General features: G+C 38.4%; 2 protein-coding genes and 1 non-coding gene across 3 annotated transcripts; 1 reads left to right on the top strand and 2 right to left on the bottom strand.

Moving 5' to 3' along the window:
- Positions 1–20,192: 20,192 nt before the first annotated feature.
- EYA1 (EYA transcriptional coactivator and phosphatase 1) lies at positions 20,193–170,964 on the top strand. The gene is made up of 17 exons (XM_045560905.1): positions 20,193–20,236; positions 21,849–21,976; positions 42,355–42,432; positions 54,549–54,618; positions 54,942–55,087; positions 58,817–58,954; positions 75,950–76,032; positions 76,450–76,636; positions 103,611–103,750; positions 105,113–105,196; positions 126,762–126,851; positions 153,660–153,718; positions 153,831–153,991; positions 154,991–155,105; positions 155,210–155,331; positions 159,640–159,740; positions 168,962–170,964. Exons 2-17 carry the CDS (start codon positions 21,853–21,855, stop codon positions 169,040–169,042), a joined length of 1,779 nt encoding a protein of 592 aa, XP_045416861.1. The 5' UTR covers positions 20,193–20,236; positions 21,849–21,852; the 3' UTR covers positions 169,043–170,964.
- Positions 119,822–119,929, bottom strand: LOC123645502. Its single transcript, XR_006737615.1, has one exon. It is a non-coding gene; the product is annotated as a small nucleolar RNA U13 (small nucleolar RNA).
- Positions 170,965–186,924: 15,960 nt separating the features above from the next.
- LOC123644417 (probable ATP-dependent RNA helicase DDX43) lies at positions 186,925–216,632 on the bottom strand. The gene is given in 5 exon segments (XM_045560476.1): positions 186,925–187,132; positions 187,907–188,078; positions 188,507–188,737; positions 211,869–213,613; positions 216,577–216,632. Coding segments are annotated over 5 exon segments (2,412 nt in total).
- Between the last annotated feature and the right edge of the window lie 71,726 nt (positions 216,633–288,358).

The raw sequence follows: 288,358 nt of genomic DNA on the forward strand, positions 1-288,358 counted from the left end.
AAGCCAGCAGTGGGTAAGAAGTTGATTAAGGAGAAAAGAGGGGTAAAGACATTTGTATCAGGCTGGTGGTGTGGAGACATGTGAACATATATACTGAGACAGGAGTGAGTATACTATATGGAGAGGATAAAAGGGAGGCCATGAGGAGTCAACATGGGCAGGGGAGGGGAAGCGTTTGCTGGTTTGAGTAAATAGTCATGAAAAGACTTTCAGTTCGCTTTCAGATGCTGGTTGTTCAGGCTCTTTGTGTTTATGTCATGTTATTGTATGCACAAGAAAGCAGAAAGAAGAATGGAGATGAAAGTCAAATCAGTGGTGTTTATTGTTTATGCGGAAAGACTGGAGTCATCCTTAATTTCTTTCTTTGCCTCAAACCCACATCCAATCTCTGACTCCTTTTGGCTCTAATTCCAAACGTACCCTAAATCTGATTGCATATCATCACTTCCCCAGATAAGACCCTGCTCTACATTTCCGCCCCTCACACGTGGACCACTGCAGCACTCCCTGGATTTGCCTTCCTGCCTCTAATCTTGCGCTCCTGTAGTCTGTCCACATAGCAGCCAGAGTGGTCTTTCCTGTGTGTAAATCAGATCATGTCACTTTTCTGCTCAAAAACAAAACAAAAGCAAGCAAACAAAAACCACCTCTAGTAACCTCCCATCACACTTAGAATAAAATCCCACTCTTCAACTGGTTGACAATGCCCCACACCGCACTCCCAGCCCTGCCTGGCCCTTTCCTTCTTGTTCACTATCACTGCAGTTCTTGTTTCTCACCTCCTATTTACTAAGCTTGTTCCCTTTGCACTTGCTGTTCCTTTTGTGTAGACCACTCCTCCCACCCCAGTTTTTACAAGTATATCACCTTTTTATGGTTTAGTTCTTAACTCAAATAGCACCTCCTCCAAGAGGCCTTCCTTGACTAACTGAAATCGCACTGCTTCCCTCATGTCCTTGTCTACCAAATTTTACCTGAATCTTATTTTTCACTACTTGTCAATAACTAATACACATATAATGGAAGCAGACAAATGTCTATTTTTCTATTTTTATTTTAATTAAAATTAAATGTTGATTTTATGTATGTAGGTATGTATGTATTTAGAGACAGGGTCTTGCTCTGTCGCTCAGGCTGGAGTGCAGTGGCTGCTCAGTGCAGCCTTAACCTCCTGAGCACAAATGATCTTCCCGCTTTGTCTCCCAAAGTGCTGGGATTACAGGCGTGAGCCATTGCACCTGGCCAATATCATAATTTTAAAAGTCAAATCATTCTGTAAAAATCTTTCTGGAGGGGAGCCTCCTACCTTCCTCTCATCTTCCTTTCCACTTCCCAGAGAAAATGACTTCTCACTTTTCAGCTGAATTTTGTTATGCTGTACTTAGTTGATTTTTCATTTTTAGGTGTATGGAACATAGGGATTTGTCTCCCTCATCTCACTTCTACCCCAATACATCCATCCACAAACACACAGGTTCTGCCATCCTTCCAGTACGGTATCTCCTGATTTTTGTTAGATCAATTTTTGATGTTTGCATTACTCCATCTCTATGTAAGCTCTTACAGCAGCATGTCATATTCTTATTTCTTTTTTAAAAAATTGTACATATTTAAGCTGTACCACATCATGTTTTGGTATACATAGTAAAATGATTACTATAGTCAACCAAGTTAACCTATGCATCACCTTCTATAGTTACTTTTTTTTGTTATTTTTGTTGTTTGCTGGAGGACAGACTACAGCACCTAAAATCTACCCTCTTGTCAAATTTTCAGTATACAATATTATCAACTATAGTCCTTATGTTATGCATTGGATCTCTAGACTTATTCCTTCTCCATGACTGCAAGCTCATGTCCTTTGACCTGCTTCTCCCTATTTCTTCCCTATCCCTGCCCCTGGTAACCACCATTCTACTCTCTATTTCTACATATTTGACTTTTTAAAAACTATCCCACAAATAAATAAGATCATGCAATATTTTTCTTTCTGTGTCTGGCTTGTTTTCACTTAGCATAATTTCCTACAGGTTTACCCATGTTATGGAAAATGGCAGGATTTCCTTCTTTTTAAAGGCTGAGTTATATTCCATTGTGTGTACCAGTTTCTTTATCCATTCATCTGTCAATGGACACTTAAGTTACTTCCATAGCTTGGCTATTGTGAATAATGCTTCAATGAACATGGGAGCACAGATACCTCTATGAGGTGGTGATTTCATTTTCTTTGGTTATGTACCCAATAGAAGGATTGCTGGGTCATATGGCAGTTCTATTTTTAATTTTTTGAGAAAGCTTCATGCTATTTTCAGTAATATATGTACCAATTTACATTTCCCATCAACAGTGTATGAGGGTTCCCTTTTGTCCACACCCTTGAGGACACTTGTTATCTCTTGACTTTTTTTTTTTTTTTTTTTTTTTTTGAGACAGTCTCCTCGGTTGCCCCGGGTAGAGTGCAGTGGTGTCATCATAGCTCATTGCAACCTCAAACTCCTGGGCTCAAGTGATCCTGCTGCCTCAGCCTCCCAAAGTGCTAGGATTATGGGTGTGAGCCACCACACCACACCTGGCCTCTTGACTTTTTTTATAATAGCCATCCTAATAGGTGTGATGCAATATCTCATGGTGGTTTTGATTTGCATTTCCCTGATGATTAGTTATATTGGTTGCCTTTTAATATACCTGTTGGCCATTTTTATGTCTTCTTTGGAAAAATGTCTATTAAGGTCTTTTGCCCATTTTTAATTGGGTTATTGGTTATTTTGCTATTGAGTTATGTAAGTTCCTTATATTTAGGATACTAACTCCCTTATCAGATATATGGTTTGACAATATTTTCTCCCAATCCATAGGCTGCCTTTTCATTTTGTTGATTGTCTCTTTTGCTGTACAGAAGCTTTTAGTTTGATGTGGTCCCACTTCTTTATTTCTGCTTTTGTTGTCTGTGCTTTATCCAAAAAAAAAGTATTGCCAAGACCAATTTCAAGGAGATTTTTCCCTATGTTTTCTTCTAGGAGTTTTATGGTATCAAGTCTTACATTTAGATCTTTAATCCATTTTGAGTTGATTTTTGTGGGTTGTGTAAAATAGGGTCCAGTTTCATTCTTGTGTATATAGACATTCAGTTTTCCCAGCACCATTTATTGAAGAGACTGTCCTTACTCATTGGTCTTGGTGGCCTTGTTGAAAATTAGTTGACCATATGTGCTAGGGTTTATTTCTAGCCTCTGTATTCTGTTCTATTGGTCTATGTGTTTGTCTTTATGCCAGTGCCATGCTGTTTTGATTACTATAGCTTTGTAATAAATTTGAAATCAGGAAGTGTGATGCCTCCAACTTCATTTTTCTTTCTCAAGATTATTTTGGCTATTTGGGGTCTTTTGTGGTTCTATATGAATTTTAGAATTGTTTTTCTATTTCTGGGAAAAATGCCATTGCAATTTTCATAGGGATTAACTGAATCTGTACATCATTTTGGGCAGTATGGACATTTTAACAATATTAATTCTTCTAATCCATAAACACAAGACATCTTTCTAGTTATTTGTGTCTTCTTCAATTTCTTTCATCAATGTTTTATAATTTTTAGTGTATAGATCTCTCAACTCCTTAGTTAAATTTGTTCCTAAGCACTTCATCTTTTTTGATGTTATTGTAAATGATTTTTATTGATTTCTTTTTCAAGTAGATTATTAGTAGTATAAAATAGCAGCTGATTTTTGTATGTCGATTTGTGTCTTGCTACTTTACTGAATTCATTCATTAGCTCTAACAGTTTTTTGTGGAGTCTTTAGGGATTTCTACATATAGGATCTTGTGAACAGGGATAATTTTACTTCTTCCTTTCTGATTCGTGTGCCATTTCTTTTTTTTCTTTCTTTCTTTCTTTCTTTTTTTTTTTTTTTGGTTGATTGCTCTTGCTAGAAGAGAATATGTTGAATAGAAAAGGTGAGAATGAGGATCCTTGCCTTGTACCAGATCTTAGAGGAAAAGCTTTCAGTTTTTCCCCATTGATTATGATGCTAGCTATGGGCTTTTCATATATGCCCCTTATTGTGTTGAGGAAATCTCCTTTTATACCTATTTTGTTGAGAATTTTTATCATGAAAGGATGTCGAACTTTGCCAAATGCTCTTCCTGCACCTATTTAGATGATCATGTGGTTTTTATCTTTCGTTCTGTTAACGTGGTGTATTGCACTGATTGATTTGGAATGTTAAACCAATCTTGCATCCCAGGGATTAAACCCCACTTGGTAATGATGTATAATCTTTTCAATGAATTATTGAATTCAGTTGCTGACTCCTTTTAATATTTCAATTTTGTGCTCTCCTCTATTTGTTTAACTCTCCTTTCCATATGTTCAGTTCAGATGTGTCCGTTATTCTATTAATTTCTTTATCTTCATAGATAAAGGAGCCTTTTTTCCCAGGAAAGTTCTGAAATTTTGCAACAATATCTATTGGTGTGGGTCTGTTTCTATTCTTTTTGTTGGGTACCTATTGAGAGCTCTTTCAATCTGAAAATTCATGCCCTAGGAAATATTTTAGAATTATTGGTCTAAATTTTGGCCTTAATTTTCTCTGCTCTCTTTTTGAAGCTCCAGTTATTTGGATGTTGGACCAACAGGACTATAACTCATTTTCTTGTATTTTCTATACTTCTCTCCTATTTTCCATCTCTTCCTGCTCTCTTCTCTGGGAGAGTTCCTCAATTTTGTTTTCCAAACCTTACTGAATTTCACATATCTGTTATCTCACTTTTTCCCCCAAGGGCTCTTTTTCGTTGTTTGATGCTCTTCTTTTTAAAAAACAAATATCATTACTGTTATTTTCCTATCTTGTTTCATGGCTGCAGTATCTTCTCTTATTTCTCTGGGAATATTAATGAGAGTTTATTTTTGTTTTTCTTGACATTTGCTTTTGTCTGATCTCTTGTTCCTACAAGTTGCATTTCTCATTTTGTTTCTGTATTTCTTGGTAAAGGCTTTCTTCAGACTCCTAATAATTCTTAATTATTAGCTCACATTTAAGAGTGGGGCACTTTAAAGTTGATTATTGTGTAATGACTTGTTGATCATGGTTTTTACTTTGGGGTAATCAGATTGAATCCTTGCCTTGGGAGACCCCCAAGTATTAAGTTTCTCAGGTCTTACCCTTGGGCTGGTCTGAATACTCAGTGTAGCCAATTTCAGGCTCTTGCCTGGATGGTCTAACTCTAGCTGACAGTGATCTGGGAACCCTGATGGGAAAAGGGTTATGGTGGAAGGGAGCAGAAGGGGTTGTCCCAGCATTCAGTGTGTGAATGTTTTTTAATCTGCCTGTTTCCAATATGGCAGCTCCTTCCTGAACACATCCCAGGGCTTCTCCTACAGCCCACAGTCTACTTGATCTACTAACTATGTAGAGTGGACAAGGGGATCTAACTGCACACTATGCTGACTTCTACCCAATGTTCCTTTTGTTTATCCCTATTTTTACTTACACTTAACAAAAGTACTTGGTACCATCAATTCCTGAAATGTGTGTGTGTCAGGGGGTGTTTTTGTGGTATAAATTGGGTTGATTTTCAGCCTTCCTCACTGTCAACTTTGGATTAAGCTTTCTCAGATCTGCTAGGTCAGTTACAAATGGTCTGACTGCTTGGGGTTCCCCCCCCCAACTTTTAACATTTGTTACTGTTTTCTTATTATCTGCTTTCTTCATTCTTGGGGATTTATGCTTTAAAAAAAAAAAACCCTTTACTGGTGCTCTAGTGGGGTTTCTAGAGAAAGCAAAAATAAATTTTTATGTTCAGTCAGCCATCTTTTAATTTATTTACACTCTTCTATGCCCACATAACATAATTTCCTTAACTGTGGGAATTCTGTCTGTGTTGTTTACTGCTTCATCTAGTGCCCACAGTATCTGGCACATACTGGATTCATGATAAATATTTATCAACTGACTGATTACTGACTGATAGACCAACCAATTTGGTTGGTTAGATTTCTGAATAGCCTACCAACAGCAAAATTTGAAAATGACAGCTTTGTAGATATACCTACAATGAAGTATTTCTGAAGGGCAGGAGGTGTAGGGCTTCCTTAAAGATACTTTCATGCTATTGTGTATTCTTTTAAGTTTTTAAATTAATTTTTCTGAATATTTTGGCTGGGAATTTAAAAGGGAAATACGAACTGATATTGGAATAACAGAGTACTTAGGGAAGCATATGTCAGGTGTAGCTAACATATACTGTATGGTGGCTTGTTTTTTTTTAATTTTTTTTAATTTCATCATATTAGGGGGGAACAAAAGTTTAGGTTACATATATTGCCTTTGCCCACCTGAGTTAGAGCTTTACCCCCAGATGGTGCGCACGGCACCTATTAGGTGAGTATATACCCATCCCCTCCACCTCTCCATCTGCCTGACACCCAACGAATGTTACTACTATATGTGCACTTAAGTGTTGACCAGTTAATACCAATTTGATGGTGAGTACATGTGGTGCTTGTTTTTCCATTCTTGTGATACTTCACTTAGTAGAATAGGCTCCAGCTCTGTCCAAGATAATACAAAAGGTGCTAGATCACCACTGTTTTTTGTGGCTGAGTAGAACTCCGTGGTATACATATACCACATTTTATTAACCCACTCATGCATTGATGGGCACTTGGGTTGTTTCCACATCTTTGCAGTTGTGAATTGTGCTGCTATAAACATTCGAGTGCAGATGTCTTTTTTATAGAATGTCTTTTGTTCTTTTGGGTAGATGCCCTGTAATGGGATTGCTGGATCAAATGGTAGGTCTACTTGTATCTCTTTGCGGTATCTCCATATTGCTTTCCACAGAGGTTGTACTAGTTTGCAGTCCCACCAGCAGAGACTAGGGCCCCATTCTCACTCTTCTCAAACAGAATAATGCCCAGCCTAGAATCTTGGCTTGTTTTTTTAGTACTGAAACTGAACTTTTTATTCCATTTTCCTGTCCCACTCAAATACATGTATCATGTAAATACAGTGTTTTCAAGTCCTTTCGAATTTCTTAATTCTCTTGGAGTTTGCTTGTCAGGATGGCAAATTCCTGCACAGTTTCATTGACTTAGTTTTGTTCCATGAAGTATTTAAAGTATGTTTTTGTGCATGAGAATGAAATTAATTCCCCCTATGATGACAATGCCCCAGCCAGTCAGTCCAGCTTTAGAGTTTCCAATGGAAGAAAAATATAACAATGTGTAAGGAAAATAAAGAAAAAAAAATGGAAGCAAAGGAAATTCAGGGAAATCATTTTTCTTTCACAAACCAAGGCCATGTTCCATCAAGTAGCCTTGTGTGCATGTAGTAATTAATTTAACTAACATTTACCAAGCACCTACGATGTGTATCAAGCTGTGCTAAACCCTGGAATCTCACCATGCCTTGTCTGGGCCCTCATTGCATACTCATTTAGTTGAATTGATTTGAAATTCAGTTTTCTGTTGCTATTTTACTGTCCATGTGAGCCTTACCACAGCAGTAAACATTTTCATTCCCATGCCATTTTGGTAAGATGTGTAACCTTGCATCCATTTTATAGCTGGCCAGTTTATAGATTACAAATTGAGAGGAAAGTAATGTGATAACAAAAGGCACAGAGAAAACCAATGCTGAAGCCAGAATTAGAACTCACTTGACTCTCTAACGCATTTGTTTTAGTCTAGTGAGTGGCACGCTTGCCTGTAGATAGTAATAATTCTACACATTTAAGGAAAAGAATAGCATTTTAGCCTTGAACTGTAAGAGATATAAAATCTAAGATTATAGAAAGATGGAGTAGGAAAGCAGGGTGGTCATATGCTACTTTAAGAAGACCTTAATGTGAAATATCTCATTAAAAACTTTTTTCTTTTTCAAGTATAGGTCATTCATAGGTTGGTCATAGGCATGATTTTGGAAATTGCTAAATAGAGAGCTTAGAGGTGTGGTTCTTCCTCTTTAACAGTCTTCATGACTAAATCATGAATAAATTTATTTGTGGTGAGTTAGGTCATCCAAATGTGTTTTCATTTTTATGTTTATCAAATATAATTCCCCACAAAAGAGACAGGTATACTAGTGACAGTACTGAAAATGTAAAACATATAAAATCTGCATATCTAAAAGCATTATCTTTTTCCTTTAGAATTTCTCAGTCAAAGGCATGCATTCTTTAAAAAAGGCCTAGGATCCTTGAGCAGGTTTTCTGATTATTGTCTTGAATAACTTCTTTCTTTCTTTTTTTTGCTTTGTTTTTGTCCTTCACCTTCTCCTTACCCCTCTCCATCCACTCTGCTGGCGGGGCAGGTCGTCCTCCTCTCGGGCAAGGACAGGAAGGAAAGTGATGGCAATCCCGGGAGGCCAAAGCTAATGGGGGCTTTGCGGATCTTTCAGCGGGGGTTGTCAATGGTAATCGTGCAGAGAGGGCTCCTCTAAGGACACTCTGACCTCTTGGTAAACTATTTGTTTTTCCTTGTATTGATTAAAAAAACAAGCCACCAGCCTGTAACTCTCTATCAACCAGGGTTATTTTGAAGAATCGTACACATTTAAAATACACTAACTGAGAAAACCCCAGATCCTTAAGTCTGTTTTACTCTGCATTTCAGGTAAACCTGATCATTGGTGATATTAAAACAGAATCCCTGAAAAAGGCAGCGGATGCTCCCACTTACACTTTTTGAAAGAACATGAATCACAAATTTAAATAATCAGTATAATACCCTAAATATTAAACCATCTAAAACAAGCATTCTTATTAATTATGAGTACCTAAAGACTAAAGTATGTTTCATCTTATTTACATTTTGACCGCAGAAAGGTACTGTCTTTAAGTATTTGAAGAAACTGAGGCGATTGTTTCCCTTTGTGTGTAATACAGAGTCTCGTTTTGTTCCTCACACCACAGCATACTAAAGTAAAATTCAAAGACCCACGGCAACTTGATCGCTTGTAAGTATGAATCTGGATAAACCTCACAGTAGAGAGGAACCTCCAGGTTGTATACCTATTGACATTGCTTCATAAAAACTTCTGGAATAGTGGTGCTTCTGGTTGTGTTTCCAATAGCAATGTGATTGCAGCACACTGTGGATTAAGTTACCGATCCTTTGAATTCTGACCTTCTGTCTAAAACAGCTTTAGAGGTTACTCTTTTTTTTTCTGATTTGGGAGACTGGAGGGGGGAAAAAGTTAATGCTGCTTGAAGGAAGAAAAAAATTAAAAATTTCTACAGGTTATTAGGTTTTGGGGTTTACTCCCTCCCCCACCCTGCTGGTAATTCCTTTGTAACAAAAATATAGCTTCTTGATTCTGAATACTTAAACTTATACTTCCAAATGCATCAGGAAACTTGGAGTGCATTTTGAATGTAAGTATTTCGTCAGTGGACAAATCAAGCATTTATGATGTAATAGTTATTAAGATCAAAGTGTATCACACTGGATAACTGAAATTAAGGAAGGCAAAATGTAAGAAATTGATATAACTGTGAAGCAAATTGTTCATATAATTGCTTGTTGTAAACTCAGACTCTTAGCTTCTCCTTTTTAGTATAAAGAAAAAGTTGGGACTATTTATAATCCCTATTTTAGGAAGATAACACACCTTTTTTAAAATATATAATGAATAAAAAACCATATTTCCTGATTTTACCATTTCAAGTTTAAGGATTCCTCACATTGTTTTTTGCCTATTGACCATTTAATGTACTTTTATCTTTGAACCTGCAAACTAACTTGCAATATGTACTCAGGAATAATCAGATATTGTATAGTGATTATGTCTATTCCATACTGAATATATAATTTTGGTATATGTCAATATATATAGTTTCATATATAACATACTTTTCTGGATTTGTTAACTTTATGGGATATCACCTTGTTCCAAAATGATGATACAATGAGGAGACATTAATGTCCCATTGCTCCGTCTGCCATTTAGTAGTGACTTTGATGGTGCTAGAAAAATGAGGCAGATTCCGGAACAAGCAGTTACTAGGGCTAAAAATACCACATTTTTAAGAAACAAGATTCATAAAAATATAAAATGCCTAGCACAGCGCCTGGAATGTAGTTAGCACTTAATAAATGCTAATTCTCTTTCTTCCTCCATGAGCTATTCATTGTTTCTGAAGAATTTAAAAACTGTGAACTCAGCTGTCATGAAACCTGGAAAACACAAAGCAAATTTCCAGATCCTCTTACATGTTTGGGAGGTGCTGACAAGATTGGTTTTGCCCATGGCTTAGAGAAAAAAAATTGTTGAAGAGGAGACAACCTGGGTTTTCTAGGTTGCTTCATGTCAACAGAAATCCATTTTACAGTGTGAGAAAGCAAAATAGCTTATTGCTGAGATTAAACATATGCTTCCAAGACTAATTATTTACATATTTTTGGCAGAAGGAAGAAAATGTAACTCTGTTTGCCATTTTGGAAAATCAGTTGATTTTAAAACAGAAAACCTGTTGTGTCATATGTTTCTTAAAGTGCCTGTATCATCTTAGTTCCTTTTCTTAAAAGTCTATCACTGCCCTTGCTATCATTATTAGTTTCGATAAGTACTGCTCAAAATTTCTACTAAGAATAATAATTTTTTTAAAAAACATTCTATAGGCAGTCATTACTACATAGGATAACAAGTTTCCTACTCTACATAAATAAATGGTTATTCTTGATATATAATAACCAATGTGATTATTAGGAAGTCAGGAAATAGGTTATAGTTTCATATTGTGTTGGTATAAACACTAATATTTATTAAAATAATTTTCCATGGTACTTAATCGTTAGTAATTACCTCCTTAACTTTACTGTTAAAAGCTATTCATGTTGGAATTTGAATGGAAAACATTTAGCAAAATACTGGTAGACATTCAGTTTGGCGGATTTAATATCATTCTTAAAATAAATAGAGGATGTTTTACTTGGTTGCATTTCAGCAGAAGGCTTCTGGGAGGGGGGCTGTCATTGTAGGTCTTATGCCAGTGGAGAAAGAGCAGGTCATGGAAGTGACCGCTCCAAATGCCAGCAAGGATCGTAACGTCAGCCATCCAGACAGGGTTCCAAAGGTTCCACGAAGAAGCCAGAAATGTTGTGCCATGGCATGGATCACGAGAAAAAGAAACTTATCTGGAAAGAGAAGGACTAGAAGTACAGTATTTTGGGATACTCTAATTGTCATTCTACTTTGAACAGTTTGAATTAAAAAATATTGACTATTTCCAGATATTGATTTTAATAATGCAGAAGAAATAATGACAAGGATTTTGCCTTTGAAGAGAAAGCATTGGTTTTTAATTGCTGAATATATTTTGCAACTTGCTATATCATTATTTTTGAGAAATAATCATCTCACTAGAATTGTAGAAACAAAAGATTAGTAAACCATTAGACCAGGTAATAGCATACATGCTTACTTCTAAAATTATTTCAAAGTAAACATAAATAGAAGAAAAATAACTTCAAAGTGCATCTTTTATGGAAAACTTCACAACTATTCAGGAACTTCATTTTCATCACTACTGGAATGGAAAAGGGACAAGGACATTCACTGTGCTTTATCCTCGGTTTTCTCAGTCACTGTTTATTTTTTATGTTTAATTTGATTAATCAACTGTTCATTCATGAAGCTTTAAAAAAGTTCTAAGTTATCTTTTAGGTAGTTCTAATGAGTCCCATATCTGCCCTTGACATATATATATATATACACACACACACACACACACACACACACACATAAAAATTAAGGACATTTGTTTATATTTCTTATGCTTTTACTTAAAATTTTCTGTTAATCTAAAGCACCAAAAACTTCTCTCCAAATTGCAGACTTCTATACAACCACACATCTAGGCAACAGCTGGCCGTGCCAGATAAAACCTGTTTGGAGATACAATATATGAAAGATTTTTCTCATTGATGGTATTCAAACATTTCATTACAGTTGAATATTTCAAGTATTTTCGTTTTCCAGATAAAATTATGTATTTATTTTATCAAGAAAAAAGCATATTGGTACATTTTTAAACTTCTATTCATATGTTTATGTGTTGAGATTTCTGCAGCAAATATCAGATAGTAATGTTTTCTATTATTATTTGTTTTTATTAATAGCAAATATTCAGCAAATTTTCTTAAATTTTGTTGTAATATGTATGACTGTATTTAGGGAACAATTTAGTCTGCACAGTATATGGTTAAGTTACATAATTATAGTTGTTGAAAACTTAGAAATAGAAAGTTAACAATACACTACAAACTGGGTCTTATGAATAATGGCTTCAATGTTAGTTATTTGTTATAGAATACCTTATTTTTAGTTTAAATTGTATGCAATAGTAATTATTACATATTTGATATTCTAAAGAGGTAACCAGACAAAATTTATGGGTAAACATCATTGTTTTTAATCCATCTAATTTTGCTTTAGGAAAAGGAAACTATTTAAAAGTGGCAAATATATACATGGATATTACTTTTAGCCAGTGACTAAGCTCTTTGTTACATAACTATGAAGCATGAGCTATAGTATATCAATTAGTGGTCACATTACATTCATCATGTTTTTCATAATTTTCTTCACAATTATATGCATCATTTATTTAATGGGTTTTTGTTTGGTTATATAAATAAAAATAATTGAATTTCAGTATAAAAACATGTAATATGATAAATTTGATTATAATGTAGGCAAGTAATTTGTATATAAAGGGGGTATACTTTACATGATATTCCTGCTGTTTTGACTTCATATAGTGCATTATTCTGGATTTGCCAATATAGTGGTTCATAGATCAAAAAAATAATATTTTACCCTTTTATGTTTAAAATAATTTTTAAACTATGAGAAGTCTGAGTACAATAGCTGAATGTAAAGTTTCAAACAGGGTTTAATTCTCCAAACAACACCTCAAATTTTTTATTTTATGGAGCTTAGAAATAAATATGGTTGCAAAAACATTTACTGTTTTATATCACTGATTGAATTAATGTAACATTACATTTTATCTGATGACACTAGAAACCTCCATTACAAACTGCATTTTATTTTCTGCATATATATGTTAGTATATTGAATAGCTGATACTTCTGGTCTGAGAAAGTGCTGTAGGTGGTAACTAATTCTATTTCTGCTGCATATATGAGCAGATCCAATAGCAATCAACTGTTTTTTGACCTGACTTCCCAAATATGGTAGATGATTAGCCCATGATCCCTTGCTGGTACTATACAAAATGAAATCCTAGGTGAGTTTGCAGTTTAAGTTGTCTCATAGATTTGACAAAGTGTTCTTTTCTGAGGAATGTAGGCTAGCATACTTCCATAGGGAAGGCGGGGGAAGTCTGTATTGAATTTTGGTCATTAGAAGCTTTTTGTTTTGTTTTATTTTGTTTGCATTGGAATGGTGCTTTCATTTACAAATTAGCAAAATAAAGGTAAGACTGTGTCTATCTGTTTTATTAGTTGATGATCTGAAAATATATTATAAAATCATTTAAGAAGTTATTGTGATTTTTACAATGTTTTTTCATATCAAGCAAGAGCCTAAAAAAAAGATGCTATTTTTTTAAATTAAAAGACCAAATAAGTAGAATAGTATTATATGGTGATGACAAAAGTTTTAAGGAAAATCCAATGAGTATCAAGATTTTATTTTAGAAAAGCATAAAATTAGTTATGATGAGTGACTAGTATCAAAATAAATATTTGTATATGAACTATGGTATAGGGCTGACAAACTGAAATATAGTCATTAGTCACATAAGTAATGCCTTCTTTAAATATTTGAAATTAACATAACGGTTAGGTCATTGATCTTATGATTAAAATCATGTATCTGCATAAAACATGATACCTTAACTGAAGCTCAACTCTCTAGGTGAGTGTTACAGATTATCATGCATAGATTCCAAGTTTAGTGAGAATTTTTTAAAAGAATAAGCTGCAAAGAAAGTTCTGGATAAAAGGAATCTTTTCTCGAAAGTCATGTAAAAATATTAACACTGAAATATCATCTGGTTCATATCCAAAGAATTGTTCACTGAGGACTTGCCATTCTAGAAATCACTGTAGAATCACCCTTCAGACTTTCATTGTTAATCTCATAATAGTTTACACGTTTGCTTTTGTCTCTTTTTCTCTCTCTCTCTCCTTAATGGAAATGGCCATTCTATTTTTTATTTTCCCCAGACCTGTTAGAGGAGTAGATACACATTAGGAAAAAAAGTTCTGAAAAGTATTGATTCCCCAAGTTTCAAGGCCTGAAAAAAGTTTTGGAAAAGTGCAAAAGATAACGCCTAACTACTCCCCAAAGATCTTAATTGGTAGCTCCTGCAGCAAGAGGATGTGTGCGTGTTGACAGTATCTCAGAGAAGTTATTCTCACACAGCTGTTTCTTCAGATAGCGTGGGGCGCGTTCATTTACATAATAAATTTTTTTTAAAGCAGCAAGGTTGAGTCAGACAGAGCAGTGCCCCTTTCAATTGTTGCATTTAAACCAATAAGGTTAGGACAAGAGAATAGCTGTGGTTTGCGTTGCAAAAACAGAAAAAGCCCCGAGGCTCCGTGGGCAGACCTACAAGGCTGCGCAAACAGACCGAGGGATGAGATTGTGCCGTCTCTTTGTCTGGGTTCTCAGATGCCGTCTGCCGCTGCTGTTTGCTGGGGAAAGGGCGCAGCGCGCGGAGCTGTTACTAAACAGCACGGTGGGAGCCGATGGCTCCGAGTTTGGGGCGAGGTAGAAACTCTCCAGTGCCACTTCCGACTCTAAGCCTTCCTGTCGCCGTCCACTGTGGCGGTTTTCTTCCCGGGGAGCGCGTGTTCGCTCAGTCGCGCGGCCGCCCGAGCCTGCAGCAGCGGCCGGGCGCCTTCCCCCCGCGCCGGGCTGTCCCCTGCAGGGGCGCTCCGCTGCCACTAGCGCCGCCGCGGCCCCACGAGAGCGCCTGAGAGCCCTCGCGCGTCCTCAGCCAGGAGCGAAACTATGTCAGGAATGGAGCTTTGCTAAACCAGAAAATTCGAAGGAGCACATTAAACTGGTGGATGCAGCAGATGTAAGCGCTGTAAGTACGAGCTGACTGTTTGAAAAATTGTGGTGACTGACAACAGCTGTCCTGTGGGCAAAGCCCAAGATAACAGGGGCGCTTTTGTTATTGTTTTGATTTGTTTTCAAAGGAAAACATTATGGCATGGGGAAAATTATGACACTTTGCACCTAGGACTTTATTAGCCACAGGGTTCCATTCTAAAAGTGTGATTCCTAACCCCAGAATTATCTGAGCAATTAGGATCAACAGATAATTACAAATTAATCGTTAACAATTACTTTTGTATGATCTATATAAATAAATATAATACAGGGCCATATTCTTGTAGGGAAATTACTTCATACCATTTTTCCGAATTGCTGCACAAATCTCAAATATTGTGCGATATTGAATAAAGCGGTGTATGTATGTCCATTATAACACGTACGTAGCTTTTCTTACACACTTTAATTTGATATGAAAAAATGAGGAAGGGTTTAACATTTGGAAGGACAATAGATAACAAAAAATTGATACCGCTTTTTAAGGAAGGAAATCTTTTTGCTTCAATGAACAAATTTCCCAAACATTATATTAAACCGGCTCATCTTCAAAAGATGCTATCATAATCATTTGCCCAGCTGAGATATTTTTCACTTATTGACACTTTATAATAAAATTCTCAAGCTTTTGAATTATTAAAATATTTGCCATTCAAAATCAGTATATGAATTGCTAATGACTCATGGGCTTATATTTCTTGGGAGGAGTTTTTGAACACATTTAAGCATAGCATTTGCAAGAATTCAATAAATTCAGAGCTGTCATTGCATTTAGACAAGCGTTTTTATGTTTCATTTCTTAAAATGGCAAAGGGTACAAAAAGCCAGTAGTTAAGCACATTAAGTGTAGTTTTATAGGTTTGGGATTGTTTTTGTAATGTGTCTTTCAGGGTAGGTTTTATTTTAGGTTTGTGTGAGTGTTTCCCCCCACCTTTTGGGCTCTGAGGACATGCACACATGAATAGTCATGCAAAAGCATTATCAAATATTTGATATTTGACTTTCAACATGCTTGAGTTCTCCTAAGGCCCAAAGTGTTCAGTAAGTGAGCAAGCAGCCGTGGATTTTCAATCTTTGAAAATTCTTTGCGGTGACAGACATAGAAGCCTAATTGAGCCACTGTTCAGTTTTAGGGTGCCAAATGGAAGTCAACTGCTATGTGAGTTTCATAGAGATGATAAATGATTTTCTCTAAAGAAAATTTCCATTTGAATGTGAAAAATTTTGTAAGACTATATTGGAAAGAAGAAAAACGCTTTCAGTGAGAATAAAATCACTTTTTAATCCAATATCAAAAGCATTTCATTCAACATTTAAAATAAAAGCTATTTTTGAAAACAATCCTTTAAAGCTATATGTAGGTAGAATCAGTGTGATTTAACTGTTTGTTTTTGTTTTCATGAGGACTCTTGTCATTTTCTTTAAACGAGATACTGCAGAAAGTAATAGAGTATATTACATTAGAATAATCAGCAATTGTTTTAAGCATTGATTTTTACGGAGTCTTTGATAAAGAAGGAAATACGGTGTTAACATTTAAAAAAACATCTTCCTCCTCCTAGAAGTTCGTTACAATTTTAGGTTTAGGTTTTTATTTTTAAAATTTAAGTTTTTATTACAACACTGATATCATAGTTGGAGATATTGATTGAGGAGAAATTTTAACAAGAATATATTCTGCTTAAAATGCAGGTTTATGGCTAAAGAACCTTTTTTAAAAAAAAAAAAAACATTGTGATTAGAAAATTGCCATTGTCTTTCGGAGTACTCAGGTTGATCTGTGGTTGGACAAAACTAGCTCGCCTGCCAACTCTATTTATTTAGATAAGTTCACTACTTTCACTTTGAAAATTTCTTTTTAGTTTGGGGGAAAAAAAACTTTTAAATTATAGTCATTTTATAAAAATTGCTTCTAGCAAGCAAAAATGCCTATGGAAAACCCATAATTTAGACAAGTACCTACATTTTATTTGCTCTGTGCTGCTGAGATTTAGAATCCCTTTCCATTTACAGTTTACTTTTCACAGAACATTATTAACTTTTTGGCTTCATGCATGATCTTCTGTCAGATGCTTTTGATTTGTAATTTAGCAAAGTATAATAAACAGTGCAAAAGTCATGAATTTTGCTCTGCATCCTGAGCTCTGTGGTAGGGAAAATGTGATAAAATGTGTACCTTAAGTCTTGTTTGATGATCTCTCAAAGCAAGTTTGCCTTCTGGAAATAATTTCTGGGGTTGAAGAGCATGGTATTAACAGATTTAATGTGGCTATTCAATGGATTGGCGAAGTACTATGTGAGGTTTAACAAAATGAGAGAGACAAATTGAACATCAACAAAAGTTACATCTGTGAAGAATTATAAATTTAATTAGAAAAAAGGCAAACTTAAAAGACCTCATTAACTAATCAGAAGTCAAAGTTGCTAGTTTAGGATTCTTGAATTTGAATTCTAGGAAGTTCTGCTATCTTTTTTTCTCTTTGTATTTTTACAACTCTGTCAATATGCTACTGTGGTATTCCATGCAATGAGTTTTAAAAGACCTTAAAGTGAAATTACTTCATTGTAATGTAAGATGACCATTTATTATGTTCTGGGAAATATTTTTACACTCATCGAAGTATTTGAATTAAAAATATCAGACTAGGAGAAGACAAGAAACATATTAAGTTTATGGATGTAAAGCAGAAAATGTGAGCTCACTGAATGCCTAACATCACTTTTCTGGAAACCATGAAATAATATTTTTCTCTTTTTAATGGAAATATCCCTAATTAATTATTTTTGAAACACATTATGGTTTTAGAGCTTTAAAACACAGAAACTTCCAGAGATATTGTCAAACATTGAGAGAAATCAATAGCAATCAGAAATAGGTGTTCTTTTTAGATAAGTCATTATAAGAGTATGTTTCCTTACTGCATTGTAATCTTGTACTACACATAAAAAACTAAAAGCATGTGAAGTGTAGCATTTTGTAAACTGTAACTAATTTTGCTCACATCTGTGTCTAATTGTTGTCTGCATTCGCATTCTTGAGAGTCGATTTATTTTTCCTGGACCACGATGTGGATTCAGCTGACCAGCCTAAGTGAGGATTAGTTGTTTTAAAGTTATTTTGATTAAAGAGTCATTTTTAAATACAGTAACACACAACACATGGTTTAAATAATCCTTGAGACACAAAAGAATATATCTGAAGTGTACTTAATGAAATGTAGATCATGGATATGGACTTTCAAAAATGGTAGTGTATGAAGTACAGTAGAGACTGAGTTGAGCCGGCATAAAAGAAATATGTTGCCATGAAAATGTATTTTTTCAGTGACGAAGTTTGTTAGAATAATTTCTGTTTTAAAGTTCATTTTTTCTTTATTAATAGGTTTGAAATTTAAATATAACAGGTTAAACCTCAAATACAAATATAACCAAACTTTCAAAGTGTACAGTGAAACTAAAATTACATTTCCAAGATTGTGCTTTGTAGCTAATGTAAAAATGGAAATATATTTTAACATTTAACAGAAAGTATGCTCTAAATGCTCTTTCACGTAATTAAGCCAGGAGAGTTCTTAAAACTAAGTTAGTTCTCACCTTTAATTTATTCCAGGTGTATAAAAATGGGGAGAAAAAAGAAGAAAAAAAGGGAAATTTATCCTTGAGGTATATTGCTGCAGTTTCTAAAGGAAACCATTTAATCTTGTATGAGAACATTAATTTTAACAAAAATTGCAGAAGCCTGTTATCACAAAATAACACATCTGCGGGCATTAAAATTTAATTTTCATTTTATACTCAAGCATCTTTTAAAGATTGTTTTTCATCCTGCACATATTATAGAAACACATACCTAGAAGTTTCACGTAACATTATCCCAAGACGTGTAGACTTTCATGATGTTTTATTCTTCCTAGAAAATTAGTGTTTCTTAATTTCATAAATCATAATTAAAAATAACAAGACTCAACAGAAGATGTTTGGTTGGATAACTTTAATGCCATTTGAGATGCTTCACTTCTCATCTTTGTTCTGTAACCCTAATTGATGTCAGTTCAGGTTGAATGAAAATGCACTTCAAAGATTTGGAATTCTGAGCCATTTTAAACATTATGTAGAATGCTCTTCCCTACTGAGGCGTCAGCCTGGGCTTGCAAGCCAGCAGCCTAGCCTCACCTGAGCTCTATCACCTGCTGGCAGAGCTGCCTGTGGAAGAAGGGCAGTGACTATTAAAGCCTGCATGTTAGTTAAATTGTTCAGTGAAATCCAGAAATACAGCTTCATCTAGAAACAAAAGTGACTAAAATGCTGGCTAACTGGGATGGTGAATTGATTATTAAACCCTCCATTCTCTTTCTTGGTTTGAAAGCTGGAAATTTTACAAAAAACTTAACTACTTTTTCTATTTTACTGAGTAAGCAAGCGCTCATTGAATTTTAAATTGGCGTGGGCAAATGAACACATTGCTCAGTGATGTGACTTTGGGTATGGAAACTTGCCTTTGCCCATTTAGAGTTAGTCCAGCATGGCCTGAAAGTTGCCCACAAGCTGTTGTAGTGAATGTTAAATGACAAATAGTAAATGTAGAAGAAAATCATTATGATAAGGATAAGAAACTGTCAGGAGTCAAAGGGGTGGGCGGGAGCTCTGTTTCAGCTGGTGATAACAGAAGATGAAAGATCTTCTGAGGATGCTAGAGGATTACTGCTTGAACTGCTGCTGTTAAACACGCTCATTTTGTTAATAGCTATTTTTTTCCAAGCACCTTTTCCAAGCTGCCTGGGCAAGGCTGCTTTGCATGTTGATTGGGGGAGGGGTAATCCCGTTTGCAGCTGTCATAGGCCAGTGATGAATCACTATCCCGTCATTTGGCTGCCTTCCCCCCTGAGAAGGGGAGGAGGAGGAGGATAGACCTGCAGGAGGAAACAACAGTTGAGACCTCAACTTAAAGACAATATGCCTTTCACTGCTGCAGTATCCTCCTTTTTCTCTTTTGGTTAAAAGAGAGCATTGTCGTTCTCAGCCATGTGCTCTGTATAATTAAGAGCTGACACCGAAGCAGAGTAACAACAGCTTCTAATTTTTTACCCCTGATCACAGGTGCAAACATCTCAAGCCAGTTCAGATGTTGCTGTTTCCTCAAGTTGCAGGTAAGGATATTGTTGAAATTTGACATTTTGGAGATTACCTTTCTGTGACCCATATCTATTTTTGTCTAGTATTTCTTAATTATTTCTATTAATAGCAACAGCCTCAGAAATTACTTAACAGTTTGTGTGTGTGTGTGTGTGTGTGTGTGTGTGTGTGTGTGTGTGTGTGTGCTTGTAAAAAATTTTAAGTATGTAGAAAGGGAATAGGAGCCTCTGTTTGAAAATGATTATGGGCTATAGTTTCTGGTGTCAGGAAAACAGTGAATGTGTAATGAGCATTAGGAGAGGAAAAATTGGATTTTAAACCATTTCTAGTTTGAATTCAGAAATTTGGGGAAAAACTCACTTTAGAAGTAAAATGGTTCATGTTAAGCTATTTTAAAAACTGATATCCTCAGTCAATTTAAGTGCAACCTCAGAATTAAAATGATTAGCTTTTATTGACCTGGTGGGAGTGGGAAGCAAATAATATTAGCTTTATATATGTAACATTAAACTTCTCCCCACTTTTTTTTAAGAAAACCATACAAAGTTTAAAATAAAGCAAATGGGCCCCAGACTTTTAAAAAATTGGCTATCAGAAAACAGAACAGTATCTAGGTGTGTTTTTAGTGACTTTAAATAAATCGTCTTCTCTCTTCATTAATAGAGTATTAAATATAAATGGGTAGTTCTGAAACTGTGAACATGAGTCGTGGCTTTTGTACCTTTTATAGAATAAGTAACTGCTGAGTCTAAGATCTTTCAGGGGGGATTTAACTGTTTTTATATGGTAAAAATGCAAAATTATAGCACTGAAATAGAGTCGTTCTTATTTCCCTGAGTAAGTGACAGCTGAGGTATTCCGAGTGCTAATGCTCAGAGAGACTCCCTGTATGTTGGCCTTATCCCTTTTCAATTGGGCACGCTGTATGTAATCCACAAAGCAAACAAGTGAGCCGACATCATAATGTTTTAATGCTGCATTTGTTTCAAGGGAAACAGAGGAACAATTAAGTAGTTTGCCAGAGTAAACACATGCATCAGGACTATCTCATTCCCTGTCACTAGACTATAGGTTTCAAGTGTTTTATTTGGTTTGGAGACCCATTAAATTACAATTGGGTGGTAAATTATAAGGGAGTACCTACTGCTAATTTATTAGATGAAACATAATTTATTAGATGAAACAGATTCCATAGAAAAGTGATATATTTCTATTATACCTGTTTACCTATTTGCCTTTTCTTTTAGAAGAATAATGCCTTTGGTTTGTTTTCTTTAATATAACAAGAAAACCATGACTGCATTTTTTTCTTTGAAAATTGAAATAGGTGTCATTGTCTCACGTTAGACCTTGTGACTTGAACTGTGTAAGAGGAAAAAAAGCAATTTTAAAAATTCCATGTGAATGTTTGGCTGGATAGGTAAGGCAAGTGACATCTTTTAATGGAACATCAAATAAAAGGATGACTGAAGTCAAAATGCAAGATGAACTATTTTGAGTCTAAGAAAATCGATACAATGGGACTTTTGTAGGAGTGTTTCAAAGAAGGTGTCAAGTCATTAGCGCATTAAATAGTGGTGTTGTGAATTTGGTACATCTGTCAAACGGAAGGCTTCTTGTCTTTAGGTCTATGGAAATGCAGGATCTAACCAGCCCGCATAGCCGTCTGAGTGGTAGTAGTGAATCCCCCAGTGGCCCCAAACTCGATAATTCTCATATAAATAGTAATTCCATGACTCCCAATGGCACCGAAGGTGAGTGTCTCCTCCTTTATGTTTGCTTTGAACCTCGTTTCTTCATCAATGTACGCTTTGTTATTAGGTGGCTATGATTTCAGTTGTCGAAACTGCTGTTGTATTTCCCAACTACTGTTGTATTTCCCTTTTATGTAATAATTTGACTTATGAATCAGTATTTGTCGTTAGTTGCTTCACATTACTAGATTATTATAACATTACATAGACTGGTTTTATTTTGCCTAATGCGTATATATACACACACATATTATACATATATGTGTACATAACATTTTGAACCTTTGAGTATGTTTTATCTTGTTGATCATGTCACCAATACGGTATCAATTTGCCTTGTTTTGCTGTGTGAGCGATGAAAATTTGGAATTATTTTCTTTATTTTTCTTTCCCCTTTTGTTACTAAATATAACCAAACTTGTTTAAGTGTAAACATTGGGCTATATTGTTTCTAAATATCAGTGAAATCATGTACCTAGTGTTCTTGTGGCTTTGGTCATTAAAATATAAGTGAAAAAAGTATTCATAAAATATGCAACCTTATTTGGAAGAAATACACATTTAGTTATTTCCTTAAAGGTTAAATAGTATGCTTTAAATGTAGTGCTATTATAATTATTTCTATATAATTAATCCGTATAAATATTTATGTAAATTTTATGTAAATAGAAATGCCTACTTTAATCAATATATACTTAAGTTTAACCATGTAAGTTTCTGTGTATGTATTGCTACCTGTTATGCACAGGCATTTAGGTACTATGTGTATTTTATGAAACCTCAGCATATGAAAATATACGTTACATATTGCATTATATTTATTTCTACTTTAACCTATTGAAATGTTACTTCACACATAATATTTTTGCTTATTTATTCCTTACTAAGTCTCAGGACCCTGATATAGACTCAAGCATAAATTTCCCTAGAAGTTCAACGAATTATCCATGTTAGAATTCCATCCCTACATAGAACCCTAACCCATCATTTCCCAATCACCATGGTGATCTTTTATCACACAGTTTCTAAAAATAAAACTAAATGCTATAAGATTATTATCTTTTTTGGTGCAATATTCTATATTAATAAAGCCTTTTGAAGCTTGTTATGAAATTTATAATAGGTAAAATATAAAATCAGTTTCTGATTTGAGATGTTTTAATTTTTATGCCAATTATGATTGTTTTTCACGTGTAACTTCTGTATTTTTGTTTTAGAGTAAATACATTCATTTCCAGTGTTTATGAAAAATGTTGCTGTCAAAGGTAGAAACTTTGCTGATATAGCAAAAAAATTAATCTGTCAATACGGTGCTTTTTCATCTGAAACTTTTTTCTTCCCATTTTGATAGGCAAAGAGAAATTTAACTTATTTATAGGAAAGCAATTCTAGGGTGTAAGTGGATTTTATAGAGCAAATAAAAGCAGGCAGTCCTTTTTCCTCTCCTTCGGGAATTCGACTTCAGGTGAAAGCATACCTGCTGCAGAGTGGAGCCTGGGTGTGAATACATTCACACGGATCACCGGAGGTCCCTGCGCTGCCAGCCTCAAGCCAGTGTCGGCGTGAGGGGCAGCCACTGCCGGGAGCAGCAGAAGGGCCATAGGTGCAAACCTGTCACAGGCGTTTCTATCACTGTAAAGTCCAGGTAGACAATCATTTAAAGTACTTAAAAATAAGGAAGACTAAGTATGTTCAATTGTCTTGCTTAGTGTTAATAGAATATACCAATACATATTAGGAAGAACAATTGTGAAATACTGATAGTTAATTTTTTTGTATATGAAGAAATGAAATAGGAGTAAGAAGTTTTCATCTTCTCGACATTTTACTGGCAAGTTGTCTCCCACAAAATAAGAACCACATAGTATTGAAACAGAGTGTGTGTTTGGGGCCTTTCCCCTTGAATGGCTTTGTGTGAATGATATGTGGTTTGTTTTTTAAGTGCATGTGGAGTGATAATATATTTCTGAATTTTTACATTTCATAGCTTGATATCACATTCATATTCAGGAATATTATTAATATTTTATTAGATTTTTGCATAACTAAGTTCAAAATAATAAGATATTTTAGGTAATTGTGTGATCTCCTGAACCATCCAATCTAAGAAACACTTAGAAATTATTCCTTATCCCCTGCCAAAAAAAGTTAATTGTTTTATGTCTTGGAAATGAATTTCTTAAGACCTGATGTCAGACAAATACACAGTTACTCATCTTACGCTGTTTTTAGGCATTCTTCGCTGGTGTTCTTTGCAAGGGTTGTCGTAGTCAGAGAAGTTAGAAGGTATCAGCAGAAATTAGAACAAATGAAGAATGAAGGAAGTTTTTGTCAATCTACTGGAATATTCAGTTTTATTTTAGTATACAGTTTGAAAATATGGACCCAAACTTTCTTCATGATTCATGTTGCATGACTATTTAGATCCAAACAATATTAGAAATTTCTACATTATGATAAAGTTTGTGAATCAATTTATCATGCTACTTGTATGTATGTCCCATAATGTATTTGTTTCATTTCTCTCTGTCACCACTAGAGGAGTTAAGCTTAAAATTAGTGAATTTATTAATGTCTGGCAAGCTTCCTTGGAATATAATCATTATAGATTTTCCTGTTTCTTCTTTGAAATCTTATTGAGTTTGAAAACAGCAGTGTTTATCCATGAATTAGAGAAATGAAGTCAAGAAATTCATTACAATTTAAGAGTCTTTATCAATCACCTTCCCTAACTCAACAAATATTTCCAGCTACATAAGCCATGATTTATATTTAAGTGACTTCTCTGCAGTCCAATTGAAAATCATCTCAATCCAATTGAAATTAATTAGGTCAGCAAAACTTCCATTCCGTTTATACAGTTGTTGGCTTTGCCTGCATTTATATAGGTTGTCTTCTCTCAGAGACATTTTTACTTCCTGCCACCACTTGTTCCTATAATGAGGCTAAGAAAACAAGAAAATCTCCTGTATCAAAAGCCATAACTTCATCTGAAGAACAAACAAGAAGGGAATGGAATGGAGAGGCAGAGAATATTAAGTTTCTTCTTAAGTCTGCTGCCAAATTATCATAAGACTCAATGTTTGTAGGTTCTGTCCTCATAGGCTAGTGCCTATTTTCATGGTTCATCTAAGGGATAAAGACAGAAAGACACTGAGCTACAGCCTCAAGTACTGTGCTTTTGTATTTCTTAGATGAAATGTTCTTCAGTTAAAATAGTTGTTTGAATGTGTCATATTTCAAAACTCAGCTACTCGTATTTTTATATGCTCTTCCAATCTCTCTGAATTCTTACTGTTGCAGTTAACCATTGGTTTCATCTAGTTTATACATCTTTGAAACATAAAATATAAAATAATAGCATAAACGAAAGTTTGACCTGCACCTAGAAATGCACTGTTAGAAATGGTGTTTCCAAATAAATTAATACATATTTCTTTACTATGAAACAATTCAGGCTTGACAAGAGACTAAGGGGTGGTTATGAAAACACCAATCGTGATCTGTCTTTTAACTCTTTTCCCTAGTCTTTTGGGCAGTTAGTCTTCCAGGCCAGAGTGGAATCAAAATTTGTCATTGGAGAGATTGTTAAAGGATAATTTTTAAGAAATAAGCTTTTTGGTGATAATTCTATTAAATGAGCATCAAATCGGATGAGAGGATTTCTGATGTTTGGGCATCTGCTCAAGCCTCTATTGTGGTAAACGCTTTGTGTTGATATTTGTGTTAAGTGTGAGAAGTAGTTGGGAAAGGTTCCTTTGCAGGCTGTGGCAGTAAAAGGATTGTTATTTACGCACCTAATTAAGGCCTTGTTTGCAAAGCACTGATTCTTTCCATCTTTGTTTTCTCTGGTTGTCTTAAGTCCATGGGAGCCTAAGATTGGTCAGTTCATATATTGCTAGTTTGAGTGTTTATTTTTGGTTGTCTGGGGATAAGCAGTGGGGAAGGGCCAAAATGTGTTAGTGAGCAAAACTAAGAGCTCTAATTCTGAGTTTTTGAGAGTAAATTTAGATTCAAACTCAAGATGAAGCTTAAAATAGATAAGTTTGTCTATAAATGAATAAAACCAGATGCAGTTGGAGTCTTCACTACAAATAGGGTTTCAGAAATTCTGATGGTAATTCAAATAGTAATTTAAAATTGGTATATCAGATTTCCAAGATGATAACAGATGCAATCTTGAATTAGGTGACTAAATTTTCTGCATTTAAAATTTATTTAATTAAGGATTGCATATTTTAGGATGATAGGTTAATTCAATCTTACAAATTTATATTATCAGAATCTATTTTGAAGCTGTTTTATCATTAAAACTTAGAACACTAGTGCATTATCTGAATTTGTTTTTCTCACTGTAATTTTAATTTAGCAAAATACAGTGCTATCCAACTAGATTATTTTTAAAGAAATCTGATTTATAAGAAATATCTAAACTGGAGTGAATGTGTATAAAAATTAGGGTTTGAGACTGCATTTTACAGGCTGTATTTATATATTTGTGGTCAAATATTCTGTTGTCAATAGAAACATGGTAATCTAATTTTATTATTGTTTACATTCTGCAAATGATTCAGTTTCTGGAAGATTAAGGGACATTCTGAGTAAAGGAATTTCTAAATGACATTTTTAGAGTTTCTCTGTAGCCATGGAATTAACTTCTTATAAATTGTTCATAAGCAAAAGCTATCAAAGAATGAATAAAATAATTTGTTAGAATTTAATATTTGCCTGTATTTTGTGTATCAGAATAATTTTCACATGCCTGTTGCTAATTAATAACAATAATGGCTAATGTTTATGTACAACTCATTAATCACTATGCTGACCATTCTTTATGCTTTATTAATCTTTAGAAAATTTTTTTGAGATTGTTAACATAATGTCTAAGAGACTGGGTCCCAGCTCCACTATTTGCTAGCCATGTGAACTCTGGCAAGTCAGCTTCTGTGTGGCTTAGTTTCCTCATCTGTCAAATGGGGATAATAGCAGAACTTCAGAATTGCTGTGAAGGATGTAACATAAAACTTGTAGCATACTTGGACCTTATTAAATATTCTATATCTATTAACTGCTAGGTCATATGTAAATAAGTCACTTCTACAATACAGTTCCTACTTTATGTACAAAAGCCAAAGTCTTAGAAAGTTAAACCCCAAATTTAAAAGCACATGGGTTATAACTGGTACCATTGGCATTTGAACTGGTATTTGAATCAAGTTCAGTCTGAGTCCAGAGCCTGAGTTTTTAAATCATTCTATTATACTACAGAGAAAATATGTGATTTTCATCATCTGCAAATGCATTTTCTGATATCTTCATGCTAAACATTGGTGCTTTGACTGCCACATTGGTGCTGTCATGGCTGGAGAATGTCATTCTCTAGCAAACAGCAAAGCTGTCCAAGAAACAATGGCAGAGGCTTTGATGACAAAAGGACTTCATTATAAGGATGACTCCGCAGGGTAGTTATACTCAGGTCTTTAAGGTTTTGTCTGCATGAGTGTGTGACATTTGTTCCTGTGGTCACACGTGCACAGCATATTGCATCATTAGGTTAACTTTCAGGGGATTGTCTCTTACTACTTTTCAAAGCTTTAGACTTAATTATAATTCCACCAGCCGTCTGTGTTTGTTAAGCCTCTCTGAGATCAAATGGAGATGAGATGTCATCTCTGTTTTTTATTATAATGGTCATTATTATATGCACATTTGGATTGGAGAAGTATTATTGTGAAATTTAAAAAGCAGTTGCAGTTTTGCTACTGCTCAGAGTAAATATTTTGTACCTCAGAAAATATTGTTAAGTGAGTAAGGGGATGACGTGTGGCCATTGTAGGTTGGCAGATGGGCTCTGGCCTCTTATTTTTTTATTTTATTTTTGTCTTCTTTTTTTTAATTTCTTGAGACTTCTGATTTGACTAAATAGCCTCTTGTTTAGAGCTAACTCTGTCTTTCATAGTAAGAATAAGAACTCCAATGCTATTGCCTGCAACTAGGCTCAGGATTTCTAGAGACCTAGGCTTCTTGATGAACTAAGAACTAGATGTAGACAGCTTTCACCTACTTCAATTTTTAATAGTACAGAGAATCACAGTTCTGTGGCATCTCTCCCCTGGTTGGGCCAGAACCTTGGTATGAGCAGAACTACATCTCCCTGAGAACGTCCTATCTTCTGAGAGGAACCTCTGGTTCCCTCAAGGAGAACCTTTGGTAAGTGGTAGTATTTAGGCTAATTCATATCCTGGTCATGGATTCCCTGCTTTAAATAATTCCTGACTCCTCTGTGGATGCCTTGGTATGAACAGTATATAGATAAAGTGGTGTGTGTATGTGTTTCTTTTCACCTTGCTAACTTAGAGCAAGGGCCAGGAGTAATTCATTCTCCTCTCTTTGGCTCCAAGCATACAATATAATAAAAAATACATCGCAAATTTCCTGTTTTTCCATTTTTACTTAGGGTAGGAAAAAAGTAATCTGTCATATAGCTGTCCTCCAAAACTGCCAAATATTGCTTTTACTATAGTAGAGAGGACCCAAGTTTGAGAAGCTTCTCCAGGGTTTAAGTTTTGGGACTCAGAAATGTTTATAAATGAGAGCTTATTGTGATTACATTCATGGTAATTTGCTGGTTTTGCAGATTTTTCAGTTTTATTTCATGCCTCCAATATCCCATTACACCAAAAAAAGGTAGACAAACTACCAAACACATTCCAAGGAGGTATGTTTATGTCTTCCTTATAATACGAATTGAGAACATTTTTTTCTTCTGTAACATGAACCACAAATCTAAAATGCTTACCTATTTTATCATTGCATCTATTACTAATAAGAGGATTTTGAGTGGAAAGAATACTTTTTACCAAAATAAAGAATATGTACCGAATTGACTAAGTTTATTGAATTGACTGATCGATGAGCACATCATTATGCCCTCTATGTACTTTTATCCTCAAAATATTTAAGGTAATTTTTATGCACCTCATTTTAAAGAGTTTAAGTGACTAGTCTGTGTTTATACAGCATATTAGCTGTGTTGGAGAAGAGATTCAAAAACATGTCAGGCTGATGCCAAAGCCCACATTCTTTTCACTCTAAAACATGAACTCCCCGACAGCCCTGCTTAGGTTACTAGCCAAAAAGCTTGGTTCTTGCTGAAATACTTTATCTGCCTTAAGACATTTTTATGTTGCCTTATCTAAGATTATGACCAAGATGAAAGATAGATAACATGCATTGACATACGTGTATTTCACCCCCTAGAGTTTCTACATTTCTTGAAGGCAGGACAGATTTGTTTGCTACTGTGTTCTCAGTATCAAGCAGAAGACTTTGGCAATAAGTCAATAAATGTTTGTTAAATGAATGCCCCATATTGCTAAGCAAATAATGTAGGTGAGTGATTACAAGAGAAGAGCATCCCTTAATTTTATTTATAATACACTAACAGATTCAATAAGTAGCTAAAGCCTGCTTTTTAAATTTTTGAAATGGATCATTTCACAGACAGTTCATGTAGTAACTGTGGGCTGTCCATTCACAGAACACCCACAGTCAACATTGTTGCTGATTTTTAATTTGATCCTTAGTAATTTACTTGCATTTGACCCGTGCTAATTAACTGTTTCATAAATGAAAACTTTAACTTTTGGACTTAGTATCTTAGCAATGATGAAGTAACTTCCACATAGTCCAATAAACAACTGAATAATATAAGCATAAGGCAGTTAGTACACTTAGGTTTAGTGTTTTTGCAAGATGGTAAAGGAATGATAATTGGAGCTAAACATTTTGAAGGTGGGGAAAATTGCAGGAGCAAGGATATATAATACATATACACACGCACACTGCAGTAAGAGTATATATATTGTATATCTACACTGTATCCCTCACTACATTGTTAATTCAAGAAATATTAAGTGATTATATCTAGAAATTCACCAAACACCATTCTAGCCAAGGAGTCACTTTCTATGGGATTTGCCAACCTATGGTAAGATAACCACCATACTTTTTGATAAGGGCTATGTTCTTCAGAGAGGAGGCGAACCTAACCATGACTGAGGATGGAGGATGCACATTGGTGATACTTAACCTGAGTCTCAAAGAGGAGAATACTGGGCACCACACAAGAGAAGGAGAGAGCACAGTTTTACAGCTGTGGCAAAGACCTCCCTAATGGCAGCGGTACTGTGTGTGTGTTTTTTGTGTGTTTAAGGTGAGGGGCATACAGAGAGGACACAGAAATGGGGCTAAGGACAGTCCACCAAAGCAGATGATACCACAGGTATGAGGTTTAGGAGTTTGGATTTGATTGTGTAGGAGCTAGGGGACTTGATGGCTTGTAAACCAGAGAGTGATGCGTTGGATTTGTGTTGTAGAAAGTCACAATTTGAAACAGTATTCAAGGGCTGTTGGGTGCTGAGAAGGGACTCCAGGTGAGATGTACTAAGGGCATTTTATCTGAAATCATGTACTTATTTACATTTTATCTTCCCCTACCGCCCAAAAGCTGATACTTGCCTTAAGGAAAGTAAAGTGCAAAATGAGTAAACATTAAAAATACAGGAAAGCAACATTACATGCTGGTGAGAGCATGAATTTTACAGTCAGATTAACCTGGGCTGAAAATCCCAATTCAGCTGTTTTTTCACCCTGCAACTAACATGTGCTTTTAGAGAGGCGGCAGAGCAGGGGGTTGGGAGGTGGCCCTGAAGCCAGACTACCTCTACTCTAAGCCAGGCTTGGCCACTTACCAGTTAGCTAATGTGATACTGAATAATTACTTAACTGCTCTATGCCTCTGCTTCCGGGTCTGTAAAATGAAGATCATATTTCCTACCTGTGGTGTTGCTGGGATGGTTAAGTGAGTTGGTAAAGTGCTTAGAACAGAGTCTGACTCCTGGGAACATTGGCTATTATTGTCTGTTACCTCTGAGCCTCTGCTTTCTTGACCATAAAATGGGATTGCCTCGTGCCACAGGGTGTTTTGCCAAATAGCCTGTCTGAAATACTGAACACAGTTACTGGCATCTACTATATGCTCAAAAATAGCAGTTATTATTAAATAATGTTATATTTTTAAAAAATCTTCTGGGACTGGCTACTGTAGTATCTTCACATGAGGAAAGGATATTTTCTCCTCCCTTGAGATTCCTTACATTGCCCGGCAGCCTTTGTAAGTTCTTGGAGTACTTAAAGTACTCACTAAGTACTTGCTCAATTTTCTCAGTTAATACTTCATGTGGATAGGGTTTATGTCTGAGTACTCCTGTGAGTTGGCAAAGGCTGGGAAGAAGGTATGGTCTGAGGTGTACATTTGGTAGATTTATTACATTTTTAGGCAAGTAAACCATTTTTCCATGTTGATATGATTGAGTTTCTGACTCAGAGCCAGCTCATCTGCTTCCAATCTTCATACACTAGTTTATTTACCATCTGCTAATTTGCAACATACACTGATACACTTTTATTCAATGCCCTGATATTCTTGGACTTTCCTGTTGTTGTGTCATTCACTGATTCCAGATCTGTATCAGAGGAATAATTAGTGATGATAAAACCCTGTTCAGAAAACATTTGACTTTTCAGTGGATTGATAAAAGATATGGTAATTAAAGAAATTTGAAGCTAGCTGTGTGACCATGGGCTAGTTATTTAACATCTTTAAGGTACAGTTTCCTCATCTATGAAATGATACAACAATAATAAATATCTCAAAGTTGGCATAAGGAGCAAATGAGCTATTTGTGAAGTGCTGGGCACAATGCCTGGCATATAGTAACTGCTCAAATATAAACTACTTTTAAAATTATTATTCTTCTGTTCTAAAAGTCCACTGTGATATTGCCTATGTCATAAATTGGGAAAGTTTTATTGCTACTTGAATTCTTAAAAATGGGGCATGTAAATGTATGTATCTATTAAAAGTTATTGAATAACACATTTAAGATATGTGCATTTCATTATGTATAAATTTTACTTAAAAGAAAAAAGAGTCATAAACAAATATGAACTCTAATGATACGAATGCTAAAGTATTTAGGGGAAGTATTTTATATCTGCAGCTTATTTTCAAATGCATGAAAACTAAGATGGTTTTTTTTTTCTGAAGAATACAGAAAAGTAAATATGGTAACATGCTAATTGTAGAATCCAAGTGGTAGGTTAATAGTTGTTCCCTATATAATTCTTCCAACTTTTCTATATGTGTGACACATTTTGTAACACACTATTGGGAAAGAAAGGAGGCAAACATTCATTTAGTTTTTACTATATACAAAGAACTCTTCCAAATTCTGGAAGGGATATTAAGAAGAATATGGCACTACCCTTGTGTGAAAGTTGATTATACTGATTGGGCCATTCTTGTCATACCCAACTGTGCTGGTTTGTTTTCTGTTGCATATAATAGAATACCTGAATCTGGATAATTAATTTACAAAAGGGATTTATTTCTTACAGTTCTGGAAGCTGAGATGTCCAAAGTTGAGGCAGCACATCTGATGAGAACCTTGTTGCCGGTGGGGGGACTCTGCAGAGTCCCAAGGTAGCACAGGGTATCACCTGGGGAGGGCGCTGGGCATGCCAACGTGCTAGCTCAGGTCTCTTTTCCTCTTCTTATAAAGCCACCAGTTCCTCTCTCATAATAACCCATTAATCCATGAGTGGATTAATCAATTCATGAGGGCAGAGCCAGGGGGAAAAAGCATTCGGAGCCCATAGCACCAGCTTTAAGAATTGAATTTTCTGCAAGCCCAGCTGCTGAAATGGCCTGCTGTAACCCTAATGCCAGTTTTACCTAGCAGCTGCTGAAACAACCTGCCATGACTCTAGGACTAGTTTTACCTACCACAGTCACTCACCAGTCAGAGCTTGTCAGCTCCCAAAAGCTTCTCTAGTGCCAATGAAAATTCTTTCAAAACAATAGGAAACATTTCTTTTTCTAGTAAGACTCCCAACCTTCTCTTTGTTCTTCTGACATGCTGAAGACCACCTTGGTCTGTGTATATGCCCCAAATTGCAATTCTGTAATTCCCAAATAAAACATTTAATTTAGAGATTCATCTCTATATCTTATTTTTACTTTGACACCTTCCTTAAGGAGTTCACAGTCTGGTTAATGGAGGTTAGACTTTTTAAGCATTTGATAAAAACTAGAAGGTAGTAAAATGCCAAATAAATTATGAAGGCTAGGGTTTTCAGTCTCTGCCTTAGAGTTCCCCAGGAGAATTGTAGAGCTAGTACCAAAGGGAGGCAAATTCTTTAGTGCAAAAAGCTTTGTCTGTAGGCTGAGGAACAGGCCACATATATATTAAACTTTTTCACATATGGACATTCTGGTATGTTTATTAAAATACAATTCTTTTTTTCTGCACAGTTTTTGTCATTACACGCTTTTTCAATCAACAGATTAAAAGTAAGCTCTCATTTGGGTTCTGAAATATTTTGGTGTTAGCAAGAGGGCTTCATGCTCAGTAAGGTTAGAAGCCACTGATCCAAACAAAAGTGCTCTCAGTACAGAAGAAAGGACTCTTCAGCTTGCTAAGGTCTGGCCAGGCTTCAAGGAGGAGATGGAATCTGAGCCGAGTGTTGGGAAATGGGTAGAATTTGAATAGGTTGAGAAGAGATGGAATGCATTCTAAATGAGGAAACAATACAAACAAAGGTGGGATAGTTTGGGAGACTGTGAGGAGACTGGTTTAGCTGAAGAAGGAATTGATAGTAGATACGTTGGAAGGGTCAGCTGGAGCCAAACCATAGAGGAAGGACCCTGGATCCCAGGCTAAGGAATCTGGACTGCATCCTGGAGCCAGTACAGAAACCACTGAATATTGTGAACAAGGGACTGAGATGGTAAAAGTATTTTAGGTATTATTCTGGCAGCAGTTTCAAGGATACATTGGACTGTGGGGGAGAGATGAGTGACAGTATGGAGGCTCGTGTAATATGCCCGGATTTTACGCATTAGGAACCTGAGCTAGTGTGGGAAGAATGCATTGCAAGAAATAAACATGGAGTTACAAATGACATTTCAAAGGAGCAGTCAGGATTTACTATATATTATTTCTTTTGCAATAAAAGTCAACTAGTGTAGACCTCTATGTAAGTCATTGTACGATGCTACTCTAGTATGCTGCACTTGAATAACAGGTTTTTAAAATTGACTAGCATTTCTTGTTGGCCATCTATACCCTTAAGTTCAAGTTTAGTCTGTATGTGTTAATTTGGTTTTCATAAGATTGTACAAGGTATACTATTTTGAAGAGCTAATATTTTTGTACCCTGTCTTAAGATAAAGAAGATGACTTTAACTTTAATATTTGGAGGCATAATAATCATATGCCAGGAGCCAATCCAAACATAAAGGGATGCCTCATTTGCTAAATCGGAATTAACTAAAAATAAAACCATATAGTTCATAGATACATACACTTTTGTTTTTTATTTTAATTTTAAAAATTTGTATATATTTCATGGGGTACAAGTACAATTTTGCTCTATATATTGCGTTGTGGTGAAGTGAGAGCCTTCGGTGCATACCTCACTGAAGGGACACACATTGTACCCACCGAGCGACCACCCATCATTCCCTCCCCTCCCACCTGCCCTACCTCTCCAAGTCCCCATTGTGTATACACTTGTAGATGAAGATATTGTTAAATGGCTACTTATAATATTCAATCATGTATTCAGAGTAAGATGTCAAAATATATAAATTTAGAAATACTGCTATTTTCCACTTTCATATTTCATGTAACAATTTTATTCATTCTCTTTATGTGTCCCTTCATGCCTCAGTTTTGACTCATTGGACACAGTTTTTAAAAACATACACTTCCATTTCTGCCTCATGGTTTGAGAAAGAGGCAATTTGTGAGTGATATTGTCATTGAATCTAAACGGTAACATAACATTACACGGTTTTGCCTTTCTTTTGTGATCTCTACGGCATAATCATGTGCAGTGTTGCTTTATACAGGGCTCTTTTAAGGCTTATTTGCAGCAATATTCATTATTTGCTTTTGGGTGGTCATGTACCATGAATTACTATTACATCTGTGGTAATTTATCTACTTATCTTTTTATTGATTCAGGCAGGGTTTTCTCTAAACATACAAAAATTCCAGGGATTGATATTCTTTTATGCTAATGTGTCTTCATCATTTGTTCAAAATAACATAAGTGATATGTGTCCTATAAATGAGAGGAGAACCTGCACATAAATTGACTGAGTGATAATTTGGGAGGAATAAAACATCGTCTTATGTTTTAGCATACACGGTATTTTTAATTGCCCTGTGCAATATGCCTAGTGTTGTGAAGTCGCTTGTAATCTGTTTTTTAAGTCAGTTTATCTTTATCCACTCCCTCAATAAATATTGAGTTCCAACTATAGGTCAAGCATTCTGGAGGGATAAAATAATGTAAAAAGATGTAGCTCTTACCTGGAAGAAGTTTATCATATATTAAAATGGATGAGACCATGAAATATAAAATGAGATAGAAGAGGACATATATTCTAAGGGAGGAATAAACTCAGAAGTTTAAGGGAAAAAAATCACCTCTGAGTAAATCAAAGAAGACTTAAGGGAAGAGGTGGGATTTTGGTTGAACTTTGGAAAGCAGTGGAATTTAGTCATATGGAAAATTTGTAGAATATTTAATGTTCGAGGGAAGAACACTAGCAAAACTGTCTATTTCAGGAAGCATTAAATGTCTTAGTAGGCCAGTTCAGTTTAAGTGTTGTCTATATATATGAATGTGTGGTTCTTTCAAATAAGGATGATAATGTCACACAGGAGACTTAGGATGAATAGATGAGATTGTGTATTTTTTTAATACTCTTATACTCTTGGTAAATTTTACTAGTTTCCATGCAAATATAAAGTGTATCTGAAAAAGATGGAAAACAAAGCAAAAAAAAAAAAGAGCTTTGTGTGTTAGATTATAGAGGGCCTTATATATATATGTGAGTAGAGAACGAGAACTTAATTCAGGAGAAAGTGAGAGCTAGCGTAAGACCTCAGAGCCAGGAGTGACTCATGCTAGTCTAAATTATGAAAAGATAAATGTCTCTTCCCAAAGTAGGGAGAGTTGAGGTTGAAAGTCCAACTTGCTAACTTTCACAAGAGAAGAGGCAGAAGGCAATTAGGATAGTGACCATGAAATTAGAAAGAAGATGATTGTGAAAGATTAGAGTGGTAGAAATTATAGACTTGGGAATAGGGTGTGAGGAAAGAGGAGCTGGGAGAAATCAGGGTGAAAAGGAAACTTTTAGTCTACATGACTCACGTTATGCAAAAAGAGGGATACGGTGATGGTTTTACCACTACAGAGGGATAAGGTGATGATTTTGTGTTTGGGAAGGCTGAGTTTTGACCCCTAACCAGGCAAGGGCATTGCTTAATTTTAATGTGGGGATTAGACTCCATGAAAAAGATGTGCATGTGGACAGAGATTTGGGAGTTGTCTATATGAAGGTGAGTTTTTAAAAAAAACTGGCAAGGAAAGAAATGACTATGAGAGAAAATTCAGGCAAGTAAGAAGGAGGTGGAATTATAGAACCACAGAGTAGGCGAAGGAAGAAAATCTGGAGAAAAAGAGATACCAGGGAAAAGAGAACTATTGCTGTGTTATTTTGATCAATGATGAGGAAAGTGACAAGGAGGAAAGCCCATTCTACAGAAGAATTAAGGAAAATTAGGACTGAGGAAAATCAGGTTTGAATTGGGCAATTGGGAGAGTCATTTTGGTAAAATAGGATATATAAAGGGCTGATGCAGAGGGTTGAAGAAATCACAGGGATTTGTTAGGTGACAAGGATTTGAAGACAGGTGTTCAGGAAACTTGGAGATAGAAGAGAGAGAAGACAGCTTGACAAGTATCATGGTTGAGAGAAGACTTAAAAAATTAGGGGAGACCTGTCTGATTTTGTAGGTAGAAGGAAGTGGCCTTTTGAGACAAAATGATTGAAGATGTTGAGAGACCAAATAACCAAATAATAGTGTCTTGTTGCAAAGGAGGGATGGAAGTAGCACCAAGAATAAAGGTATAGAGATTCAATCCTGCTAAAGGAAAGGAAATTTCATTGAAATTAGTCAGTGGAAAACTGGGAAATGTTGCAGGAAGATGAAAGCTTTCATGCAGTGTCAGCATTCTTTATGCAGCAGTTGGTGAGGATGTGCTAAAGATGGTAGGGAATAAGGTGTGGTTCTGCACCTTGAGGAAAGTGGAAGAGACTCAATGGAAAATGTTTCAGACAGAGAGTGAACAGCACAAGATTGCCAATACTGGGATTAGAGTTTGGCAAAAAAAAGATGCTTGGAAAAATGAGATACACAGCATTCTGTCACGGGAGCTAGACATGACTGGCTCTGGGTTCCAGGCTGAGCAAGAGAGACAAGTGAAGCCGGAGTGAGAAGAGTAGACAGGGATTTGGAAAGACAGAATGTTCTGATGAGCATTAGCAGCAAGTCTGGCAGGAGTAAACAAATGAAAGAGGTGAAAAGTGATGTTACGTGGAGGTAACGCAGTTCTAGGCAGTGGTGTAGCTGAATCACTTAATAATCAAAATTGAATGGAGATGAGGCTCATTGAGAAAGACAAGGTAAAGGAATCATAAAGAGATGTAGAGAGGTGGTGAACTGAGTTCTTGAAATCCCTGCATATTACAGTAGGAAACAAAACTGAAAGGAAGACTGAGCTTGTGCCCAGCAAAGCTGTGCTAGCTATTATGACATGAGAAAAGTTGTGAGAGGAGCTGAGATGCTGCCTGGGGAGGGCCTGCCATTTGCCCAGGCTGGTGGCTTCCCTGTGTGTTCCTGGGTGAATTCTTTATAACACAGAGGCTGGCTCCTAGGCCAGCAGGCAGCGTATCCTTTGGGGGTAAACTTGCTTTAACTGCCCTCTTAATTTATGGTGAAAAATATAACCAATTGAATGGGCTGAATATTTGTTTCCTCTGATTGGCTTGTCATCTTCCTGGAAATTTATTTACATTGCTGTGACGTGCAAACCATAACCAGAAGTTGCTTGATGAGCAGGGAGTTGTGGTGTGATGGGTTAATTGGATGATCTTGATAGCTAATGTCACCAAGCTTCAGTGGTCTGAAAGATAGGTCTCTACTTAAATTTATGGTGAAGGGAAGATGGATTTCTCATTTTTATGGGCCAGCTTGCTCTAAAGAATGTGAGAAAGGTGACCAGATTTTCTCCTGGAATTTTTTATCACAGTTGCCATGTATACTATCTTCCTCTTGCTATCCTGTTTCTCAGAAAGAGTATACACGGATTATAATAAGATTTTTTAATATAATCACAATTTGGTCCTGCCTTCTTGAGTTATTTCCAAATTACCTTAATTTGATTTTGGCTATTCTGAGGCATGGCCTCATGTTTGATATTGGATAAATCACTTCACTTTAGATTCTTCTAATTTTCTTTTCAAATAATTAAGGTCTCATAATTAAAGAGACACTATAATGATAGAGTGAGTATAAAATGCATAGAGTATAAAATGCTCTGGACCTAGCACAGTGCCAAATGATTTATAAGTATTTATCTTTTTTTTTTCTGGTTCTCACATGAGTATATACATATATAATCCCCACTTACATATGAGGAAACTGGGCACACAGAAGTTGAGTAACTTATTTCAGTTTCCCAGTTAGTAGCAAAGCTAAATTGAAATTCAGTTGGTAATTCCCAAGCTGGTGCTTTTTTCTCTTTATTAGGTATTTCTTCTGGTCTTACTCCCTAGGAGAAGGGAGAAAGGCATTCAGCCCAACAGAAATAGAATATTGCTATTTCTAATGATGATGCTAGTCAGAGTTTCAGCTCCTACTTTATACTAGATACTTTACATAAATTTTTATGACTTCTTATTTCTATAATGTATATATACTTTTAAAATTTTGTGTGTGTGAGATAATTAAGATCTAAGAGTTCAAATAAGTTTAGAAAGTCTTGTGTCCTATCTGGAGAGTAGCAAGTTGCCTAGAATAGCTCAGACCTATAGCTAATGGCTGAGTGAAGGATTTGGAAGGGCAGAGAGATTAAAGGGACAAAGGGAAATTTTTCATTATTTTTAAAGGATGAATAGATCCTTAAGGATCAGATGGAAGGTGGAAACTTGGGAATGGTAGAAAAAGAGACTCTTGGGTGGAGGCAAAAGAGAACAAAAGTTACTGTCTTCGATTAGACCGTGAGGTCATGTAATGAAGCAAATAGTATAGTGGAGGTAAAATGATACTACAGTTATTTAGAGGCAAACAGATTATTCATAGTTTTTCTTTTCAGATAGGTGGCTTAGATGGAATAATTGTTCTTGGATGTCACTGTACCTTAAACCTCTAAGACTTAAAATAAAAAATTCAGTGTGTGATGTTTTTAAATTCAAAGACTTGGAGAGGTGCTCTCTTATATCATCTATGGCATATTTGTAAACGTGATAGTGCTAGTGAGAATGGGATGGGTAAATTTTTGGTGGCTGGAGATTATTCTTGTCTTTTTAACTCTCTGGTGGGTGTATGTTTGGCAACAACAAAGCCAGTAGTAGTCTCTGTTCATTTGGCTTTCATTCAGAAACTATTTTACATCACAATAAATCACCAGTCTTTTTAGCATCAAGTCCTCGGTGATCAAAGTATTCAATTACAGTACCTGATAAAAATCATGAATATCCTGGTAGTTACTTTATGTATATCCTCTTCTCTTCAACAGTGAGCCTTTTAATCAATTGGATTCACTGGGAAAAGGGAGTCTTTATTCCTTAGTGTATAGATGAGTATATTTGAACAATGGCAAAAAGTAACGTACCTGGGGCCTAAAAGAAAAAGTATCCTCTTCCTTTCCTTTCTATTCTTTTTTGCTTGGTTTTAATGGATTTCAAGGATAATTGAATGCACCTCTTGGGAGTGAAAGCTACATTCGATTAAGCTAATCATATGGAGGATAGCTGTGTAGATTTTAGGGTTGCAGAAATAGGAATGGTTTTGGTATAGTCAAGCTTTTGCAAAGTGATTATATTGTCCAATCTACAGAATCACAGACCTTAGCTTTGCAGAGACTTAGAAGTAATCTTGACTAATATCCCACACTGTGGAAGAATTTCTTCCTCACATCTTTTTCTAACAGTTGGGTGTGAAACGTGTTATTGAGATCTTCCAGCAAGTTTGCTAGAATGGGAGCTCTAAGACTCAAGGGGGGCAGGGACTGTAGGGGTTTTGCTGTCTGCTCTGTCCACAGTGTGTGACACTGTGCCTCAGCTGCCTTGCTGTGTTGTAGAGTAGTTCCAACTGTTGGAAAGTGCCGCTTACCACCATTTCTTCAAGCTTTGGTCCTGGGCCTGGGAGTCAAAAACATCCAAAATTAAATCCTATTTCTGCCACCTACTGTGTGACCTTGGGCAACTTTCTAACCCCTCTAGTTTCAATTTTTACATGTGTAAATAGAAGACAATAATGACTAGGGAGTTCATGAGTGTGTTTTAAGACCTCCTTGAAGAGTTGTTTAAAAGGATTAATTATAATGTCTATAAAAAGTCTGACACATAGTCAGATTATATGTGACAGGTACTTTATATGACCTGTTTCCATTACAGCTAATTCTAATCTTTTGCTCAGCATATTGGATTTGATTCTAAATTCAGAATCCCAGTGGTGATTTGTCCAGCATAGGGTGAAGTAGAACTATTGCTTTGTTGTGTACAGGGCATTATGTAAGTTTTTTTTAGGAGGGAAGGTTTGATGTGGACAAAAAAGTAGGAAACTTAGAAACTGTGCACTAGCAGTGAAATACCAGCTGTCTTAAAGCTATGGCAGTATAATAGTTACGAAGAACAAGATCATTAGGTTGTCTGGTGGCTTGGAGAGACAAGGGAAATACAGGGTTATATCAGAATTTATTAGTATCAACTAAGACTTCTGAACCCAAAACAACTGGCAGAAAAGTGAAAACTTCAGTTACAACTTCAGTTCCACTCTTGTTTGGTCTACGTTAAAACAATCAGTCAGAGTGATTTCCATTAGTCTCACTGTTTTGTTTTTATTTTCCCAACCTTGTTTAGAAACTATCTAAATAAATACTTTTTTAAAAAGTGACTATCTGATACATTTATAATGCTTATTCATGCATTATGCATTAGTAAAATATTTGAAGGTGCAGGAGTTGCATGAATTTGTCTTCTCCTTGATGTTTGTAATAGATTGGTGATGTTGAAAGAAGAAAAAGCTTCATTTTCTTCATCATCTTTTCCCATTTTGGAGTGTGTTTACTTTAAAAGAGAAGCTTCCTCAAATATTCTCTTGTGGGAGCCTTCATTTTGGGAAATATGTTATTGATTTGTAGGTAAGGTATCCTTTAAAATATTACTGTACTCTTTCTGAAAACCTGTTAATAGGGAATGAATAACTTCAACTAAGTAGGCTCGGCAGATTCTGATCATGGCACTTCACCAGTAGTTTCTAGGGAAAACAATAATGCTATTTCTTTGCTTAAAAAAATAAATCTAAAACTAGGGAGAAAAAAGGTAGATGTCTGAGGTGGTCTGGTTATTCTGTTTGGTAGGGATGCAGTAACACTGTCACCATAGCAGCGGAGTGGATTGCTTTGGAGAATCCGTAGCATAAATCTAAAAGTTATTTTACAGCCCAAAGGGACTTGACCAAAGAGCATATATGTATTCCGCAGACTGCCTGCCATCAGTATTATTTTGAAATGGATAACTTCATTTTCTGCTTCATTTGGATTTACTGTGTTTTTGGTACTCAGCATACATAAAATATTGAGAATTGGCACTCAGATATGGCTAGGTGGTAATAATAGTCTGTTAAATTGAGCACTCTGTTTTTTAGCCATGGTGGGTAACCAAGAAACTGCGTGCATGCGTGTGCGAGTGTGTGTGCGTAGGTATCTATGCACCTTTTCTTGCACATCACGGAAACCTGTTGGTGTTAAGGACAGCCACTTATTTCATACTTCTTCCAATCTTTTTGTTCAAACCTTTTGACTCTGTTTGGCTGAATAACAAAGATTTTTCTACAACCCCAGGAAATAATTTTACATCACATTATGTATATCTTGAGAGACAATCATTTATTAATAAGTAATTTAGTAAATGAATTGAATTGCTTTTAGTTTAAAGTGCTTCTTTTACAGGGTAACTTATCACAATAGATTGTTTCCTTAGGGAGAAAAAAACAATATGTGAATGTCTTTTTGAAAGGATTCTTTTAGGAATATTAGTCTGATTTATGTTCAAATAGGAAAAGATTGTTTTAAAAAATGATTTTCTTATCAATATTTTGAGTTTTATATGTTCTTGCCCATGTCTTTACAAATAACTATTAACTGGATATATCATATGTTTATTTTTGTAGTTAAAACAGAGCCAATGAGCAGCAGTGAAACAGCTTCAACAACAGCAGACGGGTCTTTAGACAATTTCTCAGGTTCAGGTAAGAAATAAATATTAGGTTTTCATATTAATACTAAACAATTTTTTCTAGTTTATATACATAAATATATCTGTGTGTATACCTATGTGTGTATTTATTTACGTATATATACATATAAAAATATAGCTTTGCTCAAAGACATATATTACCAATTCTGTTGTTTTTATTTAGTGTGATGAAGTATTTGCTGAAAATAAAGGCGATAAAAGGGGTTTTGTTCTTCTCCTTTCTTCTACTAAATTATCTTTATTATGCTAATAGTGACCCTCTACCATTGTCCTTCATTTATACCATTTTTCCAATCATGCAAATCTGGGTAGGCATAATTTGGCTTCTTATGTCTTATAGCCCCTAAGTAGACTTATCGAGCTATGATCCTAAGTAACTGTCATGTCAGCTATAGATCTACCTTAAGTAGACTCTTAAAGAAGCATTAGGGTCTTATGTTAGTTTTTATTCTCTTTGAAATTAATAAAACCTGCTTCCAATAAATAAAATATTCATTTCACACCTGTCATAATGAAATTACTGATAAGAAATTGACTGATGATAAAGTAACTGTAAGATCGTGATCATATATTTGCCACGTTACTCAGCCCAGCTTTAAAAATTATTTGTATCAGAGGTAATTCTTAAAATTTTAAACCTTTTCATATTATCTTCTATATTTATAAAATCTCAACTGGAAATACTGTCCTTTCATAAATTTGTGACTGATTTCATCTAACTCTCAGGATCATTTACTTAATACGTACCACAACTAAAAGGAATTATATGTAGATATAAAAAGAAATGTAAATGCACAACTTTCATGCTAATGATAGCAGATAGAAGCAATAAGGAAATAACAAAGGTGTTATGTCAATTTGTTCTTTCAAAAAACATTTACTAGAATTTGACTTATGCTAGGCAATGTGGTTGGTGCCATTATGGATTCATAGAGGTGTGAAGTGGTCCTGGTTCAGGGATTGGTGGGATGAACAAATGACCAGACCGTTACAGTACAGTTTGGTAATGAATGCCAGTGGGAATCCCAGGGAGCCCAAGGAATACCCAGGAAGGGACCCAACGGAGACTGGGTTGGAGTGAGGTGGTCAGAGAAGGTGTTCTGGAGTAGATACTCAGTCTTAAAAAATGAGTAGGAAAAAAGTACATGTAGAACTCTGGGTAGAGGGATGTCAACATGTGGGGCACAGAGGGCTTGGAGCTTGGGGGAAGCACTAATGGCTCAGTGTTCCTGGTGTGTATGGTGTGAGCAGCGATGGAGAGGGCACGATGCAGAGGGGGGCAGGGGCCAGTCTCTGAAGAGGCTTGTGTGTCCAGCATGGAGTTTGTGTTTTATCCCTAGTGCAGTGGGAGGCATCAAAGGAACAGCTGCGTGATCATATTCATGGCTGTGATGGCAGGACAGATCGGAGGCAGGTAAACTGAATCGGAGAAACCAGTCAGAGATTTTTTTTCTATTAATTTAGGCAAGAAATATTGAAGACGTGAGCTAAGACATTGGCAATGGGTATGGGCAGGTGATGGATTAGTTATGTTTATGAAGTAGAATTTATAGTCATCAGTGACTAATTGGTACAGGGGTGAGCAAGGCAGAGAGAAGTTAAGAGCTGGGGAATCCAGGAGGGGCATGGTTGATAAAGAAAGATGGGGACCTCAGTTTGGGGTGTGTTGAATATGAGGGAACATCCACCTGAAGATGTCAAGCATATTCGGGTTTGGAGCTCAGGAAAGATTTGGAATGGAAATTTTGAAAATGTACAGGGAGTTGAAGCTAGTTAGGTATAATAGGGTTGAAGACAAAACTCCATGAAAGCCAGTATGTATAAGAGACGGGCAGAGGATCAAATGAAAACAGTTGAGGCCGGGCGCGGTGGCTCACGCCTGTAATCCTAGCACTCTGGGAGGCCGAGGCAGGTGGATCGCTCAAGGTCAGGAGTTCGAGACCAGCCTGAGCAAGAGCGAGACCCCATCTCTACTAAAAAAATAGAAAGAAATTATCTGGCCAACTAAAATATATATAGAAAAAATTAGCCGGGCATGGTGGCACATGCCTGTAGTCCCAGCTACTCGGGAGGCTGAGGCAGTAGGATCGCTTAAGCCCAGGAGTTTGAGGTTGTTGTGAGCTAGGCTAACGCCACGGCACTCACTCTAGCCCGGGCAAAAAAGTGAGACGCTGTCTCAAAAAAAAAAAAAAAGAAAACAGTTGAATTCAGGAAGAAGCAAGAATGTTGAACTGGAAGTGAAGGCAGGAAAAAATTTCAAGGAAGCACTGTTTATGTGATGGTTTCATACACAGCTATTAAGAATTTCAAAGAAAACTTAATGACATAAGAAAATGTTAAGTATATTAACTGAAAAAGCAGGTTACAAAAGAATAGTGTTTGGTATAACCACATAGTTTTGCTTTTCTAAAAAGGCGTTTGTGTGTATGTATATGGGCCTGTGCGTATAGGTATAAAAATTAATGGTGATTTTCTCTAGATGGTGGAAAATAATTTGAATTTTATCCCTTCTACTTTTATCTTGTTTTAAATTTTTTTTACAACACATATGTATAACATTTATACTTTTAAAAAGTAATAATTTTAAAGTATGAGTTAAAAATCATATACTACGAAGAGATACGTTTTTTTGAAAGGATCTGTGGAAAATAGCATTGCATCACTTTTTCCTGATTTTGATAACTGTACTGTAGTAAAGGAATTTTTTTTAAGAAATACACACTGAAGTATTTATGAGTAAAAGGACATCATATATAAAGACTCCAAACGAATGTGGAATGTATCTGTGTATGCATTGACACATGTAGAGGAAAGAGAAGATGAAGCTAATGGAATAACAAAATGTTGGGGAATTTGGATGAAGGCTATCTGGGAAGTATTTGTGCTCTTCTTGCAACTTTAAAAAATAAAGTTACAAGCATCAGTGGTTTAGCCTATGGTGGTTTCAGTGGGCTGATGGATTTCGCTTTCCCTTGTCCCTGCTGGACCACATTCCCTATTCCTGTGTCTCCAGCATAGCTCCTAGCAGACAGTATGTGCTCCCAAAGTTTGTCAAATGAATGGAAGGTGTAATAAGGTGAGGAAGCAGAGCCTAGGAAGAAAAAAATGTTTTTCAAGTACTGCAGTGGTCAAGGAAGGGAAGGGAGGGTGGTGCAGGAGAGAGCAGGGTGGCGTTTAGGTCCGGCTGGTGTCATGCTGCTGACACAAAGTTGACAGAAGTGAAATTAAAGGTTTGGGCAAAACAGGTGGCTCATTGATGGAAGAAAGTACCTGATGGGATAGTAATAGCCTAAATCCAAGACAGAAGTTGATCAGTCTAGAAAGGGAATAACTTTTTCAGAGAGACATTGGGGAAGATGCAATGGGAGGTAGTGCAAAGCAGTTTGAAGTGGAGGAGGGAGCAATACATTGGGGGAATTCCTGTCTGATTCCACCCTTCATACCCTTCCAGTGGCACCCATTCGTCTCTGGGTAAGAGCCAAATCCTTACAAAAGCCCACAGGCCCCATCACCATCTGCTCCGGTGACTCTCTTGCCTGGTCGCCTGGCTCCTTTGCTGCTGTTCCCCCAGTAGGCTCACCGTGCGCCCTCACCATGTACCTGCTTGCCTGGCTCACTGCCTTCTAGTCTGTGCTCAAACCTCACCTTCTCGTCGAGGCCCCCCCTGAGCATCCTACTCCGAGATGCATAGCTCTCCTCGCTCCTGTTCTCTCTGACAGGCTGGGTCCCCCACTGTCCCTGCCCCTTAACACTCGGAACCTTTTGCAAAGTGTATCATTTTTTGTGCACTATGTTTATTGGTAGATTCTCACCCCACCAGGATATAAGCTTGTGAGGGCCGGCATCTTGCCATCTTTTGTTCACCTCTGTATCCCTAACACCTGAGACACTACCTGCCACATATTAGGCACTCACATGTTTGCTTGATCAATTAACAGGTATATGAATGAATGAATGATGGCTTCTACTTTTTTTCTCTGAAGTGACTCAAAGTGAGAGTAGTGGTGGGCTTGAAGAGTTGGAGAAGATGGAAATAGATGCAGTGGGGAAAGGGGAGGTGTGAAGCTGCTTAGAAACACAGAAAAGGATTGGCAGTAGAGCCCAAGGTCTGAACAAGGCTGGAGCTAGTGAGCGTGGAATGTCTATGGTAGAGCAGTTTTTCCCTACCAGGGCTTAGCAGCTCAGGTGTAAAGACCCTGGGCTTGATCCAGGGGCAAGGATTTGCCAGTGAGGGCATGGGAGAATATTGAGTTAAGAGAATTAAGTGTATCAGTAGAAGAAGGATTTAAAATAATTATTCATGTATCCAAGATAAGTAGAAAGAAGGAGAAGGTAGGAACTGATACCTTGAGAGAAGATAAGGACGTCATGGATCCTGCATCTCCTGATGAGGTTGGAGAATGTGTGAAATGAGAATAAAGGAATGAATATTCTGGACAGAGATGATGATGCTCCTTACTTAATTTCAAACTCATGAGGCCTCCACCCCACGCTTCTGTGGTTAGTTCTCTATACTTCCCTTCCTCAGCATTCATTACTCCTTTTAAAATTGTTTGTCAGTGCCTGTCTTCCTACTGAATAGTAGCCCTATCAGAACTAAGATCCTGTTTGTCCTATCATGGTATCAAGCACAAAGGAAATGCTCAGTAAATGTTAAGGAAATGAATGAATTGGTCAGTGTGGCTGTGGCTGGAGACCATGGAATGAGGGGGGGAGAGTCAGGATGTGGTCTTGAGCTTGATAACTGAAGTAGAAGGCCAGGGTTGAGGTCTAGACACAATGAAAAAGTGTTGGATGTATGACCTAGGATAATGCTGGGGATTGTTAGGAGATGCAGCAAAGCACTGAAGTTTTTGATAAATACAAGGCAGTAGCCAGGAGGCAAGTCATTCATGGAAGTATTGAAGAGCTGTCTTGAACCTCAGAGAAGGGAAGGTTTTGCCAGAGAGCAGAAAACCAACGGTTTGAAAGAAGCAGCAATTAAGATATGTGTTCAGGTCTTTGTGATGCCTGGAATCTGAGAAAGTCAGAAGCCTCTACTTGAAAAAGATATGCAGGAGAAATAAGGGCTTAGCTGAAGGTGGAGGGGTTATTTAGTGAAGAGGCTGAAGCTATAAAGTATCTTGGTTTCCATACATAGATTGAGTGTCTATGCTGGATACAGAGGAGAAAGAATCAGGGAGCTAGGGAGTTGGATCAAGGTGTAGAAAACACAGAGCACCAGGGAATGGATATTCTTTTATTGTCTTTTACCTTTTCTTTCTTTTTTGAATGAGTAAAGATACAAAAGTCATGGCATGTTGGAGGGCTGAGGGTTTGGGGGAACAGAAAAAGAAGTCTCCTTTAACTCCAAGCTGGTCTTTTAACCTCTGTGGTCACCATTCCTACTTTCTTCTCCACAATGGCTTAAAAATTCGCATACACTTAAAACTCCCCATCCCAACTATTCTTAGTGTCTTAAGAAAATAGACAACAAGGATAAAGAAGAAATGGAGCCACTCTGATGCTGGCGATCACTGTCTCCACCTCCGTCTTTCAAGGCACCCTAGCATCTTAAAGGGTTTAGGAGATGGTGAGCCTCACTCTTTTCCAGGAAGTCACTCAGATATCCTGGGATGGGGAGAATGAAGGGGAAGGTTTGGTTTTCCAAGGCATGCGGCTGGATTGAAAAATCACAAGGTTGGTTATCATGCTTTCAAAATATTGTGATGTTTTGCTCATGTACTGTTTACCAATGGAAAGCAATATTTTAATGATTTAAAATTTAAGAACAAGCAGGGCAAGGTGGCTCACAGCTGTAAGCCGTGCACTCTGGGAGGCTGAGGCAGGAGGATCGCTTGAGCTCAGGAGTTCGAGACCAGCCTGAGTAAGAGCAAGACCCCATCTCTACTACAAATAGAAAAAATTATCCAGGCATGGTGAGGTGTGCCTGTAGTCCCAGCTACTGGGGAGGCTGAGGCAGGAGGATCAATTGAGCCCAGGAGTTTGAGGTTGCTGTGAACTAGGCTGATGCCATAGCACTCTAGCCTGGGCAACAGAGTGAGACTCTGTCTCAAATAAATTAATTAATTAAATAAAATTTAAGAACAATAAAGATTGAAAAGAACATATATATATATATATATATTTTTTTTTTTTTTTTTTTTTTTTGAGACAAAGTCTCACTCTGTTGCCCGGGCTAGAGTGAGTGCCGTGGCATCAGCCTAGCTCACAGCAACCTCAAACTCCTGGGTTTAAGCGATCCTACTGCCTCAGCCTCCCGAGTAGCTGGGACTACAGGCATGTGCCACCACGCCCGGCTAATTTTTTCTATATATATATTTTTAGCTGTCCATATAGTTTCTTTCTATTTTTAGTAAAGACGGGGTCTCGCTCTTGCTCAGGCTGGTCTCGAACTCCTGAGCTCAAACAATCCGCCTGCCTCGGCCTCGCAGGTGCTAGGTTTACAGGCTTGAGCCACCGCGCCCGGCCTGAAAAGAATATATTTTTAATATCTTTGCTGCTGCCATTTCCACAAAGCCTAAATTTGTTATTAAGTTGTTAAATAAAACACCAGATGTTGATATTGATCATACAGAGTTGATGTCTGGTGGTATTAATATTTGAAAATTGAGAATAGAAACAAGAATGCTTCTGGAGGACAAAAAATATCACACGTGACAAATATGGTTTCTTTATTTTTTTTAATTGCTCATAAACAGATATAATGCTGTGGGTCTGACTCATTCTTTCAACAATTAGTTATTGAGCACCTACTGTATGCCAAGCAGTGTTGTAGGCAGTGAGAATATAAGCAGTGAAAAGGCAGACAGGGTCCTTGCCCTCGTGGAGATTTCATTCTTGCGGGAGAGACGGGTAACACATGGGTAAGTGGCAGGTGTCAGTGTGCGTAAATAGGCAGTGAAAAGTGCTGTGAAGAAAATGAAAGCTGATCAAAGAATATGGTGGGGGAGAGGGCGGGGGTCTTTCTTAGAGGACCTGCTCTGAGGAGATAGCATCTCAGCCGAAATCTTGGGAAGTGAGGGAATAAGTTTGGGTTAAGCTAGAAGCGATAGGATAATGGAGGGCTTGGAGTTGAGGGTCAGGAGGTTGTGGCATGATCTAATTTATATTTTTAAGAGATCACTGTTGCATGGAAGGTGCTTTATGGAGAGGAGAGGAGAAAGGGCAGGGGAAGCAGGGAGACCAGCATTTGCCTGGCTTAGAAGAAAGACGACTGTGTTAGCTCAGGTCTTTCTAGAAGAGCCACCTGGCGGGACTGAACTTGCTAGGATTCTGTTAAGGGAAAAGAGGGCAGAGGGAAGGAAGGAAGGTTAGGTTAGGTGGGAGTATCCAAGGCTTCCTGGCATCCTAAGGATGTTTCTTCAAGGCCATCAGAGGAGTCCAAGGCCTCCCAGGAACAGGCTGCCTTGGTGTCCCTGATGCACTGTCATTGGTCAAGGGAAACCCTTTAAAATGTGACCTCTCTGATTTTGCACATGTGGATTCCAGAGCTTAGCAGCTGGACCCTTGTTCAGGTACATGCCCTGCAGCGGCAGAACCAGAATGTGCCTTCTCTAGTTGTCGTAGTGTCAGTGATTGGAGCAAAATGATAGAGGAGAAGTGTGAAGTGGTGAGATTTGGGTGTGTGTTGAAGGGAAAGCAGACTGGACTTAGGACAAAAGGGATGGTGAGGAGTGGGGGAAAGAGAAGAGTCAAGACTTACTTCCAGCTTTTGACCTGCTTATCTGGCTGAATGGTGCTGCCTCGATAGAATGGGAGCCTGTAGGAGCAGTGAACTAAGGACATGCTGATTTTGAAGTTTCTGTCCTCCTTCCCAGTGGATTCTCAAGCTAGTGATTATTATTCACTTTGGGTTCTCCTCTCCTCTCCTACAAGGTTTGAGGAGCTTCTTTAAATTATATGTTGGAACTAGGAAAAAAGAATGGAATAACTGAAAACAACTGTTCTAAAACAGATAAGGAGGGACTGGTGGTTCACATGCTCCCAAGGCTCTGTGGCGTGTGTACTCTGGAGTTTACTAATGGTAAAATGACCATTTTATTTACCTTGATAGATGATCTGGGGGCATTCCCTTTGCTTGGGGTTATTCTAGTCCCATGAAATTAAAATTAAGTCTGACTTCCTAGATGACTGTTTAAGAAAGTTAAAGATGTTTTAGGCCATTTAGGAAAAAAATACTTGAAGTATAAGATGGCAGATTTTTGACTGTAGGCTGCATAGAGCTTGCAGGGGTTTGGATTTAAGACAAAGCCCAAAAGATCTGGCTTAATATATGGCACTTGAGATATTCAACAATTTTCAGTGTATATAATTAGATGAGTAGCAGCAGGATGGCATTGTAAGTTCTTCACATTTATTTCATAAGGAATACACCTTACTCCAATTTACATTGCCAAAGAGCTGAATCAGGTTAAGTATGTTTGTTTATAAATAACTTAAAATAACTGAACCATTGTTCAAATCATGTGGTTTTAAAAAAATCTACTTAAGACCTGAATCTCACATTCTTTTTAAACGAATATTGTTTACTGATGACTTCCCACGTGCCAGGCCCTGTCAGGTGCTGAAGAAACAGAGGAGAGCAAGAAGTCCCTGGTCCCAGAAGCTCAGGGTTAGCAGAGGAAAGTAACCATCTGTATACTACATACACTAGCTGTAATTCGATGAGATGAGTGCTATGTTGCCAATGTTTGTGACATTCCAAGAAAGTGCCAAGAAGGAAGACATTATCCCAAAGAGAAAATGATGTGTTAGTCCCCATGATGGAGCAAGTGTTTGTCAGGCAGAGGAAAGAAGAGCATTATAAGACAGAAGAGTCTAGTGTGAACAACCAAGACAGATATAAAAATGCGTGACACAGCCGGGCAGTCCTGAAGTCCAGGGAGGCTAGATAATACTAAACCTAGGAGGGAGCTGAAGCTTGAATCTCTTTGCACACTTTGGCAAGAAATTTGGAGTTTATCACAGGGATAATGTGAGCAGTCAAAAGGTTGTAAGCTGGAGGGTGAATGTGAAGAGGTTTCCATTTAAGAAAGATCACTGTGGTGGCAGTAATGAGAGCCGAAGGGCAAAGGGTGGCTGTCCCCAAGTGGGACACAGGGACAGTAGCTGTAGGCTGTTACACTGATCTAGGGGGAGACATAATGAGGACCTGAACTGGGACTGGAATCCTTAGAGTAGGGATGGAGCACACAGGACAGATCAGTAGGCAATTTCTGGACTTGGGGTGGGTGAATGACTTGAGACTCATGAAATAGAGGGAAAAAATGAGATGATGTTGAGGTTTCTAGTTTCTAGCTAGGGCGTCAGGAGATAGTATGTTTTGGTGGAAGAAGTTAGGCAGACTTGGCTTCTAATACCAAGCTCCCCACTCATTTGCTTGGATGTGTTACTTCCCTTCATCCCTGGTCCCTCCTGTGTAAAATGAGAGCAGAGAATCCCACCTTTAAACACATTGCTGGACAGATGCTGATGCTGTCTGTTGAACAGAATTCAAAGTAGAAAAGGAAGGGCACATTTGATACCACAACAAAGTGACTACAATCAATAATAAGTTAGGATATACTTTAAAATAACTAAAAGAGTGAAACTGGAATGTTCCTAACACAAAGAAGTGATAGATGCCTGAGGTGATGGAGACCCTGATTACCACGATTTGGTTAATTCACGTTGTATGCCTGCATCAAAACATCACAGGTACCCTATAAAAATATGCAACTATTATGCACCCATAATAATTAAAAATTTTTAAGAATACATGAAACTGGAGGAAAATATAGGAAGGGGAAGTTTGGCGGCAAATATAGTGGGAATCTGGGAATCTGAGAAAATAAACATTTATTACACATACAATGTAGTGTTATTCACTTTATGTCCATTATCTCCTTTAGTCTTCACAACAGTCCTATGAAGTACCTAGGTAGTATTACTGCCATCATTTTACAGGAGAACGTATTAAAGCTGAGAGGGAATAAATTGACTAAGACCACATAGAAGAATTGGGATTTGAATCTGAGCTGAAATTAAATTCTGATTCCAGAACCTCTGTTTAATTACCACACTCTGCAGCCTCCTAATCGTTCTTCACGTAGATGCATACTGTGCATATAATCTAAATCAAAGCTCCACAGAATATACCTTACCCTGTGTAATATCCCTGATATCTTCTATTCTGTTGTTTGTAAGAAAAACAATTACTGTGTGCAACCTATTAAGTTGGGTTTATGAACTTTTTGTGGGTCATGACCCACAATTTGAAAAACATAGACAAGAGAGCCAGAAAAGGATAAAAGGGTTTCTGTGGCTTCTGCCATCAGGTGCCATTGCATTTTTTTGTTGTTTGCTTTTTAAACGATTATTTTTAATCATATTACTCCTCCAGTAGCTCTGCTGGATAAGTCCACCTTACCCTGGGCCTCTTTTAGGAATTAGAGAGGAGAAGAGAAGAAAGAGGTTGTAGCCGCAGATGACCCAGGCAAATGGTAGTCTTTATAGTTCCAGTGTTCTCTCACTAATCCCTCCCTTCTATAAATTGCCATATTTAACAAATTGTCCCACAGCTCCTTTGTGTGTCAACATTCTCACGTGTAGCAGACAGAACCTGTCTTTGCATGTTTGCATTTGCAGCATCTAGCGCAGCACCTGGAACAGAGTAGTGACTCAGTAAGTGCCAAAAGACGGGCCACCAGCTGCGTTGGCCTGCCATCTCTGCAGTCCAAGTCCATCTGTGCCGAGCGGGCGGCCAGATGGTTGCAGTCTGGGAGCTTGCAAGAGTAATACTAATCCAGATCTGTTCTATTGTCACTGGGCATTAGGCCTCGTTTGTTTCACACGGAAAGGATTATTCATAGATTTGGAGATTCTAGTCCAATTTACCACTGTTCTCCCAAACATGGGCTGGAAAATAAATTTGAGAAACATAGATGTACTGATGTGACAACGTGAAAAATATATAAAACTTTGAGTGCATGGAACCTTCTGAATGGGTTTGTAATGTAGAATACTATTAATAAATATTAATGGTAGAGCCTCTGAAGGCAGTAATTATTAGTGGAAGAAGAAAATAAACCTCTTACATCTAATAATAATTGTACCAAAGAATATGCATCTTAGCCAGGTAGAGATTAGGGAGTTTGAGAGAAAAATTTACTTATATGGGTACAAATTTACACAGAAATATAAATATGTCTAGATGTTTATATACTCGTACATATATGTAAATAGAGTGTCCTTATTTACACAGAAGAAACTGAGAACTATTTTACAGCCTTAGGTGAGTTAACATGGATTTTTGCTTCTTTGGTTCAGGGTGAGAGTGAAAGTACATTTGACAGAAGTTTAGTGTGTTTCTGAAACATATTGAATCAAGTAAATGTGATTACAAAGAAATTAAGTTCTGCTTGAATGCTTAAATACCTCTTTCAAAAAAAAAAAAAGCAAAAAAAAGGTTTTTTACTTGAACATTAAAGTTGAATGCATATAACTAAAAGGCAAAGGAACACCCAGATCAGCACAAGAAAAAACAGGCTTAGCTTGCAACTTGAGAAGTTTAAGATAGTTATAGGAATGCATTTTTACTATTATACAAAACGTTGCTAAATCAGTGCAGGCAAATGAGGATCTATCCTATTTCTCCTCACCTGAGAGAAGATTAGACCACGTTTCTTGGTAATGCAGCCTCGGGTTTGTGTGTCCCTGTTGAGCACAGATAATGGACAAGGTGACCTTTCACGGTCCTGCCCAACCCCGCAGTTCAACTTCATACCTCCCTTTCAGCATGACTTTCCAAACAGTAGCCAGGACGCCTTGTCCTCTTAAAGCATTGCCACTGTAAAAGCCATTACAGCATGCTGACAGGTATTTAACAAGACTACGACTTTAAGAGTTCGTTTAAAATTAGAGCCACTTAATCAGTTCCTATCAGTTCCTTTTTATAGTTTAACTTTCTATTAGGTCAGACCATGTGAAATTGCCATTTTTGTAGGTCATAGAGGACAAATAATCGAAATTTTATATGGCCAAACCATAGTTCAAAATACATCAATGCTTTCTACGTATTTTGTATTATGTTTGGATTATTGTGCATTGTTTGTTTGTTTGTTTCAGCAATTGGGAGCAGTAGTTTCAGCCCAAGACCAACTCATCAGTTCTCTCCACCACAGATTTATCCTTCCAAGTAAGATGTATTTTCTCTTAATCAATCAATAACTTTTCTGAGTAGACTTTTACCTTATTTCAAGTCATGTCTGTGCCCACATGTTCCATCTTAATTTAAATGAGAGTGTGTTTCCTAGAGACGTAAATATGTTTAAACAATTTATGTTGAGCATCATGTAGTAGAGACACCGAAGTCTTTCAGTGCTTTGTCTATTATATTTGAAAGTTTTACTTTAAGATACAATCTTTAACTGGAATTTGTGATGTGGTTGTTAATCGGTTACCTTGCATGTTTCCATCTAATGCATGGGCTTTCTATTTTCTGTCATTTCTGACAAATAGCAGACCATACCCACATATTCTCCCTACTCCTTCCTCACAAACTATGGCTGCATATGGGCAAACACAGTTTACCACAGGAATGCAACAAGCTACAGCCTACGCCACATACCCACAGCCGGGACAGCCGTATGGAATTTCCTCCTATGGTGAGTAACCTGCCACTGTAGCGGCGACGTTATCTAGTGGGCATATGTGTGTTTTTGAGTGGTCCTTAAAGACTGTCAATCTGGGGGCCACTTTAGAAAGTGTTGTCACCTTTCATGTCTAAATTCTTACTATGATGATTTCTAAAGAGCACTGTGAGAACTGGTGGCTCCTTGCCTTGAGGTCAGAGGTGGCAAACAGATTGCGTGGTTCGTGTGCCCTCTGGCTCTCATTTTTCTCCGTGTATATCTCACCTCTGAGTTTGCCATTTGAGCCCTCGGCTCTGGAATCCAAAATATTTTTGTGCATATTTGCGATAAAACTTCTGTGAATGAAGTCTTTTGGAGTAAAGATTCATTTCCTATTTATCAGATGCACAGCTGTGATTAGGGAAGTACAAGTGGCATTCAACAAACTCTCACTCTAAACCTGAGGGTGGGAGTCTTCTCAAATTTCACCGTTATCAACCATTAGGAAAAGTGATCTATGTATCACCGCCCGGACTGCACTTTGAAGAGGCAAATCGGGAAACATTTAAAGCTCACATCACTATTTGTTCCTCCCCACCTGGAGATTATCTTTATCTTGGTGTAATTTAACTCAATTGTTACAGGGTCAATACCTGTAAATTAAAAATAAATCCAGCAAAATCCCAAAGTTTAATTTTTAAAAAAGCCTTAGAGTTTCGAGATGCCTTTTCTTCAATTGAATTGCAATTGCAATTTTAAACAAATTGAACTGAATAAAAATATATGAATTATTGGCATTTTATTAAGAAAAAAATAAAACTAGTGATCAAGAAAAAGTATGTGGACACTTGGAGGAAAGAACTAATAGAATAAGTAATTTTGTACTTGTTGCACAGAAATATATTTTTTGTGACCAATATTCTAATTGTGCTTCTGCTGATACTGTTTTGTAGTACTCTTTTCTGCAATATGGTGAAAGTATTACTGATGTTCTTTAAGCATTTCACTAATAATTAGATAAATTACCTTATTCCTCTTAATTCTGTCTTTACCTCAAACAAAATTGACCATTTATGAATTTCTTATGAAATATATAGAAATAAAAGTCTAGATTATATATAACTTAAGCCTTTATAGCTTTATTTCAAACCTGTCAGAACTGAATGTTATCTAGTTAGATGTTTTTAAAGTAGACTTTAGAAACAGCCTTAAAATGGAATTTCTGGAATTGTCTTTCATTTCCATAACTTTTATTCAGAAAGTTTCTCATGATAATATTAGATATGGGTCAAATTTATCTGTAATTTACTTTCAAACTGTTCTTGGGCTAAAAGAGAAAAAAGAATCTATGATATGCGTTGTGCAGCTTCCATTCTGTCTAATAGGAGTCAAGGCGGTTTCCAATTTATATTCTCAAAATTTATGTGTAAGATGGTTATTTCAAGTGTAAAAGTATTTTCCAGCACACAGGAGACCAGAATACTGTCGACCTACCAATGCTGCCATGGGAAGGCGCCATTCCCGTCACTGCCTTGGCTGCCAGCCCCCCACCTCCTTTCTTCTTTCTCCCCATGCGCCTCCCTGTCCCTTGTTCAGTCGCAGGGCCTGGGCAGCTCCTTTGGCTAATACCTGGGCTGTAGGGACTCTTCCAGTTCTAAAGCATTAATGAATGTCCTTGTCTGAAATAGCTGTTCCAGTAGAGTGAGATGAGCAGAGAGTCTTGAGAATAGAATCAGGAGCAGCCGAGTGAGGGTGGGGATTTGAGAGTGATAGGTGGGGATCAGGGAGGTGGTGAGAATATGGCTCAGTGTGATGAAGGCTTGGATTCCAGAGCTTTCCATGGCTATAAACCCCATGGGAATAATTTTCAGTCCTTAGCATTTTCCTGATCACCCCCTTTCTTCTCTTTTTGGGCCTTGAGTACAAGGAGATGCCCCAAGTGCTTGTGACCAGAGGTTCTATTTTCCTTGGGCCAATGTATTGAAAAATATGGTAGCCTTCTCCCCCTCTGCTTGTTCATGAAGCAGGAACACATAGTTTAGGGTTGTCACTGCTGATAATCGAGGTCCAGATGGTCTTAAAAAGCTTTCCCCAAGGACTTGTGTGTGCCCCTTGATGTTTTCCTTAGACTCTGTAAGAAAAGATAGGCATATCTTTTTGTAATGAGAATGGTAGAGTAATGGGGAAAAACAATTCATCCTCTTCTTCACTGGAACTGCTTGGAGTCTACCAGTGAAGTGACTTTGGCATCTTACAGGTAGGAGTCATGGAGAGAGGCACAGCTATGGGAGTTCCTGCCTCTTCCTGCTTTTCCTTACATGTTCTTATCACAGCCATCCCTATCCTGAAACTTCAGGCTAAAAACAAGAGGTAGTACAGGTGACGGCTGGAAATAGATCAGAGTAGCCTCAAATGGAGAAAGAAGGGGGAAATCCCTAGTGGTGACAACATGAAAAGAAAAGGAGTTTCTAGAGCCATCAAGCCACCTGTCTTGGGGAGGGGTGTTTCCAAAGTCACTTTATATGTACAGATTATTCATTGATTTGGGATTGCCTGTACAGGGAAAATCACATTTTTAAAAAATGTTAAGGTTGTGTTAAAACTTAAATGTTAAGGTCATTATGAAGTTATTTAGAGATACTCCAGGAATTAGAGTAGGCTCCTCAGCCAAGAGTCAGATTCTTCCACTGCCTTAGGACAATTACCTAACTTCATTCTACTGATGAAATTCCCCTAAAATGGAAATAAACAGTAAGACTACTGTGTATTCTAGATTCTAAAGATACCATTTATCTTAAGCGCAAAGCAAAATTATTCAAAAATGTGAATTCCCTTGGCAGAAATTTCTCTCGTCCCTGTGTGGGAATTAAGGACAGTTGTTCACTTTTACGACTGTCTTTAATTATGATCTGGAGCTGAGCTGTATACCTCAGCGCTGCCAAACCCGAGTCCTGGAATTACAATGTCAGCCTGGTGCTTTGGGAAGCAATTTAGGGGCCACAGATACATTATTTTTTCATGCTGCCTTGTGATAAAAACAAAGGTACTTTAGACTACATTTAAAACAATTATATTTGAATATTTGAAACTAAAAGGGACAAAAGAGGAACTGCTTGTCAACTTCACTTGTTTGTAAATCCCTATGCTGTTTTACAGGATTCAATTCTTTAGTATTCCACTTCCTTTTGCTTACTTTCTGAGAGGACCTAGATGTTAAGGAGAAGGCTTTGCTGCATGTTGCTTAATTTTGTGCCCACTGAACCTTCCTCTGACTTCAAAATGAGTTATGTACTAAAATCAGCTTTGTGATAGAGTAAGGGGGAAAAACCACTGTGAGGCTAGAGGCTGTAATCATTTTTCAGAGAAAAATTTATTTTGATAGTAGTTAATATAACAACTTTGGAATAATTTAGCCAAGTTCACTTATGGCTGTTTCTTAACTATGAAGGAGATGATCTTCAACTCTTGTAAAACAACCAAATGAAGTACAGAAATGATATCACTGGAGCTATATTTTATAGGAAGTTGAATGCAGAACAAGAGAGAATAGGGTGAATAGGCATTCAAATCTGTAATAATCCTGGATTTTTTAAAAAATTGAAGTTATACTTTGTGATATTTCAATTATAAGCATGTATACTGTTTGTCACTGAGATAAGATTGGGAAGCATTTGTGACTAAACAGTTGTGGAAGTGTGTGTTTTGTATATTTACCAGCTTTTGAAAATGAACAGATAGATAAGCTATCACTAACTGATTTAGGTGCATTGTGGGCAGGCATCAAGACCGAAGGTGGATTGTCACAGTCTCAGTCACCTGGACAGACAGGATTTCTCAGCTATGGCACAAGCTTTGGCACCCCTCAACCTGGACAGGCACCATACAGCTACCAGATGCAAGGTCTGTATACATATTGACATTGCTGTTTTCCTTAACCCTATAGGCTGATAGTTAATTTCTAAAGTAGAATCTGGTATTTCGTATAAGTAGTCAGTGACAATGGCAAGTGTACTGAGCCTAGAGTCAGGACACCTGCTTTTAGTTCAGCTCTTCACTTAACCTACTCTCTGGGCTTAAATTTCCATGTTTATAACATCAAGAGGTTAAACTGATCTATAAGGTTCTTTTCAAAAAGCTGTAAAACTTTTTGTGAAGCTGTTTCTTCCTTTGTCATCTTCTGTCAATCAAAAAAGGAATGAAAAAGTCAAAAGTCAGTCATGTAAAAGGTTGTAATGTGGTATACGCTAAAAAATTCCAGGACTTGGTTTTACGAACTAAGTTTTCTAAAAGGGCTGTTTTCTTTATTTTTATTATAGGGTAGAGGGTGGAGGGTGGCAATCATAGGTCTAGAACTAAAGTATGTGATCTGTGTTTATAAAATGATCTGCCAAAGACCAGTAAATCAGATTTACAGCCACCCAATGAATCTTCAAGATAATGTTCCAAGAATCTGTCTCTGGGTTCTGTTTATGAAACTATAGGTGAAACATAATGTAAGTGCGAGTCAAATGGAATGACAGCTGAAAGTTTATATTGTCAAAGCTATTTCCAAGAATAGACATTACTTATAATTTGCATATATTATATCATGCAAGTGCATCTGTAAAGTACTGGAGAATAGTTTGCACATAATTTAAACATTCTGCCAATATCCTATTTTTACTGTGAATCAGTCGAACAAATCATATTCAGCCTCCAAATACGTGCCAAGCCATAGATGAATTAAATCCCTGATTACCACTTTTTGATTGAAGGGGGTTCTTTTTTTATAGTTTTTTATCTTTTTTATACCTTTTGTCTTATTCTTCATTATATTAATGTTTATTCATTGTAGATAAATTAGAATGTACAAAGAAGCAAAAATAATTACAATCCTGTACCTTATACATTTATTATTATAATTTTGATATATATTCTTCGAGATATTCGTATGGAACTATATTGTATGATATAGTATTGGAACCTGCTATTTTTGGCAACAAATATACTGTAAACATATGTTTACATCAATAGGTTCTGCTCTACAGCATCATTTTAATGGCTGCATGGTATCCATGGGTGTATCTTATTTAATTCTCTATTATTGGACATCTAGGTCCATATCTTATCTACATCTTTAATTATTTCCTTTGGATAAGTTTAAGTGTAGGATTTCTAAGTAAACTGTTTATACTCTTTTAAGGATTTCTTATACATTTACACAAGGAAGTGCTGTGTATTAGAGTGCACGCATTGGATAATATCTTGTTTTCACACATTTTTTAGAAACTGAGAAAGTAACTTTTCTTCTTTTCAATGGTAATGTTCGGTTTTGTCTTATTATATTAAAGATCTTAACCTTTTATAGTATTTTATAAATATATTTTCAGTTTATCATTTTTAAGCAGTTTTTTTTTCTCCTGTACAGCAAACTAGATTTCGTGGGATAATATCCATTAATCTTTTTATATTTGATTTTGCCTTTGGTTCAAAAAGGCCTGAATTATAAAGTTTGGTATATTTAATGGTTACTCTTATATAGAGTTTATTACTAGAAGGATACTACTTATGTTCCTCATTCCAAAACTTCTAAGCTGCCTCAGAAAAGCACTGTTTCTACACATGCTGAATATCAATTGAGTAAAGGGATAAAAAGAACAAAAAGTGATGGAAAAACTTCATTAATGAATATAACAGCCCTAGGCTCTAGTAATGAAATAGATCATAAGGCAGACAAGCTGTGTTTTACTCACAGAGCTTTCGTTCTTGTCAAGGAGAGAGATGGTAGACAAGCAACCAAATAAATTACACAATTGCAAATTCCTCCGGGAGCTTTGAGGGAAATAAACAGATGCCATAGTGGGTCCCATTGTCCACCAGGCATCCAGGTCTCCTGGAGGAGAAGTGGATCCTAAAGGTGAGAAGGAGGCGGATGAAGTGCCCTTCCTGGAGCAGAGGTACAGGTGTGTGGTACCTGGGCCTGCGCCCGCGTGTGCCCTCACAGTTACCAGTCTACCATGAGCTAAGTATAGAAATTCAGAGCATTTGGGAACTTTCATAGTCGGTCAATAGTAAATTTTATATTTGTTAAATCTAATAATTTTTTAAAAAGAGACTTTGGACTCTTTTATTTTTAAAGAAATACTATTGTATTTTGCTCAATTCTTAGTCTGTGAAGGATTAGGGGAAAAAACTGGTCCTGAGCCTCAAATAGTTGGAGAAGTATCACCCTTGAGAGTTACTTTTACCTCTTGCTCTTCTCCCAGGTCGAGAACTATGCCACAGAAACACTTTGTAAAAGGACTAACCAGCTATCAGAGTACAGCATGGTGCTAGAATAAAGAACAGTGGAAATGAAGGAGGAAAGGAAATTAATTTGGAGAAAATTGAAAACTCTTTATTTTTGAAAAGCAATTGTAACATGTAGCACTAGATAAGGCATTGCTTTTCTACCCATAGGTTTTGTTGTGTCTGGTCTTACTAGATCTTGCATTAAAACTCTTTGCATGTTTTTGTACATCCCCTAGTTGAATGGCCTTTCCAGTGGGATTTAAGAACCCATTTCCTTTGAGGTATGATGTTATATGGGTATTTCTCTAATGGTATTTGGCTCAATTTTAGATTATTGGATATACAAGTGGAACATCCCTAATCCAAAAATCTGATATCTGAAAAGCTCCATAATTTCTGAAAGTTTTTGAGTGCTGACATGATAATCAAAGGAAATGCTCATTGGAGCATTCAGGATTTCGGATTTTTGGATTAGGAATACTCACTCAGAATATGATACAGATATTCCAAAATTTGAAAAAAGTCCAAAATTTAAAACACTTCTGGTTTCAGGCATTTCAGTTAAGGGATAGTCACCCTGTAATATGATTTCCACGTATCAAGTCAAATGATAATATTCTATTAACTGGAAGTTTAACTTGCCAATATGATGATGGATGATGATATATAACTTTCTATAGAATGTATATGGCCAGATTTGGGTACATAATTCTGATTAATATGTATTCTTAAATATTAAATGCAATATGAAAACTGCCTCACCATTATTCAATTGTGTGCCTAGTTGTGGGAGTTTACTGACCTTTGAGTGTCTTTTCAATATTTTTTTTAATATAGCAATGTTTATAATGTCTAACATTTTCAGCATTCTCTGAATTCTATTAATCCTTGATGAATAATGGTGATTTTTGCTTATATCAATTTCATTTTATAGCTATTAAAAATTCTTAGAATCCTAGATGAGATTATATTTATGTTAGTGATCTGAGGATATTTTTCCTAGCTTTTTTCCAGGAAGATCTTTTATATTTCTTTAAAATATAAGGTATGATGATTAGTTATTCAGAGATTTAGCTGAATTTCATAATGATAGAAGAAATATTCTAGTAGCCCATATGACTCAAATGTGTTGTGTATGCCTCCTCTAGGTGTTATGCCGAGTAATTTAAAGAAAATTTATGATGATCACTTCTTTGGTTCTATCAGACATAGAAGGACTGGACTAAAGATACAGTGAAATCTTTCACCCTGGTTAACAGTATAGGTTCTGGGGTCAGATTTTCCGTCTGTGGTTCTGCTGTTGTTGTCTGTGGGCCTCCAGCAGGAAATTGACTTCTTCACATCTCTCTTTCCTCATCTGGAATATGGGATGACGTCTACTCCCACAATAATATTGTGAGATTTAATTGAGATTATATGTGTAAATCACTCTGACCGACATGCGGTATACAGTAAGAACTCAAATGGTGGTTTTCATTTTTACTGTTCCCATTGCGATAATGATGCAGTTACTATTATTGTAATTATTATTATTATGGTCCAGCTTTCTGGAATAGTTGCAGATTGGGAAGCATTACTTAAATGTTCCCTCTCTTCCATTTCCCAAGGGAGGAATATAAATATATATATTAAATATAATTTACAATTTAATACAAATAATAGAATAAAAATATATATTTCAAAATATATATTTAAAATCTTTTACCATCAAAGAGAACTCCAAGAACTCAGTGACCAAATAAGCATAGCAAAAAAAATAGCCAAATGGAATTAATGTGCTGGCATGGAAAGAAAATTACTACCAGCAAAGGTCAGGGTTTTGTACATGATACCAAAAAAAAAGCGCGGGAGAAACAAGAAAAAGCAGCCAAGACCGTGAAGAAGGAAATCAGAAAAGAGAAAAAGCTGCATTGGCAGCACTGGTGACAGGGTGTTGGAAAGTGGGAGCAGTGGGATCCACAGAAGAGCCAGTGACAGAGAACCAAACTCAGCTCTGCAGTGGCTGGGAAAGAAAGAGGTATCAACCAAGTGTCGTGCCCAAGTGTCCCTGCAGTCACTGCCTCTACTTTGAGTTCAGAGAATGGGTGGAGAAAGAGGAGACAACAGCCATTCAAACATCAAATTGTGGAGTTCAGAAGATTAGGGAAGATAATGGGAATGTGCTAAGCTATGCTTGTGTAGAGATGGAAAACTCTAATGCCCATCCAACAATATAAACTAACAGCTGACATTTATTGAGCACAGTTTATATGCCAGGGACTTATCTAGTTATTTCTCATGTGACATCTCATTTAATTTTCACAATAACCCTGAGCAATGACTTTAAAGGATAAGAACTTGAAAATGCTGAAGAATGCAAAAAATTAGCAATTTATTTAATTTGTATAATATCAGTGGTTACTCAAGGATGACTACTCAAGATCAACACATAATGAATGGTTTAGAACTCTCTGACCCTGTTGTATTATACGTACACTTAAATTATAATACCTACAGGAGTGGCTCTCAGAGAAAACTACAAAAAACCAAAATGTAGTTGCCTGTAGTGTTCAAATTTTCTGAAAAGTGGATGTGACCGTTAAAACCAAGAGATCGCATTACACAACTAGTTATATAACTGGCCAAACACCAGCCCATGAAGCTCTAGAAACAATTTTTAGAAAACTCATTTCTGAGCACTGTCTGTGCTTAAACACTTTCACGGCCCTTAAAGAGCAGATGTGGCAATTTATGGCCTTTTTTTTTTACTGTTAAGCCTTGTAAACTGGGCCATACTTACTTGGTGTCCTTGTTTGGTTCAGGTGATCCTTCTGGACCCTTCCGGCTCCAACGTCCAATGCTTCTGTCATGCCAGTCAGGCTTCTGTGAATTTGACACATGCCATTTTCTTAAGCCAAACAAGGATCAGATTTTCGTTTTACCTGCACTAATACTAAAATTCCATGGAATAAAACCTTGGTGATTGGGAAATCTGATTGCTTTCACCTTTGCTGCAAGATCACTGGAAAATTCTGTTTCTGCTTTAATTACTTCATTTGTACATCCATTGAAGGATTAGAAACTTCAACTGAGAAAGACAAAATGTTCTTATTCATACACAGCTGTAGAGTTCACCCTAAGGAAGTGAAATCCTTGCTTATTCGTTTTTGCCATTTTCTTGTCCCCCGGTGTTAGCCTTCGTGTTTTTGGAAGAAGTGTTGCAATGGTCTGAGGAGGTTTTTCTTCACACACCATTGACAAACTTGATGCAAATGAGTTAGCTGAATGGGTGGGTGTGGACAGACAGAGGGCGCCTGGAGACCCCGGGGTCAGTTGTGCAGAAAACGTGTTTTCAGTGCTGCTCAAGAGAGAAGCGGGGTGTTGAGTGTGAGTTGGTGTGTGTGCGCATGCCTGAGAGGTAAGAAAACCCTTTAGCAGAAGCTGCTTCAGCCCCTGATTTACTTACCACTGTCATAGAATATCTGCCCAGTGTATCATAAAACAACTTTTATTCTCATTTTATGTAAAAGGGACAACTAACTTGAACATCAAGCTTTTAGTTATTTTTATTATTATTATTATTATTATTATTTTAAATGCAGCCGGTGCAGCGATGGGAAACCTATGGCCTTCTAAGTCCTTAAGTACAGCCTTTGGACTGAATCCAAATTTTACAGAACAAATCCTTTTATTAAAAGAGGTGCAGCAGAGAAAAATGAAGCTTTTCTTCCCTCCTTTTATGCTTAAAAAAGAACAATCTTGTAATCAGAAAGCCACAGTTTCCCCGCTGCAGGCTGGTATCACCATCCATTTAACTCCGCATACAATGCAAACTGATAGTTCCACCTAACACAGGAAACAATAAACTATGTTCATGTTGGTGGCGCCAAATCATATGAAGAAAATGAAATTTTGTTTAGCAATCTTTTTGAGGTAAAGACCTGTGTATTTCACTTGCAAAAGATTTTCACACACACACAATTAAAAGTTAGTTGTGTCACTTAACTGGTTAAGCCTCAGCTTTGAGGAAAACCAGCCTTCCATCATAGCTTAGTTCTGTTGATTCTAGATTGTTGAAGGTAGTGACCATCTTTATTCTTGTTTTTATCTTCAGTATTTAACATTATATCTAAAATACGCAAATGCTTGTTAGAAGTAGAGAGGTCTATGGTCACAATGAAAGTTAGAAATTAAGATTCATAAAGGTCTCTAGTTCTCTTCATTTGGTGACGTGAATTTCAAATATAGCATAGTAAAAATTTTAGTTACTTTATTATCATAATGTATTTAAAGCAATCTTCGCTTGTGTTCATGCTAGCAGAGCTGCTTAGAGGCTGCAGAATCAACATGGTGGTGGTATAGAATGCCTTTGAGTGTTTTATTGCCCAAATAGCAATGACAGTATGGGACATTCCTGCCATTCTGCGCTAAGGAAGGTGTCAGGATTTGCCGTGATAGATGGGGGCCTACACAGATGTACATGGACTAAAGCCAGAGGGCCCTGGAAACTCTGCTTTGTTTATTTTCCTTTAGGCTTTATTGCTCTCACTTAGAGAAGAAAATAACAAATTCTCACTCCCTCTTTGGATATAATGTTGTTTGTTCTGCTAAAGAGATTGGAGTTCAAACTAGTGGGTAGAAACAGTGACTCAGGGTGGAGATTGGTTAAAGGGTGTGTGGAAGGAACATGGCTCCCTCCCCATCATGCCTCCCATACCCACGGCTCATTATGAAGTGGGAACAGTCTAATAGCATCACCCTTGTTTCCTTTCATCTGCTTTTCTATAGCTTTTCAAAATGTGCCTGAACTATTTCAGATTATTAGTCATTTAGAACTGTAAAATTGCTTAGCAAAATGTACTATTACACTTTTAAAGGTTTTCATTATCTATAGAAATGGTATTGTTCAAAAGGAATGACTCCAGAAGATATAGTTTTAGAAAAATATATACTAAGCCTTTTTTTTAAATAATCTACTATAATAAAGCATTTGAAATTTTCACTTTCTGGCATAAAATGACATACAGAGTTAGAATTGGAGAATAGCTATTGCAGCTTGCACTGATGTTCAGAATTTCTCCTTAATTGTTTTGCCACTCATATTTATTTTTTAGTTCTTGGCTTTTTTTACATTCTAGAATTTTTTTTTTTTTGCTTAAGTTGTTTTTTTAAAAGTAATATTTTTGTTTCAGTTCTTTTTGCATCTTGTGTCATTTCAAGTGTTGAAAATTGGATAGAAATCTCTTGAAATCCAGGTATAGCAATAATTAGTGACCAATATCAATTTTATTGTCTGAATGAGTTGTTTTTGGTTAAAATATACTAACAAAGGTAAGCCTAAAGGCTTTGCCAACATTACTTAAGTTAAAAATTCTCTTTGGAAGTAAAAACTATTCCTAGGATAAAAAGGAAAACCTGGTCTTTTAAAATCTAGCTTCTAAAGAAGGGAAACTCCCTGCCTTTAAATAGCCCATCTGGCCTGCAGAGGCTTTTCCCCAGGGACTTGCGCTAACTTCTGCCACATAGATCCAGCTTGATGATGGACATAGCCCATGGCAAAGAGGCCAGGGAAGGAAAGCAAATGGACTTCTGTGAAAATACACGAGGGACAAACAGCATCCTGCTTGCCGAGTAAGTGCTAGAAAATGCTCTAAAATGTGGGAAGTACAGACAGGCCCCAGCAGGTTCCAGCATTCTTATGTTGGCTGGGTTTCGGGTTTTTAATGTGAGTCCTTGTTCTCTGTGAAGTAGACCTTTGACCTACATGTTACTCTTTTTTTTTTTTTTTTAATTTTTTAAAAGATTTTTGAAGTTATAGCTGGGCAGTGTTACCCAGGTTAAATCACACACAAACTTTGATTTAATATTTTAAGTCACATTATAAATCAACGTAGGCTGCGTTCTTCTAAACTGTGAAAAAGTGGTGGAGATTTATTCAAAAAAGTTTTAGAGAGTTGGTTTGTTTTAAAACTCCAATTGCTTAGCGCCTATAGAACTGGGTGGCCTAGACAGGATCTTCTAGCAGACTGTTTCTTGTTTGTTATGGTTGATGAGAATGCCACACCCTTTCTCTATAGGAACCCCTGACGGTGACAAGAAGAAAGCAAAATCTTTGTGATACGCTGTCCCTAGGATGCTTTATATAATTTACTTGTAAATTTGCTAGCCTAAAAAAAGGAGTTACAATGAAAAAGTCTTAGAAATGAGATAGCTTGAGTCCAAATTTATTTATTAAATTTCTTAGGTGTCATTATCTCTCCTCTTTGCGTTTTTTTATTTTTGTGTAACCAAAAATTAATACCACTTCTTATATAATTTCCTTTCAACATTACTGGTTCAGAAAAATCTAAAAAGTATATTTGGCATGGTAGAATCACAAACAATTACCTGGTAATGGAGCTAACATTTGCTCCCTAACCAAGAGACCATGCCCCCAGAGGGTCAGCATCCTCTTTAATTCTTGGATGAAGATAAGGGGGTCTGCCTCAGCTACCTCATGTGGTGATGTTGGAAACAACCTGTGACGATGGCTGTGGAAGTATTGAACTATAACTGTACTCTAAAACCAGAGGATGTTATTGCATTATGAATTTGAAGTTCTTCTTATGCAAGCGAGACTCTTGTTTCCATTAATATACCTGAGATAATGCCAATATCTGAGCTAACAGAGTAAATAGCCTCTTTGTACCATAAGGTCAGTGTTAGGATTCAGTTAGGACGCTGATATTCAGAATAGTAATGTTAATGTTCTGTTGGGATGCCCATATGGTATGTGGATGTGAGGTCCTCGTACCATCTCTGGGGTCCAGTGGTATTCATAGCTCAAGTCAGTGAGATTTTTTTTTTTTTTTTTTGAGACAGAGTGTCACTTTGTTGCCTGGGCTAGAGTGAGTGTCGTGGCGTCAGCCTAGCTCACAGCAACCTCAAACTCCTAGGCTTAAGTGATCCTCCTGCCTCAGCCTCCCGAGTAGCTGGGACTACAGGCATGCGCCACCATGCCCGGTTAATTTTTTTTATATATATATTTTTAGTTGGCCCGTTAATTTCTTTCTATTTTTAGTAGAGACGGTGTCTCGCTCAGGCTGGTCTCGAACTCCTGACCTCGAGCGATCCACCCGCCTCGACCTCCCAGAGTGCTAGGATTACAGGTGTGAGCCACCGCGCCCGGCCAAGTCAGTGAGATTTTATGAGCTGTTCAAAATCTATGGTACTTAATCAACTTAAATTTTATTTGACTTAAAGCTCTGCTGGACTTTTTTCCTGAAGGTTCAGAAATATTTTAACTCCTTTCAGAAGGTGCGTATAGGTCTCAAATTTAATTTTCTTCATAAAATTTAAATCTAAAATTGTGATAGCCCGATATTTAAAGATAACCCTTTATACACCATCTAGTTTCGAAGAAACCAGCAAAGTGTGTCCTCCAGATAAAATCTGAGAAGTCACGTCAATTGTTATTTGATTTTTCCTTTCCCTACTTTTTTTTTTATTGCTGAACAGATAAAGTTGAGAGACGTTTTACCCCCCTGAAATATTTTGTAGGCTCTTAGTCACTCTTCCAAACTGCCCCCCAACACACACACACAAAAAGGGGTATAGAAAGACCCCCTCCTGTCCCTCACCTGATTCCTTATAACAGTCATGTTCTCCCTAGACCCTTTAGTCACCTACCACATGGGATTGAAATTCTCAAGCAACATTTCTGGCTCCCAGTAGATGAAGCCCTTCAGTCAGGCATGGTTTACCCATCTCTGTGTGAGGCAGACACGATAAATACACCAAATGAATTTAAGGAACTTATGGTCAGGATGAAACCAAGACTAGAGAGGACTTGTTTAGCATTGGTCTAAGGAAGAGATGAAGGATAATACATAGTATCAATTATTGGTGAGCTCGGGTTCCCAGAAGGTAAAATCAGTTCCAAGAGGAATAGCTGAAGAAAGCTTATTGGAAGGCTTGGGCTCTGCTGGAAGGATGGGAAAATAGGGACTGATGGAGGGATGCATTGAGTAACGGGAAGAAGACTAAGAGAAGTTTCCGGGACAGGGGTGACCACATCCCGAATTAATATAGCAGGCCATGCAGGGGAAGCATGGGTAGCATGTTCCTCTCCCCAGAACGGCCACCCCAACTCCACCCCAGCCCTCCTCTCCACACCCAAATAAACATGTGCATCTTTGCATTTACAGTGGGTCCCCAGCTCTCTCCCTCACCATCCTTAGAAGGAGAGTCAGAATTGTAACATTTCATGCCTTCCAGTACACTAGCAGTGATATGTTGAACATTCAGATTCTCATATTTTTCAGTTAAAGAATGCCATTTCTTTTTCTGAGCTGTTTTTCTTAAACAAATGATCAAGAAATTACCATCACCCTCCAGCAGTCACCACCCGGTCCCTGCTTCCCTATGAACTTTCCACTCTCTAATCTTCTTCTGTGCGTAGTTTATCCTCACCCGGTCCAGGAGCACACCTCTCGCCCTTTCCTGTGACCCATGCGCTTTCCTCCCCAGTCTAGCCAGGTGTCTTCCCATCGTCCCCGAGCAGCTCCCTGTCAGAGCCTGTGGCACCTAAGTAGGGCACGAAGCTGATGTTTCTCTGTGTCATCCTCACGAGTGTGTGGGATTTTTTTTAGCTTTCTTGAAGGGCTAGGGCTAGACTCACACTCCCACTTGTGTTGATCTACATCAACAACCTCTAGACTTGTACCTATAAAGAGTGCCAGTAGGTGCTGTTGATGGAAATAACTTGAAAAGTGTTCCATTTGTTTTGTGATTAGAGATATATAATCTGCCTACTCAGAGTATAAAAATTCTCAACTTTTAAAAGAGGGCAGTGGAAGGACAAATAATGTTGTCTCTTAGAGACATTCTGACAGGAAAGATACGTCAATGTTCTGTTTTAGAAATGAGTGTCCCCTGCCCCATGTCAAAAAAAAAGTGGCCCTGATTGTTCACGATAGCAAAGTACTTAAATAGATAAGCTTTTCCTTTTAACTAATGAGTAAGAATGTACCCCCACCCCCACCCACTTGGAGTGTAATTTAATTCCAAACTCTACCGAGAATTATTGAAGCTTCACTTGAACTAATCTCTGCTGAACTCCTGGATTGAGAAACAATGAGTTCTAAGTGGGAATTCCTTCTACTTTGAGGAGTTTTCATGATAAAATGTGAAGTGAAACGTAAACCATTTTATTGTGGGAAATGCTCTATTTTATCTATCTGGAGGTGACTTTTCATATAAAGTCATTTGCATGTAGGAAGGAAAACACTTATTTTGATAAAAGATTCTGAACATTAAGCCTAATTCTGTGACCTCAAATTATAAGTGAAAACTCATAAATCCAGCAGAAACTCAGTGGATTGATCTAATGCAAGAAGGTGGGTTTTTTCCTGGTCACGTCTTGTCCTGTCTCCTCTCTGGCATCCAGGTGCGAGGCCTGGTGTGTGGCCGCCTGCTACACAAATGCGCCTCTCTCACCAGGCCTACATGGAGCAGGAAGTGGGTTTAGCAGCGTAGACAACATAGCTTTCTCGGGAGAACGGCCACTGCTGTTGTGCCTGTGCTTTGTGGTGTTCCAAACGTCAGTGAAATCCATGTAGTAGTACTGGCACTGAAGTCTGCGTCACATTAGCTGTGAAACTGGGACCCTTTACTCCACATGATCTTTAGCTCAGCTCAAGAACCAAAAATACCCCACACAGGCTCCAAGAAGCTTTAACTGTAAATGCTTGAAGAGTATAATTACTTTCTTAATGTAACAAGAAAGCTTATACTGGTTACATGTTTTTGTAGCAATTGCTTAAACACCTGCTGAATTGGTGCTAAAAATCAGGCACTATAGGTGTTTGGTAAACACGTAGGCTTTCAGGTCACATCCCAGCTATCTGCCTCAACAGGACTGAGTCTGTGTCTGAGGAGGGCCCAGGTGTACACCTTTTTACAAGCATCTCCTCATGGTTCTGAGGCAGTTTGTCAGCCATTATTTTGAAAATGGTGGTAAACAAAGGAAGTACTTTTAAGTCAAAAGCCTTATTATTCTGAGAGGCAATTTACTGTAGACATTAAGAGCTTCAACTCTGGAGCCAGATGCCTGGGATTGAATCGCAGCTCTGCCATACTTTCTTAGAACTTCAGGCAGTTTCCGCATCGGTAAAATGGGGTATAATAATATCTACCTCATGGGGTGGTTGTGAGGAATCTGTGAGTTATAAGAGATAAAATGCTTTATTTGGACCTGGCTCAGGGTAAGCACCCAACAAGTTTTATTGTTTTTCTTATTTCTGTTTTGCTTTATGTGTGTGTGTGTGTGTGTGTGTGTGTGTGTGTGTGTGTATAAAAGTATCTATATAGCATATATTATTTTTAATCCTATATATATCCTATCCTATTTCCTATATTTAATTATATATATGTATATATATATATTTTTTAATCCTATAGAACGATCTCTGGAAAAACATTAATGAATTTCAGAACTTCCCCTGAAACAATGTAGAATAGAGTAAGAGGAGCCAAGAGAGCATTGTGTAGACCTTAAAAACAGACCTATGTCTGAGTTTCACTTTCATCCCATGGAAGCTGTATTACCTTAACCTAACTCTCTGTTTCCTTATCTGCAAAATGGGAATATTAACACTCCTTATAGTATCAAGTCATTGTGGAATATAGATAAAGCTCATAAAAGATGAGTATAGTTCCTAACACATAGTGAGTACTCAGTGGGTGTTATAAATGCCAAGGGTTTTTTTTTGTTAGCTAATTTTATAGGGGAAGGACTAGTATTTGTTACTTAACTGGTTAGTTAGTAATTAGCTTAAAATACTGATTAGTAAGTCATGGATACATGTGTATATATCAGACATACATACAACACAGATTGATTGATTGTTGATTGATATACACAAACATGCAGCATAGAGGTAGGTAGGTAGGTAGGTAAATAGACAGATTCAGTGACCCAGGCTTAGGGGGAAAGAGGAGAGGAGGATTCAGAGAGGCTCTTCTGAGGAAGGGGATTTCTAGTCCATGCTGAATCATGAAGTTCCATAGAAGTTGGCCAGAGGAGTTTGAGATCAGCCTGGACAACACACCAAGACCTCATCTCTACAAAAAATAAAAGGAAAAAAAAAAAGCCAGGCATGTTGGTACCAGCCTGTGGTCCCAGCTACACAGGAAGCTGAAGCAGGAGGATCACATGAGCCCAAGATTTCAAGGTTACAGTGAGCGCTTGAGCTATGATTGGGTATTGTGCTCCAGCCTGGGTGATAGAGTGGGACCCTGTGCCTACCCCCACCTCAGAAAATAAAGAAGTTACCCAGGATTTAACAGGAAGAAGTAGGAGCTGTCAGGAGTGGCATTAGGAAGACAGAATCTAGGTTTACTAGTGTTAGGCTAGAACGTATATCTGGATGGGTTGGAGTTGAGGTTGCTGGGAAGAGACCAAAGAAGTCAAAAAGATAAACTAGGCCAGATCAGCAAAGGCTTAATAAATAAGCCCTGGTAAGGAGTTTGGATTTTATTCTGATTGCAACAAGAAGCCACTAAAGGTTACTTTTTGAAGCAGGGGAGTGACAAGATCAATCATGCTCATTAGAGAAGGATTCTGCTGACTTTGTCGAGAATGAACTGAACAGAACCAGAAGCTGGGTAGGAAACCGGTGGAGGAGGCTGTTGCAGAAATCCACTGCTGGTGGCCTGGTCTCAGTTAGCAGCTCTGTTTGCCTAAGTCCTACACGAAGGCAGGTGGATTAGCCCTCCAAACTTGATTCTGGTGGTTAAAAATTAATATTACCCAAGCCTGATTCTCTAGTATGTACACCTCTCCCTGAAGTAAGTTAGATCCTTTTGGAAGTTGCATTAAGTCTCCAAGGCCACTGGGGTGCCATTAAACTCCTGTTTCAGCGTACTAAATGGAATGGAATCTCAGCCTGCAGTCAGCCAGTAAATGAATATAACTTATGTTGAATTCCAGCTAATGTACAGTCTTAGAAGTAGCATTAAGTCTGGGAAGTCACCGGGGTACCATTTGGAGTGCTGAACTGTGATTTACTTGGTCATACCCCAGTGGCCTCTGTGTGCCAATATGGCTTCCATGGTCTTTCCTACTTCGTTTCAGGGGATAAATTATGGAATGAAAACATCCATTTTTTAAATATATTTTCTATATCTTTTTCATTTTCTTGGTTCATAGGGATTATTGAGGTCAGTATTTATTGCTCAAAAATGTGTCATTTAAATGAAAGTAACAAGTCGTAATCTAAACATGTGTAGTTTAAATGCAAGTAACAGGTCATAACCCTAAGTAATTTTTCCTATCAAATGCATATAACTAAAGTTAAAAGTAAATTGATATTCACACCCTTATACAAAAGAAATTTAAATTTTTATTTTACAAGGAAGTTTTAAAGGCTCATTATTTATGTTTGCTTTACATATATTGTCAGTATTCATTAATTACTCACTGATATGCAAATGCATAAAAAGTAAGTTGTATGCCCATGGGGTCCAATGTTTTAAAAAAACCCTGATATCATTCTGATAAGTCCTGTGAGATCTGAGACTGTGTCTTAGTCTCCGTTTTATCCCCATATAATTATCACCATAAGCCTGGTATTTAATGCAAGTTTAATTAGCATGTGATTGCCACGTGCAAATGGATATTAATATGGGAAGCTTGTCTAGTGAGGGCCCAAGGGTGATGGTGGAGTATTAGTCATGTGAGACCTCTCTGCTTATCTGAGATAGGTGTTCTGAAAACTTTGAACAATTGATATTCCTGAAACGTACAAATGAAGAAACCTCAAATATGAGCCTGTGTGATAACTAAATTTGAAACTATCTGAGGAAATATTTTTCGTTCTTAACAAAAATAACAAATCCTTGGATCAGGCTTTCAAAGTTCATAGATGCTTGATAAGTAAATAGGAAAAGAATTTTAGATATGCAAAAAGATTAAGTCATATTTATCTAACTTGGGAAAGCAAAAAGAAGGAAAAGATACATAAATACAGTAAAGAATTTTAGAAGTGTTTGCTGGAATATAAACAATAACAGTGCCTAGCAGTTCTGTGATATTGTAGAGTGTCCGTTTTGCTTTCCAAAACATTACCTCATCTGAGCTGTTAGGAACACTAAGAAATACAGTTTTTACAGATAAGGAAATCCTGTCTTAGAGTGGTTAGGTGACTTGTCCAAAGCCCAAACAACTCATAAGTGACAAATTGAAAACTGTTTTCTGTCTCTTAAGCCAATACTCAAATGTTCAGTAGCAAGTAAAGAACTGGCGTATAGTAACTACCACGTTTTATAGCTGAAGCCACCTGTGAATAATGAGGTCACATTGAAGATTTTTCTCATTGAACTGCCAACACACTTATTGCTTATACCACTCATTTTGCCTTAAAATTTTATTTTAAAAAAATGGCTTTTCTAATTACAGAAGCAACATGGGTTCTGAGTAGAAAATTTAGAAATGTGTATTGCCTTAATGAATATTACATGACCGTAGTTCAAATTCTTCAGATAACATTTCTGAAACTTTTGTGCTTTTTGAAAATTTTTTATGCTTTAAAAAATATTTTTAAATGAAATCACCAAAACTACTTTCTGTTGTTTTTATTTTTTACTTTTACAAAATAGTTTGAAAATATTTTTCATGTCATTAAACATCATTATACCATTTTAACAGCTTCATAATAGTCTATTTCCTGGATAACACCTATTAAGGACTTGGGGCTGCTTTCTGTTTTCTTGTTAGAAATAACACTGAAGAGCATCTTTGCTAACTATCTCCTTGTATAAATCCATAATTATGTTTTTCTTAGAGTAAATGCCTTCCAATAAAATTGCTGGGTTAAATGGTATACAGTTTCTCAGTTATTAACCAAATAGCCCAACAGGAAGGTTATGCCAATTTAAATTCCCATTTTAGAGGTGTATAAGTACCATTTTTTATACATTTGCCGATCCCTAATCTTTTAAAAAACCTTTGCCAATATGTTATTGTTTTGCATAGTTCAGCAAGATAGTAAATGACATAAAGGAGAGAACTAAGATTTGCTCTGTGACAGCACATGTAATCAGCGAAACATTGATCGTGTTCCTCTTTAATCTTGGTGTGTCAGTTTCATCAAATGCTGCCATTTGTTCTTCTGTGGAATGAAATAATGAAATAGCTTCTTCAGTGGGCCATTTTGATGACCATATAATATAAATCTGAAAGTATTTTAAGCTCTTCAAAGTACCATCCTGGTTTTTGAGGTACCAAGAAGCTTAAAGATCATCTAATCTGATCCCATCATTTTATATTAAGCATATTTAATAGAGAGATGAAAAAATCTTGTGTGCTTTCAGATTGAAATGAAAGCTCAGTATCTAATATTTTTGCACAAATGCGTAATTATGTCCTTAGTTTATAGGAATTACTAATGTCCTCAGAAATTTAAACCTCTTTGTAAATCCTTTGTAATAGAGTGAAACTAAAATCATCTGCCGTTTTAAGAAAACAAAATTTTAGCCATGGCAATGGATTCTAATGTTACAGATCAACTGAACTCCAACTCTGCCTTATGTAAATGATATTTTTCTGTAGCCAGGAAATTATTCTACATAGCATAGTAAACCATATTTCTTTTCATTTTGTTTTAGGTAGCAGTTTTACAACGTCATCAGGATTATATACAGGAAATAATTCACTCACAAATTCCTCTGGATTTAACAGTTCACAGCAGGTAATTTTTAAAAAGCCAATATAACTTCCGAAATCTTTTAAAATACACCATGATTTTCTTATATGAAGAAAGATCTTTTTGTATTAAACTATAAGTAAGAGCTTTACTAACCCTTTTAATAGTTTTCATTTATTTTTCTTTAAAAATCTTCAACTCTTTTATGATGGGTTATTCGGTTTTCAGATTGGTTTAATTTCACCCCAGTAATGCATCATAGAAGAAATATGAATGTATATAATCTTACATAAAATTTGTTTGCAAATCTGGGCTGGTCAGTTAATGTATACTTTTGCATGCATGCCCTCCTGTATGAATTCAGAAAAGACACAGAAACACATATTTGCAATTATACTTTGAAATATAAGAGATAAGCAGCAGTATTTTGACAGATTATTCTTGTGTGGTTTGATTTGGTAGGACTATCCGTCTTATCCCGGATTCAGCCAGGGTCAGTATGCACAGTATTATAACAGCTCACCATACCCAGCACATTATATGGCCAGCAGCAACACCAGCCCAACGACACCATCCACCAATGCCACCTACCAGCTTCAAGAACCACCATCTGGCATCACCAGCCAAGCAGTTACAGATCCCACAGCAGGTAATTATGTGAATTTTATTAGTCCTGCAGGCTATATTTCTGGTAGTTTAAATGGATTTTTCTACGGTCACATAGTCATACAGTGGTTGTACAATTTTGGCAAGTTTTGGCAACGACTGAATATAAGTCCAACAGTATGATCGTGGCATTAACTTTTTACTTATTTTGTATTTGAAAATTTTTAAACAGTATATAAACTTCAAAAGCACATGAAATAGATATTTATTTGTAAACATAACTCAATTTTCAAGATGTATATATAGCTTTTAGATGCATAATTATAAATATTTAGCTATAATTATTAACTATAATTATAAATAATTTGTGGACACTACATATTGAGTATTAAAATCAGCGACATTGCCTAGAATTTGGTGCTTATCATCATAAGAAAATTTAATGATTTTCATCAGAGTAATATATTACTGAGAGTTAAAAAATTCAAATGGCATCAAAGGGTTGATCATGGAAAACAGCAAGCCCAGCTCCACCCTTTCCCACTCATGGCCTATTGTGAATTTCATAACAATGTGTCTGAGTTTGGGTATTTTTCATATTTCTGCACAACCTTTGCTGGACCCTTTCAAATGAGAGCCTCTCTATCTGGAAATCTTCCTGCATTATGTCTTCGATACTCCTTCCCCTCCATTGATTCTTTCCTTCTGCACTCTTAATGTTGTATGCTTAATTCCCTGAATTGGTTTTTTTTTTTTTTTTTTTTTTTTTAAAGATAAGAGTCTTGCTCTGTCACCCTGGCCAGAGTGCCCAGGTGTCAGCCTAGCTCACTGCAACCTCCAACATCCCGGGCTCCAGCGATCTTCCTGCCTCAGGCTCTCAAGTAGCTGGGACTACAGGTGCACACCACTATGCCTGGCTGACTTTTTTCTATTTTTTGTAGAGCTCTTGCTCAGACTAATCTCAAACTCCTGAGCTCAAGTGATCCTTCTGCCTCAGCCTGGGATAACAGGCATGAGCCACTGCGTCCGGCCTCTGAATTGGTCTTTACCTACATTTTCTATATTTTCTCTTGTACTTCTCACGTCTTTGCCTTAACTTTTTAACAATATAGTCATTCCTTCATGGATTATAAGACAAGCTATCCTTCTCAAAGCATCAAAGTTTTCTTCTTCTTGCCTGTTCCCAGAGCTAAACCCCACTCTATTGCTACAAGGCAGGTTAAAATGGTCTTAATGTTGAAAACATTACCTCTGTGATGCTGTCATCCGAGTGTTCACTCTAGGTGGTTATCCAAAATCATGAAAGTATTTTTATGTGACAGATGCTAATTTAAATTTTGACTATAGAATTATCTTGAAGAAAAAAACAATTACCAATATTAGCAGGTGATCTCCTCCCCCCTAAAAAAGTCCTCTAAATTTTCCATGTTCCACCTTTTCAACTTTTTTTGAAATGCATGCAGACATTGCTTTATTCTAAAGGAGAAAGTTACATCATTCTTAAACTTGTCTTCCAACTAACTTCAAATCCTCACTATTTCTGCTCCATATTTCAACTTTAAACATTTTTATCTTTGATCATTGTATTCTATTTATCTTTATTTTTGAAAAAACTAACGGTATTATATTCTTCATTCCATTTACATGTGTATATACATTGTTCATAGAACTGAGTATATATGTCTCACTCTTCTGTCTTTTAAATAGATTCACATCTATATAATCACACTGAAGATAAACCTTATTATAGAAGGTACTGAATTTATTGTAGGACTTTTTGTATAATGTTCCTCTCTACTTCCATAAAGTTCATATAGGCATCATGAGGAAAGATAATGGCTTGCCCCAACTTTAGGGAGATGTTGTATTTTAATATAGGCAATCTATATCATGCAAGCTTCCTGAGGTCTAAAAGGAGTTTTGAAATAAGGATAGCCATGTGAATGAGAAGTAGGAAAAACTCTTTTAGGGTCTGAGGAGTAATAGAATGAGAAAAGGAGATGGAAGAAAAATTTTATTTAATTCATGGCATTTTGGTTGTGAAGACTACAGTATAAATAAACTGGTGAAGACTTAATCATGTTTCTCAAATTAACGTTGATTAGAGGATTTTTTTTAAAAGGTCATTGGTCATATCGTGAGTTTGTCTCTGAAACTTGACATTGTTCTAAGTTTATACAAGTGATGCCATGTGAAAGGATTTGGGATGGGTGGGCACAAAGCCAGGCTACACGGAAAACAATGAAAATTATAGTTTTCAAAATGTATATATGATTTTAAGAGTGAATGATGTATTTTTGCTTTTAATTGAAAAAGTCCTCAGTGTTTTAGGTACTTGTTTCAATTTCATTATCTTATGGTTACAGAATAGGAATAAAGTGAACTGGGGAGAAAATGATATTTTTCAGATTTCTTATATTCACTGCTTTCCCCGAAAGTGAATATGTATGGATCAGCCTTTCCTGTGTTTCCTAGTTTGAAGTGGAGAGTTCAACGAGTTTCCACATTGAAAAAGAAATGGTTTACTTTAAAAGTTCAAGGAAGACCTAGTCTGGGTTTTTTGTTTTTTGGCATTAACTTGCCTTTGTTACTGGTCATATAGAACATCATAGACTTACTCTTCTTGATGAAAAGAAGTTTTAATGGTAAAGTACTTAAATTCATTAAATGAAAGAATAAGAAGAAATGGGCTGGGTGCAGTGGCTCATGCCTGTAATCCCAGTACTTTGGGAGGCTGAGGTGGGAAGTTTGAGACCAGCCTGGGCAACAAAAGTGTGAGACCGCAACCCCATCTCCCCATCTCTCCAAAAAATAAAAAAATTAGACAGGCATGGTGGTGTACTCCTATGGTTGCAGCTGCTTGGGAGGCTGAGACAGGAGGATCGCTTGAGCCCAGGAGTGTGAGGCTGCAATGAGCTGTGATCACACCACTGCACTCCAGCCTGGGTGACAGAGCAAGACCCTGTCTCAAAAAAAATAAAAAATAAAAAAAAGAAATTAGAAGAAATGATTTATTAAATGTAATCTAATAGTTTCTGTTTTGAGGTAGAAATAAAAAATAGTTAAAATAATGAATGCTTATTTTTGTTGCAATAATTTCATGTCTTTTTTTCTTTTAATTTTAAAAATCTACCAGGTTTAAAGTCAGTATTTTATAATACTGCAAAGTTAGACTCTAGTCACTATCTGATCTTGTGTATAACCAGGTTTCTGCCTTTCAACTTAAGGGTGCTATGCAGTATAGACAAATCTATAGGTGCATGTGTGCACCTCTCATACTTTGTGATTATTCATAGAATTGTTTTGTCATAGTGGACATATAAAGATAACCTTGTAAATATTTTTCAGAGCGCACGTGTAAGAACTCATTTGTTTATTTAAAGACTAGGTATCTTTTATATCTATGAAGGTATGTAGTATGCCTTATAAACATGTACTTCTTCATGAATTTAAGTTCAAAATTAGTTTATGTGTTTATAATTAAAAATTGAAAGCTATATTATCGTTTGTATGCACAGTTTAATACATTAAAAATAATATAACTTAAATATGAAAGTTTAATCCCAAAATTTTGGTCTATTTGAAAAACTATAAATAGTGCCTTTGCATTCATTTTTCAAAAATGTTTGTTAGCCATGTATTGACTATCTTAATAAAACAAAATTTACATTATCTTGGGGTACGTAAGAATCCATCTACCTTCAGAAATATAGTAAGATGTTTTCTGGTCACTCCGTAGGATTTTAATTTATTTATTGTATTCAATAAATTCATGCCTGCTCATCAACTAGCAATGCTAGTCTTCCCCCACCCCTAATTAAAGGACATCTTGGTTACTTTCAGTTTAGAACAATTATGAATAAAGCTGCTGTAAACATTTGTGTGCAGGTTTTTGTGTAGATACAGGCTTTCAACTTATTTTTGGTAAATACCTAGAAGTGTGATTGCTGGATTATATAGTAAGACTGTGTTTAACTTTGTAAGAAACTGCCAAACTGTCTTCCAAAGTGGCTGTACCATTTTGTTTTCTCACCAGCAATAAGTAAGAATTCCTGTTGCTTCACATTTTTGCCAGGATTTGGTGGTGTTGGTATTTTGGATTTTGGCTGTTCTAATAGATGTGTAGTGGTATCTTGTTTTAATTTGTTCCCTAATGATATATGATGTGGAGTGTCTTTTCATATGCTTATTTGCCATCTATATATCTTCTTTGTTGAGTGTCCGTTCAGATCTTTTGCCCACTTTTTAATCAGGTTGTTTTCTTATTATTGAGTTTCTTTGTCCATTTTGAATACAAGTCTTTTATCAGATATATGTTTTGCAAATACTTTCTCCCAGTCTGTGGCTTGTCTTTTCATTCTATTAACGGTGTCTTCTGCAGAAAAGTTTTTGATTTTAATAAAATTCAGTTTATCAGTTTTATCTTTCAAGTATCATGCCTTTGGTGTTGTATCTAAAAACTGATTGCCAAATCCAAGATCATCTAGAGTTTCTCCTGTGTTACTGTCTAGAAATTTCATAGTTTTACATTTTATATTTAGTTCTCTGATCCATTTTCAACTGATTTTTGTGAAAGGTATAAGGTCAGAGTCTAGATTGATTTTTTTTTGCATGTAAATGTCTAGTTGTTCATGCATCATTTGTGGAAAAACTGTCTTTATTGTCTTTGCTCCTTTGTCAAAGATCAGTTGACTGTATTTATATGGGGCTATTTCCGGGATCCCTATTCTGTTCCATTGATCTGTTTGTCTATTCTTTCACCAGTACCACACTGTGTTCATTACTGTAGCTTTATAGTAAGTTTTAAAGTCAGATAATGTCTGTCCTCCAACTTTGTTATTCTCCTTCAATGTTGTGTTGGCTACTCTGGGTCTTTTGCCACTCCATATAAACTTGAGAATAAGCTTGTCAGTATCCACAAAGTAAATTTCTGAAATTTTGACTGGAATTACATTGACTTTATAGATCAAATTGGAACAAACTGACATCTTGACAGTACTGAATCTTCTTATCCATGTGCATGGACTATCTCTGCATTTATTTAGATCTTTGATTTCTTTCATCAGAGTTTTGTAATTTTCCTCATATAAATCTTACACATTTTTAAATTCATACCTAAGTATTTCTTTCTGTCTCTCTCTCTTTTTTTTTTTTTGATGGAAATTTTGGTATGTTTTTAATTTCACATTCCAATCACTCATTGCTAGTACATAGGAAAGCAATTGAATTAGTTCCAGGAGTTTTTATTGTTGTTTTTGTTGATTCTTTGATATTTTCTACATAGTCAGTTATGTCTTCTGTAAACAAAGACAGTTTTATTTCTTCCTTCCCAATCTATATACCTCTTATTTCCTTTTCTTATCACATTAACTAGGACCTTAGTATAATGTTGAAGTGAGTTGAAAGAGGGACATCCTTGCTTTATTCCTGATCTCAGGGAGAAAGCATCTAGTTTCTCACTGTTAAGTATGATGCTAGCTGTAGCATTCTTTTTTTAAGATGTTCTTTATCTCCTTGAGGAAGCTCCCCTCTATTCCTAATTTACTGAGAGTTTTTATTTATGAATGGGTGCTGGATTTTGACATGCTTTTTAGGCATCTGTTGATATGATCATATGATATTTCTTCTTTAGCCAATTGATGTAATTACATTAACTGATTTTCAAGTGTTGAACCATCCTTGCATACCTGAAATATATCCCACTTGGTCATGGTGTATAATTCTTTTTAGACATTGTTGGATTCAGTTTTACTAATATTTTGTTGAGGATCTTGATATCTATGGTCATAAGAGATGCTAATCTATAGTTTTCATATCTTGTAATGTCTTTGTCTATATTTATATCTTTTTCACATCTTTGTAAGGTCTACAAATATCTTTGTAATGTTTCAATATTAGGGTAATGCTGGCCTCATTAACTGAATTAGGAAACATTCCTCTGCTTCTGTTTTCTGGAACAGATTGTAGAGAATTGTAACAATTGTTTCTTAAGTATTTCATACAATTCATCAGTGACCCCCATCTGGCTCTAGTACTTTCTCTTTTGGAATGTTTTTAATTGTTAATTCAATTTCTTTAATAGATACAGGCCTATTCAGATTATCTCTTTCTCTCTGTGTGAGTTCTGGTAGATTGTATCTTTCAAGGAATTTGTCCATTTCATTTAGTTTATCTAATTTGTGGGCTGTTCATAATATTCCTTTGTTCTCCTGTTAATGTCCATGGGAAGGCTATTCCTGGCCCTCTTTCATTTCTGATAATAGTAATTTGTGTATTCTTTGTTTTTATCTTGGTTACCCTGGCTAGAGGTTTGTCATTTTATTGATCTTTTCAAAGAGCTAGCTTCATTGATTTTTCCCATTGTTTTCCCATTTGTTTAATTTTATTCACTGCTCTGATTTTCATTACTTCTTTTCTTCTACTTGCTTTTGAGGTATCTTGCTTTTCTTTTTATAGTTTCCTAAGACTGAAGTTTAAATTATTGATTTTAGATCTTCCTTCTTTTCTAATATATGTGTTCAATGCTATAAATTTCTGTCTAAGCACTGTTTTTGTTGCATCCCACAAAATTTGATAAGTTCTTCTTTTCATTTTCACTTACTTCAAAATATTTTTATTTTTATTACCATTGGTACCCTCACTTTGAATGAGGTATATATTTGTAAACATTTTATTAGAGAAAAAAATCTTAGAAATTTGGTGTAAGTAGATATCATTAGTCACCCAGTTATTCACATTTTACCAATTAAATGGCTTTCTATTATTAGAAAATGTGTGTAGTTTCTTATAAATTCAGATCTCACTATGAAAGAAAATTTTGATCTGAATCAACTTTTTTCCCTTGTTCAATCTAAGACTGTAAGACCGTGTTACAATTATATCCATGATTGCTTTAAATTTTAATTGATTGATTTCACTCATTGTTAATTTCTTTTTGAAAACAATTCTTTACAAAGTCGATGATTTTCTTCTATTTTCAAAATGTAGAGAGGGAAAAAAGAAATTTGAAGATGTTTTTCCTTTTGGGCTAATATCTAAACTAACAGTATCATCTCTTAGCCACTAAGATGTACAGTGTGTTATTGCCTTGTACTGAACCCTTACAGCTTAAGGCATATTACTACCAATATAACTTAATACATGTTTTTAAAAATGATAAAAATATTTGAGAGTATTGTCATGAAATTTTTTAATTGATTTGTCTTAAAAAAGCACCTTAACCATTCTTTTAAACGTATTTTTTCTTTATCATATGACTCATGTGTATAATCAAAATGTGAACACTCATTTGTAATCCACTTACTATGCTGTATTTAAATAATTTGCCTTGAAAACATATTTCTTATCCAAAATCTTTTAGAACTATATCATAATAATTATGACAGCTATTATCATCATACATAGTAAAATACAGTTAAACACAATTGTTGTGCTCAGAGCTTTACATTCATTATCACATGCAATCTTAAAACACACCATGAGATAGGGACTATTTGTTCCCATTTTACAGATGAGGAAAATGAGGCACATAGCTCTTAAATGCTCAATAAACATTAGGTAGTATTAAGTTAATCAAGAATTTTGAGGCTATATTTTTATGAAAGGACTATTCACCTATAACGTGTTTTTAAAATAATACAAAGCAGTCAGAGAGAAAGGAAGAGTGCATGGTGAGTAAAACATTACATTTTAGGTTAATGTGAAATAAAAGCTAATTACTTATTAGGAATAAGTTTTAGAATGAATGTCCTAGAAAAGTCAATTTTTCAAAGGATTTGTTCATTTGAATTTCTTACCAAAAACTTGATGTTGAAATCTACCTTCATGTACACTGACCGCATGCAGACAATTTACTGGTTAAGGTGATGTACGGGAATCTTGCCAATATTGAATTTCAAATGACAGAAGAAAAATCAGTATAAGAGGGAATTCAATATGCATGGGAAACCATTTGTTCCCTCTGCTTCTTTGATCCCTGCCAAGGCACAAGAAAGTAGAGCAAAGCGCCTGAAAAACAGGGGAATGTTCTTGTGCAAAGTTGCAGAACTCTGAGCTCTCACAGGAACTCAGCGTGACAGGGTGAAAAACTAAATTGCCAGCTATCTTCCCGCTAAATGCAGGAAATTTGGGTCTTGTCTATACTACCTAACATGCCCACATCTGTTCACTGGGGAAATATCCTGAGATTTGCAATAGCAGGCATCTCGCTGCCTATATTTTGCTGAGGGAACAGTTTGGAAAATCTGTAGGCCATACTTGCTCGTTTTCACAGATGCCCTGTGGACTTGGGAGAAGTTTGCAATTTGTTCAGCTCAAAAATAAACTATTTCAGTGAAACAATTTTAACTAACGTTTTGGAAACATTTGTCAGCAAAACAAATATTTGTATCTAAAATAGCCAGGCTGTTAAGATGTGAGAAGACAAAACAGATGTTTGTTTTGGGTTGTTGGGTTTGTTTGTCTTGATGGCATTTGTTTTCTTTCTTTCTTTCTTTTTTCCCAGAGGATATACAGTGGTAACCTTAATGAGATTATAAAATTCATGGAAATAAAATTCACTCTTTGTTTTGTATTGTCAGCAATGCCATAAAAATGAGTTTTGTTACCTGTGAATTTTGGACTGTGTTTCCAAGAAATGAAAAATTCATTCTTTTAGTATTTACCCATTTTGTGCCTCATTACTGGCTTGCCTAATTTTTTCAATTAGTTAGCCAGATGTTGGGATGCCTTATAGAGTCAATTTTAGTACACTGAATTCCAATATGAAATTCTTTCTCATGTTTATACATAACATATGATTTGTATTAACATATGAATAGTCAAAATAAGAAAGCATGTAATTTTGAGCTAATTGACTTAGTTTACCCCCTCTGAAACATTTATTATTTTATCTTCTTTTGTAACTAATTGATTTATTATTTGAAAGTATTAAGTGTTCTGTGGGAATCAACACAAATCAATGTAACAAGTTCCCTTGTTTAATTAAGGTGAAGGACATCAGTATTAACTGATTCAGTTTTTTAGTTGGAAAGAGTTGAGAAGAGGACATACAAAGTTATACATGTTTGCCTCCCTCCAGTTAATTGGGATTGCATAGTTCAGCAAATGGGTCTTGGATTAAGTTTTAAATAAAGGCAGAATTGATGGATTAATGCCTACTAATTTTATTCCTAGCTAGATATCCAAATACTTTTGTTTAATGAATATTTTTAAATTTACTGAACAATAATACATGAACATAAGACAAAAGTATAAAGGCACAGAGTGTTTACAGAGAAGAATAAACCTTCCTTCATCTTCCACACTCTGAGCCCTTTGGTTTCTTTCAGCAGAGTTTCAAAGATATTCTTTGCCTATGTAAACATACGCAGAGCACCTGCCCCCGCCCCGACCTTTTTTCCCCACATTCAGGTGTGTATACCTTTTTCCCCCTTGCATATAATAGAATACTATACAGACTGTTAATGAACCTTGCTTTTTTCGCTAGACAACATACAGAGAAAATTTCAGTAAGTATTTTTGTTGTAGATTATACATATAAATGTAAGTGACTAATATTTTTGAGTGGTTACTAGTGCCAGGCATTGTTGTAAAGCACTGTTCATGTATAAACATAGTTAATTCCTTCCCAGCTCTGTGAGCTAGACAGTGTTGTCATTATCCCCATTTTACAGACAGGAAAGCTAAGGAGAGGTTGGTGACACTACCAGGACTAAACCCCTGGAAGCTTGGCTTCAAACTTGAGTTCTTAATCAGTAAAAGGCTGCTTCTCAAAACCACTCTGTCGGAAATTTTAAACAAGCAGAAAAATGAAAATGTAAACAAGTCCTAAGGGTAGTAGCTACATGGTCTTCACTTTCTTTAAACACTCACACACTCAGCAAAGGCATATATTTGGAGGTATTCAGTTAAATATGTGTTTAATGTTTGAATGAGCTCTGCTTACTGATAAAATAATATAGGTCTGAACTTAGAGGGGAAACGTATGTAGCATATTTTGGGTTATCTTGTTGTAAGTATTCACTGAATCGTAAAACCAGTTTGGATATTGTGGATAATCCAACAGCCAATTGCACACTTTCTCTTTCATCTTCCACTTTCCTGACTCTGTTCTTTCCCCCTTCCCCTTTATCCTAATTAACAGTTCCCTGTCATGGACCTGCTTAGGGAACAGTTTGCCACAACTTACTCCCAAGGACCTCATTCTCCACCTCGCCTTTTTTTCTTTTTTTCTCTTTTCTTTTTTATGTCTCTACTTGCAGCTCATGGTTGATGAGCACTAAATGTAGGGATAATGCTACTTGTATAAAGGAGAAGGGAAGCCATCTATTTTACAGTGAAAGTGGGCACTTTAATCCAGTGCCATCACCTTCTAAAGTTTTTGAAAATACTTACGAGTCTTTCAGAAATTTCACCAAGTGCCTCTTCCTAAAATTAAAATTGCATTTTCTTCAATGCCATTATTTAAGATAAGTTTTACTATTTTTCACTTTTATGTAACTGCTGGTATTTAAGGGTATAATTTTCTACTATTTTACATTATATAGATGTAGTATTTCATCTGGATTATTGATTGACTTGGTAATCATGGGTTGGTGTGGAAATCATGTCTGCCATCATTTCTACAAGAAAATGGCTTCTGAGTTTCAAACAACCGACTAAAAATATTTAGAATGTAGCCAGTTTGTGAATTGACAGCTCTCAATCTATAAATCCACTTGAATAACTTTAGCATAAAGCAGTTGGGCAATAGGGAAGCTTTTAATTTTAAGTTAGAAGTGACCTCTTGATTCTTTTGCCGAAGACCTCTACTTTACTGAATAAGAAGGAATCCAGAAAGATTAAATTTTTCCAAAGCAGCACGGCCTGCCATCAGCAATGTCTCTTGATGGTACACTGGAGTGGTAACCTTGGGAGACAGAAGGGCGTGGGGTGGCCTTTCTCACACTTCCCTAGCAGCACAACTGCCTCCTGGAGATGGAGATGGAGATGGAGATGGATGTCCTTTTATCCTTTAATGACCGCCAAGGTAGAATCAGTTAAGGACACAAGTTACCATGTTTAAAGTTACAGGGGTTCCTCTACTTTAAGTCTTTTCTGATCCTTTGATGCGGCAATATTCATTGAGAATTGAATATAATGTACCAGTGGTACTTCCGAGTGTTGCCTGGCCAGGTACCACTTTCCACCTGTGCTCCCCTTACCCTCTCCCCTGGGATTATCATTGAGCATCTCTGGCTACCACTCTTCCTTGGAATACAATTTAGAGAAACTGGAGTGGTAGCTAGGGATTTGGAGTTGGGCTAACCTGGGTTTGCATACTGGTTCTACCAAGTACTCTGGGCAGGTCGCTTAGCTCCTTGATGTATATTTCTCCGTGAAATGAGGTTAATACCACTCTTGTGTATGGGATGACTGTGAGAATGAATGATGTAAGTGACTAGCAAACTGCCTGGCATATACCAGGCCCTCAAATGTCTGTTTCGTCCATTCAGACATTCAACAGATATTTGTAAGTGCTTGCTGTGTGGAGTGCCAGGCACCATGCTTGGCGCTGGGGTTGTAGAGGTGATAAGAAAGGACAAGTCCCTGGCCTCACTCAGTAAGCCGAAGTGTTCTTCCCTTCTGAAGTTCGTGACTGTTGTACATTGTGTGTTGTGGTTGTATCGGAGACTAGAGCCCTTGGCTTCCTTCACCTAGAATGGCTGTGGGAGATTTAAACCAGTGGTTGCAAAGTGTGAAAAGGTTGATAGAAGTTTCTACCAGGTTTTCCATGGGGTACTGGAGAGTGGATAATGGCCATACTCTAGGGATAATGAAACTGTAATTTAGTTACTACACCTTGACTGAGGAATTAGGTTACCTAGGAGACCTCAATTAGAACCTGTGTGAAAGAAGAATAATGGTTATAGAATAAAGGTCGAAATGCAAAGCAATTCTCTAAATTAATGTCTATTGGTCTCAGACTACTAGTTAACCCTATAAGACTAGTCAACAAGTTTGCTTGCTTTCAGTTTATTTTACAAAAGTTTTTATGGGAGCCTTGTATGGCTGATAACTTAAAATTATCAAGGTTCCTTTACTTTAAGTCTTTTATCCTTTGATAAAGTAACATTCACTGAGAATCTAAAATAATATAATGTAATTTATTCAGGGCCTGGCTGAGGTCCTGTTTTTTGTTTGTTTGGCCAAGATCTGATTTAAAAAAATCTCCCAGTATTAAATTATCAAAGTCCCACTATCACATGTAACTCTGAAAGTTTGATGGGCCATTACTTTATAGGTCTATGTAGATCCCAAGTGTTTTTTGGGAAATTTAATGGGCCTTCCCTCAAGACTGTGGCCTTCCATGTCCAGGATTATTTGCTGGTTGGGCCTCCTAATTTTCATAAGAGAATGTCATTTCTGTTCTCAGCAGGGCTAACTTAGTAAAGCACATGGGTCTCCACTCAACCCAGTGACCAATCACTGCACTCAAAGTAACACATTGGTATAACCTCATATCTCATTGCTGCAAAACTCAAAGGAGGATCTTGTTTTTGTCAGCTAGCAGAAAGATATGTAATGGCCCCATCCTTCTAGATATTTTAAATTTTTACCCTTAAGATAAATAAGATGCCTCATCTTAGCAGTCTGTGCTCTGAAATAGTGAATTCTTGAGTAAGAGTCAGCTGTATCAGCCTTAGAAGTAGGAATCTTGTGAAACTTCTGTTTTACTTACCATGTGGATGTGGTGCTGGCATTCCACAGCGTCCCTCAGGCCTGTGGGACAGCAGGCCTGTGAGGCATTTGCATCTCATTTCTGCACTAGGAACACCTACATTTTTGTTGAGAAATTGATTTGTCACATATTCTGCGGCCCATGAGTGAGAGAACTGTCCATGCTTGTGCCCTGCGTTGGTTGAGTGCAAACCTTCGGGCTAGAAGATCTGTGCGGACCACTCTCTCCCTGGCTTTGCTTTACCTTTCTGACTCAAAGTTTTCTAATGTACTGATTCATTTTTTAAAAAGATTGCTATGTAGTTATTATATATATATTTGGAGGGGTTATCTTAAACTCTTCTTGAAGAAGGGTAGGCTATAAATTATTCAGAAAATAAGAATTAAAATGTTTTATTCAATGAGACAAAGAGCCAGAGAAAAGATTCACCACAACCACTCCATGCTCAGGAAGCACTTACTTTGCAAATTGTGTTCCAGCCACAATTTTGAAAATATCACTTTTGTGGTTAATATGTTCACAAAAACCTCTTCAGGAGCCTCATATAATTATAGCCCCCCAAAAGCACACACCTCTCCATCTTCTTTCTACTCAAAGTCCCAGACCTGCCCTGTCTAATTTATAGGCTTGTTATTAGTTTCAGTTTGGCTATTTTAAATAAAAAAGCATGTTGCCAATTGTAAAATAGCTCCCAATATAAACATTCACTTTCTCTACCATGGATCTTATTTTTTTTAGCTTCTGCAATTTATTTTATCTTCCATCCCTGACTACCTTTTAAATGTTCTCCCTTCAGGCATCCTGAGAACTGCGGCTTTGCTTGGAGTCTCTTTCCTTTCGGGTTTCTCATTTAATGTTTTTCCTAAAGTATGTGTTTCAGTGTGTTTGTTCATCTAATTACCTCCCTGGACTCAGCTTTGCTATTGGTAAAGATTACAAAGAATACACACTTCCCTTGAGAAGTATGCCTTAATCGTGCTATTAAATTTATCACACTATTCCCAGATTGAAGGAAAAGTAGAAAACATGGTTTCTTTTACTGATATATGAAAATGAGGGTTTGATGATACGCTTCAATGTTTCATTAGCTAGTCATTGGGCATCTCTTACTTTCAAAGTACACTTGGGTTCTGTGAGGGTACAGAAAGCAAGAGAGAGTTACTCCCTGTCCTCAAGGCGCATCTTACTACTAAAGAAAACAGCCATGTGTGCAGCCAAACCTAATAAAAATTCAATTTTAAAAATGCCATGCTAGAAGAAGAAAGTAATCGGGAAGAATGCAGGAGCAGAGATTTCTTATATAAAGTGTTCAGAGAAAAAAATTAACAAAGGAGATGAAATTTATCCTCAGCATTGAAAAATGCAAATGAGGGAGAGACAGAAGAAAGGGAAGGGATATTTATTCACGGCTAGAGAAAAATGACAGGGTGTCATTTCCATTGGAACGAACTTATATTTAAATTTCATTAAAGGATGAAACCATTTTTGAACTGGAAGATCAGTTTGTAATCATCTTTGCAAATATGATTACTGAACCTAGACAGGTGACTTTGAGCAATTCACTTAACACAGTAACAATAACATGGCTGTATACAGTACTTTAGTATGCATCATTTGATAGAATCTTCACAATGATGCTCCCCCCATTTTACTGTTGAGAAACCTGAAGGCCAGATAACATCCAGATAATTATGTAAATTTCAAGTTACCAAGGCCATTCTGGAATGTACGTAGACCCTAAAGTCTTAATTTTTTATGCTGTCTATTACAGCAAAATTTGAACTAATCAATTTCCATGTTCTGTCCTGTAAATTAGGGAGCATGTGCAGACGGACCAAAATTTGTAAGAGCCACTGTGTCTGCAGGTGGGTTATTTCCCAAACAGTGAAAGGAAAGAAGATCCTATTTCTGGAGTCAGTGGCTAGCCCTGGTCCTGGGAAGCTGCTCTCCTTTGTCCTCAAACCTGCAGTAGAAAGTGGCAGCCAAGTGTCCCCAGGCAGGTGGCCATCAGAGGCTGCACAGCCTCTCTGTCCTCATCATTGCCAGGTGAAACTTCTGGCTCTGAGGAGTGAGGGCCTGAAGCTAGCCAGGTCTGGAAGGTGCACGAGGCAGGAAGAGGCAGATTGGAGTGGAGGCTTCAGAGACGACAGGCCTGGGTACATGCTAGCTGGAGGCCCTTCATTTTTTTTTTCCTTCACTATTTTATTTTTTATTTTATCTTATTTTTTTGCCCTTTCTTTGATCCCAGTTCCATTTTTGGTTTTCTGTTATTTTTTTTATTCTTATTTCAGCATATTGTGGGGGTATAAAAGTTTAGGTTATGTATATTGCTTTTGCCCCCCCCATCCCCCGAGTCAGAGTTTCAAACGTGTCCATCCCCTAGACAGTGTGCATCGCACTCATTATGTATGTATACACCCATCCCCTCCCCCCCACACACATCTGCCTGACACCCAATGAATGTTATTCCTAAATGTGCTCTTAGGTAATGATCAGTGAAACCAATTTGATGGAGAGTACATGTGGTGCTTACTTTTCCATTCTTGGGATATTTCACTTAGTAGAATGGGTTCCAACTCTTTCCAGGAAAATACAAGAGGTGCTATATCACCATTATTTCTTATAGCTGAGTAGTACTCCATGGTATACATATACCACATTTTATTAATCCACTCATGTATTGATGGGCACTTGGGTTGTTTCCATATCTTCACAATTGTGAATTGTGCTGCTATAAACATTCGGGTGGAGATATCTTTGTTATAGAATGTCTTTTGTTCTTTTGGGTAGATGCCCAATAATGGGATTGCTGGATCAAATGGTAGGTCTACTTGTATCTGTTTAAGGTGTCTCCATATTGCTTTCCACAGAGGTTGCACTAGTTTGCAGTCCCACCAGCAGTGTATGAGTGTTCCTGTCTCTCCGCATCCATGCCATATTCGATCTTTTCATCTGTTCACTGGGGACAGTAATACATCTCTGAATAAATCAAGGGTAGAAATAATCCCAAAGCCCTAGAAGGATCCCTGTTCTGTCTACTCCTCCATTTCTCAGCCCCAGTCCAGCCTCAGTTTTCTTTTGCTGTGAATGGATAAGGAGGTAAGGTCTCTTCCTGGCTCTGCACTGTTTGAATGAGTTGAACCTAGAAAATGGGATAACGAACCAAGTGTATCTGAGTTCTCTTCCTGTCAGATCCTCCCCAATGAGCATGAAGGCACATTGTTAATATTTACCTGTGACACATTCCTCAAGAGAGTGGTTCAATGGACCTTTATGTGGGGGATTATCAATGGTTGTGTGCATTTTGCTGTGTGAATGGGGGTGCTCTACATGCCAGATTGTGAAAACAACAAACATTTATTGAGCCTCTGATATGTTCCAGGCACTGTTCTAGACACAGGGAATTCAGCAGTGAATAAAATAAAGTCTCTGCCCTTAGGAAGTTTATATTCTATCTGAGGGCACAGGTGACAAGTAAATATAAGATGCATCTGGTAGTGGGAAGTGCCTGGAAGCATGGATAGCTGGATAAGAAGAGCAGCGCTGGGGCAGGAAGCTATTTCTGAGGAATTGTCAGGCAGGGTGATGCTTCAGCAGAGCCCTGAAGGAGGGGAGGAGGGAAGAGTGTTCTAGAGAAAGCAAACAGTGGTTACCGGGGCCTGCAGGCAGGACTGTGCTTGGTGGATTCTGCAAGTGCCAAGAAGGCCAGTGTGGTTGGAGCCAACTGGGAGAGAAAAGGGGTCGCGGGTGAGGTTAGGGAGGAAGAGAAGCCATCATAGCTGCCTCTTGGGCACGGGCAGGACTTTGGATTTTATTTTGAATGAGATAAGCAGTGTTTAAGCAGAAGAGCAGCATGATTTCATTACATTTAAAACTAATCTCTTTGGTCATGGGTGTAGAATAAGTTGTAATTAGGCAAAGGGGCCAGTGAAGCAATCAACTAGAAGATGATTCCCGTGTCCCGGTGGGAAGTGATGGTGGCCAGGCTCAGGGGCAGAGGTGCAGGTGGTGAAAGTGGTCAGATTCTAAAGGGGTTGGAAGGTGGAGCTTCCAGAATGTGTCAATAGGTTAAATGTAAGGGAGAGGAGAAGAGAGAGATCATGAATGGCACTGAGGTTTTTGGCCCAAACAGCTGGAAAAGTATAGTTGCTCTTTATTGAGACGGGAAAACGTCAGGAAGAAATGGTGGTGCTGAAGAGATGATGAGGTTTGAGATGCCTATTATAAATCTAAGGGGAAGTGGCGAAGTAAGTTCAATTGTTGGACAAATAAGTCCAATGATCGTGAGATAGTTTAGAGCCTAGATTTGTGAGTCTTCAGCATACAGATGCCATTTAAAGCTGTATGCCTGGATGAGTGACAGGGGTGTAGGTGCAAATCCAGAAGGGTAGAAGGCCGAGCACTGAGCCCAGGGCCTCCCAGGATCAGCCAACCTAGAAGAGGAGAAATGGCCAGTGGAGGAGACAAGGAAGGAGGAACCAGGGAGGCAGGAGGAGAGCTGAGCACGGGTCTTCCAGAGGCTGAGGATTGCAAGTGTTGCAGAAGGAAGGCATGATCGGCTGTGCGTGATGCAAAAGGCTTGAGAAAGATGGAAATTGAGACTTGACCATTGGATTTGACAGAGGAGGGGGGTCATTTGTGAACTTGATAAAGGGGAGTATTGGAGAAAATAGCTCCATAGGAGTGGGTTCAAGAGAAAATGGGAGAAGAGGAAGTTTAAGCAGCAGGGATTCACAGTTCTTTCAGTGTTTTTTGTTATGTACTACAAGGTGATAAAATAAATAGGGCAGAACCTAGAGGGAGAAGTGGGGGATACTTTTTAGGCAGGAAACACATCTAGCCTGTATACATATGTGGAGAATCCACAAGGGAGGGGACACTGGCTGGAGGCCCTGAGAGTGGCTGGGGTCTCCTGCCCAAAGGAGGGGTTGGCCTTAGGATCACAGAAAGTCCTATACAAAGTACTGGCAGGCAGGTAGAGCCAGGCGAGGAGCGTACAAAGTGGTTGCTTCTGTTTTCTGGGTGCAAGCTGCATCGTGCTATTCCTCACCACACCCCTGGTGCGTAATAAATACAGGCAGCATTAAAGATTGCACAAGGGCAGGAACCGTCATCTTGCTTGGTCCGATCTCTGATGCTGAGCACGTTGCCTGGCACATAGAAGGTGCCCTATCTTACCACAGAATCCAAAGGTAGCACTTGCTTCCCGGGCTTAGGAATGTGTTCGTGATAGCCGCAGGCAGGACCAGCTGCATAATGGATGGGCCCATCTGAACACAAAGCCCTGTGTGAGTGCACAGGTTGCATGTCCAGGAAGCTGGCTCTGGCCACAGGTATTGGTGAAATGTGATCATACATGAGGGAAGGATGAATCAGAGTCCGTGGTCAGCAGACCAGAGACAATGGCCAGAGATATGGCTCCCTGAGAAGAGAAACATTACATATTTACCGTTCATTCAGATGTTTAAGATCGAGTCCAAGCAGAAGTGGCCATCCTCACAGATTAACAGAGATGGAGGTGTAGGAGTCTTCTAAGAACATGAGCAGGAAAATGCATTTAGCTGTTTAGGAAACTTGAGAACCAAAATGTTAACTATAGTGGTGTCTCTTGAATCAGAATACCACAAACTCCAGGGCCCGGTAGTAGGAAGGGAAAGGTGCCCAGTGGTGGGACAGAGTGAACCTCAGCAACGTTGGAGGTTGCAGTCCATTGTCAGTATAGAAGTGGCGTTAATGACCATTGAAAATACAACAATGTAAGAAAACCCCATTCATTCCCAAAACTTCAGTGGTAAAGGGTGGTGTGGACAGATTAGATCCAGCACTAAGATGACTTTAAATTGATTCGTTTCAAAAATGGTTTTCTTTTAAAAAAATAAAGTTATATTAAGACATTTTAAGAGTTTTCCAACACTGTTCCCCTTTTATCAGGAAAAAAAAGCAAGTTGGCTGAATGAATGTGTGCATACACATAGATTCTCTGTTGTGAGCATTTAGTTTCAATGGTATTGCATTCAGTCATAGGAGAATTAAAGCATGAAGTTTAGACCACCACTGGAATTTCTTTAGAGCTTTGAGAATAATAGGAATTTTGGCTTCAATTCAAAGATCTCTGACAATACAGGTTGACTCTAGGTGGCCCTCCCCAGCTACCTCACAGAAGAGAAGACCCCATCTTACACAGTATTGTCTAGAGGATTAGAGATGGGAGTGTTAGAAGCCTTTGTCAGATTCAGCTGTTAGAGGTCACTTTGAGTCAGGGAAAACCTCAGTGGGAAAGACCTTTGTGCCTTTTGTCCATTTGCCTCAACTTCCTAGTTTTCCTGTATAGTGAACAGCAGGGTGTGACAATGGTAAGGTTTTTGAGTTTTTCTTTTCTCAGAAGCAGTGCATTACCTGGTATCACCGTTGTGCTTGCCTGCTCGTGTAATGAGTGATTGTGTCCTCCAGATTCGGTGACCACAGTGAGCCCAGTAAACAAGTGCCCTGAGCAGCCCACTCATGGGCAGTGCCTGTCTTACACCAGTTTCATTAGGGTTGGTGCCTGCACCTGGCTTTTACATTAGAGATGAAAACAAAAAAACACTCAAGATGCATGTGTCTGGTGCCTGTATCAACCAAAAGGAAATCTGTATCCTACTTTGCATGTCTATGTGCCACTGTGACAGAAAAATGGAATAGTTGCAACAGAGACCACATGGCCCAGAAAGCCTAAGATATTCACTGTCTGTCTTATCACAGGAAAAATTTACTGACCCCTGCTCTAGACCCTAGACGCACACACACACAAAAAGAAAATTAAAAATTAAATAGTGTGGGCAAGTTGGTCTCTATGCTCCACCGTAAACATGACCCCTCCCCTGCTGTCCCACTGATTAGTTTCACTGCCTTTGCCTCTCACAGTGTAGCTGGTTGAGAGAAGTTCTGGGTAATTTTGATTAAATTTGGTTTTCACATTGTCCATCCCTGGAGTAAGATGCAATCCTACTTATTTACCTTAAAGTAATATAATAAAACTCAGCTTCACAGAACAGTTTTCCCCACCATAGAAAAACTAATTTAAAAACCTATTAATATAAGCAGAAATATGCCCGATGGATGGATGTGATTGCTTTGGCCAGTAGCACAAGTGGATGCATCTGCCTCCCTGTGAGGGAAGCTGTCCTCTCCTTCTTGTATTAGAGTTCACCCTCTCTGCATTCTTCCTTTCAGTCTTCCTGATTTTGCCTTGCCATGTCATCTGTTAAGATGACGTTTGCTTCTACCTATGTTGATTTTTGAGAGTCTCAGAGTCCAAAGGTGTGTCTGTGTCAGTTGCTGTCTGGCATCTGCTTCACGCTCGCTTGTACATTGTGCTTTAAGGCTCGAGTCTCGAACAGGGCAGTATCTGCATTTAGGGAAGTGATATGCTCTGTTCTTTTTATCTGAGTCCCTCATAGCCACAAATAGAATGTAATTATTGATTAGCATGTCTCCTGTTCCCTAAATTCAGATAATTTTTCGGAGGATTTCACAAAAAGCTCTGCACTTCATTTTGTAAGCTAGAGTGTCTTAGCAGACAGATTCAGATCATAGCTGCCCTGGCCTCAATCCAATGTCATTGTACATGTGGCGAGAGCTTCCTCTTGGCTAGGAGTTCAGTTACTTAATTCTGTTTACGGGAAGTAGTCTTTCACCTCACTTCGACTTAGATCGAGTAAGGAGGGCCCCATCCTCCCAAAGCACAGAGAAGGTAGCCTGCAGGAACGTGTGTGCCACTTCCTTTACAGCTACTACTGGCGTAGGTGGTCCCAGGGGTGTAAAGTTAGATCAGAAATGCCCTGCTACCCTTAGAACAAATGTGAATGCTTATCCCTAAATCTTCAAGGAGTCAACCAGGCCTCCGTGCCGTGCAGCAAGACTCCGTAAGGATAAAAAGCTTCTGTGAAGGAAGGCATAATTTAAGGAAATATCAGGCTGGGAAAAGTATCTGCAGATATGAAAAGGAGTTAAAACTATTTCATGTAAATCAACAAAGGAATATAAAAAATTGGCCAATTTGGCGAGTTCACAGAAGGAAATACAATTTTTAAGCAAATATATGCAAATATCTCGAAGATATGCAAATTGAAATCACGTGCTACTATTGTGCACATGAATAGCAATGACTTTAAAACCATGACAGCCAACATGTATAAGGGTATGGTAAAACTGGCACAATTTAAATTGATACAACCCTTTTGAAAACCATTTGGCAATATGCATAAGTAAACAGATAACGTGTTGAGGGAGGCATGAGAAGTAATATCAGGTAAGGATATATGGGCTAGCTATATATAGTAGGCGAAAAACCCTGATGGTTTCTGAAGGTTGGAGTTGCCTGAGGTCTTTTATATGGATTAGTCTGAATCCATTTGACTATTTGAAAGAGAGACCAAGAACTAGTCGTTAAGAGGATCTGGTAAGTGTTGTACAGCCATAGATAATAGAATTTTAAAGCTAAGTAATCTAGGCTGTGTTCTTCAATGTGATAAACAAGGAGACTGAGAACTGAGACAATGGAAGAAACTTACCCAGGGACCATGTGGGAGTTATTAGCTCAAGGGAACAAGAGGAACTGAGGAGAACTAGGTGGATCCTTTCAAGTTCCAGTTCTTTTTCTTTGTAATATTGAAGAATTTATGGAAATCTTCTGTAGTACTTACAAATGTAGAATTTTAATGATCTTATGTAGATTTTAATATTTTATGATCAAATATGTAAACATTAACTTTTAAATGGGCTTTTAAAGTAATTACAGCGATTTCCCATTTATAAATATTTTGACTAGTATAAACAATTGAATAAGCTTCATAGCTTTAATAGAGTACGAGCTAAACTGGAGAAACACTCATTCTTTCCATCATCGTTGATTTTTTTAATGTCTACCTTGCGCTCTAGATGCGCACTGTGCTCTCAGAATATAAATGTGAACACCACCGGGTTCTGCTCTCCCAGAGTAGGAGTGGTGGATATTTGCTCAGAATAATTCTGTCAAATTGTTTATTATCTGCTGCAAATATAAATAATTGAAAAAAATTGTATGACCCTATAATGGAGATAAGAGTACATAAATTACAAAGGAGGGACCAGCATTTATAGAATTCACAAAGATGCCTGTGCTTTCTCTGCAGAGGTTAATAGGAATTTCACGGACAGAGCAGGCTGAGAGTTGAGAAAAGGCCTCCTAAGAAAAGAAAACAACATGTGTGAAGTCATGAAACACTTTCAGAGAACTGAGGTCATTACGTTTGTCCATCTGAAGTAGACTATGAAGAGAGTAGAGATAAGGTTGTTGAAGAGTAACTCAGTGGGACTTTTCTTTAAGGTAGCTAATGTCACAGAGTGCTAGTGTCATGCACAGTTCCACGTACCTTTACACATATACTGGTTTCATTTTGTGCCATTTATTCCCATTCTATAGATGATAAAACTGAATTATGCAAGGCATAAGTAACTAGCAAAGTCATACCCTTAGTAGTGCAGTCAAAATTCAAAATGTGGCAGGTGACTCTATAGCTCAGTGTCCTTAAATCCAGACTGTCCATCCTGTTCCATACAAGGAGTTTGGAGCATTGAATGGTTTTAAAACTCTCCGTAATGGTGATGCAGAAGAGAGTTGAAAGGCTGAGAGTAGCAATCCTGGGAAATAGTCTGTTGCAAGAATTGAGGCAAGAACCTGAACTTAGACAAAAAATATTTAGGAGTAAAACCCACAGAACTTAGTCTTGATTTGATAGAGCCAGTAAGGAGTTTCTGGATTGGAAATTTGGATAGCTACTGATACCAATAATCAAACTTGGTAATAGAGAGGATTCATTTGGCGACAAGTTTAATTGTGCTGTCTATGGAATATTCAGGTAGAGAGGTCTAGCAAACAGTGGGATACTCAGGTCAAGAAATCAGAAGATAAAGCTTTAGAATTATCAACCTGTAGGGTATCGTTGAAATCCCTCTTGAAGATACTACCGACCACTGAGAACCTATAGTAGAAAAAACTGTAGTGCACTGCTACTCAAAATATAGTCCACAAACTGGCTGTTTTTCCACCCACTGTTTACTACAAGTCCAGGATAAGAGAAGGATTTGCTTCAGACTGTAATCAACAGTGTCACTAAGCACACTGCCGCCTTTAGCTGACTTTTTTTTTTTACGTTAACAAGACTTTTCAATGAAGGAAGCATTGCATTGATTAACATCCTGATGCAAACTCCATATCTTGTCACAGATCAGCACTTTGAGTATCACTGATGTAGAAAACAGCAACATTGAAGCTTTGGGCAGAAGAAGAGCTCACCAAAGAGACTGAGAAGGGATAGTGTGAAGCGGAATAAAGGGAAGTCAAGGCATTGTGATGTGTACATGGTTTAAAGGAGCTGAGTGGTCAGCACAGCCACAGAGAGGGCAAATAAGACTGCAGACTAAAAGATAATTATAGGATTTGGCCATTATAGGGTCGTTGGGAACATTTTAAGTTTTACCCCTCCCCCCATTTGCTCTTCTACCCTCCTGAATCCATACCATCGCCATGTAAGCCAAGTATCTCTTTGACTCTAAATCTAAAGTATTCTTGAGTTCAGTCTTGATTTTACCTATGTCGTGACTGGTCTGAAGTTATGGATCCCTCCTTCCTAACGTGCTCTTTCTCTGCAATAGGCTGACCTTGGTTTTCTTCTTTACACCCCACCCATCTCTCTCTGCCCATTCCTTCTCCACACACTGCATTTCTTAAACAACACCGATTTCTTTAATTACATACGATGTCAATTTCCAAACCTAAACCCAGCTCACATTCCTTTCTTGAGCAGTCTGGCAGCCTGCAGTCTCTTCAAATTTAGTGTATCCAAGGCCAACCTGGAATTCTCACGTGTGTTCTTGCCTGGCAAATCCCTTCTTCTGCCTGAGTCCCATACCTCAAATTACAGGTCCCCATGCAGTTGCCAAACCGCTGACATGGGCATCATCCTTTGCTTCTTCTTTGACTTCTTACTTCCTTATCCAGTTAGTGGTAGACTTCACCTCCTAATGATACTTCAAATCTCTCCATCCCACTACCTGTGTCCAGGCCAGCCCCATACCCCGCTGGGGTTACTGAATTATCCTCCTGGCTAATCTCTCCCTTCCTCAGTCTTGACTCACCTCCACTGCCCTACACACAGGCTCTGGAGCCACCGCTCCCTTGTTGAATTCTTTGCCTGTCACTCCAGCCTCACCTCTGTGCTCTTCTTCTGTAGATTCAAGTCAGATTGAATTTTTTTTTTCAGTTCTTAAACATGACATGCTTTCTTTCTGTACCTTCACATGTGTTTGTGCCCCTGCCTAAAATACATTCATTTTCCCTCTTCACTGGTGAGTTTGTCCTCCGTCTTCAAGAAACTTCTATGACCCTGTGAATCTGAGTTCTGTGGGCTCCCTCTGGGGTTACATGCTACCTTTCCCATATCATGACCTTCTCCACATCGGTTTGGAATTTCTCGTTTTTTGTCCCTGAGTCCGTTCCTTCCTCTGAACTTTAAGCTCCAAGAAGGCAGGAACCATGTCTGTTTGGTACATCATTACATTTCAAGTTCCTGGTACAGTGTCTACAATAGTGAGAACATGACAGCCAGTCAATGTTTGTTAAACAGAATGTTCTTCACAGCGTTTGCACAGCCATTATCTCAGTAGAGGTAAAGTTGAACAATTTGGAGAGGATTTTAGTGAAACATGAGCTGTCATTGGATTAGAAGATTAAATTTGAGTTGTTTTGCACTAGTATGAGGAAGGAGAAGTTAGAGTCAGGAAAGCTGGATAAGGGAGTGGACCTATTTAATGCCACCTCATAGAACAAAAAGGAAGAGTTTTTTTTAAAAACTAGCTTGCATCATTTTTAATTTCATTTTCCTTTCTAGTAAGTGGAGGCCTATAAGGTAAGGGTGGGGGTGTATTTTGATATTTAAAGGTGTCAGGTTGTCCATCTTTTAGGGTTTTTTCTTCTAGCTGGGAAAACTTTAGATAATATAATTAAAAATTTTTTTCCTGTATACTTTGCTCATTTAATTTTTTGTTGTTGTTGTTGTTGTTGTTTGGGAGGGGGAAGGGGAGAGGCTTAAAGAAGTGAGGAACTCATTTAATTACAGCTTGTCTGGTTCCAAAAAAAAAACAGAGATGGAATATATTTGAAAAGATTTAATTGAGATTTTAATGCAGAGATAAAGTAAACACCTAGAAATAAAGGAATGGGCAATCAATAAGAGGAAATCTAGGCTTAGATAACCTAGGTAAGATAAACTACTTTGAGAGGAAAATTAACTCTAACCTATTTGAAAGTCAAGGCAAAAGGTATAATAAGATACGTCACTTGATCTCTTTTAGCTTCTCTTCAAGTGTGAACTTCCAAAAGCTGCAGAGCTCCCAGTTCAAGGTAGACTTTGCAGTGAAGTACTTGAAGTTCAGGTAGAATTAGATAGCCACTGTTCATGCTGCAAAATGAATGCTCAGTTTTGAAACACATGAAAGAGATTGATATGTGTTCTGTCTCAGATGGTGACTATCCAGATTCTGCATGGAGACATACACTGTAGAATATTAAAAAAAAGAAAAAAGGCCAAGACTACTACTACAAGGAACAGCATTGAATCCACTTGACTACTTAAAAATATACTCAATTAGAGTTCCTTACTCTCTTTATAACAGGGAAGAGAGATGCTTAGTTTGGAACATCTTAAGGAGAGGAAGCCATAGTTATCTGTCTCTGTAATAAAAGAATATTAATATAGATTTACAGAGCGATTAACTTTAACTAGTCAGCATTGTATTCTAACAGTTCTATGAGATGAGTTAGCTTAAAAATGCATCCCAAATAACTAAATAAACTGATGCATTGAGTGGAGTTGTTTTGGACTCTCTGGCTGTAATTAACTAGTAGGCTTTTTAGGTCATTGTTGTGGTTTCTGGGAATGAAAATCACATGGCCAGTTTATACGAGGAAGTTTGCCATCTTGTTCTTTATGGGAGAGGACATGTAAAAGTCTCATCTACAAGTAAGAGGAATCTGTTTAGGTTTTAAGATTAAACAGGAGGTGTGGAGTTGTTTCATGTGATCAATATTTCACTCCGTCAGAGACTTTTCCTATCTACTCTGATTGAAGGCTTTGGAGAAGCACTTGAACTTGGCGATGATACTGATACCATACAGTGTGACATGTGGATGGCCTTGTTGGTAGAGTTGAGGCTGATAGTACATTAATAAAGGCTACCAGGCCTTCAGTTCTCCATAGTTTTTTATTTGGTGAATATGTCAACAATGTCAGAATAATCATTCTTCATCTTACATTGAAAGACTCCAACCCACATCCAGTAGAGAAATCCGGCAAAGAGTTTGGGCAGAGTCAGCACCCTAGACATCTGGAATTTAGGAGGAGTAGAGATTATCTGATGTATGTCCTGGATAGACTAAGGAAAAACCTCACCTAAGAGGTGAGAGTGAATGGTTTTGCTTTTCCTTCTGGACACTGGATACGAATCTCCCTTAGCCCTCCATATTGCCCAGCTCTTCCTTTGAGCCATTTGTGGGGTGTTCTTTATTTTGTGGTTTCTGTGTAATGATTTCAGTGGCTTCTCTGAGTTACCCAGATGAGTAATTTTAATGTGCTGCTTGGTTTTGGATGTTCGGTTCAAAGAGACCAAAACACAGGAAGAGCCTGTGACGGATGCGGCATGGAGTGTGGGCATTGCACATTTATCTGCTCTCTTTATCTTGTCACTCTCTTGTTCTCACATAAAATGAGGGAGAAAATGGGGCATTTAAAATTTTCAAAGAAAAATCTTCCTGATGACTCAGTTTTTCCCTGTCTCAGAGCTGGTTTTTCTTTTCATCTCTTTCCATGAATCAGAAGCCTTTTTGTAGCTGGGAGGATCACTGCTGAGGCAAATGTGTGAATCTCTCAGCATGGCCAGCTGCCATTAGTGCAGCCATTGATCGATGCCATGGGGCAGGCTGGGGGTACACTGTGTAATCATAGAGAACCACAAGGAAAATCTAGGCAACTTAGTGCAGCCTGTTGTTTCTCACCTTTAATTAAATTTTAATTGTTCCTGATCACACTTTCTTTCAAAACAAATCTTGGAATCAGATATCTCATAAATTATTTACCAATGCAAATAAAAGATAAGGTAGGATTTAAGCAGAATGAAATGTGCTTAACTCTCCAAACTCCCCCTGTGAATTAAAGCAAGATTAATCTTGGCACCACAGTGGTGGAACTAAAAGATGAAAGACCTTCCTATATTCCTGCAGAGTATGGTACAATCCACAGCCCGTCAACACCCATTAAAGATACAGATTCTGATCGATTACGTCGAGGTTCAGATGGGAAATCACGTGGACGGGGCCGAAGAAACAATAATCCTTCACCTCCCCCGGATTCCGATCTTGAGGTATGTCATTGCCAATGCCGAAGCAAATAACAGGGTGGCTTAATAGCTAACTGGTGGTTTTATGTACCTGCTCCATAAATTGCAGTGATCGAGGTATTTAGATGCTTTTATTATTGCTTTCTTTTTCATATTAACAATAAAATCAAAGCATTTTTCTCTCCCCCATATTAACTATAGGTTAAACATTTCTTTCTGTTTTTTTCCTTCCATATTAACTATACGGTAAAGCATCTGTTTCTCTTGAGAGAAATATAGTAAATTACACAATTCTGCTTGAACAAAATTCTGTTGTGCTCCTCTATATCATTGCTATTTCAATTATGTGTCATTCTAAAAACGCTTAATCAAATCCACTTTGAAATTAAAGACATGCTTGTGTATATTGAGAAAGGAAAACCTGGAATGTTCTAAACTGAGATGGTAATCACCTTCTGAGACATGTTTTGGTGGAGTTCAAAAGCAGGAGGGATTAAGTGAGAACTTAAAAGGTGGTAGATTTCATAGCCTTGAATCCACTGCAATTAAGTGTCTGCTTTTGCCAAAGTGAAATCTGATGGTGGAAAACATGATTATTTTGGCTGAAAAGATGAAATTTTTCCAGCAGAATCTATGCATATGAATATGCACTAGTGTGAGTGGGAATGGGAAGAAGAAAAACAGGCTTGGGAGGCTTTTTGTGGTACCCCAAAGACCTTTTTGAAATTAATTCCTTTAGGTCTAATTCTAAATACCCCAAGAGTGTGTCTAAGAGAATGAGTGATGTGTCTGCTTAAGTTGTTAAATATCTATAACCTGAAGACTTAAAAAACCTGGTGGTAAGAACAATGTATATCCATCCCTTTGGTGACAACCCAGTAGGTAACATAAGATGAATAGATTATGTACAGTTTTAGTTTTATGTGCTATTTTTTAATACTTGGCTTGGTAAGAGTAAAACATAAGATTAGTTATTGTAATACTTCTTGATGAACAGAGATTAGGGCTAAGGAAAAGATAAAATGATTTTTCATCTCTCTATCTCAGAAGTTATAAACAGACTAGTTATTGCTCATTTTTCTTTCATCTTTTCAGAAATGAGACTGAGATTGTTTTAGAGAACTAGAAAGGATATATATTATTATCTCTTTCCTATATTTGTATTGATGCTATAAATATAATTATCTTCTTGTACCTCATCTGAAGTTATATCTGGAGAAAAGCTAGAAGATGCTCCTTGGAACAGTTGTGTTTTTAAAAATATATAATAAATTCAGATTTTTCATTTGTTTCCCAATTCAAGATGACTTTTTCATGTTGAAGTTAACTGAATAACAGTTTTCTTCAGCAAGGCAAAGACACATTAATTTGGTTCTTCCTTTGTAGAGAGTGTTCATCTGGGACTTGGACGAGACTATCATTGTTTTTCATTCCTTGCTTACTGGATCCTACGCCAACAGATATGGGAGGGTGAGTACCAAGAGTCATCATTTTTTAATTTCTTTGGCATAAATATGCCTAGAATGTATTTATTTATTTTTTTGGTCCAACTGAATGCAATTTAACTTTAATAAAATTAAAATTAATAAAAGAAAATAACTTTATTGATATAGTCAGATGTATAATCAAATATATATGTAAGGCAAAAACATGTAAAGAACAAAAGAAAAGATTATTTTTAGGTTTTTAAAAATGAAATAGAATTTATGGGATTAAATTCATGCTTATTTAAGACCCCAATGAATAAAAGTGATAGAGTGCTATTTGAGAATGAAATATTAGAATCTATAAGTGACATAGAAAGATCTTCTGTGTCCTATTTTTCAGTAGAGCAAATATTTCACTTTCTATTGCTTTTAGCAATTTGGTATTTTATTTTCAAAGCACCTGCTATGAATGAATGTCTTTATATGATCCTCTGCTATTTGGGCTGAATTTATTTGAATAGTATGTAAGACTGAACCTCTGAATGGCATTAGGACAAACACATCCACATGAGGGTTGTTACAGTACTTACGTTGGTATTGTAGGTAAAGAATAATATCGTAGACCACCTTCCATGAGTAGAACTTTAGTTTCAATGTTGTGCATTTGGGTTTCCCAAAATGTTGGAAATTCTTTTTCGTATGTTGATGGTTTCGTAATTCTTTCCCACACAAAAATCCTGTTGTTTTTAGTGGCTGTAGGCAATTTCTAAAGTTATGAATATGATATTTCTCATTGTTTTAAATCTTTAAAGAAATAACATAAGTCTTAGATCCTTGAAGCTATTGGATTGGAGCCTTAGAAACTGAATTCTTATGTCTTAGTGACTCCTGGGGTTTATCACAATTAAATGTTAAAATTGATATCCATAAGATGTGTATGTTCTCATTACGAATCTGACCAGGTATTCATTCTTTCAATAAATGCTCAGTTCAGTAAATTCACACAAGTGCCTGCTGTGACATGCAGTCAGGAGGAGAGAGTTGGGGGATCTGGCTTCACGCTCCAGCTCTCCTCCTCACAATCCTAAAGATACACCGAATAAAAAACGGGCTAGAAAAAAATGTATATTTATAAGAGCAAAAAATGACACCATTTTAATTTCTGTTCAGAGATAAGATATCTGTAAAACACTTGTTTCCCATCTTATATTTAAGCAAATTCTCTGTGAGAAGAAGACAGTTAACAAAAGTGCAGATTATAAAAAGTAAGGCCATGGGGTCGGTCAGTCAAAAAAAAGTCTCTACTGTGTAACTAGCACATAGTAAGGATTCAATAAATATTAGCTGTGGGGCTTTTTTGTATTATTTCTTCTATCAATACTATCACTCCCTGTTTCTACAAAAACTACTGCTTAAAAACTGAAGGCTAACATATGTAGTTAGTAGGCCAAACTCTGAAAATCTTCTTAACTGAGCCATTATAGTATCCCTACAACTAATTCCTGAGGAAGAACAGCGGTGCCTGGAACTCACACAGAAGTATTGCAAACAGTAGGCACTTAAGAAAGCAGCACTGGAAAACCATCCAGAATGTCTCCAGTCTTTAATAGCTCTCATTAAGGGACAAACGGATGCAAAAGAGAGTTGTCATGAGCAGTGCTCTGTCCACCACTGAAAGGGGTAAGCCGAGGAAGGTGTGGAGACCTATGACCTCCTGACCTCCTGGAAGTCTTTGGCCATAAATTATTGATTTATGTATGGAATTCACACCTAACATAGAAACCCCCAGTTGCTTCTAATATTTCATTCAGGTTCTCAATAATCTCTAAACAAAACACTCTTTCAGTAATGCATTAGAAATACCATGAGTTTAATTTTTTAATGTCAGCCATTAGTATTTTGAAGCTTTATCAAGTACCTGTTTAGTTTTCCCATTTTAGAGCATGTGATAAAAAGTTTTATATAATTTCCAAAAGCCAAATATTTATATTCTTTAAAGTATGGATTATTTGAGTTATTTAAATGTAAGCATGCCCCTTATTGATAAGTTGGGGCTGGAGGAGAACTTGAGAAAGCCAGTTTTTTGAGAAAGATCTTCCTGAGCATGACTTTGGGCCTGAAGTCATTGTGACAATCAGGAGATGAACATGTTCCTCTGCTGTAAGCAGAAGAAACGGCAGGCACAGAGGCAGGAAAGGATTTGATGTTTGAGGGACAAAGATACCAGTGTGACCAAGCTTAGTGATGGAGATGGAAAGTCGACAGAGATGAGGGCAGGTTCCTAAGGGCCTCCCAGCCATGGTCAAGAGAGTTAATCTCATCGCACGGACCATAGGAAGTCACTGGAGGACATCAAGGGAGGAAGCGAGACGATCTGGTTGACATTTGTAGATTACTTCAGCTGTATATGGAGAATTAATGGCAGGAGAAAAAGAATAGGGGTTCAGACAGGTTTAAGCAGTGATAACACACTAGCAGTAGAGATAGAGAGAAATGGTGGATTCTGGATTAATGGCAGGTAGAGAGTAGGATTTGGAAATGATTTGGAGTTATTGCGGTGGTAGGCAGTAACTAAGAGAGGGAAGTAAAAGATGATTCCCAGGTTTTTGTCCTGAGCAACTGAGAGAACAGTCATGTATTTGTTGAGATGGGGAAGAACTCAATTTGGAGGGAAAATGGAAAGCTTGGTGTTGGACAAGTCTGAGATGCTTAATTGGACGCCTACAAGAAGGCAGCTGGACTGCGAGCCCAGAGCACTGAGGGGACCATCAGGGCTGGAAATGTCAGATTTACAGTCAACAATGCACAGTTTAGGGGCAGAAGCTCCTCAGACACTCTTAGCTTTATTTCTTCCTAAACATTTATTGAGCACTTTCTTTGTGTTGGACACCTGTGGTCAGCCTGTGGTCTCATTGCCTGGAGGTGTCTTTTCCTGGCAGGATGATTTTTTTTTTTTTTTTTTTTTTTTTGAGAGACAGTCTCAACTCTGTTCCCTGGGCTAGAGTGCTGTGGCTTTTGAAGATGCGTTGCTGAGGATGTCAAATTGCAGCTGGAAGCATGCAAGAAAGCTTACTTAATGTTCTCCTCATTAGAGAACTTCAGAGTTGAACAGAATTTGCCCTTAAATCTAATAATCAAGCTTTATAAAAATGTGGTTCAACAAAAATTCTTCCAAACAATATTAATAATGAAGCTGATCAGAATGTCTTGCATCCATTTCATTTCCCCTGGGAACCGAGGAGAAGAGTCTTTACAGGAGTTCAGTGGCAAGACTTCTTTTTTGGAGTGCAGATTTCATGGTGTTCCTGAGCATTGTTGAGGGGAGCATGTCTCTCGGCTTCCTCTGCATGCACATAAAGAAATGAATGCCTGACAATGTGATCGCTGTTCTGTCTCTAAGGGAAGCGGATACCTGAGAAGTGGCTTAGTCACAGTAGCTTAGGCAACTCAATAAGTAGCCCATTCAGTAAGGGGATATAGGATCTGGTTGATATAATACAAAATTAGGGCATGTTACAGCAATATGTACAAAAAAAAAGGTATGAGAGTGTCCCACCGTTCATGTAATCCTACCTGTGGGAAGAAGGCATGTTGGGTGTTATACGGAAGGCTTATTTTATAACAAAGGTGATGAGGGGAAAAAAGGGGTGCTGGGTACAGTATAGCTTTGACTAGAAGAGAGAAAAGAAATAGCATGTTAGCAGGAAAATGAAGTCTATGAGTGTTACTATAAATTAGGATGTTTTGAATGATATCTGTCCTGTTTTTGTTTAAAGCATTTTAAAAAGTTGCTTTCAAACTAACTCCAAATTCCCAAATGTTATTGAAAGAAAACTAATCTTGGTTTTTTTGGTCACTGAATAGTATATTTAAAATAGACAATATAATTAATTTATTAAAATCAAAGTACATACTGAAAACTTATATGTCAAATAAGTATTTTGCTGCTGTCCCCAAACATGATTCCCCTCTTATGGGAGGATTCCCCAAGACATCTACACCCAGTGGTGTGATTGTTTCGACACATTTTTATTGTTGTTGAATACTTGTGTCTCGTGGGGATTTAGGCTAGAATGGATCTTAAAAGTATTGAGTCTCTTTCCTCATTTTACACAAAAACCAGAACAAGAACACTTAAGATAGCATGAAGTTTAGCATGTGTGTAGGTCCTATTAAGAATTTCCTATATGCCCAGCATTCATTTAATTCAACATTAATGCTCTGTAACTGCTTTTACTGAGCCCATTTTATGGATGAGGAGATTGAGACTTGGAAGAGATTAGAGACCACTTAGAAAACACTTAGCACCATGTCTGGCATAAAATAAATATTCAGTAAACGCTAGATATATTTGAATATAGGTAAGACTTGACTGTCAAAATATACTTGAATTCTGACATTGTGGCCAGTGACTAATATGGAGGCAATGTCTTCAAATTTATGAATTAGCCAGTATATTATATTCCTTACTGTGTGATAGAAAGGAGCACCAGATTTGAATTGAAGAAGATCTAGACTCCCTAATCCAAGCTCTAACTTTTTAGCTCTTTGACCTTGGGAAAATTATTTATTATTCCCGAGCCTCAGTTTTCTCATCCACAAAGCAGACTTGCAGAATTGTCTTAAGACTTTAAATTGTACCCTGAATTCAAAAGGCCCAGCACAGTATCTTATTAATGACAACAACCAATGGTAAGAAAGCATATGTCAGGTGTTGAACTTGAGCTGTGCTTTGAGTATTTGTTTTATAACACACCAGGGTTCTAAGAGGATATCAGTTGTCATAGTGAGTTCAGATAAACTAAACCCTCCCTAGTGAGTGTATGTCTTTGAAAGCAGTTTGCATAGCCCATCAGAACACTCCAGTTGGCCAGTAAAGATTGTTGTTCCTACTGTGTTTTAGGGGACAACACTAAACTCCAAGACCTTTTGAGGGAGGACCCTCTTGCATGGTGGTTGGTGAAGATGCTAAACTCTTAGAACGGCACCAGTGCAGTACAATACCCAGTGTTATGGTTGGATTGTAGAGGATCTGGTTACTTAAATAGTATGATCTTTCTTTTGGAACCTATAGACCAGATATTAGTAAACTTTTTCTGTAAAGCATCAGATAGCAAATGTTTCAGGCTTTATGGGCCATATACCTGTCATAACTACTCAGCTCTGCCCTAATAGGGTAAAAGCAGCCATGGCCGGTATGCAAATGAATAAATGTGACTGCAGTACACTAAAACTTGATTTATAGTCCCCAAATTTTAATTTTATGTAATTTTCATGTCTTATGAAATATTGTCATTCTTTTGGTTTTTAAAAATCTAAACCAGAGATTGACAGACCATACCCCATAGGTCAAATCTGGTTCATGGTCAGCTTCTATGGGGCCTTTAAGCTAAGAGTGTGGTTCAAATTTTTAAAGGGTTATTTTGAAAAACAAAAACATAAGAATGTGTGTCAGAGACTGTGTATGACCTACAAAGAGTGAAATAGTTTCTGTCCCTTTAGAGAGAAAAGCTGCCCACCTCTGCTCTAGATCATGCTCTGAGCTTTGTGTTGGTTCATTTTACTCCTGGCCTTCAGAGTACCAGGACAGTTCAACTAGACTGTGCATGCAATGCAGACAGCACATACATGCATCTGGGGCCCCAAGGAAATACAGGCCTGCACATGAATTTGTTAGGGCAGGTGAAAGGACTATAAAACAAATAGGCACAAAATGTAATGATATAAGCACAGTAGAAATGCATCTTTTTCTTACTTACTGGTCTAGAGTGGATATTCCAGGTTGCTTGGTTGGGACAAGGTTTGGTGGTGCCATCTTTACCACGTAGCTTTGAAGCTTCTGAGATCATTTTCATCAGCATACTGGCCACAGGGAGGAAAGGCAGGAGCAGCATTCCTGGGGGGCTCTGTGGGCCAGGCTGAGACCCCCATCCAAGGGAGGCTGGGAAGTGTGGCCTTTCTGTGTGCCCAGGAAGACACAGAGAATGGGTTTTAGTGAGCATGGTAGCGGTCACAGCCCCAGTTCTCAACTCTTTGACCAGTGAGCGAAACCTAGTGCATACTTTCAACCTCCTGGTGGCTGCGGCCATCCCAGCAGAGCTGGGCCCCAGGCGTTTTGACTGCCAAGTGATGGTGGTTCGTCCATTCCCAAAGGGCATTCCCCTGCTTTTGTTTTCTTCTTTGTATATCAGTGTCAAATTAGATCAAAATGATGAAATAATATATGTCTCCAAATATAACTTCTGGATACTGTGGAATAACACAGAATATAAACTTTTAAAACAAATAGAAACACAATTTTTTTGAACATCAAAGAGATTTCCAGCTGAAGGAGTCTTCTTCATCCCTTTGCCTGCATCCTGAAGGTTGCTGCGCTCTTTCCTTTTAGCTGCCAGCCCCTTTGTCCTCAGTGCCAGCAGCAACAACTGAAACTCTGCTCTGGCTGCCTGTTGAATACAGCCTTCGTGGAGGTGAAGGGGAATGCTGTGAATGAACAGGATCATCACAGCTTCTCAACCCCTGCTCTGCCCTCCCTTGTTCTGTGGCCTTGGGAAAAGCACCTCATGTCTCTCAGTGTCACTTGTTCTATCTTCTTCCCACCTTGGAAGCGATCCCCAGGCGGTTAGGAGAAGAGTGTAGAAAAATGCTCTTAAGCACTCCATAAGTAAGAACCATTATTGCTTGCTTTGGGGGTTCGGAGGAGGGAATGGGAAATCGTACATATATTTTGCTGTTCCAGGTAGCAGAGAGGGAGAGGTGGAAAAGAGCATCACAAGTGGCCAAAATGGTATGCACAAAGGGTAGATATCTACAAAGTGTATTTAGGGGATTAGATTTGAAGAAGATGAGTAGCAGAAAATGTGTTGAAGTTATAATAAAAATATTGCACCTTTGTTCAGCTTTTACAATCTACACTGCTATCTCACGTTAATTATCCAGTGAGTTCCTTCTTTTACCAATAAGAAAACTCTGGCTCAGAAAAATTAAATTACTCATCCAGGGAAGCACACCTATCAGTTGGCGACACCAGTCTTCTAACAGGTCCATTGCCCTCAAAAGAGGGCTGTGGAGAGCACTGGGTGCGGAGTTGTGTGCTGTAGGAATGGGGATGCCGTGAACAATACTAAAACAGTGCAGTGACATGATAGAAGTGTAAGCTGTGGAAGATTAGTCTGATGACAGAAGGAATTACTGTGCCGTACTTCTGGTGGGAAGTAATAAAGGCTAAAAAGTGGCTGTAACACTAGAAAGGAGAGAGAGAGCAGAGTGGTCACTAATGAAATCCTCTTTGGTCCTTTGAGTGGATTTAGCTTTCCCTTGGCACCGCGTGGGCCCCTGCGTGTTGAGGCCAATTTGGCCAGGTCCAGGCTGGCTCTCTTCTCTCTCCCTCTTTGTACCACTTCTTGGCAGTCGTCCCATGTTTGGGATTCATGAGTTTTTTCCACAATTGAAATTAATCTTTGGAATGGTGAAATTCTTTCTCTTATTCTCTGTTAATACTTGGGTATTATTTTCATGATGTTGAAAGGGAGTCTCTTAAGTAAGGAGAAAATTAACGCAGTCAAGTGTCACATATCTAATCAGTAAAAATGACCCGATTAGCCCCACCACAAGTTTGGATGTTTTGTTGTTTTTTTTTCCAAATCATTCAGGCAGTAGTTCTCAACCACGATTTATTTCTCATGTGCATGCAATCTCTTGGCATCAGAACTACACCCAACTCCCAAAACTTGACATTTTATGTCAGCTGCTCAGTGATAGGGCCTTAAAACTTGAAAAAAGTCAGTATCTCATTGATGGTCGGATCCCTTCAGATAGCAGGGAAGACAGCAGTAGAACCTTTTTTCAGAGGTTGTACATATCATTTGGATAACACTTTTGGTAGTGTTTTTTGGAAAAGAAATAACATTTCGGCATATATATTTTTTTCTTATATTTTTTCTTCATATATATTTTTTTCTTCTTTCTGAAGGGGAGCTAATTTGCAAAGCTTAACCTTAATCCTTCCCCTGTGAACAGCCAGCAAGGGGCCTTAAAAATAAACCATTCAGAGTGCCCATTCCTGTTTTTCAGCTTCTTTTTCCCCAAAACAAAAGATCCTGAATGGAGAGAATTTTTAAATGACATTCTGGCCTTGTTTGTGGTTGTAATATTAGCATTCTAAGTAAGGAATTGTTTAAGGGGCCCAAAATGGGTATTTTTCTTTCATTTGATTGATTCTGCCTGGAGATTTGTCCTTTATTTGAGCGTACTTAACAAGATTTTCATGTGGAACAACAAATCCTCATAAACCTGCTCACATTGTTAGAATCACACCTCAGTGGGCCACCACAGCTCTGAGTAACTACTTGCCAGTAGGGGCTCAGCTGCCCCTGTAGGGTCAGTACAGACAGAATTTGGGAATCCTATCTTTTGTTGCACAAATTCAAAGTATAAGTACCATATCCTGAGAAACTAGTCATACTTTCTGAAATAGTTGAACCATCTTCTAGTAGTTCCTTCTAGCCTAAGATTAATTACTTAAATAACCATTTTGTAAAACATAATGCATTCTACTTTGCGATACAAAGTAGAACAGCAATTGCTAAGAGATTGTGTAGAATTTGATCTCACAGATAGAAGAGGGCACACATTCAAAGAGGAGAGATACAGAACATACTTATCATATATTTTAAATGTACTTATTAATTGAAAGTAATAGGAAAATAATTAAAAGGCAAAATTAACTTTTTTGTGTTTTTGTAGAAACACTGTATGTACTTTGTAGAGCCCAATTACTAATTCAAAATACTGTGCTACTTAAAATTGGAATAATTACTTAGATACCAAAATAGTTCTTAAATGTCTGAACTTAAAGAATTTCAATTAGATAATTTATATTGTCTAATGTGTTTGTTTCCTTTATTTTACTGTTAAATTTTTTTTGCTTTTCAACTTAGAAAAATAAGATGGCAAGAGGAAGGGAATAGCAGAGCAAAACGTGCAAGGGCACGTAAATGGGAACCAGAGCTGTGTTAAACATAGGAACAATTTTTCTCTTGATGCTTAACTGGTATATCTAAGCAATAAAGAGAAACTGCTTCCTCATTAACATTTTGGCGCTATTTTTAGTGGTTCTTACAATAAAACTGAAATGTCTTATTCTTTTAGACTACACAAGACCTAATGTAATGTTTGACATTAGTGGCATTGTTAAATCAACTCTAAAAATATCAATGTATCTTTTAAAAATAGTCACGTAAAAGGTAGAGATATTTTCATGGTTAGATAAAGGGTTACATTTAAGATTTCTAGATAACTGAGAAGAGATATTTATAATCAGAAAAATATTCTTTATCCCATTCTAAAAGCCCAAAAGAGACAAACTGGTTTTCCTTCACCTTTCCATCTATTTTGAGTCTCAAAGGCCCATGGATACTCTGAGCCAAAAGTAAATAAAAATAGGTTAAGAAAATCATTTCTGAAGCAGCCTCAATTCTGTAGAGTGTTTGTGTTCGCCACTAAAAATAGATTGCATTGTCATTTGAAGCCAGGAACTGGGGAGTGTTACATTTTTTCTCAGCTTCGTGATCATTTTATTCATGTATGACTCTAGCTTTCTTTAGCTGGCTGAACTGTGGGACTTTCATCAGACTTGTGTGATTCTTTTATGCATTTTGCCAGAATAATGTGCTTAAGTGGTGCTGGGCCAGTAGAGAGCTCCAGGAATGGAGCTCGCAGAACTGATAAAAGACAGTGAGATGGCCAGGCACAGTGGCTCGTGCCTATAACCCCAGCACTTTGGGAGGCCAAGACGGGAGGATCACTTGAGCCCAGGAGTTCAACACCAGCCTGGACAACATAGTGAGACCCCGTCTCTACGAAAAATTAGCCAGGCATGGTGGCACACACTTGTACTCTGAGCTACTTGGGAGTCTGAGGCAGGAGGATCGCTTGTGCCTAAGGAGTTTAAGGCTACAGGAAGCTGTGATTGCACCACTGCACTTCAACCTAGTCCACAGAGTTTTCTTTTAAAAAAAAAAAAAAAAACCAAAACAGCGAGAGGAGTTAGGAAAGATACCAATGTGCCTGCAGGTGATGCTCATTCTTTGGCCTCTGTGTGACATGGTGATGTGAACAGTGGTGGGCAGGGGTCTCTAGTCAGCTTTGCAGGAGAGGGAAGATCTACTGTGGAAAGTCCTCAGTAGTACCAAGAAGTTGTGATAAGGATCTTGCTCAATTGGCTGTGGATAGAGCTTAGGGCATAAAAGGTGTTTTGTTGTTGTCATGAGGACAGAGCTGCTGAATTTACAGAAAGATGATGTATGCTTGTGTAGCACTGTCAGTAAAATAGAGTGGCTGCTTTTTTCTTTAAAAAACGCTATACACTCTACATTCCAATTGTTTCTTCAAGCTTTGCTCTGAGGAGGTCATAAGCAATTCTGTGACACGATTTGTTTCAGCTGTCCAGTCGGTGAAATTACATGATGCCTCTTCTCCCTTGCGTGATGTCTGTAAGCCACCTTGGTGAACATGGCTTCAACATAAAAAGGTACAACCTCCTAACAAGGTCGAGAGAATTGGGGATAAGCACATACTGCCTTCAAAACAGCTTTCACGGTGTTATTTACAACGTAGTTAAGGTCAAATATCATGTACAACTACTAAAATTAGCAGTGCAGATGTAACTATAATAATTTGCTGCATAAATGAGCAACAGAATAATCTGAGCAGCAGGAACTTCAACCTGGTCACCGGAATAAAGCAAAAGGCATGTAAGGATGTCCCCACTACCTCTCTTTCCTGGCGACCTGGAAGGAGTTATGGTGGCTTCCCGTGTGATCTCCGTTAGGACTATGAAACGTAAGACTCCAGCAGAAGAATTTGTCAGAACAGAAGTAGTAGGTGGTACTCGGTACCTTAGCCTTCTAGCATAGAGTAGTTTAGTTGTGGATAATGATCATGAAAAACATCCATGAAGTAATTCAGAAAATTGTACCACCCAGTGCTCCCTTCTCAAGTTGCAAACACAAAACTTCCCAGGTTACATGGACTGCAGTACCCAGAACTCATGCCTGGCTACACACCTGTCTCCTGCCCAAGTCACCATTGTTTCCTGGCCTGACACTAATGAGTTGTTCAGAAAGTCAGTCATTCATGATTTACAAAATACATACAGAGTAGTGTAGTAGGTGCTCAGCCATAATTCCTGCCTTCAGGGAGTTTATAAATTAATAAAGGATGCTCTTTGTGGAGGATGAATGAATCTGCAACAGCAGTCCATCGTTGGGGTAAAATTATTTTAAACAAATGCCACTCTAAATCCACTAAGAGTGAAACTGCAGAATCTCTAAAGAAATAACAATGCTAAGAAGGAAACAAGTCTCCGTGTATTATTCATGATAGGCATTCCCTAGTAGCTACATCATTTAACTAGTAAGAAACAGCTGGTAATAGGATGTCAATGATCACACTAGCATTGTGGATCAGGAAAAAAAAAAATCGGGATCCGCAGGAGCCATACAACCAAAAAATAAATGCCAGAGGCCCTAAATGAGATGTTTCTAAGTTTACTGCTATTCTTAAATTACAATGGGATTTCTCCTTTGCAGCTGATCAGCATTGCAATTCGACACTGCTGTTCATAAATATACGAGATGAAGATCCTGTGGCTTCAATAATAAATGTAGGAGTTCCTCTGGGTTCCTAGAAAAGAACACTCTGTGTGTTAAAAATGAGTAGAGTTAATACAAGCAAAGCAGTACCTGATATACATTCTTGTCTATATTCCAAATCCTCTCATGTCTGGGTACAGATTACCCAAGCAAGTCCTAGCACCTTCTGTTCAATAAAAGGTGATACGCTGAGGAACTTTACAAGGCTTTTGTAATTTTGGGTTCTAAATTTTGGGGGGGGGGGCATTTTAAATGTATAGCTTGCATATGCTTTAAATTTTCAAAATAAATATTTTTAATCCATCAAAGAAAACCAATCTTGTCTCAGTGAATGTTTTTATTTATTTTTTAATTTTTTATTATAGAAACTTCCAAACATATAGAAAAGTAGATGGAATAGTATGTATGATGAACTCAGTGTAACCTCTCCAGCTGTAACAAATATCAATGTTTTATTTATATCCTTGCCACATTTCTCCATGTTCAGTCCTAGGATGATTTTTCAAAGCAAATTGCAGATATTTTATCATTTAATTTATATATATTTCAGTATGTAAGAATCGATTAAAATAATTTTTAAAATAGAAATAGTAGATGGTATTCAATACTTTAGCCATCTAGCCAAATTAATAATAATTTTGTAATATCATTAACTAATCAATAGTTCTATTTCTCCAATATTTTTAAATTTTCATTTTTAATTATGGTAAAATGTACATAACAGACTTTATCATCTTAACCATTTTTAATGGTACAGTTAAGTAGTTACCTTCTTAACCAGTTTTAATGATACAATTCAGTATTATTAAGTACATTCACATTGTTGTGCAACCAATCTCCAGAACGCTCCTTCATCTTGCAAAACGAAAAATCTATATCCATTAAACAACTCCACGTTCTCCCTCCCCACCCTGGTTCCTAGCAACCTCTAATCTACTTTGTCTCTATGAATTTGAGGTACCTCATATAAGTAGAATTATATAGTATTTGTCTTTCTATGATTGGCTTATTCCACTCAGCATAATGTCCTCAAGATTCATCTATGTTATAATATGTGTCAGAATTCCTTTCTTTTTAAGGTTAAATATTCCATTGTAGGTTTATACCAATTTTGTTTATCCAGTCATCTGTCAGTGGACACTTGGGTTGCTTCCACCTTATGGCTGTTGTAAATAATGCTGCTATAGACATGAGTGTACAAATATCTTCCTTCCATCTTTCTGGGTATATACCCAGAAGTGGAATTGCTGGATCATGTAATAATTCTATAGTTTAATTTTCTGCCATATTATTTATATTATTTCAAAGCACCTGCACCATCTTATGTTCCCACCAGCAGTGCCCAAGAATTCCAATTTCTCCACATCTTTATCAACACTTGTTACTTTCTATTTTATTTTGTTGTCTGATAGTAGCCATCCTAATGGCTGTGAGATGGTATCTCATCATGGTTTGGATTCACATTTCCCTCATGATTTAGTGACGTTGAGCATATTTCAAGTGCTATTGACCATTTATATATCTTCTTTAGAGAAATGTCTACTTAAGTCCTTCACCCATTTTTCAGTCAAGGGTCTTTTGGTTATTGAGTTGTAGGAGGTCTTATTTCTGGATATTAACCCCTTATCAAATATATAATTTGCAAATATTTTCTCCCATTCTGTAGATTGCCCTATTACTCTGTGAATTGTGCTCTTTGATGCATGTAAGTTTTTCTTTTTGATGGAGTCAAATTTATCTATTATTTTTCTCTTGTTGCCTTTGCTTTTGGTGTCAAAAAAGTCATTGCCAAATCCAATCTCATGAAGTTTTTCCCCTAAGAGTTTTATAGATTAGCTCTTAAATTTAGGTCTTTGGTCTCTTTTGAGTTCGTTTTTGTGTGTGGTGTAAGATAAGGATCCAGCTTGATTCTTTTGCATGTGGATATCCAGTTTTCCCAGCACCATTTGTTGAAAAGACTATAATTTCCCCATTAAATGGTCTTGTCACCCTTGTTGAAAATCATTTGACCATAAATGCAAGGGTTTATTTCTGGTCTCTCTTCTATTCTATTGGTCTATACATCTGTATTTATGCGAGGACCACATTGTTTTGATTACCGTGTCTTTGTAATAAGTTTTGAAATTGGGAAGCATGAGACTTCCAACTTTGTTATTTTTCAAGATTGTTTTGGCTATTCAGGGTGCCTTGAGATTCCACATAAAGTTTAAAATGGATTTTTCTATTTCTGAAAAAAATACCATTGTGGATTTGATAAGGATTGCATTAGATCTGTAAATCACTTTGGATAGTACTGACATCTTAACATTGTCTTACATCGGTGAATATGAGATGTCTTTCTATTTATTTGTGTCTTCTTTAATTTCTTTTAGCAACATTTTTAAAATTGTCAGTATACAAGTCTTTTGGTTCAGTTTATTCCTAAATATTTGATTCCTTTTGTTATTGCTATTGTAAATGGAATTTTTTTCCTAATTTTCTTGCCAGATTGCTCATTATTAGTCTACAGAAACACAATGGTTTTTGAGTGTTGATTTTATATCCTGCAACTGTGCTGAATTCGTTTATTAAATGTCTAACAGGTTTTTCTGTGGAATCTTTGTGGTTTTCTATATATACAGTCATGTCATTGCAAGCAGAGATCATTTTACTTCTTCCTTTATAATTTTGATGCTTTTTAGTTGTTATTCTTGCCTAATAGCTCTGACTAGGACTATTTCCTGTGTTCTATGTTAAACAGAAGTAGTGAAAGCAACCTCCTTGTCTTGTTACTGATCTTAGAGGAAAAACTTTCAGTTGTTCACCACTGAGAATGATGTTAGCTATGGGCTTTTCATATATGACCTCTATTATGTTGGAGTGGTTTTCTTCTATTTCTAGTTTGTTTTTCTCCAAAGATATTATTTATTTCTCTTTTTTACAGGTTATATATCTCTGAAGTATCTTTTAATCTGTAGATTCCAACTCAATCTTTTTTCTTAACTTTGTGTATTTTGTGATTTGTTTTGTTTGCACAGCAGACAAGTAATGAATATACTGAGGTCCTAACAAGGTTTGAGGGAGGGACATCTCACACATAAGTGTGAAAACCTAATCCTCATGCTTAAGAACTACAAAAGGGTGGATGACCTTGTGTATTTCTATTGAAGTAAGCAGACTATTGTCCTATAGAGTTCCTGAGAGTCTAGGTTTTCTTGATTGCATTCCTGTTGTATCATTTAACATGTTCCATTGTCCCTTGTATTTCCTACTAACTGGTAGATGTAGAAGCTTAATTATATTCAGGGGTTTTTTTTTGTTTTTATTTTTATTTTTTTTTTGTCAAGACTTCATAGATGGGGGTATAGTCTTCTTGAGTGTGTCTGGTTGCCATCGTCTTTAAAACTTCAGTCTTCTGGTCTGAGAGGCTTCTTACACGGTACATTTCAGGACGGTCTGTCTTACTCCGTACAGCCTTTCTTCTTAGCTCAAAGATGGTTGATTAGGAAGGAGAAAACTCAAGAGTTTGGGGAGTTTTGTAAAGTATTAGGTCTTTAATTCAACTGAATCAAGTATATGTAGATCTGCTGCCAGAAATGAAAGGACTAACAGTTCCTGTTGCAGATAACTAGCTCAGAGATGTTTGTAGTGAGGCAAAGTTTTCAGATGAAACTAAACACCTTTCTGAATTTTGATATTTTCCCAGCTATCTCCTCTCCTTGAATAGCTCTACAATGTTACTGTAGATCCTTGATCAAGTCTTACTGGTCACTTTTAGTGGACAGAGAGGTGTCCTCAGTGGCTCATACTGAGTAATCTGGCAGGTGCTACATGCCTTTATTATCTTTTCATAGCATAGTAAAGTTCAGTTCATCAGCCATAGTCTCAAGTCAGTGAACTAATGTTGTTAATCTGTAGGTGTGCTTGGTGGCTGACTGGTAGATCCCAATTGTCCTACTGGAGGCTTAAGTCTAACCTTATGCATTTTCTGTACAGGTAGTTTGCTTGTAAGTCTCAGTGTGAGAATACATATTTAGCAAACGTTTATGTACAATCTAATGTACTGATCTTTACTTGGGAAGTCATTAACTATTAAGGAAAAAATGCTATGCTCACATCAGAGACCCAAGGCATGGAATACCTTTCCCTTGCATTCAGTTGCATGATCCAACCAGAGTTGCTCTTTGTAGAAGAAAGATTTTTTTGGTTTTCAAATAATCCCCCAAAGATATAAACTCTATTTTCATCATGGAGTGAGCATGGTCCAAATTGTATGCACCTTACTTTGAGTGGAAAGAATACTAGATGCTTGATACAGATGCTCCAGAATTGACACTGAAAGACTCCACTTCTTTCTTATTACGGTGGCTGATATTTTTATATTTACTTGATATTCTTAAAGTGCTTCCACAAATTTATCCTTTGTACCACAAATAAGACATCTCTAAAATATTATATTATTCCCGAAATGCTAGAATACAGTATCATTTTGTGATCACTGAAAATTTTCAGGGACTATGCATAGAAGTTACTAAATTTGGACTGTATTTCAGTAATTACGATTTACTGTTCACGTATTCTTGGAAGACATTTTTTGATAAATAAACTTGGGCAGGGTCAAGATTTTGCCAAGACCTATTCTCCCCAGTCATTTGTTAATTGACCAAAAGCAGTGGATTTGAGCTGTGCTTAAGTGCCTATTCACAAACTCTCACCATTTAATTGTTAAACTGCATAAGCTAAAAGGCACATGTGACTAGCTCAAAGCCATCACACAACTTAGCTATGCAAGTGATTGATTTGTTTGAAGAACACTTCTAGGTTTCAGTTATATTGGTGCATTGCCTAGATCCCATCAGAATGACACCACCTCCCTTTAGTTCCTAGATCTTCAGAGTAGGGGGCACATTTTGCCAGCTTCCTAGAGTTGAGTCATCTTTCCTAGTGATAAGAATCAGTTGTGTACCAAGGAGCTGGGCTTATGGCCCTTGGGAAAACCAATGGCATCCCCTCCTGGGAGTGGTCATGTTGCATGGTGGTCAGGTTAGCTTCCACCCAAATCAGCTTTACTGATGACTGGGCTCTTAAAAACATGTTCACCCCAAAAATATTGGCATGAGGAATTGTATGACAATTCCATAGAAAGTGCCTTGATGTAACATCTACAGTAAAAGTCCATTTTGAACTCATGACTCCTTAAAGGTAGTGCTACAGAGGTAGATGGGTAAATTACAGGAATAATTTCTTAACTTCCTTTCAATGAAAGTTGGAGAAGGGACTTTTTTGGGGTGGCTCTTATCTTTCAACAGCCTGAATTTCACATCCAGTTTGAATGAAGAATATTGATGCATTTTTGGTAGCCCTGGCATGGAGTTCCATGTCTGGATTGTCCTACAGCTATTGTAGTAATCATAGAAATCACAACAGTAGTAGTAGTAGTAGTAGTAGTAGTAGTAGTAGTAGTAGTGGCAGTGGCAGCTTGCTATTTGCCAGTCATTATGTCCAGAACATTAAATATGATACCAAATTTCATCTTGCATACAAAGCTATTTTATTCCCATTTTGCTGATGAGGGACCTGAGACCCAGAGGTTAAGTAACTTAACTTGCCCACCATCACATACAGCAAGCAAATGGCAGTTAGAATTCTAGTCTAGACTCTGACTGACCATTACGAGAGTGTACATTTCCAGCCTTCTTCTATCCTGTACGTGAAAGTTCTTTGCCTGCAAGTTATGACCACAATTATTTTAGAAGATCTCCTTTAATTTCTGTGATAGGTGGCAAAAAAGTGCTGCTGCTGACGACTGAACTGTTAGACCTAGTTCAGTCAAGAGATGAGCTGGATGATGATGTTGTAAGCTCTATATACAAGGCAGTTTCATTACTTGTCGTCCTAAGAGATTTCCTGAAGTTTGACAGCAAATGGCTCAGCCCTGCAGGTGTAGCAGTGCCTTCATCTGGCATGAGATTCTCGGTAAACTCAATTTTTGAAGCACTGTATGGCTTGGGTTACTAAAAAGTACATTTTTAACGATCTTTGAAGTTAATCAAATGCCCTAGCTCATCTATAAAACAAAGGAAGACAAGAGGCAATATCATAGTCCTCTGATGATTCAGTACTCACATGTGTTTATAGACACCCCTTTGTTTTATTTACTTCAAACACGATTATATTTTCAACATCTGAATTCAAATCAGGAAACAGTTCAAAAACCAACAGTGGACCAGGCATGATGATGGTGACTTGGGTATAGTATGGTAATAATTTTAGTCTTTTGGGCAGTTCTGTGTTGAGAAATTCTATTGTTCTTTGTTGAGAACATAAGAAAAAGATTTTGAAACAATGGGATAATTAAAGATCACTTGATGGAGGATGAAGGCAACACAGTTGTTTTAGGCCTGGATCTACAGACATTCAGATTTCATCATTATTTAATTTTTCTGTATAATATTACTTTCTATTAGTAGACATAATTTGTCTTTGATATGCTGAAAACAGCTATGGGTAGCCTAGGATTGCAACAAAATTACTTCTTTCAAAAAAAAAAAAAAGTGAGGTTAAACCAAAGATGTGATTTTTAAGGTCTTAGTTTTGGTCTAAGAACATGTTTTTCCTTCTAAATATGCCAAAATAAACCATCAAGCTACAAGTAACTTATTAACTATTCAGTGTTAGCTTTTGTCACATTTGACATGTTTAAAAATTTTAATGGTCTTAAAATATTATTTATTATAACAGGAAAATAAAATCTAACCTCTGTATGAGAAAAACTCCAGTTGCTAGAATGTGTAACCAAATCTGTGAGCACGATTATCTGTCTGTCCTTCTCTTAGTTTCCTTTTAGGTAAAACATACAAGGTGAGCTGGCTTTGTACCCTTGACAGCTTGGTTACCCCACACAAATCACACTCTTGGAACTTAGTGTTCCTGTCTCTAAAATCAAAAATGTTGGTATCCTCTAGAGCTCTGCTTTTTAAACTGTACATCAGGACAGAGGTGTGACATGGAGAGTAATCAGCGTGCACTCTGCACAGACAGTAAAGAAGTTGTGTTTTGCCAAATTATATTTGAGCTGTGTGTGTGTGGGCGCACACACATGTGCACACGTGAGAGAGAAACTATTAGATCATGGTGTAAAATATATTTTTTACTGTGGATTGTGGTAAAAAGATCTTTGGAAAACACTGTTTGGAAAAGAGGGGACGAGAACCCCCTTTCCATTCTAAAATTCTCGTTCAAGTAGTAAATGTTTTATAACAGTACCGTGGAGTGGCAGGTATAAAAACTGTTAAGGAATGATGGCTAATACAAAAGAGAATAACATTAAAAAGTAAATAAGGCCAACATCTGTGTTGTATTTTACCACAAGACTGAACAAGCCTTTAAAATTTATTAGTATTCTGAATAGCAAGTCATTACTGTAATTTATGAAGAAAAGTTAAAGTATGCTATATATTAACAAACAATAGGGTAATTCTTTCAGTGGTCATATAAATAAGCAACCATATCAAGGGGAATTAGTACTTTTTCAAAAGTAACAATACGATGGCACATAAATTTAAGAATTGGCAATTAAATAAATGTGGCGAGCCTCTATCCTTACCACATGAAAGGATTCATTGACACGGTTATGGGACAAGTCAGTGTATTTTTATTGACCTGAACTAGAGGGAGTAAACACCTTAGGTGTTTTGCTTTAGAAACAACTGCATGAACTTCCCCTCCTGGTTAATTCTGCTGCAGAGTATATTTGAGCATTTGCTTTTTCCAGCATTGCATGCTGATACCTAGAATCCATGTGAGGAGCAATTTCCTATAAAACTAAGAGTGAATAAGTTTTCCATCACTTATTGGTGAACTGTTTTTAATTCTTCCACAATCTATGAACCTTCATAGTGATTTCAGGTGGTATTAAAGAGGAACAATTTAAAAATACTTAGAAGTATGAATCATCCCACAGGAAATCTGAGGGAATTGTTTTCATTTGTCCCTCACAACGCAGCTCTTGGACACTAAATTAGCCTCTGGGTCTTTATTTCTTCTCTGCCCTCTTACAAACCCGGGGGTGTTTGCTTTGCTCCTGCGCCAACCTAATCCTCAACTTTTGGCGATACTATGTCTGTCCTCTGCCTCCTTTCCACTGTCAGCAAGCAGAAAAGGCGCAGGCAGGAGAGGAATTGAGGTGAGAGAAATGCCATACCCTCTTATTTAACAGTCATCCCTCCTTTTCTCCTCTGGGACTCCTGGAAGGTAGAACTGGGCGGTGCTGGTGGGATGTGGGCGGTGCTGGAGGGCTAGATGGTGCTGGCCCCGCCTCCTTGGCCACACCTGATTGGCCCAGGGCAGGTGCCTGTTGACGCTCCGCCCCCATTCTGCCATTTCTGGCCCCTGCTCTCTCTTAAGTGTACAAACACATACGGTTGTATCAAATTGGGAGACAATTTTTTTATTTGTCTATGTGAGAACATTGTGATTGCTATCTAGCCGTCTGATTCATTAGATGAATAAACTGAGGCTCCACAAGACAAGGACACCAAAGTGGGAGGGTAAAGGCAGGCTTGGGCCCTCGGTCTAGGGCTCTTCCGCCACTTCCTGCTGCTTCCAAAAGCATGTGAGGAGAGGGGCTTGTGGCTGCTCAGGGCACGAGGGCTTTAAATACATGGGGAGTGGGGAGTAGGGAGTAAGACGCAGGCAAGTCTTGATATTTGGGATGAAAACAGTATGTTCAGAAGACAATACAGAAAGTGTACAAAGTTTATGTTGGGCTATACTGGATAGTAAGAAACTTATTTTCTTTGGGTTTTATGTTCTCAGTTCTAATACAAGACTCAAAGAATGGTGATAAGCAGAGTACACCCCGGCCAGATGGGTGGCCTCGCCGAAGGCATAATTTCTCCAATTATAATTTCCCTGGTTAAATGATTCTGTGTTTATTCCAAAGGTTTGCTGTGATAATAATATATCAGTAATTACTGTTTTTTTGGAAAAATTTGAAACTGCATACCTGTAAAAGTTGATATTGTTATTAGAATGCTAGTAAAACCTTCAAAAACTAATTTTATATCCTCATTTACTTTCCTTTGGAAATTTTTTCCTTCTTCACTAAGTATGCAGGATCTGCAACCATGAACCATGTTGCTTCTTGGATTTGATATATTACAAATACAGTGACGCCATAAAGACTGCAAATATCTGCCTGTCCCCCAAGTTTATTTCAGTGGCAGTAGGTATCATCGTGGTATGGGTTGTGTAGGATAGACCGACTTACTCACCACTAGTGTTCAAAGCTTGGAGCTTTCGGTAGAAACCATTGTACATTGTAGAGTGACAGCACTCCCCTCTGTGTGTGGTATCAGCTGTTTGACGCCTGGGTAGTGTCATGTGAATGTCAAAATCAGCTCCCTGAGCTGGACATGGTGCCCAGTAGTCAGGCCGTCATTTCCTATCTTGAGTATACTTAAAATTCTCAGGCAGTCTGAATAAATGCAAATAATGATAGAGAGTTATCACCTGGGGTAAAATTATCATTTGCTACCCTTCTGAATATATGGTGTATATATTTTTTGTATAGTGTATCTATTTCATAATGTTTGTGGCAGTACATTTAGATGCTCTTAATGGATTGTGATGTAATATAAACAATGGTTTTTTAATTCATTGAATTTCTTCTAAAACAGATGTGTAAAGCTGAATTTCCTCTACTTTACACATCTGAGTAACCCTAGATTTTATATTTTTTGTAATATTTTAAGAAGCAAGTTATTTCTTCATTTAGGGAACTTTTTATAAAATAAGTCATTGAAGTTTGCACGTAGAATAAATCATGCACACCAAAAGAAAGCAGCTGGAGGCCAAGTCTCCCTATGTGTCTTACTTTCAGCCTTTCTTGATGCTGACTTCCTCTTAATGTGACACTATATTTCATGTAACCTGAAGTATATATGTTCTTGACCTGTAAAATTCTTCTTTTAGGATCCACCCACTTCAGTTTCCCTTGGACTACGAATGGAAGAAATGATTTTCAACTTGGCAGACACACATTTATTTTTTAATGACTTAGAAGTAAGTGCTAATTTTTTGATACCTACTTCATTTTGCATATCTGAAAATAAGCAGTTAGTTTTAAAATAACAATGGAGTATTATTTTTTAAGATGCATAATTGGAATAATGAGACAAAGTAATTACCGATTATTATATGGCATTATGTTTTGCCTCATGTTATTTCTGTTTTGCTTTACTTTGGCTATTGTGTTTCAAAGTTAGATCCCCCATGACCATTGGTAAGGATTAAAATCTCAATAGTAAAAATATTAAATATTAAATTTTGTTGATTATCAGAGGCTACATATTTCTCAGTTGCATAATCACTGCCAAGACGTATCACCTTTAGAATCTAACAGAATTCGTGATGCTTGCAAATGCTGTCTATGTCAGACTCTCATTATATTAGGTCAGATGCTTCAGATGGTTTTCTTCCTGGCTGATTCAATTGGTAGGGGAGGACATTTTAGTCAGGCCTCTGCTATCTGGGCTTCCAGGATTTCTTATGTCAAACTGATGATGATCTTATTGGTCCTTTATGATTTGGGGGGAATTTTTATAAGTTATGCAGCTAAATGTGTTAGGGGCACTGAAAAACATGGTGATCTTGGTTAGCAGCATTTTTAAGAATAAAGAATAGTGTTTTTCATATCTCTATTATAAGAAAACATGACTATAACTACATTTTACTCCCTTCTTAATAGAGACAGTTGTTTATTTAAATCCTGCTGTTAAGCAAGCGTGTGGTAGGGCTGCCAACAGGCATTAATCATCAAGATGATGTTTTGCTAGATCTTATAAATGTATGTTATTTCAGACAGGAGAAGAATCTGAAAGATTTAGATAGAACTTTTACTGATCAAAGTTAATTGGCAGCAATTGGCCTTTAAATATTTCCTGATGTTTCCCTTTTCAAAATCAAGCAAAATGCACCTTATTTAATAGATGAGCCAAAATCATTTGAAAAATGCCAGTGTGTGACAGAACTTAAATGTGGTTTGTTCAACATCTGTCCTGTATTTTGATTTCTTTTCATCTGCAGTGAAACTACTACAGACGAATTGGCAACTTCCAGTGCAATAAAATTATTTAAATGTGCTTTATTTTTTTTCTATTCCTTAGTGAAATATTTATTTTTACACTTAAGGGTAAAATATAAAATTTTTTTGCATTTTAAAGTGTTTACTTTCCCCGAGGAAATTACACGTTAAGGCATTACTATTTAAGGTAGAAATTTTCCAAATGAATGACAAGTTCAGAATTGCCTTTAGAAAAGCTTAATTATCATACGTATTTTAAAAGCTATTTCTGATTTATAGTTGTATTCCCCTTCATGAGAGACCAGGACAAAAAAATCCCATATTTTCTAGTATGTTAAAATTCCTTCCCTAAGTTTTTATTTGTTTCTAAAGATATAGACTACACTGATATTTTTGTCCTAGGTACAACTTTTTTACTCTTATTGATGTTAATAGGTGTTAATAGCACTCATCAAGAAGAAATCAGCAGTAATTTGCTATTGTTTTAAAATTCTACCTTCTAAAAAATGCCAAAACTTCTTCATACAGTGCCAAGACTATGGGGTGAAAGTGAAAAGTTAGACCAAAAAATTTCCAAACTCAATTTTGATGTGGTACAACCATATTTTTATTTTTTTATTGACATTGCTCACACTGAAGTATACATAGAGACTGAAATAGTACTCAAATATATGAAAAGTATATATTAAAAGCTCTAGTTTAAGAATCTAAGAGATATAGTTTTTCTGCAAACCCAAATTAAAGAAAAAGTAGTGGTCAGTACAGTTATTGAAATATCAGTTTCTATTCTTGACATTAGGACTATTTCTTATTAAAGGGAAAGTAGAAAAGAGAACAAAAATGTAATTGAACTAAATAATATAAAACAATAGTGGAAAAATTTTAAGCTTGTAACCTTACAAAAGTTGATTTTAAGTTATTTTACTTGAGAATAACATTAAAGATATCAACAAAAATATAAATGAAAGAAGGATTTAGCCTGTTGCTGGAAATTGTTTAGTTGCTCTAGATTTACACAATATTTTTAAAATAAATTGGTTTTTATACTTATTTAAATCTTTTATATTTCTGTAGTTCAACAAACTTGGGACTGGTCATTGCAAATATAAGTTTCTTTCAAAATAAAAGGTAAAATTATTTCCTGGCAAAAATAAGTGTATTGCCATAATGCTTTTAAGAAAACTAAAATTATCTCATCAGGCAGAAATGATGTGGTAATGCCTGATTTCACACTCCAATTAGCAGTGTGCTGTGGTAGGGGACATGAATATTTTAATATATTTAAATTACATGTTTTTAGCTTTTTAAAGCCTGTGGTATAAGTAATTTCAAGGAGGTTTAACAATCTCTTGGTTAGCTTGAAGTGTGATTTCTGAACTCTAATTATAGACATTTGGCTTTATTTTCTTCTCAATCTTAACTTTTACCCTCTATGTTATTTGGTTAGTTCACTCTTTGGGTTAATAAGACATTCTGAATAATGAAATATACTATATGAGGGGTTTCCAGTAATATTTACTGTGTTATCTAAGTATGTGCTTAAAATGGCTATTAGGGGGTATGATTTAGAAAATTTAGAGTATAAATTTTAAAGTCATTTAGAAATAGTTAATTGAACTCTGTGAAATAACATTAACCTTTTTAGTTTTAAATGTCTTATCATCTTGCTTAGCAATCTTTTTTAATTTTAAAAAACTCACAATTTACATTAATTCTGTTGACATTCTAGGAAAAAAAAATAAAAAGGAGAAATTTTTTTCCCTGTACCATTAAAAATGTTTGACGTGTTAAGGAACATGAGTGACAGGGAGACATAATTATCATAGGAAATAATATTTTTCCCCACCAGAGACTCTGGCATTTAGATTTTAGTTCCATAGTGTACTTCTGGCTTTCCTATTTCTAAGTCTGACTAATGTCCTATGTATTATTTTACAAAAAAGGTTTCTATGTGCTATACGATGGTGCTTATATGGAAGTCATTTTTTATGAACGACAGTATGGAATTGGAGTTTTTTTCAGCTTCTTTAGTATAAAGTATGACTCTTTCTAAGTGGCTGGAGAAAGAAGTCTTTCTGTTGGATTTTTATTGAAAGGCAATCTGCAAACAGCGGGAGTAAAGGCCTTCAGCATATGATAATATTTCAGTTTACCCTGCTGCTGGTCGGTATTCCTGTTGGGTTTTTCAGTTAGTAGAAAATATTTTATAAAGATGGATAGAAGTCTAAGTAAAAATAAGGCATTAAGCTTCCGGTGATTTTTCTCTTTTTGGTGTTAAGTAATACGATTGCACTGGCATTACAGTTGCCATCCTAATCAATGTTGTTGACGTGGTGGTCTTTAAAAGTCAGCAAGAACCAGGTCTCTGGTCCCAGGTCACACTTTACCCCTGCAGGGGCAGAGGATAGGTCTGGAACTTGGTGGGAAGCCTCCTCCTGTATCTTGTGAGACACAGGCTTGTGAAGCTAATTGCACACACCATACTCACCCCGTTAAATGTGAAGCTTTGTTGATCTCCTCTCTTCACTCTCCTAGTGTGCAGTTTAGTTGGACAGACCAGAGGATTCTTTGGTGTCAGGATTTACAACATGAATACTCCTGCCCTTTCTGGGGCCTTCAATAGGTAGACTCTTGTCCCAGTTCTGATTTTTAAACACCTACACTTGTAGTCCCTTGTTTTCATCTTTTTTATTTAAAACAAAAAAGGCCCGGGGCAGAAGATTCTGGTGTTACTAGAGCCTGGGTTTGATGAGCCAAAGGCTAAGGAAGGGAGCTGTGGACCAGCCTCTAGGTAATGCCATAAGTTAATGGGTGTAAGCTACGACGATTTTTCTCATAAAGCAAAGAATTAGTTTGCCCCCTGGTTTAATTCAATCTTTAAATTTGCAACCATATTTTATTACATTAAAACTTAGGTTATCATCTATTAATTATTTTAATATGTCTTATTCATAAATTTATTTTCCTTCAAAATATCAGTTATGTCAACGTTAAGTACTTCGATTCTGAATGACATAACTACTGAAATAATGCTTGTGCATTCAAAAGTGTGAAATATTTAAACTAATTCAGAAGTTGATTTTTCATGTTGGAAAAAATATAACGCACCTAGAATGTACTTTATTCTCCATAAACAAATCGTGTGGGTGCCGGAACCTCTGGTTCTCTGCTGCCAGAGAAATGATCTTGTGGGTACTTGCAAGGAAGATACTGTATGTAGCTGTTCTCTGCTTTCAGACCCTCCCACGAGCCAAGAATAGCTATATGAAAGTGTGTAGGCATATCAGTAATTACATTCCAAACATAAATACCCCTGTATACATGTATGTTTGCATGTATATGCCACTTGTCATTTTCAACTCTGTTCATAGACTTTGGTATACTTGTTTATTTTCTCCCAATAAATTCAGTAAACATAAAGGACTACATTTTAAAATTCTGGTAATACTCCTCATGACATCCAGAATGTTTCCTTATATATGTTAACCATTAAATGAGTATCTGTTAGATTGAATTCTTATGTGTTGTCTTAGACTAGAAAACCGATTTCTGTTTCCTTCCCCGTAGAAGAAAATAGAGTTGACTTTGCCTTCCTATGTTTTAAGGTAGGTTGCTTGGCCCTGTCCATTTCCTTAGTTAACAAGAGTAATCCATAACCCTCATTTTTGGGGGGAGGGGGTGCAAAATAAGTTTTTCAAGCAACAAATGATTATTAGACATAATAAATGTGTGTTGTTTGTTTTAACTGTATTGTAACTGATGGCCATAAAAGAAGCAATGCCCATATTTTATCCATTATTGTTACTAATGAATAATTTTTATTATTCTTATTTCTTCATCATTCCTCCTAAGATTCTGTTGTTTTTATTTTATCTGCAGGTAAAAATAGAATTGTAAAAATATACTCAAAGACTTTGTTAATTTTGATGTTCATCAGAGAATTAAGAGTTAAAGTATATAGCTGCTTAACATAATAAAAGATTTGCTTTATACTGTACCAGTAGCCAATACTGTACTTAGCAGTAAAATAAGGGAGGCAAATTGTCATAACAAATGGAAACAAAATAAGAATGCCTTCTGTCAACATTATTATGCAGGAATATTCTAGGAATTTTGGATAGTGCAATAAGACATAAGCTATGATTAATGAAATGAAAGATATTAAACTTAGTGTTTTTTGCAGAAGATTTGATATACATGGAAAACTGAAAAGAATCAACTGGAATATTCTTAGAATTTATAGTAGCCTTCAGAAAAGTGAAAGAATACAGAATTAAATTTAAAAAATCAATAGCCTATGTTAGAGCTATAACTTATAGAAAAATTAATTAAATTATAATTTTAAAATAGCAGTGGTAACTATAACACAAAAATAATAAAAGGAAAGATAAGGAGAAACATAAGAAGTATTTGTGAGAAATATATGAATAAAACTATGAAGTCTGACTGAGAGACATAAAGGAAAGATATGAATAAATGAGGTTTCTTTCTTTTCTTTCTTGCAATATGACAAAATTGTTATATTCTCTTTGAAAGGATAAATAGGGGAAAATAGCTAGAAATTTTTGACAAAAGGTGATGAGTATCTAGCTCAACCAAGCATTAAAATGTTTTATAATTCTATAATAACATGAAGATTTATGCTGGCATAACGTTGACATTGTACTAACCATGGGGAGAAGAGATAGCTTGGACACAGACCCAACTTTTACGTATGTTAGATAAAACCAAACTGTAGTGATGGAAGGGATTGTTCAACTTATTTGCTAAAGTAAATAAGGGGTTAAAGTATGAAAGAATAAAACACAAGGAGAAAATATAGGTAAATCAAAAGTTTTGGATGGCCATTTGGCAATAAGCATCAAGATCCTAGAAAAGGTTAATACCATTTGTACCAATTATACATCTAGGAATTTTAACTAACAGAAATAAAGGCAAGAATTTCTAAATTATGGAATTCTGATCATGTTTTCTTTCTTGATCTGGGTGTTGGTTACACCAGTGTGTTTAGTTTGTAAAAATTCATTGAGCCGTAATTTTTTTTAATAAAAAGTTAATTTTTATAATAAAAGCTAATCCTTTGAGAAATACACACACATTGTTTGCTCTGAATTCTGGTAAAAAAAAAAAATATATACACATACACACCCCATGTATAAAATATTCACTGCTGTTTCTCTAGCACAAAGCCTGGCCCATAAAAGGTACCCAGTAAATATATATGCAGTAAATAAGTGAAATGTTAAATATCTTATGGAAAGGTAAACTCCAGAATTTTATAAACCAATTACATGTAGGATTTGGGTTTTTTAAATTTTTTATTTGCACTTTTCTGTATATTCCAAATTCTATATAGCATATACTTATTTTTTCTGTAATCAGAGACTAAAACAAATACTATTTTTAAAAACCACAGATAATACTAAAACACAAAACTGATCAAAATATTTGTAACCAATGAAACAAAGAACTAAGATTATTGTAACTCACTAAGAAAGACATAAAGAAATAGCTCAGTGGAAGAAATGAGCAAAGTCCATGAATGGGCAGTTCTCAATAGAAAATCATTCAGATTGTCAGCATACATAAAGATATGGAAAATGCTGGATTTCACTTCTATCAGAAATATGAAGTCAAAGAGTAAGTGTTCAGCCTCTTGCCCATCAAATTGGCAAAGATTTAAAATCAATAATATGATCTATACTACAGTCAGATAAATATTTGTGTACATTGCTGTAAGGTTATAAATTGATACAAGTTTTCAGAAAAGCAGTTTGATAATATGTATTCAAAACCTTAATGTGCTAATTATTTTATTCATTAATCCACATTTAGCATCTATTCTAAGAAAACAGAATTGCAGAGAGATAATTAAGATAATGATAATAAGCATTTGTCAAACACTTGTCCTAAGTGTTCTACATACATGATTCCATTTAATATCCTGATATATCTTATAGTGATACTATTGTTATCTCCATTTTATGGAGGAGCCAAGTGAAGCTCAGCAGAGCTTAGGTTGGGTAAAACAAAACTTGTCTGAAGTCACACAGCTACTAAGTGGCAGATTCTAACTCAGGTCTAACACTTTTTAGAAGTCCCCTCAACCACACAATATACCCACCCCCAACAGTGTTTTTTACCACTAAAATATAGAAATATTTAAATGTCCAATAATAGATTAATAATGAAATAAATTATAGTACATCCTCACTGAAAATTGTTTTAAGATTCTTTATTGTATATAGGGAAAATATGCATGGTCCATTTCAAGTTTTAAAAAATTGGCTATAAAATATAGTCTAGCCTTAATATTAAAGTTTATGCCATATTAAAAAAAATGGAGGAGAATATATTTTTAAAAGCTAGCATGATAGATATCATGAAGTTTTATGCGTGTGTATATATATAAAAAAAACTTCTAAAATAAGCAGTCTACAAAATAAATTGTAGTATATGATCCTGATTTTAGGATCTATGATATATTAAAGGTAAATATATTAAAAAGTTGCCAGTGGTTACTTCTGGATGGTGGAGTTATAACATACTAGTGTAGATGCTTCAAAACTGAAATACTCATAGCATCCTGTAGTCCCTTTATACTTTGTTGTTTCTTTCTTTGTTGTTTCAATATATACCTATATATTGAGTAACTCTTAAGTGCCTGAGTATAGTTCTAGATGCTGGGGATTCAGTAATGATTGGCTAAAGTGCTCTGGAAGGAAAGTAGGAAATAAACACTATGTAAATAAAATACTTTCAGATAGAGATTAAGTGCTATGAAGAAAATCAAACAATATCGGAAAAGGAATGAATTGGATTGGGGCATCTTTAGCTAAGATGATCAGGAAGAGATATCTCTGAGAAGATGACATTTGTGAAGAAACCAGGAAGTTGGGAGGGAAGCAGGAAGTTGGTACCAAAGCATTCTGGGCAAGGGAATGGCAAGTGCAAAGGCCCTGAGGTGGGAATGAGTTTCCTTACTTCAGGAAAGAAATGGGATGCCCAGTGTGGCTGGAACAGAGTGAATGGGGGAAAAGTGACAGGGTGCAGATCACGCAGGGCCTTGTAGATCATAGTAAGCAATGTTTTTTTTCTAATCACAGTGGAGAGCCACTGGACAGTTTTAAGCAGGGGCATGACAGGCTAGTGTTTATGTGTTTTAAAGATCAGTCTGGTTATCAAATGAGGAACAGGGGCAAGAGTGGAACCAATGAGACCAATTGTAGACCATTACAGCCAGCCAAGGAGGACATTAGCTTTAGGCTGAGGCCGTAGCATTTCTGGACATGGTGAGAATTCACAGAATTCACAGTATATTTTGGTGGAAGCACTGGCAGGATTTGCTACTGGATCAGATGTGGGAGAAGAGGGAAAGCAGAATCAAGAATGACCACTAGGTTTTGCCTTGAGCAACTAGAAGAGCAATCCCATTTCTGAGGAAACATTGGGTTTGGGGTGAGGAGGAGGGAGGGGTTGGATTCAAGTATTTTGCATTGAGCATACTAAGTTTAAAATATCTATTCAACATCCAAGTCAAGAGATGGCATCTAAGCAGTTAGACATCTGGGGATCTAAGTTTGAATCTCAAAGTAGAGAGGCATATTTGAAGGTATAGTTTTGGGAGCCCTAAAGCCATGAGACTAGATGGCACCTCATAGGGGAAAGAGTATAAATTGAGAAAAGGGCCCACGATTGAGTACTAGGCATTCTAACATTTAGAAATGGAACCAAGACGGAAGAGCTTTCAAGAGAGAATTGTAAGGAATAGCCAACGAGGTAGATGGAAAAGTAGAAAGTATCATAGAAACTTAGAGAATAGTGTTTCCAGAATGAGGGAAATGCACGACTGTGTGAAATGCAGCCAAAGTCGAGTAAGATGAGGACAGAGAAGTGACTGACTGTTGGAGTGGGCGACAATGTTGGTTGTTAATGACTCTGATAAGCACCATTTCAGTGAAGCCAGAAGACGTAAGCCAGATTGGAATGGGCTGGGGAGAAGATGAGAGTTGACTTGGGGAAGACAGGAAGAATTAGTAAGAGTTTCCACAGAGACCGAATGCAGAGATGGGTGGTATGTGGAGGGGATCACAAGATCAAGGGAGGGTGATTTAGTTTTTAGGCATATGTGGATGTCAGTGGGAATGATTCCATAGAAAGGAAAATATATATGGTGTAGCAAAGAGAGAGAACAAAGTACAGGACTGAAGTCCTTGGGTGGCAAGAAAAAAATGAGATCCAGAACACAAGTTGTAGGGTTGGTCTTAAATAAGAAGGAGGGCAGAATCAGCAGGTACACATGCAGGTTGGTGGGATTTGGTAGTTACAAGAGGAAACTGTTCACACTATAAAAATACTTACTGTGCTATATTATGATTTTCTGTCTACCTCTCTATCCCCTACTGGGAAATCCCTTGTGGTGAGGGACCGTGACTTCTCCCCTTGAATCCTGAGCTCCTAGGGCAAGATTTGGTACATGGAAGGCTGTCATGTATTTTCTTTAATTAATTTTTTCTAAATTTTTCCAATTAATGGTCTATAATCACTTTTACAATTTGTAAAAGTTAACTTTTAAAAGTGAAGATTAATCACAACCTTGAAAACAATTAAGATTGTCCAAGATGTTAAACTTTGATATAATTTTCTAAGTCATATTTCCAAAATCTTTAATGTCAAAACACAATTTACATGGAAAAGGTATGATATAAAATGATATATAGTGTGGTTTTAGTTTGGAGTTTAAAAAAAAAAGGATTCAGGAGGCTGAGGCAGGTGGATCTCTTGAGCCCAGGAGTTTGAGGCTGCAGTGAGCTATGATCATTCCACTGCACTCCAGCCTGGGTGGAGGGGTGGGAGGAAGGAAGGAAGGAAGGAAATCAAAAAGAAGACAAAAGGTTTTCTACAGTTAAAATGTTACAAAAGTAATGTCTACAGTAAAAACTGATTTATCTATGGATAGTGGGATAAGAGATTAAGTTTTCTTTATTCTTACTATGGTTAATATTTCTGATAATTAGGAAAATATTGAATAGACTCATAACTCTACTGTTCCACCTTGATTCAAAGCCCTGTGTTTGTATGGTTTATATTACAGTTCTAGAGGTACCAGAGGTTGCACTGCTGAATTCATTCATTCCTGAGGGCTCTCTCTCTGCCTGTTTCCTGTCTGTGAAATTGGGTGGTGGTGTACCTCATACAGACCATGTGAGGATTATATGAGTCAGTATCTGTTAAGCGCATGGAACTAGCACTGGCTCACAGGAAGCAATGAGGACATCTAAGCTGCTTTTATTGTTTATTGAGCATCTTCTATGTGAAGAAGGTTGGGCCAAGCCTTGTAAAGCTGTAGAGGAGGAAGAAGAAATGACTTAAAGAGGAGCTAGGGAATGAGGGTGAGACAATAAGTGGTTTGCTGCCAGAATTCCCGTGTTGTATTCCAAGAGAAATCACACCAGAAACACCACAAAAATCTACCAGTGGTTAGCTTGCAAGTGCCTTTGGTTCCAGGCACATCGCAGAGTACTTCTCTGGCTCTGCCTCACTCATGGAGGGGAGGTGTATTGTTGGTAGCTAAGGAGCTGCTGTATCTGGCTCCATCACACTGTGCTGTCCTTCATAGTAAATGAGGAGCTGGCTTCATGCCAAAAAGGCATGTGTTTCCTTGGTTGTGCTGATAAGTTTTCTTTTACACATCATCCTCCAACCTCATGTTCTGAGGGATGGCTCGTGGAACTTACTGGTGGTGTCGCAGCATGGAGCAGAGCCTTGCTGTGTGGGAAGTCACTTAGCAGAGCAGAGCATCACTTCCCTGGACACAGTGCCAGGGCAGCAGGCTCAGGCCTCCCTGTGTGAAATGGGGGGAGGGGGACAGCCCTGGAGAAACTCTTCTCGTGTCAGTAAAAAAGCAGTGACGGATTCTCTTCATCAACACTGTGGATTCAGTCTTATAATTATTTCTAGTTTGCCTATGTGGGAAATTGAAGTGAGGTGATTTTTGTCCAAAGCTACTTGGGTAGGTAATGGTAAAGCAGAGGCTGAAACATGAGTTTCCTTTTGCAAATATCATTGCACAAAACCTTTCCAGCTGTGTCACAGAACCTGGCTATTTCTCTTTAGCAACATCAAGGAAGTAAACAGCACCGTGGTGCCATCACACAAGGATGCAGTAGAGCAGGGCTTTCCCTAACGTGTTCTTTGAAAGCCTTGTTTCTCACAATGTCTTAGAAACCTATACACTGTAGTTGCTCAAGCAACCTAAAATCTGTTTTGGAAATGTTGGGAGACAGATCAGTAGGTAGACAGACAGACAGTGGACTGACAGACATGGGCTTATAAGTTCCTGTTGCTGAATAGTCAAAAATATTATTTTAGCAGCCCCTGCTTTTCAGATAAAAAGAGCTACTTTGCTATAAATTTATTCCTGTTTGCTGCATTCTGAACACTAGGTAGGCATTGAAGAGAAGAGATTAAATATATTCTCTGTCCTCAAGGAGACCAGATGCTGGATGGAGACAGAAAAGTAAAAGTCCATCCACCATGGGGGGACATTAGAGTGTGACATCCACAATGGTAGAGAAATTAGAGTCCAAAGGTCAGATGGGTCACCCAGACTCAGGGAGAGGTGGCAAGGTGGAGAGCATTGGAGAAATGACTTCCCTAGGAAATAACATTTGGCATGAAAGAGAGTGTGGCACTTGGAAACAGAGAGAGCACACACACAGCTCTGTGAGATGAGAAGATGGAAACAAGCCAGACCATGAAAGGTTTTGTACACTCTGCTAAGAAGGTGGATTTTATTATTGAATGACAAGGAATCACTAAATAATTTTTTGCATTACTATGGAGATGAATTGTATTGTAAAATCAAAGGTGTCAATAATAATCTAGATGAGAAATCAGCAGTGTGTGTTTGTGGGAACAGAACAGGGGCAGATGTGAAAGCCATTGGGAATGTAATCTGGGTAGGATTTGGAGATATGTTCGGTATAAGGGATAGTGAGCAAGAATCTTAGTTTCTGTCTTGAGCAATAAGGTAGAGATAGAAAACACAGAAGAACAATCTGGCTTTGGAAGGAAGATGCTGAATTCAGATTTGAGATGTTGAATTTGAAGTGTGCATTAGACATGCACAGGACTGAAGCTCAAAAGAGGGAATTGAGCTGGAAGCCATCACCCATGAAATCAGTCAAGGTTTCCTGGGAAGAATATACTCAGTGAAAGAGAAAAGTTAGTTTGGAAACACAGAATCTAAATATAAATTGAAAATTTCTAATTTAGAAAATTAAATGACTTATGAAAAGAAAAATTGGTCATTTGAAGGAGCAGTTGCTCTAACAGACTTCATTAACCTGCCCATGAAACCGTCTTCCTAGTTTTGTCATAGTCTGTTCTGTTGCATGAAGCAACTAGCAAGTGTGGTCCGAGGGAAGAGTGAATGCTGCGGAGATGGAGAGACCTGGGTTCAGGCCTTGCTTCCCACTAACGTGTGACCTTCACTCTGTCAACCCTAAGGCTTCAGGGAGGATGACAGGGATGTCGTGGAGTTAGGAGGCAACAGAATCCAAAGCCTCCAGCCCAGTGCCTGCCATGTGGGGGTCCCTTAGTGAAGGGAGGGTCTTCCCTTCTTGTTGAATGGAAATGCCACTTCAGCTTTCACAGAGTGGGCTGGATTGCTTCAGCTTATTTAAAAATTCTGTGAAATTGACCTGTCAATGTCACCTATGACAGGCTTTTAGTTTAGATCTTTGATTTTGACAGGTGCTTGCTAATCTTCGATCTGGGAGAGAGTCACTACTTTGTAAAGCCAGATTTTACTCAGTTCCCTTCATGGGAAGTTTGCTTAGTAGAGAAAGGAATTCAAGGTGCCTTTATTATTTTATTTTATTTTATTTTTTTAGATTGAATAATGCAAGAGAAGGCCTGTAGGCCTGTAACTTCAACTTCCCCAAAATGTGTTTAAGCTGCGGTCCCCTGGAGGCTTCTCCCGTTTCAGTGCAGCTACAATAGAGCCTCTATCTGGGCTCAGCTCAGAGTTCTACCAGCATTTCTAAGGGAAGGCTTTCTAACTCCTGGATTCTTCTCTCGGCTAATTGCCTGCTACTCTTTTGTAAATCAGGTGGAGGGCTGGGCGTGGGGAGAGGATGTTGCTTTTGATCAACATTATTTTGTAACTCTTTTGCCTCTTCAGAAATAATTGGCTAAGAATTGTCTTCTGGTATTGGCATTTTGTCAGAAAGTTAAAGGGAACTCTTATGTCCAAGATACCATCCTTTTCAATTGGTGGGAATTGTTCGTTTTACATACATACTAATGTAATCCTACTGAACTTGGAAATAAGATGTTTCTATCAAGCCAGGAAAAAAAAAAAAATAAGTAGCTTGGAAAACTAACACCAAGTGTTTCACATGTATGTAAAAAGAACATGTAGCGGTTTGATGACATAAGAATATTTTTCCTTTTTAATGTAGTAACTAAAACATTTCCTTAAAAACATAAGGAAAATGATTTAAATTTTAAATGGCAAATGAATAATTCATACTTACAATCATATATTATTCAAATGATGTTAGGCAGAAGTCATCCTTATAATTGGCCAAGGCTTTATGGAAACTGACAAGAGGAGCTTTTCCAAAATCCAAGGGAAAGTGTAAAGCTTTCTTTACATTGAGGCGAGAAACAAATGAATTCTGTAAAACTCTTTTTAGAGACAGCAGTAAACAAGATGGAGATAATTCTGTTCTTTAGGAGCTTACAGTGTGCTCGGGCTGGGGCAGGCGTGCAGATCAGCAAAGCGGCAGGGCCGCAGGAGTGCTCAGACCGAAGAGGGTAACGTAGAAACCACCACTGAAGGACCAGGAGAACCCAGCAGCCTGAATGGGTGGGCTTTAGAAGAGAGCATTCCAAGCAGAAGGCATGTAAAGAACAAGGCTGAGAGACCTGAGTGGTTAAAAATATCAGTTAAGGAAAATACAGGTAATACAGCTGCAGGAGATAAACGAATGCCATAAACCTGCCCAAGCCTGTTCATTGCGATGGTTGTTCACTTAAGCATTTATGGAGCAACGACCATGTACCAACCATGATTTTCGATGCTTAAAAAAGAATTGTTAAGTCTCAAACTCCTGACCTCAAACAATCCTCCCACCTCAGTTCTCGACCAGCCTGAGCAAGAGCAAGACTCTATTTCTACAAAAAAGAGAGAAAGAAAAAGAAAAAATTAGCCAGCCATGGTGGTGCACTCCTGTAGTCCCACCTACTCGGGAGGCTGAGGCAGGAGGATGGCTCAAGCCCAGGAGTTTGAGGTCGCAGTGAGCTATGATGATACCAGTGCACTTTAGTCCTGGCAACAGAGCAAGACCCTGCCTCAAAAAAAAAAAAGGATTATGAGAAGAATTGGCATAATCGCTGCCATGAAGTTAGCAGTCTAAAAATATTGGAAACTATCCATCAGCCATTGCTCAGCTAAAGGAAATATGAAACATGCGCAAAATGGTATATTATAAAACAGCTTAAAAGATAAGTGATTAATTGATATAGGAAAGGGCTTTATTGCATATTGTTGAGTGGAGAGGGAAAGTAGCTACAAAATGCTTTCTGGCTTTACATGCTTGTTTGTGTGCGTGCCCTGCTAGAATATGAGCTCTGTGAAGAGCCGGAGGACCTTTGCATAAATGAATGAGTGACGAGTAGTGCAGGAAGAGCCAAAAGGATATTCACGGTGGTTCCTTCTGAGGGTTGACATTGGGGTTGATTTCTTTTATGTATACTTCTATATGAATTTTCTACGTGAGTACATATCCTTTTCTAATTAGACAAAGTAAATTTTTCACAAAACTACTAACACGTTGACACTTTAGTGACAAAGTGCACTAACATTACCAGTTAACTTCAGATTGAGTCATCAATTCTTTCATAACCAAATTCTGCCAATCAGATAATCTGGAAGGTTTCAGTCCATGCCATCTATGTGCTTAGGTCCAGTGTTAGAAAATATGTAGGAAGAAAGAAATACATAAAAGATGGTCTCTTCCTTCAGAGAGTTTCTTATCTGGTAGGGTACACAGAAGTTACCTGTGTAGGTGTTCATTTGCTTATCCATCAAATGCAGAGATCTAGGGAGGATCGGGAAGAATGTGTAACACGCACAGTGCCTAATGCCCAGGGTGCTCTCTATAATGGCATTACTGTTATTCAGACAATGGGTTGCAGAGAGTACATCAGCGATGGAGAAAGGAAAGAAACCAATAAAAGCTTAACTGAGGAGCATTGCCTTAATGGGAGAGAAAGAAAAGGCATTCCAGCAAGCAGTAGTCACAACTACTGTCTGGTGAAGGGAGGGAGTAGGGGCCAGGCTGGGGGAGACCTGGAACAGGTGCTTCATGATGGGATGTGAGGAGCAGGCAGCCTTGCTAAGGTTAGGGCTCATTATAGAAGCCCTTGAGTGCTCAACTGCATTGAAATATATTGTTTCCAATTTAATTTTTCTAATACATCTATTGAGGGAGACGGAAACAGAGGTGGAACCCAGCCTCAGAGGCTTATACTGCACATTGGAGATTACATTTCCTGGAAAAGCAAAACTTACTTTCAAAAACTGTATCTGAAAGTGCTGTACAGGGTGAAGTGGAAGGAGGAGGGCTCTGCAAGAATTCTAGTACCTTCCCTGAGAGTAAACCATCTCATTGTGACAATCACTGCACCCCTTCCAACCCCTCCCAATGTTTATAAAGCCAGTGGGCAAAGTCTGCATCTCATTTATTTTTGTGTGCCTGGAATATAAATAGGTGTTCAGTCATTATAAGTTGAATTCATGACAAAATGAATGAAAGAATACAGAACATGTGGCCTAATATTTTCTAGTGATATTGCCACAGTTTAATATATAACATATATTCATGCTCTTTTAATGTATAATATAGTATTTTCCTGAATAACATATAAATAACCAAGGCATGATTATTTATAGCTCTAAATATATGATTCTTGAGAAGAGGGGGTGGTTTTATAGGGAGTGAGAATATAAGTATAGACAAAATTTTAGTTTCCCTTTCAGGCAGCCAACTCTATTTCCTCTATTAACACCCAATGATTTAGGGCACACCAGGGCTCCCTGTGCTGGAGGAAATTTATCTGATACGACAGTTCACATAAAGGTAATAGAGCTTAAATAATTTGCCCTTACCTGAAGTCTTTGTCTTATAAAAGAAAATTCAGAAGGGACGATTTTGCATGGTGGAATTTCAGAGCCACTGATCCTTGGAAGAGAAGAGGGAACTTTGTGAGTAAGAAAGTGCCCTCCGAGGCCCTGCCCTCCCCTCCAGGGACTGACAGTGAGGGAGGTGATGATGGAACCCTTCCTGCAGCTCACAGGGAAACTTTTTTAAAAAAGTGCCTATGTCCGGTTCTGCATATTTTTCTTTCTTGAGTCAGTAATAATTACAGGGCAGAGAAAATCAGCATGGAAAATTTTTATTAACTTATTAACTAAGAATATTATTGAGCCTGATTTATTCTGAGCTATACATTCTTTTACACAAAATTGGATGTTTCTTACTATTATAAAATTATCTGGTTGAATAAGTTAACTAAAGTTGATAAATTAGTCTCAAACTTTCAAACCTTCAACCCCACCCCTTGCAAAAAATAGAGGCATTTAAAAAGGTTAATTACATGAAAATATTTCTTTAAAAATTCTGTTGACATATAGTTTACAGTTAAATAAAGGTGAATCTATAAACATGGACTAGTGATAAACAGGAACTTATTTTTTTGCAAATAATTTTAGAAAGAGTAAAAAATTGCTCCTGAAAAAAAGACTTTCTTAAAATAGGACCTATTTAATATTACAACTTATAGTACATTGTTTTATATATGAGCAAAACAGAAATATGTCTGTGTAAATTGCAGCTTCTAGTTAAATGCTTTGTAAATAAATTGGTATGTGATTCATTTTCTTCAAATGGCAGTGAGGGTTAAAAGAAAGTGGTTGCAGAAGGGATAAAAGGTCTCCTGGTTTGGATATTTTTCCATGCTTCTGGCAGCAAGTTTGCAATAAAAAGAATGATTTTTATGAGATTGTGATTATTCACAGCAAGCCTAGAGTTGGTGTCACTATGAAAAATTCTTCTTTAGTAGATTCTCTCAGCAGGAATAATAGATCTAAAAGAAAGGAAACGGGAGTTACAAAGAACACTGACCGTTGCCAGTGACAAATTATGTTTGCAAAAATGATGAGCAAGGCCGTTGAAAATTGAGAAATCAGTTCTGCAGTAAATCAAAGGCTTACTCTTAAAAGTAGCTCTGAGTTGACATTCAAAAAAATGATATTTATATTAGATGTGTGCTGAGTTTTATTTAATGTTCTGAATAATAATTATTTTGTACATTCATCCAGCCTCTAGTCTTTTATCTTATACTTGAAGTTACATGATACAATTTAAAATATGTATAATATTTTAATGACAAAATTGTGTGATATAATTTAACATATTATCAAACACTTGTGCATTCCCCTATGTTGCATCTGAAGGTTTGCAACATTTTCACTGGTTCCTACACAAATGTATAATATGCCACATTCTCTTATATTAACTGTACCATAAATAAAACTATATATTTGGGCATCAGCTTCTGTGTACAATGTCAGTGGTAGGAACATAGAATCCACTAAAATACCTTGTGCTACTGTACAAAACATAATAAAAGGATCTTATACTAAATATTAAATATTCATTGTATACTTAACTTTTTCAACAGTAAAATTACAAGTGTTGATACCATTAGATCAAATGTAAAATATGCCATAATTATCAATTAAATTAATCCATTACTTTTAGAGACATAGTGTTGAATAATTTTAAATAAGCCCATTTTGTTTTAAAAGTTTATTTTCAATTCTTTCTGGCTTTCATTAAGTGATAACTTTCTTTTCCTCACCCTAAGTTTCAGAGTGTGAATAAAGACAAATATATTTAATATAATCATGTGGTAAAGAAAGTATTCATGGTGAGAAAGAAGCAACTCCAAGCAGAGTGGAGCTGACATAATTTTTAACACTGTATTTGCTAAAAAGTAACTATCTTCATGTGATTCCTTTGGGACTCTGTAAGCCACATGCTAAAGTAACATTATCATGATGCCTTATTTTCTAATTAGCACATTTTAAAAGGAATTAATGTTATATTAATAAGAAAATATTAAAACTCTAGAAAACATGTTTCCATGCTTTGTTTAGTGATTAATAATAAGTTTAGGAGTCCTGGAAACTTTTACTTAGTGATCTTAAATGTTTACCATAATTTTGTATATATTCCAGCACATAGCTTAAGCACTTCAGTTTATCTTTTGCCTTAACATACCATGTGTCAACACTTTCGATAAAGACTATTCTCTAAATATTTTTTGAATATTAGTATAAATAGAATCAGATCAAAATAGCTAATATCTTACCTTTGTTGAAACTGCTGTAATTCAAATCTTGGGTTCCTAATACAAGCACTTAGGTCTCCTAGCTAATGTAAACATAACTCTGGGAAAATCTCTCTCACTTAGATAATCTCTAAAGGATTTTATAATATTAAATATATTAAAACACCATTTTTGTTTGTAAAAGCAGTGTACGTCTCCATAAGTTGCATCTTATTACCAGCTCTCAAAAATAGGTGTTGAAATTCCTCTCTTCAGTTTCTGAGATTTGAAATTCTGTTTTTCTTTTCTCATTGGCTTATATAGTTGTGTCATCTTATTCCTATCAAAACAGATACAGATATTTAAATATTGACTTAAAATATGTGTTGGTGCCGATGGTATGCTGAGTAGATAGTTTAGAGTGGGAATTTAAAGATACATTCATTTGTCCAGGTGTGTCTTCATTCCTTAACTTGCACTTCCCCAAATTGGCACACAGAAGGGTGACAATTTCAAAACTCTTTTTGTTCTCCATCACCTGTGCCTTACCCAAAGGTAATGTGTACACCCTGTTCTGCAAGCAAGCATTGTGGTGGGAAAGCAAGGGAAATAGGTTGTCACCAAGTGCACCCCGAATAGAGATGACAGTTCCTGCCAGTGAGTGGCCGTGTGGAGAAGCTGCAAGTGCATGCCTTCCCTGTGCCCATGCATTGTGCATGCCTTCCCTGTGCCCATGCATTGGGCCTCAGACTTGCAGGGAGCCTGTGATGTTGGGCAGAGGGTGCCCAGCAGCGCTTAAACTCCCCGTTACATCTCGAAAGTGCGGTGAGACCTTGGACGTGCCTTTAGAAAGCACATCGGAATCATGTTATTCCATGTTAGTAAGTATGTACACACTACATCGATTGGGCAGTCTCCTTTTTACAGAGAGAAATATGTAAGTAAAAACCTGGTTTCTGCAAATTTATTAAGTCATGGTCAGAGTTTCTTAACCACAGAGGCTGGACTGGACGTACCAAATCTAATTGTCAGTTAATTAGAAGCAGAGTTCTTCCCATCTTTCCCACCAATTGGCTTATTCCTTGGCCACCCCTCCACCCCTTCGAACTTCTGAATCATAGAGAAGCTCCAGGGATGCCCCATCTTACCTTATTTTTCCAAAGAAGTTATCAAATATCTAGGGAGTCCAGAGTTATTTTCACAAACCACCACGGAAACCCTTAAAACCTCTGTCACTCAAACACTGGTCACCCAGTAAGGCCATCTGTACAATTTAGATTTTCTGTGAAAAAGTGGTGTGGGTAGGTCAACAGAGAGATGTGCCTTTTTTTTTTTAAGTATTGTTGATCACTTTGTCAAAATTAAGCTTTCAGACAATTTGTGTGTCTGTCTCTAAAGTACTAGAACTACCCCTGTACTATATATAAGCATTTCCATATTTGGAAATAAGAGGAATACTTCTTTTTAGTGACTTGTTAATGTCAAAGTATCAAGCAAGTATCTATATTGTTTAATAGGGACATCAGAGCTGTGGATGTAATTGCCTAATGACAGAAAAGAGGGGACAAAGAACCCAAGGATCAGTTCTCCTGCCTTGGCCAACTCCAGCTGGTCTCAATAGGCAACTGATGTAAAGACACAATGAAAAGAGCTGGTTCTCTTGTGACTTTTTTTCCTTCCATTTCTACTTTGTAAAGGAAAGTATTGAAACAATTAGTTGGCAGTATGGTGTTAGTTTTCTTATGGTAAATTTGGAACGTGGAGCAAATATAACCTCCATCAGCAGAATTTAGGCTTGTGTAACTTAACTTCTCCAAAGACACGTTGTAACTTTTTCATATTGTTTCCTTTCATAACGTGCAAACTCCCTCAGAGTTTTCTGAGAGTCTCTGTTTATTGGAAGCCTTCAGGTTGTCTCTGAGTTTGTGTTTCTAGTTTCGTGTTCAGAGGTATAGAGCACCAGTGTCCTGGCTGCTACGTCACTCCGCTTGGCACAGATAATAAGACTCATTGTAACTGTCCTAATTCTTATTTTCCTAAACTAACTTGAATTGTATGGTGTATTTTTACATAATTATGGTACAAGTGAAAGGCTTGGGGGGAAAGTACAACCACTACAGTATCAAAGCAGAATAAATATTTGCAGAAAAATTCTGCCATAACTTAATATTTTGCATATGAGCCCCTGTGCAAAATGTGAGTTATTCCCGGGGCTTGGTCCAAAAGAACATGTCTGTGGCCCAGGCCTAGAAGGCCAGAGATGATGATGGATCAGAAAAAGGTCAGCTTGAGTCGCAATGCCAAGAATAATGACAGAAGGGACCCAAAAGGCAGAATAACAGTGCAACCAGAGTTCTGAAAGCCAGTGTGCGTTCCGGCTCGGCTGTGAGCGCGCCGGCGCGGCCCTCCCCTGCTCCCCACACCGGCGCTGGTGCTCAGCCGCTGCCTCTGCCGGGCCGGCAGCTTCCCCCGACCATCCAGCGAGCGTTTGACAATCCAGCTCCACGAGCGCTTGGATGTCCGCGACCTGAGGGCCAGCAGTAACTGAAGCTTGCTGATTTTATTTATGTCACTCCTCTGTGAAGTACAGGCCGTGTCGCATAAAGGGAAGCCCGGAGAGGGTAAACTGTGGTCGTTTGGTTTGTGGTATTTGCTGAAAGATGATTGCAGGAGCCTGTCACGCTGGAGCAGAGGGTCGCAGACTAGTCCCTGTGGGCTCCACCCCGCACCTCTGCCTGTTGCCATCCGCCCTCATTCAGCTCCCCTGCTGTGACTATGGCCTAATCCGTGTTCCTGGGCCTTAAACCTCCCACTCAGGACACACGTGTCAATGTGACATGCCGACACCTCTGCTCTCACTGCCTACTATTGCGCTCTGTACCCTCCAGCGCTGGCAAAGACCCCGTTACCGCAACAGCGCCCCTTCCGGGCCCATTTCCCTCGGAAGTGCAGAGGGTTTAAAGGCCCGGTGTGTGTGAGGGGTGGGCTCCTACCGAGGGACAGAGGACCCACGTCCACGCGCCAGGCGAGGAGAGGGCGCCGTGATCACAGACACTGAGCACGGGTCGGAGGGAGGCAGACAAAGGGGAGGTTGTTTCGGAGCTGGAGTCCCTTAAGCTCAAAACAACTGAGAAGCCCCAAAGGACCTTGGTCATAGCCAGGATTGAGAGTGAACAGTTGTCTATGCTGTGTGAAATTGAGGAGCCTGGGAAGAAACAGCGAATCCAGGATCAAAGACATAGTGTCTCGGCATTTATCTTACATTATTGAACTTTTCCGAGTATTCATTTTTCATATCTGTAAAATGGATTATAACATTAAAGACTATTTTCACCATAAATTCAACCCAACAGTAGGAGTCTGTGTGAGTGAGAGAGACCAAGTGCCTCCCTCTGCAAAAACGGCACAAGAAGTTTAAGAAATGCCCTTTATTGAAGTAGTTAGCCATTGCTTTGGGGAGGGAAGAACACACTACAGAAACACACAGTGCCAACCTGTGACGCTTGGGTAACCAAGTCTCAAGGGGTGGTGCGTCCCTGGTGCCTTAGGACTTCTGAAAAGGGAGATCAACCTCAGAATGGGAACAGTGGGCCAGAGGCTGGCGTGATATGTAAGCTTGGTGGTTGTAAAATTTTCCTGGTGAAGGATAATCGCAACTTTGCCTTGCACTGGCCTCAGTTCTTCCATGGAGTGCTGTGTGGATATACATGTGAAGCCTGGTTAAGTTAAAATGTTGATCATATATTCCTCTACTACTGACTTGTTCTATTTTGCATATTTATGCAAAAATGTTGCTGATTTTGACATCCCTTTGAAGAGCCATTAATAAAACTCTTTTTCTACATCTTGATCCCTTTCCAGCTCCCATAGCAAATTTCCACATCTGTGATTTGAGGGTAAAAGAAACAATGTCTTAAGAGGCTTCCCTGTCGCCGTTCTGAGGCCTGAGTTCCTTTGCATCTCTAAATTCTTACTGTTTCCTAGAGATAACAAGGGCTTGCCCACTTCCCCCACTCCACCCCATGGCCACGTGAAGGTGGAGGCCCATCAGGGACAGTCTGGGACCAAAGAGATGTTTGTTCCTGTCACCACAGCTCAGTGACTGTGAACCATCTCTCGCAGGCCACCGTTATCTGTTCATTGGCGTGCTTCGATCCAACAGCCACAAGGGCAAGCGGTAGAACATGCCGTCCCTCCCTGATCCAGCAAAATATAACCTCAGTGCTTCAGACCTGTGCGGCCCTCTTGGGCTAAATAGAATTCAGCCATTCAGCAGGAGGATGTTCAGTTGGGTCCCAGGGAGGTTCTGCAGCATTTACCACAATTGTAATTAATTTATTACGTGTGTCGTTAATGAATTAACTTCTTTCTTCCTGCTTAATCATATAAGTGCCTTGAGGGCAGGGACTGATCATTTTGTCCCTTGCTCCCTCAGCAAAGTCTGCTGGTGCTGTGACCTCCAAGCCCCCCAGGACCCTCCTCCCTTTGCTCCCTGATCCTCCTGCCTCAGGGCCTTTGAACTTGCTTTCCTTTGCCTGGAAGGCTCTTTCCCCAGACACCCATTTGGCATTGCATATTTTTTTTTCCTTTTGCTGTATTTTTTTCTCCTTATGAATTATCATTATCTAACATAGTGTACATTTTGCATATTTTCTCCTTTGTGTGTCTCCCTCACTAGAGTGTCAGTTCCAAGGCAGTAAGGATTTTTGTCCCCTGTGTTAAGTGCTGTGTCTTCAGCATCTAGAACAGTACATAGACCACAATAGCCTCTTAATAAATAATCCAACACATGAAGGAAGGAATGACTGACCACCTTCCTGAGCTAAGGCACCCATTAGTCAGCTCAGGTGGGTGTGAGTGCAAAATCTAACTCCTGTCCTTGGAACCACCACCAGTGCCCCCAGTGAGGTCCTAGGCAAACGCAGTAGGGTCCCTTAAGCATCTCCACCCCTGCCACTGCATAGTAATATATAAATTGCTGGTGGCCCCTGGAAATGTGAATGTCGTCCCAAGACTCGATTCAGTTATGATTTCACCAAAAACTCTTATACTTTTTGGAACTTTATTTCAAAAGTACATTTTCAGCATATTTAGTCTGTTTTCGGGATACTTATTTTCCCAGGGAATTTCCTATGTTCTGCACTGTGTGTACTGAGCACCAAATTAGGGTTTTTAGGAATATATTTTGGCACTGGGAAATACATTAAAAGCTTCCATTTTTTGTCTTTTATGTCCATAGCTTCTTCCCGCAGGGCTTTAAACTTTGTAGCTGGTGGTGTTTCAGTGGGGCCAGAGCCCCCTTCTGCCAAAAGCCACCAACTCTTAAATCAAGCCCGGCTCCCCTCCCCCAGTGATCTCATTGTCCCGGTTTAAAACAAATTTGGAAGCTAAAAAACAACCAAGCCCAGAAGGCAAAAATGAGAACCTAAAGTTTGGCTCTTAAGCAGACAAACAAAAAGGTGGATGCCTTCTCAAAAATGGGAAAAGGAAAGTTCACACCGGTGGAGGAGACTGAGTTTCAGGCTATCTGAAGGAAGGTAACTACAATTTCTAATTTGAGAGCCAGTGCACTTAGCACAAGTGAACACGTTACCCAGCTCTGTTGTGAGGTGTTGCAGTATCTTAACAATTTCCATTCTTGTAACAGTCAAAGTTTTTAATAGGTAAGCATTAAGGTAGTAATATTATAGTTCTCATTAAAATTTTTTAAAAAGCAAGCTTCCCAAGGCGTTTATACCATCATTTGTAAGCTCACACAAAGGCTCATAGGATACGTATTTTGCATATTTGAAGTTTGTTCAACATAGTATTTTTCTATTTATAACTGAAATGAGCAACAATACTAGAAACACATTTTACATAGATATTTTAACGCTTTTTTTATTCCTAAATGTGCTCATGAGGCTTTTTAAAAATACCCTTGATTTTTGAATCTCTCTTCATTAAAATCATTCTGCAGAAATTCTCCTGATAAAGAATGAGGATTTCCTTGTTGCCACTACACCAAACTTAGCTTTAATGAAGTCACTGTGAAGTGAGTTTGCTATCTGCAGGTAAAGCTTGAAGGTGTTGACACTTAATTAGAGCTCACCGAGAGATTGACCGATACTTCAAATGAGGACCTGGGCACAAAAAGTTTTAAATGAAGCTAGCAGGAGAAAACAAATACAGGATGTGGAAGAATAATAGGGACAATGGAGTCATTAACAGTCTTTAGAAGATAACTGACTTCTCTGTTAGTCATGGAGATTTACAACGAAATTAGCTTAAGAAAAGCATCTTAACACCCTGCTTTTCCAAAGAATTCTTCCCACCCTCAGAGGTAACTAGGGAATTCTAGGTCAGCTTTGATTCCTTGAATTAAATTCTTTTTAACATATCTTTTCCTCTTCTAGGAGTCCCCCAACTTCCTCCTCCTTTCTGTTCGTTCTCCCAAGAGAGAAAATTTCTCCATCATGGCACTATGGTTTTTTTTGGGGGGGTGGGGTGGGGTGGAGGGTACACTAACCACACATTGTTAAAAAGTAGTTTGCCAGCAACATAGAAATTGCATTTCTGGTTAGATAAATATCAGAAATTTCTGCTCTTGGTTTAGTAAATCTTTAAACCTCAAAGTATACTGTTGAAAACACAACTATCATTCATCTTCTAAAATAAGATTAAATTAATAACTGAGAAGTTCCCAACCATGTTTTCCAAGAATGACCTGTTTTTAAAATGTTAAATTCATAGTCAGCATGTGAGGGCTCCTAGACTTGCTTTTCCTTTTTTCTTATCTGAGGTTATGGACCTCAGGAGAGCAGGGGAGGGTTACAAGGTCAAAGTCTTTTCCTCTTTGGAACTTGCTGCTTGCTGTGAGAGGGCTGCCTGGAAAATAGATGCTTTAGAGAAGAGGTTGGGGGTCACAATTTTAATTCTGTTAAGGAACAGCTGGTTTGAGTTTCTTTCCAGTTCTATCTCCTGCTCCCTTCCTCACAAATCCATGGAGAGAGAAGAATTTGTTCAGAAGGAACCAACAACATAAAAATATACCATCAATTACTGTAGTGCTTTACATACGTCATCTCTGTTACAAAGTTGAATGCTAAGTGCTATAGAGATGGGCTAGATTTTATAAAATTTACTATATCTGAAACGTGACCAGAGCTGTAGCCAGAAGAACCTTTTAAAATACAGGATGTGTGCCTGGAAATTTCTTTTAATAATATTTTTAAACTAAAACTTTAATGGAAATAAGTACAATAAAGGCCTCTGGGGTACTGGAGCCTGACTGCAAAGAGGGGAACATGGCTGAAATATGAAAGCCAAGTGTGTGTTATGCATTTCTGGACTAGAGACCTTGTCTGTCTGCAGATTAGTATGTCTTCATTCATTCAGCAAATGTTTATTGCGTGCCTACTCTCTCCACAACTACGCTAGGGGCTGCGATACGGTGGGTGGTAAGGTGTGTGGGTGCTCCAGTGCCGACAGGTGCATGCACATTAATTCAGTCCAATAAAGCTGCAGCCACAAGTATGGCCTGCTGCTCTGATAGTTTACACACTGTTTGGGATTGAAAAATCAGGTCTGTTCAAAATAACAAGATACTTAGTCCACTAAGTCCGGTATGTAAGACGAATATGTAATGATAGTAAAGCAGTGAAAAATAACACGAAAAGAGTAAAAAACACAAAACAAAACAAAAAAAACCCAAACAGTAAAAAAACACCTCATGGCTTGATTATTTTTATTTAGGATTTGAAGTCTCCCATGGTTTTGATTTTTTTTTTAATCCTACGCACATACACACACACACACACACACACACACACACACACACACACACACACACACAAACACACAGAATAAAACTTACATCTCTCAAATAAATGGCAAACCAGTAACAGATTTTTCGTCTGGGCTCCTCAGCACACTGGCCTCAGGCTGTGTTGGTGTGTGGCTCAACAGCAATCAGAGGTCATAATTTCATTGGCAGTTAGCATCAGGTTTAATTTTTCTAGCATGTTACATTTACCAAAATGTCTGGTTTCAGTTATGCTTAGGCACTGACTGAATCAGCTTTGAGCAGCATGATGTCTTAGGGTACCTGAGGTTTATGGAACACATATGCTAATTGTTTTCAATCACTTTCCTTTCTAAACACAAAAATGTGTTTTCTGAAGCTGAAGCACAGTAGTCCTTAATGACACAGCTTCTTTCTTGTAGTAGAGGAGGACCCTAAGTAGGTAAAAATGTCAATTTAACAAGACTGCCACCTACTGATTGACATAGTTGAAAAATACTCCAATTAAGGAGTTTTTAAAAATTGGTACGTGTGGTTTTTCAAAAAAATGGAGATGCTTTTTAAAAAATTGACGTGTATCATTTTAATTGCATTTTAGGAATGTGACCAAGTTCACATAGACGATGTTTCTTCAGATGATAATGGACAAGACCTAAGGTGGGCACACTGAAATATGAAGTCCTTGTCCCCCTTTTATAGTTTAATTGCTCACCTAATTAAGATGAACTTTCTGTTCGGTTAACTTTGGGCTTTTCTTGCATCTAAACAGCACATATAACTTTGGAACAGATGGCTTTCCTGCTGCAGCAACCAGTGCTAATTTATGCTTGGCCACTGGCGTCCGGGGCGGTGTGGACTGGATGAGAAAGTTGGCCTTCCGCTACCGACGGGTAAAAGAGATCTACAACACCTACAAAAATAATGTTGGAGGCAAGTGACTCCCACCAGTATTTCAGTGGGTTACTTAAGACAGTCTAGATAAAATTCTAGAAGTACCATACACTTGTGTGTCACACTGTTGTATATATAATAGCTTTTTCAGGGCAGTTTCATCTAACTGGCCATTATTCTGCTGTGATTTAGTGACAGAAATATTAGACTAGATCCAGCTGCCCTGGCTGGTCTAGTCTACCCCTGGCTCCATGACCTAGTCGTGTGACCTGGGGCAAGTTTCTTGGCATCTCTGACATTTCAGTTGTCCTTCCAAAGAAGATTAGCAACCCTTGCCCAAATCACAGATGGGTTGTTAAGCTCCTTCTACCTGGTAGGTGCTTCTGTTAGTTTGGATCTTTCCATTGTGATTCAAAATGGCTTTAGCATAAAAAGGAAATATATTGACAATAATGAAAAGTTTCGGGATGATGTTGGTTTCTGGATATTATAGCATGCCTGTATCCAGGTGCTCAAACGAGGCCAGCAGGAGAGCCTAGGCTGTCCTTTGGGAAGGAGTCATGCTAGGTCCGTCTGTCCCAAGAAGCAGTAAAATGACCACCAGTAGATCCAGGTTTATATTTCACCAGTTTAGCACCTCCATAGGGGGAAGAGAGGGAGAGATATCTTTCCCAATAGATTCAACCAAAGTTCCAAGACTGACTTTACTGGCCAAGTCAAGGCCAGAAGCTTACCTGGGGTTGGTGGGGTTGGGTCTGGCCAAACTACAAGTTAGAGGAATGGGGAAGAGTGGACTCCCCAAAAGGAAGAAAAAACTTCTATAACCAGAAGAAACAATGCTAGGAATGCAAAATCAGTAGATGTTTCCTATAATATTAAATAAATATTTGCCCACTGAATGATAGTACGTGAAAAATATTTGTGTACTATAAACCCCCCAAGGGTAGTGTTAGCAATACTATTAAATGTTTGTTCTGTGTAAAGCCCAAGAGACATGTTAGTAAGGAAGTAGCTCATCCTGTGCTTTTAAATCCTCAGGTCTGCTTGGTCCGGCTAAGAGGGAAGCCTGGCTACAGTTGAGGGCCGAGATTGAAGCCCTGACAGACTCCTGGTTGACACTGGCCCTGAAAGCACTCTCACTCATTCACTCCCGGTGAGGCTGCCCGTGGGGCCTTTGCTGACAAGTGGGCGCTGCTCATGCCTGTTCATTTTGGAGATTTATTTTTCAACAGTCTTTTCTTCTTCCTGTTCTCATAGGACGAACTGTGTGAATATCTTAGTAACAACTACTCAGCTTATCCCAGCATTGGCGAAAGTCCTGCTGTATGGATTAGGAATTGTATTTCCAATAGAAAATATTTACAGTGCAACTAAAATAGGTGAGCCGCATTTTTTTTTTCTTTTTAAACAATCAACCCTCTTCCTTCAGGCTAGTTAAAATGAAAGGCAACAAATGAGACTTTTTTTTTTTTCCAGAATGCTAAATAGGTCAGAAAACTAGAAGAATAATTTAACCAATTTGCAAAATTGGCTTTAGTCATTAAGAGAAATAGAAAGCATAATCCATGTAGTTGAAGCCATAAGACTTTACTTCAGTAAAATGTTGTTTTATTTTGTTTTTAATTCTGTATATATCAACAATTGAGTTCCCATTGTTGTGGAGATGTAAAAAAAAAAATAAGCTTCTTGCATGAAGGAAACATTTAGGAGGAAAAGAAATGTAGTTAGAATATAAACCAAGGCAGAATAAAAGTAGGGGTAGAAGGAAGACATGGCTTTCTCTCAGGGAAGCAGACATCTCACTGACTACAATCCAGTGTGAGAAAGGAGGAAGAAAATGAGCATTTATCAGTTATCTCCTAGATGTCCAGAACTGTGCTAAGCATTTTATTTGTTAAAGTCAATCTTCACAGTCTTCCCACTTTGCAAATGAGGAAACCAAAGCTCAGAGTCTTAAGTAAATTGTTCAAGTCAATAGCAAGCAAAGCTAAGGGACTCTCTGACTCCAAGGTCCAGACTCCTTTCCATGCCTGAGAGAGGCTCCTCCTGCTTAAGTGTCTGAGCAAGCTTCACTCCCAGAGGAGGCAGAGGGCAAGGGTCAGGGAAAGCCAAAGAGAAGGAGGACATTTGAGCTGGGTAGAGAAGGGCAGATGAGAGTTTACCAGGTAGACGGGCCAGTGAGAACAAAGGGCCAGAGACATTAATGTGTTCCCTACAGAGGGACTTGGGAGTGGTCCCAGGTGGCTAGTGTGCAGTGCTCATGGGGAGCTGAAGCCAGAAAGGTGGATGTGGGTTTAGTCATCAGTGGCCTTGTATGTTACCCTAAGAAGATGGGTGTTATCCTAGCCCAGGGGAAGGGGAATGAGCATCCTAGTCGCTGGGAAGGCAGCTGTCTGTGGAAGCTCAACCCTATCTAAATAAAAAGGGGCCAAAATGGGGTCCCTGTAGGCCTAACTTCCATATGTCTGCACTGATATTCCTCCTGTACTTCTTTAAAGTATTACTAAGTGATCACTAAAGAATCACTGGTATAATGATTTATTCATAGTCTGACTTCTTGCTAGACTGTAATATTCTTGAGGACTGGGTTTATCGCTCTTGCTCATCATAGTAGCTGCAGCACCCAGCACATAGTAGGTCCTCAATAAATGTTTGTTGCATGAAATGGATGAATAGATGGCCATTTATTTTGAGGAAAGCTGACAGAGAGGTTTCTTTCAGGCAGCTGGGTCAGATGTGACATGATTAACAGATGGGGAAATCAGGTTTGATCTCATCAGTGTTGAGTTGGAAGAGCCTATGGGGTATTCAGGTGGACCTTTCAAGCTGGAGATACGTATCTGGAGTTTGAAAATGACTGATGCTTCCTGAGTGGGGCCAAGAATAGAATGCTGGAAAATACTTGTAAAAAGAAAGGAATATACCAAATAGAATAGAATTCCCAGGAGCCCATTACAACCAGAATTTTTATATGTTCCCATGTTCCATAAAAATAGCAATCAGCATTAAGTCATATGTTTATCCTATTTTCATCTATATCAATAGAGGAATTATATTGTGTTTTGTAAACAGGGATTGGGGTAAAAGTTTACCAGTGCATGAAAGGTGGAACAAATGCCAAAGAAGCATACAGTACAGAAGGATAGTGCTTAGCTTCCCAGAAGGAAAGTACAAGTAATATTACATGTCTTGTGCATGGAGGTTTAATCCTGAATAACCTAAAAGTGGAAATATAATAAGAAAGTACAGTGACAATCCAGTAAGGATTAAGTTTTGTTTTGGGGTTTTTATTTTTTTGAGACAGTATCGCTCTGTTGCTGGGGCTAGAGTGCAGTGGCATCATCATAGCTCACTGCAGCCTCAAGCTCCTGGGCTCCAGCGATCCTCCTGCCTCAGCCTCTGAGTGGCTGGAACTACAGGCTGGCGCCACCGTGCTGGCTATTTTATTTTGTGTAGAGATGGGGTCTCACTATTGCCCAGGCTGGTCTCAAACTCTTGGCCTCAAGCAGTCTTCCCACCTCAGCCTCTCAAAGTGGTAGGATTACAAATGTGAGCCACCACACCCAGCCAGATTATTTTTAAATGGGCATTTTGTTTGAAGTATTAGGCTTTAAATTATTTTTTTAGTACAGAATAAAAATTATAATTAAAAAAAATGTAGTGGCAGAAATTATCTCAAAACCGGAAATCATCTCACTTTTCTCTGATATTTTAATGAGAAAAGTAGAGATTGAAACTCCTGTCACTTTGGGTAATTTTGCCATCAGATAAGATCTGTGTGGGGATCAGTGCAGAAAACCCAGTAATTTTCACTGTAGGCAGCATGCCAAAGTCATAGGGGAAGATGACTGGTATCTCATTTAACAGAGCTGTGATGCTCGTTCAGACAAAATAGATTCATCAAAATGAATACTTTATTTAAGACTTCTAATTAACTTCTAATTAAATCATCTTCATTTTCTTAATCTTTATTGTGAAAAATTTCTACATGACCCAAAATTCACAAAGAAGCCTATAGTAGATAATATATAGACAATACTTTTTTTGTCCACCACCACTTCACCTTTAAATACCATTGTTTACCTTCCTTTTTCCACATGAGGGAAACTTTGCAAAAACACATAAGCATTTCCCTGTTAGGAGGGAAACAAGTTTCATGACATCTAAGTTTTTGGTTGCATGTATTTGCAGTGAAGACTATACCTTATTTCTTAAAGTGATTTAATATTTCACAGTTTAGCGGGCAACTAAAGAAGCATTGAAATTGCATCCTTTGAATAAGGCTGGCTCTATTTCATTCTGTCAGATGCAAACTAGAGATTTTAGTGCAAAATACAAATATAAAGCAGACATTTGTTTAAGCAAACAAGCAATTTGTTCATGTGTATATCTGATCCTTATTTGAAAGAGGTGCAGGCCTCGCTCAGCCATTCACATTTGAAAACTATAAACTGCCCATTGTCCATTAAAATGACCCTATTGGCAGCCCACGTCTTGGAACACCAGCTTCTTCTCGAGGAAGAAACAATGCCTGCATTAACTGCGGGGATGTGCTGACAGTGTAGCCGCCACGGGAGCCCAGACTAAGTCATGACATGGGAAAGATAATAGACAGATAAAGGTATTCTGTTACCTTCATCCCACTTTTCCTCCAGGGAAGTGCTTCATTGAACATTAGAAGCCTGGGTAAGGCAGGCATGATCTCGCCGTAGTACCCCAAATTACCTGACATTTGTTTCAGGAGAAGTTTGATGAGAATATTTCAGGTATACACATTAGGCTTTGGGGCTCTTTCATACAACCTGGAAGTGAAGGGATAAACTAATCTCAGTGCTTGTTTTTTCATGCTATAACAAAACCAAATCCAGTTATTTTATCATTCTCATTGGTCTTTGGATTGGATATTATTTTTAGAGTTTGATATATAATGAAATATTTTTTAAACCAAGGTAAAACATGTTGCCAGAATTGCATGCCTTTGTTTAGTCTCAGCTTGTAGGGAAAAAAGTACTACTGTGAAAGAACACTGTTTTCTCGAATTGCTACGCTGTGATTGACTAGATCCACGTTTTAATAAATGAGTCCTTGGGAAAAGAGTATCTAAACTATCAGTTTCCAAGGGACAGGACACCACACTGCCAATTAATTTACAATTTTTAATGTATTGTGCTGTTCTGCATACCACCCAAGTGGCATAAAGACACACTCCTAGTTGCACAAGTGGGATAGGATTGAATCAGGGCAGGAAGGAAACAATTAATATAAAAAGCTCGAGCGGGCCGGGCGCGGTGGCTCACGCCTGTAATCCTAGCACTCTGGGAGGCCAAGGTGGGTGGATCGCTTGAGCTCAGGAGTTCGAGACCAGCCTGAGCAAAAGCGAGACCCCGTTTCTACCAAAAATAGAAAGAAATTATCTAGCCAACTAAAATATATATAGAAAAAAAAAATTAGCTGGGCATGGTGGCACATGCCTGTAGTCCCAGCTACTTGGGAGGCTGAGGCAGGAGGATCGCCTAAGCCCAGGAGTTTGAGGTTGCTGTGAGCTAGGCTGACGCCACGGCACTCACTCTAGCCCAGGCAACAAAGCAAAACTCTGTCTCAAAAAATAAAAAAAATAAAAAGCTCGAGCGCTATCACATTGAGTTACCCAAACTTTACATCTAATATGATTTATTTTTATTCATCAGGAAAGGAAAGCTGTTTTGAAAGGATAATTCAAAGGTTTGGAAGAAAAGTGGTGTATGTTGTCATAGGAGATGGTGTGGAAGAAGAACAAGGAGCAAAAAAGGTGAGCATTCCCAGATGGTGCATCTTGTCCCATGTACTTTTTGTTAGTCCTCAGAATTCTCATAACTGTATCATTTAAACAAGTTTCATTTCTCTGAAACTATGCATGTGTGTAGAACTGTAAGCACTAAAAATTGGTAGAATAGGATTCGATAAATATGAAGTGATATTTTTCAATAGTGGTGTGTACAAGCTTGAGCCACAGGTGGTCGGACTTCAGAGAATGTAGACTCTGGGAGCAGAAATGAAGGCTCGGCGGTGTAGCCATCACCCAGAACAGAGAGAACACACGTGCCTGACTCGTACCAGTGCCCTCTTCCCGCCCCACCCCATGGCAGACATTGCCAGGTGATTCAAACCTTGTTAGCTGAGCCTGGACACAGCCTGAGAACCTTTCAGACATCCTTCAGAAAACCCTCTGCTGGTTGGTCAGAGCTGGCTTGCAAGATGAAAACTATCTGCTGCCCTCAAGAACTTGATGCCTTCTTTTACTGTGAGCTCAGCGCCTGCCTCCCTCAGGGCACGTGTAAAGGGGGAAGGGAGTGGACCCAACTATAATCTCTTGGCTCCCAGTTCACCCATTACACTTCACTATATTCTTCTGAATCCCTGTGAGTATAATTCTATCATTCCTCTTAGCAAAAGCTTTCTCATTATGCGTTGCATTTTTATTAGGTCATTAAATATGTCCTAATGTCCTATTTTGAATCAGAAGTTTAGTTTATTATATCTCAAACAAGAAGTGGTACAGTTAATCAAAGTATGTGCCTAAACTATGGACCGTTTTGCCATCTTAAGGGTAGCTTGTTTATGCCAGCAGCGAAGAAGCCTGGAGAGCAAGTGTCAATGAAATCACAAAAGGTATTTTCCATAGCTTGTTAAGAATTGAATATTTTTCCTTGCAAGAAGTGATCCAAAGCCTGGAAGAAGTGGTAATCAGTTGGTGCAAGATCTGGTGAATATGGTGGATGACAAGTCCAGCCTCTCTAGTTTGAGCAGCATTGTTTTTTGCGACATGTGGTCTTGCAAGAGGATTGGCCTGTTTCTATCGACCAGTCTCAGCTGCTTAATTGCAAGCATCCTCATCATTTCATCTAATTGGTTGCAGTAGACATCCCCTATAATTGATTGACCAGGTTTCATGAAGCTGTAGTGGATAATACCAGCCCTGGACCACCAGACAGACACCATTAGCTTTTTTTGATGAATATTTGGTTTTGGACTGTGTTTTGGCACTTCATCTTTATCCAACCATTGTGCTGAATGTTTGCAATTGTCAAAAAGAATCTATTTTTCATCACACGTAACAATACAGTGTAGAATGGTTCGCCTTTATGTCATGACAGCAAAGGCAAGCTTCGAGATGATGTCCCTTCTGATGCTTATGTAATTCATGTGGTACCCATCTGTCTAGTTTCTTTACCTTGCTGATTTGTTTCAAATGGTCCAATATTGTTGGAATGATAATGTCAAACCTTGCTGCTAATGCACATGTAGGTTAAGATGGATTTTCTTCCACTACAGCTTTCAGCTCATCATTATCCACCTTGGTCTCAGGTCACCCACATGGCTCATTTTTCAAGATTAAAATCACCAGAACGGAACTTCTCAAACCACTGATGTACTCTTCATTCATTAGCCACATCCTTCCCAAACACCTTGATGATATTTCAAGCTGTCTGCACTGTATTGGTTCCACGATGAAACTCATATTCAAAAATAACATGAATTCTTTACTTATCCATGGTTTCACAAAAATTGCTGTTACAAAAATGTGAAAGACAATCACAAGTCAAAACATGTGTTTGAAAGACTGAGGATGTACCTTCACAATAGGGAAAAAAAAAAACAAGTGTCAAAGTGAAATTTCAGAGATATCAACTGTCAAACTTATTACTTAAGGAAATTGGACATTTCATACTTAATGACCTAATAAAGGAGAGGATCACTTCCATAGCTTGGCACTTAGAGTCTTTAACAATCTGGCACAACCTGCCTTTCTGATCTTTCTCCCCCACATCTTATGCTGAAGTCTCATTCATCATGCCCGGCCCTCTTTGCTGTTGCCTCTCCTTGGAATGATCTTTTCCCAACAGTGCCCTTCTGTCACTGTTTTATACATTTCAAAATTCAATTCGTGCACCAGCTTTTCTATTCCCTCTGTTTTTAAGGGCTTAATTATAGTAGCATTTGCTTTTACTGGAGAAGCTGTAATGGTAAATAGCTTGGATTCTTTAGTGAGACACCTGGGTTTGAATTATGGCTCTGCCGCTTACCCGTTCTGTGACTAAAGTATTTGCTCGCTTTGAAGAACAGTTTAAATTGTTTCCACTTCTTATCTTTGGACATGTCGTTCTTTTTATACAGGGCACACACGTACACCAAAAAGAAATTAGATAGCCACCTGCAAAGAATATCTTCTTTGAACTTTTTTACTATGAAAAAGGCGTCCTAGCTCTCACATTTGATTTTGTGGATGACTTTATGTAATGAGTCCAAAAACATCTGCTGCAAACAAACTCTTTGCACCTTGAGACCTGCCTCTGTGTGTATAAAATGTACAGAGTTTTCAGGTTCAGATACCTAATAATCTTACAAAAGATTCAGATATTATCAATCTATCACTCAGAGTGATAGATTGAACATTCCTTTATTATTTCTAACTTTATTGAAGCAGAATTTTTGTTTAGCCTTTTGAGGTTAACTAGTATTTAAACAGCAGTACCTGAGCATGAGTTGAGAGACAAGGATCTAATAATTCATAATAAATAATGAGCATTTTTAAAGTGGAGTACTGCACAGAAGTAGAGAATGTTTAATGTTTAATTTTGGGAAAATATTTAATTTAGGGGGAAAGACTACAATTCAACAATATCCCATTTTAAAAACTATGTGTAAAAATTAAAGCTAAAGAAATAAATTGAGATGCTATCCATCTTGCAGGATTGATAATAATCCTAATGGTGAGTAACAAGAATTGCTACCAGTTAGAAAACCGTTATCTCAGTTTTTCTTTTAGGTGTTCCTATTTATCATCTCATTAAATACAATAATTCGATGAGGAAAAAATCTTTAGACCCATTTTACAGATGAGAAAACTGAGGCACAATAAGGATTAATAATTTGACCAAGATCACACTGCTAGAAAGTGGCCAAATAGGATTTGAACCCAGTTATTTCCTCTGGCCATAAGATTTAGCACAAAGTTCCTTCAAACCATAAACCACATTTATATATCTTAAATATGACTTGATTTTTAAAAAGAGTTTACATGCATATTTTTAAAATTTTTAAAGTACAATTTTTATTTCATTCATTTTGGGAGATAGATATGTCTTTCCCTAAATTTACATTCATGATTAAAGTTTTTAAAACACATTAATCTGATGTTTAAGTACTGAGCAATTTAGGTTAACAGTGAACAAGTTCTGCACATTTGAGCACTAAAATGTTCTGTCAAATCAAAACACTTTGTATTTTAAAATTGATTTTAACCATTTAGCTTGCCTCTCTTAGTTTCTGTGTCCTTTTAAAATCTAGTACAACACTCTCCTCTTTTCTCTATGGAGATGTCTTTCATCTCCCTAAAAATGTTCTTTTGCTAGAGGTAGGTACTTTTTTTAATCCCAGAAACACAAACCAGTAAGTAAATCTGCCAGTTGCCTATTTTGGGAATGGTCAATTGAAGTCTATTCTGTCATCCTTATTCTTTTTGCCAATGTAGTCCAAGGGTTGTCATCAGTAATTTAATCTATAATTTGTATCATGAAAAAATACCCCTTTCAAAGAGAAGTTAGAATACCTCTGTTTTGTAAGAGAACAACCTCATTCTAAAAGGATCTCTTGCAAGAGTTTTCTGTGAGTGCCTCTTTGTTCCTAGAAAGACTGTGGAAAGCCACCTACCTATTTCCATAGTCTTCCACTGACATTTATTTGTCTTTTCTTGTCAAAATCTACCAGGCTTTCTTTTTTTTTTTTTCCTTTTACCGTAAAATGCTTTGTTTCCCTAATACAACATGGTTTGAGTGAAAATAATTAGACATAGGTATTATCACAAAAAAATCAAAATGCAATAGTCTCCTATACACTATGCTGACATCTAGTTTTCATTTCTTGAGTAAAAGTGGCCTTGCAATTAGGGAAGTATTTGTGCCTCCATATGCAAACTTTTTAGAGATAATGTATGCATATGAAAGCACAGATATGTTTTTTTGGTCCCCACTCCTACAAATGGTCACTATACACTTTTCTGTACCTGCTTTTTTTCACTTCATCTGTCCTGGCAGTTATTCCCTATCAGTGCACAGAGCTCTGCGTTTCTAATCCTTCTAAGTGACTGCGTCAGTATTCCATTATGTGTATGTGCTATTATTTAACCAGTCCCTGGGGGCTGAACAATTAGCTGGTTTCCAGTATTTACTGTTACAAACAGTTCAACAGTTAAGGGTCTTTATTTGGTTCATGTATGTGCAAGTATGTCTGTGGGTTAAATTCCTGGAAATGCAACACTTGGGTCAGAGAGTATATGCTTTAAAATTTTTGAAACATTTTAACAGATTTTTAATAATTCAGCAAAATTCACTTTACATGTGGGTATTCACGTACCTAGCTTTTTATATGACTGATGTTATGTATAACCAGGGGGCAAAATACCAGATGGGGAAGGGTGGGATAAGATTTGGAAAGTTGCTCCTGTAGACAAGAGGAGCAGGAAAAATGTGTCATAGTTTTCCCACAGGCAGTATTTTAGTTCTAGAGACCAAAAAGCATGTGCTTCTTTAGGCCTTTAGGTACCCACTTCTCTCAACATGTCTAATCTTGATAAACTAATGATATACATGTTACAGTTCAAGCATCATTTCTGTTAAGATTTGTGGGCAGCTGTTTTTAGTCTCAGGGCTCCAGTGACTTCAAGAAATATCTCCACTTAGGCATCCCATGTTGTACCCATCTGAATACAAGCAAATAAAGTCAGTTGTCTCAACCCAGTTTGCCCACTCAAACTCTCTTTGGGCTTCTCTACTTCCAACCCATCAGCGAGTCACCTGAATTCTCTCTTCACAATGTGTCTCTCATCCATTGCACTCACTCCATTTCCACTGTCACTCTGCCTACTTTCTCTGCCACCCGCCAGACACACCTCCAGTCCATTCTTCCCTGGCTGCTGCCGTAAATTGCTTAAAATACCTCCCCTTCCCTGTGTCTCCCAGCTTTGAGTGTTAGCCTCTCTTTCATTTATTATATTAATACAAGATAGGAATTTAAACTCCTTAGATATTCCAAGCACTTCTACCTTGAAAAACCTCCTTCCTTAACATCTCTATAATGAACACACCATTCCAGCCCCACCACTTCCAGACTAATCACTCCTAACTGGGAATCCCACCTCCTTCCCCTCTGCCTCTGCAGCTCAGCTAAGCTCTCTTCTCTCTGAATTTGTCATTTTGATTCTGAATTCCTCACTGCCTTACAGTGTAATGAAACTGTTTCATCACATATGTCTTGCCTGCTGAGCAGTTCTTGGCATTGGGGACGTATGTGTTCTGTGTACTACATATCTGCTGTAGCAGTGGTGCTATACAGTAATATACTATTTTGATAATAAAGTCATAGATTTTATTAAAGCTAGAAGCAACCCTGAGTCATTTCCCCTAAACCCTATTTTGGGGGTCTTAGGGCTCCAGGGAGAATGTGCCATAGTTGAAGGTCACATAGAGAATGCTGGAGTTGAGAGTAAAACCCAGGTCTCCTCATTTTAGCATGTGTTTTTCTTTTCCCCTTTTGCCACTATTTCTCTCTGATTTCATATAAGAAAAATTTGTTCCAGTGGCTAAACACTGATGCAAGAAAAAAAACTTCACTTTGCACCCATTTGTCTTGGGAAACTCTGATATATGCAAAAATATTTTTTGCATATTATCATTGTGCAATATTAGTTCTAATCATTAATAGGAACTTATTACCTATTCTCTCCCCTAGACTCAGTCTCCCTATAATCACTCATTTAATATTAAAGGTACATTTCTTTGAGAGGCCCACTATTTTTCATGTGTGTGTGAGAGAGAATGAAACTGTTGACTCTAGTAGACTTCCTGTTATGAGAGAATGCTGAGGATAGAGTTGCTGTCCTCAGCAACTGGGGTGGGAGTGTCCCCAGAGCCTGCCAGTTCTCTGTCACAGGTACCTAAGGTTCACCAGTTCTCACTGAAAAACCTTTGGTACTTTTGCTCAAGTGAATGGCCCCATCACCAATGCATGGTAACGAGTTGTCTGTAATATACCACGGGCACGTTTCACCAGTTGAACTCATTTCACAGTGCCACTTGACCATGTGGCTCTTACTAATACTCTCTACAGGAAGACTAAAGCCATCAGTGCCTCAGTGCAAGTAAACAAGCCAATTCAGGCTCCTTGTGGGTAATCTCACCTTTCCACATAGTGTTGAATATGTAGTACACACAACTGTTTAAAAGTAAAACAGTTTAAATTAAATGTGCTCCAGGCTGGCATCAACCCCACACCTGTCAGAAGATGAGACACACAGCCATTGGACCAGTTCTTTGTTTACTGTGGAAGTAAATGCCCCGTTTACACTTTAACCTCATACCAAAGAATTAGCTGGATTTTTTTCAGTTCTTTTTTCTATTTCTCTGCCAGTCATGGCATTCTTCAATGTCTGCTTCTGAGTACACCAATAGCTTTCAGATTCGTATTATTAATGGTTGCATATATGGAGAACTTGTCTGTGAGAAACATATCTAACTTCAGATAATTAGCATGTGAATGAATTTGACTAAACCTGCTCTGAAAACATTCTACCTCTCACTAGTATTTGTGTATGTTTCTATGAAGTTAATTGTCTGAAAAGTTTCTGGATGACTATCTGAAGAGCCTTCAGCATTCTTTGTTACGTCCTATTATAATGGTACTTAAGATCAATAGATATACTGTGTAGTATTTCTTTATTCAGTTGCTGATAAGAAGCAGCTTTGGGGAAGGGCAATGAATCACTGGCAAATATAATAAAGAACATAAGAAAAACACAAGTTAATTAGAAATAAAAAGGATAATAAATACCAAATGGACAGTTAAATGGAAATAATGTTTTTCTATAAAAATGATTTGTCTAAAATGGATTAGAGATTAAGTAGTAAAATAAGCAGGATGCTGAATGGTACATACTGTATATACACATAAAGTCAAGTATGTTTGAGTATGTACATATATAGAATTGTTATGAACAAATAGGGAAATGTTTATGGTGGCTATGTTTGGGTAGTAGGATAAGAAATTGTATTTCTTTATGTGATTTATATTATGCAAATATTTTATAATATGCATGAATTTCTGCTTTAATAAGAAAAAAGGAAGAAAGCTTTCTGTGTTGTAACTGATCAAACTGTTTTGATCAGCAGAACATGGATAGGATGGTATCTGTGTGTTTTAACCTGTGCTATGCTGCTGGTAATTTACACAGCTGAATACAAAGGCCACAGAGAGGCCTTAGGAGGCAGTACAGCATATGGGCTTCAGATTCAGTCCTGGTATGAATCTTAGCTCTGCTCCTTCTCTAAGCCTCAGTTTCTTCATTGGTAAAATAGTAGTACCTATCTATCTCTGAGGCACTTAGCACAGTGCCTAATACAATACCCAATAAATCATAACTGTCATTATCATTAATAAACTCTTTAACAGGGTTTACCAGGCCCAGCACCATCTGGCTCCTGCAGCCAGTCATGTCTCCAGCTATGTCTTTTCTCTCATAACCAGCTAGTATGCTAATAATGAATTTCTCCATTATCTTCTGTCCCCTAACCCACACAGCCATAAGAGTGCTTTTCTGAATGTTTATCCTTTCATACCTAGCTCAACTGTCACCTCCTCTTTTCAGACATTGCCCCAGTCCCCTAGGCAAAGGTAATTGCCCTTCTCCCACTCCTCTTAGAACATGTAAATGAACACTTGTGATTGTTGTACATTTCTCCTACTCACCCAGACTGTGAGGGGGTAGTCTAGGTGCATCTCTGGATCTTCTACACCTAGCACAGTGTGCCCTGTAAGAACGAATGCACAGTGGTATATCTTACAATCTAAAGAGACCCTTAGTACTAATTTCTGGACTATTCTATTATTAAAGGATAACAGAGATAGATAATCCAAAAAATCTTGAGTTTGGAAAGGTCTACATTTAATATTGGAATGTGGTATATGATCTTAGCAGATGATTAGAGGCAAAGACATTGTTAATGAACAATAGTTTGTATGCCAATATATAACATCTGTGTAAACTATATCAAAGTAGTAGCTTCCACAGTTACCTACAGATTAAAAAAAACCCTACTTCTACTGTTTGCTTCCCTGCTAAATTCTCCCGTAAGTCTGAAGTTTTCCCAAATTTTTCAGAACTATAATTTCAGATTATACTCTGGTCTCCATATTTTTTGTGTAAAACCACCTATTTTTCTATGAGCTAAACAGAATTTTGTTCTCAGAAAGGTGATTATCTTTATTTAAGAAAAAGATTTGGCTGGTGCAAAAGTACTTACTATACTGGTTTTGAGCGTGAAAGTTTATCATCATGTTTTCACCTTTTGTGGATAAGGTAACTTCTGTTTTTGACCTGTTTTTCTTGCCTCTGGTTTATTCAGGTGCTTCACAAGCATTCCCATCATTTAAACTAGATTTTTAGATTGATGGCTTAAACTACAGAACAAACAACCTTAGATATTTATTTAAATTTTTTCTTACTTGGTAAAGCCATTTTAAGGTCAATGTGAAGAATAACTGATGGAAATAAATGAAAAAATATTGCTTCATATTAATATACAAACAAGATTATGTTAGGAAAAAATCTAAAATATTACCAACTAAGGAAAACTGCTAAAACTCATAAAATACAAGCTTTTTAAACTTTCGGCACTAAAAAACCTACTGGATACATATGTGTTCAGCAACATTCTTTTATTTAAAGACCAAGTTAAGAAATATCCATCACCTTCTTAAAAGAAACAGACTCTAGGTTACATTTTAAAACTGAGTCCAGTATTCTTAGGGGAGGATTAAGGTTGAATTTTTGTTTTAAATAGATGTGATGTTAAGGTATGAGCTGGCAGTTTTCACAACACTGAGAAAAGGGGTGAGCGGTGCCGTGGATTTCAGGGGTTGGAAGGGCTTGTGCCGTGCTCGTCCCCGTCCTTACCATGTGTCTGCCCCTCTCTGCAGCACGCTATGCCCTTCTGGAGGATCTCCAGCCACTCGGACCTCATGGCCCTACATCACGCCTTGGAACTGGAGTACCTGTAACAGCGCATGGCACTTTGAAACCGCACACCTGCTCTGTGACCAGGGACAAATCCACCAAGCCTGCGTGTCTCGTCAGCGCTGGACTCCAGAACTTAGAGATTTCAACATACTGATGCACAGCTGCTGCCGGTCTTGACCTCTGCCCTTGTGGGAAATGGAGGACCACATCTATTTCTTCAGAACAGCTGTTGACTCCAGTACTGTGAATCCAGTGAAAATAAGCCATGACAATGTTCTAGCACAGTGTAATGTGTCTTTGCCACATTAACTACACGGTTCAAACCTGTGAAGAAAGGACCTGCAGACACTTCAGTTTTAGCATTTTCAATGTGACATAAACAGCTTCTCCAATACAGAAAACTTGATTGCACAAAAAAGACTGAAATGTGTTTCCTGAATACCAGTGGAGGAATTGTCTTATAAAGAAGGTTTACTTTATGGTGTCTCATACCCAGGGTAATCTGTACATCTCTACTTATTTATGAACAGACTTTTTTAAAACAGCTTTATTGAGGAATAATTCACATACCATACAGTTCACCCAAGCAGACTTTTTTGGCATCAAATAATTGAAGAGACAATAGCAGTAGAAATAAGTGATTAAAGTCCTTTGCCTCACAACGTGGCAAGTACGGTACTTTCAATTTTAGCATATGGCAAAGTAGTTTAAAGTATGTCTAATTTAAACGTATAATATGTACATCACTGAGACAATCATGTACAGAAAGAATTTTTGGTGTAAATTTGTAATAATGGATGATTCTTTTACATATTGTTTAGGGAAATGATATTGAAAGGTAGCAATGCCTTGGTAGTGAAGCATGAGGCAACACGTGCACAAACTCATGTGCTGTGCCTTATTCCGAGTATTGGTATAAATATGTAGATCATGGATTTTTTTTTTTTAGATAATGTTGTCAAGACCAAAAGCATGGATGTCAAGTGTCAATAAGGATTCTGTTTTCTAAATGATTTTTCCCATCTGTTCTTCTAAATTTTTAAAATGCTGTTATGAGGGCCTTGATAAAATAATACAGCAGTTTCGTAAATAATTTGAAAAAAATAAAAAGTCTTCTTACCACCTCATTATTTCATTTCAATAATGTATTATATGTAACTACTTAGAAAAAATTATTGTTCAAATGCTTCTTCCCACAGAAAGAATATAGATGATAGATATATTTTATTAATAAAATGGTTCATGAATTGGAGACTAGCAAAGTTTTCACATGCTCAGAATTATTATTATGTCTGCATTTTCTTACTTAAATAAAGGAATACTTTACCATGTATCTGGAAATCAGCAAAACTTTGCATTACTCCCTATGTTCATATTCTGTCTTCCTCCCCCTCCCAGAGGAAAGTTCATTGCCAGCAGTGAACATGGCCTGGTCATTATCACCATGGAAATGATGTTCCTCTCCACCTGCATTGTGTATTACATGACAAGCATAAATCTGGGAAATTAAAATATTACCTTTATTGTACCATAAGAAAGCTTCTCCAAAATGATCAGTTTGGGCACTATTTTCTCACATCTAAAGCTTACCATTGTCATGAAATTACTCTTAGGATGAATTTTCTTAATACTGGGGGAAAATACACCAGGTATGATGCAAAGTAGCTGAAGAGCTACTCCATCCTTCTCTGAGGTTTCATGTTGCTGCTAGAATTAGTATTTGTGAATTCTCCAAATTGTTTAAATTAATAATTGGGTTTCTTTTTTTTTTCCTTTTTTGCTTGAAACAAAGAGAAGTTAACAGTTTTTTAACCTTTTCATTTTACGTTTTTGTACTCCGCAGACTGAAAAGACAGTTTATCTTGGCCTTACTGTATAAAGGTGTGTTGTGTCCACAATCGTGTACAGAATTTTTCTTCATTAATTTTGTGTTTAAGTTAATAAAATTGATTTGTGAAGTACTATAAGCTCCTTCACTGTCAGTATCATCATCTTTTTCTTTTGGTTATATGAAATAGCAGGATCTTGGTTGCAGTAGAGCACACGAAGTCCAACAAAAGGAAGTTGTATGAAGCAATTGCAGTGATGGCTTTATCAATCCTTCAGGCGGACTACACTTGAAGGCTAACAGCTGTTTCTTTGATCACTGTTAAGAACTGATGAATGGGAAAGCACTTTACTTCCCCCAAAACTATAAAAACTGTACACTCAACTCATTTATCTGCAAAAGAACAGAATTCAGCATAAAGCATCTTGGATTGTGGAGATTTAGCCACTTAAATACCCAAGGGACAGCAATCTAAAGCACTTCTGTCCATAAAGAACACCCACAACATATACCTCTGTGATTTGGCCAGATTAATCACTGACAGAGCTATAAAACAGCACAATTTGCTTCCTCCTGAGAATTTAATCTCAAAAACACATTAATATATGCAAACACACGAAAATCAAGCATGCAGTTGTCTAGCCCAATTGCCAGGCCCCTGATGTGTATTTTTCACATGCACACATCAGGCCAAGTGGCCTGGATAATGAGCTGTCTTAGCGTGTGCAGGCACCCCAAGAATGAAGAGAGTTTGGAGAAATTGTTTAAAGAGAGGCGGGGGTGAGGAGTGAAGGGATTGTTGGGTCTCAGGTGGACAGGCAAAAATGGCATAGTCTCAGAAGATGAATTTTCTAAAGCATCACTTCTAACATGACACAACCGCATTAAAGTGTTTAAATAGCTTTCCTTTGATCATGGATTAGAGCTCAGATTCTTCCCCCTGGCAGTCTAAAGCCTCCACATACAGTGTCTACTTTCTTCCCAGCATTCTCTCTCAATACGAAATGATCTAGCACACTAGGCTAGTGCGCTGGGCTCTGTAGTGGGCCAAACAGCCCTCAAGCATCTCTGCTCAGAGCACCCCATCGCCCACAATGACTCCTCCACACTCATTCCACCCAAATCTTGTCCAGCTCCTGTCCCTCCTCCTCTGCAGAGCCTTCTTTCCTCCCATAGCGTGAGAGTTAGTGCCTTGTCTTGACCTTCTCCTGCCCTGTCTATGCCTGTACTGGAAGTCCACATTCCATTCAGTAAGAACTCTCAGGGCCACCACAGTGTGGCCTGGTCCTAAAGTGCTGAGAATAGGACATCCCTGCCCCCAGGACTGAGTTTACAGTGGAGTTGGTAGAAACAGACAACGAATGCATTACTGAATGAATGAACAAGCTACAAGTTCTTTATGGAAAATAGAACAGAACATGGGTCAGTGAGAGGCGTAAGCCACCTGGGGCAGGATGCAGAGCCCAGACGTCTGGGCTGAGACCAACTGCTAAGAGGTGGGCAGAATGTAAAGCGAGGGGCGGAGCACGCAGGAAAGGCCCTCAGAGGAGAACACTTCTGTTCTGTGTATTCTGGAAGTGAAAACTACTCCCGAGGAGAGGACTGAGAGATGACTGTGCAGGGAGGGAGACCAGGAAGGCCTTGAGGTCAGGGTCAGGGTTTGGACGCTATTCTAAGTGAAATAGGAGGCCACTGCACACCCTGGTCTAGTTTACTCTCTGAAAGGGTCACTCTCGCTGCTGGGAGGAGGCGCTGGACAGGAGCCAGGGAAGGCGGGGGCAGCAGTTACCGGGCTATCAGGGCGGTCCTGGGGGGCAGTGTCGGATTCGGACAAGGATGATGGAATGGAAGCCTGGGTTTGTTTTTAGTGATGGATAAATACTTGCTGTAGGTCAGATGGCGGGAACTGTGAGACACAAGTGGAGCTGGGACTCATACAGGGTAAGGGGTCTCAGCACCACCCTGAGATGGTTCAGCTAGTGGTTAGGAGCCGGCGTCAGGGCCCGGGGTGCCTGCAATCCCAGCTGCCCTGTCACAGCGGCCAAGTTATTTAACTTCTGAGCCTGTTTCCCCATCTATAAAAATGGAATAATATCTACTTCAGAGGATTATTATGAAGACAAAATAAGTTAATACCTATATGTACAGTGCTTGGGACACTGCCTGACAAATCCTCTAGCATGGCCTGTTATTAGGCTAAGTTTTCACAGACCTTTCTTCCCCTCAGCTGAAGAACCAGCTACTTGAACGCTCATACCCTGCAGATGTCCACTGCGTCCTTCTGGCCTGGTCTAGAAAACAAGCCAAAAAAGACAGTCTGGTTCCTGACCTTGAGCATCGGGACAGTGGCTATTAAGGAATTCATTACAATTCCAGGAAGGCTCAGTGAGCAGTCCTGGTGGAGCCCAGGGTAGGGCTGGGCAAAACTGCCCGAACAACTGACGTCCCAGCGGAGACCTGAAGGCTGGGATGGAGGTGGTCCAAGCAAGGCAGGGAGAAGAGCAGAGCAGCCCAGAGTGAGAAGGTGCAGCAAGCCGGGGAAGGAGACAGAGGACAGCCAGGGACTAATGGTCCAGGGCTCAGAGTGAGGGGTCGGGTGGCCAGGAGAGGGAGGAGACAAGGGCTTCAGTTGTCCTTCATCTCCAAGCACAGCTTCAGGCGCAGTTTTTCTATTGTACATGAGTGGGACTGCTCTCGGCCTTCATGGGAGAAAGAGGATGAGAACAGAAATGACATGAGCCCCCCACGTCCACACACAGCCTTCACTGTGGGTGATGCTTCCACACTAAACTACACTTCAAATGTTAGGTCTAGGGAGTGTCCAGTTGAGCCCTTTTTATTTTACAAATGACAAAACTTGTGTTAAACACTTTGCCCAAGGGTCACAGCAAAGTAAGGCTAAGTGGTGACCCTAAGCCACCCTCTTGGGTACAACTCAGAATCTTGAAAAGATGAGGAATGCCAAGGCCAGGCACTGTTGGCTTTGCCTCCCTGATCCATCACTGAACGGCAGCATGAGCTTAGGGGTCCCCTTTTATGACAGTTTTCAAGGTGGATTTGGTGTCCTGCCCAAAGCTGGTACAATTTTCCAACGCTGTCCAAATGCCTTTTTTTTTTTTAACATTAGTGCCTTAATCCTATGTCATCCTTCCAGAGTGGATTCCAATGAGCACTTACAAATGTCAAAGAAAACACACAGACATTTCATAATACCTTTTTAAATTTGCTTTTCACAACATTTGCATATGACATGGAGATTTCCCAACTCAAATGTATAGAAAAGAGGCCATTTGCTTACAGAAGATGGAGATGATGGACACGGTGTGTTCATTTAAGACTTATAAGAAATTTCCTTCCAGACCCTGGAGCTTTCCTCACACTGTCTGCAGTTCTGAAAGCCTCCGCTGCAATAGTCTTGCCCACCATGTTCAGGATAGTTTTTGACGACGCAAAAGGCCGGTGTGGGCGAGAGCACTGCTTTGTTCCAGTGTCTCTCTGCACGGCTCCACTGCTCCCCATTCCGTGCCGTTCTATAATACAATCTGACAGGATGACTTGCGGCCAGAGCAATGAAAGGGTTTGTAATTTAGGAAACCTCTGGCCTTGCTGACTGAAAGCAGGTTGTTTGTAAAAAGGAAATCCTGACCTCAGCTAACTGGCAAACTCTGTCAGAAGCAATAGAAAGAAGTGAAGGAGAAAGAACAGTGCTGGGGATCTTTATTGGCAACAGGAGAAAAACCAGTGTGCTGCCAGGGGAAAGCCCTTGGAGGAGAGCTCGCCAGTGGGGATCAAGATGTGCCCCGGGGCCAAGTGCGTGACTGCACACTTGCATGGTATCAACAGCATGGTAGCTCTGTGCTGGTTTGTGGGCTGGTTGGACAGGGAGAGTTTGCTGCTTGGGACAGCAGCTAGACTGATGACCCTAAAAACAGATTCCCTCATTAACTGAGTTGGGGTCCCCTGCTGCAGGCACCCTATGGCCTGCTCAGCTTGACGCTCGTGGATCATAGTGGCTGTTCCAGATGTGAAGGAGATGAGCTACCCACCGTTTCCCATGTGGGTGCCTCCCACCAACTCATCCTCCCGCCCTCCCTCCTCTGTGTGCCGTCTGTCAACTCCATGACAAAAATGGCCCTGCAAGTTCCAACCTCCCTATGCCAGTGGCTCCCAATCAGCTGCCCATTTAAATCAGCTGGAGTCCTTTAAAAAATACCCATACTTGAGCCCCACCCGGAAGCTTCTAATTTGCTTTGTCTGGGGTGGGGCTTGGGCAGCGGCTGTTGCTTTGTGCCAGGCAGGTATGTGAGAAATCCAGTCACCCCCAGCAGGACTGGCCAACTGGCGGCGTGTGCCTTCCAGCTCTTGGCCTTTCTTTTCTCCTCCATTCTGATTCCCAGTTGGCCAGGCCCCGGGCCCCTGAAATCCTTGTGACCCCAACTCAGCACCGGTCAACAAATGTCTAGGGTAGCTCCTGCTGTGTGTGTTCTGCCCAGTGTCAGGCATGTCCTCAAGGGCTGGCCATCTAGTGGGGAAATGGATCTGTGATAAAAGCCAGCCTGCTATAAGGGCCACACTAGACTTCAAAGACACCTGCAATCTAGGGGGACAAAGGTTGCAAAGAATTTCAATTTGTGACGAAAGCCCAAAAGACGAAGCAACAAATGTTGCCTGGAGAAACAGGAGAAGTCTCACTGAAGAGGTGACATTTTCATTGTCCTAAATGAAACAGAAGAATAAATAAGATGCTGATAGCTTCCTAACCCTAATCCTCCCCAAATACCCCCAGCGAAAGGCCTACTTGTTCAAGCCACAAGTCCAGCCCTGGGAAGGGATTCTACATCTCTCTCTCTTTTCTCTCTCTCCCTCAAGCCCCACTTTCAGCCCTTTACGAAGACCTGCCAATCTCCCGTATAACACGTCGCATGAGTCCACCCCGCGCACCCTCGCCTGGTCCACACCACGGCTGCTGTCCTTGGGGCTCCTTGGAGGGCCTCCAGCTGGTCTCCCCGGCTCCCTCTCCTCACTCCCACCCACTCCCCACAGCCTGAGGCATCTCTTTCAAATGTAAATCCTGTCCCTTTCCACAGCATCCCTTTCAGAAAAGCCCCAAGCTCCAGTGAGCGCCCACTCGGCTACTACACGGTCTCCGCGGCAGCCGCCCCTCCGCTCCTGCCCGCAGCCCGGGCTCCACCTCCCTCGCCGACTCCCGAGGCCTTCGCGCATGCTCCGTCCGTTGGCCTCGTCCCCTTGCGGGCTTGTTCCCGCCTCTCAGCGTCAACGCCACACCTTCCACAACCCTTGCGGACCGGGTCTCTCAAACAGCTGGCCCCTCGCCTCCCGAAAACCCTGCTCTCTTCTCCCCTCACCGACCCCCTCGTCTGCTCCCTTTGTCACACTGCCCACAACTTACCATTTTTAGCCTGTTTGATTACTGTCGCCCGCCCCTCTCGGCGGGCTGGAAACGGCAGGAAGGTGAGGAACCCCACAGCCAGCATATTCCCAGCATCAAGTGCAACGCTCGACACGTGAATACTTTTCCTAATAAAAAATTACAGTATTTGTTGACGAGGTAGATGAATAAACAACGGATGAAAGAGCAAAGGCACTGGCGACCGAGGACAGTGTGCGCTGGGGAAGTTGCAAGTTCTGCCGAGCAAGCTTGCACGTGGGGTGGGTAGAGGAGGAAGAGCAGGAGGAAAAAACCCTGAAAAATGGAGTGGGTCTCGGTTCCCGGGGGTCCAGACTCAGAGATTCAGGAGTTGGGACTTTATCTGCTATGATGCCGAAGCCATCAAGGAATTGTAACCTGAGGGATGATTGAATCAGATGTGTGTTCATTTGATTCATGAGGGACAAACGTGCAGACACGGGCTGGCAGGCACGTGGGAGATGGTCGCGACTATCCGGGCAAGATGCACCGAGGGTCTCCGTCCAAGGGGAGCCCTGGGGATGGGAACGCGGACCCCACAGGGCAGGTGTCCCAGGGCAGAGCCAGGGGTGGGGCTGGGGGGGGTGGGGCGGCTGCCAAGGTCCTCTGCTCCTTCCTTCCCACCCAGCACAGGAAAGGGTCCGACTGGAGCCAGCCTTGTACAAAGTGATGTGTCATAAGTCACAGGGTTACAGCTAAGGAAGGTGGGTGCTGGTTCATGCTCAATCTTCTCACTATCCCAGAACTAGAAGGCTTCACTATCTGGAAGTAATTTTATATATCATTGAAAGAGAGTGAGTGAGTGTGTGAGTGTGAGTGTGAGTGTGTGTGTGTGTGTGTGTGTGTGAGTGTGTGTGAGTGTGAGTGTGTGTGTGTGAGTGTGTGTGTGTGAGTGTGTGTGTGTGTGTGTGTGTGTGTGTGTGTGTTGCAGTGAACTGTTTTTGGAGGGACAAGAATAGCAACCTGGTTTCCCTGATGGTTCCAGAAAGTACAGTACTGAAGCCCTTTACATATAATTAAGAAAATGTCACTTTTCCATTTCCAGTGGGGGAGAGGGGACTTGCTAACCCCTGGCTGTGAAGACCTTTATTGTCCACCCTCAAGTCACTACGGAAATCATAGCCTGGGGGTGGTCGCAGGCCCAGGCCTAACCTCAGGACCCTGATCCTTGGGGCAGGGCCTCTGGACACAGTTTCCAGAAAACACTCAGTCCTGCACTTCCCGGTAACAGGGGTGCTGTATCCTCAGAGATGAACCAAGCATCCAGCCGCTGCTTGAAGGTCCCTAACACAAGGCCCCTTTGATGCTGTTCCTGGCACTTCCTTGTGCCAGGAGCCCGCCCCAGACAAACAGCTAAGTGTTGGAGAGGAAAAGAAAGGGAAGAAAGAGAAGAAAACCAAGACAAAGGGTGTGGTGGAGGAAAGGGAGAAAGTTTGTTGTGTTAACTTGGACATTAAAAGGACTAAACCAAAGGCTCATCCCCCATGCTTGCTGCAGCCCTGGAGTGTACAAGGTTAGACAAGTGCCCCTGGGGTGCAGAGATCAAAGTCCCCGTGAGCACAAGTCCAACAGCCACGTCCCCAGTCCTCCAGAAAGGGCCCCTTCACCTCCTGGCCTCCCGTGTCCCTGTCCGCAGGAACCTCTCACTGAGAAATCACCACAGGCTCTATCACCCAGCCTGCTCAGTTGTTCAAAAATACCAAAGGCTTTCCAGAATTTCCAATCTTCCCAAAGTAGTTAAAATGCAAGAGGGAGGGTGAGCGAGTGGATGGGGGAAGCCCACGCCCTTATTGGAACAGTCTTGTTTTGAAAAACTTCTGCCCTCTGGGGTTGAAAGCATTTCTTGGCCCAGTGGAATCGAGAGGTGCCACGATAACTCCAGAAATGCTTCCAGCCCCTGACCTTGATATTTATTTGCAAAGCCTGACAGGAAATCGGTGCTGCACGTTCCATGAAAAACAAAGGAAAATGCAGGAATCAGAAAAAACAACAGACTGTCCTAAACAGCCTTACATCAACAGACTTTAAAGAAAATTAAATGCTAGAAAAATAGTTCCCTTTGACATATAATCTTGCAACACGTTCTGAGGACCCACTATGTGCCCGGCCCTTTGCTAGGTGCTGACAGAGTCAGTGCCCGGAGAAGCTCATGTTCCCAGGGTGAGAGTCGGGTGCTGCTGAGATCAAGGCGGTAAGTGGGTGACGTGGACTGCACCAGTCAGCAGCAGGGTGAGCTGAGAGGCTTCAGGCACAGAATTAAGGAAGGATTATTGGGAAGACTCCTAGGACAAAATAATATTTAATCTGTACTGTGAAGAACAGGTGGGAGCATCACAGATGAAAAGAGAAAGGAGAGCATTGCTGGGGGAAAGAATGAATAATGTCTAAAACATTTCAGAAACTGAGCCTTCAAATGGCTACAAAAATTAAGCATGACATTAGATGACCTGATAGTTTATAACCACTTATGTGTGCTTTCTACGTCTATTGTGAGAGACTCCTAGCATAGCAAGAGAGATATGCCATGTGCGTGAATGCCCGGGATTAAATTCATTAGGGGCTGCAAACTCAAATGGCAATCAGAATGAGGTAGGTGTTATAAATGAATGAATGATACGGGCCTATTACAGAAATTCCAGGGTCCTCTCATTTAAAAAAAAAAAATTTCTTTTTTTGACAGTGACAAGTATTCAGAAAGTATTTCTACCACATAAGAAAAATGTAAGACCAGTACAAGTAATGAGCAAGAGGCATTTAGACTCAGAACTAGGGAGGCAATAGAGAGTGGTGGGGAGTGTGTCAAACAGAAAAGAGCCAGCCCACGTGAAGAGGATAGCTGCTTCTCAACTCTAACCAGTTGTTTCCACGGAGGGATTCTGGCTCAGTGTATCAAGTTTTCCAATTTTCAAGAGAAGCCAGACTTCCTGATATTGGGAAGGAGTTGGTTGTAGGAATCTTAAACTTTATAAATTATGGATCAAAATAAAGAATTATGTAGATCACTTAAAACATGATATTGGGCATGTGGAGCTCCTAGTTTAAAACATTCAAATAATGGGAATGAGAAATATTTCTGTCTGGAATATCTAGGAAGACTTCGTGGAGGAACTGATATTTAAGCTGGACCTTTGAGAAGGCTACTGGCAGAACTGAGGGCCTCAGCTAGGAGGCTGAGGGGCAAAATGGCTCAAGTGAGAGCATCATTCATCCTTCTGAATGTCCTCTAATTCAGTGGTCCCAAATTTGGCTACATATCAAAATGAACTTAGGAATTTTCCCCCACATTTACTGAATGTTTTAAATATTTAATTTTTAAATGTTTATTTATATTCTATAATATGCACACACCTTGAAACATTATGGTAAGTTAAATAAGTTTGACACAAAAAGACAAATATATGATTCTATTTACATGAGGTACTTAGAATAGGCAAAGTCATAGAGACAGAAAGTAAAATAGAGGTTACCAGGGGCTTGGGGCAGAGAGGAATGGGAAGTTATTATTTCATGGGTACAGAGTTTCTCTTTGGAATGTTGAAAAATTCTAGAGCTAGATAGTGGTGATGGTTGTACAATATTTTGAAGGTACTTTAATGCCACTGAATTGTACACTTAAAAATTATTAAAATGGTAAAAAATGTGTATGCAATTTAATTGATGCCTTATTATAAACAGAAATGGAGTATAGAAGTTTATAAATGTAAAAAGGATTTTTGTTCTCAACCTGTCTCCAAGTGAATATACAATGTACCAGCCAATCCTTGCTCACCACTCCTATCAGAAACCACTAAGAATTCATCCCACTGGGCTCTTGCATCCCAGCATTGGATACTTCACAGGCAACAACCCCAACTCTTTCCATTAGAATCATCCTGGGTTTCATATGGTTTGACTCTAACTCACTGATTCTCCTAGTGCTCATTTATAGGATTTGGATAAATGACTTAAAGGATTTGGATGCAGAAGGAATGATCAAAAGCTTTAGATTCCTTAGAGGATATAATCATGTGATTTTCTTTGTGCACATTTATGTGAATGTAGATATATATTTTAACCATATCTTATCCTATACAATATGTAATTTTCTGCTTCATTTTTTTTTAACTTTAAGTACCATAGATATCTTTCCACTTCAATATGTATAGATCAGTTCCTCACTTCCAACAACTACCTAGTATTCTACTATATGTAAGTGGCATAATTTATTTAATACATCTTCCATTGATAGAAACTGAGGTAGTTTGCTATATTTTCAAATTGTAAACTATGCTGTAATAAACATTTTATATGTGCATTTATAAATGTGCGCAAATAATTCATGTAACTTCCTAGAAATACAAGGTCAATGGGTATGACTATTTAAATGCTACTAAAATTTGCCAAATTGTTCTGCAAAAAGATTGCAACCAATTTTTACTTCCACTAAAAGGCTTGTGGAATCTGGAAGGCTTTTTAGACTCCCAGAGTCCTACTTCCAGAGATTCTAATGTGGTAGGTCTGCGGTAGGGTCTGGAGAGCAATGTTATTTAAAAACTCTACAGGTAGTTCTAATAACTGCCAGCTTCTGGACCCACTGATCTAAACATAAGCTGAACATTAACTATGTTTTATCTAATTGCAATTAAAATCTGAAAACTACAGACCGTTATTGACAGAAATTAAATAAGTCCTAAATAAATAGAAGGCTATACCAGGTTCATGAATTAAAAGACCTGATATTACAAAGATGTCAGTTCTCCTCAAATTGATCTGTGGATTGAATGTAATCCCATAGTCCAAGAAGAATGGGGTGGGGGAGGAGAAAGAGAGAGAATATAAGCTAATTTCTTAAAATAAACGAAGTTGGAAGAATTATACAAGCAGATGTTAAAAACTGATCACAAAGCTACAGAAATTAAGACAGTGTAATACTGTCACTAGAATAGACAAAAAGAACGATGAAAAAGGACAGAGAGTAGAAACTACACACACCCTGTCCCTGAGTGATGAGTAGGATGACAGTGCAGTAGATAAAGGATGGCCTTTTCAATAAATGATGCTGGATCCATTGGATTTCCATGTGGGAAAGAAAATGAATTTTGACCCCTACCTCTCACCATATACAAAAATAAAATCCTGATAGTGTGGGTCCAAAAGTAAAGTAATAGAGATATTAGAAAAATACATGTGAAATTATCGTCATGACCTTCAGAGAGATAGAGATTCCTTAAGAGGACACAAAAAGTCTTAACCATTTTTAAAACAATGAAGTGGGCTACATTATTAATAAGATGTTCTGCTCATCAAAACACACCGTTAAGAGAGTGAAAGGGCAAAGCCAGAGCAGGAAAGGATATGTACAGTACATACATCTGACAAAGTACACATAAGCAGAATATATAAAGAACTCCTACAAAACAATATGAAGAAGAGAAAAAGCCCAAGATTAAAAATTGGCCCAACACTGTCTAGGGGATGGACACGTTTGAAGCTCTGACTCGGGGGGCTGGGGGGGAAGGGCAATATACATAACCTAAACTTTTGTACCCCCACAATATGCTGAAATAAGAATAAAAAAAAAAAAAAAAACAGGAAAAAAAACTCGGCCAAAGATTTGAACAGACACTTCACATAACAGGGTATCCAACTGGCATATAACCATAGGAAAAAGTGCTCAGTTTCATTGACCATCAAAGAAATGCAAATTAAAACAATAATGGGATACCTCCCCATACTTTCGAGATGGCTGACATGAAAGAACGATAATACCAGTACACAACACTCGTGGACGAGTGAACTGGTACAGCCTCTTGGTAAAACTATGTGGCAATAACTACCAAATTCAATCACGCTGCACTCCTCTGAATTACTGAGAAAAGTTCTAAAGTTCTATTTATGCCATTTATTTGGTATTATTGTGTCTATTACCTTGCAAAACAATGGTTGGTTTTTCACATGCATATTTCTTAATCCCCTGCCCAACATTCTAAACTTCTTGGAGTAGGAATAGTGTCTCATTCGCTACACTACCAGCATACCAAGAAAATACACAGAAGTATCTGTTCAAAGTGAGGCTGATTTATACTGTAGATCAACAAGTTTATTTATATGTCACACAAAAATCTGTCTTTGTTTCTTTTTTCATTTAATATCTTCTACATATTAAAGTATGCTGATGTCTTAGATTTCAGTTAAATAATTTGCTATAATTCCATTTCTGGGAATTTATCCAGATAAATATTATTCATTTATTTATATAGTCACCAGAAACCATGCCAGGCACTGAGGGTACATGTGGGAGCAAATATGATTACATTCCTACCCTCATGGCACTGAGACCTGGTTGGGAGCATCAAGACCAGAGCACAGAAATGGATGCTTGGTGACAAATGTAGGGGTACTTTGAATAATAATTAATTGTGCCTACAGGCTGGGGACTTTTGCCTCTGTGCCTCAGGAGAAACTTCTACCTCCCCCACATGGCACTCGGCACCTTTTATATGTGTTGGTTCAATTGCCTAAATTCCGCTGCAGTCCTTAGCTCTATTTGGACAAGAGCCATTTCCATTGTATCCCCAACACAACACATATTAGAATTGATTAAAAATAAATTAAGTTACATCTATGCAATGAAAGACCGTGCAACCATTAATCAGATGATATATAGCTATACCTATATTCATGGCAAATTGTCTATAATGTTTAAAGAAAAAAAATAATGGTACAAACAGTATATATAGCTTGAATACTATGCACATATATATGCCTAATGAAAGAGTTAGATGAATATATACCAACATATTAACAGTGATAATCTCTGAGTGATGGAATTCTGAAGCATTTTAACTTCTTGATGTCTTTATTTTCTGAAGTTTCCAATAAGCAAATGATATGTCTAAAATAATTTAAACTTATTTTAATTTATTAAAATTTTTTCCCATTTCCTGATCATCACCTTTGGTAAGATCAGCTCAAGCACCGTATCTTCTGCAAAGGGGTAACTCCTTCCCTGAAGCTGAGTGTTTTGAGAGCCAAGCCCAGTCCAAGATGTGAAGTTGTCTGACTTTCCATGATCTCTGCTTTTTCTTCCATCTGCCCAGTGTGTGGGCTGGACAAGCAGTGGGTCCCTCGGGCAGGCCTGCCTCCTGCAGTGGCAGCCAGCTCGAACCTCTCTCTCCACCACCAATGCTATTTACTGCTCACCAGGAATTCAGTGGCTATCCATGTGCTTGGACCCTGAATATCTATGTGAGACCCTGAGCAAGACAAGAGGAAAGCACAGGGGATTGGCCAGCAGACTCCACGCCCTCCAGGAGATCTCAAACTCCTTGGGATGTCGGGCATGTGCGTGATCACATACACACACACAAGCACACTTGAGCAGTAAAGAGCAAGATTATCTAAGTCTACCCCCTCAAGGCCATGGTCTTTGCACTATTAAGGTGATTGCTAGTCACTCTTAGAAGCCAGTGTGCCAAGTGATAGAAAGCATTGACTCTTGTCCCTTTCCAGCATTTAACTGTGTTTTAATATTTGCCAGTGCTAAAAGAACATGCTCATGGTAGAAAATTTGAAAAGTTATACAAAAATATAAAGAAGTAAGAAATAAACCGATGCATTACTTTTCTGTTTAAGGAGTGACCACTGTTAATATTTCAATGAATTACTTTCTAACCCTTTTTCTCTGCTTTTCTTTCTTACATAGTTGAGATGAAATTGCATATTCATCGTTTTATCTTGTTTTTCCCAGTTATGATTAGTATTTACCCATGTCATTAAATGCATTCTAAATGTCATTGTTTAAGGCAGCATGATAGTCTTTTAGATGAGCACCTACTATGTGCCTAATGCTGTGCTAAGCACGGTAGCAGCAGTAGGAGCTAACAGTGGGAAGTGCTAACCACTTTTCTAAAAGCTGAACAAGGGGACTAACTCATTTAATCCTTACAAATTTATGAGGTGAGTACTATTATTAGTTCCATTATTCAGAATTTAAAAGTCCTCAGTTACAGAACCATAAAGCAGTTGCCCAAAGTCACAGAGGTGGTAAAGGGTAGGATCAGGATATGAGCCTAGGACATCTGGCTCAAAGCCCACCTACTTAACTCCTATATTATGCTGCCTCCCCCTAAGCGGACAGTAATGACTGACACCTACTGAGAATGAGCCATATGCCAGGCAGGCAGCTAAGCCCTCTGCATGCATTAATGTACCTAATTCTCACCGACATTCCATTACTCTCACCTTTTTATAGATGAGAAATCTCAGTAGAGAGGATAATGTACTCACATAGGAAGGAAGTGGCAGTATCAAGTTTGAACCCAGGTCTCTGACTCTAGCCCTGAACTGAACTGTTCTTCCACATGAGAACAAAACCATCTCATTGCCAAGTTCCATGTCATGAAGCTTTTCCTGTTTTCTTCTAAGAGATTTATGGTTTTAACTTTTACACTTAAGTCTTCGATCTATTTTAATTTGTGCATATGGTATAAGATAAGGGTTCAACTTCATTCTTGTGCACATAGATATCTAGTTTCCCCAGTACCATTTATTGAAAAGACCATCCTTTCCCGGTTGAATGATTTGAATGGTCTTGGCATCCTTGCCAAAAATCATTTGATCATATACAGGAGGGTTTATTTCTAAGCTCTCCATTCTGTTCCATTGGTTTATATGTGTTTCTTAATGCCAGCACCACACTGTTTTGATTACTGTAGCTTTATAGTAAGTTTTGAAATCAGGAAGTGTGAGTTCTCTAACTTTGTTTAGTCTTTTTCAAGATTGTTTTGGCTATTTGGGGTCTCCCGAGACTCGCCATGAATTTTAGGATGGGTTTTTCTATTCCTGCAAAAAAATATCATTGAGATTTTGAAAGAGTCTACAATAAAGACATGGAAATTGACAATTGTAATAAAATGTTGTGAGTATTGGGAGCCACTAATCTTCCCCCACTAAACTATGAGCATTTCAAAAATAACCATTTCACGTTGTATACCTCATGGAATTCAGTGTTGAATCATGCACTGGGTAGTACTCAAATAATGCCTTTGAATGAATCAGGATTATAGGGGATCAAATACTTGTTTCCTTGTCTGATAAGAACCAAGATGTTTTAAAAGCCAAACAGAGTAAACTGAAAATTAAGAGATTTCTCTTTTATGAACAGACTTCAGATTTCTTAGTAAAGTAAAAACAAAGTCGAATCCTGGCTAGCACAAACATGTCATAATTTCCATGATTATATAAGAGCTACCACTGATGCAAAATAAAGTGTGTGGCAGTTTTTTTCCTACAGTTTAAAGCAAGTAGAACCTCCCCCCTCACCTGCCGCCTCCAGCCAGCTATAGCTTAATACAATCTAAGGATGATATATACAAAGCCTGACCATCAGGGATAAGTTGGTTTATTATTTCAGAGGCTATATTACCAGCTGCATGTTTATTGTAAATGCTTAGGATTGGACATAGTTTATTCTATTTATATCATTAATACTATTTTTTAAGTTTAAATAAACTAAACAGATTGAAGAATTGAAGTTTGCATAGTAATGTTGTTATATAATATAAAAGGTATGAAACATAAACCTCTTCCTTCCTTCTGTGGAGTCTAATGAAACTGCCAGTTGTTTATTTTAGCACAAGAAACTCCTGGCCTGCGGAGCACAGGAAAGACAGAAGAAAAGCTTGCTTTGATGCTTCTAGAATTAGCCCAAGAGGCCTTGTAAACCAAGATAGCAAAACTGCCCTTCCCCTGCCAGCCCAGGCACCGTCGCCACTCTGCCCCTTCCCTTGGCAAACAAGACTCCCAGAGCTCATGAGGGAACAGCCCAGCAGTGGCCCGTGTGGGAGAAGAAAATCCACTTTTATCTAGGCCAGGAGTGCTCAGCCTTTACTGGGACACAGACCTCTTCGAAATCTGATGAAATATATGAACTCTGATTCCCCACCCACAGCCAGATACAACCATACTTGCAAAATGACCTGTGATTTCAGGAGGTCCCCAGATGAGAACCTCTGGTCTACTGCATGCCGGCTTCGTACTATGTGCTGTGCTAAGTGGATTAACACAATGTGACATACATTAATCTGGCAAGTGATGATGTTTGGATCTAAGGGTTAAAGGGAGGTATTATAGGGTGACAAGTTTACTGGTTTATTTTAATGGGTTTGCTGGGAAAAGAGCCCCAGAGGTGGAAGACCTGTGGACAGTGAAGAGACCTGCTAAGTCATGGCATGGACAGGAACTTGGCCTTGCCTAAAGAGAGGTCTGGCCCTTCCTCCCAGCTTCTGGGAGGTAACCTATGTCATACCTGATGGGAATGTCTTTGTTTAGGGACAAAGTTGACTACCACAGAAACCTCAACCATGCACCTTAGAATGGAGGCTTTGGGTCACGCAGTTGACCTAGAGGCTGAGATCGATCATTCATACCAATGTAATGAAGCTCCAATAAAAATGTGGGCACTCAAGCTCAGGTGAGCTTCCCTAGATGGCAGTATTCCACGTATACTGTCACCTGTCAGCACCAGGAGGAAAACACATCCCTAAAGACAACAGAAGCTTTGTGTTCAAAACCTTCTCAGACTCTGCTATGCATCTCTTCCTTTGGCTAATTTTCATCTGCTTCCTCCTCCTGTGATGAAGCATAACTGTGAGGATAATAGCTCTCAGTGAGCTCTGTGTGTTCATTTAGTGAATCATCAAGCCTGAGGGTGGTTTGGGGACCCCCATGAACTTGTAGTTGGTGTCGGAGGTGAGGGAAGTCTTGGGACTGTGCAGTCCAACTTTGTTGTTGGATCCAAACGCCTTGCAGTTGATGTCAGAGGTCTTGGGCAGACTTGGCAGCCTGCAGGACTGCACCTTCGCCCTTACAGTGTGACTAGCTCTGGGCAGCTGCCTTCAGGCAGAGAGCCCGGAAGCACCCAGGCCCCTTGGCAATCAGCTCCCCAAGGGTTGGCTGGTAAGTTGTCAGAATTTCTAGACCCACTGCCCTTGGGGAAACCTAGCTGCAGGCCCCCTGGCCCCCTGATGTGGACCGGTGGCGTGGGACCTGTGCACAACTGAAATCGAGGGGTGTACGTATCGTACTTAACCTTTCCCATGGGAGAGCTGCTCATTTAGCCTCTCACACTCAAGGTCACCCCAGCAAGAATGGAAAGAAACTCATCAAAAATGGAAGCTCAGATGCAGCTGATGTCTCAGTCTTCCTCTCTGGAACACGCTCACAACAGCCTCACAGTTCCTAGGGCCAAGGACATGCCTTTCTAAGTGGGTGCCAACAACTGACACATACTGAAGTCCCCTTAGAACATTTGGTTCCGAGTTTGTTTTGACTGATGGGATCTTAAAAGGAGCACATGGCATCCACACTACGAAGAGGAATTGGCCTCTTTTATAGGCACATCCATTTTGATTACTCATTGGGGAAGAAAACCGGGTGACAAATGTCTAGTCAACAAGATAAGCAAATGAAATAAGCTAGTAAGGTGCCTTAGAAAGGCAGAGAGGCAGGTAATTGTTCAACTATTTCTAACACCCCTTTCCTTCATCTTTCCTTTCTCTTCTCCCAAACCAGCATGAGAGTCAAGGCTAGAGATCAAGTGGAAATCAACACTACACTGCTCCTTCCTTGTGTGCCTGGAGGAGCCAACATTCATTGATAAGTGGGTACTGAGCTCCTCGTGTGCTCAGAACCTTCTGCTGGGCCCTGAGATGGGGGGCTGTGGCTCGAGACTCTAGGAGAGGACCCTGCTCTGAAGGACTCACAGCCTGGTAAGGTAAATAGGACACGTACACCGGGAACACAGGGAAAGCAGGATACAGCGGAGACCACATGGAATGTACTAAAATAACAACCCATGGATGTCAAAGGAGGGAGATTTCACTCCCCTCTGGAGTGAACAGAGGAAGTGCCAGATTTTAAATGGAGGAACTAGTGTTTTAGGCCCCCTAAATAACAAAATCATAGCCATTACAAAGAAATAGCATTAACTAAATGAGAAGAGATTTAGGATAGAAGGACTCTGGAGAGATGAAAAGAAAAGCATGAAGGAAATCACTGTATTTATACCAGAGTTGCCCTAAAACAACTGGGACTAAAAGTCAGAAAGGGCTAGCCAGCTCGTAACCCAAGGGCTAGACCTTATCATCTTGCTTTTACAGTCAGAAAGCAGGCACAGTATGATCAGAGGGACTTGTGCAAGATCACAGGGGGAGTAAGCCGCTGACTAGTGATTCAGGCCTGATTAACGTAAGAACAGACAGCAAGTACGCAGTGCAGTGCCACAGCGCTGGCACCGCCTCCGGCATGGCTCTGTGTCCAGAAGGGGCGAGGAGGGGACCTGAGAGGGGAAGGAGCCCATCGATGCAGAAGCCTCAGAGGCGGCAGCAAAGCTCAGATCAGGCCAGGTGGATGCTGGCATCATGATTTCTAACAAGCTGCCCGTTCTCGGCAGGATGTGAGAAGAAGGCTGAGGGTAGGACCAGGAGCTGTGATCCAGCTCTGCAAACAGATACCATGGCCTAGAAAAAGACTTAGGCAATGGGCTCAAGTGACCAGGAAAGTGACAGAGGCACCCAAAGCAGTAGTTCTGTCACCTGCCTGCTGTGGATGCAGATGGGGATGGAGAGAATATCGGCCCACACAGGCTGATCTGTTGTCGACAAGTCCTACAAGCTCAGTGGAGCTGAAGCTTCTGCAAATCCATCCTGCCCACGAGTGGATCTAACTCTGGGAGAGCCAAGTATGGCAAACAAAGGAAGAAATGGCACTGGTTGGGGGTGATTCCCTTAAAACTTGAAAGACCCCTCTTAGAGTAGAGGGAAATACTTGGGTATCCAGATGGTAACACAGAGGATTCAATAAAGTAGATGATTAATCCATGGGAAGACTTTAAGGGAAGTGCGTCTTTGGCTGACCAAGGCCTGGTCTCTGGGATGTGTATTTAGGAGTTTCGCCACATCCTTCTAGAATGTGTGTCTCTGCCTCTGGGAAAGATGGAATGAATGCTGGGCCAGATGGACAGGAGTAAATCATAGGTTTTTATGGACATATGAAATGTTTCCTGTGTTTTTCTTTGATCTGACCAGCCCCACCAAGGCAAGGAGACCAGCAGGAGATTCCTCTGTGCTCTCACTGCTACCTGAAAGGAAGTTGTATGTTTTGGGCATGCACTAGTGAAAACACAATTTAAAAATTCTATCTTGACATGTACCTAGACTCGTTACTAGTCTTAAACACGAAGCCTTATCTCTGTTTTTTCAGAAACAGAAAAATAAATGTGTCCTATTTATCTCTTTCTCAGCAGCCTTCCCTTCTTCCACAAAGAGCAAAGGAACTGACCGGGGTGCCCGGGAAGACTCTGGGAACTACCAAGGGAAACAGTGGGCCCTCCCTCCAGCCTAGTGATCCTGCCACTCTCTACTGTGAAATAACTCAGGGAAAGCTACAAACACATGAATTCAATACAAACAGAATTCTGATCTTCTGAGATTCTACGAAGGTGCAATTAGGATAAAATAGTAGGACAGAAAGATAACCAGGGGAAATGAACTCAGCCCCAACAGAAATAATGAATTTGCTAAGAAAAAGAGGGAAGAAGTATAGAAATATACATGGACTCTAAAGACTATAATTTCTTCTCATCACCTGTAGGTCCTCTTAAGCCTCAGTTTCCTTGTCTGTAAAATGGAGATAAAAGTACCTCAGAAGAGACTATTCTGGATTAAGAGATTTAACAACCACACGCAATGTATAACCTTATTTGGATCCTGATATGAAAAAAAACCAACTGAAAGAGAGACTCCTGAGATAAGCAAAAAATTTTGAAGATGGACTATGTATTAGATGATGCCAAGGAATTATGTTTATGTTTTGAAAGAATGTCCATATTATTTAGAGATTCATGCTAAGATGTATAGGTAACATGATATAAGTTCTGGAATTTGCTTTAATATACTTACCAACAAAGCAGGGAGGGAAGCAGGGAGAGGGAGGGGAATTATAGTGTTGAAATGCTTGTTTTTGGCTCTACCCATCTATAAACAGCCGATTTATCCAAACCTGCCTCTCCTCTAGAACACATTGCCACACTTAAAACCCAAAACCTTCCTAAAACATTCTCAAATATGCACCACACAAGATGCTGGCTCCTGGTGGGGGCTACCTGTAGGTATTACATATTCTCAAATCAGTCATTTGACATTTTTATGGCATCACAAAATCTACACCTTTGCTCTAGCCTAAATCAACAACAAAAGCATCGGCCAAGACTGCGTATATTACAGAATTCTTGTAAATCAGCAGTTGCCTTCAGGCTCAAGGGGCCTCCAAATTTGATCAGCTGTTCAAAACAGTAAAATCTCATTAGTTCAATGTCCAACCACTCACCAGTGAGACCAACTTCAAAGTCAAAAACACTCTGAAACCGATGAGAAAATAACCAGGAAACTTCTGTATTTTTAAGTTAAGTAACAAGCTGAGAACATGATTTCTTGTCAATAGGAAAACAAAAAGGATAGCATTCTATTAAAGTTTTTTTTCTTTAATTACTCTTCCCCTTCCCTTTTATGATGAAACATCTTTTTCCTAGTGGAAAAGAATTGGTAAGACTCTATTTCCCTATAATCATGGTGAGAAAGCAGACGTTAAAAGCCCTTTGTATAATAAGCTCCATGTTGACTGTTTTGATCTTCTGAAATTCCAATTAGTGATGACGTTGACTTGGGCACCAGGATGGAAAAAGATGGCATTAACTTTCATCCCTGCTGAATAATGTTATGGAAGGAGGAGTATTGTTTATTGGCATTTTAGTAAAATCCATTATTATATAGCAGCCACCTTTCTTGAACACATGTCAGAGAACACTGACGTGATTGCTGGCAAGTGCCTTGGGCACCAGATCTGCCCTCATACCTATCAGATGGTGAAACATGAAAGAGGAAAAAACTGAGTGTGTGAGTTTATTTATTGTTTTGTTTTTTTTAATTTTACTTGCTTGGGGCAGAGAAATGAGAATGAGAAAAGCTATTTACGAAGCCCAATTAACTATCTGATCCCTAGCTAGGTGCTGCTTACACTGTCATTTGAAACCAGATGTTGTCATCACATTGTTAATGGTCTACATAGACCCAAGAGTTTGATAAATACACAGGCCAGTGGCACTGAGAGAAGGCACATGGCGGAAGGTTCTGAGTATGACTGTGTATCCCCCACTGTGTGCCAGTGAGAAGCTTCTGGAACATGTCTGTCAGTGTGGCAAAGCCTACTGATTGCAAACAAACTCTTGGGGCCAAGATTTGGTAAGGGGAGTCCAGCTGGCACGTTAAGGAATGGGGCCCACACTTGGCTAGACCAAGAAATCCCTCCCCCAAAGTGTGCTTGCTGCTGTGTTGGTGCACACACGGCCTGCTCTGAAGTCCTGTCTTTTTAACACTTTGCTTTTATCTTAGTGATGCATTCCACCTCTTCCAGAAGCTATTCTGGAAGATCTCAGCTTTAGTGATGAAGAGAATGAAAGGGATACTAATAACCATGTTATTGTCACAATTTTTTTTATAGAACCATATCACTCTCAGATTATTTTCATGGTGGCTTTTGAAGAGAAAGCTTTGTGATAATAACATGCTTCTCCTCAGCTAAAACATTGCTTCCCTGTCACAGGATTTCACTAGACAGAGTTTCATGAGAGCAGTTTATTTTGTTACCTTCTATACCACTAGTGTAAGAATAGTTTTGTCACACGGTGAGTGCTCAAAGGATATTTGCTGGATGAATGAATAAACAAAATCAGTCTATTTTACCTGTTGTTCGGTGCCAAAGGAAACATCTGTTAGATTCACAAGGTGATGTCTGAAAATGAATTTCTCTGAGACTTTTCTTCATTCCTTTGCATCACGTTTCTCTCATATGATAAAATTCCTGTCTTCTAAAGATAATTTGACTCCTAATTTGTTTGTCACATAGAAACCAAACACAGTAACCAAAAAAGGAGTAAGCAGGAATCCTGCTGCGCATATGTTTTATTCTTTAAAAAACGCTACCAAACCAACCACAGAAAGCCACTGTCTAAGAATCAAATTGACAATTCCTGTAGCACAATTGGCTCTCACTGGCAAATCTTCTAAATTACCAAAATGGTTTTGGAAACCAGACCAGAGACAACATTAACATGCAAAACTCTGCCAGATTCTCACACAAGTTTTTAACATCACCCTCCATATTTGGTACAGATGAAAGGGAAATTGGAGGCCCGTGGAAAATATGAGTAGTGGGGTCACAGATTTTTCTTTGCTTCTCACATATCCCTCCACATTCTAGAGGGGAAGGAAATGGCTTACGTAATGTTATGCTAGCGCTAGATGACTATAGTTTCGATGTTAGTGCTAACCACCTAAGGCAGGTCAGGGTGTGGATTCTGGCTTTCTAGCTGGGGGAACCACGGAAGTCACCAGTGTTATAGCTTTTTCCATCTCCACAATCCAACACGACTCTAGCAGCAGCAGCACAAAGCACAGCCACTTCCAAAAACCTGAGGTTCTTCTCTTCTAGCCCAATGATGTGCTTAACAGGAAAGAGGAAATGAAATTAAATGAAAACAGATTTCTAAAAACACTGTAGTTACTGGCCAAATCAAAGTCCAAAAAAATGTTAACAGCCCATGATTATATCCTTGGTAAAGGATGATCCAAAACATAATCCATCAGGAAAAAGACAGTTTAGTCCAAGATATTCCTTGAGAGGGAATCCCAGTAGTACATGAAGTAGCTCCAACCTTCCTCACAGCGGGGGAAAAAACAGTCCCTCTCTTTCTCAATCTGGTACATGAGCCTACCACGCCACAGACGTATTACAAAGCCAACTCCCCAGCTTAGAAAGATGAGAAGGGCCTAGCAGAGTAGGCGGCATGCAGCTCTACGTCCCAAATGCGTCCTGCATCCATCTAAGGAAATTTAACATTTGGTTACCAAGCTTTGTACGAACACACTTCCAGACTGCTAAGGAACTCACCAAAATGAACTGACGTTTTTGTCTAACATGCTTACTCTATTACAGCTACTACTATGTCATCACCCATATACGTAGGCTCTGACATTTATTTATTCGCCTGGATCCTGCCAATTATTTCTGAGCAATTAGCGTTTCTCTTTGTTCATGCCTGTTGCCCTAGGTATGCTCAGCTTTTCTGCCTCACATGTACAATTCTATGATTTCTACTGTTCCTTGTATCCTTTCATCTGTTATTTAAAAATTATTCTCCAAATTTATGTAGATCCAAAAGATTGACGCATGTAGCCCCAAAGATTTACCATCATAAAGTTAAAGTGGTCTCAGTCCACTCACCAGACACTAATTTGGAGTGGGGCAGAGTGGAGGATGTTAAGTATTCATTTTTTAAGTTTATCATATTGACAAAAGAGCAATACAAAGTGGTTCTTAATAAATTCATATAGGTTTGCATCTGAGCTTTGAATGATTTAGGAATACTACCATTTATTTTTCAGTTTCTCTATTGGAATGAACTCTAAGAACAAAAATCCATTTGAATCAGCCACACTGCCTTTTGTTTGTTTGTTTGTTTTTGTTTGTTTGTTTGTTTTGAGACAGAGTCTCACTCTGTTCCCCAGGCTAGAGGGCCATGGCGTCAAGCCTAGCTCACAGAAACCTCAAACTCCTGGGCTCAAGCAATCCTTCTGCCTCAGCCTCCCAAGTAGCTGGGACTACAGGCATGTGCCACCATGCCCAGCTAATTTTTTTTATATATTTTAGTTGTTTGGCTAATTTCTTTGTATTTTTAGTAGAGACTAGCTCTCACTCTTGCTCAGGCTGGTCTCAAACTCCTGAGCTCAAACGATCCTCCCACCTCGGCCTCCCAGAGTGCTAGGATTACAGGCGTGAGCCACCGTGCCCGGCCAGCCACACTGCCTTATTTAAACTTCTCATTAGTATGGCTTAGAACTTCCTTTAGACATATTTAGATCTTACATATTTAGAATACCTTCCTTCCTTCACACTCTTGACAAGTTACCTGTGATCCTTTTATTGGACAAATATTTATACTCATTCTCTTTTAAAGCATAACATCTTTTTGACCAAGTTATTGGCCAAGTTTGAACTGTCCATTCTTTTATTCATTTATTCAGCTAACATTTACTAAGTGCCTATTGTGAGCAAGTTACTGTGCTAAGAGCTCAACTCAAGAGACCTAGAGATTATTAAGGAAAATAAGGGATGCAAATAATCGCAATGCAAGGTAAGAAGAGAAAAGTACCATGAGGGACTTATTACGCTAGAAGAGTTCAGAGAAATACTTTTAAGTAGAAAAAGTTCAAGGAAAGTTTCCTTAAAAGAAATATTTTTAAGGTTGAAGAATAAGCTCACAAACATATATACGAGGGGTATGTGCATGTGTATCTGTATATATATGCATACACACACATACACACATGCAAATATATAACCACATGGTATTTTAAAAATTTGTCTAGGTTGGCCACAATTACTCACACCTGTAATCCTAGCAGTTTGGGAGGCTGAGGTGGGATGATCCCTTGAGGCCAGGAATTTGAGACCATACTGGGCAACATAGCAAGACCCTGTCTTTATAAGATATAGAAAAATTAGCCAGGTGTGGTGGTGCATGCCTACAGTCCCAGCTACTCAGGGGGCTGAGGCAGGAAAATTGCTTGGGCCTAGGAGTTTGAGGCTGTAGTGAGCTATGGTCACACCACTGCACTTCAACCTGGGTAACAGAGCGAGACCCTGTCTCAAAAAAAAAAAAAAAAAAAAGTCTTTTTTTGTCTGTCTTCTTCCATTATACCACAGCAAGTTCCATAAGGGCAAGGGACACTGTTTTTGGTCCACATCATTTTTTTTCTTTCTTCTTTTTTTAACCCCAAGCTGCTTCAGAGGCAAATACATTATTTTTTTTCTAATACCTAGGACAATACCTGGAATATGCTCAATAAATATTTATTGAATGCATAACTTTATTAATAATTAATTTGGTCATGGGGAGAATTCCAGGCAGAGGCCACAGACAGCAGTTGATTACAGACAGATTTTTCTGATTCCATTGTTTGTCAAATATAGAATCTTTCAGCTATGAAAAATAAAGATGTTTCTTGTTCCATTTCAAGGTTTATTTTTATTTGAAACAAACTTCCTTGTCTTCTCCCCATGTCCTGCTCTATGAATTTGCTAGGCGTTCTGCATATGCTGAGAGAGAACAGAGCTCTGGGTAGAAATTTCCCCTTCTCACCCCAGTTCCTTAGCAGCTTCCTAGCTGAGTGGGGGCTTCATTTATGGCTCCTCCAAAATGTGGGAATGTTTCACCATGGCTACACTGAGGATTAGCCAAACTCGGGCAAGTGTTTGGAGAGATTTAGACGAAGGTCCCTGTGGACTCACAAGGTATTAATGCAATGGAATGTTTAGAAAATCATGTAGCTTGGCTCAATTCTTCAAACTTGTGAGGCTCTGTTTTAGAATTATTGCTATGTTCCCATTTCCAACAGATCATAGTCCATTACCATTCACAGCATGGGAAAGACTTAGGGAAAGGAGAAAGAGAAAACAAAGCCTGAAGCCTACGTTACTTCAGTATGGGGGCAGGGATGATTGGGAAAAAGATTGTGGCAAATAAGTAGATGAAAAGTGAGATCCAAAGACATTAAGGGTGGATAAAAGAAGAGAGATCCTTCCCCTACTTTATAGATGATGTAGGACTGAATCTTTCTCATTTCCTTTACTCTCGGCATTGTTTATATAAGTTAAATGATAGAGAAGACCCGTTATTTTAAAGAGGTTCTCAGTAAATTCATCTGATTATGTATGAGAGGTGATTAAAGTTATGGCAAACCTTGCGATCTCAAAGTCATTTTCATTAAAGATCCTTTGAATTATGTGGAGTGCCTGGCAGTGGCATTTTCTTGACAACTCTTAACAAAGGCACATGGTAACAGTGCTTTACACTCCATGACATTTACAATTTAGTAAGCACATTCCCATTTATGAACTATTGGATGCTAATGCTCCAGGAGCGTCATAAACCCCATGATTTAATCCCCTTTTCACAGATAAAAAAACAGACTCAAGTTAAATATGTTGGTTTCCATTAACTGCTAATTAGTGATAGAGCCATTTTGTAAATGTTCTTTCATTTAAACCAGCTCTGTAAGAGAATTGCTAACATCCCTTCTTACAGATGATTTCTTCAAATCAGAGAAATCAGGTACTTTCCAAAATATCACAGAATTTGTAAAATGATGACTCTACTAGGTTAACATGGCCATTAGTGCATCAATACTATTCTTTAATCACATTCACTTATTCATTCAACAACATATGTATTGAGCACCTACTATGTGTCAAGCACTATTCTAGGCACTTTAGATATACCAGCATCTTTTGGTGTTTACACGCTCAAAATGGAAATAAATGAATTACTTCACTATTCCATGTGTGTGTGTGCATATACCTACTGAGGCTCTATAGGAACAACCATAGTTGTTGAACATAGTTCGAAGTGAATTTACCAGGACTTAATTTCACAAGTGGAAACAGCTTATGTGTTTTGAGTACATCAAGCACTGCTCAAGTGGTTGCAATAGCCACTGCCAAGATTTCCCTGCACTGTTTAGGCAGAATCCAATGACTACATCTTGAAAGAACCACACCCCCGGGGCCTTAATGGCTAAATGTAATTTCCTAACCCACAATCTTAGTCTCAGAGCCCACTGTCAGAGAAAGGATAAATCAGCAGTAAAGCTAAGGGTATTCATATTAAATTATGTCTATTTATGTTTTGTTGATGGTCCGAAGAATCTGATGACCCTGATCTAAACTTGAAAATAAAATGTTTATATTTTTTGTTTAAGAATAAGTTGGGTTACATAGAAATGTTTTGTGCAATTCAGCCACCAACTGCCTCTTAGGGAATTTGGAGAGTGCTACGCTACCATTCAAATATTTTTTTTCTTTCTCTCTGCCCCTATTTTTTTAATGTTAATTGATTTGCTCCATGAAATGCCCTGTAAAGTGGCCAGATGTTGTAAGAGAATCTTGATAGTATGGGAATTCAGCAGGAGACTCCAGCAGCATAAAGTGATCCTCAAGTTTCCCCGGCTCTCAATTTAGTGAAAACAAAGGCTCCCACTTTAAGTGGGATTATGAAGAATCTCCTGGATTTCACTGGTAATATCTAAAGAAAAGCAAAATGCTCACTACTCCTACCACTAAACACACAAAACAGGATTTTATTGGCACAGAAGAAATCACTGTGGACTAGTAGCTGGGAGACGTAGGTTAATTCTTAACTCTCCTATTGTCTAGCTGTGTGACTGTGGACAAATCATACGCTCTCCTGGTCTCACATTCCCATTTATCAAAATGGATATTGCATATGGTAAGTTTCCATTAGGTATGAACAAAGTGCCGTGGGAATTTAGGGGAACAAGTAACTCTCCCGGGGGAAGTCCCAGAAGAATTCACAGAGGAGGTGGTATTTGGTCTAGTCTGCGAAGGAAAAGTAGTTTTGCCTGCTGAAAAAGACAGGGACAGAAATGAGGGGATAGGATGGGACAAGGGTTGCTGTGTAGTTCCAGCAGTCATTGCAGTCACAATAAACAGCCGTCTGCAGAGACTATTACGGAAGGGGGTGTGTCATGGTGTATTCAGGGATTAGGGAAAAGCAGTGAATAACGGCACAAAGAGTGCAGAGACAGTGCTGTTAAATGAGTTTTGTTCAGGTTAGGTAGGACCTTCTGCAGCTCATTCAGTTTTGATTTTATCCAGAAGATAACAGGGGGCTAATAGGAACTTTTGTTTGGTTCTTATTTTGCAGTAGGACAAGATTATCGACATAGGATGAATAGATGGGAACATAAATGATGGTTAGTGGACCAGTTAGGAAGCTGTTACTATATATCAGGAAAGACATAAGGGTATGAATTTAAAACCTGGCAGGTTTTGAAGACATTTCTTAGAATTAACAAGACTTTGTGACTGGGGGGATGATGAGACTGAGAAATCAAGAGGGCTATGAAGTTTCTAATTGGAGAGGCTGAGGCATCATGTACCACACGACATTTGGGTCAACAACGGACAACGTATACAATGGTTGTCCCATGAGATTATAATGGAGCTAAAAATTTTCTATCCCCTAGTGACAGAACCGTTGGAATGTCATAGCACAATGCATTACCTTTTCTATGTTTAGATATACCTGTACTTACTATTGTGTTACAATTGCCCACAGCATTCAGTACATGAATGTGCAGGTGTGTAGCCTAGGAGCAATAGATATAACAAGGAAATCGCCTAATGACGTATTTTCTCAGAACATGTCCCCATTGTTAAGGGACACATGTATAGTGATCCTGTATAGACAGATTCTTGAAGCTGAGCATGCATCAGAATCATTGGTGAGCTTGCTTAAAATACACTACACTGGGCCCCATCCCCCAAGTTTAAATTTATTAATAGTCGGTCTGGGTAGGGCCTCAGAGCCTGCATTTCAGCAAGTTCTCGGGAGATACTGCTGCTGCTCTGGGGCCCACACTGCGAGAATCACTGATAATGGATTTAAGGGAGTAAAGAGTTAGTTTAAAAGGGAAGCAAGCTGATGGGTTAATTTCTAAGCACGTATTGTTTGAGGAGCCTGTGGGACATGTTGTATATTTCTTTATCATCCATCACCCCATTGGATGTAAAATCCAAGAAAGCAATGGTGTGTTTGGTTCACATCTGTATCCCCAGTGCCTAACACAATGCCTGGAACATATCTGCTGCTCAATAAAGATCTGCTGAATGAATGAAAGAATGTTGAATTGATCCAGGTAGAGAGGACCAGGAGGTGACTGGAAATACAGATCTATGAACTGTGGAGAGACGTCACAGTCACAGCTGTTCACATGGATTGGGATATACAGACTGAGGAAGGATGGTTGTAAAGAAGGCAGATAAAATCATTATAGAGCTGATGTTTTTCAAATCCTTAAGAATTCCAGTAGAATTAGGAATAAGAAATTCCACTGAGCTCATAAACTTTATAGGTTAGTGCCAACAGAGAGTGGAAGATGCAATTCATGTTTAGATTCTGTCATAGTTTGAGCAATAAGTATATGACCTGCAAAGCTGAAAACCACATCTTTTATTATAAAAGCATGGAAACAAACATTGAAGGACCATCCATGTGGCATGTTAAAGGAAGAATTTCTGCATTTGGAGGGAAGCTGGACTGGGTGCTCTCTCAGTTCCCTTGCACCTCTAATGCAGGATATATTAAGATTCCTAACTAAAGTGAGTGGGGAGCAATGGGTTCAATGTGAACTTGAAATGAGAGATATAGTAGTTGTGTGGGACAGTAGAGCCACCCAAAATTTATTTTAAAGTGAGAAACACAAGGATAACAAAAATACAAGAAAGAACTAAGATACTACAGGGAGAAGAAACATAGGAGAGTCAGGACACTGGTGAAGTGTAGGCTGTGACCCCAACACGCTGCAGAGAGCAGATGGACCATTTCAGCTCCTAGCCAAGACCATGCCACACACAGCAAAACAAATCTATAGACTAGGCAACTACTCTTCTATCGTCTCTTCCTCCTCATTAATCAGAAGTGAATAGATTCTTATGAGAAAATAAAGCTCTTGCTTATCAGAATATCCTAGAACATCCTTGTGCTGAAAGGTCACAATTCTAGCATCAGAAGCATCAAGAAAAGACACATACATTTTAACCCTGGCGCTTGTTCTCTCGATGGATTATTTCTAGAAAGAAAGCATATAAATCAGGCAACATTCTGCAGAGGAGAGAATTCTTTTTATCAGTAAAGGAAATTTGTGGCCTGATAGTGACAGAACGTTAGAATACGCTTTTACCTCTGCTACCGGTTTACAAATGCTTCAGAAATACACAAAGGATTTAAAGAAAAATAGGAGTACAGTGCCTCGGGGAGTACCGCTAGTTTAAATAACACATGAAAAGTATTTATGAGCCCGTTTTTATGAGGTGGTCAAAGAAAAGACCATCCAGCATGTAACATAAGACTGGCTGAAGAAGAAAGCCTTTCCAAACCACATTGGAGAGTTAAGCATGAATGGAATTTTATTTCAGTCTCTATTGCTTATTTAAATTAATGGTGTTTTCAGATGGGACCTAAATGATAATGCAGATCAAGGTGAGGCTTGCCAGGAAGAAAATATACTAGTCTATTATTCAAAGAATGTTACTAGGTAATGCTGAAATAATCTGAAATATATGGGTTTAGCAAAAGGGGATTTATGGAAGGGGTATGCAGTTGTAATACGCCCAAGTCCATTTTGAATTCCGTGGGTTGAGCATTTCACTAGAGCCAGGGCTCTGGAACTACTCCACATTCAGCAAATGTGGCTAGGTTGTCTACAGCCAAGGCAGCCAGAGCATTGTACACACAGAACCACAATATGTTGTCATAGCACCGGGGCTGTTCGGCTATAAAGTGGGCTGTTGTTCATTTATTCAGTTGTTCCAACTGACCCCTGTACAGAGCGCATGCCTTCAGCTTTATTCCTGCTAAGTGGCAATGGGTCTGAGCTAATCTACTCACCGTCTCCTTGCCAGGCCTCTTTGTGACAAAGAGCATGCCCTGGTGTGTGACAGCTGGCAAAGGTTATGGGTTGTGGATGCAGCCATGGAACAGAACAAAGATAACTGGCCCCTGGAGGCATTAAACTGAGATCCTTGGCCTCATTAATTCTCTATCTTACAATGAGCATCTGCCCCATGAGTTGTATCAGTAACAAACTGTAACGGTAAAGTGTTCCCTCAGGCCACCAGTTGATTGAGTTCCATAGCTCTGTCAAGAGTATTGATGTGTTTGGCCCTTAAATGAATGCTAAATGCTCCTGGTCATTCACTCATTTATTCCACAGACATTGATGAAGCACTGACTATATTCTAGGCAATAACCAAACTGATATGACTTTCTACCAAACTTCTTTTGGATACTAAAAACATAACACAGGGTACTAAATCTGAAATTAGCATTTCTGGATAAGAAAAAAGAAAGCCCCATTTTTTGTTTAAAATTTAAAATAGAATTAACACAGCATTCCCCCTCAAAAAGCCCACATTCCCAGTTCAGAAGCATCAAGCCCAGTTACTTATTTTATAAACCTCACATTTAATAGAAACATCATTGGATTAACTTAGAAAAAGAAATGTAATATTAGACAGTTTGCCATTTGTATATCCACACAATAGCTTCAAAATATTAGAAGGTGAGGAATAGGAAATTCGGTTTTCAATAAATTCAGTAAAACCATTAAATTGTTTTTCACTCCCTTTTATAACATCAAACCAATTTTATTATTAAGTTTCCCTTTAAACATTCACTTTCTTTTTCCCTTGGTCATCTATCTTCTTTATCCCCAAGTTTTTGGTTTGTGGTAGATTGGATAGTGCTGGAAATGACTGATGCATACCAGGCATTCGGACTTCTGCCCATTTAAAAGGGACCGTCAGCCAGTGCCCAGAGCAGCTTGGCGCACACAGAACCCCATCTCCTCAGTGCCCAGTCTCCCCTGCCCCTTTCTTTCCTTCCAGCCTCCTTGCCAGATGGAATAGTAGTTTACCAGCAGGAGGCAACTCCATCCTGTGACTCCCTCTATGCAAGACCACTGGTTAGAGAACAAACTTGTCTACTCTTCAGCACTTGTCAAGTACAACCCAAGGTCAATGGTCTCTTCTTCATCTGGTGGTGGGGATGACTCTCCAGAAGGCAGAGGAGACAGTTTAATTAGTTTTTATTTTTATTTATTTATTTTTTTTGAGACAGAGTCTCGCTTTGTTGCCCGGGCTAGAGTGAGTGCCGTGGCGTCAGCCTAGCTCACAGCAACCTCAGACTCCTGGGCTTAAGCGATCCTACTGCCTCAGCCTCCCGAGTAGCTGGGACTACAGGCATGCACCACCATGCCCGGCTAATTTTTTTTTTGTATATATATATTTTAGTTGGCCAGATAATTTCTTTCTATTTTTTAGTAGAGACAGGGTCTCGCTCTTGCTCAGGCCGGTCTTGAACTCCTGAGCTCAAACAATCCACCCGCCTCAGCCTCCCAGAGTGCTAGGATTATAGGCGTGAGCCACTGCGCCCGCCCTAATTAGTTTTTATTAAAAGCTAATCTGTAATTGCTCACTTTCCACTATAGTAAAGTGACTTTGAAAACATATCTTGCCATACCAAATATAGATCAAATAAAAACAGGATGCTGCCGCTATTTCATTCATTGCAGTCTTTACTATACATGGTGGAGGCTGGAGTTTCAGCTTTCTGAGCAACGATTCAAAAATCACTCCAAACTTTACCAGTACAATGCCATGTGATGGAAAGGGCTTTTAATTGTATTATGTATTTCTAGCCATATTTGAAAATCAAGAACCTATGATTCTTTTGTTCCATTAATCTGTCTCATGGTTTGGCAAATAAAGAATGACTTCTGCAAGCCCCTATTTGTTTGATTTTTTTCCTCGAAAACAAAGGACACAGTACCTCGAGTCTGTCTGATTAAGTTACTCTATTGGACTTTGTGCTCAAATTCTTCCTTTTCCTTGCCCAGAGGCAGGCATACTGTTTTAAAATGAAAAATTGTAATGGCTGAATCCAGATGCAGCCCAGTTTCTCCAAGAATATTTTGGATTATCTAGCAGTAACTTTATTTAGATTGTTCCAGTAGCTTAAAAGTCATGAACATTTAATCCTACCAGTGCTTTCCCAAGAGGCTACTTCAGTGCTTTCTCGTAGGTGATAGAACATTATTCATGAAGCAAAGCTTCCAGCAGCATCAATTGGTGATCACTGTAACTATAAAGAACACGGTGTTGGTCTTGGCTCCCTTGACAACTAAGTCTGAAATAATACTTTTTGATATAGATTTTTTTTAAGGATATCCCATAACCAAGAGGAAAATTCCAATTCATACTCTTAGCTGTTGAAATGCCATGGTTCAGATACTGCACTATAGAATGCCTATTCTACGCCAGGACTGTGCTAGGTTCTGGGATATTTGGGTTTCCCAGATGGCTTGGTTGCCATGGGATCCAAGGGCCTCTAAAAATAAGACAAGCCCTAACTATGACCAGCAGGGATCAATCAAGTTTCTTCTCTGCCTTGGGCACCACGTCTTGCAATTATATGAGATGCTGCAATTGCCTGTGGACTTTCCCTGGTTCATTCATTTACTTGCGATACTTGTTGAGTACCAACTTTGGACCAGGCACTGTTCTAGGTCCCAGGGCCATGCCTCTTGCAGAACCTGTACTCCACATCCTTAATTTTATAAGCCTTTTTTGGAGATAATTTTCCACAGATTGACCATGTTCTATGTGAAAGGTATTGTCTTAAGAAGGACAATTGGCATCAAGCTCTTCATTTAATCACGTACTCATTTAATCCCAGATTTATATAGTTTTTTAGGTAAAGCTTCAAGTCAATGCTTAACAAGAATATTTGAAGAAAAAAAGATTTTCTTTTACACTTCCTACGTATGTCCAATTTGTTTTTAAGAGGCAGGATTCCAATCTCACAGTCAGAAAATGTGGTGTTTAGGGTGGCAGTTATAATACTGTGACTATATTCCTCAAACCATAAATTGACATGTGGTCTGACAAGCATAAAGTGTACTTCTGGAGACAGTGGGATAGAATATTTGAAATCAGAACTGGAAAATTTGGGACATATGAAGGCTATAAATAGTGGGCAGAGACTGGGCTGGTTCCAGCAGAGACTTGATTCCTACTAAGAACCACATAATTAACCAGCCCCCATTTGTTACACGTATAAATACTGGTACATAAGAGAAGCAATTTAAACCAGCAGCGTAAACAAGCCAGGCCTGTGCCAGAGGGCTGCCTGGCACACACATCCTCGTTCCCAGAGCCCTGCAAAGCCCTGCGCAGGACGAGGCTGCCCCTGAGGAACTGACAGCACAGCTGGGAAACAAAGTAGACTGATGTTAAGGGCTGAGCACACGGCACAGCATGCTCGCTGACACGAACCAGTCCCTCTGCACTGCTGCTTCCTCCTAGAGGAGGAAGGTAGGATGATTTTATTAATACACAGCAGGTTCTAAGATGTCCATGCTTCTCCCCATGGGAGAATCCACTTTCTGCTCAGACGCATCAGGAAGTTCCTCATCCTACGTAGGCTGACAAAGCAATACTGTGATTAGAGGAAGACAGAGAAGAGCTAGAGCCGGGAGTTAGAGCAAGCAGCAGGCTTTTCACAGAGTATCTTTGAGGGAAGTCATGCTTCTTGGTTGCTTTGACACCATTATTAGGAACAAGGAAGGTATAACATCTCTCTGCAAAATATAGTAAGAGCCCTAATACCAGACTTTGACTGCTCCAACACAGAATGGCAATGAACAAGAAGTGTGTGGGACACAAATTTATCGGAATAATGGTAAGAAACAATCTGTTTGATGGGCCTTACTCATAGCTGATGCATAACAGACACTCTGCTAAGAGCCTTGAATATATCATTTGTAATCTCAACAATCCCTACTGTCATCTCACCTTTTACAGGTAAGGACATTGAGGCTGGGAGACACTTACCCAAGTTCACACTGCTTCCAGTTAATTATACAGTCTCAAATTGAATCTAAGTCTTCCAACTCCGTGACTCTAAACATAACACCCATGGCAAGAAGAAACACTTTAGAAATGGACTCATTCATCTCCAAAGAAGGGCCACAACAGAGACTCTTCTCCCAGCCTTATGGTTCTCACAGCACAAGCATCAGAATCACTAAGGAATATTTTGGAAATACAGATGCTTGGGCCCCATCCTGGAATTTCTGATTCAGAGGCCTGAGCTTGGGCCTGTATTCTGAAGAAGTTCCCCAAGCCACACTGGTGATTTCCATGCAAGCCTCCTATTAAGAACTTCTTGACAAACTCAGCTGTATGTGGCTGAGTTTCCACTTATTTCTTAGTGAGAATGCATTAGAAATCAACACCTCATGTTACTACTTAGCATTTGTCGTTTGTAGAAATGCACTTCTGATGAACATGCAGTAGTGGCCAAATAGCCTTAGTTCCTTGGTGGTAGTTCAGGCATTCTCTAAAACATTTTGAGATTTTTCATAAAATTCTAAGTTGACCCCAAGAGATTTTATATTAGGTTGATGTCTACTCTGAATGGCTATGACAAACTGGAAGGGAGAGGCAGTAGCAAGTGGTTTAGGTGTAGCTATGCAAACACCATGCAAACAGGGCTCAGGTGGCTTTTGGCAAATGAGTATGTAAATTTAAACATCTGGCAGACATCGTTGGACTGAGTGCAGATATTCCAAGAATACTAATCTCTACAAATTACTCAAAATAGGAAGGCAGAAAGGATCAAGAAAATGAATTAGTCCATTTCCATAATCTTCATCTGAAATTTTTTGGTGTTGCTATCATAGAGATGGGTAGGAAAAAAAATTGGACCAAAATATCCAAATCTACATTTCTGTGTTAACTCAAGTGTCAGAGGTTATACATTGTTTCATGTCTTAAACACGTCATAGAAGAATGGAGCTAAACACATTGCCCTGGACTCTTGGCATGATGCTGGAAAGAGCACAATGCCAAGGGCAGTTGACATTCTCGACCTGCCTCTGCTGTTTGGTGACTTAGGTAAAAGTTTTGACGTCAATGCCTCAATTTCTCAATCTGAGAATCTGGGCAAAGAGGAAGAAGGGGGAATGTTGGTAGATGAGAGACACCACATTTGTACTATACTTACGCTCTAATTGCAAACTACCCACAGTTATGTATATTCTGTTTTAAGTACTTTATAAGAGTCAGATGTGGAATTCCCTGTGGTGGTGGTTGTTTTAACTCTCTAGAAACTTGAAGGCAAGCAAGAACTAAAAAGGACCTAAAGAAATAGGCCTTAAGAATTAAATGTTTTGAATATTTTCCTTCCTAATTGTTTGGTAGAGAAGGAGAATACATACTATCATCAGTGGAGTGCTTTTGAGTGAATCATAATCACGTGCATGTACAAAACCATCCGCGAAGTCTACATGTGCAATTAAATGCCTGATTATGTTTAAAAAGCCCCTGAATTTTTTGCTCCCTGACTACACCCTCAGGAAAACACACAGTAGCCTTCCCTCTTAAGTACTGGTTCTTTAAAGTGTTTAAACGCCATGAAAGTGAACTGTGTGCCCAATTAGGGGTGCAATTGCCAGCTCGAAGCATGAAACTCAGCTTCTCCCCTGCCTGCTGCACTGGCTAACTCTCCAGATGCTAGTTACCGGCACCAAAGGGCACATTAATCGGCTTCCTCTGTCAACCTGGGGGGCTGAGCGAGGAAAGCGTTGGATGCTTTATTTGTCAGCCTTAGAGATGGCATAAGGGAGAAAAAGTCAAACCAATAGTTTTATAGTGATTCCTTGAAGGGCTTTTATTTATTCTTCAATTAAGCGATTAAAAACTACCCTCAGATATTGCCCTGCTGCTGTGGAGAGAGGTAGGTAGGGTGGGAAGTGAGGAAAGAAAGATAGGGACTCTTCCTTTAATTTGATCTCTCAGTACAAATCCAGGTCAGGCCCTTTCCGGTCCACTGACGAGAGACTATGGACTACCAAGGTGGACCCACTACCAGGGACCCACAGCACATGTGCTGAAAAGATCCTGCAGTAAGAATTCAGAATATTCTCTACTTGGAAGTCATAGGTAAATGTCTTTCATCAAAAGGTTTCACATTGGTTATCCATTTCCTTAAGTAACTGGGATATAAACGCCAGAGAAGACATGAATAAAAAAAATAATAATCAAAAGAACAGCTCAAAACAAAGCAAGGAAAAGAAGCCAGGAAACCCAATGCTGGATCAGAGTATGAGGACAGGGCTTGGTCATGACAAATGAGATGAGAACACAGGTTTGGCACCTTTCACTTAAACTCTTAGGGAACAGTTACTACATCAGGTGTTCGTTATAGTTGTCAGTGTTGACGATACAACAGTAAACCAACTGATAAAAGTCATGGCCAGCAGCAGACCTGCTGGGAGGTTTGGGATGAGGAACATGCCCCTGTGGACTCAGGGCATCTTTTAGCTCTCCGTGCAGATTCCAAAGTCCGAGCTGATGCGCGAGTGGTGTGTGAGCTGCAGGAATACGTGTGCTGTTGGCACAGGGCTCCAGCCTGCAAGTCAGGACTCTGACTTATCGGTATATGTTTTACTTCTGTCTTGTTTGTCTAGGATGCTGCATTTCTACATTCAAAGCATGTTTAAAAAATAAAACAAACAAAAAATAACCTGTCTTAACATGCCTTGCCTCCTTCTTAGTTGGCTTCGGAGCAAAAATTCCAGCTGCTGATGTTCATGCCTCACCACGAAACAGGGCTCGACCTCTCACTGGCAAAGTTCTCCTCTGCTGGGTGATGAGCACACAGCTCTCCGGGCCTGCCCCGCACACTCTGTCCTTGCTCCTGCCAGAACAGCTCTGTGTGACTCTCATGACCGAGTCACAAGCAAAACAGTTGAAGTGGTGTGACACCAGCCCCAGTCTCAGAGAGAAACGCGGTGGTTATGCCTCAACGTAAAAGACAAGATATATTTATGAAGTAAATCAAAATAATTATTTGAAATTTATTCTTACTAAAAATATGCAACCTTGGTATATAGTACTAATAACATGGCAGGGATCACAGACACTGTCTTCGTTTTGATACTTGGGGATGACAAATAAGAAATATGGACAGCTATAGGCACAGAGAAGGAAAGCACAGGCTGGATGGTGGCTGGGTTTTATGGTAATCAGTGAAGTGCTGGGATAAACGCTTTCATTTTGAAGGGATCCATTTAGTCATAGTTATTGATCATTAGTGGATCTAACATAATTATAGGCTATATTGAGTCATGATAGTTATGTGGCTTCCACTGAACTGTAGAAAACAGAGCTGGGAAAATCCCACAGAGCTGAAGCTTTGTTTATGTAATGGGAAATCTATCCTACAAAGGACACAAGGCAGAATGCTACAGGGGAAGTACTTCGTGACTAGAAGTCAGAATCTTCTAGCACTCTAATTCATCTTAAAACTTTACCCTACTTTAAATATCCAATGGGTTTAAAAGGACTGAGAAAATATTTGGGGTACCCTGATACGCTATGACACAGAAGCTTCTGGGCTCATTTTTGGTTGCAAACAGAAAGCCAACAGCACTGACGTTGCCTCAACATGTCAAGGGCTCCACGCCAGGCACCGTCCTTCAGGCTGCCATCCTGTTATTGCCATTCTTAAAGTGATCTGTATCCATGCATTATTCCTTCTTTCATAAGCGCCGTGAAGAGGGGAACTACCTTCCTCAGTCTTCTATCCACATTGTGTTAAGTGCTGCATGGTAATGTTTGATGAATGAGAAAAAAACACGATGACACTTCCAATCTAATTTCAAAACTCTTTAGGCTACATCTGATACCAAAGCTCCATGTAATGATGCAATGAAATTGCAGCAAGAGTTTAATATGCATCTGGGTTATTGTTTGTCTACCTAACTCAGACAACTAGGATCTGGGGTCCTAAAACCACAGCCACAGTTAAAGGAGAGAGAAATGCTCAAAACACACCTCGCGCGCTGTGTATATGAATGAGGAAGAGCTCACAATGCTTGATAAGAACATCATTAGCAGAAGTATCCTAGCAGCCACCATTTATTATTTAAATAGGTACCAGACAATAGTTAAAATGCTTTATGTTTGTTAACTCATTGAGTCCTCACAACAGTCATGGGAGGTAGCTACTATTATTTTTCCATTTTTAGATAAAGAAACCAAGGTAGAGAAAAGTTAAGTAATTCCTAAGGTCTCACACGAAGTGGTAGGTACACCAGGAATTTGAACCGGGCCCATGCATTCAATAGCTGTCCCCTACACATCACAGCAAACAGGGACAGTATGGACACTGTGCTGTTCCCTGCACATGAGTGTGTCAGTCTAGCCAGACCTCAGCAGGGAGAGCTGTACCCACCACGCTAACTGGGCTGCTTCCTTTAGGAGACCAAATGCTTTTAGAAACTGTGTTTTTACTGTGAGAGGGATGGAAAGGAGAATACTGACATGAGAGAGTAATATCTGTTTTTATAATAAGAGCCCATTCTTACATGTTTGCAAAGGCAGTTTCAAGCACACTAAGATGTGTGTGGACAAAATGACCCAGGTGGATGGAGCTGAAGAGCACAGGAAAAGATGTGTACAGTGACCTTTCGGCAGAGGTCACAGTGTGCAGGGAAGCAGGTACGGCCAAGGCTACACAATAGAGTAAGGGGAAGCAGCTTGCTCCTGGATCAGTTCCTTCAGGGAAACATTTACAAGCAAACTGATGAAAATGTTTTTAGAATTTACCATCGCTTTAGGCATCAACTGTCCACAGCTTGGGCAATGGGATCATTTCATGTTGAGAAGTTAATATTGAAATTGCTGCCCAAACTAGTTAAATATAATGAGAGCTCCTCCTGACTCAAACCATGAGAAGGAAAAAAAAAAACAGGCCCACATTAATGAAGCCCAGAATGGCTGAGACTATTCATTAGCATTGCTCTTGCATAAATTGCCCAATTCTTTAAAAGACCAGAGGCTACGATATTCTGAGGCAGGAAGCTAATCAATTTCAGAAGAAGAAATTTTGCAGACCCTTCTTGAGTGTGTCACATCCTAGATCATAGCAAACCCCTGCTGTTTCACTAACTATGCGAGAGGTGCGCATTCTACCTACAGGTTGGTCCGCGCACCAGTGCAGGTGTACGGTCTCAGTGCTTTGCCGGCACCTCAATCATGCAGAAGAAAGGCATTGGGCTGACAACTTCAGATCAACTCCTCGACAAGCTTTCTTTCATCCAAATGGCCTAGAACATGCTTTCCCAACAGGGGCGATAAAGGTGGCAAAAATTGGTCCTTGGATGATGAGAAAAAAATTGTTTCATGTATAAAGTGTAGATATACACCCAGTACATAAACAGATATAGTGTATCTGTAAGATTAAAATTCCATGGTGGATGGAACCATTAGAGAAAAAAAAAATGTATAAAAAACCTCCTTAGCAGGAGCCAAAATTAAAAGAAAAAAAAAAGTGTTGAGGAGCCTACAATAGAGCCTATGAAACAAAAAGATGATCATTCTCTCGGCCGGGCGCAATGGCTCACGCCTGTAATCCTAGCACTCTGGGAGGCCTAGGCGGGTGGATCGCTTGAGGTCAGGAGTTCAAGACCAGCCTGAGCAAGAGCAAGACCCCCGTCTCTACTAAAAAAAAAAATAGAAAGAAATTATCTGGCCAACTAAAATGTATATAGAAAAAATTAGCCAGGCATGGTGGTGCATGCCTGTAGTCCCAGCTACTCGGGAGGCTGAGGCAGTAGGATCGCTTAAGCCCAGGAGTTTGAGGTTGCTGTGAGCTAGGCTGACGCCACGGCACTCACTCTAGCCTGGGCAACAAAGCGACACTCTGTCTCAATAAAAAAAAAAAGAGGATCATTCTGGGCATCAGGGATTATTGGGAAAAAATATTTCACAATCCCCAAATACATAATTGAGAAGAAAGATCTTTTTTTCTATTGTTTTCCCATTCACAATCAATAGGGAAGTTCAACTGGCCTCCTGGGTTTTTGATCTCATTTCATTATTTGCTTTAAATGTTGTAGTTCCAAGAACAGCAAAGATAGAGTGGGAAAAGCTCAGGATTTTGAGGAAGACAAACTGTGTTTAAATCTTGGGTTCTGATGCTAGTCTGGATCCTTGAATGAGATTCTTAATCTCTATGATATGTGTTTAAGAACTCTTATCTTGTTGGCCATGGTTAAGATTTTTCTGAAATATGTAGCAAAATGCCTGCTATGAAATTGGTAATCGATAAAAGTCAATTATCATTACTCCACTTTGCCCAGTTTCAAGGTAAAATAATCAATAAAACACCTTTAGGAAGGGTGGTCACTGGGTAAAAAAATCAAACTGTGTGTTCTTTCTGATGTTATGAAGCATCATACATTATTATATAAAATAGAAATACTAGCTATAGCACCTTAAGGTACACTAAGCAAAGGAAAAAAATAGTTCTAATATAATTAGTCATACACTATTTATTTTGTCTCTCTTGAAGGATCAAATATTACAATATATGCTAAACTCACACTACAAATGTAGAGAGTTATTAAAGATTTAAGTTGGATTTCTTACTTGCTGGTAGCAAACTGTTCTGGCTCATTAAGAGCTATGCTGATACAAAGAACTCTTAAAACTCAACAATAAGAAAATAACCCAATTAAAAAATGGGCCAAAGATGTTTTTATCACATAAATTAACATTTATTTTGTTAATGTATCTTTTTCACTGCCATGACATCTGAATAAGCACTAAACTCTTTAAAGACTGACCTTAGTAGAGCAACATTATAGGAGACAATTTAAAATTTTTTTCTTTTTTAAATAAAAAAAGTTTTAAGTAAAAGAAAAACTCTACATATTGCATTCCTTAACAAATATCCAGGAAAAAATTTAACTCATTTAAATATTTTTGATTTTATTGAAGCATAAAATATTGAATTCTACATTTTTAAACACTATTATTTTAAAAATCAGGCCAGTCTCTTCATACTGCCAGTATGTTCCAGTACTTCTGAATCTAGAATATATTTCTAAAAAATCTTGAATTCTCCAGCACTTTTCAATGAGACAGTAATAATAAAACTTCTTGGGGCTTTCCTTGAGGTCTTCCCATTTTTCTTTCCATTTTTTTTTCAATTGATGCACTTTATATCTCTCCGACAGTCCCTTAAGCTCCTTCAAGATATTCTGATTTGCTTTTTCTAGAATATCAATCAATTCAGTTACAATTCTTCAGTCGTTTCTGGTGATATTCATTATTGCAATTCCAGTTCTCCCTACTCTTCCAGTCCGCCCTATTTGGTGAACATATTCTTCAATGTTTCACAGAAAGTCATCATTATATATGTGAGTAATATTGTGAATATCCAGACCCGGAGATGCTAAGTCCGTAGCAATTAGTATTCTCACTTTTCCTGTTTTAAAATCCTCTAATGCTTTCTCTTGATCTCTCTGTTCTCTACTACCATGCAACGATTCCACTGATACATGTCGGAGAACCAGGTCACTTGATAAATGATCTGCAGTGGCCTTTTGGCAAACAAAGACAATGACTTTGTCATTGGGTGACAAATGCCTTAGAAATGTTTGGATATGACTTCATTTTTCTTCCTCTGTCGTCATAATCACACTTTGCTCTGCTGTGCTCACAGCTACAAGATCCAATGTTCCAACGCAGACAATCATCGGTGCTTTCAAATAAGATTGCGCGAGTTGCCTAACAGCATATGGCCAAGTTACGCTTGTCATAATAGTCTGCCTATTTGGGTGCACATCTAACAAAATCTTTATAATCTGGGGTTCAGATCCCATGTCTAGCATCTTATCTGCTTCATCTAAAACCAAGTAGATTACGCTTTTCAAGTTGACAAAGTTATTCATTTGCAGATCATTCAACCTTCCAGATGTTGCAATGATTACATCTATACCTTTTCTAAGATCTTCTATTTGTCGGTCTCTATCTCCATTGCCATATACAGAAACACTCCTAAGCCCTTTATATGAATATTTAGAACATTCAGATTCCACTTGAATAACTAATTCACAAGTGGGCGTAAGAACTAGTATACCAGGTCTGTTCCTTTTTCCTCTAACTTTTGGTTGACCACCTAGGTGAATAAACCCAGGCATTAAATAGGACAATGTCTTTCCTATTCCTGTTTGGGCTACTCCTGGAAGGTGTATTTTTTGTAGAATAGGCCATGATTGTGACTGAATAGGTGTTGGCTTTTGAAAACCTTCCTTTTTAATGTTTTCTAAAATTTCAGGGTAACACTGAAAGGCATCAGCAAATGTGCAGGTAGGATTAAGGATTGGATGTTTTTCACCATCTTTCGAGTCATCACACATTATATTAAAATTTTCCTTTTTCCAGTTGTCTACTTGCACTTGTGTCACTGAGCTTGTTATTGTTGACTCTTTGTACAAGTTTTTCTCAATTGGAGGTAAGTCAACTTTGCATTCTGAATAATAATTTTCTTCTTGTTTCTTAACAAAATAATCTATCACTGCTTTTGCTTTTGTTTGTATCGCCTTGGTGCCAAATATTTTCACTAATGATTCTGGATGTCCTTTTATTATCTGTATATTGGTACTTGCTGTACTTTGGATAGCTTTTATTTTTGACCCACCACGACCGATCACCAGGCTGATGAAGTGGTTCTTTAACACAAAACAAAGGGGCGGTTCCTGGAGGCCAGCAGCTCCAGCCCCCAGGAGACCAGAAGGTTCTGTCCTGCCACCACCTCTGCCATGCCTACATGCCCTGGGGACCTGTGCGTTTGGCCTCCTCCGCTAGTCTCCTCGCTGGAGCGCATGATGCTGGAGCTTTACCAGGAAGCAACAACTCAACTGGAAGCTCTGGTTCCTGTTTCTTGCCAAGACATGGTTCTAGGCACTGTTATGCAGTCCCTCTTTCTATTTACCTACATCAGTTCTGATGATGACTGCTGACGTCTCATTAGATTAGGATGACAAAATCATCAACTAAAATGATTTTGCACTATGTTATTATCAGGAGATGATGGCATAGTGGATGTTCTGAGTAGCACTGCTGACACAGGTGACTCTTATATGCTTAATAAACAGAATTCTATTAGAAAAGACCACTGGGAAAAGTAGTGACTTTCATTTGCAAAAGCTTTTGTGTCACGTGTTTGGCAGACTACATGATTATAATATTAAGAACTGGTGTGTTGACATCATTCCAGTCCACTCTCTAACACCCTTGTGTGTGGTCGTAGGACTACTGTAAAGACCTTAAAAGTCATACCACCAACGAATATAAATAGATGGCAAATAAGCATATGAAAAGATATACCACATCATACATCAGGAGGAAATGCAAAATAAAACAACAAGATACCACTACATATCTATTAGAATGGCCAAAATCTGGAATAGTGACAACATCAGATGTGGGTGAAGATGTGGAGTAACAGGAACTCTTATTCATTGTCGTTTGGAATGTAAAATGGTACAGCCACTTTGGAAGGCAGTTTGGCAGTTTCTTAGAAAAGCAAACATCCTTACCATAAGACCCAGGAGTTGTACCACTTGATATTTACCCAAAGGAGCTAAAAACTAGTGTCTACACAAAAACCTGCACATGGATGTTGATGGCAGCTTTAGTCATGATTACCCAAACTTGGAAGCAACTAAGATGTCCTTCAGTAAGTGCATGGATAAACAAACTGTGGTACATGTAGACAACAGAGTATTATTCAGTATGCAAAAGAAATGAGCTGTCATGCCATGAAAAGACATGGAGAAATCTTAAATACATATTACTAAGTGATATTACAAATAAGTTAGTCTGAAGAGGCTACATAGCATGTGATTCTAACTATATGGCATTCTGGAAAAGGCAAAACTATGGAGATAGTAAAAAGATCAGTGATGGCCAGGGATTGAAGATAGAGGGAGAACTGAATAGGCAGAGCATAGAGGATTTTTAGGGCAGTGAAAATACTCTGTATGATACTGCAATGGTGGGTACATGTCATTACACATTTGTCCAAACCATAAAATGCACACTACCAAGAGTGAACCCTAATGTAAACTATGGTCTTTGGGTAATTATGGTTGTCAGTGCAGATTCATCGATTGTAATAAACCCTCCTGGTGGGGATGTTAATAATCAGGGAGCCTGTGCTTGTGTGTGGGGATAGAGAGTGTACGGGAAATCTCTGTACCTTCCTTTTAATATAGGTTCATTATTTGCAGTCAACTTAAAGCTGCTCTAAAAAAAATGAAGTCTTAAACAAAAAGAGGTATGTAGACATTTAAAGGTTTGCAAAGTATAAATGTCAAAAGGCAATCCTTATATTTTTGGATTCCAACAAATTGACTTTGGTTCAGGATGTTTCTTATGAGATAATGTACTTGCTGCCTACTATCCAAAGGTAATAATGTTTCAGCTCTCTAAAGTTAAAAAATAAATATAAGTTGTAATTATTTCTTATATTTTACCATGACCGCTAGATGTTCTATATGTAACAAGAAAATTATACTAAATACAACAATTGACCTATGTGGTCATATATCCAAAATTATAGTTCAATATTTCTCTAGCTATTATGTGGAAGAAAGAATGAAGACTTGATTTTCCCATTGCGTTGGTTGATTGGCCAAAATGAACATCATTAATCACTTTGTTGGTGGTTTTGGAGACTCAGTGCAGGAGACAGCCTCAGAAGAACAAAATCAGCTGCCCTATTTTTTTCACTCAGCCACATTACAAAACATTTGTGCCTTTGCACCTCCAAATTAACAATACCTTGTGTGTTTCCCAAGGACAAAAACTACATCCCCTGCAGTTGCTGGATCCCGACCCAGCAGTACTGTGATGATGGTGGTGATAGGGGTGGCGGTGAAAACTCATTCTTGCTTTTAATTGAGTGTTAACAAATAACTGCAGATTAGACAGCAACTAATAACTGAGGTGAGAACTTATGAAAAATCTAAGGGTTGATGGTGTTTTTGCACTTTAAAACGTGTCCCTCAAAGACTTGAAATGAATTCAGGTGAAACTGGAGGTATAAGAATTGACAGTTAGAAGCAGGTAGCCTCACCTAAAATTTCCTCAAAAAACTACAGAACTGCATGTTTTGTAGCCTCCTCTAAGGAGAATGGTGCAGAGTACTTTGGCAGTTTCTTTCCTAACTGGAAATACCTCTACTCCAAACAGGATTCCACAAAGGGAAGCCCAATTCCAGATGCCTAAGCCAGAACCAGATCTCCCAGGGACTGTCCAGATCTTCCAGGGACTGTCCCCTCTAATCCTGATCCTGGTGCCTGAGGAAGCTGACAACAGACAGACCCAGAAATGCCATTGCCATGACAGTCACCAGCTACAGAAGAGACATAAGTCTACCTGGCTCATCTCCTTGCTGGGCCTGGGGATCGTGCTTTCCTGGAATTTCTTCATGATCTCCACCAAGTTCTTCACAAACTACCTGGATTAGCTCCGAAATGTATTGCAGACCATGCTAAGCTTAGCAGGTATGCCCAAGGCCATGGCTGCTTCCCTGGTGCTTTGCCTGGAGTAGGTATTCCTTGTACTATCCTCAATATATCCTGACCTTATGTACCATTCGGCTCTTCTCTTGCCCTCAACTTCTTCCTGCTCAAGCAGATATGCTAGTTCCTGGGGAGTCTAAGAGCCAGGTGGCCCTCCTAATGTTGTAAGGGCTCACAGCCATCCTTATGCAAGGATACCTGGAAGCCTGCACTTTAGTGCCATCACCATCATCACCTTGTTCAGGGAGGGCCATCCTGCAGAGCAGCTAGGTGGCCCCCACATTGTGACTGGCCAGAGAGACCTTCACCTGCCCGCCATGATGAGGTCTGTGTGGTCCTTTTCCCCTGACTGCCCCCACTGGTACCAGGCTGGAATTCTACTGCTATCAACAACAGCTCAGGGTCAAAGCCCTGGGGAACAGAAAGCATAGATGTGCCTGATTTGTAAAGAAGACTCAGGTGTTGACAGGAGTGTCAGATTTCAGCCCCCAACCAGCAGCCTTCCTTCAAGAGCTCATCATATCAGCCAGGGTTCTGCAAAGACACAGAACCAATTTTAAAGGAATTGGCTCACATGATTGCAGGGGCCAGAAAATCCAAAATCTGTAGGTCAGACCAGCAGACTAGAAACTTAGTCAGGACTTCCAGTATTGTAGACACCAGTGCTTGGGTAGTTACTTTGTTCTTGTACCCTGTTTCTTGATTTTTAACTTCTTTGACTTGTTGGTCCTGCCTGAGCCTCACAGCTAATGTATAAGACCAGGGAAAGACAGCCACTGGGGGTCTGGTCTGGTCCTGGTCCTACTGTGCAATGTAATGCTGCTTCTACCCCAAGTAGTCTTTGAGCACAACTCCTGGTTTATCTTTTTCATCACCAGCTCCTCTTTATCCAGTGGCTACTGACCTGGCCTCTGCAGGTGCTTCAAGCCCAAGAAAGTGATGCCTACTGAGGTGGAGACTGGGAGGGCTGTCATGGATTCCTCCCTAGCTTTGGATCTGAAAGTAGAGGCTGTGCTTTTCCTTCCCGTTCTGCACAATCATGTGGCCAAAGAACAGAGAGAAGGCCCACAACCACCACTTTCATGCCTGATGTCTCCCTGTCTTCAGGGTGGCCTAGAAGCTGTGCTTTCCAGGTGACCTCAGCTTTCACTTTCTTTTTGGAAACTGACATCCTGCCCTTGGGAAGAAGGTTCTTGGAGGAAAACCAGGAAGGAAACTGAGGGTCCAAGACTTGGAGTCAAGGGAGGGGTCCTGGAGTGGCTCAGAGTATCTAGGGCTGTACCACAGCTGTCCATGTGGCTGTGGCTGTCTCAGCTCTGTCTGACCGGGGTGACAATGGCTTCTGAGCTCAGGGGCTGTGTATCTGTTGGCCTGTCTGTATGAGGGACAACTCTGAGGGAGGGAAATGTACTGACACTATCCGTCTTCTGTCTCTTCCCTCTCTTCTCCACGCTGTCCTCCTGCCCTCCCTCCCAGCCCCTCCCCACCACGCCCGACCCCCCAACCACACAGTTTTCTCCACATCACGTACTGTGTACAGTTTCATTTTCTCACATTTGATACACTCCACATAAACATCTTTGTAAGGGAGGGATGAGTCCACTTTTGGAACACTGAAGGAGAGAATCCCAAGAAAACTAGAAAATGTTGCTGATAGGAGAAGTGGGAAGATAGGAGAGACAATATTCTTTGATCTTCAGCTTTTTCCAAAACACACCCACAGTCCCTAAGGCTGTGACAAAAGCCTACATCTCAGTTATTCTTTAGTATAGTTTGGCTCCTGCCAACTATCATTAAATAAGGAGGTAAGAAAATCACATTACACTACTTGGACAAACGAGGACAAACTCAGAAGTCAGCTGTGGCCTGCAACTTTGGGAAAAAACGATAAAGCAAAGATTAGGGAAAAGCTAAAACTCAGAGTTTTGTCTGAAACATTTATAGGGACCTCAACAACAAGTGGAACTTACTGCCTTCAGAAACCACCTTACAGCCTTCCTTTATGGGGCTGAATTATGTCCCCTGCCAAAATTCATGTGTTGAAGCTCTAATCCCAAGTATCTCAGTGTGACCGTATTTGGAGAGAAGGCCTTTGAAAAGATAATTAAGTTAAAATGAGGCTATAAGGCTGAGCCTTAATCCATTCTTACTGGTGTCTTTTAAGAGGAGGAAGTCTGGACGCACAGAGGACACTAGAGATGCACACGGAGGAAAGGCCACGTGAGAGCACAGGGAGAAGGAGGACATCTGAAAGCCAAGGAGAGAGGAACTAGAAGAAACCAAACCTTCCAACACCTTGATCTTGGACTTCTAGCCTCCAGAACCATGAGAAAATAAATTTCTGTTGTGTAACCCACCCAATCTGTAGTATTTCATTACATCAGCCTTAGCAAACTAATACACCTGCTATGGTATACATGGTATAATGCATTGCTTCATCACTGGTGCTCATTTATGCCTGGCTCTCCTCTCCTGGACACCAGAGGATAATTCCTTCAAATCTAACCAATCGGTTGTGAGCAGAAGTGATACAACACATTTATGGGCCAAAGCATTAAATTGCTGAGTAAGGACATTCCACAACTCTCTTCCTGTGTCTTCGTGATCAAGGAAGAACATGTTGAGATGGAAGTGCCAGAAGATGTAAGAAGATAGAAGTAGCCCAGAATTCTAAACCACTGCCACCCTGAAGACTTGGTCTGGATCTGCAGGGGACACTGTATGAAAGAGAAACAAGCTTCTTTTCTGTTAAGCCATTAACATTTTTTATGTTATTGTTACACAGCATAACTTAGCCTACCTAGCTATCATAGCCCACCCCTCCATTTAGGAGAAAGCCCCCTGGGGCGTGGGGTGCCTCCCTGTACCCTGTCTACAAAGGGAGAATTAGTCCCTCTAAGGAAGTCATTGAAAAGTGAAACAGATTGACAGCGGAATGAAAAGTCCACGTGGAGCCTTAACAAACCAGATATGAAGAATAAGAATCTGTCAATGTTTCTTTATACTTGCCCAAGGAGGCTGAAAAAGAACCTTGTGGCCACGAGCAGTTAGTGGCAGAAAAGTGCATGCTTTGGCATAAGGCAGGATAGGCCAGTGGGTCCTATCATAGCACTAAGGAAATGTCCGTCAAGACCTTCTCCGGTTTCATTCTCACCAGGAAGGCCCTTTGATCCTGGGAGGCAGATTTCCTGAATAGTCAACAAGAATATCTATTCCCACAAAAATATATACTACCATAGAAAACTAGTAAAAATAGATTTCCCTGTCCACGTCAATTAAATGTGTATTTAACTAGTAGGATTCTGACAAATACTCCAAGACTTCATCACCTCAAACTGTACTGATCATTAAAGTCCCAAATCTCTACAAGAAAATGAACCTAGAATAAGCCACCAGTCTTACCCATCTTTACTACAGAAAATATAGGGAGGAAATTCCTTAAACTCATTGGTAGAATTCATTAAACTTAACATCCCCCACCCCGGCTCTTTTTTATTTCAGAATATTATGGGGGTACAAACATTTTGATTACATGTTTTTCTTTTGTGCAGTTTGAGTCAAAGTTATAAGTGTGCCCATCACCAAGGTAGCATGCATTGTACCCATTAGGTGTAAATTTACCCCCCTGCTTCTCCCCCTTCCACCAACCTGGTTTCCGTTGAGTTTTACCACCATATGTGCATATGAGTGTTGATCAATTAGTTCCAATTTAATAGTGAGTACATGTGGTGTTTGTTTCAGCCATGCATTGCTTAATGACAGGGATATATTCTGAGAAATGCACCATTAGACGATATTGTCCTTGTGTGAACATTGTAGAGTATACTTGCACAAACCCAGACGGTAGAGCCTACCACACACCACGGCTATGTGGTACAGGCAAGTATTGCTCCTAGGCTACACACCTGTATAGCATGTTACCGTACTGAATACTGCAGGCAACTGTAACACAATGATAAATATCTGTGTTTCTAAACTTATCTAAACATAGAAAAAGTACAGTAAAAATATGGTATAAAAGTTAAAAAATGGTACACCTATATAGAACACTTATCATGACTGGAGCTTGCAGGACTGGAAGTTGCCCTGGGTGAGTCAGTGAGTGAGTGGTGAGTGAATGTGAAGGCCTAGGACGTTACTGTACCCTACTGTAGACTTTATAAACACTGTTCACATAGGCTACACTAAATTTGTACAAATATATTTTTTTCTTTCTTCAATAATAAATTAACCTTAGCTTACTGTAACTTTGCTTTATAAACTTTTAATTTTTTAACTTTTTGACTCTTTTGTAATGACACTTAGCTGAAAACATTGTACAGCTGTACAAAAATATTTTCTTTATATCTGCATGCCGTAAGCTTTTTCTATTTTTAAAATTTATTTTTTTACTTTTTAAACATTTTTGTTAAAAACAAAGACACAAACACACACATTAACCTAGGCCTACACAGGGTCAGGATCATCAACCTCACTGCCTTCCACCTCTATATCTTGTCCCACTGGAAGGTCTTCAGGGCCAATAACATGCATGGAGCTGTCATCTCCTCTGGTAACAATGCCTTCTTCTGGGATACCTCCTAAAGGACCTGCCTGAGGCTGTTTTACAATTAACTTATATAAATAAGTAAAGGAATATACTCTAAAATAACAATAGAAAGTATAGCATGGTAAATACATGAGCCAGTAACAGTTGTTTATTATCATTAACAAGTATTATACATAATTACATGTGCTGTACCTTTATATGACTGGTAGCACAGTAGGTTTACACCAGCATCACAAACACGTGAGTCATGTGTTATGCCACGATGTTATGACAGCTATGACATCACCAGGTGATAGCAATTTTTCAGCTCCATTATAATCTTATGAGACCACCATTATATATATGGTTTGTCGTTGACCCAAACGTTTGTGGCACATGAGTGTACTTAATTTTATTCATTTACTAATTTCTTACTCCCTTTCCTACTCACAAGTTGTCTTATAAAGGCTATGATTAACTTTCCCAGAAAAATATAAAGTTGTCTATGCCATCCTGAGCCATTCACATACCTAGTCAGTCTGGAATTTGTTTTTTGATCTTTGCACTTGATTTCTGTCTCATGTGGAAACCCTGTAAAGAGCCCCTTGGGCCAAGGGGTCAGGAGAGGAGGCTGAAATCCAGCCGGTGATCCACTTGTTAAGTTACATGACCAGCCATGAGCTTTACGAGCTGCCAGACAGGGCCCTTATTCTAACTGGTTTTCCCAGAGTGGCCACCTTTCTCTAACTCACGCAAAGGTCCTGGTGAGCTGGCACTGACTGTGCCCTGCACCCCACACACCTTTCCTCGAGTGGCAATCCTTTTGTTGGGTGCTACATCGACACTATCGTGCTCGTACTTTAAAGCAGACAGTCCCTTAAACAGGCCTGTCCCATATCCACTGACTAAGGCATCATTTCTGTGAGTGGGGTTTCCCTGGCATCTAATGGACAGACAGTTCCTGTATCATTACTTAATTCTGTGGTTCTAAACAGTATCACCCAAAGAGGCAATTCGGAAATTTGTGGTGGTGGCTTTTGGGGTCTTAAAATAATTGGAAGCACTAGTGGCTTCTATGAGCAAATGCTAGTCCTCCTGCTGTGTCTAGCACAGGACAATTGTCCTCCTGCAGTGTCTAGAGATGGACAATTGTCCCTCGTCCTGCACAACTTTCAAATATCCCACCCAATTTCAGAGATGAAAAACTTTCCCACATTCATGCAAGTACTTACTCAATGCCTACTGTATGCCAAGCATTGCTTCAGGGGTTCTGGGTAGGTAACATTCTCTGCTGTCTGGGGCTTACAAAAACATTTTAATTTTCTGAGCCTAAAACTTAAGTTTATACTGAACAGAAAGTACTTTTACACTATCTTAATATACAGCAGTATGTTTTTGTGAAATGCAACCACCTTGCAAACCAGGGAAGGATTATAATTTTTGTCCTCAAGTCCACCAAGAATTGTTCATTATCAGAAAACCACATCACTAATTGCATCACTCCTGTTAGCCGAGCCATCAGTATAACACATCTCACCAGCCCACGGTTGTAGCCATGCCATTCACAGAGACCCGAGGACTAAGTAAACATTTGACTCCTTAAGTTCTCTCACATAGCCATGTCCAAACATTTAAATTTAGAAAAAGATGTTGTTTTATTGTAAATTGCTTTCCTTTAGTTTCAGCTTCATTTTAGTTAGGGCATTATATTATTGTTGTTGTTTCAGTGTATGTATGTGGCTGGGTACCTTATCAATGAATCTCATTTCAGCATCATAAATGTGATGTAAATAATGAAACTTTCTGAAAAAGAGGGGCCACTGCATCTCATAAGTTGAAATCAATTCCTTAAACATTTAAGTACCCAGCCTCCCAGCCTTCAGTGATAACCCTTTCCCCAATAGTTTTCTAAAGAAAGCCTTTTGAGGATAGGAGCTCTCTCACATTTCCCATTTTTTAAAACTTAGGGTCCCCATTGGTCTCACGATTTTGAGGAATACTCCCTTAAGGAACCATATCTAATAAAAATCTCATCACATGGGGAAGAAAAATGCATATGGTTATTTATGATGAAATTAATTAAAACAAATCACATTCCATAGTCACAGGAAATTTTAATTTCAAGCTAAGTAAGGATTCTGAAAATCTCACATATCTTTATCTTGATGCAATGAGTTGTTCACAAACATTAATAAACTAATCAATGACTAGTCATTTGTTACAGGGAAGAACATAAGGCAAATCCTAAACTGTTTGGGAAGATATTTGCATTTAATAGAAACATGCGGCAAACGATAAATGTCTCATCTATGTCATGGTTCAACAAAGAGTCAATGTCAAGGAGGACATGGCGCAGGACCCAGGACAGCAGGTCGGGGAGGAGAGCAGCAGCTGAATGGGGAGGCGTGTCACAGTCCAAGAGGAAGGGAGAACAGAGTGTGCAGTGGTGTCCCCACCTCTGCCACTTACGGGCTGTCTGGCTTGAGTCAGTTTCTTCCCCCCCGTGCCAGTTAGAGTTCAACCAGAGAAAGTGAACCAGTAAGAGATATATATTAAGAGATTTATTGCAAAGAATTGGCTACCATGATTATGGGGGCTGGCTAGGCAAGTCTGAAATCCACAGGGCAGGCCATCAGGAAGGGCAGCCTGGAAGTCTTGACCAGATGCTGCCACAGGCAGAATTTCTTTTCCAGGGAAGACTCAGCTCTGTTCTTATGGCCTTTCAACTAATTAAATCAAGCCCACCCAGACTATCTAGTCTCCCTTATGAAAGTCAGCTGATTATGGACATTAACCACATCTACAAAACACCTTCCTAGCAACACCCAGATTGGGGTTTGACTAAATAACTGGGGACCATAGCCCAGCCAAGTTGACATATCAAAAGACTATCTCAATCCACCCCTTGTCAACTTGGTATCCACATATATCTTCTTAAATCAAACAATCTCCAAATAAAGACAATAACAAAGTCATACTTCTGCCTCCTGTGATGCAACTTCTCCTGCATATAACGGAAAGCACACTAACCCTCCCTTTCCCTAGAAGAGAACTCAAAGTTCTTGGTTAAAGTTTATGCTTCTCCTTTGACAGTCTATTACTTAAATAGTGATATGAAATTCACTATTACTAATACATTTTATGTTGGCTGATAAGGGGATAAGCGAAATAAGAAAACAAAGATATTTAATATATATATACACACAAATAAATTGATAACAAAATAAGGAAGAAATACTTATAGCTATTATTATTACCAGCAATAATGTTCTCAACTGAGAATAACAAGGCCCATCTTACAAGGTTGCTAAAGAAATTAAATGATGTAATAAGCCGTAAGCACTATATTCTAAATATCATCAGCTGCAGTATTAGTAGTATTATTATTGGACAGTTACTTATAAGGGTATTAAGATGAGGATTGTGTCTCAGAAGAGGGCAGCAGTGAGTCTGTGATGTAGGGGTAAAAAGGGAATTAGTAAATAGTTGTTTCTGGAAAAAAAAAAAAAAGAAATCAAACCATGGTGAAAAATATCAGGTTCTTGGAAAGACTAATAGAAAAGATCCAAATTATTTTCACAGTGTGCATAATAGAGAGGAAGACTTCCTCTTAAGGAGAAAAACTATCTTTTGATAAGCAAAACACCCAGCATCCTTAATTATGAGTAATAAAGCCTCTTACCTTTCCCTCTTCCCTCACCTCCACTCCTCCACTAACCCACACAGAGAGAATTCTGGATTATAAGAGGGGAAAAGAGGCTGTCAATGATTTCCCATCATGAGGACTGTATGAGGAACCTGGAGGACTAGAAGCAAAGAAAGAGAATCACACAGAGAGACAGACAGACACAGACAGAACCCAAGATGGAGGGAGACTAACAGACCAGAAAGAAATGAGGGCTCCAGGGGCAGGTGGAGCTGTGTGCGACAAGACAAGCAAGTTAATCTTAGAGGCAGGAATAGCTGAGGGGATTTTAATTGCACTTGCCAGAACTCAAAGTAGTCCCTGGAAATGGGTTCATTTTAGTATATGAAAATTATAACTCAAAAAGTTGATTTTTAAAAATTATATATATTATGATTTAATTTTTATAAAACACAATATGCTTAGAAAAACCTGGAAGGGCGGGTTATTTCTCAGTAGTAGGATTGTAAGTGTTAATTTCAGATAGCCTCTTATTTTCCAGTTCCTATGATAAGTATACAGATTTTTTTTTTCCATAATTTGAAAAAGTGAAATCTTCCTGAAAGAGAGCTGTGTTCCAATGAGCTGATGGTCTGTTCAGAGAAGTGCTGACTACTGAGAACCTGCGGATTTTATATTCATATCTGTCCATGTGAAATTATCCAGCCATTGTTTTGATTGCTATACAAGCTCCAGTTTTCTTCAGAACCTCCGTTTGCCTTTGAATTTAAATGCAAATAAGGTGAATGAGTTTGTAAGGAGCAATCGCAGCATTAGCTTGACTTGAGAGAGAGAAAGGGCAACAAATGGAAAGACTGGAGACTCAGGTTTCCAGCCGGCTCTGCTAAAGAATTCACTGAGTGGCCTTTGGTGAGACACTTCCCCTCTAGGCTGCAGCTTCTTCAGCTATAAAATGAAGGGGGTGAACCAGATCATCTCTAAGGGCCCATCTAGGACTGCCATCCCACTATTTTATGTGCCCCACTGGGGAGGAAGAGCGAGCAACACAGATGTACATTGCTGAGTCATCTCATCGTGGCACCGTGAGAGAAATCACACCTCAGCCAACCCCCTTCTCTCCATTTCTCTATTTCTTCTCACCCTCTCAGCCTTCATTCTCTTGATGATCATATAGCAGTAAAATTTATTTTGCACTCCCGACACTTCAGCTATTCTGGCTGTTTCTCAGACAGTTCAATCCTTATTGGTATCTGATTTTGCTCTGGCTCTCAATGGGGGTCTAAATATTTCCTCTTCGCAACTCCAACTTGTTCCAGCAAACCTTCATCTCCTCTGTCTTGTTGAGAGCTTAGCCAACCCCTCCCCTGCTCCTCCCTGCTATTAATAAATGCACACAGAAAAGCATCCATGCTGATCCCACTTTGGCTCTTATAAATCTTAATGCCCTGAAATCTTAATGTAATCATACTCATTTTAAGAACTACAGTCATTTGTCCTTGGCTCAATTTTCCCAGAAATGACTGGCACAGGAAGCTTTTCCGTAAGGGCAGTTGGCTCAAGGTTCACTTGGCGGGTCTTAGGGAATTATTTCAGTTACAGTTTTGTCTGCCAAGTCTGTATTCCCCGCTGACCTGGTTTGGATTTCAAATTTCCATCAAGACCACCTGCCTGGTGTTAATTAGTTATGGTTTCTTGTTTTATATGCAAACTTGTTTTAACGTCCATGAACTGGCACAGCCTTCCTTGGGCTTCTCCCCTGGTTCTACTGTACAAGCGGCATTCTTAGCTGACCCAACCATCTGCACTCAAATAACATGCTCTAGCCAGGGTGGCACAGTATTCAGCAAAAATCTGAGGATAAGGATTGTAAAGTCCAAGTCAACCCCAATTCATATTTTTGTTTTCTATTCACTGGGTTTTTTGAAAATCTTGAATTTATAATTTAGGACAATTCTTTCTCATCGCCCATCCTATACATGTGCCCTCCCTACACTCCCTAGCAATATACAGAGCAGGAGGTCCTTACAGAGCAACAAAAACCTATTGCTTTTAATGTTACTCTAGATATTTCTATAGTTTCACCCATTTTTTGTGTATTTACCAATTACTGATTATTAAATAAAATCAGTAATTTTCCTTTATCAGGAAATGGGGAAGAAAATGACCTTTTCAGACTTACTATTAATACCTTTCCTTTAGTATAAAAAAACCAAAGGCAAAAGTTACTTTCCTCCATTCGTGTGAGCATGCTCTCAGAAGATAGGTTCTGACCAGATAACTTTAAAAAATTTATCCTAAATTTTTCTTCATCCCATGATATGAGAGTAAACATAAACACATTGGGATGGTGGACATAACAGCCTGCAGTAAAAAGATTTGACATTGACACATAAATGAAGGGAACCAAGAACTTTGGAAGGTATAAGAATCCCCCTTTTTCCTCAAGGTTTAAAATGAACATTGAATCTCAAGGACAGTCGAGAGTCATTGGCTCTCAAAGAAGAGCTTGTGTCTATAGGCATAGTACAGTCTGAGCATTTGTATCCTTCCCAAAATTCACATGTTCAAACCTAATCCCAATGGAGGGTATAGGATACAGGGCCTTTGGGAGGTGATTTAGGTTATGAGCGTGGAGCCCTCATGAATGAAATTAGTTTCCTTACAAAAGGAACTCCAGAGAGCTAGTTAAGCCTCTTTCTGCCACATGAGGACACAAGTCAGCAGTCTGCAGCCTCAAAGAAGGCCCTCACCAGAATCTGATCATGCTGGTACCATAATCTTGGACTTTCAGCCTCCAGAACTGTGAAAAATAAGCTTCTGTTGTTTATAAGCCACTCAGTTTGTGGTGTTTTGTCACAGCCCCAAATGGGCTAAGACAAGACATTTTGATTTTTGATCCATTAATTTTCACATAATTTTTGACCAACATTAAGTGGCAGTAGAAAAAATACTGATATTTTTCTCATTTTTACATTTACTTGAGTTGCCTGCCATACAGATTCCTCACCACATTTAGAAATGTCCATTTAGAGAAATGACAAGGAGAGTCATCTTCACACAAATGTTGCTGTTTTTTCACGTGCCTTAGACTATTTGATTTTATGTTCTACCATGCCAATGACTAATTCCAGGGCTAAAGTGGCTGGAAAGAGAGGGTATGGAATTACTTTTCTGTCATAATTTAATGGACAATTTTCTGGGTGCTAAGTATTAAATGGTTTTAGGAAATGATGAATAGCACCAGGCTCAGGAATTGGAAGGATTCCATTTCTCCAATTGCTCCTTTTTTTTTTGGGTCCACAAATAACCAGGGATTAGCTGGCAACAGGAAAAGTCATTGGCCAAGGCAACCTCATCCTCCCCACTGGGCTTCTCCCCCAGACACAGAACCACGGGATGCCTCTAGATGAAAGAAGCCTAGAAGCTGTGACATGTAGGTGAGATTCCCCCTGTTGGAGCCAAGTTAGATTGGAAAACAGCTAGCTTGGTGCTAGATGATAAGTATAAATATATGTTATCTACAAGCAAATGTTCTTTTGTCTTGAGCATATAGGAATTACTTAAATGCAGTTTCCTGAAGAACCTTTGGTTCACACCCTAGATAATACAGTCCATACATGTTTTCATATATTATGCATGCTAATTCACAATACTGCACAACATTATGCATATTAGTAAATTATGTATTCTCCTAGAGATAAAGATAGATTTTGCTAAATAATTACGTACACTGTGTTGTAACCAGCAGTACTGGTTAGACGTAGCTATAATTCCCAGCACAGTAGCAGTTTTCAATCTATCAGAATCTATATTCATCCTTTTAATGAGTTTTTGTTTTTAAGCAGTACTGGTATGATTAGACAGGAAAAGGGCTATTCAGCTCAAATTATAGTACTAAATACCTTCACTTAATCAATACTCTCTTCAAGGACAGACATATTTGCTTACTTTCATGTCAAGCAATTAAACATTATTCTGCTGCCATATGCCAGGTGCAATTGTCTGACACATCCATTTTTGTGCTGCTCCTGCTGCTCTGGGCTAAATTCTTTCCCCTTCTGAGAACTGACCAGAGTTTCCTTTTGTAGACGCCACTTGCCTTTGCAATAATCACCATTTTGCTGTTAATTTCCCTCCTAAATCACTTCATTCTCTAATCCACTGATTTCAAACCCTTTGTAAAAATTTATGATTTTTACTTCTTCAAATCAAAGGCCAATCTGTCATTTATACAACAAAAGTTTGGATCCTATTCATCTTCCTATTGAGACAAGAAGTGTGAGGATTTTTACTAATAAAAAGTCATTTTTTATAAGGAAGTTTTTCAAGTTTTTCAAGTTTTGAAACAGTAAATATATTTTTTCATATTTTGCTTGAAAGTCTGAGGCAAATAGTTAATTTGTCATAAAGAAGCTACTATTCACTTAAATTCAACTTGCATTTTAAAACTTACAGATTAACAATATCATACTCCATTAAGAGTCTACCTTAAATTATTTTTTAAACAAAGTAGGATACATGTAGACAGATGGATGCATAGATATGCCTTTTAAAAGTACAGCAGATTCAGTAAACAGAAAGGATGTTTAAAAAGAAAGAAACTCTAAGAGCTACATGAATAAGTTATTCAACACTAATTGAATATTGATGAAGGAAGAGGAAGCTAGAATGCACTAATTAAATGTAGATAGATAGGATAGAAGGATAATCATACTATCTGTATGTTTAGCTTTAGGGAGAGGGAAAAAAGCCAGAGAGAAGGTGAAGCACTTGCTATAGATAGCAATTCTTTCTTAGCCACAAAAGAAGCTAGTTAGCCAATACCAGCCACTGGGAGCATAAAAAACCAACCAGCAGGAAAACTACAAAGTAGAAATCATAGCAGTAGGAAAACTTCAAGTATCTGGCAAAAATCTGCGACTAGGATCCCAGTTTGACACTAAACGTGATTACTGATTTGCACCTTGATATTTGTGTTTCTTTAATTCTTGGTCTGTATCTATATAGTTATCTCTGACTTTCTAATTATAATAAATTATTAAATATTTAAATTTTCTTAATGACAAATTCTATTTTTATACCAAAATGAAAACTGACTAGGTGTCATTTTAAGTTCCTCACCTGGCTGCATTTGAGGAAGTCCTAGCACTTTTGCCTATGTGTCCTAACCCAAGGCACTATATGGATAGTAGTAACTACCTTAACTACAGGTAAAATGTCTAGGGGGATTTAACAGTCTCCCAATGAGCATATTTATGTGACAGCAAATTTTAAGGACAAATAAAAGAAGAAATAAACCTATAGTCCATTATAAAGCCACAGAAAATAAGGTACCATCATTTTTTTATAGGTTGGGATTAAACTACCACTAGCAAAGGGGTCTTTGAATTGTGTTGTTTTTTTTTTTTAAGAAATAATAATACTTTGTTTTTATCCATTACAAGTTTTTTAAGCAAGTCTCCCTGGTGATCAATACTATGTATTGTTAAAAATAGCATCTCAGCATGGCTCCAAATCAGACCAACCCACAAGGAACTTGAAGCTGTGAACACTTGTCCCTAAGGACAGGGTCACCTGAGATGGCCAGGGTATAGGAACATATATTGAAGTTAAAAATATTCCTTTTAAAGGTTATTTTCAATGAAACAAAGATCTACAATTTTTTCAGCTTTGTTTTATACTAACTAAATTTGTTGCGAAAGAGTATATGGCTTTTAAAAATAAGGAAGATAAAATCAGAAAAATTACTTTTAAATATTCAAACAAAAGTCCAGAAACAATATACAGCAATTATTTCAGTAAAGCCAAGTTGTCTTGGCTGGCTGCCTCGGCCAGCTGTGCCTGCCCCCGACCCTCTTTCTGTGCCTGCTCTGCTACTTCTTTCTTTCATTCACCCATGGAGCGTGTCTTAAAAACCTAATACACTGGTTTACAGGACAATGTAGGGTGAGAAACACTGGTAGCAGCAAAAAGTTAAAACATCTAGGATGTTGTAAAAAGTATATAGCTTATTTATCCTTATTCAGGGGAGACAAACAAAAACCTCAATGTAATCCAAGCACTATGCATTTGTCAGAAAAAAAAGATTCATCCAAAGTAATTGTGTCATACTTGAATACATCAAAACATCTGAGCAACCTAAATTTTCACCTATATCACATCGACTCAGTCTAAGAGTCCTCAAAATTTCATTAAGGAAAATTTAATATACATGCACTTAAAGAAAATTCAACCACATGTAGGATTTTTTCACTATCTTTTTAAAAAATACATTTTAAGAAACAAATACCTCATGTCTTCAGATTATGAAGCATAATAAACCTATTTTTTCCACTTTTTTGATTAAAACTAAAACATGAGTTTTTATCAGCTATTTTAATAGGAATCAAACAAAACCTGACCTGAATGCTCCACCTAATACATCCAATCCAAATGACTGTATCAATAAAAATCCAGGTTATGTATTTTATGAATAACAAATTGATAAAAGGTTTCTATTAAACCTAAAGCAATTTCATAAAAGTCATTGTTGTTGGGATTTGGGTGGTTTTTATGCTTTTCCTTCATTAATTTTCCAGTGGGTGGGATTTAGCTTTTTAAGTGAAATGCATGAAAAAAATATTTGACTGTTATCAGTTCATTATAAAAGTAGTTACACGGTTTTTCCAGTGAGGTTAGAGCAAAATAATTTTGGAATTTCCAGAATTTGCAGAAATGGAAAGAATCCTAACCAAATTTGAATTTGCTGAAAGAATAAAAAGAAGGACTGAATGCCATTCTGAAATGTGTGCATCTCTGTAGCTTGCCAGGCTCTTCTCTGCTTGCCAGTTGCAAAACACTCCTGAAATGTCATCCAAACTTGAGTAAAGACAGGATACTCCAAACTCATTCTTTTAAATCTTTATAATAAAAAGGGGAAAATTCTTCAATACTGTTGACATAAAAGTGAAATAATCAAAATGAGGTGAAAGATTAGGACTGATTTCTCTAAGGAAGCAGGAAACGTTCTACCTGTCATTACTAAAGGGGTACATGGTAGGTACTCAAAAAAAAAAGTAATGACTACTCTTACCATTTTTTTCTTAACCATCTTATTAAATAAACAGTTACTTCCACAATTCAATACTTCTATAATGTCAGACTGAATCCTAGATGTGGTAACCCCATTGGCACCACAGACCATTTAGAAGGAACAGAACAGATACTGCAGAAGCAACACCATCTGAACTGTACAGGGATTGTTAGATGACATAGGGCTATCGGTGAGCATGACAACAATGTCATGGCCCCTCCAGAGGCTCACAGCTGGGTAAGAAGGCAAACCAGTGAACAACTCTCACACGAGAAGCTCCAAACCGAAAGAATCTATGGAATTTCTTAGGGTCATTGAGGAAGGAAAAGTTACCAGAGAGGTTGACGGGTGGCAAATAAGGCAGCTGAGCCTTGAAGGATGAGCAGAGCTCTTCAGCTGGACAGGAAACCAAAGGATAAGGGAGACAGGAGTCCTAGTGAGAGTAAGGCATAGAAAGTGAAATATCAATTTCCTCATAAGAAGGTGATCCTTACCTTTGTTGAGGCTATCGTAGTCTCCCTCCAGAGTAAAAAAAAAAAAAAGTTTTTTGATTGTCCAGTATAACAAAGACAATGTCTCCCTCTAGAACAAAGGTTGGGCAGATTTACCTACAGCTCATTATAAAAGCTTGGGAGTCCCTAAGTTCAGTGTTCCTCTGTAGTGATGCAAACATACTGCATGGGCAGCATGCACCAGAACCACCCCACGGTATCTCTGTGGGACTTGGGAGCAAGGGGAACCAACACCATCATGAAGCTCACAGTGCTTGCTCCGCCACGAGTAAGAACGTTTTTTTGTCTCTGACTCGGGAGACTTGTGTCAGCATTCATGAAACTGTGGCAGGCAAATTTGTTAGCTGACAATTAGAATAAAATCTCAGATTGTTCACAATTCTTGACAGATGAGTAGTGGCGTCATGGAACAAGATAGGAAACAAAAAAGAATAAATTGGAAATTTTGGGGAAAGATGAGTTTGGTTTTGTTCTCATTGACTTTGAAGTGGTTACCCAGGCATGGAGTTGTCAACACAGGACTTCAAGAGAAAGGTATGAGCTACAGAAATATATTTGAAAGTTACTAGATCCACATGGGAGTTAATACCTTGAAGATGAAAAACTGAATCCTGAAGAACTAATATTTAAGTGGTAGGTATGGCGATATGGAGGAAGAGAAGTCTCTAAAGAAGGCAGATGGAATAGACTGGACAGAATGAGGACACTGTCTCTCAGAAGCCAAGAAAAGGAGAGTTCTAAAGAGGGAGTAATCAACAGCATAATTCAGAGAAAACAGATCATAGAGAAACTAAAACCCCACTGTATCTGGCACCTCCAAAGTCACCATTGTCCTTGCATAATGTGCTGGTCCTAGGTTTGTGGGTCCTCAGGTTCGCTCCTACCTTTCCCCTCACACTGTGCATTTCCCAGGCTCCAATGTCAGCTGGTTTCCAGCTGGGCTGAGTTCAGCCAATAGAAAGCATGGATGAAGGGAACAGAGAGACCAAATATTTCTGCTTCTCCTCTCCACCTTGGATGGCATGTCTCTAATTCTTGGGCTGAATTCCTTCTGTGACTTCAGTTCCCACTGGGCAGGCCAGCCAACCCAAGGTCCTAGCCTTCATGGGTGATTCCAAACCCAGGGTCTGATAACACCATCTCCACTTTGTCCTTCCATTCTAGGTGTGGTAGTGGCTTCCAGCTATCTCTGAAATACCATCTTCTCTTTGGTTTCTCAGTTCCTTTGCCTTCCATCTAGTCAATTTCCCTGCATTATATTTTCTTCACAAATAATAAAAGTTTCTTTTTTTTTGGTCCAGTTGGATCCTATTTAGTCCCTTGGTAAAAACAAAAGTCAAATATTATGGGAGAAAAAATGGGAGATAATATGGGACACAAGCATTGTGGACTAATCTTCTAGGGCTTTGAGTGAACAGAGAAGAGAGTCTAGACAGTAGCTAGAGGGGACCTAAGTCTTTTTATTTGGTTTGGGGTTTACATTGGATAAGATATGAGTTTGTTTTAAGACTAAAGGGAAAATGTCTAAAAAGAGTGAGAGAATAAAGGCAGAGTAGTTGAGGAAGTCTGATTAACAGAACAAGTTCCCAGGGGAAACAGGAGGTGAGGAGGGGTTTCAGAGGATCTAGGTAACAGGTTTGACCTTGAAAAGGAGGACAGAGGGCTGATACTCTGAAACTGGCAAGAAGGCAAGGACTGATGTGGCTATAAATCACCTTGTAAATGAGATGGATGAAATTTTCTGATGGCCTCAGTTTTTCCAAGAAGTTTGAAGCACTGCTGAGATTAGAGGCAGAGAGGAGGCTGGAGGAGAGTGGTGATGTTTGGAAATATTTGTATGAAATTATTTGTGCAGAGTGGGAATAAAAGCTGACCAAGGACCTCCAAAAGGATGAATAGGTGATGCAGAGGGCTCAGCTGAGGGCAAGGACAAGGAATTTTACTGGTGTTAATCAGTGCAGTTTTACAGTTTGGGTTTGTTTTCCCCCTTCAAATATCAGTTGTCTCTCTTTGGGAGCAGAAAGACAAATCCACCGTTAAGGTCTTGCCAGATGAGCATTTTAGGAGGACAGGGCTACAGGAAATCAAAGAGGAGATGGTGGTTTGGATGGTTATAGGAAGCATAACCAGTAGGAAGAATGCCCAAGATTGTAGAGCCCAGCAGGACTGACTTCCTATCCCAGCTCCACAACCTTGGGCAAGAGACTTAAACTTTCTAAGCCTGGGTTTCTTCAACAAAAAATGAAGGTAATAATGGCCCTCATCTCCATGTTATACATAAACCATATTTTGTTAATCCATTCATGCATCGATGGGCACTTGGGTTGATTCCACATATTTGCAATTGTGAATTGTGCTGCACTAAACATTCAAGTGCAGGTGTTTTTTGACAGAATGACTTCTTTGCCTTTGAGTAGATGCTTAGTAGTGGGTTTGCTGGATTGAATGGTAGGGTCTACTTTCTGTTCTTTCAGGAATCTCCATACACTTTCCACAGAGGTTGCCTATTCAGGTTTAAGATCTGTAGCTCTCCCTTTGAAGGTGAGTCTTAATGAGAGAACAATTCTGAAACTACCCTAATGTAAACAATGTAGGTTTCCAAAAACAAGTCCATTTCAGGCCCTCTGGGGCTCCAAACCACACAGGAGGATTCTGGTGAGACCTGCTCCACTCTCCTCTCAGTGAAATAGCGCTGTTTGAAAGCTCAGCATTACGGCTGGAATCTATATGGTATACAAATCTCTGGGGAGCCACAGACAGGCAATTCAGCTGGAGCACAAAATAGATGCAGTGTGGAAAGGGCTCCTCCCAGGACACAGAGCTAGATGGAGAGCAGGCAGGGGCACAGGGAAAACAAACGGGCACCGTGAGCAGCAGCACAGCTCTCACTGTAACAGCACGACAGCCCTGCCACGTCTCCCGTACACGGCCTACCCACAACCAGCCACACGGTGACCACTTGCTCTGTTTCCTGCCCGGGCTCCCGGCTCTTTGCTTCTGCTTTCCTACTGACTCCTTTTTTTCCTCATTACCCAAACAGATGGAAAAAGATTCCCCACAGAGTCATCACTCCCAGATGGATCAGAAGATAGGAAACCCACATCAGCCCATTTTATTACCTCTAACAAGTTGTTAAAGGATAAAATTATTGCCTATAATGAAGCTTTTAGAAATAAGCTTGTGGACTTAGTTCACTTATAAATAACCACCCTCATTTTTATTTCAGTAGATATGGAGGAGTTAGATGAGCTAAACAATCCTATCAATGTACCCATTTTCACTTGCTTTCAGTTAAAAAGAAATAACAACATCCTCAAATATTTGAAACCCTAAAGAATGAAGAACTGCTTCATGGCTGTGTCCTTATTCTTTTAAAGAAATTCAACCATATGAAAATGACACATGTCATCACTAATTCCTAAGAATCAGAAAGAAAATATACAAAAGGCTTAATGAACAGATGAAGAAAGAAAACTGGTAATTGACATTTCTGGCTAGGGAATATGACAATCAACAGAAGGGCTACCGGCCAAATCGTCTCACAGACTGAAAATGCTAAAAGCTTCACCCAGAGTCAACAAATGCCATGTTTTGAGGAGGGGCGTCGTAGGGGACAGATCTGTTCCTCATCAGTGCGCATGTTTCATCTTACCGCTCATTGCGGGCAAGTTAAAGGAGGCTTTGTGTACCTGCTTTCCGAGAGAAGCTGGAACCAGGAGGCAGAGGAAGGCCGGGTCCTGCCCCCAGGCCCCAGGACAAATAACATATACACAGGCAGTAAGTGCACAAAGACACGCACACAGCACAGTCTTCAAACACTGTCCTTCGGGCGATTTCCCTGCATTGTAGACTCACTGAAGAAAAGCGTGAGTGAACTACAGGTCAGAAAGACGTGACGGAGAAACTTTTTTTTTTTTTTTTTTTTGCATTTAACATAAATTTTCCTGTTCAGCAAAGTCAGAATAGCTTGATATCCTTTCCAAACGCTTTGAGTCTTACTATAAAGAGAATAGCATGCAGAAAGGTAATTCAAAAATCAGTGTGACAGCTAAGTCCCCTCACAGCATGCCCAGTTTACACAATGCATTTTAGTGTCACCCTCCAAAAAGTGAACATCTGTTCGATACTCTTATTAGCATATGCCATAAAAGACCACCAGGTCTCCGGGAGTACTGATAGGGACAGAGAGGCAGGACAGTGGAAGCTGTTCTGGGGCCATAGCTGGCACCACTGAGCCCACGCTCGTGTGAGGATTTGCGGTTCTAATCACCACACTGCAGGAAAAGGCTACTAAAGTTGAAAAGGTATAGCAGAGGGCAGATAGAATGACTCAGAGTTTCCAAACTGCACAGCCCACATGTTGACCTCACTCTCCTGCTGCAAATCAATGGTAGTAAAGAGCCCAACAAGGGGAACCTCCTAGAGCCTTTGCTTACAAATCTCAGCATGGGGTAGAAATGGTCCTTCCTGAGTTCCTGGATGTTTAAGGGAAATTTTTTTAACACCTGGTCCTAAAACCCATTCAAACTAACCCATGTGTCAGTCAAAATCCAATTCTTCTATAGCATCAAAACAATGCTTTTCATCCCAATATTCTTACCAACTCTGTATACCAGAGTGTACACAATAAACCTTACAAAGCAGAAAACTGACCCCCAAACCAGGACGGCAGCAGAGCAACCTGGAATGTTCCTCTGTTATATTTTAACATGCTATGCTGTTTACTAATACTGCACTTAAATCAGTTTTTTTCCCCATTGTTTTCAAGGTAACCGGTTCATTTGATGTGGGTGGGGGAGAGGCACAGACAAGAAAAAGAAAAATTTTTAAGTGCCACATACCATGAAGTCAACCTGAATGAATTTAATTTGCTGCGGCCGTGCAACAATACTGAAAGGGTGTGCTCACTCGGAGTTCTGGTTGTTTCTCACTGGGTAACCTGAGGAGAGTTTCCCCATAATGGTGCCTTTTTCACACAGCAGGGACTTTTGAGTCCCACCTGTAAATCAGAGAAATCTACAGGGATTTGTCTTTCCCTCCCCATCTCTTTTATCTCTACCTCTTTTTCAGTTATTTGTGAAAATAAAATAGTCCTCCTAATACTTTTATGTGAAAGGAGATTGGGTTGTTATGCCCAGAAAATGACACATTAATTTTGATCAACAATTTGCTTGCTGAAATTTAATCTGTAAGATCTTTATCCTACATTCCGCTTTAAAAAGAAAAATGTCCAACGGGATTCTTGATCTCTAAGATGCAAAACTGGCATTGTTTTCAATTAAGGTTTAGCATTTACTGCATCCTCCCTGCCTAGATAGATGTATGCTACAGATTAATTAGGCTCTCTGCATTGTTTAACAGCCTTAAATAACTTAAAATTATCTTCCCAACTAAATATAAAGATGAAGTGTTTAACTGCTGTTAATGTAAATGTATATTACTAATATAAAAGCCCCCTCCTATATCAGTCTGCATTGGAACTAATTCCATATTTGTGTCCCAATTTCAAATTGAAGTTATTGAGTGTTTTGACTTCAGATCACAGAATCAAGCTGTTTAAAAGCCTGTGTACAACATACACACACATATACCACACTTGCCATAATTTAATAGTACTTATAATAGAAACAACTTAAATGTCCAACTGCAATGGATTGGCTACTAAACTATGATATATCCATATAACAGAATACCATCTGGCCACTGAAAGTGACTAGGTAGAGCAAGGTTCAAAGACATGGAAAGATAACATCACAGACAAGAGAACACCAAAAATTGCAAGGGAGTATGTACAATAACCCATTCCCTATCAATCTCTTTCTCCTTCCAAATGCATAGGATAAAAATACTGAGTTTATTGGAATAATAGTAGTCACTTCCTCTTGATGATTACATTGAGTGATTTTTGTTTCTTTATTCTTTGTCAGTCCCCAATCCTTCCTGAATTTTGTAAAAAACAGGCCAAGTAAAAGAAATCATTATTTTGCAATAATAATGACTTTTTAAACTGAGGTCAGGAGAACCCTGAAACCCAACCATGGGGCCCATCCACATATAGTATAACCTGGGACAGCCAAACGAATTGAATATAACCTCAAAAGATTAGAAATGAGTTAAAATGTGTGACAACCTGAGATACAGGAAGATACTGCGCTGAGTTGACAGTGAATCAGCTGCATTATTTGTGAGATGATTTGATTGCTGTAGACCTACTGCTCCTCTCACTTTTTCTCTTCTCGAATATCCCAAAGGCATCCCTTGATTGCCTTCTGGGACTAGGGCCCAGAAACAGCAAGTAAAGAGTGTTATGAATGTATCATGCCCTTAGCCTCATGGAAATACTGTTTGTCATTATTTGTGATGACCATTTTAATAAAGTTTTATCTTTTCAAGGCATGCTGTAAATTTCTTTCTGAAAATGCTGCAGTTGTCATAAAATAAGCACTTCAGATACTTTTGGAGTAAATTATTAATATTTTTCAAAACATCCATTCTGAAGGAGAAAAAAACCCCAGTATTTACCAAGTATATTGAGAGAGAAAGAAAGAAGAGAGGAGAGAGAGAGGAAGGAAAGAGGGAAGGAAGGAAGTGAAAAAAAGCTTAAAGAAAAGCAGAGTAAAGGGAAAATAAAATTTTGTAAAAAATAAGATAACCAGGTGTGGGATTAGGATACCCCAATACTCCATACATTTGTTTAAAATGAATCATAAAGTTATATTTAACTTTCTTAGTAACCAATGCCACAATTGAAACACAATTCTGTAATTCATAATATTTCTAAGATGAAAACAGATTAGAAGCACATCAGAAGGAGAGGCCAGAGGGCAATTTCTCCCACAAATCCTTAATAAGAAGGACCGTGTCATGTAGTGAAAGACTCCCTCAATAACATTCCCTCCAGTAGATGCCTACTTCATGGAGCTGTTCCTTGCAATAGTCCATAATGTAGGCTGATAGTAATACCCCCATTCACAGTTTACATAATCAACTCAGTTGGAGGATTTAAAAGCCATCACAATGGTCCAGGTTTGCACCTCAGTGATCTGGTTTAATCTTAGGATAATTTTTTTCATATATAGGATGATGTTCTCCCTTATTACTTCTGTCAATCAATTGTTGAAAAATATAGTGCTGTGATAAACTTGGTATGATATTCCCTAATACCAAGTGAAGGCTGCCATTTTATATTTACAGTTAAAAGCAAATCTGTCTGTTTTAACAGTTAGTGCACTAAAGGAATGGTTGATGTCCTTTTTGTGCATTTGTTTATTCATTTATTCAATTAATTAAAAATAATTCAACCAACATTTATTGAATACTTATTCACCTGAGGTCTGTTTATGTGCTAGGAAGCCAGTGGTGACAGAGGCAGACTTGGCCACTGTGCTGCTCTCATGTGACTGACAACACAATCTAGAGCAGAGTTTCTCAACAGCAGCACTGCGACATTTTGGGCTGGATAACTCGTTGTTATGGTGGGGCTGTCCTGCGCATTGTAGGAAGTTTAGCAGCATCCCTGGCCTCTATCTACTGTGTGCCAGTAACACCACCACCAGGTGTGACAAGTAAAGCTGTCTCCAGTTGTTGCCAGATCCGCACCCACAGATTAAACCAGTCGAGAAGCAAAAATATTTGAACATGATAAAAAATAATATAAATTTAAAAATACAGTATAACAAGTATTTATGTAGCATTTATGTTGTATTAGATATTATAAGTAATCTAGGAATGATTTAAAGTATGCAGGAAACTGCATCTGTGGATTTTGGTATCCTTGGGGGTCCTAGAACCAATACCCCAAGAATACCAAGGGGCAACTGTATATCAATTAAAATTACATACATTACATACCTTAGTGTCATTTAAAAAGTCATTTAATTGTTGTTCCTATTGCCATAAAAGAACTTGGATTGCATGATTTCTTAAGGATCCTACAAAATTTTAAAATTTTGTGAATTTAGACCTAAATTGTTTTGATTATAGATTATTTATATTCTATTTCTAATTTGTTTAATTTAAAAAAGAAGGTTGTCATTAGAGCAGAACAATTTCATAAAATTAATTTATTTTAAAGGATTGCAGTGTTTAAAATTTAGAAAAAAGTACAGAGTCTAATACTTTTCTTCTCTATGTTCTTTTCTTACTTGTTCAATTGATACCCCAAAGAAGGGGCAAATAGGACTAAACTCTTAGGTTTTAGTATGATAAAATGTATTATTTTCTTCATCATTATGTTCCTTTCATAAATGATAAAAATTGAGGCTTAAAAAGGTTAACTAATTTTCCCAAAGTCACAGACTTAATAATTATCCAAGCCAAGAGTCAAATATTTTCTGACTCCAAAGTGAGGTGCTGGCAAAGGTGGGACAGCAAAAATTCTAGAACACTGTATGCTTTTAGGACAGGAAACTTTGAGTGGAATATACTCAGAAACTGGTAAACAATGTAACAGCACTGCGTACAGATCCAAAGGAAGAGGAGGCAAAACAGTTGTTTGCCTTGGCCCTATACTTGTAGGCCCTCCTAGACCGTCACCTTCTATTTGATCAAAAAAGGAAATGATAACAAAGAGTATTTATTGAATACCTATGATATACTAGACATTTCATATTTAGTATCTCTAATCCTTACAACCACTTTGTGGAGCAGGTCTTCCCAAACCTCATGTGTATATGAATCAACCGGAGAGCTTATTAGAATGTATATTCTAATTCAATAAGGCTAGAGTAGTGTGTCTAAGGATTTGCACTTCTAACAAGCTCCCAGGTGATGCTAATGCTGCTGGTCTTGAGCCACAGACCACGTCTTGAGTGGAAAGGCCATAGAGTACTCTTAGGTGGAGCATAATAATCACCTAAGTGGTGAGTTCAAATGCACACTCCTGGGCCCCATCCCCAGAGGTGCTAACGCACCTACAATAGAGTCTACAGTAGAATCTAGGATGCTCTGATAGCAAGAGCTCCAGGTCATTCTGATCCAATGATCTCATGGACTGTGGAATCTGATAGGTCTGGATTAAAATCCTGGCTCTATTACTTTCCAGCTGTAGGAAAGGACCTTGGGCAAATGATTTAACTTCTCTGAGCCTCAGTTTCTCCCATCTGAAAAACAGGGATAATAAAAAATATTTGATTGGATTGCACTGATGACTAAAGTTTATCTATGTCAAGTATCCAGCATATTACAGGTACTGAAGAAGTGGGAGTTACTATAATGTTGCTAATGTGATTATAATCATGCTGCTGCTCATATAAAAGATGAGACTCTCGGGCACAGAGGGATTAACTCACCCATCCAAGCCTGCTTATGAGCAAGATATGAACCCAGATCCAACTCCAAAGCCACACTCATTTCACTGCATCAGATTACATGTACCAAGTTCTAGACACTTCAGCTGTATTTGTGAAAAACATCAAAATCACTCTTTCTCTGCCCCTATCCTGCTAGCTCTGCCAGTCTCCTCCCCGCTGAACTTTGACTTCAGCTCCTTCCCCTGCACCCTTCCTCCCAACCCTTTGGATTTCATTCCCAGGGCTTGAACTTCAGGGCTCTCCAGGGACCTGCTACTTATTCTGCCCATGGCCACCTGGGGCAAGGGCTCCCTCCCAGCCTGCTTACCCAGTGCAATGGCCAGGCTGACCTCTGTCCAACAAGAGACGCTTTTACATAAAGAAAGTGTCAATAGGTAGAAGACAAACAATACCTAATTCTGAAAATGTATACAAGTATTTTTTGGATCTTAGTATAATGCACAGGGTCTGCCTTTTACCATTCTTTGATCCCAATGGGAAATTCTATTTTTTTTAATAAACAACTCTTAAGAAAATGTCGATAACAGCTGTAAAATATCTAGAAGAGAAGAGTTAAAATGCAACTATTTACCCATTGTACTCTAATACAAGTGGAAGGAACACAAAATATATTATGGAGGTAACACAATCCCATAAAATACATCACAAGAAAAGCTACAGACTTACATTACTACTGCTCTGGCTAAAAAGATATTTCTTGAGGGACTGAGACACTTCAGAATGTTGGAAAAACTCAAGATCCTAAATAAGCAAATTGTTTCAGCGTTGCTGTTCCAAGTAATAACATTCAATAACTACGTGGAGATTATTTTCAATAGAGATTTTATGGGAAAACTGTAACTGGAAATAAAAGGAATACTCTAGTCATAAACATGATGTATCTCTTATTGCACATGTTGGTGATGACATTGAATGAGATCTCCAAGCAAAATAAGAATTATGATGTGTGGTGTCAGCATAATAAAATAAGACTTTTCCCTCTCAAAGGTCAATTCTTGAGCCTCATACAGATGTACAGAATTTCATAGCCTGAAAACTATGTTAAGGGTACACTGAGAACCAGATGGCAAAAGAGTTTTTGTAAAGGAAAATGGAGTCTTATGCCCATGCCTTAATTCACTGCAGCACAAATCTGTGTTTTAAACTAGTTATTCTATCTAAGTCTTTTAAAAAAATGTTCATAGACCTGAATTCTCTTAAAGAATGTGCCTATACAAAAAAAAAAACACACATAGAGAGTTGAGCTGTCGTTTTAAATAGCCAGCACCAATCATTCTCTTCCTTTTTTGTAGGTACAAATTTATAAGGCTATTCAATTATTTAAGTAGCTTTTAGCCTCCATTTTTCTTTCCTTGTACTAATACAAAAAGTATGATATAGGATGGAAAAGAGGTTAATTGAAATGAAACAAGACATCATCTCATCTAATAGAGCTGGGCTTTGGACTGCCTGATTCACCTCCTGAATCTGTCACTTACAAGCTATATGACCTGGGACAAGTTATTAATATTAAATCTCTCTAAATCTCAGTTTTCCTCATCTGTAAAATGGGTGTAATAATCTCCCCTAACAGGGTTGCTGAAATTATTTAATAGAAATGACAGTCATTGCAAGATAACTAGTTTATACTTTTTTCTTATTTTTTTAAAATATATAACCACTTTATTGAAATAATCCATACACAATTTACCCCTTTAAAATATACAATTCTACATTTTTAGTATATTCACATATCCACAGTTTTGCAGTCATCACCACAATCAACTTTAGAATATTTTCATCAAAAAGAAACCCAGTCTCCATTAGTAATCACTCCCCATTTCTCTACAACTCTTCCCTCCTCCCCCACTTACTATCCTCCCTATTTCAACCTGTAACCCAAGGCATCGGTAATCTTCTTTCTGTCTCTACATATTTGCCTATTCTAGACCTTTCATATGAATGAAATCATATACTATATGTGGTCTTTTATGACTGACTTCTTGCACTTAAAATAATGTTTTCCAAGTTCATCCAATTTGTAGTATATATCAATATTTTCTTTACATTGAGTAATAATATTCCACTGCATGAATATACATTTTATTTATCCATTCATCATTCAATAGAAATTTAGGTTGTTTCCACTTTTTGGCTATTATGAATAATGTTGCTATGATCATTCACACATTCGCACAAACATTTTTTGATTCTAGCCACACCAGTGGGTATGAAGTGCTACCTCACTGTAGTTTTAATTTGCATTTTCCTAGTGGCTAATGATGTTGAGCATTTTTTCATGTTCTCATTAGTGCTTTGCATATTTTCCTTGGAAAATTGTCTATTGGGATCCTTTACCCAATTTTAGTTTGGTTGCCTTTTATTATTGAGTTGTAAGGGATCTTTATGTAGTCTAGATAACAGATAAAGGCATCACAAGAAAATAAAGACAATATCTCCTCTGAATATAGGTGCAAAATCTTTAAAAAAATATATTAGCTAACCAAGTGGAATTTATCCCATGAATGCAAGGCTGTTTTAACGTCTGAAGCTCAATTTGTATAACGCACCATATCAATGAAGTAAGAAGCAAAACCCACATGATCATGCAGAAAAAGTGTTTGACAAAATCCAACATCCCTTCATGGTGAAAACATTCAACAAAGTAGAAATGAAAGGAAATTTCCTCAACCTGATAAAGAGCATCGACAAAAAAACCCCACAGCTAACACAATACTTAATGATGAAAAACCAAATGATTTATCTATAAGATTAGGAACAAGAAAAGGATGTCCATTTTTGCCACTTTTATTTGACATTGTACAGGTGGTTTTAGCCAGGGAAATTGGATAAGAAAATGAAATAAAAGGTATCCAAATTGGAAAGGAAGAAGTAAAACACTATCTGTGTGGAAGACATAACCTTATATATGGAAAAATCCTAAGTAATTCACTAAAAACCTGTTAAGACTAATAAATGAGCTCAACAAGATTATGGGATACAAGAACAAAATACAAAAATTAATTGTATTCCTATACACATGCAATCAGCAACCTCCCAAAATTAAGAATATAATTCTTTTTACAATAGCATCAAAAAGAAAATAATACATAGGAATAAATTTAACAAATGAAGTATGTGATAATTTTAGTGCCAACTTGACTAAATGATGCCCAGATAGCTAGTAAAACATTATTTCTGGAGGTGTCTATGAGGGTGTTTCCAGAAGAAATGGGCATTTAAAACAGCAGACTGAGTAAAGATGAACATCCTCACCAATGTGGGTAGGCACTATATAACCCATTGAGAGCATGAATGGAACAAAAAGTAGGAAGAAGAGTGATCTTGCTTCTGTTTGAGCTGGAACATCCATCTTTTCCTATCTCTGGATGTTGGCACTCCTGGTTCTTAGGCCTTTGGACTCTGACTGGGACTTACTCTATCAACTCTCATGGTCCTCTGGTCTTCAGACTCAGACTGAATTACACTACCAGTTTCCTAGTTTTCCAGCTTGCAGATAATAGATTATGGAACTTCATGGTCTCCATAACTGTGTGAGCAAATTCTTATTTTATATATTTTAATCCTATTTGTTCTATTTCTTTGGAGAACTCTAACACAGAGTGTAAAACTTATACTCTGAGAACTTAAAAAAAATTTTTAGAAGAAATTTTAAAAGACCTAAATAAATGGAAAGACGTGCCAGTTCATAGATCAAAAGACAATATGTCAATACTCTTCAAATTGATCTATAGATTCAACACAATCTCTATCAAAATCCCAGCTGACTTCTTTGCAGAAATTGACAAGTTGATCCTAGAATTCATATGGAAATGAAAGAGACACAGAATAACCAAAGCAATCTTGAAAAATTTTACTGATTTCAAAAGTTACTATGAAGCTATAGTATTCACGACAGCGTGGTACTGGTCTAAGAATAGACACATAGATCAGTGGAATAGAATTGAGAGTTCAGAAATACACCTTTACATTTAGGGTCAATTAGTTTTTACCAAGGTTCTGGGACAACTGGATATCCACAAGCAAAAGAATAAAATTGGATCCCTACCTCACGCCATACACAAAAAGTAACACAAAATGGTCATAGACTTTAAATGCAAGAGCTACAACTATAAAACTCTAAGAAAACAAATAGAATTAAATCTCTACAACCTTGGGTTGGGCAATAATTTCTTAGATACATCAGAAATATAAGCAATAATAGAAAAAATAGATAAATTGGATTTAATAAAAATTAAAAACATTTGTGCTTTAAAGGATACCATCAAGAAAGTGACAAAATAATCCAAAGAATGGGAGAAAATATATACAAACCATATTCTGATAAGAAACTTGTATCTATACTACACAAAGGAATTTGTATCTAGACTACATAAAGAACTCTTACAACTCATTAATAAAAGACAACCAACTAAAATGGGTAAAGGATCAAAATATATATTTCTTCAAAGACGATATATACAAATGTCTAATAAAAACATGAAAAGATGCTCAATGTCATTAGCTGTAAGGAAATTGCAAATCAAAACCACAATGAAATGGCACTTCACATCCATTATGGTGACTAAAATCAAAAAGTATTGGTACGTCAATCAACTGGACATCTATAGACTACTTCATCAAAAACAGCAGAATACACATTCTTCTTAAGCTCATGTGGAATATTCACCAAGAGAAAATATTTTCTGTGCCATAAAACACTTTAACAAAGAATAGAAATCATATTAATACAATGTCTATTCTCAGATGACAATAAAATTAAATTAGAAGTCAATAATAGGAAGATAGTTGGAAAATTCCAAAAGTACTTGGAGATTAAACAACACACTTCTAAGTAACATATGGATCAAAGGAGAAGTCGAGAAATTTTAAAATGTTTTAAACTAAATAAAAATACAACATCAAAATCTGTGGGATACCAAGAAAGCAGTGCTTAAAGGAAAATTTATAGCCTTGAATACATATGTTAGAACAGAATAAAGATCTAAAATCAATCATCTGAGCTTCCACCTTAGGAAATTAGAAAAAGAGCAAATTAATTCCAAAATAAGCAAAAGAAAAATAATAAAAATTAGAGCAGAAAACAATGAAATTGAAAACAGGAAGTCAGGAAAAAAATGAAACCAAAAGTTGATTCTTTGAAAAGATCAATAAAATTGATAAGCCTCTAATCAGGTTAATAAAAAAAAGAAAGAGGATAACAAAGAGATACTATAAAAAACTCCGTGCTTACAAATTTGATAGCCCAGAGGAATTGGATTAAGTCCTTGAAAGACACAATCTGCCAAAACTCATACAGAAGAAATAGACAAACTGAATAGGCCTATTGTCTATCTTAATAATTGAATCAATATTAATAATCTTTCAAAACAGAAAGCACCAATCTTGGATGAGTTCACTGGTGAATTCAACCAAACATTTAGGGAATAAATTATACCAATTCTCTACAATCTCCTTCAGAAAAAAGCAGTAGAAGGAATACTTCCTGGCTCATTCTATGAAGTCAGCATCACCGTAATCCCCATACAAAAGATATTTAAAAAAAAAAAACCAAAAAACCAAAAAACTACAGACCAGTATCTCTCAAGAACATAGATGCAAAAATCTTCAACAAAACATGAGCAAATCAAATCCAACAATGTATAAAAAAAATTATACACCATGATCAAGTGGAATTTATGCTAGGTATGCAAGTCTGATTCAACATTTAAAAATCTATTTATGTAATCCATCAATCAACAGGCTAGAGAAGAATATTCACATCATATCAATAGATGCAGAAAAAGCATTTGACAAAATCCAACACCTATTCATGATAAAAATTCTCCGTAAACTAAGAATATAAAAGAATTTTCTCAAAAGATAAAGAATATCTACAAAAAACATACAACTAACATCATACTTAATAGTGAGACATTAAAAGCTTTCCCACTAAGATCAAGCGCAAAAAAAGGATTTTCTCTTACTACTTTATTTCAGCAGCATACTGAAAGTCCTAGCTATTATAATAAGGAAATAAAAGATATACATGTTGGGAAAGAAGAAATAAAACTGTCTTTGTTTGCAGATGACATCATTGTCTATGTAGAAAACCCAGAAAAGTCAACAACCACCACCAAAAAAAGCGGAATAAGCCATTATAGCAAGGTTACAGGATACAGTTTAATATAGAAAAGTTTTTCATTTTCCTTTATAACAGCAATGGACAAGTAGAATTTGAAATTAAAAATACAATGTCATTTACATTATCACCCTCAAAAATGAAATACTTAGGTATAAATCTAACAGAACGTACAAAAGATCTATATTAGGAAAACCACAAAACTCTGACAAGAGAAATCAAAGAACTAAATAAACGGAGAAATATTTCATGCTCATGGATAGGAAGACTCAATATTGTCAAGATGTCAGTTCTTCCCAACTTGATCTATATATTGGATGAAATTGCAATCAAAATCCAAAGAAGTTATGTTGTGAGTATCAATAAACTGATTCCAAAGTTTATGTGGAAAGACAAAAAACCTAGAATAGATGAATAGATCAATGAAACAAAACAGACAGATAAAACTGTTCCTATACTGAAAACACTTCTGATACCAAATATGTGGGTTTTTCATAGCAAGCAGTTCTCCAATTCTCTACAGGCACCAGCTGGTTGTCCCACAATTGAATCCAATTCTGACACTAACAACCCAGAGGTAACACAGACCCTAAAGTTCCACAAGACTTCTCCCCACTTCAGACACCAGTCACAAGTGTTGGGTGCCCAGGGTACCTTGCTTCTGTCTGACTTGGCTACAAATCAGAGGTTCCCACAATCCCTACCTCATGTTTGATAATTTGCTATAACAGCTCTCAGAACTTAAACACTTTACTTACATTTATTGGCTTATCATAAAGGATACAGATGAACAGCCAGCTAAAGAGGTACACAGGGTGAGGTCTGGAGGGTCCCAAGCAGAGTAGCTTCTGTTCCTGTGCAGGTGGGGTACACCACCCTCCCTGCAATGGATGTGCTCACCAACCCAACAGCTCTCCAAACCCTGGATATTTTTTATAGAAGCTTATCATGTAAGCATGATCAATCACTAGCTTAATCTGCAGCCCCCCTTCTTCTCCTCCAGAGGATGGGAGTGGGGCTGAAAGTTCCACGCTTTTAATCACAGCTTGGTCTTTCTGGTGCCTAGCCTCCATCCTGAAGCTATCCAGGAGTCCATCAAGTGTCACCTCATTAGAACAAATTATGCTATTACCCAGAGATTCCAAGGGATTTAGGAGCTGTGTTAGGAACCAGGGAGAGAGACAAAACATATATTTTTTCTTATTTTGCAAGGGCCTAGAAATAAAACGATAGAAATATAGTCAACAGATCTTTGACAAAGGAGCAAAGGCAATTCAGAGAAGAAAAGATAGTGTTTTTAATAAATGGTGCTAGAACAACTGAACATCCACATGCAAAAAAAAAAAAAAAAAACCAATCTAGACACAAACCTTATACCTACAGGAGAGGGAAAAATGGCTTTCTTCCACCCTCCTAAGTTCTTTGGCTGGGATACAACTCTTAAATAGACATAGGACAGATTAACAGGAGAAAAGCCATTTTAATTACGTGTATATGCATGGGAGTCTCACAAAAATATGAAACTCAAAGAAGAGCTAGATGATTGAAGTTTTTATAGCATCCTAAGCTACAGAAAGAAATGGGTTTGGGGATTCTAGAGGATAGCGCAGACAAATTATGGGAAGGGAGGGAGAGGAAATGTATGGTGAATAAAGGTTACCTTATTAACCAGATAAAAGCCTCTGAGATGATAAAAGTTGTCTTGGAGTAATTATTTTCCTGATATAGAAATATTCATCAAGAAATTTTCTTTATAGATATAAATTTCTCTTTACAAAAGGAGTGTTCTGTATTTTATTTTAGGCAGTTGAGGGGGAAGTAAAGAGCTTTTCCTGTGTTGGCTGGTTCTCAATTTCTTTTAGCTCAAAGTAATCACTATGCCAGAGTGGCATGTTTTGGGGTGGCATATTCTGGTCTCTAGCAGTCATATTTTGGAGTGATCTCTCTCAGCCCCAACACATCCTTCACAATAATTAGCTCAAAATGGATCACAGGTCTAAATGTAAAACACAAAACTACAAAACTCCTAGAAGATGATGTAGGAGAAAAATCTAGATGACCTTGTATTTGGCAATGACTTTTCAGATACTACACCAATGGCATGATTCATGAAAAAAAGTAATTGATAGGCTTGACTTCATTAAATTTTAAAACTTCTGCTCTGCAAAAGACACCATCAACAGAGGAAAAAAAAGGCAAGCCACAGATTGGGAGAAAATATTTACATAGGACTTATCTGATAAGAACTGTTATCCAAAATAGACAAAAACCGCTTAAAAACTCAATAATGAGAAAACAAACAACCCAATTAAATAATGAGCCAAAGATCTTAATAAACACATCACCAAAGAAGATGTACAGATGGCAAATAAGCATACGAAAAGATGCTCCACATCATATGTCATCAGGGAAATGAAAATTAAAACAATGAGATACCACTACATATCTTTTAGAATGGCCAAAATCCAGACCACTAGAAACATCAAATGCTGGTGAGGAGGTGGAGCAACAGTAACTCTTATTCATTGCTGGTGGGAATGCAAAATAGTATAGTCATTTTGAAGACAGTTTGGCAGTTTCTTATAAAACTAAATATGTTCTTACCATACGACCCAGGAATTTCACTCCTTGGTATTTACCCAAAGGAGTTGACAATTAATGTCTACACAAAAAAATGCACATGGATGTTTATAGCAGCTTTATTCATAATTGCCGAAACTTGGAAGCAACCAAGATGTCCCTCAACAGGTGAATGGATAAACTGTGGATAAATAAACTGTGGGACAATTAGACAATGAACTCAAAATAAATGAGTTATCAAGCAATGAAAAGATATAGAGGAAACTTAAATGCATATTACTAAGTGACAGAAGCCAGTCTGAAAAGGCTACATAGTGTATGATTCCAACTGCATGACATTCTAGAAAAGCCAAAACTATGGTAAAGTAAAAAGGTTCGTGGTTGCCAGGGGTTAGTGGGGAGGAAAAGATAAATAGGCAGAGCACAGAGGGTTTTTTAGGACAGTGAGACTGTCCTATTGGATCTGTATGATCCAGTAAAGGTGAATACATGTCATTACACATTTGTGTAAATTCAAAGAATGTACAACACCAAGAGTAAATCCTAATGTCAACCATGGACTTTGGGTGATAATGTGTGTCGGTGTAGTTCATTGACTGTAATAAATTAACCACTCTGGTGGGCAATGTTGATAATGGGGGAGGCTGTGCATGTGTGGGAGCTGGAGGTATATGGGCAATCTCCATACCTGCCACTCAATTTTGGTGTGAACCTAAAACTGGTCTAAAAAATAAAGTCTATTAAAAAGCAAACAAACATTCATGAGAATGTGGTGAAATTGGATCCCATATACAATACATTGTTGATGGGAATGTAAAATGGTGCAGCCACAGTTTGGCAGTTCCTCTAAAGGTTAAACACAGAGTTCCAAGACCCCGCAATTCTGCTACACCACACCGCCTCACTGGCACATTGAAAAGTTGGGTTCCTCTCCTCATCCCTGTTACGCTGACTCACTAATAATGACTTTTTCCTCTCATTTTTACTTCTTTCACGCCCTCGGCAAGGTGAGGAATTATTTTCCAGTCTATGCTTCCTGACCAGTGTGGTCAGCACAGAAATTCGTGCTACCTGCTGATGGCACCCAGGCCTTCTCCACCAACCACACATTTAACATTCCTTATTCAAAATCACCCTATCACTTTTCTCGCCATAGTCTTTCCAGATCTTTCCAGTGCTCCTCAAATGGCCAACCATTTCCATCTCACTCTCAGTGAATACTTTTACTGACAAAAATATAAGTCATTAGAGAACGAGCTTTTCCAACTTTGTTTCCCTCTCAGGTACTTTGCCCATGCCACTTGGTTTCCTCATCAATTGTATACGTAGGTTCTCTCTCTACTAACTTGATTCAAGGTGCCTTCGGATCAAGGACTGGGATATTTTTCATCTTGACTAATTCCCATAGCCCAGTGCTGCACACTTAGCAGTTAACTATGTACTGCATCAGTTAATAAATGAATATGCAGCAGTGAAACCAACTCTTTCCTGTAGAAATCCTAGACTCCATCTTTTTCATTGCTATACCAATCTACAAGGGTCACTGAACAGAGTGGAAAGATGGACCCAGCCACATTCCTGACCACTTCACCTCAGCCAGCAGCAATGCAAACCTGGTCTCCAAATGGGAGCAGGGGCTTTATTTGCAGTGATATCATTTCAGAGAATAGTAAGGGAGACATTGATTGCACGACTTCATTTTGGTTACAAAATAGTTCTTTGTGGTTGTTCACAGAAGTTATTTGGCTGATTTTTTTTAAAAGTTCTTTTCAGTAACTTCGGTGACAGTTAACCATGATTTTCCTTAAGATTTCTATCAAAATTCAAAGAGCCCTGATCTTTTTTGAGGATGTTTTGAGAACATAGTTGACCTTTTTTTATGACAGGCTTCTGTTTCTCTTCTCCTTTTCTCCCCTCCTGAACACCCCTATAAAACATAGTTTAATAGTGTTATTTGCTAAATGGAAACCCATATCTGGGTACTTACAAAATAAGCTTCAAGTCATTCCCATGGACTTTGTATCTCTGACGCTGCCAGGACCCGTCATACAGTCTCTGAAAGTCCCAGACACGCCAACGGCGCTCAAGCAGCTCTGGAAAGGACAGTGCAGGCAGAGCCCATTTCAGCTGTGGGAAATTAAATCACAAGTGAGAACAGTATTTGCTTTTTGGCATATTTAAATTCTTGCTCAACCAAGAATTTGGTGACTGTGTCACCAAGCCAGTGAGCCTCCCTGGCTTACACCTCTGAAGACAAAGTACTCACCTGAGACCGCTGCCCTCAAGGGTTGGCACCGTGTCCCCCAGAGGTAACGGCAAGGCCAAGATTGCCCACGGCCCGCACGTCGGTGTAGTCACTAGGCCACAGGCCAGCCAGGCAGCCACTCAGACCTGGTCGGCTTTGCTCTAGCCAGGTCTGTGACAGTTTACAATTTGGCACATTTGCTTGCCTTTGGCAGTAGTCCGAAAGGGCACAGTGATCTTCAAAAGCCATTTTTTGCTGTTGAAGGAAAAGCCAGTCTCCTGATCCGTTCTTCTCCTGATGCATTTCTTCTTCACCGTGGATATTCGCAGGGCTCATCATTTTTTAAATTTGTGAACTCATCTACGATGAGCTTTTGACAAAATGAATCCTCTTCCGTTTACGCTGATGATTTATTTGGCACAAGGAAAGCCCTGAAGGGACGGTCAAGCAGGGTGGGCTAATGGTTCTTAAGAAAGAGAGACGGGCCTTGCTGGCCCACGGTTGCCAGGTGGTTTGAAGGAGGGGTGGGGCTCATTAATGACCTCACAGGGAAAGGCACTTAACTTTCAAAGAGTATTTTAAGCTTCCTGACTGATTTTCAGAGATTAGCAACCAGATTTTAAATGGCCACACCAGCATGGAAAGTATGGGCATCCATTCAAATGTGAATATATAAAAATATTTTAAAGCACAAATGATTACTCTGGTGCCATTTACAAGTCAGCTTCCCCTCCTAGACTATGATGTGCCTGCAGTCAGACCTGTCTTCCTCATTTCTGTGAGTTCAGTGCCTCAGTGGGCACCTGGTACATAAAAGAGAGCACTCAATTTGTTGGCGGAACAAATATTAATAACTGACATAAATAAGTGAACTTGCAAAAATTTAAAATTTAACAATGAAGTCTTTAAAATTTTTGGCGATCAATCACTTTTTTTTTTTTTTATTTCAGCTTATCATCATGGGGGTACAAAAGTTCAGGCCATCCCCCCGAGTCAGAACTTCAAGCGTGTCCATTCCCCAGACAGTGCGCGTTGCACTCTTCACGTAGTTATAACCCCATCCCCTCCCCTCACCCCCATCCCCCCGAGTCAGAACATTCAAAGGTGACCATTCCCCAGACGGTGCGCAACGCACTGGTCATGTAGTTATGCACCCATCCCCTCTCCCCACCCCCCACCTCAGTCCGATCAGCCACTTCTTATGAGAGAAACATCTAAGATAACTACGAATGAACGACTGTACCTGAGTGTAAAGCCAATTTGCCTGCTGGGGGTTAAACACAAAGCCAGGCCACAGGCCGCGGGTAACAAGTCTGCCTCCTTCTCCCCAGGGGTTGTAAGCTCTGGGTGAGCTTCTGTGAGTTCTCTCTCCTGGAGCTTGGCTTTAAAAAGACCATAAAGTTACCAACCCTGGTGTAAAGTGAATTGCATGTCCATTTTACATATTTTTTTAAGGGTCCATGGGATTTTAACTGTATCTTAGGAAATATAGCCACTGAAGGAGAAGAGAATTGAATGAAATTTACTGTTTAGACTTAATTCTAAAGCAGTAGAATAACATCATTAGTTTCAATAAGCTCGCCGGCATGTCTCAGTCCCTTAACAGAGCTTCTTGATACAGTGAAAGGGGAGGTGTGCACAATTACCGCCCACCCCCCTCCAAGTGCAAAGGAATAAATGTGAGCAAGAAGCCACATTGTCCTAGCTGTAATTAAAAATCGTTTGTTAATAGATTATTTTCTTTGAGAGTTCGTGTTTGCTGCACCTAGAAAAGCAGAAATAGTAGCCAGGTGAAAGAAAACTAACTATTGCCTTGTGCGTGGGACATGCTAAAATTGGACACCTTTTTTCGTATTCATTGTCACCAGCTTAAACATATATAGCCAAAGAGCCATTCATTGAGGATAAGCCAGCTGACAGCTATAAGGTGTATTTGCAAGAGCTTTAATGATTTACTTGTAACACGTGCTGAATACACATCACCCCCGCCCCCACCCTCACCCCCACATTTCCTGGAGTTCAATCCAGGATAAAAGAACTCTACTGAAATGAAAAATCAATCATTGTAGAGGCAAAAAGTAAGTTTCTTTGAGAACATAAATAAGTGCTGCTCAGCACTCAAATGTGATGAAAAAATCATTGTTCAGAATCAATGACCATCTTTGTGGAGAATTATAGAAGCTTTATAACTTGTTAATAGACCTGAAAGTCTACAGAAACTTAAACTTTCCCTCATCACCATTTCCATAAACCTATGGAAATTATTAGCAGGTGATTACTTTTCTCAGGATTTCCTGGACTTCACATTCACCCTGGATTCATCATTCCCAGGATCACCCGTTCAGGTTGATTTCAGACTGAACAGGCCTGACATGGGTGCATGGTTTTCCGTGCTGGATGTGGGCTGAAGGTTCACATTGAAAAGCAACATTGGAACAGCTGAACCCTATATAGTCACAGATACAAACCAATTACTCTCCTGACTCTGAAGGGTTACCCAAACTCATTTTAACAATAAAATAAGAATTGATGTGTGTTGATCTAACTTTTCCCAAGTTAGGTTTTGGTGCTATTTTTCTGAGACTCTTGCTTCAGTTCCCCTTTCTTAGTTGCTGCTTTAACCTCTTGTTCTTAACCATTCCTTCCCTTCAAGCACGTTCAGTTTCTTCCAAAGAAAATACAAAAACACAAAAAGTTTCCTTCCACAGAGTTTCCCATTAGTTCTACTCACCTCTCGTTTTCTCAAATCTGCTTTTTTCTTCCTACCACCATTTTTCAGAGAGGTCTGTATTCCTGCCTCTCCTCCCTTGGCCCCACTTACTCGCTAGCTCCTAGACCCTGGCTTCACCACCAAATGCCCTGTGCAACTTTTAAAAATTCAGATGACAAATGTTCAGACCTCTCCTATGGCGATCCCAGTTCAGAACATGTGGACTAGGAATCAGAAATCCCATGTTTTGAAATTTCCACAAGGGATTGTTAGGCACAGCCAGCGTTGAGAAGAGTGGCCTTAGACCTTTGCAATCTGACTTCCATCCCCAACACTATTTTCTCTCTTGAAAATCTCCGATAACCTCTTGATCACCAGCTCCAACTGCCTTTTCTCAGTGCCCATCCTCCTGCAGCATCAGCCCTGACGAATACAGCTCTCCTGGCTCTCTCTTTCCTTGGTGGCCTTTTCTTTGTCTTTTTTCCCCGGAAAACTATTGCTTCCAAGAACCACCACTGAAGGCATTCTTCAATATTTCATCCTGAGCTTTCCTTTTCTATTTCCACCTCAGCACTTTTATGCATGAATTCTAAGTTCTGGACCTGTTTTTTCTACTGTTAAAGCCAGAATTCTCTGTTCCTGAGGCCACTACAAGGCAAAGAAAGCTAACTCAGCGTTCTTAACCCTTCTTGAACATCACAAATACATACAAAACTCAGTGAAAATACACACATGCTGGTCCCACTGGCAGAAATTGATTCAGTAGGTCTGGTTTGAGGACTTGTCTATAATCTGTATTTTTTAAAAGGTGCGTAGATGATGGTGATGTGCACCAAAGTTTGAGCACCATGCTAAACATTGTAACTAGAAGTTCTGTAGAATGTACCCTGAAGGACTCCAACATTGAAAAGAAAAATTCAAATGCCATTCCTTGAACTATTAATGGAAACTATAATTTATCATGTCTGGAGCAGAGTCAGGAAGTAAATCTTAGTTCACCCAGGTAGCACCATGGTGCGGTTTCCAGAATACAACCAGATTCTTTCCCTCCTCATGAGGCCAGTCTTAGCACATGGCTCCCATTCAGAATAACCCAACTCCAAAGCCTCGAAGACTAGTGGAGTTCCTTAATTCAGTTGTACGGGGGAAAAAGAGGTTACATCTCATCTATACAGAAAACTTGATATTAAAAAAACCTTCCTTAGACATTTTTTATCTTAAAATTCTACTCTGAGACAACTGCCAAAATCTCAATCTTTCTCTCTCTCTCTCTCCCTTTGGACAGTTTTCTCTTGGGATTCATTCACTAATCTTTTTAAACGATGATTTTGAAAGCTTTTGCCTTAGGGCAACATCAGCCCATGGTGATGGTGTGGCAACAAAGGTCACCAGCCCTACCTGGATCCAAGGCCCCTTGGACGCTCAGCAGAGTCTATACAGTGCGCCTTCCCGTGAAACACAGGCCAGCCCGTCAGACCCAGGAAGTTGTAAGACAGAGTTGATAACCAAGAAATGGACAGCCTCGCCATCTAAAAGATAACTTTAAGAAACACTGAAGGACAAGACTAAGAGGAGAATTACCTATCAGGACATGTGTCTGAAGAAATTTCATGAGAAGTGATGAATATAGTGAAGGAATGCAAAGTATTAAAACAAAAAATTAGAAGTATGGTGAACAGAAAACTAAGTTGAATGGGGGGGATCAAACTACCTAATACTATAAGAAAACACTTAGACTGATGTCCTAAAGAATATTTATTGCTGACAGGATGAAATAACCTTCCTGTCTTGACTGTGCACTTGTCAACAGCAGGGACCAGGTTTATAGATTCTGGTATGTATGTTGGTGGGTGAGGCATGAACACACGAAAGAATTGCTGAGAGATGACCTGGACTCAATTGTACTGACTTTTTAATACAATAACTGACTTCTTACTTGTTGACACAACTTTAGTGATTTGTTTTAAAAAACACAGTATCACTCAAAATCATTTCACTGTCTTGTTTGCTCTCCTGTCAACCTTTTCCTCTTATCTTTGAAGAATTCAGAAAAATTGTGTCCGTGTGTTTTTCTAGAGAGCCATAATATTCCCCATCACCTTCCAAAAAAAAATCCCATCCATGTTCAATAATACAACTTCAAACTTCTCAGCACTTATGAATGTTGCACAAAGCATAGGAAAATAAGACATTAGCAATATCATAAATAAAATGCTGGCTATTTAAATATAGTCAAATCTATATCGTTTTCACAAATGGATTCAAATTACTAACCTATGTTTGCATGTGGTCTTTCAGGTACATAATAAAATGTTAGTGTAAATACTAAGTGAATTTTAATAAATACTATTTGTTTAGATTCTGGATTATGTTATAAAATCAATAAGACTTTTTGAACTAAGTAAAATTCCAAAATAGAAATGCATGTACTAAAATAGTCAAACAAAAGTGTATCTGCTTTCAAGATATAAAATGACATAGAAGTTCTTTTTTCTGAAGCTATATCATCAAAAATGATTTGAGAATAAATTCAGTGCTTTGCACATCATGTTGGCTGACTATCATACTCCAAGTATGATTCAGGTATTAATTTTAGTCTTTATTGCCTCTATGATTCAGCAACTACATAGTTCCTGAGTAACTGGATATGCTAAAATATTATTGCTGTACTCCCCTATGTATGAAATTTGGGTTGTCTTTGACCTAATGTGATTAAATGACAATTCCTTAACTTTCAGGTACATGATAATACTCTATTCTACAGTCATAATAGGCTCACCCCATCTGGAGACAGCTATGGCAGCCTCTATTAGCCTGAGGCTGTTAACATTCAAATTATGAAATTTTCCTGGATTCTGATCCTTTTTTATTCATCGAGCACTCTTTGGATAAAATTTGGCTTTTACTGTACACCAATGTACACTGTAACTTTAACAAATTCTAATTTACAAGTTACAATAACAATAATTATAACTGTCACACAGACCAGTCTGTATCAGCACAGTTCTGACTGACACCTATTTTAGTCTGTGTGACAGTTATAGCTCTAATTGTCCATTAGTAAATTGGCATTCTGGTTTTTAAAAAATAAATTACTTTCTCATTCACCTTTGTTCATCTTGCTGTGAAACCACCTGGAGCGAGGATCATCTTGCAGCATCATGATACCGACATTGTTCTTTGTGGACTGACACATATGGTGCCAATGGCAGGAGCAATTAAGGACATTGGGTAAAAGTTAGGCAGCTGGGGGAAAGCAAAATAGGAGCAATTAAGTTGTTGGAAGACACTCCCATCAGGAAACAGTGTAAAACAGTATGGGGCCCTCTTAATTCCCTCACCACTCAGCAGAATCCATAAGCGCTAAACCCAAATCCAACTCCAAAAACCTTAAAAACAAAAAAACCCTGATTCTCCAAGACTTTCTCAATGACACCTTTCCATTGTCATGCCTTTGCATTGGTTTATTCATAGCAAATCTTGCTTTCAAGTTTACTGTTAGTAGCAATAGATACCTTATTATAGATTGACTGACATCTCACCTGTCTCTAGTTCACACACAGCCAAGTTCCTTCTAAAGAAGGTCAGAAAAAAAGGCCTTTCGACCAGTCAAAAAGTGTAGTTTCTCCACGTCTAGCAGAGAGTAAAAGGGAGTGACTTTGTAGAATTACTGGCCAACTTATACATTCGACAGTCCATTATTAATCATTTGAAACAATTTCCTAATACCCCAAACATTGCCCCACTCAAGTAAAAATACAATATCAAAGCAATCACCTGGACCAAAAATAACTCAAGTTGTTAGCCATGCTTCTGATCTTCTCTGTTAAGAAAACAAACATCTGTTGCTCCCAAACAATCTCCTAGATAGGTTGCTAGATTAAGGTACTGCTATGTAGCAGAAAGAACAGTAGTCATAATCATAATGATAAAAGGTAACATTTATTAAATGTCTTATATGCTGGCATTAATCTAATTACCTTCCATAAATCATTTTGTTCTTATACCACCTAACAAGATGAGTTCTGTTATTATTTTATCTATTGTATGAAAGAAGAAACTTAGGGGAAAGAAAGGTTATATGACTTGTCTAAGACCACAGCAAGGTAAGATAGGTGGTAAAGGTGGGGTTTGAGCCCAGGTTGTTTACAAGCTTATACTCTTAACCTATGGTCCCCAATCCCTGGGCCATGGACTGGTACCAGTCCGCGCCTGTTAGGAACTGGGCCGCACAGCAGGTGAGCAGCAGGCTAGCAGGTGAAGCTTCATCTGTATTTACAGCCGCTCCCCATCGCTCGCATCACTGCCTGAGCTCCGCCTCCTGTCAGATCAGTCACTGTCTCCCATCACCCCCAGATGGGACTGTCTAGTTGCAGGAAAACAAGCTGAGGGCTCCCGTTGATTCTTCCTTATGGTGAGTTGTATAATTATTTCATTATATATTACAATGTAATAGTGATAGAAATAAAGTGCACAATAAATGTAATGCACTTGAATCATCCTGAAACCACACAAACGGCCCCCCAACACCGGTACGTGGAAAAACTGTCTTCCATGAAATCAGTCCCTGTTGCCAAAAAGCTTGGGAACCACTGCTCTTAACCATTGTGCTATGGATACTTAAAAAATGTGGATGAGGGGGTGTGGAGCTATGTAAGGGGGGAGAAATATTAATCCTCATTTTTCTGCTAACTACTTGTGTGACTTCAGGCAAATATTTCAGTTCTCTCATCTCTTGCTCTTCAAAGTATGGTTCTTCTAACAGCAGCATTTTCATCACTCAAGAGCTTGTAAAGAAATGTAGAGCCATAATCTGCATGTTAACAAGATCTCCAGATGATTTAAATGCACATAAAAGTTTGAGAAACACACATCTAGGTCTATCAGTAAAATTTGAAAGCTGGCCAGGATGATATCAACAGACTCTATTAACCCCAAATTCCATATATGTGTGTGTGCGTGTCACTTCAAATATTTAGGTGTTTTACATGTTCATGCATACTCAAAAATCAAATACTGGATATTATCCATAGTTGGGAAAAATAATTTGCAAATTCAGCATAGTTTCTTGGGACATAGTTTGTCAAAGTTGAATAATATATTCTGTGTTGCTTGAACTAATACAAAAGCAGGTGAAAAGGTATTTGAATTCTGATACTTCAGTTTCACATTGATGTTTTTTTCATAATAGAGACTTAGATCCAACCATTTCAAAGTTGAATACAACTGTAATGTACTCATAAAGAGAACTTAAATAATTTTCTCCAAAAGGAGTGTTAGCAAAAACTTGATTCATTTCTGAGTTGTTTTCCCCTAATGAAGACATTAATTGGTGCTCCGGTCTTTTAGGAAAATGTATAGTCGATGCTCCATTTTCTCTTTCTTCAACCCATTAATCACATGTATTTTTCCATTTTGCACTAATGACAATTAACTTCTGGAAGTTATTGAATTTTACAAATGAGCATGAGGAAATAAACAACAATGAAACTATAACATCACTATCTATTCTGATATTTTAATAAGTAGATGTATTTTAATTATTTATGATACTTCATAACATGCCAGTAAATGCTTGCTAATGCTTTTTGTAAAGCCAATGAAGTCTTGATAATTTTATATCCAACTATCATTCCTTGCTATTACATTGTTCATTGGCAATGTAAATTGATACCGCTGATGGGATTATAAAAATTAGATTTTTGGATCAACAAATTCTGAGCCATTATATGTCTACAATTTCTGTAATTAATTATCCCAGAAAGAACTTCATTTTGTTATATGCTGATGTCACTGCTTTTATATTGTTCCTAGGAATGACCCTCCTTTGTGAATGTGTTTATCATCGGTAAAAACCAAATGCCCCTCTTTGGTTTTCTATGTTTGTCATACTAACTGGTTGGTTTACAGGAAACACTAACTTTCAATATGCCAGCAGCACCTGGGTAACTGTGGAAAATTTCAATTTTCTAGACTCTTGCTATTCAAAGTATAGTTCAGTTCTCAGCTCTTGCTGGTGTCTGGTACTGGGTCCACCAGTTGGTGAATGCCACACCTGAGAATAGCTGACCCTACCTTGCTGCATACCTGTAAAAAACTCTGTGGGTGGAGAATTCCTCCATTGTCATCCCTGATGTCCCTGACTTGCACCTCTGGACTCATGACTGGACTCTGACTCTCACTCGCCACTTAGATTGATGTGCTGCATCACTTGCTCAACATCAAGTTCATTTTCTCCCCTAGACACGACCTCCCTAAACAGCTTCAGCCACAAACACTCCTCCAGGCTCCTGGTGTGTGGGGGGAAAGAGGATCAGATGGAAAAAAATCTATGGGTTCTATTTCACTTTTTTCTTTATATTCAATTTTAAGACTTTTGGAACTTTATAAGTAAAAATAAGATACAAAGGAACCACAAAAGGGAGACTGATACACATACTGTTGAAAAACTAGTACTTTAAATTAAAATTAAATAAAATGAAAAATTCCACTTCTCAGTTGCAATAGCAGCATTTCAAGTGCGTAATAACCATTCATGGCTAGTGTCTAGCATAGCAGACTGGACAGATAGAACATTTACACCATCAAAAAGAGTTCTACACTGGGGACAGTGGTGCTCTAGATAGTTTACATACTCTTTTTCATTTACCCCTAATGTCAACCTTATAAGATGGGACATTACCCTGATATTTATACACAAGGACCCTCAAGAGACAGAGAAACTTGGGAGGCTCCCCCAGCTATCAAGTGAAAGAGCCAGAGTTTGGAATCAGAATTTCCAGTCATTCATACTTGAGATTTAAATACTGATCTGCCTGACTCTAACTTTCCACTATACTAGATTCTGAACTCCTAATTGCTAACCATATGGACATGCATCTTAGAATATAATTTTGTAGCTGGTCATCTGTTTCATACCCCTGGGTTTGCATATGAGACTAGAAAGGAAAACTATTTCAAAGTCCAAATACTTGTAAGTGGCAAAGTGCTAACATTTCACAATGTTATTTCCCATAAGTGCTATATACCCTCCTCCCTGGACAAAGTTGGATGATAAAGCAATAGGGAAAAGAAGGGAAAAGAAATTAATATTTATTGAATCTCAATTTTATGCTAAATACTCCCTTCATTTGCAAACAAGGATGCTGTGAAGTAGGTATTATCCTTATTTTGCAAATAAGGAAACAATCATAGAGATGATGTTATGAGCTGATTTCCTTGGGCCTCTCCCTTATTTTGAGCAGATTTATCCTAATCATCATTATCAATTATTTTGGATTTGTTTCACTTCCTCTGTTATTATTTTCCTACTACTGCCTTGATATGCAGTGTGGCAATGAGCCAATCCCTGTGATTCCCACAGCTTTGTCATTTATGCTGTCATCAAGAAGAAGATGACTTTTTAGAAAGATGGCGATGGCCTTCTAACTTAGTTATAAGTAATGATACCTGGCAATACTGAGATGCTATCTTGAGGGATGCAACATACATTCTGGACCTGCAGCTTAAATACATTGTCATTTCTTTCATGGTTAGACTATAAGGAATCTGAGAAGCCATCTGAGTCAGTAAAGATGGTGCTTCTCATGAATGGACTCAATGATTCAAAAGGCTACACTGAGACACTTTAGCCATTCTCTGCGTTCTAAGTTTAAATCACTGAGAGAGAGAATCCAGTGATTCTCTGTCCCCTGTGCCAAATTTTTTAGAAAAGTTATTACATTAAATCTTGACTTAGTAACTCCCTGGGATGCAGAAGATCAACCCCATTTCATAGGTGAGGAAATAAATGCAGTTTCTACATTTATATAGCTAGTTGGTAAGTGGCCAATCTGAGATTAGATTCAGGTCTCCTTGACTTCAAAGATCATGTTTTTCTACTACCTCACTCCTGAATGTATATGAAGGAAGTAAAGTTAGGGCCATAAATGCCATCCAGATATCTAACAGTAAGACACCTGGCTGCCAGGTGAAATCAGTTACATGAGGTCAGTCGAAACACTGGGGTAGGTTCCAAAGAAGCTATAAGATTCAATGCCTCTTCCTGGCACTTAAAGCATGATAGGGAAATGATTTTTTAAAAACCAACCCAACACCAAAATAGCAAAATAGTATCTTATACTATATAAGGAGAAGTCAATGAATTTGTATAATATCTGAATTATACATTTTTAAATGAAATGTGATGTTATTGCTAAGTACATAATGGAATTCTAACGAGGCCAAGAAACAATGCCTAGAAAAGGTTGTGGTTTACCAGTGAGTAGAAGGATTTATAATTATTATGCCAAGAGAGTATTCAAAAGGCAAGTCTCTGATTACATGCAATTACACTGTTAAAAAGTAGATGTTTCTAAAACTGTTGTTAAAAACAGTGCGTTCTCTTACATAATTAAGGAATTTATCTTATGATTTTATTTGCAGCATTAACTTTTTCTAAGTCCTCGGTCAAATGCTTAACATACTGGTAACCATGTGCCCAGGCTCTGACCAAATTAGCACAAATTCCAAATTAATCTGATTTAAGATTTCATTACAACTTCAGCTTTTCATTAGCTCTTCACAGACATCTCTGAATATAAACAATTGGAGTTCCTGAAATTTATTAACACATTGTAACTTTTGAGGCTGTCTACCTTCTGATCCTTAGGGAAGTTAATCTTAAAATGAAACTAATGCAGAGAAACCTAGAAAACAAAATCAGCTTGAAAACATATAAGAAATTGTGTTCAGGGACACAGAGGTGTTCTCCAAGGGCTATACAAATGCTATGCATTGCTGATAAATTAAAGAAATGAACAGACAAAATTTGGAATTACTGTATCAGAATAAACAAAACCTTATTGCCACTTCTTGGTTAAATATATGCCAGATGATTAAAATATTTCCCTCTTCTAATTACAATTCATTTTGAAGCCTTATACTGCTCTCTAATTGTTTCATCTGTTTTTGTCTTTATTTAAATAGATTATAAGCTCTTTAAGGAATTATGTCTTATACTCCTGTTTCTCTACATTGCCTAGAACAATGCTTGGTAAATAACAGATTGGTAATGACAAATAAGTCTTATTTCTCATCTCCACATAAGTATAGTGTCTGCCTGGGGAAGTACACTGAGAAAGATTATGAATTGATGACTAGACGTCACCAAAAGAGATTGCCAATGGTTGATTAGTGATATGTCTGCCATGTCCTCAAGAGAAGGAAATGGCAGCACACACCACCTGTTTTTCCACCCTATTAGTAGACATTCATTTCCTACTTGTTAATTGAATAAAAAATGTAAACAGGGAGAAGATGATGATTTCAGTTCAATTTTACCATTGAGTTTAATTTTCATCCGCATTCAGTAAAAATTATACTGCATCTAGGCTGGGCAGGGTGGCTGATGGCTGCAATCCTAGCACTCTGGGAGGCCGAGGAGGGAGAATCACTTGAGCTCAGGAGTTTGAGACCAGCCTGAGCAAGAGTGAGACTCCTTCTCTACTAAAAATAGAAAAATTAGTCAGGCATGGTGGCAGTGTACTTGTAGTCCCAGCTACTGGGAGGGCTGAGGCAGGACTGCTTGAGCCCAGGAGTTTGAGGTTGCAGTGAGCTAATGATGCCACTGCACTTTAGCCTGGGCAACAGAGCAAGACCCTGTCTCAGAAAAACAAAAAAATTATACTGCATCTAAATTCACTGTTAAGCATGAAGTCAACAAACTGAAATTTAAAGGAAAAGTAACTGACAAAATCATCAGAGATAGTTTGTGTTCATATCAAATCTATTGCTTCAGATCCTTTATTCAAAACTAACTCACTTGAAATCTTCACACCTCTATCTAGAAAATGGCAAGGGCAAGGATTCTCAGAGTTCAATGTGGTGCTCAGAAGTATACAAACTGAGACTGGCTCAAGCGCAAAACACTTGTGCAGATGGAGACAGGGTAGCATCACCACAACTAAAGGTTAGCTCCGTGGTGCTGCTTTGAAAGGCAGTTCTGATGAAGCTAATGTTTACCAGCCCCAAATAACCTTCAGAGTCCTTCTTGCCTTAGTAGCTGGTAGTTCTAGTAAGAACAAGGACAGATATATTTATATCTACCACCCTGTCCCCTGAGACACACACATATCTATCCCAACTTTTACATCTTTACAGCTACATCTATAAGAATATGTAGAGTTTCCCATTATAAGTAGCATTCTGACTATCCTATTTAGTGGTAAGAAAAAGGTGGAGTTAGAGTTTGCTGTTATTTGTATTTTGTATTATGACAGAGGGGCATGCAGGACTTGGTACGTCAGGCAATTTTTCACGAAAATAGGTTGGCAAAAATAAATATTTATCCATCTAGTAGCATCTTTAAAATAAAGGAAATAAAAAACGATTGACATCATAATTCTATATTTTAGTCCACTTTGATATCTCTCAAAACCCTAATACTTGTCCAAGTACTCTGTCAAAGGATTCTGTCTAGTGAAGTGTACCTAAATCTAAATATTAATTGTATGTTGAAGCAACAGGGAGGTAATTATTTAGTCATAGTCATATAAAACTCTCACAGTGCTTGGGCTAAAAAATATAGCAAATTTAAAAAGTATGGCTATGCCTTACAGAAAATGATTAAAAACCATGACTTTGCTGCTAGTTGCCCATCCACAGCACCTGCTCTTTGACACCAGTGAAGTCTACACCAAAGCAAGGTGGGTGGTCAAAAGAATCCACAAGGCCATTGGGTTTGACCCCAATTATCTTTTATTGTAAATAGGCCATATGTCAAATTCCAAGATAAATTGGAAACATTTGATCTATCTCCTGTTCCTAGATTAATTTTAAGGGTTCATTTTCTATTCTTTCAGATCATTTATTTGGTCTGCTTTGCTCTTATGTTTTAAGGAAAAGATATATTTGCCTTTGTAGATTCAAGAAGATTCTATCATTAAAAACACTTTTCGAAGAAGACAATTTAACAATCAGAACACACGTTGGGGGAAAATGGCAGGAAACGACCATACTCAAAATTTAGGATAATAGCCAATACCATCCACTAAGTTTCTTCATAGGAATCTATGTTTACTAAGGAGAATATAAGTAAGAAAACATTCATTATCATGCTCACCAGAGATGGATGCTTTAACAAATCTCCTCATTTCCCCATTCAAATCATTGCTATATCCATGCAAACCAACACAAATAAATATCTCACACATGAAAAATAATATTCCTATGAGCCTTTAAGGTATACTTGAAACAATGCTTCCTTAAGACAGACTGTTAAACCACTGACAAAAGCCCTGATTTATTCAAAAATGAAAATAATATTAATGTAAACCAATGTGACTTACAACCAAATAGATACTGCATGAATCATTCAGGACAGTATGATTTTCATAAAACAATTTGGCATTAAAACTAAACAGCATAGCAAAATAGAATACACATGCCCCCGCCCCCTCTACCCTCTAATTATCACGGTCCTAAACAATTTAATATGTATTTCTGAATTTTGTACACAGATGATCTGTTGGAGAAAGATTTCTATAGAAAGCAGTGTTTGTGTCCCTCAAATAATCAGAATGAAATGAGTTTGCTTTTTGTAAGTCTAATTTTGAAGGATTTTTATCTGTTTAGTAAAATACTCCTGGAGTTAGAGAACGTATTGGTACAGAGTGTTGTGTGTTCTTTTTTTCTTTTTTCTTTTTGGAAGACTATTTGATGGGCGTTTGAATGCCAGATGAATTGCCCCTGAAACCATGGATATAACCACTTCTGTGTTCATTTGTATAGGACCAGGGCTCTGCTTCGTAAATCAGTTACTGTTTCCACCCCACAGGTAACACAAACAATAGCTTCAAGCAGTGGAAAGATGAAACAGAGCTGAAAAGGGGAAGAGCAGTAAACGGCTGAGTGAAGGAAAGAAGATCTTACGGTAATGGAAAGAAAACAGCATCCTGCTCGATTCCTGTTTGACCTTTGTTGCTGCTTAATTTTGAATTTTGTGTAATGATACTGAAGAAGCGATGAGAGGCGACTGGTGAGGTAATGACCTTAAATGCCCCCTGGGTCACCCTCAGGTCTCTCCTACACATATCCACTGACCTCCCTTCTCATTGTCCCATGCTCCCTTTCCCTCACATGACCCCAAGTCTCCTTTCTTCCAGTGCAATTTCTTCCTCCAATGCCATCCTTTATTCTGGCTAAATCTATAAAAAAACAGTATTGTATGTTGAGAAGACAGCTGAGAAAGAAAATGTAGAAACATTGAACTGAGCCTTAAAATATATATGTATATACACATATGCATAGACTAATGAACTTTCCACCTTTCCACAATAAAGCATTAATAAGAATGAAGTAAGATCCTCATGGTATCAATGATCATTAATGATGTATTCATTACCAATAAGTGTTAGTGTCATATCTATGATGTATCTATATATAAACCTAATTACAATATTAAATAGCCAGCCTGTATCATTAATTTACTTTCCTAAGCAAGTATACATTTTTATTAAGAACTTGTTTATAAAAAGAGTCTCTTTATTATGCTGCTCTAAGAGGCTTTGGCCATATGAGCATTTCATCATGCTTTTTAGACTGATCCTTAAAAAAGAAAAAAATCAAAAATATTACTGTTTATAAGATCAAGGAGAAAAACTGACCACCCTCAGGAGACAGAAAAAGAAAAAATATCTCTAGACTTCTATTTATTTATTTAGCCAAGCTTCAGTATTTAAATACAATCTGTAATATATAATGTATAAAAGGTGGCTCTCTGAAGCTTCAGGGAGAGAGAGGACAAATTCTGATGGTGGTTATTATGGTCTTGGCCTCTATCACCATCCATCTTATTGGCCCAGAGAAGAAGCAAAAATGTGGACATTCAGGGTTATCTAAAATGGGCAGCATTATTATGTACATCATGGTCTTTGATGAGCTTCTTCCACACTGTTGGCCCAAAACTAGTCCCAGACCAGGGAACTGTCCCACAGATGGTCACCCCAGCTATAAGTTAGAAATGGCTACTCCCCAGGAACCTGTCTGTGATACTTCAGCAATGCCACCAGATAACTATGGTATATTGGACAAGTCACTCTACTGTCTGAGTCATTCTTTATGCAGCCATGAATGGAAGATTCCTACTATTCCTGTACTCTAAATAAATATTGCTCAATGGAAATTAGGAAAATGAATTAAAAAATTTTTATATGAGCTAGCATTTAGAATCAACTCAATATCTGAATATCCAGTTTTTAGAATACTGACAGCCTTTGTTTTTGCCATTGTTTCTAATTTTCTTTTATAGTTGTATATTTTCTTGACACTAAGAGAAAAAGAAATAGGTTAATATATGAAGCATGCTATTCCATTATTTATTGTAAATTCTTAAAATTTTTAGTATGGGAGAACATTTAAAACTAAATGTTCTCAACTGATATTTGGGCAGTTAGTATTTCACTTATCTATATGTTTATTTTGTATACCTGAGGACATTTAAAAGTTTAATTATACAGAGTGCATTTCTGAAGTGATCAAAACACATATTGGGCACAATCTAATTAATAATTTTAACTTCCTCATAAAAGAAGAGGGGTAGATTCTTGTATATTATAGTAAAAAGAAAAAGAAAATCAAAATAGGCATAGATGGAATGAATATACCACAAAATTATAAAATCTATGTATGACAAACATTTTACTGAATGGGGAAAAGTTGAAAGCATTTCCACTCATCACTGGAACAAGACAAGGATGCCCACTCTGACCACTTCTATTCAACATAGTGCTGGAAGTCCTAGCCAGAGCAATCAGGCAAGAGAATGAAAGTAAGGGTATCCAAATGGGGAAAGAGGAGGTCAAATTATAGCTCTTTGCCGATGATATGATCTTATATCTAGAAAAGCCCAAAGATTCTACCAAGAGACTCCTGGAATTTACAAATAAATTCAGCAAAGTCTCAGGCTACAAAATCAATGTACACAAATCAGTAGTATTCCTATACACCAACAAGAGTCAAGCTAAGAATCAAATCAAAACTTTCACAATAGCTACAAAGAAAATACAATATCCAGTAATATATTATCCAAAGAGGTGAAAGATCTCTACAAACAGAACTATGAATCACTGAGGAAGGAAATTGCAGAGGATATAAGCAAATGGAAAAACATATCATGCTCATGGATCAGCAGATTCAACATTGTTAAAATGTCCATACTACCCACAGTGATTTACAGATTCAGTGCAATCCCAATGAAAATACTAACACAATTTTTTGCAGATCTAGAAAAAATAATTATATGCTTTATTTGGAATCAGAAAAGAACCCGAATAGGCAAAGCAACCTTAAGCAAAAGGAACAAATCTGGAGGCATCACTTTACCAGACTTCAATCTATACTACAAGGCTATAGTAACCAACACAGCATGGTACTGGCAAAAAAATAGAGACATAGAACAATGGAAGAGAACAGAGAATGCAAATATAAAACCATCCACATATTGTCTTCCGATCTTTGAAAAAATAGACAGCAATATACACTGGGAAAAGAATCCCTACCAATAAGTGGTACTGGGAAAACTGAATAACCACATGCAGAAGATTGGAACAGGATCCATGTCTTTCACCACTCAAAAAATTAATTCAAGATGGAAACAGACTTAAAACTAAGACATGAAACCATAAGAATTCTAGAAGAAAATGTTGGAAAACTCATCTAGATATCAACCTAGGCAAAGAATTTATGAAGAAGACCCCAAGGCCAATCACAGCAACAACAAAAATAAACAAATGGGGCTTGATTAAATTAAAAAGCTACTGTACAGCCAAGAAAAGAATCAACGAAGCAAACAGACAATCTACAGAATGGGAGAAAATATTTGCATGCTATACATCCAATAAAGGGCTAATAACCAGAATCTACAAAGAATTCAAGCAAATCAGCAAGAAAAAAATCAAACAACTCCATTAGAAAGTGGGCAAAAGACATGAATAGAAGCTTTTCAAAAAAAGATAAACTAATGGCAAATAAACACATGAAAAAATGCTCAACATTACTAATCATCAGAGAAATGCAAAGCAAAACCCCAATGAGATATCACCTAACCCCAGTGAGAATGGCTTTTTTTTTTCATTTCAGAATATTACAGGGCTACAAATGTTTTGATTATATGGAGACCATCCTCCTAAGTGAAGTATCACAAGAATGGAAAAACAAACACCATTTGTACTGACTATTACATTGGAAGTAACTGATCAGCACTCATGTGCATAGACGGAAGTATAACTCAACGGAAATCACACAGGTGGGAGGGGGAGGAGGGGATGGGTGAAATCATACCTAACGGGTACAGTGTACACTCTCTGGGTTACGGGCCCACTTATAACTTTGACTCAAGCAATCCACATAACCAAAACATTTGTACGCCTGTAATATTCTTAAATAAAAAAAAAAAAAGAAAAAGAAAAGAAAATTAAGTGTGACTGGAAAAACGTATTGAACAATAAATTCCAGGGTAATCTTTTCCTTCAGCTGCTGATGTTTCCCTAGGAGACTGATGTATCTCCTAAGAAAACTGAAGTCATCCATCCACTGTGACACAGCAGTCTTTACCTCTGTTCAAAACATAAGTACACTGATTGAGCGCTTCTGTGCTCTGAGCAGCGTTCCAGGCACCACAGAGGTTACAGAGGTGAACAGGACTCCTTATTAACAATTTTAGTACAAGTTGTTTATTTTGAATGGAGCACTGGATGCAGCAGGTAGCATGGGGAAAGTAGGCTGGAGTTGAATCATGAAAAAAACCTATTCCATGAAAATAAATTGGAACTATTAGTCAGCAAAGTAGAATTGTCAGAGGAGTGTGTGTGTGCATGTGTGTGTGGTTTAGTTGTTGCTGTTTGCTTAGAAGAGGTATGTTTAGAGCTGAGTTTTAGAAGAATGGGGTGGGCATTGGGGTGTAGGATGAAATGAAAACAGGAGAGACTGGTAGTAGGGAGGACAATTGAGACATAAGGACGGCACAGGCTAAAACAACAGCAGCAGAAAGGGTGAAAAAGGGAACTGAAGTAAAAGCAAGTCATGGAAATATATATCATCTGAACTTGGCAATGGTTTGAATGTGAGGGTGATAGAGGAGGCACAGAATATAACGCCTTGGTTTTGAACCCTGGGAGTAGGCAAAGGAAGCTACATTAACTGAGATAGGATCTTCAAAGAGGAAATGGATTTGGGAGGAATTGAGGATAGCCAATTAAATATGTCAAACTGAGGTCTTCTGGAGCACTCTGGTGTTGTGCAGTAGGAATCTGGAGCCACATCTGGAGCTCAAGAGAGAGGTTGAAACTAGAAATGTAAATCTAGAAGCCTTTGGCTAGTTTAAGTCCTCAAACTGAATAAAGTGAGTCAAAGTTGAGATATTAAAAAAAGAAATATGGGAAGATATGCAGGTTGGGAAATTCAAGATAGCCTGGATTTTCTGTTAATTACAGACATTGAACTCAACCTATCCCATAATACACTCATTATTCTTTCTTCTTCCTCACCTCTAAATTTACTATTCCTTCTGTCATCACCACCTCTGATATTGACTTTATTATTCATATACCCAGCCAAGATAGAACTCTTATAAGCTTTCCTTGGTCTCCAAATCTTATAGATCCTTCTCCGTGGGAATTTCTTCCAAATGGCACTCATTTTGCCAACACAGTCCCTGAGTTCAGGTCTTCACTATGTCCGACCTGAACTATTGAGATCTATTCCTAATCGAGCTCTCAGCCTCTAGTCCCTCCAGTCTGTATTCTGTTCCCCAAATCATCTCTCAAAGGTATCCTTCTAAGACATGGAACTTACCACATCCCTGCCCTGTGTTAAAACCTCTGATGGCCAACTTTGCAGAGAATGACATCGATATCTGAGCATGACTTACAATCAATGCCCGTGTCTACCCACAGAAATGCTGATGGCCAGTGCTGTGAAGCCTTTCCTATTGTCCCTTCCTTAGAACTCTCTACAGAGCTCTGGCCCTGAGCTTAACGCTTTCTGTGCCATGCTGCTATATCCTCAGCAGCTGCGAAGAAGTAGTGAGCCAGGGTAAGGAACCGCAGGCCAGTGCTTGAGAACAATCAACAAAAGGGATGTTGGGGTCTTTGATAAGAGAGGTAGGAAATGATAGAGACTGGAAAACAGTGACCCAATAAGATAAAGACCAAAACCCTTAATGTGTCTCTAGAGGCCTAGATGAGCCAAACTCTGCCCAGCTCTCCGGATCCACCTCAACCATTCCCCTTGCTCCTTACATTCAGGTCTTACTGGAGTCCTTGCAGAACCTCGAAGGTTCCTTTTCATGCTGGTCCCTCTGGCTGAATCACTCTAGCTTTGCCTCTGACCTGCTAACCGGTTTCCACCTATTCTCATTGCAGTCTCACTCCTGCAGGGACCAGGGCCTGAGTGCCCAGGCTAGGTCAGGTGCCCTGCACATGTTCTTCTAAAGCTCTGAAACTTTCCTTCACAGCCCTTAGTGTTTGCAGGTAGATACTTACACACTTCAGCAACATGCATGTGCCACTCTAGTAGATCTTAGTAGTTTATTATATATATGTAATAAAGTATAAACACATGTAATTTATTTGTGTATGTTATTAAAATATGACTAACAATCTAATTTTGAGATGCAATCCTTCAAATGTCCAAAGATTGACACAGCAACACATTATCTATGATAAAATACAGTTTTCAGAGTTAAAAGCAGATTCTCAAATGTATGTCCCTATTACAGGCTCAAAATAAACAGTTAAAACTTGTTACTGGCAACATTTATAAATTAAACATGATTTTTATGATCATTGAACAATTGCATGTTCATGCTGAGGTGATCATGTGAAAATCATGCCCAGTTGAATCCCAGAGAAACACAGATGTAAATGAGGGACCAACCTAAAATGCCAACTCCACTATAGCAGGGATTATAACTTCCATCTTTTCTCTAGCCCCATCATAGTAGACCTGCAACAAATATTTGTTAAATGACTGAATGTGCTGAAGTCCTTGAGAAATGGCACTTCTTGGTCTTTAGTAGATGAAGAGGATGGAAAAAAGTGTAGAATAATTGTACAGTGTGGACTTCCCAGGATGATGATGAGTGATGTGGTAGAACAATAGTTTAGAGACAGGAGTAGGAGAAAGAGGGTTTCAATAATAGGTAGCAGCAGTGTTAAGTCAGTTAAGAACAAGACAAGAAAAACTATAATTGTGTATAAATGAGAAACTGGGTTGAATTTGGAATGTGGGGTTAAGATTCCCCTTTTTTTTTTTAACCCAGATGTAGACAGAGGCTTCAGGTTTTTTAGTAGTAAAATGAGTATATTGTACACATGGCCATAACACTGGGGGATGCTGTACAATCATCAAGATGTGGTTTATGCAGCACTTAGTTCCTTTTCTCCCCAGAGAATAGCTAATGAAAAGAAGGAGTGCCAAAATTACTTGGCAGACCCATCATCACCAAAATCTTGCTTCAGATTTAGATCGTTGAGCATGGCTTGTTTTTTGAAAAGTGTCATTGACTTGGTGTCTAGCAGGAGCTAAACATCTATTAGGTCTTAGGAGATGCCTGAGTGAAAGGTGTTATATACCAAAATTATTGCATTTCACCATATGCTCCCAGTCATTCAAAGAGGTGAGAAACAGCTGGTTCATCTTTGGAAGGCAAAACCATAAGTCCCTTGAACCAACAGCTTTTAGGAATTATATTCACTTCTTGTAGAATTTATTTCTGACTTTTGTTCACAGTATCCATCTATTCTAATTTATTTACCCACACATACCTATTTTCTTCTCTAATTGCATTTAAAACCTTTTGGGGAAAAACTGTTATAAAACACGTCCTTGTTACATCAGGGAGCCATACACATACAGGTTGGTGGCATACTAATTTATCAATATCTAGAATTATTATGAAGAGGCTGTTTGAAAGTACCAGAACAGTACCAAAGTTTCATTCATTTATGAAATGATTGATTGCATAGACTCTGCAGAAATGGATTCATATTTCTGAATACATGTTACTTTATATCCCTCAAAGAGAAAAATACATTTGCACTCAATATGCATTTACAGGATAATATGACACAGGTGTGGTGATGTTAGAAAAGAGAGGGCCAGTTGTAAAGAAGAAAAATAAAAGCTTTCCTAGGGAAGAAACTCAAATTTCAGAAGGGAGCTCTGGATTTGGAAATAGGAAAATAGCCAAACATGAAAGATGTTTTTTATATTACAGGGAAGCTCAGTTAACCAAAAATATCACAAGCAAAGGTCTTAGGAGGGCACGTTATAAGACAAAATCAAGTTTCTGACAACTGAGCTGTTGATTTAAGCAACTGAGGCCCTTAAGACAGGTCGAACGGGAGGCTGCTACTCAGCATGGAGGTAACATGAAAAAGACATGCAGAGGAGGCAACATAAGGTATCCTAGCACTTACCCCCTACAGCATTTCATGTTGCTACTGTATTAAATGACATACTGCTATTGTTGAAGAAGCATTTAGCGCTGATATAAAAATTTAAACATGTCAATCTTTATTGTGAGCACAACTCTTTTATAGATCATCATATTTATGCACATTCTTATTACCAACACTACTTCACATTAATTTTTAAAACCGAATTTATAGGTTCTTAAGATCCATTCATTTCTAATACATTTTAGGAATCTGAAAGATGGAAAAAAATAAATCATGCTAAACGTTAAATCAAAAAATTTGACCAGAATGGCTTTTTCGTTGACACAGCTTAGGAACTACTACATATCGAAGTACTTGCTACTGCAAAACCTCGTGGTTGGAAATGCCAGGAAGAATTTTTCAAAATAGAAATAACTGCATACTTTTGAATAGATCTGATAATGGTAGTTAACGTGAAAAACAATTGAGAATCCCCTTATTTTAAATAGATCTTGGCCGCCAAGTGAAAACACCTAATGATGATAATGATGAAAATAATAACAATAATTCATCTGCTAATGCTGATGTGCCAAGCATTGTGGCTTTAAATAGATCATCTCATTTAATGAGGTGATTTTATTTATATGACTATCTACTTAATCATTGTAATAAACTTACCAGGTAGATACCCTAGGGTATATGTTATGAGAGTTTAGCTTAGTGGTTCAGCAGTGAGGAACATGGATGCTGGTGTCAGATTGGGTTGATATTGGTTATGCCCCCAACCAATTGCATGACTTTAGGCAAGGTACTTAATCTCTTTTTATTTTTTATTATTTCTTATGGATAAAATAAGAATAATGACAATTAATTGGTATAATATATGTAAAATATTTAAAAGAGTGCTGGCACAAATGATAGCTGTTACGATTATCCCTATTTTGGAAAAAAAAAAAAGATGAGCAAACTGAGAGAAACTTGGCAAAGACCACACAGCTAACAAGTGGCAGATCTAGGATTTACATTCCAGCAGCATGACTCCAGAGCCCAAGCTTTTAGTCATATGCCATCCTGGACATGAAATCTTGAGTAGCCTTTTATAAAAAAAAGAATTTGCCATTTAAAAAGTTGAATTTTATCTATGGCACATGTGTTGTCATTATTCTTAAATTCCTACCCATATTCACATATGGATATATAATTATGATCCGTATTTAGGACAAGCATTTATTTAATTCAATTAGTCCAAGAGCAGAAAAGAAAAATCTTTAATAACTTCCATCAGGAACATGAAAGGAGAAATCACAACCGAAGCCACAGAGATACATGACATTATCTATGAATATTACAAAAATCTTTATGCACACAAATTGGAAAATGAGGAGGAAATGGACAAATTTTTAGAAACACACAGCCTTCCCAAGCTCAATCAGGAAGAAATAGAATTCCTGAATAGACCAATATCAAGAACTGAAATTGAAACAGCAATAAAAAACCTTCCCAAAAAGAAAAGCCCTGGTCCAGATGGGTTCACACCTGAATTTTACCATACATACAAAGATGAACTGGTGCCCATCCTACATAAACTATTCTTCAATATTGAGAAGGATGGAATTCTCCCCAACACATTCTACCAAGCCAATATAACATTGATACCAAAACCAGGAAAGGATGCAACAAAAAAAGAAAACTACAGACCAATTTCTCTCATGAACGTAGATGCAAAAATTCTCAATAAAATCCTAGCAAATCGTATCCAAGTGCTGATTAAAAAAATAATTCATCACGACCAAGTAGGCTTCATCCCAGAGATGCAGGGGTGGTTCAACATACGAAAATCTATAAATGTAATTAACCACATAAATAGAAGCAAAAATAAAGACCATATGATCCTCTCAATAGATGCAGAAAAAGCATTTGACAAAATTCAACACCCTTTTATGATAAAAACACTTAACAACATAGGCATAAATGGGACCTACCTAAAAATAATACAAGCCATATATGACAAACCCACAGCCAACATCATACTGAATGGGGAAAAATTGAAAGCATTCCCACTCAGAACTGGAACCAGACAAGGCTGCCCACTGTCCCCATTACTTTTCAACATTGTATTGGAAGTCCTTGCGAGAGCTATCAGACAAGAGAGCAGAATCAAAGGTGTCCAAATAGGGACAGAAGAGATCAAACTCTCACTCTTCGCTGATGATATGATGTTGTATCTGGAAAACCCCAAGGACTCAACCAAGAGACTCCTGGAATTAATTAACGAATTCAGTAATGTCTCAGGTTACAAAGTCAATACACACAAATCAGAGGCATTCATATATGCCAATACCATTCAATTGGAGAACCAAATTAAGGACTCAATACCTTTCAAAATAGCAACAAAGAAAATAAAATATCTAGGAATATATTTAACTAAAGAGGTAAAGGACCTCTATAAAGAGAACTATGAAACGCTAAGGAAGGAAATTGCAGAACACGTAAATAAGTGGAAATCCATACCATGCTCATGGATTGGAAGAATTAACATCGTTAAAATGTCTATACTACCCAAAGTAATCTATAGATTCAATGCAATTCCTATTAAATTACCAACATCATTTTTCACAGACTTAGAAAAAATAATTATACACTTTGTATGGAAACAGAGAAGACCCCGTATAGCAAAAGCAATCTTAAGCAATAAAAACAAAATGGGAGGTATTGATTTGCCAGACTTCAAACTATACTACAAAGCTGTGGTGCTTAAAACTGCTTGGTACTGGCACAAGGGCAGGGACACAGACCAGTGGAACAGAACAGAAAACCCAAATATAAAACCATCCTCATATAATCATCTAATCTTTGACAAAATAGACAAAAAAATACTCTGGGGACAAGAGTCCCTATTCAATAAATGGTGCTGGGAAAACTGGATAGCCACATGTAGAAGACTGAAACAGGACCCACAGATTTCACCTCTCACAAAAATCAAATCACGGTGGATAACAGATTTAAACCTTAAATGGGAAACGATTAGAATTCTAGAAGAAAATGTAGGAAAGACTCTCACAGACGTTGGTCTAGGCAAAGAATTTATGAAGAAAACCCCTAAGGCAATTGCAGCAACAACAAAAATAAACGAATGGGACCTGATTAAATTAAAAAGCTTCTGCACAGCCAAAGAAACAGTCACGAAAATAAACAGACAGCCTACAGAATGGGAAAAAATTTTTGCATACTACACATCAGATAAAAGACTGATAACAAGAATCTATTTAGAACTCAGGAAAATCAGCAAGAAAAAATCAAACAATCCTATCAAAAAATGGGCAAAGGACATGAATAGAAATTTTTCAAAAGAAGACATAAGAATGGCCAAAAAACGTATCAAAAAATGCTCAACATCCCTAATCATCAGGGAAATGCAAATCAAAACCACAATGAGATACCACTTAACTCCGGTGAGAATGGCCTTTATCAAAAAATCCCAAAACAACACGTGTTGGCGTGGATGCGGAGAGACAGGAACACTCATACACTGCTGGTGGGAATGCAAACTAGTGCAACCCCTATGGAAAGCAATATGGAGATACCTTAAACAGATTCAAGTAGACCTACCATTTGATCCAGCAATTCCATTATTGGGCATATACCCAGAAGAACAAAAGTCATTTTTTAACAAAGACACCTGTACCCGAATGTTTATAGCAGCACAATTCACAATCGCAAAGATGTGGAAACAACCCAAGTGCCCATTGATCCACGAATGGATTAGTAAACTGTGGTATATGTATACCATGGAGTACTACTCAGCTATAAGAAATAACGATGATACGACATCTCTTTGGTTCTCCTGGAGAGAGCTGGAACCCATTATACTAAGTGAAGTATCCAAAGAATGGAAAAACAAGCATCACATGTACTCACCAGAAAACTGGTTTCCCTGATCATCACCTAAATGTACATCAGGGAAGGATACCAATTGGATATCAGACTGGGATGGGGGGGTGGGGGGAGGGGATGGGTGTATGCCTACATGACGAGTGCATTGCGCACCCTCTGGGGAATGGTCATGCCTGAGGGTGCAGACCCGGGGAGGTGGGGGGGGAGGGGATCGAGGTATGAATACATGGCGAGTGCCAGGCGCACTGTCTGGAGAGTGGGAGCGGACGCGCTTGGGACTCTGACTCGGGGGGATGGGCGGGACAGGGACAATGTATATGATCTGAACTTATGTACCCCCATAAAAAAAAAAAAAAAAAAAAAAAAAAAATAATTCAATTAGTCATAGAACTTAGAATTTTAACCCATTCTTAGTTCATACCACTACCTCCACCATCCTCTATTTAATTCCTTTAGTTTAAAAAAGGCTTTGCTTTTTACTAAGACAAAATACGTCTAGGTGGACATTGCATGGTGGGGAAAGGTGAAAGGAGAGGCCAGAGATGAGGCAGAGGCGAGATCATAAGGCACTCTGGGGGCCAAGGTGACCCAAAGGACAAAAGGAGCATTAAAGGGATTAAAGTAGAAGGAGACATAGATTCATGCTTTCGGAAGATCAGCACACCACTGAAAGAAAGATGGGAACAAACTGGTGGCCAAAAGAGCCTTTTTAATTGAATAAAGGGTATTTCTGAAAAGTTGTCCTGTTCAAGAAACACAATCACAGGAAGGAGAGTGAGACTTTCTGCAATTGTTTTAGAAGAGGCCATGTGAGGATATGATAGAACCACTGTCATATCCTCCTGAACCTCCTGAACCTCCACATGTACCTCCTGAACCGAACCTGAATCCTCTTCCCATGGCCCCTTTGCTGATCACGGTGCACACAATCTCTGGCTCATTGCACATTTCTCTTGGAAGTATCTGAGATGTCTGAAATATATTCCCCACACTCCATCCCCTTTTAGTGGAACAGGACCTCCGTTCCACCCCTCCCTACCACACTGTGGAGTGGGACTCTCTGGGGGCCTGGCCAGGTGCAGGGCTCCAAAAAAGAGGAGACTGGGAGCCATTAGAGGATTTCACATAAACATGCAAATTTCAGGGGGAAAAAGGAGAAGATCTGGCAACATTGGGCTCTTGTTGAGGCAACAATTGATAGTTGCCTAATAACTAGTGAGGATGCTGACGTTGGAGGCATAAATTTAGAATATCTATTTTCTTAAGCAGAGGGTTTACGTGAGCAGCAGAGTGGCTAGGCATTCTGCACTGTGACTTGAGCCGCTTTGCTCCTTTTGTGTGGGATGCCCTCTCGTCTCCCACCAAAGTCTCTCTGGAGATGGACTGTGCATCTTCCTAACACCATTTCCCGTGGGAAGGACCACTGGCCGGCTCTGTACGTTCTGCCACGGACACACTGGCCTCTCGTTACAGCAGCTGGCCTACCGCTCAGAGATGGCTCCCCCACAGACTGAGCTCCTGGATCTCAAACATTTTCCATTCATTTCTCTATCTCAACACCTGGCACAGGGTCTGGTGTGTAGTAGGTGCAAATAACAACAACAACACCACAATAATAAAAATGATATAAAAAGAGAAGTGCATTGGCTTAAAGTCAGAACTTGTTTCAGATTTCAGCTCTCTTTCACTATTACAGGCAAATTACTTAATATCTCGTAGCCTTGCTTTCTTTTCCTATAAAATGGGCATGCAGGCTTACTATGAGAATAAAATCACACAATGATTCTAACACAATACTTAGCTCAATGAGGTCAATAGGCATGAGTTACCACCCCCTTTGCATGCTTGTGCAATAAATATTTACAGAAAAAGTTAGTGACCTATTGTTTTTATTACCAATGGATGTTCATGAAGTTTTCGGCCTAGGACCAATTTTCTGAGGAGTATGGATATTTGGGAAAGAGCATTCCAAGGAGAGGCAAGCACAAGTTCAAAGGGTCCAAGGCTGGATTTCCCCTGGCATATTTGATGATCAAGCGTGAGGAAGAGAGAGAGTGGTGTAGCATGAGAATAGGAAAAGAAAAATAAGGGTGCAAAGAGGCAAGTCACAGGGGCCTATGAGTAAGGCTGTTCCCTCTTTATCTTTGTAAACCTATGAGTGAGCCAGAAAAATCACTGACAATTTTTATGCAGAAGAGTAATAAGATCTGACAAGGTTTAACAGGATCACTCCAGATGCTGTGTGCAGACGAGGCTAAAGCAGGCTAAGAGCGCAAACAGGAAGGCCAGTGAGGAGGCCCCTGCAGGCATCCAAATGAGAGGGAAGGTCATTTGGACGTGGGTGGTAGCAGTGGAGGTTGGGAGAAGTGGTCAGAGTCTGGATCATTTAGAAACAGAGCCAACAGAATTTGCTGATGGATTAGATATAGGGTGTAGGGGAAATAAAAAGAGTCAAGAATGACTACAAGGTTTGTAACTTGAGCAACTGCGAGAATGGAGTTGCCATTTCCTGAGAGTTTAGGCATGGGGTTGGCAAAGTCTCTCCAGGCCACTTGGAAGCCACAGTTAGCTGCAAGACTTGAAGTGGTAGAAAGGAATTTGAATTTAAGTTGTCTGATGCAAAAATCAGGACTCCTTCCTATCCTGCTATGCCTACTGCAACGTATTGTAGAGCTCACGGTAGATAATTCTCTCTGGGGTGTTAAGACAGGTTTCAGGAAAGGCGTGGTACCTGAGCAGGATACAGAGCATGGAGACCACAGGGGTGTTTTGATACGAACAGTAGCATGAACAAAGGTCAGGGGGCCTGAGGGTGCCTTCTGTTTATTCTGGTGTGTTCTCAGCAGCTCATAAGATACTTGGAGGTTCACTGTGGGAGAGAAACCTAAAAGGATATAGGACATAATGGGAGACCTTGAATGCCATGCTTGGTAGCTAAAATTGAATCACCGGAGGAGCTGTTGAAAGCAAGCAGTAGGAGGTGAGATAGTTTGGACTAGGTTTTTAAAATCTTAACTTTGGGTTCAGTGGAAACAATGATTTGGAGAAGCTACTGCTTCGGATCCAGGAGACAAATGAAACAATCCAAACCCTTGTTAGACTAATGTCATAAAGACAGAAAAGGCATAATTTAAGAAACATTTGGTAGTAAAATTGACAGTATTTTGGATTGATTAAATGAGGAGAGTGAAATTGGGAAACAAGTCAAAGGGTTCTAGCTCACCTGGCTCTGAGATGCACGTAATTAGCAGAGTAGAGGGCTGGAGGGGAAGAAGCAAGTTTAGATGGGGAGGATAAATCCGATGTAGGCACTGTTGAGTTTAAGGAGCATGGATATAGAATCACCTGCAGATTTTTTTTTTTTTTTTTGGTGCCTAATACTCTTCAGGAATCACGAGAGAAATCAGGGCTAGAAATCCAGATTTGGGAGCCATTAACATAGAAGTAACAGCAGAGAACACCCAGAAGAAATTTTTCAAACAAAAAGGAGACCAACATAGAACCTTGAGAAACACTTGCCTTTGAAAGGCAGATGGGAGAGGAGGGGCCAGGGGAGTTCCCCAAGGACAGGAGGACAAGAGGGTGAGAGGAGGGTGGCCAACAGCATCAGGTTAACATAAAGTCAGTCAGCCTGAGAATCAAAAAACTGCAATTGCCTTTGATCACAGGAAGCCCCTGGTAACCTTTGGGAGAGCAGTTTTTCTAGAGCAATTGGAGAGGAAAGCAGAATTTAGTGGGAGAAGAAGTGATAATTTAACAACTTAGCAGTATAGCCTAGTCTCATGAGAAGTGTGGATGTCAAAGAAGTCAGAAATGACCACAGCATGTCTAGGAAAGTATTTGTTTGTTATCTTTGTTTTTATTAATATATGAGGAAACAAGAAGATGTCTGTGAGCAGAAAGGATAAGTCATTGGTGAGGGAAAGGCTGCAGATACAAAAGAGAAGAGGGACATCTGATGGGGCCGGAGGGAGGTGGTAGGGGAGGAAATGTGGAAAAGGTACAATGGTGAGTGGGAAAAGAGCAAGTCGGTGACAAGTCACAGCTCAGGTTTCAGAGAGAACGGGGTGCAGAAGAAGGGGAGGAAGTGAGCACACAAGCATCACGGGGGGAAAGAGAAGGCAAGGAAGAACAGAGCTGGGTCCATTCGATGTTTGTGCTGAAAGACAACTCGAGCACATCCTTTGGGGAAAATTCTGCTCTTCCATGTTCCTGATGAATGGTGAGTAATGTGGGCAACACGGGAAGGCTCTGGCTGGAGCTGGCACGAAGTCACTGTTTGTCTACATCCATCCCAGCAGATCAAGAACAGCAGCAGCTGAGACTGTGTCCTGGGGTGAGGCCCCTGGTCGAAACAGGAACTGCACATCTGCTTTGCCTCCCTTCAGACTCAGCATGATATCACATGAAAAGCTTATACAGTATTTGCTTGAAGGGCCAAACTCAGATGGAAAAATTTTCAATTATAAAATTCCAGCCAAGCCAGAAAAACTCAAAGCCCTGAGGAGAATCGTAAAGGCCAGTACAGGCTCACTATAAAACTTGGATACAACGGGGATGTGGTTCCTAGTTTTATGCGTATGTCTGCCCATGCTTCTGCAAAAAATAATTTGAGAAAGAAAAGTCGGTCTTTCTTTAAAAGAAAAACAAAAGGAGATTTAAAAAAAAAACATTCAAGACCATATCTATATGTCATAAAACCAAGTTTGCTTTATCTTGACATTAAAGGTGTTATGAGCTAAACACAGAATGGTGAATTTATGGATTCATTGACACTAGTAACATCTAGGAAAACATAAATTTACCCTCTAGAGAGGTACACTGGTCTTCAGAATGCTGTGCTCTCAGGTGTGTGTAAATGTGTGTATTTAGGGTTCAGTGGAAAGGTAACCTTTTGAATGAAATATTTATTTCACATTTTGTCTCCTGGAACAGAGCCTGTGTTATCTGTCTCGAGGAGACTTAAGTCCACTGTTTGCTTTTCTGTTCTTTTATACTAAAGTGATTCAGAGTTGGGCTAGTCCAGAGTCGTTTTTGCAATAGCAGAGTGGATTTTATTGAAGACCTACTTGTCTCTTACCTGTCTTACTGCTACCCAACATGTCATCTTCTAACCACAAAGAAATAGTTGTTCTCCATGACACTTTCCCAACTCCCCATCACTGGATTTAACATTGCCTTCCTTGGAATCTCCGTGGCACTTGGCCATTATATCTCTTAAGACATTTTCCGTCTAATACTTCACATAGTAGTTATCTGTATACTTAGAGTATGTGTCTCAGCGTCCTCCTGCCACAGGAGCTGAGTACAGAGGTGGGGATCCTTTAGTCACCTTTTTAGTCGCTGAAGCAACTGGCCTCTTTCTTATCAATCAATATTGATGTGATGAAATTAAGAAAGAACCCACGGTCACAGCAGACAGTGAGGATAGTTTGCAGGCAACTGGATGTGCCCTTTCCTCTGGAACCAGGGCCATCTTGTACATGAACTGACATCTCAGGGGTATACACATAGTATTCTAATAATTGTACACTTGCTGTGATCATACCCCAAGAATTTTTCTGCCTGCTTCGCCAAAAACAAAATAGAAGGCCCTGAACTAAAACTGTCTTGAGTGCCAGTCTATGGTAGTCCAAACATGTACAATAATGAGATTCCATGGAACCCTTGCTTCATCTGATACCAAGACATCTGACCAGCTCACACCATAGTTAAAAGAAAGCTTCTCACCATCCCCAGTCACAATTCACACACTTAAATTTCACAAGCAGAACTGCAGCCTGGGGAGGGCACTCACTGCTGCTAATGCAACCAATCAAAGCTCTGCCATTCTAAGATGGTATAGTAGGTTGTTGTGTGTTGAGTTCATAAGAAACCAAATTGGATATTTATAATAGTTTTTAAAAAAGAAGACAGCACATTCAGAGAAATGGAAAGAGTAGCTTCTACAATACCTCCTGTTTATAACCCAGGAAGAGCAGGCTCACCCAGAAGACCACGGGAATAAGAGAAAGGTGTTCTCTGTCACATCTGTAACTTGGTTTGGGCAGCTGAGCCCTAACCATGACTACAGAGGGTTATACCAAAGCCCTGCTGGCAGATTCAAGGAAATGAATAATAATATAATAATTTATTCAGCGCTGCTCTTGGCCAGACACTGTGCTAGATGCCTTATATATATTACTGCTAATCCTCACTATATCCCTACAAGTTGAGCATTTTCATTCTGACCCTACATATGAGGGAACTAAGGCTCAGAGAGTTTAAACAATCTGCCCCAAAGTCACACCCCTAGCAAACGCCCTAGCTGGGATTTGAATACAAGTCCACTTGACTGTAAAGCCCATACCCTTTACATTTCATCAAATTCTCTTTATAAAATACAGATCCTAAAACGGAAAAGCTTGCCTTGAGAAAATGTGGCACTCACATTCATTAAAACAAAGTTCAGATGTTTTAAGACTTCATATCATCTGACATTGGGTGATCCTAACTATTCATATAGGAGAGAACCCAGAAATACTATCCAGCCATGTAATATATGATGAGGAACTTGAATTCAGAGTCAGGCTGAGCTCAAATCACAGCACCACACTTTATTAGCTGTGTAATATCAGCAAACCACTTAACTTCTCCTTGCCTCGATTCACTCATCATTCTAAGAACTGAATGACACCATCCAAATAAAGCAGTAGTTTAGTTGTTGGTGCAAAGTACACACATAATAGTTTTGTTATGATTCTCTACCCACCCAACCAAACTCTTGCCTCCTGTATCACCAGGAAACTCATGTCCCCTGATATGGTGAACACAGTCCTCCAGGATTAAATACCTGCCCTTGAGCAGCAATATTTATTAACTCTCCAATTGCACCTAAAACTACGTGGAACAATCTCCCGTATTTCTCCAATCCAACACCCTAATTCCATCTGACTCCTCAAGAGAAGAAACTCAAATGTCACTTCCTCTCAGAGGTGGCTCAGTTGTGCTCCTCTACGCTTCCCCACCTGCACCTGTATCTGCGGCCCTCTTGTCTGTCACAGCGCTTGTCACGTTTGAGGCCAGGGATCATTTCTTCTTTATCTTTGTATACCCAGAACTGAGCCCAGAATCTAGTGCTTGTAAGTCTGTAGTCAATGCTTAATGATAGAGAGAACAGGTCCCAAAGAACAGACACAAGCAAATTATGGTGCCACACCTGGAATCTCAAAAAGGAAAAAACATCCAAGGACAAAGAAAACTCCAAAGTGAGGACATTTAATTCACCCTTCCTCAATGTGTGATGGTTGTTTAGGCATCTGCAGTGGTGTCATCAACAAGCTCCTATGGATGAGTTCGCCAAGGGCTATTTTTCAGCCAGAACAGCAGTTGGGCACTTATATGAGTGTTAGTTGAGGTTACTCCCTCTCACCTCCCACAAAAGTCAGAAGTCACCTTAAATTCTTACTTTGCCATGAGGCTTCAGTGCAGGCCAATTGTGTTAGCTGCCTAGAGTGGTAAAACTGGTACCAGGACAGCCTATTTAAGACTTTGATTCCTGCATCCCACCCACCTTTTCCTGATGTAAAAGGTGGATTTCTAATTTAAGCAAATTAGTGCTATAGCTGACTGGATCCAAATGGCTATTCAGAGAATATCTGGGGGGAAATCTGTTGACTTTTTTTTTTTTGTAGCCAAAAGTTCTGATTCTCAGTATGCAAAGTCCTTTCCTTTGAGTCTTCTCAGCTGTGAGAATACAGAGGGTACAGTGTGAGAGAACTGTAGAGAACGAGAGTGAGGGGTCAGGGAGACCCCATAAGAGAGGCAACAATTGGACTGAATGTTAAAGAGTGAATGGTGGATCCATAAAGTAATTTGCAGAGATTTCATTCAATTCTGGATTGTTTCATTATATTAGATATGAAAATTTAAGGACAGCTGTAGAATGAGATAATGTTCTTTGGTCACCACATCAAGGCTGAAGTTATTCACCCCCTTGTAACGAACCACACAACGCCAGTGTCCTATGTGAAAAGCAATACTGTAGTAAACTATCCTCATACTGGTCAATCTGTATTGTGATTTATGTCCCACAGATTCCCCAGGTGGGTGAGATATTGAGGATAGAAACTTTTCCTTATTCATTCTTTTATCACCTTTCAGTATCCAGCAGTGTGCCTGGAACAGATCAGGCATTGAATGAGTATGTGTTGAGTTGACCTGGACCATCACTAAGTCACTTCATGAATTCTGAGGCCGCGTAAGGTCCCTCTCCAGCACCCCAAATAGGTATCAGCAGATTTTGATGAGTCTAAGCCATTGCTTCCTAACATTTCACCTTATGATGCCAGGAGACATAAATTCCTTACAAATACTATAATTTTTATGCATAATAAAATGCGAGTATTACTCATCTCTACTGATTATCCCAGGGATAATCACTTAGCAATTCCACAACCACTTCTGGAGCCCTGCCCTTAACAATGTGTACCAATAATAAGCCTATTCTAAACCTCTTCCCCAAGGGAAAGACAGCATTCTTAATTATGTCACTGTGTCAGCAACACTGGAATATTTCACTGCGTATAAATAACTACACATTTGCCTGGGGGCAAAGACAGAGAGTACCCAGGTTACATGTTCAGGCTGATCAAATCACAAATTAATTTATTTCACAGGATCTCCAACAGCAGATGTCCCTAAATATGGTGATGAAGAGATATCCACTAAAGCAACCACAAGAGAATGTTCAAGCTGTGCACAAGCCACCCGTCCATGGGAGTCATCTGTCTATACAGCATGCTGCTCAGAGAAATCTGATCCTCATTCCAGACAGTAGTTATCATGTTGTCTAGATCACACTTTCCAGAGCACGTCCAAGAGGTGGTCACATGCACACTCTGGCTGGAAGCCATGTCTGGGCCCTAAAATTGGCTCCGATATTGGAAAGACCACAAGAAACTTAGCATATTCTTGGCTACTGGGCAAAAAGAGGCAAAAACACCTACTTATCTACAAAAATGAACCAAAAAGCTTTAAAAGCCCTATCTATACATTCTAGAACTACTCTAAAAGACAAACCTGTTAATTCTGGGAGACAAATCTTCAAAATGACTTAAAGTATCCTGAAATAGATCATCACATTGACCAAAAAGATTCATCACTGTTTTTGTTTGGTTTTGGTTTGGAATGCTCTGAAGGAAAACAACTCTAAGTCTAATCTCCCAGTTAAATTGTTCATTCCCACTAAAGCTCATGTATTCTTTGTAGTACTTAACAGAACTGCAGTTTCCAATGACGTTTGAAAATTAAAATGTAAACCCAAGGAGGGCAAGGACCAGGTGCATCTTGCTCACCATCTCAAAGGCCCACAAGCCTACCCAGAGTCAGACTCTCAGTAGATATATTTTGAAAGAGCATGTACGAACATTCAATAAACACTTATTGACTACCTGCCACGCACGGGGAACTGTGCTAGGTAGAGATTAGGCAAAAGGAATCAGAAACCATTGGAGCCAGGCTTGTGGAATCAATTAATAGCAACATCTGCAAACTTGATTAAAGTGCTGAGAAACTGTAAGACAAACGAGCTAATTCTGGATGTCCCTTTCTCCCCTTCCTCTCCTTAGTCACAATTTTTGTACCACAATTACAATTATGGTGCTGCCCCTGACAGAGTTTTCCCAATTTGGCTGAGGTCACAGGGGCCTGGGGAGTATGAGGTGCACAGAGTCATTGGTGAGGTGTGAGATGCTGCCATGCTGAGGAAGTTCCACGGTGTCGCTTTCCCGTTCCTGGATGAGCACCAGGTCAATAAAATACTTTCTTTACTGCCATCAGGTGTTGGCTTTTTAGATGAACCTCCCCAAAACTCATCACAGCTCAAATGCAAAGCACACACAGTATAACTGTGGAAGCTCAATTAATTGCCTGTCCTAGGCCTGCTAGTACTCATGAGCATAAA

This window comes from Lemur catta, chromosome 9 (assembly GCF_020740605.2).
Source record: "Lemur catta isolate mLemCat1 chromosome 9, mLemCat1.pri, whole genome shotgun sequence".
NCBI classification, from domain to species: domain Eukaryota; kingdom Metazoa; phylum Chordata; class Mammalia; order Primates; family Lemuridae; genus Lemur; species Lemur catta.

Excerpts from the sequence above, each read along its gene's own strand:
- EYA1 (XM_045560905.1), top strand. The coding sequence starts at position 21,853 with ATGGAAATGCAGGATCTAACCAGCCCGCATAGCCGTCTGAGTGGTAGT. Across the intron at positions 105,197-126,761 it reads ACGCCAACAGATATGGGAGG|GATCCACCCACTTCAGTTTC; the intron begins GTGAGTACCAAG and ends TTCTTCTTTTAG. Across the intron at positions 155,106-155,209 it reads CTCTCACTCATTCACTCCCG|GACGAACTGTGTGAATATCT; the intron begins GTGAGGCTGCCC and ends CTGTTCTCATAG.